The sequence below is a fragment of the Leopardus geoffroyi genome, chromosome A1, assembly GCF_018350155.1.
Source record: "Leopardus geoffroyi isolate Oge1 chromosome A1, O.geoffroyi_Oge1_pat1.0, whole genome shotgun sequence".
NCBI lineage: Eukaryota > Metazoa > Chordata > Mammalia > Carnivora > Felidae > Leopardus > Leopardus geoffroyi.
Genome location: NC_059326.1, coordinates 151,664,650 through 151,953,007, shown reverse-complemented (window position 1 = coordinate 151,953,007; position 288,358 = coordinate 151,664,650). Strand labels below are relative to the sequence as shown.

The following is a 288,358-nucleotide window of genomic DNA, read 5'->3' as shown; positions in this document are numbered from 1 at the left end:
TGTTTATTTATTTTTGAGAGAGACAGAGACAGAGTGTGAGCAGGGGAGGGGCAGAGAGAAAGGGAGACAGAATCCAGAACAGCCTCCAGGCTCTGAGTAAGCAGCCAGCACAGAGCCTGACATGGGGCTTGAGCTCACAAACTGCAAGATCATGACCTGAGACGAAGTTGGACACATAACCAACTGAGCCACCCAGGTGCCTGCCCCACAAATACATTTGTAACTCTAAAAATTAAGACTGGTAAAAGTTCCATGACAGCTGCCGCTAAGAAGCTAATCTTTGCAGTCTCACAGACTTTTGGAAGCATTTCTTTGATGAGTGATGTATTGATGTCAATCAGAGTGGAAACAGTTTAAAGACAACCACCTCTCTTAATACCTTAAAACCCAAAATGGCATATTAGGCCAATCCAGTATCAAAGGAATGTAGATCTAAATTATTTACCTCTTTGCCCACAAGCAATATTTAAGAACTGGCAATTGATGTTGAGCCCTTGTTTTTCTTTTATGTATTAGTGGATTTTGAGCACTGAAACTATAGTTTTATTTCACTCACGAAACTGATTTGGCTTAAGTTTGAAGCAAATATCTGTTTCTTTATGCTTTTAACAATGCTTAAGGTGTCACGCATAGCACCAGTAATGTTGCATGTATTTTTTGGTGGACCATACTATCAACTAAGGCAGAAGTGGCCAAAGCATTTTATCACAGAAAATTCCTCAAGAAAAGGCTAAATTATGAGGAATCTACAGTTAAAATTGCATTAGTTGTCTCAAACTATAGGAAACTTGCTAATAGTTATGTTCATTAATTTTATCTTCTTTGCTTCATTAATTTTATGTTGTTGACTGCAAAAACGGTACTGTTTCCAGCCTGAAGATGATAAGTCTTCCTTGGCAATTTTTTTCATTATCACACTCATACAAATCAGGTTAAACTATATTCATGGCATATGAACAAACTTGAACAAATAAAGTTTGTCTTTTATGAATGAATGGAAAATATTACCAATTTAAAAACAAAAAGCAAGGCACTAATAACTCCTCTATGGGAAAATACTTTGCCCTCTTCTTAATGAGGCTGAGACCAGGGGCAACAAGACTTATGTTTATAAGAATCACATTCGGATCAAATGAGATTGTGTGAATATGAAACCATAAATACCACATTTTATGCACCGAGAGATAAGCTTAGGGCAAGTTAGACAAATCATTAGTCAAGAACATATTTTGCTAAAGACTGAGATCTTTGGGGCACATACTATCATTTTCTTCATGTCCTGTTCAAGCCTGTTTGTGTCTGTGGAGGAAAATGGATATCTCCCCCATAAGACAATGACAGAAATAGGCTGTGGATATGCGTCTATGTCCAATCAGCAGCAATATGCATAGTAATATGTGGCACAGCTTGTGTAATGAAGTTCCCAGCGTGCAGTCTGGAAAGGTATCCTCCAGTGTGTAGGGTGATTTATTTCCTCTGTCAACAGGCAGGACAGCCAGGACTTGTCCTTCCCTACTGTACCTGCAAAAATACCCTGTCATCTTGGGAAGTGGTAATGGGTTCTGCAAATGCTATACAGGGGCATTGTTTTGAACTCTTCATTTAGATGGGATATTTCCCATCCCTTTTAATTCTGTGACTGGAATCTTAGAGGGTGTTTCTTCAAAACACAAAGCAATCTCTAGTGAGGAGGATTACCAAATCATACTATTGCCTTGAAAGCAGTATGGAGAATGATGAATCAAAATGTTTCTACTGTGATAAAAGTATATAGAAAATGAGAAGGAACAGTTTCATATATAATTTAACAACTTTCTCTGTTGTCAGAGTAAAAGAAAACAGATTTTTGTTTGTCCCTTAAAAGAATTAAAGTCTGTACATATACAGTAGCCGTGATTTCTAGAATAGCTGAAGTATAGCTATTATTACAGTTTTACTTAGCGATTTATATTAGACTTTGATCTTGGATTTCCTTTTGTCCTATTGTGAATATATAGAAGTTTATTCAACAGTAGCTGTTTGTCCTAAATCAGAATTTTATTTATGTTTTATTAAGTAGATAAAACTAAATAAGTAAACTGCAATTTAAAATTTTAAACCAATTCTTCATTTTTTAATTAATCTCTAATTGTAATAAAGGTAAAATACTTTTCAAAAAATTAGAAATTCAAGAAAATAAAATTGAACAGACAATTGCAAATAATTGTACAGCGTATTTCTGTTTCCAAAATTTTTATATTAAGTGTTTTTTATAAATGTTTTGTGTTAGATATTTTCTCAGAATTTACTACTTAGAAAACCGTCATTATTTGTTTTTAAAAAATAGATCTTAAAGCGTGCCTCAGTGGCTTAATAGGTTAAGCATCCAGGCTCAGGTCACGATCTCATGGTTCGTGGATTTGAGCCCCATATCTCTCTCCTGGCAGCACAGAGCCCTCTTCAGATCCCCTGTGCCCCTCTCTTTGTGCCTCTCTCTCTGTTTCTCTCTTGCTCTCAAAAATAAACTAACATTAAAAAATACATCTTGCATTTTGTATCTCTAACATATCAACAGGCTACACTTAGGGATATTGGGATGAATCTCATTTGGGGAACTTACAGTGGAAACAATTTCTGAATTGTCTATAGATGAAAGACTTATTGATGAAAGGCTAATATGATAGAAAACAATTATTTTTCCATAGAAAGAAGAAGGACTACAGATGTTGTGTTAATGTTCAAATCATATATTCCTTTTTTTCCAAATTACTCTACAGATATATTTTTCCAGTTGAGATTTTTACAAATTGAGCTAAAATATATTAGCATTTTATGGAAAAAAAATTATAGTTCTTGTATCCATAGCATTCCACATCTTTTTTTTATGGCCTCAAAAGATACAGTATTATTTGTCTTCTTGCAAAATGACTCATTTTACTTTCTCTTGATTGTTTTTGTTTCCAACTCTGGAATCCCTCACACACCTGTAGTTTATATATATTTTTTCTTTTCAAAATTTTATTTAAATTCAAATTAGTTAACATATAGTGTAGTATTGGTTTCAGGAGTACAATTCAGCGATTCATCATTTCTGTACAATACCCAGTGCTCAACATAACATGTGCCCTCCTTATTACCCATCACTCATCTAGCTCATCCTCCAACCACCTCCCTCTATCAACTCTCTGTTCTCTATCATTAAGAATCTTATGATTTTGTTTCTCCTTCTCTTTTCTTTTTTCCTTCCTCCTGTATGTTCATCTGTTTTGTTTCTTAAATACCACATATGTGTGAAATCATATATTTGTCTTTCTCTGACTGACTTTACTTAGCATAATACACTCTAGCTCCATCCACGATAATTGCAAATGGAAAGATTTCATTTTTTTTTGATGGCTCAGGAATATTCCACTGTGTGTATGTGTGTATGTGTGTACACACACATAGCATATCTTCTTTATCCAACATCAGCTAATGGACGTTTGGACCCTTTCGCTAGTTTGGCTATTATTGATAATGCTGCTGTAAACACTGGGGTGCATTTACCCCTTCGGGATATGTGTTTTCGTATGCTTTGGCTAAATACCTAGAAGTGAAATTGCTGGATCATAGGATATTTCTATTTAAAATTTTTGAAGAACCTCCATATTGTTCTCCACAGAGGCTGCACCAGTTTGCCTACCCACTAACAGTACAAGAGGGTTATTCTTTCTCCTCATCCTTGCCAATACCCCTTGTTTCTTGTGTTGTTCATTTTAGCCATTCTGACAGGTGTGAGGTGGTATCTCATCTTGGTTTTGATTTGGCATTTATCTGATGATAAATGATGTTAAATATCTTTCAGGTGTCTGTTACCTGTCTGGATAGCTTCTTTGGAAAAATGTCTATTCATATCACTGCCCATTTTTTAACTGGATTATTTATTCGGTATTGAGTTTGATAAGTTCTTTATAGATTTTGGATGCTAATCCTTTATCATATATGTAATTTGGAAATATCTTCTTCTATTCCATAGGCTGCCTTTTAGTTTTGTTCATTGCTTACTTTGATTTGCAGAAGGTTTTTATTTTGATGAAGTCCCAGTCGTTGATGTTTGCTTTTGTTTCCCTTGCCTCTGTCTACATGTCTAATGAGAAGTTGCTCTGGATGAATTCAAAAAGGTTTCTGCCTGCATTCTCCTCTTGGATTTTGATGGTTTCCTGTCCCACATAGAGCTCTTTCCTTCATTTTGAATTTATTTTTGTGTGGTGTAAGAAAGTGATCCAGTTTCATTTTTCTGCATGTAGCTGTCCAGATTTCCCAACACCATTTTTGAAGAGACTCTCGTTTTTCCATTGGATATTCTTTCCTGCTTTGTCAAAGATTAGTTGTGGGTCCATTCCTGGGTTTTCTATTCTGTTCCATTGACCTATGTATCTGTTTTTGTGCCAGTACTATGCTGTCTTTCTGGCTATAGCTTTGGGATGGAGCTTGAAGTCTGGAATCATGCTGCCTCCAGCTTTGCTTTTCTTTTTCAAGATTGCTTTGGCTTTTTGGGGTCTATTGGGGTTCCATGAAAATTTTAAGTTGGTTCTAGCTCTGTGAAAAATGTGGTATTTTGATAGGGATTACATTAAATGTGTACATTGCTTCATGTAGAATAGACATTTTAACACTGTTTGTTCTTCCAGTCCATGAGCATGGCATGTTTTTCCATTTCTTTGTGTCCTCTTCAATTTCTTTCATCTGTGTTTTATAGTTTTCAGGGTACAGGTCTCTCACCTCTTTGACTGGGTTTATTCCTAGGTATCTTACTGCTTTGGTGTAATTGTAAATGAGATTGATTCCTTTATTTCTCTTTCTGCTGCTTCATATTTGGTGTATAGAAATGCAACAGATTTCTGTTGATTTTGTATCCTGTGACTTTACTGAATTTATTTATCAGTTCTAACAGTTGTTGGTGGAGTCTTTTGCATTTTCTATATAGAGTATCGTGTCATGTGCAAATAGCGGAAATTTTGATTCTTCCTTGTGAATTTGGATGCCTTTTCTTTCTCTTTGTTGTCTGATTGCTGTGGCTATAACTTCCAGTACAATGTTAAATAACAGTGTTGAGGGTGGACATCCCTGTCTTGTTCCTGACTGTAGAGGAAAAGCTCTCCGTTTTTCCCCATTGAGGATGACATTAGCTGTGGGTTTTTCACGTATGACCTTTATTATGTTGAGATATGCTCCCTCCCAACCTCCTATGTTGAGGATTTTTAGCATGAATGGATGTTACACTTTATCATCTATACTTTTTTCTGCGTCTGTTGAAATGATGGTTCTTATCCTTTCTTTTATCAATGTGGTGTATCATGTTGATAGATTTGCGAGTACTGAACCACCTTTGCAACCTAGGAATAAATCCCACTTGATCATGGTAAATAATTTTTTTAATGCATTGTTGGATTCGGTTTGGTAGTATTTTATTGAGAATTTTTGCATTCATGTTCACCAGGGATATTGGCCTATAGTTCTCTTTTTTAATGGAATCTTGATCTGGTTTTGGTATCAGGGTAATTCTGGCCTCATAGAATGAGTTCGGACATTTTCCTTCCATTTCTATTTTTTGGAACAATTTGAGAAGAATAGATATTAATTCTTCTTTAAATGTATGGTAGATTTTGCCTGTGAAGCCATCTGACCCTGGAGTTTTGTTTGTTGGGTTTTTTTTTTTTATTACTGATTAAATTTCTGTGTTGGTTATGGGTTTATTTTAATTTTCGCTTTCTTCCTTTATCAGCTTTGGTAGTTTGTATGTTTCTAGGAACTTGTCCATTTCTCCCACATTGCCCAGTTTGTTACCATATAATTTTTCAAAATATTCTCTTAAGATTGTTTATATTTTGTATTGGTATTCCTCTGATCTCTCCTTTTTCATTCATGATTTTATTTATTTGGGTCCTCTCTCTTTTTGATATGTGTGACTAGGGAGTTACTAATTTTATTATTTCAAAGAACCAGCTCTTAGTTTCATTGATCTGTTCTGTATTTTTGCTTCTGTAGCATTTATTTCTGTTCTTTATTATTTATCTTCTTCTCCTGGATTTAGGTTTTATTTGCTGTTCCTTTTCTGTCTCCTTCAGGTGTAAGGCTAGGTTGTGTATTTGAAACTTTTCTTCCTTCTTTAGGAAAGCCTGTATTGTAATACGCTTTCCTCTTAGGACTACCTTTGCTGCGTCCCAAAGGTTTTGGATTGTCATGTTTTCATTTTAATTTTTTCCTATGTATTTTTTAATTTCTTCTTTAATTTCCTGGATAACCTATTCATTCTTTGGTAGGATGTTCTTTAATCTCCATGTATTTGTGGTCTTCCCACATTTTTTCTTGTGGTTGACTTCAAGTTTCTTAATGGTGTGATCTGAAAATATGCACAGTGTTATCTCAGTCTTTTTGTATTTGTTGAGGGTTGACTTGTGACCCAGTATGTGATCTGATCTGGAGAATGTTCCATGTGCACTTGAAAAGAATATGTATTCTGCTGCTTTGGAATGAAATGTTCTGAATATATCTGTTAAGTCCATCCATTCCAGTGTGTCATTTAAAGCTGTTGTTTCCTTGTTGTTTTTCTGCTCAGATAATCTGTCCATTGCTATAAGTGGGGTATCAAAGTCCCCTATTATTATTGTGTCATTATCAGTGAGTGTCTTTATGTTTGTTATTAATTGATTTATATATTTGGGTGTTTTCAAATTGAGGGCGTAAATATTTACAATACTTAGATCTTCTTAATGAATAGATCCCTTAATTATGACATAATGCCCTTCTTCATCTCTTGTTACAGTCTTTGGTTTAAAATCTAGTTAGTATGATATAAGTAATGCTATTCTGACTTTTTTTTTGACACCCATCAGCATGATAGATGATTCCCATACCCTCACTTTCAATCACCAGGTGTATATGTCTCTACAATGAGTCTATATGCTATAGGCTGCATATAGAGGAGTCTTTTTTTTTCTTAATTTTTTATCCATTCTGATATCCTATGCATTTTGATTGGAGAATTTAGTCTGTTTACATTCAGAGTGATTATTTAAAGATGTGAATTTAGTGCCATTGTGTTACCTGTCAAGTGGTGTTTCTGGTGGTATTCTCTATTCCTTTCTCATCTTGCTTTTGGTATTTTTCCCTACTCGAAGAGTCCCCTTTAATATTTCTTGCTGAGTTGGTTTCATGGTCGTAATCTCCTTTAGTTTTCATTTGTTTGGGAAACTCTTTATCTCTCTCTGTATTCTGAATGACAGCCTTGCTGTATGAGGTATTTTTGGTTTCATCTTTTTCCCATTCAGCATGTTGAATATATCCTGCCGCTCCCTTTCTTCTGGCTTGCCAAGTTTCTGTGGACAGATCTGCTGTGAACCTGATCAGTCTTCCTTGTAAGTTAAAGACTTTTTTCCCTTGCTTTCAGGATGCTTTCCTTATCTGTGTATTTTGTGAATTTGACTATGATATGTCTTGGTGATGGCTGGTTTTGTTGAATTTAATGGGAGTTACTGTGATTCTTAGAACTGATGTTTGTTTCCTACCCAGACTAGAAGTTTTCATCTATAATTTGCTCAAATAAACCTTCTGCCATTTTTTCTTTCTCTCCATCTTCTGAGATTCCTATGATATGAATGTTATTATGCTTTGAAGAGTTGCTGAGTTCCCTAAGTGCACCCTTGTGATCCCATACCTTTCCCTCTCCTTCTCAGCTTCATTATTTTCCATAATTTTATCCTCTATGTCACTAATTCATTCCTCTGCTTCATCCATCCTCATTGTCATGGCATCCATTTCAGTTTGCATCTTGGTTATAGTATGTTTAATTTTTGCCTGAGTAGATTTTAGTTCTTTCATCTCTGCCATAAGGGATTGTCTAGTGTTTTCTATGCTCATTTTCAAGCCCAGCTAGTCTCCTTATAATTGTTTTAAATTTTAGTTCAGACATCTTACTTGTATCTGTACAGATTAAACCCATGGATATGACTCCTTCTTGTTCATTCTTTGGGGGTGAATCTTCCATTATGTCATTTTGTCCAGAAAAAAAGGGGGGAAGCCAAATCCTAGGTGTGTTTTGGTCTTACTGTTAATAGAAGCTATATCCAAAAATGTTTTTAAATACTTGGGGGACCGTCTAGGTGGCTCAGTCATTTAAGTGTCCAATTCTTGATTTCAGTTCAGGTCGTGATCTCACAGTTTAGGATATTAAGAGACACATGGGGCTCCATGCTTTCAGCACAGAACCTGCATAGGATTCTCTCTTTCCTCTCTCTGTCCCTACACATACTCCTCAAAGTAAATATATAAACATTAAAAAATTATAAATAAAAATGTATATTTAAAAAAAGAGAAGGAAAGCTAGATACTAGGTGTGTTTTGGTCTGCTTTTTAAAAGAAGCTAGATCCCTAAGAAGAAGCAGAAGCAGAAGAAGAAAATAAAAATAAAAAGGAAGCTAGATCCTGTTTCCCTTAAAGCTGGAGGTTTGCTGCACTCTTATGATCCATAGCCTTGGTGTGAACAGGGCAGCTTAGTGTCTGCGACTGAGCCCCTTGCCCATGAAGAGGTCGTGCCCCCTCTGCCAAATGCACTCCAAACATGGGAACTGCCTCTCCCCATGTGACCCAGGGGATCCTTGGACCTATCTGCCTGCTCCCAGGTCTTCCTGCCTTCTCCACCATAGCACTGCTAAACCCACCAGGTGCCTCACTGGCAATGCCACAAACCTTGGAAACTTTAGACTGTGTGTGAGCTATTTATAAAAACTTGCCCTAGTCCACCCCTCTCCTTTTCCCAGGTGATGGTTTTGGGGGACGAGTTTTTCTTGTGCAGTTCCCTACATGCACTTCTCCTTTTTCTCTCTTTCTTTCTGTCTTGCTTCTCCCCACTGCAGTACCTGCAGTGATTCTCTTCCCCACATCAACTCTACAGTTCCTACCTTCCACCATGTGACACTTTTTTTTTTTAGCTCTCATTGTACATTTTTACTCTCTCAGTCCTCAGATCGATTTTTTGGGTTTAAAACCCAAATCAAAATGATTTCATATTTATCTAGCTGTGTTAGAAAGATGAGGCAAGCCTAGGGTCTCCCTGCTCCTCCATCATCTTACCTCCTTCTCCAAGCTGTGTGATCTTAAACAAGCTGCTCACCTGTTCTGAGTATGTCTTCTTACCTCAGTGCTGGGACAGAGGCCTAGCACCAGAGCTTGGGCATGTTCAAGGAAGCCAATTCTTTTCAGCTGGGGTCAAGGATTTCACTGCTTCTCTCTGGGCTGCTCACTGCAGAGGTCTGCACAATTATAAGAGACTCTTAACTACAGATAACAAATAGGGTTGATGAAGGGAGGTGGATGGGGGATGGACTAACTGCGTAATGGGTATTACAAAGGGCACTTATTATCATGAGCCCTAGGTGTTATATGTAAGGGATGAATCACTAAATTATACTACTGAAGCCATTATTACACTATATCTTAACTAGAATGTAAATAAAAAGTTGAAAAAGAAAGAAAAAAATAAGAATTTACTTTGTCTTCCTCTGTGCCCTTTTTTGTTAATGAAATATAACTGACATACAAATGAATATTAGTTTCAGGTTTGCATCATAATGATTCAACCATTCGGTAAATTACTCACTTCTTACCACAATAAGCTCTGCGGTCACTATCTGTCACCATACAACATTGTTAAGATGTTAGTGATGATATTCCCTATGTCTTTACTTTTATTGGACTTTAACTTTGGCCAAAAATTTTTTTTACACATTAGCTCATTTAACCCTCATAATGACCATATGAATTTATGTTATTAATTCTATTTTATGGGAAACTGTTTCTTTGAGAGGTTAAGTAACTTTTTCAAAGTCAAACAGTGATTAGGGAGGGAAGAAACAGAACTCAAACCAAGTCTTGCCTTACTCCATGCCTCTGCTCCTTAGTATGCTGTGAAAACTATTTCTTTTCTTTCTCTTCCTCCTCCTCTTCTTCCTCTTCTCTTCCTCTTCCTCTCCTTCTCCTCCTCCCTCACCCCTCCCCTCCTTGTCCTTCACTTCCTTGTCCTCCTCCCCACCTCTTCTCTCTCTCCCTCTCTCTCCTCCTCTCCCCATACCCCTCTATCTCTTTCTTTTTCTCTTCCATCTTCTCTTAGGTAATCATGGTATGGACTTGAAAAATGTTTCCATTTCTTTCTATATTTTTAAAATTATATTTTAATTGAAAAAATGTTAAATCTGTTTATTGGGCTTTCTAAAAAATATGTCACTAGTGTAAGTTGAATATTAGAGTCATATCTTTTCACAACAGTAGTAGCCTTCAGGACACATCAGTTTATATGACTGAGGAGATTCAAATTGTAGTCAATCTATTCTGTTATGCTTTTAACAGAGGGATTAAGATTTTGCTGATAGCAAATACAACATCTAGATCAGGATATAGAAGATGAGAATCAGGTTGTGTGATCCAAAATGGAATGCAAAATGTCAATCAGGCTGTCGTGTCAAAATCAAGAACCCAGGATGACAGAGTTAGGTTGTTACCTGGATCATTACAATCAGGGATTATAATCAAGAAGACAGGAGCAAATACTCTGCATCTGGATCTCACCAGAAGGTATAGCAGGAGAGAGGGAACTCTTGAAAAGGTTGTGTAACTTGCCTGCTCCTCAGCTTTTTCATTTTCATATATGGATATAACTCCTTAAGTTGTGAGGATTATATATACCGTATGAAATGCACCGAAGTATCTGACATACAGCTATAACCCAGGAAATGGCCACTATAAGAGAAGAAAACCTTGGTGTTTCAGATATTTTGTTATGACCTTGACTCAGTCTAATGTTTCCTATGAAACAGTGTTCCTCAAACATCAAAGTGTTATGCTCAACATAGGCTAACATGGCTATTCATGTGTCTTTGCTCACCATTCCGCAAGGGTGCCCAGACTCCAAATGTCAATGTTTTTAAGTGAATGAAGTAAAAGTTTAAAACATGGGGAAAAAAGCTTAAAAATAGGATATATATATATATATATATATATATATATATATATATATATAAAACTATATGCATTTCATCTTTTTATTTTATTTTTTTATTTTTAAAATATTTATTTTTGAGAGAGACAGAGCTTGAGCAGGGGAGGGGCAGGGAGAGGGAGACATAGAATCTAAAGTAGGCTCCAGGCTCTGAGCTGTCAGCACAGAGCCTAGTGTGGGGCTCAAACCCACAAACCACGAGACCATGACCTGAGCCGAAGTTGGATGCTCAAATCGACTGAGCTACCCAGGCGCCCTTATATCTTTTTATTTCTAAGGTGAGACCTATGATGTCGTCTGTTCATAAGAAGAGATGTTTGTTTCTTAGGCTATAGATTCAAGTAAATGCATTTTTAGGAAACTTCAAATGATGAATATTCCTTAACATTATATATGTTAAACTCTGTTTTGAGACTTAGGGGCTAGATGTGAGCTATGATGAGATTAAAAGCAAATAAAATTATATAAAAGAGCATCTCAAATATCAGCAGCAATACTCTGACTCTTGTCATTGAACACCCACATAACTTAAAAAATTCTAGTGCAAATTCATTTAATTTTTTTTCCAAATAACCACACACCTAGATTGAATGTTATCAATATGCCCTAGTTTTTTTTTTTTTTTTTTTTTTTTTTGTCTCATTATATGTTGGTGACAGGAGGATCACAGTCAAAGGAGGACATAAAGGATAGAAAGAGTCCTGCTTGTCAGAATCATCTTTGTTATTTATTTATTTATTTAGAGAGCGTGCGCACATGGTGCATGTGAAAAGGAGCAGGGGTTGGTGGAGGAAGGAGCAGAAAGAGAAAATCCCAAGCAGGGCTCAAGCTCAAGAACCCTGAGATCATGATTTGAGCTGAAATCCAGAGTTGAACACTTAACCAACTGCTCCACACATGCACCCCAAAAATCAGTCAACTTTCTAAAACGTGTCTGGTCTTATTATTCGAGTGCTGAAATTCCTTTAATATCTCCCCATTATCTATATATAAAATCCAAATTCTTTGCCTGGTAGACCACATCTCTCATGACCCTTTTCAGCTTATTTACTCTTACTCTTACAGGTGAACTTAAATTACAGGTTTACTTCTGAAATGGTTGTGCTCTCCCTTGCACGTGTCATTCTCTGTGCTGAAGTGTCCTTTCCTATCTGATGTTGCCTAATAAGCTTCTGCTAATACTTGAAGATATAGCTCAAGTGTAACTTTTGTGAGAATTTCCTTAATTGTACCCTACACACCTGATCTTTTTTTATATATATTTTGCCCCTATTTCTTTCATCCAATAGTTTATACTTCCATTATACCACTTAACTGTAGTACTCTTGTGTGTTTATGTTTTGATGACCTAATTAGCTAGTGAGCTGCTTGAAAACTAGGATTCTGTTTTCTTTATCTTGTAACCTCAAATCCTAGCACACTGCCTGGCTTAATATATAGTGGAACTCAAGAGGTACATGTTGAATCAATGAATTAGAGAGTGCTTCTGTGAGACATTTCTGTAGTTCACCTAGCCTTGTGTTCTGTCTGAAATCTGACCCTGTGGGTGATGGAGCATGGTAGTCTCTATCATGTCTTACATGATTTTAAGCTCCTTGAATTTAGGATCTCAAAATTTTCAGGAATGGTAGCATAATACAAATATGGGGTCACATTTTTAGTAATGATGATACCTGTATCCATTTAAAGTTTTAACTTGATAATATTTAATAGTAGTAATAATATTAAATAATTTTAATAATATTATTTAAATATTTTCTCCCTTTGAAATGAAGTAGTGTGAGTAGATACTAGGGTATATCAACTGAGTGGTGAGTAATGTCATGACAGTTACTGATAGTCGGCCACAAACCCCTAGGAACTATGATGGTTGACCATTATATAATGTCAAATTTTTATTCTCAGTCATATACTATTTTTTTTGTCTATTATGCAATGTTGATAAAAGACAGAAAACATAACAAATATATGAAACACAGATGAGTAAGGAGATTGTAACTCTACAAAATTGTCTGAAGAAGGCTTTCAGTTGTTTTTATGTGATCACAGTCCTATGTTGCTTTCATCTTGACCAGAACCAAGATATCTCTACTACTGAAAAACCCATTGTTAAAAAGAAAAAAAAGTATAGTGGTGAATATATCTAATTTGTATTTTTACCTACTGAGATGAACACTGTCTATATCCATTATGTGTCATTTGTGTCATTTGTGTGTAGGTGCTTGCAAAAAGCCTGAACTTTTTTTAAATTATCATTTAGAATGAAAAGAACCACAAAGATCATATTTTAAAATGTTTTAATGAAAAATATGAAAATTCAAAATATTATTTCAGCTATGAATTTTGTCTGTTTTGATTTAAAAATGTTCTATTTCAGTCTACATAGTAATAGGCATTCAGTCTCCCAATACAAATGTGATGTCATTTTAAAAATTTGTTCAGGGGCGCCTGGGTGGCGCAGTCGGTTGGGCGTCCGACTTCAGCCAGGTCACGATCTCGCGGTCCGTGAGTTCGAGCCCCGCGTCAGGCTCTGGGCTGATGGCTCAGAGCCTGGAGCCTGTTTCCGATTCTGTGTCTCCCTCTCTCTCTGCCCCTCCCCCGTTCATGCTCTGTCTCTCTCTGTCCCCCCAAAAAAATAAATAAACGTTGAAAAAAAAATTTTAAAAATTTGTTCAAAATCAGGATTTTTATAAAACAATTATGTTAAAGTAAATTAAGTATTATCAATGACTTGCTAAGTGGGAAATGTTGAATTTTGTCTTTAATGCTATAAAATTTATCAGAGTATGAAAATCAACTTTATAATGTAATCTTTTCTAACATGGTAATACAAATTTTAAAAAATCTTAACATTTTTGTTCTATTCCATATACATTTAGAACTATAAAGGGATTTTAAAAAGTAGTAAGTGGTCTTCTTGAAATGATGTGCTTCCGAGAAAGGAATTTATGAGTTAACATTTGGAAAACACCCCTGTAGTTGTATGTAGAATTTGATGGTGCATTTGGATTCTGTGCAGAAGCATTCCATGGACTTTCACCCAAGGGCCACAATGTGTTTATGATCTTCTAACAATAGAAGCTTTTAAATTAGATTATAATAGGTCATAACTGTATGCTCTAAAAATCTCTATTAAAAATTCGTATAATGTACAGTGAAGCCATATTGCATAACAGATGCAGTCCAATTTGCTAATGATTCACTCAGGAGACTGCTTTGAGAAGATCACCTCCTCAGTGGGATTTAAATACCTCTGTGTCTGTCTGTCTCTCCATCCATCCATCCATCCATCCATCCATCCACGTACATACCTATATGTTCTACTAAGCCAGCCAAAATGGCCACTTGCAGTTGCTCTCTACATTTTCCCTTAAATTTTTGGTAAGAATTAGAGGCGGGAATTGGTATGGGGTGTGTATGCCAAGCCACTGGAACGCTACTATTTTGTGACTTTGAGTGTTATTGTAATTGTGATTTCTGCATATTCAAATAATTCAGAGAAATTTTGGAAAATGCTTAATCATTTCTCTTCCTATTTCCTATGCATTCTCTAACTCAGGCCCAGTAGCCTCCTGCCACACACTTTTCCAGAAAACACATCCTTGGGTCTTGTGCTTTGTCAGCCTTAATCCCTGCTAAATCCAATAGTCTTTCTTTATCCCTGCTGCCTCCACTATTTAGAGGAGTACTCCACTATTAGAAAGTACTGCATTTTCACTTATATCTTAAGGAAACCGTAGTTTCTGCATATTAAAGGAGGTTTGCTTTCTCTGTTACCAAACCAGGAAATAGCAGAAGTAAAACTTAAGGCATAAAGAGGGTCCCTGGGGCATTTATGTAAGATAACAATATATTAGTCAGTTGGTTGAAGATGATAATAAGGGAAGGAATAAATAACTGGCTACGTTATTTTCAAAAATATTTTGACCTTCTATTTTTCCTCTTTACTTCTTACTAAATAGCTAGGTATTTTGATCAAATATTTCAGTATAGTTTCAATCTGGCACTCAAGTGGCTGTATTATATTTATATATTTATTTATTTTAGCCCATAACCAAAGAGTGTAGTCCTTACTGAAACTAAACCATACACAACCAGAACTGCATCAGGCTTACTTGATATTTGAGAAGATTTCTAAAATTTAGGTGTCTGCTTAGCAGACACAGAATAAAACAAATAAAAATATGACAACCTCAATCTAAATTATGTTTAATTCAAATCATTACTTGGATGGTTCTGATTTTTCCAAGTTAGGTCTTGTGTGCCGAAATGACAGACCGACCCTTTGACTAGCAGCATGTGTTTTAGCGGGAGGATTTCTATTTTCTTACAGCCTGAATTCAATGTAGTGTGATCACCAAGGCAAGGTAATGCCAGCGCAGCATGCATGTGATTTAAATACACAGACTTGCATTTAAAGAACATTTAATATCCTCTTAGTTGCTTTAGGTAAGAGAGAGTCCCTAAATCCATTCTTGTGTGTTTCTTCAGGGATAGAATAACAGAAAATTAATATGTGATTCCTCTGACTATGGACCTTACTTTTGGAGAGCTAGGTGAAGAGTGCCGTATTTTGACCGCTTTCTCTCGCTCATTCCCTCTCTCTCTCTTTCTCTTTCTTTCTCTCTGTCTCTCTCTCTTCTTCTTCTTTTTTTTTTTTTTTTTTTTGCTTGGTACAACGCGAGCCCAAAAGAGAAACCTGTGGAAAATAGCTAAATGTTCATCCGTTAGCATTTTACCACTCAGGTACTACTAATACAAATTCAAAAAATGCTAATAAAGTCTGAAATTTCCCAGTAGGGGAGTAATGGAACACTTTTAAAAAAGGCACTTTCAGTTAATGACTAAGGCATTTTTTGCTAACAGCAATTTTGGCTTCTTATCCCAGGTGGAGAAAAATGCATTAAACAGGAGATTAAAATGTCCTTTCAACTGCTTGGTAATGCCAGCTGCTGCTGCAGGCTAAGGCATCCATGAAGTGGCATTTAGTTGATGGTGGTTCTGTTCCAAGGGATGGAGCAAGTATGAAAATCCCACTGGATGGGGGTCTCTTTAAATATGCTGTATACGCACAAATAGCAAGTGTAGGAGCTGGGCTAGGATGGTAAACTGTACAATCTGTTCATTGCATTTTGGTTGCTAATTAAGAGGTGACATACAGTATGAATGCACAGAACCTGTTGAAATTCTGTCAGGCTCTGTCTTTGCTTTCACATGTTTGAATGCTATTTAATAAGGCGTCTTAATTGAAAGCAGAGAAATACGTAAAAGTAGAGGACAAATTTGTTAGATTAATATTCTTCGACAACGTGTGTGTGTGTGTGTGTGTGTGTGTGTGTGTGTGTGTATTCATGATTCCTAACCCCGTGGTGCTTCTCTCTGAGACAGCTACTCTACTTCATAAGCACAATATGCAAATTTTGTGATTTTCTTCTTGCTGTGGGGGATAGAACTGGAGTGGAAAGTTGGAAACAGAACTTGCAAACACAAATGTGAACTTAACAGTGACTCTGACATAAAGGAAAAATGGTTTCTCTTGCCAAGAAATACCGTTTTTATGAGGAGTGTTTAAGCAATGAAGACGGAAAAAAAGGGAGGGCACTGTTACTTTTAACAATGTATTGTGTGTGTGTATTTTTATAGCTAAATGGATATTTTCTCTCCGCCTTTCTTCAGTGGATGAAGCCAGATTAATACTAAACTTTATTTTCTGCTGGTTGGCTGCATAGAGTAAACATCATGAAAAAAGAAAAAGATGCAGCAAAAGCCAAAGTCACTGGTCTCCGTGAAGCTGGAAATGCTAGAAACAGAAACACACTGAAGTTTAGCATAAGGATAAAAGTACCCAGAACTGCAAATTCTGTCTACATGCTTTAGTTTCCTCGCTTGTATACAGGAGTTAATGAATTAACAGGTATTAAGCACTCTGACTTTGCCTAGCACTTAGCAAGTGTTCCGAAGTATTTGTTCCATCTCTTGTGCTTGTTGTTATTTAGTCCTTGGAATTGCCAGTAGACTTAGGAAATCTGGTCATAGTGGGTTTTCTCCTTAGAATTCTCATTGGCCATGCTTCTGTCTGGAGCTAAAACAATTTGAATGTGTTACTTATGTTAACTAAAGACTCTCTTTCTGCCTCTTCCTGTGACTGGTAAAATTTATGTAAGCAATTATATATACATTTCCTTTAACAGCCATTAAGTGATAGCTTAAAAAAGTATATTTTGAGTTTGAAGGTTTCTTTTCATTTCCATTTGTACTGTTTTCATCTGTCCCGTCTCCTAGCTTATTCTCCTTAGACAGTTATGTGGGACTTCATTTGGTGGCCAGATCCACTGATACTCCCCTTGAAATTTCAGCAGTATCTAAGCCAAAAAGACATACAAACTATTGTGCCAGGGAAGGGAGCTCACCTGGAGCATTTGATTTCATTTGCAATACATAAACCATGTGTATTATGAGCATGCAGTAGCCTGAATTCACAGCCCACTGATACTGTGAGTTAACACTAGAACATTGGAAAAAGCCATCCATTATTACATAAGTAACTGAGGGTTGGATTGAGAAAATAACTTCAGCAAATGTGTTATTTAAACAATTTTTAATTCTCGTATCCATCACAGTAGATACTGATTTGTATCTTCTATAGCCCAAGAGGTTCAGAATTCAGAGACTAAAAAAACTGAATATTAATTTGTAACCATAAGGTGAATCTGGAGAAAAGAAGAGAGGGAGATAAAAAGGCTAGTGATCTCCTTCAAGATTTGATCAAATCTCTGGAGCCAGAATCCAGATACCTTTATATTGAGGTACACTATTTAAAAAATACATAGGCATCACATTTTCAAATTAAAAGAAATCCTGTTGTGATGATTCTACATGCCCTTTGCCATTACTGGACATAGAATTCTCAAGAGATACTATGTGTCATTTAAAGTTATGAAGAACTGTCCCTGGTACACAAATCGGGATGAACTGAGATGATCCCCCAAGATAGCTTTGAAATGCCCTGGCTTCCTACAATAGAGAAGAGTAGTTGTACAAAAAATTCCATGCTGACATGCTCCGAGATTCCTTCACATTTTAGTAAGAATGTAAATATTATTAGAGATTTCAGACTCCTAATCACTAAGAAAATAAAACCACACTAATGCCCTCAATTGCAAGTCACTTCACAATATTACTTACCGTAAGAATTTAGTTTTGCTTAGTAAATGCCAGTAAAAAACATAGCAATTACATGTTCTTACAGATTACTTGGCGACTCTATTTCTAAAATTTGTATGACTTGCCCTCTGATTTTATAACCGAAATAATCTCTTTACCCTATAATTACTTGCTATGTAAATACCTGTCAATAGATGATTGACTCTGGCCATTTCCATTTAATTAAAAGGTCAATGCTGACACGTAAATACTTTTTTATTTAATGATAATATTTGTGCCTATAACCACACAGTTAGCTTAGTATCCAAGGTAAATTTATCTTTCCTGTGCACACTGAGATACACAATATGAATTTGATGTCACAGGCATGTAACATCAAATTCTCCTCATGGCAATTATAAACAGTAGGGTGTTCATAGATAATAATACATAATAAATGCACATAGAAATGTTGCATAAAAATTATTAATCATGTATGAATTTATTGAATTATTGCATAGATTAGGTAAAAATGAGCGAGATGAATAATCATTCCAGATAGTTTCTATTCAGTTACCAAAATGTACATAACTATTAGTTCTCATAATTCTCCTTTGAGTACAGCAGAGAAAATAGGAAACAGAGATGGATAGGATGTATAAAATGTATTCCTCTGTTCCTAGGAGAGTCTATGGGGATAGAAGGGTGAAATGGAGCAGAAAGACAGAGGAGGTCAGATGGGTTATGTGACAGGAGTAAAGAGCAGGCTAATTGAATTTGCAAATGATATGAAATTGGGAGTTGTCAGGAACAGAGGGGAAGACAGACTGTGAGTGTTAGTAGATGACTTACTTAAGTTTGAGTAAGTTGACATTCTGCAACTTCGAACATTTACACTTTGCATACATTGGCTTGGCTTTGTTCTTTGTCATAGGATTTATTAGTTGCTTTCCTTGAAATTAGCCAACGATTATTTCATGATCCATTCAACAAATATATACCAAAATGCTCTAGTTCTTTTTCACTCAAGGAAAGACATAGAGAATAAAATAAATATAATAATTATTTTTGTAGCTTTTCTGGCTTAAAGAAACCGTTTCCCTGGAATGTTCTAGTTAAGTGTAAGACACATGGCAATTTGAGTTATTTGGATGCTACCTGGCTCTTAATTTAAAATTTTTGCACAAATCAATTCAGAATCAATTTGCAGGAGAATGCCATGAAACACTTTTGCAGAGCAAAAAAATTTTTAAGTGGGTTATATAAAAGAGAAGGAAAATAGTGTTGTTCTTGGTGAGTTGGTAGCTGAAAACTACCTCATCCCTCTTACCATTACTTAAGATGGAGAAGTGTATTTTACACCTCAAAGACTTGGGCCTCCTTTGTCATATATGAAATGTCTCATTCTTGCTTTAATTGAATGTGGCTTCATTTTTGAGTGATGCAAGGTGCCTGACTGTCAGTCCTGGAAAGAGAAGCCCCTTCCGTGAAATGGGTCGTGAATGAAAAGTGGCAGGAGCATGCTCCTTCGCCCTCACCCTCATTAACCTTCTCTTGCTTCACCTCTTTTCCACACAGCTCTCATAGCTCTCAAAAAAAAAAAAAAGGCTCTGGGAATGAATATAGACCTCATAATATGATACAAAGAAATGTAGGTCATGAAAATTTCAAGCCTGATAGAAATAGTTAATGCTCATTTATGCAATGACCTATGTTGTTTAATTTATTTATAACTTCTAAATGTTATAACATTCTTTTAAAACTTATCTCCTGTCAGTTTTCTTGCAGTGCCCCAGGGAAAATTTTAAACTTGAAAGTTCCAACATTTCGGATTTATCAAAGTGAAAGAATTTCTCAGATTCTTTTTTCACTGGGTTTCATGGATTTTTACATTGGAGAGTTAATATAACTTAAAAAAAAATCTTTCTGTAAAAAAAAAAAAATCACCTCTAGGCTGAGACCATATTTGGAGAGCTTCTGCTCCAAAGCAGTTTTGAGGCTATTTACATAAGAGGAGGAAACTGGAATTTATAACTGAAATTATTTAAATGACAAAATTCGCTAAACTTGATGCTATGATAATGTCTGATGAATATACACATTTTCTAAAGAAAATCAGATAAAATCTCATCCAGTTAAAGCTCTATCTAGTTTATAGTGAAAAAAGACTTATTTTAAAGTGCTATTTTTAAAGCGTTCTACAGACTGTGAACTCTCAATCATTTTTTAAAGAAAGATGTTTATTCTTAATAATAGTAACTGATAAAATTGGTGAAGAGCGGCAAACCATTTCATAGCCAACCTGCCACTATTGTAGCGTTCAGAGCCAAAATAGAAAATATTGTGGAGAGATCATGTCCCAGTACTTAGAAAAAAAGTCTTTTACATACTGAATCACTTCTATGTCTGTGGGTTTAGTGTCCCTTTAATAAATCTATGCATGCCTTAGAGCTTTAAATTCTTTTAAGTTCAACAGCAGGCCCAACTAAGTGTCTTGAAACCCAGAAATTTAGCCAATGCCTTAAATATGATTAACACTCAACAGTTGAGCAAATCATGCTGTCATACTTTCTTATATACCTATATATATGGGGGTCTAAATTACCACTCACCGATTGCTATTTAATTAAACAAGAAAAGTGCAGGTAAATTGCTCTTGTCACTATAAAGGCTGTGGACACATTCAGTGACTGTCAGCTAAACTAGTCTCAGTGATTGGGTAGCCGCAGGCTATACAGAATATATCATTTCTTTCAAAAACACAGCAAGAGTTTTTTTGGAGGGGGGAGGGGAGAGTATATTATTTGTTGTACATCTTTTCGTGTGTAATTGTGTGATTTGGTTATTTTAAGGCAATGTCTTGGTGCGAAAATTATACTATGCAGCAATTTTAGCCCACCTACTTTCTGTAGCATTTGCTATTATTGTTATTTGCACTGTTCATGTTTAAGATCATAAACAAGAAACTTGAGGTACAGACTTTCTAATAATGAAGACTATGTTCTCTTACTGAAACGATAGCCCATGCCATTTTCTCCTTACCTGAACTTTCCTACCTCCTCTGCATTTCTGTTTCACACACTTGGCTTTCACACCTCATGTAAGTGTTCTGTATTCTGCCTTGGACTTGGCCAGATGTAGTTCTTGCTCTGAGTTTTTTGTTTTGGAAGCCCCCACTATGACCCTCCCTTTGCTGTGCCATTCTCAAGGTTCACAAAAATCCACTGGGCTGGCTTGGGGGATGTGCCCAGTTGGAACCCATAACTCACCCAACTAGATGATATTTCAGGTACTCAGAACCCCAGAATTTCCTGCCCAAATATTCCTGAGATCACTGTCAGGGCCTGTGCTGGAGGATCTTCCAGGCTTCTTCTCCTGAGAGCACCAATATGCTTTTGCAGACAGGGAGAAGCAGGTGGGGGTTGTGTCAAGTGAGCGTGAAGATGGTGTCCTGGGAATGGAAACAGAAGTGGTGGGTGGGTCCCCAAGAACTTCGTAGGATTTATACCTGGCCCCTAAAAGGGGCAGGCCTGTTGTCATTTACCCAAGAAAGTCTTTCCTGATTTTCCTGAAAGATGAGATGCCTCCTTTTTTTTTTTTCATAGGCCCTGAGATCAATATGTGGAAATCCGTAACTGTTGTAGTATTACTTACACTTATTTGTGGGATTATGTACTTGGCATCTAACTTTCTGTAAGTCTTTGGCCTCACTTAAGCCAGAAAATGGATTTGATTATGTTTATTATTATATCCTCCTGCCAAATACAGTGGCAGGCTCATAGTAGCTGCCTAATTAATATTTATAATACATGAATGAGAAATGTATCACTTTATAACATTCTTCTGAAAACTGGAAGACCAATGACCTTATGATGCATGAGTACATGAGGCTTAATATGTGCTTGGCAGATACTTAGGTAAAGTGTGTCACTTCAGGTTTATCCAGCCAAGTTGATAATCAATTTGAATGAACATTACCTGATTGGCATATGTGCGCTATCAATTATTTATATGAGCCATAACTATTTTGGCTTGCAAAAATTGTTTTACTGCATGTTCCTGATATGTCAGTACATTTAATGAAAAGTCCAGGGGAATTAATTGGCTTTAGGCACATATGGATCTAGGAGCTCACATGATAACATAAATAGTCTGTCTCTTTCTTTCTGTAGACACTGTTTTGGCTTTGTTCTTTGGCAGGCTTTTTCCCCAACAATTGGACTTAAATTTCCAGGCCTGACACTCACAGGCCATTTCTCGGTCACATGTACAACCCTGAACTACTTAGGCCAGGCCACCACGACATGGAAATTGAAAAATAAGGATGCAGTATATTCCCTAAAAGAAAATTAATATGTTATCACTATAACGAAGATACTGATCAGCTAACACCATAGATAGTTACCCACTCTGTCAACACACTCTAAAGATTTTTTATTTAAGGTGATTTGATTTAATGGCTTATAGCCCATTGCTGCTGTCCTATCAGTCTATCACACATAGGATGAGAAGCAGTATGCACCCTTGCTTTCTAGGCTTGCTTCCTGAGAGACTCTGCTTAAGCATTCCAGGCTATACTCTCAGAGTGGCCTTCATCACTCCTTTTGGGGAGAATAGGAGGGAGAGAGATTACTGGCCCCATATTACAGCCCATTCACACTCGTGGGATATCTGTTGATTGTTGGCCAAAAACCAGATTTAAGGAAAGGAGCAGAGCCAAGCAGAAAGAATTGGAAAGGAGGAGAATGAGTGTTCCATCAGTCTACAGATTATAATGCTTATGAGGCCAACAAACCACCTCTGCAGATGATTCCCAAAGACAAATCCACTTAACGTTATGGGAAAACATAGAATCATATGAACGAGTGCTACCTCCCTAGGGGACTTCTCTGAAAAGTAAAACTAACTTTTGGTATGTTTGCTTAGAAAAGTGATTAAGAGCACAAGCTTTGGAGTCTGTCTCTCTGAGTTAACACTGAGCCTCTGCCACATAATAAGCCCTGTGACCTTGATCAAATTACTAAATTTCTCTGTCCTTCTCATTTCACATCAGTTAAATGGAAACCTACCGAATAGAGTTGTTATGGTAAGTAAATGACTTGTTAGAAGTAAAGATTTAAACTATAGACTGGCACATAGTAATTATTTAAAAGTAGGCATAACTATTAGAATGCATTTGTAAACAGGCTGGTTTATATACATCTGCTACTAAATTATTAAAATGGGACTCAATATTTTTAGGCATGTGTGATAAACAATCCATAAAACCTTTTAAAATGACTAATAAAAACAAAGGAAAGGAAAACAAGCAGTACTGACTATACTTGGTATTATACGATTTTGTAACCTAAATGTGGAATATATCCTGCAATAGGGAACTAGATTTGGGTCTTTAGGACACAGACTAGCTCTGTGTATAAGAGCTCAACCACCACTTATTCAAAGCTTTGAAACTCTTGGACACTGAAGTAGCAATGTGGTGAAGGATCAAAGGAAGAAAATGTCAGTGCCAATAAAGATTGGCTCATGGATTTTAAAGGCTGGTATGTGCAACAAGTAGTATGTGGAAGACAGCCACATGAGCTGACATGATGGCAGCTAGGGAAAACCATGAATTTCTAATTGTAAATAAGCAAAATGACCAAGGATATCCACTCATTCTAATACTGCTTAGTGTCACCATGTGTGCATTATTTCATTCATTTAACACATAGTCGCTGAATACTTAATATACCAGTGCTGGGAATAAGTGTGTGTGTGTGTGTGTGTGTGTGTGTGTGTGTGTGTGTGTGTGTGTGTAAATATATGTATTCAACTTCTAATCATGAAGGATCAAAATAAGTTGTTTCAGCAGTTGTTACAAGGCAGAACAGGGTATTTAAGTGGTCCAGTAGCCTGAGAAAAGGCACAGAACTGTAACACACCTCTGAGTATTTTGGGTGGGTAAGTCCTTTAGTATTACTGGAACCCACTGTGTGAGGCAATAAGATTGGCCCAGTGGAGAAACAAACATTCATTGAATGCCCTAAATGCGATCGAATATTTACTTTACTATATATGTGTTAAAGAAGCTTTTAATTTGAGGAGTGATAAATAGCTTTGCATCTTAGAAAGATGTCTCTTGTGACAATGTGAAAGACAGGTATGGTATCATAAGACTAGAACCAGGGTGACTGGTAAGGGCCTGGAGGGGAGTAATGATTTGGCTGGAGAGGTATAGATAACAGAGGATTTGTCTAGATAGATTTAGTAATCGGTTGGAAGTCTGACATTGGTAATATCATTCACCAGTTTAAGATTAGGTGAGGGTGTAGGTTTGGAGGGGGACAGTTTTGAGGGTTGTGCCTTGGAATTGCTGGCTTCGTAGTCCAGGAAATGCTTAGGAGAGACGTATGGGTCAAAGATAAAGAAGTGTGTGTCACTGATGGACCGAGAAATGTAGGGTGTAGAAAGAAAAGAGCAAGCCAGGGAGAGACCTTGAGGATTACTAATTGTCAAAAAGTTTAAAGAGGAAGAAAGCTTCTTTTAGAAAGTGGAAAGGAAAAAAAAGATCAGAAGAATGTAAGAGCATGGTCACCACAGGGGTAACCACCTGTGTCAGATGCTAAACGGTCAAAGAAGTTATTGAAAGCAACCCACTTATGTATGTGCATCCAATGGAATGTCTGCAGTAAAAATAAGAAATGTGGCCACAAAACAGCATCCCTTGATCAATTTTCTGAAATATTCATTAGTCATCCCAGGTTTTTCTCTTAAATCCTCTCCTCTAAAATGTTGCCTGTGAAAAGTTCTTCTAATTTCTTCTGTTCTTATAATAAATTATATGATGCTGATTAAGATAGCCATTGAAGTTTTGGATTAGAAGGTGAGAGTTATTAAAGAATTTATAAATATACTCTATTCCTGAATAATATTAAATATATGAGAAACTTCACATAAGTTATGCAAATATTAAAGGGTTTCATATTATAGCTATTTCTGTGCAATCTGAGCTCTAGTCAGAAGAATTATCTTGTATTTATGCCTCTAACTCCAATATCAGTCCGTCACTGTAGCTTTAGTTAAAATTAGCCTGTACCTACCATGTATCTGTTGAAGATCCACTGTGTTTACAGGGAATTTGTGAATTCCTGGGGGATTTACATTGTCTGACTCTAAGCTTCTGCTCTATCAGTTCACTATTTCTCTTTTAATTATGGAAAGAGAAGCCCTTCCTAGACAGCTTTCTGAAATCTTAGGTTTAGAAAAGGCATTCCTCTATTAGAAGGTGGTTAAAACAATAGAAAACCGGAATCTCCAGCCTGAATGATAGAAGAAATAAGAAGGGATTAGAAGTGGTTTCTAATTAAGTATGCCCACTGATGAAGTCCCCTAAACACAGATACCACTCCATCCTCACACAAATCCCAGGACGCTGGATTACTGTGGTTCTCAATTTTACAGGTGCGGAAATTGAGACTCAGGTTAAGTGAATGTAAAAGCAAGGCGAGGAGCAAAGTCCTTCTTAAACGACACTTCTTATTTTCAGTTTTATAAATTGGCAGCAAACAGTGGTCAGTAGGATGTCAGCATCCATAACACTGGGCTTCTGTTTCCCCACAGCAATTCCCTGAGTATTCTTACATGTTCTTTTTATGTAGTATGTCTGTCCCTTCTTCTCTTCTTGTCAGAATGTCATCCTTTGAATTTCCGTGCCATCTCTTAAGGTTTCCTGACCGTCCTAATTCTAGTAACTTTTCTCTCCCTTAAATGTCCATAGCTCTTCATTTGTGATAATTTAGTTGACCCTTGTTACAAATTGCCTTGAATTTTTGGTTATTCCATTATGTATCAAGACTTTCCACTTATAAACTTCTGAAAAACAAAGATAGCTGCTAAGAATTGTAGCTCTCCTACTCCCACATCCTCCTGTCCCTTGTCCAAATTCTCACAACTGTGTGCCATTTAAAAGATCAGGAATATAATTTTACTCTGGTAATGTACAAATAGATTTTTAGGCTTAACCCATTTCTCCTAAACCATAATCAGTGTAATGAACAAATATCATGAAACTAGAAAGCCTTGGCATCTAATATGTGACCTGTGAGAATCACTGCTCACTCTTGTATAGGCAAAGCCTTCTAAAACAGGTGAAGAGGTCAAAGTTCTTTGTCCTTCCTGTAATATTTATTGAGCACCTAAAATGTTCTTATAGTGTACTAGATAAGAGGTTTAAAGGGTAAGTGGCAGCACAACTCCTGTCCTCTTGGAGCTGATAGTCTCGTGGCAAACAGAATAGTCAACAGGCAATTATAGTGTGCCATACATCCCCAGTTTGCCTGGAGCTTATTACTTCCTTGTCACCATTATCTCCTAGAAGTTTAGAACTATTATTTTTCCCCTTTTCTATTTCTGTTTTGCAGGCTAGTTTCCTGGAATGTACCAGAATGCGTTTTATTATGTCTAATAGGCAACTTCTAAACCATGACCTCATTTTGTCGCTCCAGTTCATGTTTGCTGTGCATTTTAAAGCTTACTATTGTGGTAGGCCACTTCTAAAACATCCTCCAATTATCCCCACCTCTGGTCGTCATGCTCTTGTAGAGTCTCCTTCCCTTACATGTGGACTGGACCTAGTGGCTTGCTTATAACAAATAGAATATGGCAGTAGCACCTTACACATTCTAAGGCTCATCTTGTGTGCTTGCTCTGGTTAAGTGATCTGCTATGTTGAGAGCTGCTTCATAGTAAGACCCATATGGCACTAAACTGAGGGTAACTTTCAGGCAACTCTCACTGACATATCCTTCACTTCTCACTTCTCACTGACATGTCCTTCAATTTTGCTTCTAAATGCTTCTAAATGGCCAGCACTTCTTGGTGAAGATCTCTGATTTCTTACAAGCAGGTAGATTTTGACTATCGCTGTAACTAAGAGTAGGTTACACAGAAGACCATAAAATCTTCTTTCTTGGTAGGATAGGTCTCAGAGTCTTGGAAAATCATTTCTGTTTAGGACACTTGGCTGGCTACCAATCTCTCTCACCTAGACAACTATAGCACATAAATATAAAGTAGTTTGATACCTTCTTATTGATCTCAGATGAAGGAAAGAAGACCTCTTCAGCCTACCAGGACTTGCAAGTTCCTGCCAGGACATACTTCACTGGCCTGATGCTTCCTACTTTTCTCACTCTGCCTACTTCAGCTCCCTGTCTGTGCCTTTTTTCTGGCATAACCTATTTCCATGCCCTGTTTCCTCTTCTAGGGATACTCTAGATGATTAAGGTGTGCTCATTTTTCAGATTATTTTGCTCACTCTGATGTTCTTCACTCAGGTTTTTCATGATCTCATTTATGCTCATGTATCACCATAAAACTCTGCTTCACTGTGTGTATCCTAATCGTAATATCTAGCCTTTTTGGTGAAAGTGTTATAATTTAGATCTCAAGCCTCTTCCCTGCAGGCACCATATAATGTTTTTTGTTTTTTTGTTTTTCTCACCACTGTGTCATAATGCCTGGCAGTGGTAGGTGCATACTCAGTATTTGTGAACAAGTGAAGGAACTAGACAGCACTCAAGTGTAATTTTTAATTAAATATGCTATTATTAAGCTCAAACTTCAATAGGAAGCTAATCTTGTGTTTATCTGACTTTAGCACAGAGAAGGATCTTAAGACCAAAGAGAAAGGCTATGTGCTGACGGCACAGAGGCTGCTTGGGAGTCTCTCTGTCTCCCTGTCTCTCCGCCCCTCCCATGCTCATGCTTTCTCTCTCTTTCTCTCTTTTTCTCAAAATAAATAAATATTTAAAACAAATAACAAAGGCAGATAGTAAATTTCAATAGTTTATATATATATCATATACTCACTATATATATATATATATATATATATATATATATATATATATATATATATATATATAAAATGTTTTTCTGAACCTATGTAGTACATAAAATTCCCACTTTTATGTTGTATGAAATTTCATACATGCAAAAGTAAGAATTTATTATTAATATACAGTATTAATAAATTTCTGGGTTCTTTTGACTAAATTTGATGAATTATTAGATTAATCCACTCAAACAGCAAATTAGTCACTTGGTTAATAATTGATTAGTAACTCATCTTTTTAAAACCAGGCATATCATGCTGCATAAAATCTATGAGGCATTGACATCCCTGGGAACACCAAAGGCCCACTCCACACCATCTACCTCACAGTACTTGGTCGTTGTCTTCTTCCTCACTTGGTCTCACTTTTCCTTGACACTATTACTTTTCATTAGAACAGGCTGATGGTTTTCTCTAATCTTTGTCCTACTGATTAGTCTCCCCTCAAAACTAATTTTTAAAATAATGTTCAAAGCTTTTGAAATCCTGAGTTCTTCAAATTTAATTTTCCTCATTTTGTTTCTTATTTATACTCTGTAAATAAATATATATATTTCAAATTGAGACAGACCTTGAAACATAACGTGTCTTTATATAGCTGTGATCCACCCACTCAGAAGAAAACAATTCATGAACATGGAGTTTAAAATATATCATAAAATTCACGCTTCATGCTGTGCCAATTTAACACAAACATGCCATATCCCTTGCATTAATAACCACAGATGATGACTGATAGAAGAAGTTCATAAGATTGCAACTTAAAATCAATTTATTGATCAGAAAATAATTTGAGTAATGAAATTTAGATAAACACAAGAACCATAGCTGCACTTTTACACAGATGACCAGAATCTATAACACCATATGTGATTTGTTACATATATGAAGCAGTAGGCAGTTGGGCAATTTTGCTCTGCCTCATCCTTCAAAGAGGACCAGCATATTCTTTATAAATACACTTTTTTTCTTCTACAAGTTGATTAAAACAGTAGTTGGGTGATAGTCATGGAATGAGAAAAGAATTTTCTTTAATTCTTACAGCATACAAAATGTCTCTCATTTATCACTGGTGATATGTGGAATGATTCAATCCAAGTTTTTTTTTTTTTAAATAGCTTTTTGAAAACGTTAAATTGAGTAAAAAAATATTTCTTTGTAGATTATGAACTGTAATAATGCTATTTACTAACTAATCCTAAAAGAATAGTTTACATACAGAAAAATAGGTTACAGAATTTTGCGTATGTGCTATTATATGATATCATCTAGCAACCAAAATATTAAAATGAGCTAAATTGTTTATTTTGCGTTCTCCAAATGATTTTAAAACCTATGTCACTAAATACTATTTTGAAAATTCCAAGAATTTTCAAGTTTTTCCCAAAGTTGAACCCAGGAACACAAACATTGTATTTTATCCCTATGTATCTTTTATCAGGAAAGTATAATATTTTAGAAAAATCTTATTAGAATAGTAATGCTGAATAAATAACCTAAAATATCATTTGAAGGTTATCTATATTAAGTAAACATGATTTGTGCAGCTTTTCTTCAGGACATCATCTTTGTTCCAGTATGTATTTTTCTAATTTGAATTTGAAAAAGCCAAGTGGCGTTGCAGAAAAATATCTGAATGGCAGTGCAGGAGAGAGGTCTCATTGGAAGAATTCTGAAAGATGACACCATAGGTGAACATTGGATGCAACAATGTTTTTATCAGTTCATTTTTAAATAACACATTATTTGAGTAGACCTATTCCTCAGGAATTTATATTCTACGAAAATTAACAACCATCCTTATTAGTATTGTTTGTTTTACCTTGTTATGTTTTTATTTTTGTTTGTTTGATTGTTAGACCAGACTTTATTATCTGTGGGAAATAGTTTATGTTTTTTTGTTTATTAATAGCCAGATTATCTATTTCTAAGACTTTTTTCTGTATTTCCTATATACACCAATTGTCTAAATTTGACTACTCCCTTCTGTCACTGTGAGTTTGGATTCAGTAGCTGCAGTGGATGTGAGCAAATGTAATGCTCTCTCTGGCCCTCTCATGTCAGCCAGCCCATGATTGATTTATTTTATTTTATTTTATTTTGTTTTGTTTTATTTATTTTATTTATTTTTTATTTTTTTATTTTGCCAGCCTGAGGCAGGCTAGCCAAGAGAACTTGTGATCCATGTATTGATGAATGCACAGGCAGAAAGAAAATGGGGGGAGCTTGGTTCCCTGAATCACATATTCAGGAAAACAGCTTATGGATTACAATCAATTATTTTGAACTTTCCTGAGCAGGAGATAAACTTTACCTATTTAAGTCACTGGGATTTTAAAACAGCAGTTATTTCAGTTTGCTTGTTACTGTTTAACTAAAGCATAATTATATACAATAAAATTAATGCTGTTTGTGTCAGTTTATGAATTTTGGCAAAAATATATAGTTAGTACCACATAATCAAGATACAGAACTGTTCTTTCAGCCTTAAAAAAAAGCACTCATGCCCCTTTGTAGCCAGTATCTCTGATCATGTCTTCCCTGGAAAACACTAATCTATTTTATTTCTCCTTAGTTTTATCTTGTTTGAAATGTAAAATTAATGGCATCATACAGTATGTAGACTTTTGATTAATTTAACAAGAACATTTGATATCCATCTATGTTACTGCTTGTACCAAGTGGTCATCCCTCTTTGTTGGTGAGCAGTATTCGACCGTATGGATATATCACAGTTTAACCTTTCAGAGGTTTGGTGGGTATATGGGTTGTTTCCAATTTGGATCATTTATAAATGAAGCCCCTGTAAACAGTCCCCTACAAGTTTGTACGTGAACATATATTTTCACATCCCATGGTGAATACCCAGGCATGGAATCACTGGGTCATATGGTAAGCATATGTACAGCTTTACAAGAAACTGTCACATTGTTCTGTGAGGTATCTGCATAATTTTTCATTCGTATCAGTAATACGTGAATTCTGGTTGTTCAGTATCATTGCAAACAGCATTTGCTTTGACACTCTTTGGGGTTTTTTGTTTGTGTTTTTGTTTTTACCATTCTCATACATGTTTAATGGTATTTTGTATTTGTTTCTGTTGTTGCTACCCTATACTTTCAACCTTAATGCAACACAAATTTGTTACCTCAAAGTTCCTGTGTGTCAGAAAGCTAGGCATGGGTTAACTGGCTACTCTGTGCAAGGTCTTAATAGGCTGCAATCAAGGTTTCAGTAGAACTGCAACTTTATCTGAAGCTCCAGGTCTTCTTCGAGATTCATTGAGGTCATTGGCAGAGTTTAGTTTTTTGCACTGTGGGACTGAGGTCCCTGTTTACTGACTGGCTCTTGGCCTGAGGTCACACTTAGCTTCTTACAGGTCTGTCAGTCATGGGCCATCTCATAACATGGCAGCTTGATTCTTCTTTGCTGCCAACAAAAATCTTTGATTTCCTTTGTTTCTGAGTGCTGAACCCTCATTTAAGAGCTCACCTAATTAGATCAGGCCCATTAATGTAAACTTCTTTATGATTAGCTCAAAATCAACTGATGAGAGATCTTAATTATATCCATAAAACCCCTTCAGCTTTGTCATAAACGTAATATAATCATGGCCTGACATCCCATCATAGTTAGAAGCCCCAGCCAATGCTCATGGAGAGGTGGACATACAAGGGCTTGGTCATTGGAGGGTCATCTTAGAATCCTTCCTACCATAGAACTTATTTGTGTTTTAATTTGCACTTCCCCATGACTAATGATATTGAGCATGTGTTTATGTACTTATTGCCAGCTTTATTTATTCACTGAAGTGTCTTTTGAAATATCTTGCCTATTTTTTATTGGTTTGTTTTCTTATAATTGAGTTTTGAGAGTTCTTTATACATTTAGACACAAGTCCTTTATCAGATAAGTGTTTTGCAAATATATTATCCCATCTGTACCTTGTCTTTTCATTCTCTTAACATCTTTTGAAGAGTGAAGGTTTGGGTTTTATTTTGAAGTTTTTAATTTCAGTAAGGTCCATTTTATCATATTTTTTTATGGCTCATGCTTATTGTGTTACAAAGAAACACTTGGCTAATAGGTTCACAAGGCTTTTCTCTTATATTTTCTCTTGATGTTTTCTAATTATAGGTTTTGCATTTGGGCCTCTGATTGGTTTTTATTAATTTTGTTTAGGCTATGAGGTACAATTTGAAGTTAATTATTTTGGTTGTGGATGTCCATACTTACAGCACCACTAGTTGAAAAGACTATCTATTCTGCACAGCCATTGCAGCTTTGCCAAAAACTAATTCACCAAGTATGCGTGGATCTATTTCTGGACCCTCTCTTTACAGTTTATTTGTATTCTCTTCTTTCCTTAATATAATATTAATTTGATTATTGTAGTTTTAAAGTAACTCCCAAAGTCAGATAATATGAGCTGTCAACTTTAGGTTTCCTTTCATACCTAATGGTTTTTTAATAGTAAGTAGGATGGTGCCTGTAAGGGTTTGTTGAGGTGCCCTTTAATACACTGAGGACATTCTTTTCTGTTTCTAGTTTGCTGACAGTTTTTATCATGAACAAGTATTGTATTTTGTCAAATGATTCTTCTTCATTGATTGAGATGATCATATATTTTCTCTTTAATGTGTTCGTATGGTACAGTTGCTTTATCATGATGTGCTAACATTTCAAATATTTTTGTGTCTGTGTTCATGAGAGATATTAGGCTGTAAGTTTGTTTTGTTGTAATGACACTATCTGATTTTGGTTTCAGGGTAAGGCCAGCCTCATAAAATATGTTGGGAAGCACTCTCTCCTGTTTTTTTGGAAGATTTTGCACTGAACTGGTATTCTCTCTAAAATGTTTGGTAGAAGCCAACTAGTGAACCTATCTGGGGTTTTCTTTGTTAGAAGCTTTTTAACTCCCAGTTCAATTACTTTATATAAAACTAGTCAAGTTATTGTTTTTTCTTGAACGAGACTTGGTGGTTTATATCTGAAGGAATTTGTCCATTTTACCTGTTGTCAAAATTTATGGGCTTAAAGTGATTCATAGTATTTCTTTGTTATTATTTTAATACCTTGTGTGTTTCTTAGATGTCTTTCCTTTCATATTTGATTTTGGTAATTTCTCTCCTCCCTTTTTTCTTGCTAAGTCTGACTAAAGATTTATCCATTTTATTTGTTTTTTCAAAGATTCAGTTTTTTATTATAATTATTATCTCTATTATTTTGTCCTCAATATCATTGTTTTATGCCCTTTAGTATTTCCTTCTTTCTGTTTAGTTTTGTTTTTATTTATTATTTTTCTGGTTTATTCACAATTCAGACTTGTCCTTTTTAAAGTAAACATTTAATGCTATACATTCCTTGAAAGTACTTATTTAGGTAGATTCCAAGAACTTTAATAATCTGTGCTTTTAATTATATTCAATTTAAAGTATTTTCTGAATTCCCTTGTGACTTTTTCTTTAGCCCACGAGTTATATAGAAATGGATTGCTTAATTTCCAAATATTTGAGTTTTTCCCATCTGCTTTTTTCCCCATATGCTCTGGTTACTAATTCCTAAGTTTTGTCATGAGCAGAGAACATAATTTGTAAGATTTGTAAATAGTATTTATGCCTAGAAATAGCCATACACTTTCTTCTCCTTTGCTACTTGTGGAGAATATGAGTCAGTCTTTAAAAGATTAGGTGAGTTTGCCTTTCATTGCCTAATCATTGTTTTGATTACCTTCAGGGTACAACTGACTTCAGGTTTCTCTAGCATGACCTTGTGCTTGGAGGGGCACTGGTTTGCCATTTTTTCTCATTGTTTCTCTGTTAGTATGAAGATTTTCCCAGTGTGCCTACACCTCAGGGAGGGTTTGTCTCCATGCTCTCCCTTCCCCCAGAGGTGTACCACTGTTGCCTATTACTCTGTGCTTGCCAGCCTAGTGGTGAAAGACAGAGGACTTCTCTATTGTCTTTATATAGTTTTGGGCTCTTTGTTCCTAACTTGAGGTTTTCTCATGGATTCTGCCCTCCCCTTAGTAGTAGGAGACTCTGATAATCCCTCAGTACCAAAGGGATTTTTTCCTTTCCTTCCCCAGCCCCATGGGTCTATACCTGTACCCTGGAATCATAAACGTTCTTGTCTTTTTTCACAACTTTAGGCTCTTGTTCCATGGGCAGAATGGTCTTGACAGGATTTTTGGCTTTTCCTACAGTGACAGCCCTCTCCTCTTCTCATTTGCACTGTGAGGGAGACTTTCTCTGGTCTCCCTGTTTCTGTTCTTTCTCAGGGAAAGTGGTAGAGGTTGATGGAAAAGAACCTTGAGTGGCTGTAGACTCCACTGTGTTTTTGGCTCCCAGGGGTTTTATACTCTCATGTTAGCCTATGTTTTAGCAATGAATTAAAAATTTTAGATGAATTTCCATTACTTACGCCATCTTCCTTCCCTTCTGAGTCAGTACTTAAGACCCATATCTCCTTGGAAGCCGTCTTCCTTTACATTACAGGCTAGTTGGTTGTCCTGCAATCTCACTATCCGATGAGTACAAGCAAAGTTATCATTTTGTAAGTTAATAGTCTTTTTTCCTATTGGTAGGGTGGGAGCAACACTCCTTCCTGCTTTCTACCTTTAAAGAAGAAGCCAGACATTAACTAACACATTTTGAACTATTTGTTTTATAAATTGACTCTTAAGTTATCATTTATTTGAGATGAATGAGAAAGCCATGAGAAATAGCTTGTATTTATGTTGGTGGATGATGAGGGTACCACTATTGTCTGCATTTCACAAATGAAGAAATTGAGCTTAGGGGCTTTTCCAAGTCTCTTGAGGTCATATATCTCATAATGACAGAGCTGGACTTAATACCAGAGCTTATGTCCTTGTCTGTACAGTTTAGATTCTGAAATATGAAATGCTCACTTTTACCCATGTGGTCTGAGTTGGAATATAATTGGAATAGAAAACATAGATTTTTAGGATAAATTATCAAAGCAGCCACCTCCTCTATGTGAGAGACACTTCTTAACATGTTTATCATCAACATTTAGCAGAGTCCTCAACAGATGTTTTATGAATGAATTAGTTAATAAGTTATTGCATGGGTAAGTGGATAAAAGTGCCTTAAGGAGTTTAAATAGAATATTTACTAATCCTTAAGTACTTCACTGGGTATCGGTGCACACAGGATACCTATCCTCTCATAGTAAAATGTGGTGTTTTCAGACAGAATTTGTTTTTATTCAAATTTGTCACAAATATTCTGTGAACATTGTTTTGAGGAAAAGTGATAAGATGTCAGCTACATAGGAAGGAAACTGAAAAATTTACCAAAATGATGAGATTGTGATGCCATAGTCCTCAGCACAGTACAACTAATTGTGTATACCATTACCTTGAATTCCCTACATTCATTTACAATATTGAAAGATTACCTTGTAAGGTTAAACTCAAATGGAAGAACATAATTACATAAAGAAAGGAGTAGCAAAGTAACAGAGTGGGAAAAACAAAAGCGATTGATAATTTATGAGCTTTTAAAAGCTCAAAGCTTTTAAAAGGGTGGTTTCTTTACCTGTTTGGAAATGAATTCAATAAGATCATTTCATTAAAGAACTGGGAATGTCATTTTTTCCACAAAAACCAGATATGATCTTTTCAATGTACAGTAGCCCAAGAAGGTTCACCATGTGTGGGAAGTTTGTGACATAAAACTAGTCTTAAAGGCTAATTGTGTGTTGACAGTTCATGTGCACATTTGTATGAACATTGATGGAGAATTATGCAAATATTTGAAATCATTGTGATTATAAATGAACCTCACTGAATCTACAGTGTTTTTAAGCAGCCCCTTAGAATAAACAGAAATTATTTAAGAAACCATGATTTCAATTCTTGTTTTCCCCAACCTGGGGAGAGGTCCTACTATAACACAAATTTTTACAGTTTATCTTTCCAGTTTATTTAATGTTTAGTTAAAATGAATTTGTCCTCAAAAGTCATATTTCTGTTAGAAAAAAAAAGATCTTATATAAATTCTAGAAGCAAGACTTCTAATTGAGCTACAAGACAATTTTATGGATTGATGGATTGATGGATGGATGTATTGATATGGTTGTATGGATACAACCAAATCAGAGAGTTACTGAAAATGGTGTCAAGAAATTCTACAATTGTCTCTTTCTCCCTCTCTCTCTCTCTTTTGATTTGTTTTAAAACAAGCTCATTTGAAATGGAGATTTGAAGATACAAGTATCAGAAAACAAATTAGACTGCTTTATATCTAGTAATGTAATACAGTAATACTTAGTAAACAATTATATCAGAAAATCTAAACTTTTGAGACATTTGCTAAGTCAGACTGGACACAGCACCTAAACAATTTTCACCTAAACCATTTGGTGTGGGCCAATGTAAAATAACCAAGCATGTAACCAGTCAAGATAGACAAGGATTTAAGGAATCACAAAAGATCATCCAGGTTCTATCTTACCTTGGGAAAGTCACTGCTCATATTTCGTTATCTAGTACCCCTCTTTCAGTTGACTGACATATAATAATAACATAACTTATAAAATACTCTTTTTTTACTGATAAAATATTCTTATATAAACTGTTCTCATCTTTAAATATTATGTATTTGAAAATAACATTCCAGGGGCGCCTGGGTGGCGCAGTCGGTTAAGCGTCCGACTTCAGCCAGGTCACGATCTCGCGGTCCGTGAGTTCGAGTCCCGCGTCAGGCTCTGGGCTGATGGCTCGGAGCCTGGAGCCTGTTTCCGATTCTGTGTCTCCCTCTCTCTCTGCCCCTCCCCCGTTCATGCTCTGTCTCTCTCTGTCCCAAAAATAAATAAACGTTGAAAAAAAAAATTTTAAAAAAAAATGAAAATAACATTCCAAGTTAGCAATACTTTGTGTAGTTCACATTTTCCATTTGTATTTACTTAAAGAGATTTCTAAATGCTTTTTCCTCATTTTGGTACTTGAAATAATTAGAAGTTGTCCTCCAGAGATTAAAAATGCAAGTTGGTTATTTAGAACTTTGGGAATATTATAAAGTTTAAAGCAGTAGGTAATTCTCCAGAAGGTGAAGGAAATTATAGTTAAAGTCAGCATGTGTAGTATGCCTTCTTTAGAAAGTGGGTCAGTCTGCCTCATCAATGACTATGATCTTTTTTTAAGATGTTTCATCATGGGAAGTTTATACTCTAAATCAGGATAGATGTTACTAAAGTACTTACTAAGTTACTATTGAGTACTTACCAAATCCCATGTACTATTTTACACACTCTCATAAGGGAAATTTTTTATCTTACAAACTTATCCTTCATCAAAGATGAGAAAACTGAAGTACAGAGAATTTAAATTCCCTGAGTTCACGTAGCTCTTAAGTGATGGATCCAAGGTAGTGACTTAGTTAAAAACCACATTTGACTCTAAATCTAAACTCTTGTGACCCCAAGTTAGGAAGGCTATGCATCTTTTCTATAAATAAAAGAAAAAGAGATTGGTAGTGATTGTGAATTGTATGCAGTGGTAGAGTTGTTACATATGGAGATATATTTAATTTATATAATGACGTATTTCAACTTTATTTCTTTAGTGGTATTTGTTTTCAGAACTATAAATAAGATAACTCTAATGATTCCTCATATGTGGTAAGAATATAGTTCTTGGCTAACTAGCCATGTTTCTGAAATACTTTTTGTAAAAAAATTGTTTTGATTGATGAAATATAAAGTAAATGTTATGTGCTATGTTACTCTCTAGAGTAAGACCTACACCTGTATTTATTAGTAAAGAAATTGTTTTATTCAATTATAATTTGTCAACTAGTGTAATTGTAAGTCTACGAAATCCACTCATAGACTTATAACTGATCCTGGCAGTGTCAGATGCTTCTGGAGCTACACACTTTCATAACTCCAATAGATTTCCAAAATCAATCTCATCATGATGCCAGAAAATATACTAAAGCTTTTGTGGTTAGCTTGATTTGCTGATTCTTCAGCCATCTACTAGTTTTGTAACCAGTAGCAAATTTCATGGCTCCTTTCTAGAACCAAACCCCATTCATAATACCACTGTTCAGTCATTTCCTTGGGAAATGTGCTCTACTGTTCACCCAACTATTTTTTGGTGGTATTGGTAATATTTCCTTTTATTTAATTTTTAAATTTTATTTAAATCCAAGTTAGATAACATGTAGTGTAATAATGATTTTAGGAGTAAAATTTAGTGATTCATCACTTACGTATAACACCCAGTGCTCATCCTAACAAGTGCCCTCCGTAATGTCCATCACCCATTTAGCCCATCCTCTCCCACCCCATAATACAACTATGAATAAAGGAACAATATTACATATTAGCTTATTTTTTGCATTAGCCCCTATTGTATCAGGTCTTACAGTGTCTTTCTTGAGGTGAGAGAGAGCGTGCATGTGTGCATGTGTACATGTGTGCAAGCAGGGAGGGGTAGAGAAAGAGGGAGAAGGAGAGAGAGACTCCCATGCAGGCTCCGAGCTGTCAGTGCAGAGCTCATTGTGGGGCTTGAACTCACAAACCTGAGCCAAAATTGAAAGTCAGATGCTTAACCAACTGGGCCACCCAGGCACCTTTGACGTGCATTTTTTTATATTAGGGTACCCCTTCCTTGAAATCAAGATCTAAAGTTTGTCATTTTTCCCCTCCCCTCTTTCTGTCTCTCTTCTTGTCTGCTAAACCTTATTTAAAGTCTATCTTAGGCCAGGCATTTTGTTATAGAATATTTTACTGTCCCTTAGCGTGATTCAAAAAGACAATGTAAATCATTTTTCTGTTGATTTTCCAGGCTTAGCTTTTTCTTTTTTCCTGGTACCCTACAATCCCAAAGCATTTATAAATCTCTGGGCATAAAACAAGTTGAGTGAGTACAGTGTTTGGAATGCAATATTCATGAAATAAAAATAATTTTACTCTATTATATATCAGTAACTTTAGTTAATATCAACTCTAAACACAGATTTTAGGTCATTGATATGATATTTCTATATCTCTTTTTATTATTTTTAAATTCAGTTTTAATCAGAATGCACATATAATGTATTTCAATTTGTCATCTATCATTACTTTGTAAGCATTTCCTGTTATTTTCACTGCTTTCATTCACAAAGAATATATAAAACTCTTATGAATGTTGTATAAGTTACTTTTCTTACTGTTAGACATTTAGTTATCTAATTTTGCATAGTAAAGCATCCCCCAAAATAATAGCTTAAAATGCAATTGTTTTATTTATCACAATTCCGTGGGTCAGAAATTCACACATGGGACACCAAAGGCATTTTATGTCTGCTGATAATGTCTGGAGTCTCTGGTAGTATTGCTCACATGGCTAGGGACTGGCTCAGATGCTGGTCTGGGACTGGGGTCATGTGTCTGGTTCCTTGGTTCTCCTTCATGTGGATACTCCATGTAGCAAACTTGGGCTTCCTCACAACATGGTGGTCTCAGGACCTTCACATTTCTTCCCAGAGAAATAGCACAAGCTGCTACATTTCTTAAAGGCTAAGATTAGAACTGGTACAGTGCCACTTCTGCCACATTCTGTTGGTCAAGGAAAATCACAAAAGCAGACCAGTTTGTGTCTGGGCAAATAGATTTCCTTCTTGATGACAAAATAGCAAGTATATATACAAAAGGAATGAATTCATGTTGTAGTTTTTGGAGTCTACCTGACACATTGTACAATCCATTTGCCAGTTCTCATCCTTTTCTGCGCTGGCTGTTTATGTTTTGCTTCCCTAACCTTAATTAAAGACTGAATTCATTAATCATATTTCCCAGAAAGTTTTAATGGATCAAGCATTTGTTTGGTACTTTACTAAAGTTTGTAGAGTGGCCATATCACTAAGCATACAGCATCTTATTTAAATGATTTTTATTTTCTCTACAGAGTAAGTCTTTCTCCACAAAAGAATTATCATACCAACTGCTAAGATGATGATTTTCCCCATGTTATTACATATGCAACTTCACTGCATGCTTGCCAGAACTTAGTAGTGGGAGTTTTATTTTAATGTTGTATTATGAAATATTACAACCACATATGAAAGTAGAAAAATGGTATAAGGCACACTTTTGTAGCTATTGCTTGGCTTTAAGAATTATCATCTTATGGCCAAAGTTGTTTCTTCTATACCATGCCCTGTTACTAGCTACCATTTCCCTTCCTCTCCCTCACCCTTTCTCTCTCTCTCTCTCTCTCTCTCTCTCTCTCTCTGTCTCATTGTTTTAAAACATAATTGAAGATATTATAGGATTTAATCTGTAAATTATTCAATATGTTGGTGTTAGACCCAAGTGAATAGTACTAGCTCAAAGTGCACAGTTGTAATATTTTGGGGCCAATTTGATGAATAGCAGTAAAAGTAATCCTTCAGTGCCTAGAGCTATGAGCAGAAACATGGTTATTTACTTTTTATACGAGGATAAGTGGACTTATCCTTTCCACAGACTGCTGCCTAGTGGTAAATGATTTGGTTAGGGCCATTAAAAGGATAAAATTACAGGAGCAGGTCCGAGAATTGGATGAATCAGATGAGTTGATGAAATTGGGCATAATAGAATCCTTGCGTATTATGTTAATGTGTACATGAGCCTCCATTGGATACAGGCTCTCAGAAACTAGAGGGACATTCTAATGCAGGTGCAATGGGCCCATAAAGAGTGTTTTCATGATGATAGCAGCAGAAGGCTTTGTATGAGCCCACCAGTTTGTGCTCCTTCTCAACAAGCTTTACCACCCACTAATGCCACTGCTGTAGACTAGACTTGCCATTACCAGAAATGAATTCTGACTACACACTATGGCAGCATTTCTCAAGGTAACTGGTCAGCCACTCTGTGGTAGTTTTGTTAAATCAATCCCATTCAACATGATTAGTGATGAATCCTCCCCAGGTTGATCTTTACTGTACACTTGATACTGATCTGCCTTCCATTTCTAAAATGCTGCCATCATGGCTACCACCCCCCGGCTTACCAGAATGTCTCACCTATCAACACAGTACCCACACATGTTCCTTCAGCCCAAATATTTTATGATAACAGAGGTGTTACGATAGGCTCTAGAACAAGATAGCCACTGGTCTTAACATATATTCCTCACCCAGAAGCAGCTGGCTTACTAGAACATGGCACAATGCTTATCTAAAGCATCAGCTCTGGGACTTTGGCTCTGTCTTCTAGGAGCTGGTATAGGTCCTGAACTCATGGCCATTATCAGGTGCTATATTTTTAATAGTAGAATATATGGGTATTGGAAAAAAGGAGTTGAAGTGTGATGAGCCTCTTTCATCATCATCATCCCCTGTGACTCAATTGTGAAATTTTTGATTCTCATCTCCACAGTCTTACATTCTGCCAGATTTGATTTGTTTTGATTTGGTTTGATTGTTTTTCATGTGTGGGGCAGAGGATTGCATTTGATTGGATTTGATTGTTTTTCATGTGTGGGGCAGAGGATTTTCTCTTGCAAGTTACAGACTTCAAGTTCCACTGAACTTGAAATTCTGACTGCCACCTGCTTTTTAAAAGGTAAAGACAGGATTTTCTGTATTGGCAGAAAGTCTTGTAGGCTTAATGGTTGCTGCTACACAGTGGAGGCAGACAAGAAGAGTCTCAAACCCAGTGGGGTCCTAAGGGCATCTCTTGACACTTATGTGCCCAGTGCCCTCTCTTCAGCCACTTCTCCAAGTGAATATACAATATTTACAGACCATAATTCAAGTATTAGAAATGCCCACTGCTACCAACAGTTATGTTTTTAGGACTTTTTAGCTAAGAAAAAAAGAATCATGGGTTCATCTTGATACCCTAGTTCACATTCAGGATTACTTTTTTTTTTTTTATTAACTTCTATCTTTATCTGTATCTCCTTTCTTAATAAAAATCCAAGATCTAAATGACACCATTTAATTACTATATTTGCTTTCTCCGATTATATACATATGACAGTCTCAAAATAACACTACTAGCATTAACAATGTGATGACTGAAAAACACTGTATGATCTCACTTACATGTGGAATATAAGATAGTTAAATTCATACAACCAGAGAGTATAATGGTGGTTGCCAGGGGCTGGGGAAGGGAAAAGTGGAGAGGCGACAGTTAAAGAGTATGTTTCAGTTCTCTAAGGTAACTAAGCTCTAGAGATCTATCAGATACTATAGTTTCTGTAGATAACAATACTGTATAATATAATTAAAGTTTGCTAAGAAGATTTATCTTCTGTTAAGAGTTCTTACCACATACACAAAATACTAATAAAGGGGGCAGGAGGACACATCACTTTGACAGGTGATGGGTATGTCTTTGATGAGAGTGATGGTTTTACAGGGGTATGTACACTTATCCCCAAACTCAACGAGTTGTATACATTAAATATATACAGCTCTTGATATGTCAGTCATACCTCAATACAGTAGTTTAAAAAAAATATGATCAGTGAAAGATACTTAAGCTTTTTTTTTTCTCCTAAATGATTTTTGGTTTAAGATACATACTACCAAGTTTTGTCAAAATCACTGGTTAAAGCCACTTGAAACAGTTTTTCCCTGTGATGCTGTGCCACCAATACACTATGTCATTTGTTTTGTTTATTTTGCTTTTGAATTTTAGGTATTAGTTGTATTTATATCAATGTGGCTTTGGTTTTATAAATTATGTTCAAAGATTTATATTAATTCAAAGCCCAATATTTAAAACTAGGTATATCTTGGATTTCTGTGTTCCATCTCTATCCTTTTTTTTATTCTGTCATTGCTCCCCCGCTTAAGGTAACAACTTTTTTAAGTCTACTGTTTCATTTTTTTAAGACCAGAAAATAATACATTTGCTAACATATATGTATGTGTGTGTGTGTAGATATAGAGAAATAGAGGTAGATGGGAGGAATGTTGTATTCTTCACCTCTTTTATAGGTAAATTATAGAATAGCTGAATTTTTATTGTACAAATTGAGGGATTCTTTAAAAAAAAACATTTTTCTTTTCACTAAAATGAATGGGCACACACAATTTAATCCTGGGTTAGTCCCTTTCAAATGGCAACTTGTATTCTAAATAATACGTCAATAAAAGGAATTGTAGAAGCCATATTCTCCTGGTTTAATTTATATCTAAATATTAAAATATTATATTTTATAAGGAGAAAAATTGTGACATCAAGATAAACTCATTATTGGACAAACTAAATTAAAATGATCCGTATATGAGATCAGCAGTTTATTTAGACTGGAAACAGGTAAAGATTACTCCATGGTTTGCTTCAGTACTCATTGTTTCCATAGGTACTGTTGTCAATGGCTCTTTGAAAACTAGATATGAAATTCTGAATCATGATATGTAAAAATGATAAAATGGATTAGAAAACGTTTTAAGCCACTAATGTATATAAGATATGGTGTAAAGCACTGTGTAGGGGAAACACAGACAGTGGGATAATTGTTCTTTCCTTTTAAAGAATATAGTCCAGTTGAGATAATACACTCAAATAGCATAAGACCACTTAAAATCATGTAAGTGAATGTGCAAAGTAATGCAAAATAAGCTGAGTACAAAAAACTTTCGTCTTTATTTTTCCCCAAAGATGTTTTTTTTAATTGATTGTTTTAATATAAAACACTTTTTTAAAGGATTAGTATTATAAATGGTAGTTTTTGGGAAAGTTCTCTTTAATGCATCATGTAAATGAAAAAAATTAATAGAAGAAAACATTTTAGCAGCAACATTGAAATTAAACAGCATCAGAAAAATAAAAAAAATTATATTATGATTCACTTTCTTGAGTTTTTGAGGCAAAAAGCAAGATAGCCAGAATGAGTAATAGCGTGTGTACATTCAGATAGAAGGTGGAAGTTGGTGACCAAAGGTGGTAAGGGACTACAGTATAGATTTTGAAAGGTGGGAATTAATTTGTAATCAGTGATTTGAGTGGCACTTAGACCAAAGAGCAAGGCTTGGAACTGTAACATACAGGCATGTCCCACCTACCTCCTTACCTCTGGTTCAAATACATAGAAGAGAAAATTACTTTGGATTTTTGAATTGGATGAAATAGATTGGAAATAGAAATATAAAAAGTTCACAGTCTCACTATGAAAGTTATGACATTTAAATCACAGTTATTTTTTTTTATAACTGAATGAATTTGCCATTTTTTTCATTAAGATACAGTATGGAAACAAAGAAAAATTATAGGGACTCTGTTATAACTCAATTGATAATGACATTTTATTCAAATTGATAAATCCGATTTATACCCCAAAGACAACCACAGTCAGCATGTAGTAGATTTTTCTTCCTAATGTTATGATTGTCCATGTGTGTATGTTTCACTGGGATTGTATAGTATATAGTTTTTATTCTAGTTGTTGCTTTGCTTTGTTATGACTAACAATCATTTGAACTGTTATAAAATATTTAAAATTTTTGCTTATTTATTTTTTTTAGAGAGATGGAGAAAAAGCATGAGCAAGGGAGGGGCAGAGAGAGAATCCTAAGCAGGCTTCGTGCCATCAGTGCAGAGCCTGATGTGGGGCTTGAGCTCATGAACCTGTGAGATCATGACCTGAGCCAAAATCCAGTGTCAACTGACCAAGTTATGCAGGTGCCCCATAAAATTTTAGGGGCGCCTGGGTGGCGCAGTCGGTTAAGCGTCCGACTTCAGCCAGGTCACGATCTCGCGGTCCGTGAGTTCGAGCCCCGCGTCGGGCTCTGGGCTGATGGCTCAGGGCCTGGAGCCTTGTTTCCGATTCTGTGTCTCCCTCTCTCTCTGCCCCTCCCCTGTTCATGCTGTGTCTCTCTCTGTCCCAAAAATAAATAAACGTTGAAAAAAAAATTAAAAAAAAATTTATTAAAAATAATTGTTTTTATAGCATCATAGTATTCTTTATGCCCTTTAGATTTGTTTTTATTTTTCACCATTGTAAATTTACTTTGTAAATTTTTAGGTTGATATCTCATAATTTTCTCAAGAAAATTCCTATGAGTAGAATTACTAAAATTTCAAAATTTTGAGCAATTTCTTTCCTCCCTCCTTCCTTCCTTCTTTTCTATTTTTCAATAAGAAAAGAATATTGTGTAACTCACATAACAAAAGTAAGTTATAATCTTGAGTGCTTGACAGCAAGAGAAATCCCTGGGACCTCAGCAGCAGAAATAAATGGGGTGTTTCTTAAGGGTTGGCCACTAAGGGACTCAGTGCCAACTGTTTTCTATCCCTATGTGCCTCCATTTAAGATTCATATTCTTAGAAAAGAGAATGTATTTGGCCTAATTTGGGTCCTGTTCCTGCCATGAGCTGAAAGAATTATCAGAACTTTATACAAGAGAGTGAGGGGCATTTCTCCTAAATAAATGACGCTAGTCAGACAAAAAATAAACAAAAACAACTCTCAGTTATATTCCATAACTGATTTTCATACTGTCCAATTCTTGGCTGACCAGAATTCCGTTCTCCTCCAACATACAGTTTATAGTCAGCTATTCCACACCTTAACCTTTCTCTAACTGGGAGAACCCCAAACATATTCTAGTCCTATATCCACATGTCATGGCACCAACTTCTCTGATTTCACAATCAGTAACATTTGTCCCCTGATTCTTTCTAAATATTCTAGTAGAACCTCTTCCATTAAATGGACAATAAAATCCTACAAAACTCACTTAAGAACTATATTGGACCAAGTACAAAGAGAAGAAAATAGAATGGAATGCTTTTTGCAATTTCCTCCTTTTTACATGTGATGATCAAGGCCCTTAATACCAAATGGCAAGTAGCCTTCCAGAATTGATCTAGTTCACAATCCCATCAGGAATATGCAACTGTGCCACTTTCACTGTACCTTTGCCAAAAAGGAGTACTAAAAAATCTTTGGCAGACAAAAATACTTCTGCTTTAATCTAAAATATTTTAATGCCAACATGTCTGGACATTTTTCATATGTTTAGGGGAATATTTATAAAGCTCCTTTTGTGGATCAATGAATGTAATATTTGCCCAGTTTTTCTATTGGGGTATTCTAAAAACATCTTCAGCATACACCAAGTACTGGTTTAGAGTACTACTCTGACTCTACTGAGAGAATGATACAAACACATTCGTAGATAATAGCTCCTGCACTATTACATTTTATCTATATTTAATCTCTTATTAACAGCAGTCAGCTATCATATAAGATTATAATATAATGTTATAATTGCTTGAAAGTAAAAATAGAAAATATATAGATATTTTACTAAAAGTAAAAGGAAATTAAAATTAAAAAGGGCTACATAACCTATTGGTAAATTCAAAGGCACATAACTTAAACTCAGACTTCTGGTCTCTGAACTACATACATGAGGCACATTAAGAAGCTGAATCAGAGTATTATGTAGTATTTTTAAGTCCTACTTGTGAGTGACCTAAATACAGAAGTTGCCAAGTGGCCTGAGAGCCGGAATCCAAGGGTTGGTAAAGTTACAACCAGGCAACAGCTTGAGCTGTGGGAGAGTTCCATCAATAGGTTTTAAAAGCCTTGCCTTGGGTGGATAGTTGGGGAGGGGGCGGTGAGAAGACTGTAAATATGCCCCAAGTCTCACTGTATTTTAGAGCATAACCTGAAGCAAAGCAATACTCTCTGGAGCCAACTTTCTTCTTGCAGTGCCTTAAGGAGCCATAGGAGGACTTTTAACTTTGGACTGCCTTCTTTGTATTTAGCGAAGGAAGTGCTGATGAGATATGAAAACTAAGATAATGAAACAAAGTTAGTCAGTGCTCTTGCATTTTCCAACAGAGGCTAGTGAAGGTACCAAAGAGGAAGATGTCACACTTGATCAAAAACTAATTGAAGAATCTTTTTGGCTTTTTAACGTAACCAAAAATTAATGAAAAATGACGGACTTAAGTAGGAAAGCAAACCTGAGCAGTTGAATAGCTACTAAAAATATTCAGACTTAAAATATTTAAAAAATATTTTTCCTTTCCTCAAACTCCAATAGCATGGCATTTACATTAATATTGTGGTATTTTCCATATGTTGCCATTTATTATGACCGCTTCCCTGCAAGATATAGGTTTTGTGAGAATAGGGCTCAGGGTCCACTAGACATTTACATTTATAATCACCATTGCATTTTGAATATGTCCTGGTCAGGGTTGAATAGGTGAGTATCATATTTATTAGTGTCTATAATATTAGTAAAAACCAACAGTAGGGTTATTTTATTATGTTTTACCAACCTACCTGTTTATATGTACTTGTGTAAAGTACCTCATAAAATTTAAAAAGCTGTGGTCACTTTGGAATCACCATTCTTATTTTATACTTGAAGAATAATTTGTTAAATTATTGTAAAAATCTAAGAGGGGTTTGATCATGTATTCTGTTGTGAAAAAGAGAGAATGCATTCAAACGTGTTTTAGTAAATAGGGTCTGATAGTCTTTATTTTTGTCTAAACTATGTCACAATAAAAAATAGAGGGATTTGAATATATAATTTTTTAGTTGATATATTTGATTTTAACAAATATAAAGGATTTAGCTGAAATCTTTTTACTATTTTGGGTGACAAAGGAAGATAGCATTTGGAGTTTGAGATTTGAATTAGGCAAGAAGGTCTTTGTGGCACTAATTATAAAGTAGGTTGCTATATGATTTTAATTTCAAAGCCTGTGTTACCTGTTGCTCTTTTAATATCTAGGGTGTGTAGTACTTGAGGGTGGGTGAATAGACCAAATTGGGGAACATACAGTCCTGGCTGTTTTACCAAAGTGTATCAATAGTCAAGTTTTTTTCTTTCTTTCTTTTTTTTAAATTATCACCTTGTCAAAATTAAATGTGCGATTCACAGGAAATTTAAAGGCTAGTTAATATATTTCAATATATGTAGAGTCTCTTTGAATTTCTGGATGTCGTATTTCTTCAGTAAACATTATAAAATGTAAAATTAATTTAACATTTTTGTATTATGCACTATTATCTTGGGGCTCATAGCCTAATAAGTGGTATTTGCTACTTCTTAGCCATTTTGTTAAACAAATGCTTTGGCTTATTTTCAATTTTCTAACATAGGATTTTTTTTTTCAAATCAAGTAGAATATCTGAATTTTTTTGCCTGTGACCTGCATCTTTTTGTTCTACTCATGTTGCTGTTTGAAGTTAAAGGTCTATACCATATTATCTATATCTCAATGGTCTTATGTAAGTGAAATAGGACTTCATAACTTCAAAGAATAGTATAAGAGAAGGGTAAAGAACAGGGTAACAGAAAATCAGAAGGAAACAGATTGTTCTCCCTGAGGGAAAAGTGAAAAAAAATTTGCAAAAGAACTGGTCTCTTTTTTTAATCTCTGGGATGAAAATGGTAACCATAGAAATAACAATAAAACTGAGGCTTCCTTGTCAAAGAATTTCTCTGGGTGAATGACAATTCTCAATACTATTTTTAGATCTTTGCTCTTATCGCCCTTCCAATATTTTAGAATTTCTAGAAAGAATACACCTGTGCCATTCATGGACTGGCAATTTGGCCTGAAAAATGAAACAGTTGAATATTTGAGCTTCTCACAGAAACGGAATATAACATACAAAGCACAACAGCCAGCTCTCTACAGAAGATGGGAGAGAGAAGGAAAGGGTTGAAACTCATTCCTCACTCATATTTTTAGCAGTTCATAAAGCACAAAAACTCTGGCTAGTTTAACAGAAAACTCACTGGAAGAATAGAAAAATAGCTTAAGAAATTTAAGAAAATTAACTCAGATTTGGAAAAAGTAACTAAACTACAACAGCAGAAGTTTGTAGGTTTTTCTTTCTGGAATCCTATTCTTAATGAGTATTTACCCCTGTGACTCTTGACCTTGGGGGTTTTTACCTAGCAAACATCCCAGAAGAGAGGGTCTGTTTGGATCAAGTTAAATCAGGTGACTACTGTATCTACTACTAGACTAATCACAAGCTCAGGAAGGATGCATAAAACCTGTGAGAGGAACCTCCCCAGTCTGCTTGGGAGACAGTTCCCGTGGAAGGGGTGAGCATGGTGGCAGGGCCATCAGGTGAAAGGTACTGGCACAGTGTCCATATGACCAGGGTCAGTACTTGAAACTGCCATGCTTAGGCCACAAATTACTAAGCACATGGATATAGCAAAGCCAGTGAGCCCACTGCTAAAGATAAGCATTTGTTTAGTCGACCATCAATTAATTGAGTTCACATTAATTGAGACACGATGCTGTATAATTAGGATACTTAGATGAATAAAGATGCACACTTAGGTTTTAAGAGTTTATGGTTTATCAAAAGGGACAGACACATGAGTGTGTTCAAAATAATTAACCATAAAATCCTCAGCAATAAGAGCAAGTGAACATACTAAGCAGTGAATTTAAGTTTAAGGGAAACAAAACACGTTTTATGTATTTTATATTCTTTAAATTTATAAGACCAGGACTGTTTCATGATCCATATTTAAAGAAATATACAAGATCCTGTCTCTTGCACCTGTGTCTGTGTTCATATGCTATGGGTTTCCTGCCTTTTTATTTTTCACTCATGTCATTTTTATTTTTGAATGAAAGACCTTGGTTTTCAGATTAGATTTCATTGTCCTTCCAAAGACCCTTTGATTTCCATACCATGTCCATAAACAATTTACTGGTGCCTAAAATACCCCATGTAGAGTCCATCTACTATCCCTAAGAAATGAATAGAACAAAGATTTAGAGATGACCAAGATAATCTTCACATTTTTTTTGAGTCTTTTTTCAGGCTTTACATGGTAAGAAAAAAGTAGAATGCAAAGGCAATTTTTTTGTCTCCTTCTTATGTCCAGGACTATGCCTAGCTGGGGCCCATGAAAGGGTTTAATAGAAGTAAAACTGAGTAAATTTTTTCATAAATATGATGTTTTGATTTAAAAAAAATAAGTTATTAGGCCTGTTCTTAGCTTCTTCAATTTTAAGTATGAATATAATAGGTTTGAATTTATGTGCAATCCCTTAATTCTATTGAAAGAGGAGTGTTTCATATATTTGAAACAATGCCGTGATGTGCTTTCATATTTAAACACATGTATATATCCTTACTCATTAAAAATTTCATGACTACAAGATAATGTCTCTATAACAGGAAACATATATTTAAAAGTTTGGAGTTAGGTTAAATTATGTCAAAATACTTATACCTATCTTGATTAAAAAAAAATCTAAACAGCTCTAGACAAGCTATATGTAAACAACAAATAAATATAAAGATTTTAGTAAATGGAATTGAAGGCATGACAGTTATAACCTTCATAATAAATTTAAGATGAGGCTTGGATGAGGGCTGGAAGCAGCCAACATCCAATATGGCATTCTCCATCAGTCAGATAAATCAGTTAGTTAAATAGTTCTCAGATTCTCTTTAATTTGAGGGAAGATCATGAATAAATATAATGGATAATTATGTAGCGAAAACTGTAATGTGAGGATGCAGAGCTTGGGTCCTGAAGTCAGACTGCAGAAGATCGATTAACCTCTCAGTGTCTCAGTTTCCTCCTCTGTAAATAAGAATAATAGTAACACCTACTTCATATGATTCTTCTGGACATGAAATTGAGTAATTCCTATGAGGTGATCAGGATACTGCCTGTCATATAAAAAGCAATCATGAATGTAAGCTCAAACTTTTATAGTCTATGAAGCAATCTGAATAAATTTTAGAAAGATTGATATTTTCATGGCTGTAACACAGAAACTGGTTGTTATAATTTTAAACTTTTTAATATATATTGATTTACTCATTTAGCAAATATTAATCTACATAGCTGATGACAAGTACTTGATTAGATACTGGTAACAGAAAAGGTGGTCACTGCATTCAAGGGGTCTGAGGACTGATGTTGGGAAGCGATTTTCTAACAAAACATTCAGTACAATATTGTAACTGGAATGATAGAATTAGGCATGGTATGAAATTGGAATACATGGGAAACAGTGATACCTTAGATCTCTCTAGCATGTGAATACCAGAAAGAATTCAGAGAGTAGTGGCCATGAACTGAGTCATTAAATCTTGCAATGTGTTCACCCAGAAAAAAATGGCTGAGAAAGTGGCAGTCTACATGGTGAAACAGCACAGGCAAGAGATACTGTGGTGTTGAGAAATGAAAATAGTTTCTTTTTTTTTTTTTTTTACTTTATTATTTTTATTTTTTTATTTTTATTTTTTTGGTGTATTACAGTTTTATTTTTTTGTTTTTGTTTTTTAATTTAATTTTTTATTTTTTTTTAATTTACATCCAAATTAGTTAGCATAAGGTAAGGGAAACAAAAATAATATAAAAACAGGGAGGGGGACAAAACAGAAGAGACTCATAAATACGGAGAACAAACTGAGGGAAAATAGTTTCTTAAAAATGAAACTTAACATGTCAAAAGATAAGGGATAAAGCTTGCTATCTGAGTAGGGAGTCAGTTCATCTATAATCTTAAGTGCCATGCTATGAAATCTGAGCTTGGAGACAGTAGGTACCTGATATAATGATATTTATTTTAGAAAGTTAAATCCAGTAAAGGGGCAAGTGACAGATGAAAATTACAGGACCAGATAGCATTTTTCATCTCTTTACATGTATACAGTTTACTTCTTTATTATATTTATTTTTGTTTTCTCATTCTTCTTACCAATTGTAAACTCAAAAAAGACACAGATTTTCATCGGTATCTCTAGCATCAAGAGCAGTTCTGACACATGATAGGTATTTAATAAATATTCACTGAAAAAACTGAAACTTCAATAGTTTAGGTAAAAGAAAATTGAGAGTCTAAATGAAAGTAGTTTTATTAAAGTTGAAAAAAAGTTTTTAAGGAGTACAACTCTCTGAATTTATTACTGATTAGATAATGGTGAGTAAACCAGAGATATTTAGCAAATATCCAGTATCTAAATTAAATGGTAAATCAGTTGCTGCAAATGTTGTATAATAGAAGAGTTTGGTGTGAGGAGGTAGGTGGTCAGGGTATATATAGTAATCTAGTTTCTGGCTTGTTGTTCTGAAGGGACATACTTGTGATGCCTACAGATGTCCGGGAAGTATTTAGATATATGGTCCTGAAGTTCAGACAATGGACACAAAATTGAAATGAATATATTTTAAAATATTTAACATATTATTGTGGTTATATTTAATTAATTTGTAAATATATTTAAATCCAACATCTGAATGTATATGCAGTGTCTCCCACCAGATATTAGTAATTGCTAGATGTCCAATATCATGTTTTGTTGTTGTTGTTGTTTTCCCTATTTCTCTCACCCCTTTCATACTCCAAAACTTGCTCCACTCACTCTATTTGTGCTTTTTAAATACATCCTCTGTCTTCTAATAGCATATTGTACCAGAATACATGTATGTATACTGTTGGGAGACAGAGTGCCATGTTTAAGAGAATGAATATCAGGATCAGGAAGAACTTACCTCAAATCTACTCAGATAGTATCTTGGAAGAAAACTTATTTAATCTCTATAAATGTCACATTTGTCATCCATAATATATGAATGCCTGATTTCATAGGTAATTGTATCACTGTGTTCTGCACAGTGCTTGGACACAGCTTACTAGTTAATTAGCTCTAAACATAACTTTAATTATTGCTATACCAGGTATAATAACTGCATTGCATCCATCAGTAAATCAAAGATGTTAAAATTAAAGACATTTAGACAATTGACTATCATTCATTAACTTGTTCTGATGCAAATTTGAGGTGTTCTTTAAAATATTTTGTACTTTAAAGCATTCTGGTAGAGTATTCTTTTTATGAGTATTTTTTATTTGGCTCTGGCAGATTCTGAAAGATCAGTTTCATGGGACGTAGTTGAATTATCTCTTTCTGAATCTACATGTCTGCTATGATAAACACTGTACTCTGTAAGAGAAGAGCTTGAATTTATATAGGAATTTTATTTTTTTAATTTTTTAACTTTTTATTTATTTGGAGAGAGAGAGAGCAAGCAAGCAAGCATGAGTTGGGGAGGGGCAGGGAGACAGAATCCCAAGTAGGTGCTCTCCTGTCAGCCTGGAACCCAATGTAAGGCTTGATCTCAGGAACTGTGAGATCCTGACTTGAACCAAAATCAAGAGTCAGATGCTCAACAGACTGAGCCACCCAGGTGCTCATACATAGGAATTTTAAATGCATGAGCATGACTCCTTGATCCTCCTAATCACCCTGTGAAACTTTGGACATCAGAGTTTATCATCTCTATGCCTATAACAGGAGGAATTTAGGCTCAGAGTGGTAGTAGCAGATTCACCCAGCAAACAATGGAAAAGCAGGTGTCCAAGCCAAGGACTATTGAATACGAACCTGCTATCATTTCCTTTGTCCTTACTACCTTTTCATCCATCTCTGACCCAGAAGCACTGCCTAGGTGGTCATTAGGAATGAACTGTAACAGAGAGATTGCATCTGGACAAAATTAGCATTGTTTGTAGATGTTGATAAACAATCACTAAAGTTGGAAAAAAAAAAACACTTAAAGCAGGACAAGGTTAAATCTATGCTTTTATATTGTAAAATGCATCCCAGGATGATTTTCTCACATTCTATTCAGGAATTATTTCACAACATTACTAGCTTGCTAAAGCTTACCGCATGATTAGCCTGACTTCAGAGATCAAATGGAAGCCGCAAGGTGCCCCCAACCAGGTTATCTGTACCCACATACATGTCATTACTCCCCTAACATCTCACAGAAAACATTGTCTCTCTTCTAGTGTGCTAATAACATCCCTTGTGGCCTGGATCCCATTGACTTACACCTACTCAGAGACTCTGTTCTTTTAGTTATTATTTTTTAAATATTTATTTATTTATTTTGAGAGAGAGAGTCAGCCTCAAACCTGACGTGGGGCTCAAACCCACAAAATGTGAGATTACGACCCGAGCCGAAAGCAAAAGTCAGACACTTAACCAACTGAGCCACCCAGGCGTCCCTGTTCTTTTAATTATAATCTCTTAACGCTATCCAATATTGAAAGACACAAATGAGTAAACAAATAATCATGGCTAAAACTGGAAAACTGCTCTGTAAATCTTCTGTGCCTTATAAGCTTCTGAATTTCTTTCAAGCTCTAGCCAGGTCTATAAAAAGGAGTCTGTCCTTCACTTCCTAACCTCTCTATTTTCCAGGCCACTGACCACACGATTTTGTTTCAGTGCGGTTGACCAATAACCACCTAATTGCCAAAAGTCTCATAGACTTTTATTTTCAATACTTTTTTTTTCCTGTCCTCATCTTACCTGATTTTAATGTCACTTTTGACAGCAGCTGTATTCCCCTTAAAGTTCCCTTTTTTCACTTCTTTTAAAAAATGTTCTCTTTTCTTACATTTTTGATAATTCTTATTTAGATTGCTGCTTTTTCTTGGTCCTATCCTCCGCTCTCTTCTCATGGTTTCATCTTCTCTTATGACCTCACTTCATGTATATGATGAGGACTTCTGAGTCCCATCTGTCAGCTGGCACCACTATTCTCAATACCACACACACATTTCTCACTTTCTACTGGGCACTTCCACTTCTCTGTGACCCTGCACCTCAAATGTGACACGCTTTAAATTAATTTTATGATTCCCAAGCACCCACCTCCTGTATACTTCTCCTGCATTCTCTGTCTTGTTGCATGGCACCACCATCAATTCCGTCTTCTAAGTCATGTGCTAGGTATTACTCTTAGCTCTACCAACACTTTCATCCCCTCCCTAGATGTACAAGTGTCTCAATTCTTTCTCTCCTGTTTTTAAATATCTCTCAAATCCACTTAAGTCTCTCCAGCTCACAAGCCATTGCTCTATTTTAGATCTGCATTATCCCTCAAGTGAATTATTTTCAGCGATTCTTCCAACCCATTCTCCATACTGTAGTTAACAATCTTTCTAAAACTCAACTCTTTCATGCTATGTACCCAAGATAACCTTTGAGTGATTTTGTTCCCTTCAAATTATGGTCCTTAACTTTTTTTTTAATTGAGTTCATATAACCTTTAGTTGCCCACATACTCCTCCAGCCATCAGTCTGTTGCTCCTTCATTGGCATTCTTAAAAATCTTAGAGGTCTCTCATTTGGGCTGTCATACCTCCCCACATTTACATCTAACACTGTTTATCCCATATTGCAATCACTTCTTTATCTCTTTACTGGATTGTCAGCTCCTTTAAAAGCTTTTATTTTGTATGGTGACCCCAGAACCTGCCACGGCATTTGTGAGGTGAATGTGATAACCACTGTACTATGGAAGCAAGACAGGTTGCCATGGCATTTGAATACGTTGTACACATAGAAAAATTTGTGGAATGTCTTAATGCATATTTGGTGGGGGTATGATGTAGTATAAGCACTACTCTAGACATTGAGCATTGAGAATACAACTATGAAAAAGCATAGCCAAAGCCCCTGCCCTTAGAGAGCTTACATTACCATGGGTGGAATAAATAGGTACTTGAATTATAAATGGTTAAAAAAAAAAAAGGATAGCTGTTTAAAAATTTGTAATCAGTTATTGTTTTATAAAGTCATAAAGATCGCTTTTCTTCAAATTGCAGATTTTACCAAAACTTCTGCATAAGTTGTAAGAATTATAGTAAACTAGAAGTGTTATCTGTAAATCTCGTATCAAACCTCAGAATGTCTCCACATGTGTATGATTTAATATAAGTGTGACGATCATCTGATAAAAGTCCCAGAAATGTTGCAAACAATTCCCATCACACTGACTTAAAACATTTCAAATCAAACATTGCATATAAGATGTATTTCAGAAATCTCAAACCATAAAGTATGCAAAGAAAATGGGCTATGAATGGATGAGAGTCTAAAAAAGTGTCTAATTTCTAATTCCAGCTGCAACGAAAGGAATGTCAACTATGTTAGACTGTGGCTGTGTCTGCATCCACAAACTGATTTTTAAAATGATTGAATTCATTTAAATGACCAGTTATTTTGACAAACCCAACAACCAAACGTGGCCAAATCTAGTAAATACCTGGTTGTTTGCATTCAGCCTTCCTGCCCCCTCAAGTTGGCACTTATGTGTAGATAGTCTGTGTATCAAGAATTCAGGGTGGGCCACTAATGTCATTTTGTGAAAACATGTTACCAAATAAGAGTGTTTTCTGGCCATTTGCTCTTGGCCACCCACGTGTCTGAGAATGTAGTACACCAGTCTGAGTACCTTAGGGCCTCACATTCTTTCTCATCTTCTAAAGGTGTGGGGGGAAAATAGTTTGTTGGAAAATAGTCTACCTAGTGGTTGTGGAGACATAGTTACCCTATGGCTTATTATCAACTCAAGGATCAACCTACAGGGGCTGCTACCTAAGAACCCAGCAACCGTCCCCTCATTAACCTGACTGGTCTGTTAGATAGCAATGTTTGCTCAAAAGCAGAGACTTGCATAACATTTTTTTTTTCAAGTGAAGCAACTTTGCTTTTGAATTGCATTTGTTTCTGTAACAATTCCCCCACTTTAGTTTCTGTCAAATAAAAGACCAACTAGTATTTTTCTAAATACAAACACCAACAAATATGCTTACTGCAATTACTATAGCTGCCTTTTTACTATTGTTAGGAGATATTGAAAGGCTTAATTGCTTGTATTTCTTGTAATGCTGATTAAAAATAAGTAAAATGCACACATACAATTCAGTGAGGTCTGTTAGAAAAACAATGTACGGCTGAAAATATACTCTGTTCCTGCTGATCCTTAGCCAGGATTATTACAATATTAGTGTTTAAAAGTACCATATTTATATTGAGGACACCAGATACTACCATGTTAGTTTATTTTTTAACAATGCTTATTCTCTACATTAGATTTATGTATCTTACTGATTTACTATGTCTAAAAGTAAGAATGTATGCTTGGAGCCTAATACACATTTGATCCTATCCTACCATCCTATCCTATCCTATCATTGTAAATTTAAGTTGCCCTGACTAGTAATTTCTTGTAGTTTAGAGATAGAGATAATAGAGATGGCAAAACTGGAAGAGGTGGTGCTAATTCACTCGCTCCTACTTAGCCATCTATGTTGGGAAAAAATGATTGGAGAACCAAACATTGATTACTTGTCAGGACACCTGAGTCAGCAAAATCACCTGCATATGGTCAAAAAAGGGGTCCCGCATAGAGTATATTTTGTGTTTGATTTTACAGAAAACTCGAAAGCCAGAATACAGTAGCTGTAGATGGCATTTATATTTAGTAAGAGTGCAATATACTCGTTTGAAGTTGGGAGATGAGTATTTATTGAAACAGCTGGCAAATCAGCAGGAAAATGCTGATTTTGAAAAAACTATTCTTCTTCTGTGGAATCAGACCTACTGTATTTAGCAACACTATTATAATTGAACACAAAAACTGCATTAAAATACCATTAAGAAGGAGACAGAAATCCAGAAAAATAAGAGAATTCTAAGTTAAAAGCTGTCACAGCATTACTGAGTCAGCTCTTTTAAGCATAAATGCACAAATGCACAAATGATCTTTCAAGTATGACATGAGATGAACCAACTGGACTCTGTTTCCCCATCATTCATGGCCACTTCGTGTCAACTGCACCCAAGATATTTTTCCATGCTGACCTCAACAGCTCATCTATTTATATACACCGGAGCACCAATTCCATCCTTTCATGGAACTAAAACAACTAGAACTTGGATGAGACTTTAATTTCAGCATGACACAAATACAGCCTAACATTTTTTTTTTAAATAACCTATGTATCCGTAAAGGACACTCTGTAACTCCTACTGACCCTTGCGCCACCACTTAAAAACCCAGAACCATACTTCTGTACAGACATGAGGAAATCAGAGGATCCTCAGGGCATTTTTCTTTCAAATGAGCATACTGGGAATGACTTAACTTATGTGACTTGCTAAAGGTCACAAAACTGGTTTGTGGCTAAAACCAAATCTTGCAACTTTCAATCCAGTGTCCTTTGGACCATACTTCTTGCCCTCTCTAGTTTGTCAGTTATGGTTGCTGCTGTGTATAAAATAAAGATAGACTTTGTCCCAACCCTGACCCTTAAAAGCAGCTAGGAGGGCAGAAGTAGGTATAAACAGTAGGGCATTTTGTGAAGCACTTAACTGTTACTATTTTCTCCTTCTGCATTTAATAATGACGACAGTCAAGTCCTCCCCACACAGGCCAGGAAAGTACTGTGGCAGGCCACTTTGCAGTTTCCAGGGCAACAGGCCATTTATATGCCTTCTGCTACCCTGGAAAAATCAAGGAAATGTAGGCCATGCAGAAGGGCAAGGTGTAGATGTCTGAGAGCTCTTCTGCTATAGCTCAGCTCTGATCCCAGGTCCAGCTTAAAGGTAGAAGTCATCTCACCCTTTCTAAGAAATATACTAAAGGTTTTTCTGATGAAAAACAGAGTCAGAAAGTCTGGGGAGATTAACTTGATCTTCACTTCTACTCACAGAGTATAAGATAAATCTAGTGTTGTCTTCAGTGGAACCAAGCATAAGTGTGGTACAAAGTGTACCTGAGTCTAGCTTTTGATAACTTGCTGTAGAATCTCAACTATTGAGGACAGAGTTAGCTTTCCAGAATTCACCACTGTAAGTTCATGTGGCTTGGGAATGCATCTGAACCTAGACCTTAATATCTGTCAGAACTCAGGAGATGTACAGGTGGTTATCACCGGGTTCCAAGAGACTATCTTTTTGTGTCCTGGTGTCTTCCTCAAGTGCAATCCTGTCCCTTCTTGTAGCCCCAAGATTAGAGATGGATTTGCCTAGAATATAGCTTCCCAGTCTTCACAAAATTCAGTCATTTCTCACCTTCACAGTGTCTTGAATTTATTGGTTAAGATTCTTGTCATGACCGTGGGAAGTTTAGCAGGTGAGAAGCATAAAATTTGAGAACTTATTTCTCTGAGTTGAAAGCTCAGTGGATGTTCTTGTGGTTGAAATGTGAAACCTAACTTAAACCTTGGATTATTCGAGTTCATACCTTCTTGGCAAAGCATGACCTCCCTTTCTTCATGGGGAATGATTCTAAAAATGTCAAAAGGTAACTTTTTGAATCATTTTAGTTGCAAATGAATAAGAAACATAAGGATGAAATATCTCTGAAATTGCACATAGTTGCTAATACTAAAAGGGAAAAGAGTAAAACAGTTCCTTTTAGACTTAATTGAACCATAAATATCCAAAATATTATTTTGGAAATTTGGGGTGTAGGGGTGCATAAATATTATATGATGCCTTATTTTTTAATTATGAAATAGAATCAAGAAGAAACTTGAATATTTGTCTTGAATATTTATAGTGACAACCTCAAATTTCACTTATTCTATTTCCAGAGGGGTTTTGCTTTGCTTTTCTATTTTGCTTCATGTTAACACGTTTTTATTCTTCTAACCAAATGTATTATCAAGTGAACCATTAATAGATCCTTATGGGAAACATGGCTTTGGTCTTAGAAAATCCTAGGGATGAGTCTGTGGTTTTTAACATGGATTATCTACAATCTTTGCTGGATCAAGTTTGTTACAAGTCTCAACAATCCTAAACAATTGCTATGTTACTTTTAATAGCTCCATATCAATGATATTGAACATTTCCACACTTTGATTTCAGGTAGATTGATTTATATGACAGGTTTGGTAAGATCTTCCCATCTGTCTTCCAGTAATTTTTGCCTACCTTTATTTGGTTGCACTTATTTTGGCGTTTCACTTTTCTCTAACACTTTCTTTGTAGATTTGTTTAAAGGAACATTTTTAGCATGCTCTTGGCATTGGATGTAATGTTGCTTTTGCTAATTTTGTTGAGGAACAATAGACACTTTTTGAGTGCTTACTCTCCATACAAATATGCAAAAGCCTTATATTTTGAGCTCTTGCATGCAAGAACTTTTCACACAATTTAATTTAATTTTATTTTATTTTATTTTATTTTATTTTATTAATGTTTATTTATTTTGAGAGAGATAGCAGGAGTGAGGGGTGGGGGGGGCAGACGGGGGGCAGAAAGAGAGGGAGACATGGAATCTGAAACAGGCTCCAGGCTCTGTCTGAGCTGTTAGAACAGAGCCCGATGCAGGGTTCGAACTCTGAGAAGATCAGAGTTCAGGCGAGATCATGACCTGAACCAAAGTCAGATGCTTAATTGACTGAGACACCCAAGGTGCTCCTACACAATTTTAAATTCAATAATAATTTCTGTCCAAAGTCAAATGTTCTATACTTTTGCTTACATTCTCCCTTTTCCCTAACATGCTCCACAAAATTAACTGCAAATTATGCATTGCAGTTAAACACAACATGGGAGGCCAGGAATCGATGACTATATGAAACAGTACTATACTTCACCTGCTTATAAACTCAAACATTGTTACAGGTAAGGACATCCAGGACATAATTATTGATCCATATACCAGCTTGCTCTGTTCCTCCTATATGGGAGAATCATGAGACAAATTCTTATAAATGTATCCTAAAATCAGTATCTGAAAGATACACACTTGAAGGTTAAAGAAAGGTCTACATATACTGCATATATGTGCATGCAATGATTTACTTTCATGAAATGATTTACTAGACAACTTTGGGGTGGGGCTCTGAGAAAGCCTGATTCCTCTGATTTTTTGGGCTAAAAAAAGTAGGTTAGGCATAAATTGTTGGTGTTCCTCACTGATACAGAGTAAGTATTCACTGTCCCATTGCAAGTCTGTATTGCCCAACAGCCAGACCAAACCCATGAATGGGCAATGAAAAAATAAACAGATAAACAAATACATTTTGGATAAAAAATTGATACTGAAGAACTAACAGTCACCTGTGCCAGGAGCTAAGCTAAGCATGCTCCTGATTCTACACAGGATGGGTTTCCTCATTGCTGTCTGAGGGAGAACAGGGGCCAGCCCCAGAACATGACTTCCAATGTCACCCATGTCACTGCAGTTCTTTTCAGAAACATTGGATGATAAGCTGGAAAAGTCTGTGAAGATTATGGGTGTAGGGTAGTAGAAGAGTAGAAGGCCTACATCCTGGCATGATGCCCATCTGGCATTTGTGAAAGGAGAAAGGGAAGAAAGGAGAATTGGATAGGAAACACTTGAGATGCATTGCAGTTATGAGAAATTTTCAGCCAGGCTGATTAAGAGTCCCCTAGCATTGGCTTCTCGCTAGAGTCTATCACTATGCATGGCTAACCCCATATGTGTAGTCATCAGCTGGGGTAGCATGGACTCAGCACCAACAACACACTGGATCTAGAGGTGCTATAGTTGAAGGCTGTCAGCTAAGTGTGCCTACAACCAGGTTCTTTCGGGCAGAGCTCAGTGGCATAATGTCCTTGCCCACATACTCTGGAATATTGGTAAGGTCTGAGTCTTTTTCTTGGGGCTTGAAATTCACTAATGTGTCTTAAAATGAATCTTCATTGGAAAACTAGTTGTTTGGGAGTAAGTTAGCTCACACAATTATATTAAACTAGATTCACTCCCCTTCTCTGTGCAACTACCTTTGAGGTTTGGCTTCCCAAATCTTCCTTGTTTTTATCTTTGAGGTTTGGCTCTCTGTGCAACTACCTTTGAGGTTTGGCTTCCCAAATCTTCCTTGTTTTTATCTTCAATCCTTCTCCAAATCTCTTTTAAGAAAATTAAATTAACAGTAGCTACAAAACATGTTCCTTTGTAACACCCTCCTCACAATAATGCTATTCCAGGATATCAGTTCTTCTTATGATATATCTTTTTGTGGAATAATATCTCTAAGCCCCATCTCCTATTACCTTTTCTCTTATGCTGCTGTGGTCGTTAAGAGCTACACAACTTTTGTTTGGGGCTAGGATACTATGGCCTCTGGAAGAAATGAAGTTAATTCCAAATAAAAGAACTTTAGGAAGGAATTTTCAATTATCTTTTTGCTCTCTGTATGTTATTAGTCAAGGTAATTAATACTAGTTGCCACAACAGACAAAGTCCAAAATCTCTGTATCTTAACACAAAGAAGTATCCAACATTGCTTAGCAGAGAGTTCTTTTCCATTTGGTAACTCAAGGATTGCAGGTTCTTCCATTTTGTCATCTCCCCTTAATCATCATATAACTTCCAAGTTGGTTGTAGAAGGGGAAGAGAGGAGACAAACTTGATCTTGAATGCTTTGTTGGAGGAGTGGCACATCACTTTCACTCATGTTCTCATTCGCCAGAACACACTTCTGTGTCCCCAACCCAAGTGCAAAGGAGGCTGGGAAATGTGAATGAGCACAGTGACTCTGGCTGAGCACTATTTGTTTTCTTATGCCATGCCAAATTTGCTCTGTCCTCACTCCAGGCTGGGGTAACTGATCTTGTGTCCTTTTATTTTTTTTTCTGTCTCATAGCCTCTAAAGTATCTCCATATGCATATATTCTGTCTCTTGCCAGGAAAGGAAGATCCAACACCTAAATACATACAAGCAAATAAGTGGAGTAATTACAAAGAAATAATTATATTCTGTCTCTTATAAAAGTTGAACATAATGGGTTAATTTTTGTCTCATCTTTAGAACAAAGTTTTTAACAAATTACCACAAATTGAATGGTTTAAAACAACAGAAATATATTCTCTTACAGTTCTGGAGGTAAAAAGTCCAAAATGAGCCTTAAAGGGCTAAAGTCAAGGTATTGGCAGGGCTGGTTCTGTCTGGAGTCTCCAAGAAAAATAAAAATCACTTTTTTGCCTGTTCCAACTTGTAAAGACTTCCAGCGTTCTGTGGGTCATGGTATCATCTCACCAATCTTTGCTTCTACCTATACGTCACTTTTCCTGTCTTTGACCTTCCTACCTCCCTCTCATAAGGACCCTCACAATTACACAGGTCCACCCTCATAGTTGAGGATAATCTTCCTAGTTCCAACATCCTTATTGTTTTAAATTTATTTCTGAGAGAGCACATGCATGTGCATGCCAGCGGGGGAGGGACAGAGAGAGAGGAAGAATGAGGATCCTAAGTGGGCTTTGCTGAGAATGGAGGCCTGACGCAGAGCTCAGACTCACAAACCATGAGATCTTGACCTGAGCTGAGGTTGGACACTTAGCCAGCTGAGCCACCCTGGTGCCCCTCAGCATCCTCAACTTAACCACATCTGCAAAGACCCTTTTACCATGTAACATAACATACTCATAGGTTCTAGGGATTAGGATGTGTACATCTTTGGGGGACCATTATTCAGTGTACTAAGTCATTTTTATTTTCCTTACATACTCTATATTCTTGTCAATAGCACATGCTTATCAGTCAGCTAAAGATAGGGATAGAATCCATAGTCATATAATAGATTCATTTTCACGAAACTAAATTTGACTGATGTGGTAGCAAAATCTTAAACATTGGCCAACTATGAATTGGTTTTTGAATATCCACTTAAAAGGCAGAATTGATCAGGGAGGAGTTGAGAAAATTTGCATTAGGTCAAGGAACCTTCTGGGAACAAAGAGATTAAGACCCCCCCCCCACCCCTTCCCTCTTGGGGCTCAAAGTTCAATCTTCTTTAATGGATTGTGGCAGCTAGACAACAGAGGTCCACAGGTAGGATTAAGTTCCCCAGGGGCACCATATCCTAGGTGGTAAAATGTTAGGAGCAATAAAAATAAATTACATCATAGGAGAGAGATTGAATTTTTAATTTAAATCATAATACCTCCATCCCTGAAGACAGATGGGATAAACTAGGGGTGAAGTTTTCATAAAATTACACAAACTCAGTAAGGTTAAGACTTTAATAGACCTGATTCTTTTCTGAACAGTAATCTGATCTTTCCAAACATAGACCTGGTTTTTCCTTGTAAGTGTCATCTACTATGATATTTTCTATGACCTAATTGTTACCATTGTAGTAGTGTTGCTGTAGAACTACTCTGAAATCTTTTAACCAATGTAATGGAATTATAATGGCATTATAATGGGCTCCCCATAATTTCTTTTTACTATTGTAATGCTGTCATAATGGCATTGTAAGGGGTTCTCCGTAAACATACCCTGAAATCATTTTGCCACCATCATGACAGTGAAATGAGTCCCCATAGAGTTTATTTGAAATTGTTTTGCTCTTCTAATGGCATTATTAATGCAGCCTTCATAGACTTACAGGGAAATTGTTTGACCATTATAATGTGGTCTTTGTAGACTTACAATAAAATCGCTTACCAGTATAATGTGGTTTCCATTAACTTGCCCTGAAATCATTTTCCTACCATAATGGCATTATAATAGGGTATCCATGAACTTGGACTACCAAAGTTTGGTTCTCTTGATGGCATCATAGCAGCACTGCTACAAAGAGAGTTAAAGTAATGTTCATGTTCTGTTGTATCATAAGCAAAGACTGTAAGTAATGCACATCTACTTTTCACACTTAAGTATCATGTGGTTTTTCCTTTAAAAGTAATGTTCTGACCGCAGTATACTTTATAAACCAACAACAATCACTTCTCAAATAACTAGATGAGAGAACCCTAGATTCTTAGGGCACAATACCTCATCCCAGTCACTCATTTATAAATTCTAATGTTTTTTGTTAATTTGATGATTTTTTAATGTGATAAATCCTTCCTGATCTTCAAAAAATAAAAATATTATTTTTTATAAATTCTCTTTTATACTATAATTTATTTTTATAAGATTGGTACAAAGTACAATAATTACTTCCTAGTTTTTAGTATGAGTATTCTGAAGTGTACAATGTTTATATCAAGCTTTTCATTACCTTGGTCCCTTTTATGTAAAAGAAATAATACAGGGGCGCCTGGGTGGCTCAGTCCATTAAACATCTGATGTCAGCTCAGGTCATGATCTCATGGTTCATGGGTTCAAGTCCCGCGTAGGGCTGTGTGCTGACAGCTCAGACCCTGGGGCCTACTTTGGATTCTGTGTCTCTCTCTTTCTCTGCCCCTCCCCTGCTCACACTCTGTCTCTTAAAAATGAATAAAAACGTTTTAAAAAATTAAAAAAAAAAGAAACAATGCAAACATAGAGTACTTACTGGCAAAGAATGCATGTAGTATAAAGATAGATAAAAACATGTAATAGAGTGGATTAAATATTTACTGGAGGCACAGACCCAGCTTTAGGTACATTATTAGTATATGCAGGCATAGGAAAAGGTGTGATGTTGAGGGAGTTTTATGTTTGCATAGGGTGTGATTAGATTACCAGCTATGCAACTTCATAAGCAGCTTTTGGGGACCTATCTACTACAGACAGTTTTCCAGAGTGGAGAATTTTAATCACTCCTTCTCTGAATTAGCAGTAGCATAGTGAATACATGTATGATTTCAAAAGGCACAGTGTGTTATGCTTGGATTATTATGGATTTTACTTCTGTTGTCCTTAAAATTCTGTGCTTTCAGTCTCAGATCCTTCAGATATACACACAAGTTTTCCTATCAAAAAGGAAACTTTGTAATTAGGTATGAAATAAATTGAGACCACAGCTCATGATTTAGCTAGAACATTAATTATTAAAAAAAAAAAAAACGAAAACAAGTAACTCTTCTAGAAGCGACAGGTCATGTCTTTATCTTGGTGTAAAGAGAAAATTGCCTTAGACAAATTCCTTCTTTGGCTTTAGAATGTTTCCTCTAAGGTTTACTCTGCAAGTATAAATATAAGGCAAGTATATATTATTGCCCTGGTAAAAGAGTATAGCAAGATATTCTTTTTGAGTGAGCAGTGTTCCTCTGATACCCAGTTAATTAGTAGTGTTGGTAACTGAGAAGGAAGTGGAAAATTCGTATAGGGGTCAGGGAACCTTTTGGGAACAAAGGGATCAAGACCTATACCATTTCTTTTTAAGATTCAATCCTACCATATTGTCTGTGATGAATTGAGATAGATAACAGAAGTCTACAGGTAACAGAGGTTCCCCAGGGCACCTCAGTGCATTTTTACCACGTAGGATGACTGGAGTGGTGACTGAGTTTACTGCCAAGACCTATATGGTCATGGGTTGGTGCACAAAGGTGGTGATGAGTTTGTCTCAAGCTAGTAGTCTCTCCCAATGCCGTGCTTTCAGATAGTGACTATTTAATAACAATAAAATAATATTACTGTAGCAAGGATATTTTCATGTGCCTCATATAAATCAACTCAAAACAACCTTATGATGCACATTTTGCCCATAGGAAAGCTGGAAGGATAAATAACTTGACCAAGATCACACAGTTGATCCAGGGATGATCTTAGGCAGTTTGACTCTGTTTAATTTTGGTTCTACAACATTTTGGGATCCCAAACGTGGGGCACCCTTGTCCCTAGCACACTCACACAGCGGGATCATACTTTCAGGGTTGAAATCCAAGATGGTAGGAATAATTTCAGAACTGGGACTTAGGCTTATAGTGGTTAAAGAAACATTTGGAAATAAACTTCCTGCCCTTTAGACCCTAAGAAAGGATTGCCAGAATACCAGTGATATCAGAGAAGCAGATAAATTTAACATCCCAGTAAATGGGTCCACATGTGTTCTACAATGACAAATATGGCTAAGAATAAAGTTATTGCAGCAGAAACAAGGAACTTTCTTCCATTGAATGGATCAGATTTTCTAGTTCTTTTCCCAAAATGTGAAGCAGAACTGATCCTTTTGAATGAGAAAGTCTCTAGAGTTCCTGAAATATGTAGGGAGTTGGACATGTCCCAAGAGAGATACTTGAGTTTCTGCTAATGGGCATGTAAAGGCTCTAGAGATTAATTTGAATACTAAAAATAGAAATGACCTCATTTATATCACAAGCTCATGAAACGGGTTATTTTGCATATTCTGTAAAGACCTCTGGATTAACATATACCAGTCAGATTTCATAAAATAAAAATGCAACCAATGATTATCTCAGAATTACTTAATGAAAGCCACTGGCTTTTACTGCCAGGGTTCAGTTACAGACTTATGAATAAAATAGAAAAAACAAATCACAATGGTCAGAGTATGATAGCACAGTAATATTGGGATAAAGTTAAGAAAATAACCATGTCTAAATTACAATATGGATATCACATAACTAATGTTAAAAATGGCAAAAAAAAAAAACCCACTTAGCATTCTTTCATTTCACTTTTGTTGAAAGATTAATATCAACACTAAGCATATAATCATTCATCAAACGTTAACAAGAGATCTTGCAGGTCAGTGAAAAGGACATTCAAACAGGCTATCAGAGAATAGAATAGAACTTACCTCATAGATTTGTTGTCAGTATTTGTTGAGATAATTCACCTACAGCATTTAACATAGCATTTGACACATGGTGGGCATACAACAGATGTTAGCTCTTAGTTTTTACTGCTATGTTATTGTCATCATCTGCCAATGAAGCATATGGTTTCAGACAAGTCACTTAATTTTTCTAGGTCTTACGTGGCCTATCTTTAAGAGGAAAGAATGAAATTAGATAACTTGGATGTCCTTCTTAATATTCAACTTGTTTAAATATATAAAAACACGTTGCTGGAATTTTGATTGGGTATTTTCTGGAAACTTTGTTAAGATGGTGCAAAGTTACTTAGTTACATGTAGTAAAGTATGAAATTTTGATGAACGTATAACTTTGAGTTATTTAGGCCAATTGCAAGAAAGGTACTTAAAGTAACCGCTGCACAGAGTCAAAGATGAGAACTCTGTGTTTAAAGGTTGTTAGAGACCTTAAAAAGAAAAAACCTGGTGGCTAAATAGCAAGAATTACTGCTAAACACTGGGTAATCATGGAACAGGTTGCCTGGTAACCTCTCTAAGACTCTGGAGTAGCAGCATTATCAGTGGAATCCCCTTCAAATAAAAATATTTTTATGGTTAGTAATACCAGTTATATGATGAGCTGTGGGATGTCAGAAGTCTTTAAGAGGAAGTCTTTTGAGATATTTTGATATGAAGAGAAAATACTTTGTCAGTCAGTCAACATGATTTACTGAGTTTATTTGACCATAGAGCTGTCAAAGTGCTATAAAACAGCAAAATTTAATTCATTGGAAGAAGAAACATAGGGCCAACTACTTTTATGGCTCTTAAGAGCAGAACATGAGATAAAATAACATGTAGGAATAGTTAGTTCTTGGCCTTGAAACTGCCAAAACTTTCGGGCTTATTATTTTACAATTTTGGTGTAATCTTATTCTGATAGGTAGAGCAAATGTTTGATGAAAGTAGGATGAAAAAAATTGATGTTTGGATTTTTGACAAAATTGAAACCTTAAGCTCTGTTCATAAACTGTATGAAGTGACCCTAAACCTGTGGAGATGTTCTTCTCCATGTAGAGGTCCCTAAGAAAATTAGGAAAAATGGCAAGGGGCATTAGTGAAAAAAAGTCTCCCATCTTAGCCCCTAAAATCCTTAGAGTTGTTCTGTCCTGTGTTTCCTTTTACTCTTTGAGCCATCTCAGAGATGGCTTAAACTGTGACTCAAAACAGAAATGTACTGACAATACATCACCTGCCCATGCTGTCTTTCTTCTTAGTTCTTTGAGTCATCTGATCTTTTCCTTAATCACCTCTTCTTATTCATCTCAGTTGGTATTAGTCAAGTCAAAATTCACATTTTCTGAACAAAAGGAGGAATGATGAAAAAAATACAAAATGTTTTGAGGAATTACTTTATGGCCCTTTGATGGGTTATTATAACTCACAGTTTTAGTACTATGGACATCTTTTGCTTCTGTAGTATAAATAAATAACTATCCATTTAATATGTAATTAAGTAGCCCTAATTTTGTATTGTATTGAAAAGATTACTGTACCTTTATGTTCATTGAGAATATATACAATTAATATTTTTAGCTTGTTTTCAAGATAAGTATTTTAGACACAGACTTTTTAATGTTTGTTTATTTTTGAGAGAGTGAGAGCACGTGAGAGGGGGAGGGTCAGAGAAAGAGAGTGAGACACAGAATCCAAAGAAGGCTCCAGGCTCTTAGCTGTCTGCACATAGCCAGACACGGGGTTTGAGATCATGACCTGAGCTGAAGTCGGACACTTACCTGACTGAGCCATCCAAGCACCCCTAGATGCAGACTTTTAATTGAGGTTTAAATGTATACAATGAGGGAAAAATTATGTAAGCCTGAAGTATACAGCTCAATTGATAGCCACAGTATTGTATATATGTGTATATATATGTAAATATATGTATATGTGTATATATGTGTATATATGTGTGTGTGTATATATACACGTGGGAGTGGTTAAATGGACACATACACATATGCCACGTAGGTAGGTGGGTAGATAGGTAGATAGACACGTGTGTACATACCTACATGTAGTTAAATACTACCCAGATCAAGACATAAAACATTTCTATTACCCTGAAAGATTCCCTGTGTCTCTTCACAGCCAATACCAGCATTGAGCCACATCTCACCTCTCTGCCAAGAAATAACCATTGTTTTTATTTGTGTCATTGTTGATTATTTTTGCCTATTTTTGAACATCACATAAATGAAATCATATAGTAGTTGTTTCTTGTGTCTGTCTTTATTCATTCAATATTATTTCTGTAATAGCCACCCAAATTGTTGTATGAAGCAGCAATTTAGTTTTGTCATGGCTGTATAGTATTTCACTGGACGAATATAACAAAACATGTTGATTCAGTGCACTATTAATGGACATTTGGCTGTTTTGAGTTTCTTATCCTTATAAATAAAGTGGCTTAAGTATTCATGTGTAGATCTTTGTGCAAAGATGTTTTCATTTATCTTAGGTTTATGCCTTAAAGTGGAATTTCTGGGATTACAGAGTACTATATGTATAGCTTTAGTGGATACTGGCAAATACTCTTAGAAAGTGGTTGTGGCAGTTTACATTCCCACCAGTGTATAAGAATTCCAGTTACTGAAAGTCCTTCCCAACACTAGCTATTGTATTTTTAATTTTAGCTATTCTGATAGATGTGTAGTGTTATATATTCTTAAGTGTGTTGGATGTGAATTTCCATGATTTATGATGGTGAATTCAAAAATTCATAATTAAAATTTTGTGCTTATAGAACAGTTTACTAGCTTCTTTGGCAAATGTAATTATTTATAAAATGATACCAAATCTTTACCCCTTGAATTAATTGGGAGTTAAGAACTGGCTTTAAATTTTAGGTCTGCCAAACCATAAGAGACTCTTAAATACAGATAACAAACTGAGGGTTGCTGGAGAGGGGTTTGGGTGGTGGGATGGGTTAAATGGGTGATGAACATAAAGTAGGGCACAGTTTGGGATGAGCACTGGCTGTCATAAGTAAGAGATGAATCACTGGGTTCTACTCCCAAAGCCAAGACTACCCTGTATATTAACATGTTAACTAACTTGATAAAAAGAAATTTTTTTAGGCCTGCCAGTAAGCAATAGAGTGATTTGGACATTTAATTTTTCTTATCTGGCACTTGAGTTCATTTGTATTGTTGTCTGTTTTTATTTCTAACATACATGTCTTAATAAATATTTTATTCTCTGTTGTAATCTGAGTCTTTGGCCGAGCAAGTCCCGTAACTCTATATTCAATGGAGAAAAGATATACATAGTCAAAATCAGCATTGTGTTCTAGGTCATTTTTCATCCAGTTTTCAGATTTCTTTGGATTCATTTAGATTTTTAATGCTTTTCCTTAGCAGAAGCTGAAAGGGCCTAGTGGTTGAAGTTACTACTTATCCCTTGAAGGATTTCTTCCTGTATGATTCCCAGAGAAATTCCTCTTAGTCCTCTTGGCAAAAGGATTTTGCTCTGGGGCCACTAGCTTTCTCTCCTTTGTGCTGACACAGCTCTCCTGTCAGATCTAAAACTTAAAAAGCATTATGCCCTCCCCAAAGTAAATGGCTTCCCATCTGCTTCAGGGAAGTTGCATAAACTCAGGAGTGTTGGATGGAGCACATCATGTGGTCACAATAACCAAAACAAATTCGTGTTACATGTAATGAGGGCAGTTGTGATCCAAATCAGTGTCTTCACTCTTAGCCATATTTGAACCAGACCTAAACAGCGAAACATTGTTTTTCCTCTTGGTCTAAACTCCACCCAGTGGTAATTGATAGCCTAAGCCATACATTTTGTTTTTATTTTAAGATTTCCTTAATTTTACATAAATAAATTATTCTATTGGAGACTGAACTTTGTAGTGCCAAAATTTTGCCAAATATAATGTTAGCCTCTTTTAAAAGCAGGATTAACTCTTCAAAGCCATTAGATTTCTAGTAACTATAGCGAAGTCTTTATTTAAACGGAAATGAACCCAGTGCATCATTGATTTATAAACTTTGCAAACATTAAATTGTGCCAGGGACTATGGTATTCTTAAGAACACAGTAGTAAAACAAAGAAAAGTTCTCATTCTCTTCTCACATGGGCTTAAAATCTTGTAGTGTCATTGGGCAAAGTTCTTAAATTTCTAGTCTTATGTATCTAAGAATCTGAACTAAGTGGATTATGAACGTATCAAATTTTTAAAATTACTAGACATTCAAAAGGACATTTTACCTACAGTTAGAAGAGTTAGTTCAAGCATTCTTTTACAAATATATGTATTTTTTTACTTCTTCTGATTTAACTGGCATTGTTCTAAGCCTTGAGATGTCAGGAGTGAATGAGATGGATGTGCCTATTGTCCGCTAGAGTTTCTGACCTGTTTGTTATCTTAGATTCTGCTAGAAAATTCTATACTTCATGGTTAAGAGCCTGTCACTACTAAATTATTGAAAACAGAGTTTTAATCTTCATATAAATGCTCATGCTCTTATATAGCCTCCTCTTAGGGAACGCAGGACATGGTTGTTCTTTCCCTCCTCACACTACAAACATGGAGTATGTGTGTGCACGCACACACACATGTATGTGTGTACTTGAGAATGTCTGGTTTGTTAAGAATGTACACAGTTTGGGGGGAAAGGAAATGAGAGAATAATTCAGACATCTTTAAATCTGCTTATCCAGTTTGCTCATTAGTTACAACCTGCCTTCTTTTATCCCATGCAAACCAGTAAAGGTTATGTTTAGACTATTAGATTTAGAATCTCGATCAAAGAAGACTCTGAATTTGGATTCCAGCTCTGCCATTCAATTCCTAAGTGACTTTGGTCAACTTATATCTTACCTCTGGGTTTCAATAATCTCATCTGTAAAATGGGAACAGTAATCCCATTGTCTGCTTAATCCCATTATTTAAAAAATGGGTTACACAGCAGATTCAGGACAGTTCTTCAAATTATGTAACATGAGCCATTTTCTATATAATAAAAGGAGCTGCTACTAGAGTTGCATCTCTCTGTCATGGCCGTTGACAACTGGGAGGAGTGAGAAAGAAGGAGTGCTGCTTGCTCACAGCCCCTTGTGTGCCATAACCTTCTCTGTTCTTTGCCCATCATATTATGTTCAGAACACCATTTGCCAGGAATCAAATCACGCTTTGAATAAAGGTATATCTGGATGGCTAGGCACATAGGCATTCAGAATACACCTTCTTTCGTAGAGGGAAGACTTCCACAAAGTTCTCTCAACCCATGCTTCACTCCACCATGAAATATTTTCTTTCCCTATGGGTCAGTTACCCAATGTCACTAATGAGGCATGGATAAACTAAATAATATCACTTAGACACAAATGATAATTAGATGGCACAGCCAGAATTAGAACCCATTAGACAGTTTTACTTCCAGGTCTATTCTCATGTCATTGAACAAGTCTTGTGCTCCCTTTCAGCTCAGATTTCTTATTTACAGTGATGTTTTGTTGCCTGAAATTTCACAGATTAGTGCTTTGACCCCTTAAAAACAGGTTTAAGTGATTGGAGCACTCTTGCCTCCATGCACTTTTATTTTTATTTAATCAAATCATCAAAACTTTCTATCGTTAGCAGGAAAAGGCAGAGACCAAGAACTTTCACAACAGCTCTGAGCACTCAATTATTCATCAGAATTGGTAGTGTTTTATGGAAGCAAAATATACACAGCCAGAATTATACATGATTTAACAAGGAGCTGCATTATATCTGAGCATGAAAATAATATAACTGTTATTACAAAAGCAAAAAAAAATTGATTCTAACTTTATAATTCTGGTCTTCCCACAAGAAATTTTATTTTCCACATGCACTGAGTCTGTATACATCTATGTTAATCAGTACTAAATTCATCTGCATACAACAGAAAATCCAAGAATAGTAGTGATTAAACGCAACAAAATCCATCCCCTCGAATAAATGAAGTCCACAATTAGGCAGTCATGTGTGATCATTGGAACCATGGAGTCACTAGAAAACCTTCCTTTTCCTTTTTCTCCTCCATCATCGTCAGTGTGTGGCTTCCATCCTCAGACTCGCCGCATGGGTAAAGTGGCTGCTAGAATTTCTGTCCTCATGTCATTATTCCAGGCAGCAGGAAGGAGAGTGATGGGAAAGGTGGAAGGGTATAGTCAAGCTTCCTCTTTTCCTTTTAAAGGAGTTCTGCAGCCCTACATAACTTCTGCTCATGTCACTTTGGCTAGATCTTATTCTCATGACCACCCTTAGTTGTGTAGAGATAAAACCTTCTATTTTGTTTGGGTTTTGTTTTGTTTCATTCTGCTCCATTTTATTTTGTTGTTCTATTTTATTTTTAAGCTGGCTGTGTTGACTCAGCAACTGTTAGAAGATTTCATATAGTAAGGAAGAAGGCGAATGGTTATTGGATAGACAGTTAACAGTGCCTGTCACAGTGTTTAAACCATGCACAGAGTAAATATCAAATGTGAGAATTACTTAGGGACCAACGATGAATGAGCTTCCAAATAATCCACATAAAAGATTAGTCCATATACATTAAAAGTCCTCCACAATAACTGTAAGAAAGTCTTTGAGTGCTTTTTTACATTATTATTTTCTAATAAAGCGATGCATGATTGTTATAACAAAGAATGTAGAAGTCTGAAGAAAAATTTAAAGGTTTCCCCTGTTCCTCTGTGCCATTCTGTTTCCCTCCCCACTTCTCAGAAAACCCAAATTAGCAGTTATGTGTATTTCCCCACATTTCCCTAGAATTATACAAATAAATGATACATACATGTGTTGTTAGTAATCAAAAATGAATCATACTATATAAATTATTCTGCAGCTTAATTTTAACCTAACGTAAGTTTATTTGATATCAAATCTCTTTTTAATAGCTGCTTAAAATTGGTGAGTGTAGGTATATCATAACTATTTCGCAAAGAAGGCAACTTTTACTGATTAAAATGTCCACAAGGGCAGCAAAATCAGCCTAATGAAGTACTGAAGATGGCTAAAAATGCAAAGGCCTGAGTGGCTGAGAGAAACTTAGAGGTTTCGGGGTGAGCACATTTAAGTGGGTTAGCATGGCTAGCTAGAACACTGAGCATGCTCAGAATGTGACTGCAGCGTTTTCAGGACAGAGGGGGCATTTTTTAGCATAGCTTCTTATGCCACAAAATTCCTAAAGATGCCATTTATGCCATCTGGCTTTGTTGTTCCTCTCAATCAGCATCTTTAGACATCTCTACTATTCATTTTTTTCCCTTTTCAAAACATCTCTCCAATCAAATCACCATCTAATTTCTAAATTCTGAAAAAAAATTTTAATTAAAAACTTTGCCCTTAAAGCACTTTTTCTAGTTATTAGTCCACCTGTTGATAGCATTTCTTTTTGTTTCGAATTTGCATTTATTTTTATTCTTTCTGTCGTGTACATTTTTCTTGTCTTTATTCTGCCCTCTTGTCCTTTTATCTTCTTTTCCTGTGATCAGCTGTCCCATCCTCTTAGGCTTATCAGATAATTACTTATTGAAACACAAACCAACATATATACTTTAATCTTGAATCTGCATAACTATTTAAAATTTTACATGAAAGGAGCTATGTTAGAATCTGAATCTCCAGGTTTGCTCTTCCTCCTTCCAGAATTTGAGCCTTATGCCATGAACTGCTCTCCTTCCCAATGTTGCACTATCCAGCTTATGAGACCTGACTGTACATTATGAATGTGATGGATAAGTAAGGAAAGTAAGCTGAAAAAGTGAAGGCAATTCTATGAAAGAGACTCAAGAAACACTTTTCCTGGAACACAAACATGTAGCTATCTTGGCATGTAGGGCAGATATGATCCAGAAACTCACACCAGGGTACTCATGTTCTTCTGACTGATTCAAGCTTGAGGGATTTTCTGTCCCCTTGTTTTGCGGGATAGGACTGAGTAAATAGTGTCGCAGTGTAGATGTTCATTGGGAAGGGCTCACATACTCATCCATTCCTTCATCAGTTTCCTCGTATCCTCATTTTACAGTGAGGTTAATTGGAGATGCCAGGAAATTGGGAAGCTGGTTCTGAAAGCATCTGACATCCTAACTGCATATTTCCCTTGGTCTTTTGTGTCACTTTTGCTAAGGAACATGATCTGTATTCACACAATATTCAATGACCATATTAATAAGAACATAGATCTCAGAGTTTCTCCTATGTGGAAATAATTTGCATGTGAGGAATTCAAAGCAATAAAGTGATTTGCCCCAAGTTATGTTATCGTCGTCAAAGCCAGAACTGAGTGTTTGTCTGTTATACAGGCTTCTTTCACTCTGTCCTTGGCCCAAGGCTGCTTCAGATAATGAACTGTTGGGTATAGTTAACCTTCCATTATTTCCGAGAAAAAGAAGTCACCTAACATTTTATGGAATGCTGATCACATACCTGACACCACCGTACAAGTTGTTTCATGCTTTCGTTTACTCCATGGATATTTTCCCAAAACCATTTTTTATCGGCATCTTTGTCGGCACTGTGGACGAACCAAAAAAGATCTCTGTCCTCATGGGGCTTACCTCTGGATGTGTGTATGAATGTGTGTTTGTGTGTATTGGCAAAGGATAAAGGTGGGAAGTGAAAGGGGAATAGTAAGTCAACATAGAAAATTACATATATGATAGTGTTTTATGTAAAATGTACATCAGAGGTGGGATGAACTGTGCAGAAGATGAGGGAAGAAAGCTACTTTATGTTATCTCCATTTAATCCCAATACTATTCTGTGAGCTAGGCATTCATGTTAGCCCTAATACACACATAAAGAAATTAAGGCTCAGAGTAGTTCCACAGCTTCTCCAGGTTCAGGCATCTTGGGTGGGAAAGAGCCGCCATTAAACCCAGGTCTGCCTCACGATCGAGTTGTGCTCTAGTCACTGTGCCCAGTCACTTCTAAATGAGAATGTCACAGCAAAAAAAAAAAAAAAAAAAAAAAAAAAAAAATTGCTTGAAATTATATTCAACATAGAGATTGTTAAATGAGAAAATACAGTGGATAAGTGCTGATGATTAAGTATCTAAACAGTTGAGCTGAGTCATTTAATGAGGTTAAGGCTCATGGCATCAGAACTGGAGTTATTTAATCTTGAGAATGGCAGAAAAGAGGCCAAATAAAAATGCATTATTGGATTCATCTGGTTCCTATTTTCAAGGATCAAAGAATCAGCTAATAGGTACACAATTCTTGAAGCCATGCTGTTCAAAGCAAGGTCAGCAGCTAATAAAGACATCTACTGTTTAATCATGGATCAGACCACTTGACTTTGCTTGTATCACTGATACCAACCATTATTGGCTGTGAACCAGTGGAGTACTCAGTACAGCACGAAATAAGAGAGGTTTGGGGATCTGTTAATTGCATCTTGTCTCAGCTGTAGGAGGTATACTACTCCAAAATCAGTCCCTTCCAATTATTCCAGGTTGCAGCTGGCATGGTGAACCCTGTGTTGTTTTCGCCCAATGAAAGAGTCTAATTTTATCACAGAATCACAGGACTGGCAAGACCTTGAGAGGTCAGCAGAGGCTTTCAGGCAAGACTGCACTGAGTGAATATATCTAATCCTATTTTAAACCATCTCCAGAGGGGAGATTCCATGATTTCTCTTGAAAGCCAATGCCAGTGTTAAGCAGCCTTTTCTGTAGCCAGTCTAATATCCCTAGTAATTTATTTTAAATTCATCTTTCACTGCATTCATAATGCTAGTTTATACTGCGTTCATTTTCTTAAAAAGTTTTCTCTGTTCATTTTTTTTAAAGTATTGTTGAAAGCTACAATAACCTATTTTTGGATAAAAGGATTAATAGTTTGTAATTGTTGTCTAATGGGATATTATATTAGTTATTTAGCTTACTATGCCTGAATTGCATACCTATTCCGTAGTAACTTTAAAATTCCAAAGAAATAAAAATAAGGTAGCGGTACTTCCCAGCTAGTTCTCATTTTCCCCCGCTGGTTCCCCTGTTGTAGGCACACTGGCCATTTTATATCCTCAAATGTGCTGACTTTATTTATTTATTACTCAGGGCTTTTAAACTTGCCATTTGATCCCTTGCCTGTAACAGTCTTTCCTAAATCTTCCTGTGGAGGGGCCCTCCTGCTAAGAAGCACCATCCCTCATCGACCTATTTAAAGTTTCCTCAGATCACATATCCATCTCTAAAATTATCTTATTTATTCCCTAGTTGGCACGTTTGCTCTTTGTTTCCTTCCGTGGGAGAATGGAAGAACTATGTGACAGGGGACCTCCCCTGCCTTTTTTTTTTTTTTTTTTTTTTTAAAACCATTGCAATCCCAGTGTCTAAACAGTTGTGTGTTAGGGAATCAGTTAGTATTTGCTCAACAAATGAATGAAAGAATACTTGAGTAGCCATAGACTAGAATGTTCAGTAATCTCTGTTTCCTCAGAGAGCTCACAGAGTGGTATGTTCTGAGAGGATGTACAGCATGCCTAAATGAACTTTACAGTTGGACGTGTGGCTTCAAGTCCCAGATCCAGCATTTACCGACTGTAAAGCCTTGGTCAAGTTCCTTAAATTCTAAGCTTTAGTTTATAACTTGTGACATGGTGACAATAAAACTTACCTCATTTGTCAGTTATTAGGACAAATGGGTTATTTTATAAAAATGTGAAATTTTATATGGTACATAGTTAATTTATTTTTTAAAACAATATTTATCAAGTACTGATCTAGGAGCCAAGGATACAGCAGTGACCAAGCAATAAAAATCTCTACCCTCAAAGTTTACCTTTTGGTGCACGTAAATACATGTTTTCTAATTATTTTAAGAATAAGAACAGGCTTCTGAATTTAACCTTCAATGAGATTAAATTTGAACTCTGGTTAATGTGCTAGTGCTGGCTCTTTGTTCAATAGTCAACCTGTATTTACTGTGTGCCTCTTATCTAGTGTAAGTATCCAGTGAATAATGGTTTATTAAGAGGGCTCTTAGAGATGTCTACTCCTAAGAGGATGTGGCCAGTCTTGCCTACAAATGGATTGCTTGTGTTTGAAACCTATAATTCATAAAAAGATCTATGAAGAGGTACAAAAATATCTTTGTTTAATAGCTCTTGTATATATTTCAGAAAGACTATGAACCCCCAAACAAGTGCATGTTTCTTTGGACTTTTTTTTTTCTGGAAATATGGGTGTTTATTGCTTTTAACCAGGGAGCCATGTGCGTTGGTGAAAGAGTCAGGACCTTGATTTTTCTGAAAAAGCTATTTTTTTCTACCAGTAATCCATTCTCATTTTAGGATGTTTCAAAGAAGAGATAATCAGCCAAGAGAAATTGTTACTAATATAATAATAGGTTTAGGAAAAAATGTAATTCACATGTTTTTAAACATAGTTCGTATTTCCAAAATTTACCTTTATATTTACCAGTATGTCATGACCATATTCTGTCAGCAGATCTAGATTCCCCATTATTTTTAATGGCAGTGCTAGGTCTGTGTATTAATGTATCATAATATATTTGTTCAACTCTTAGTTGTTGAACGTTTAAGATGCTTCCAGTTGTTTTCCTCTTCTAAACAATATCATGATAAACATACCTACCAAGCACTTTGTATAGTTGTTTAATTTCCTTGGGATATATTTGTAAAAAATTGCTATACCTACTAAAGAAGGTATATATCAATGGATTTGATTATATGAAACCTAATTTTTAACATATGTAGTAATAAAATCGAAAATGTGAAGTTTGGGGAATACTTATAACACATACAAAGTATAAGAGCATGATTCCTCGAACCAGCCTGCCAGAGTTTGACTTCCTTACTTAACTAGCTTGATGAGCTGGGGAAAATACTCTCTCTGTGTACTCAGATTTCCTCATCTCTACAAACAGGATAATAACTGGACTCATCTCTAAAGATAATTGTGAGGACCAAGTATAAAACGCCCCAAACGGTGACAGTGAGGAATGGATAAGTAAAAGTTTGTTCAAAAACGTGTCAGTCATGCATAACATCCTAAATGTCTCCAGAGTTTATCAGTAAGATTAACACTAATACCTAAGTGATAAGCTAAGCAGTGTAACAGCATTCACATAAGAAGTAACACAAATAGCTAGTTAATAAATTAAAAGATGGTTGTTATATCTAAAATAAAAACATGGACATTAAATCCATAAAATACATTTTGGCCTATCTATATAATAACTATTAAATAAATACTAAGATCCCCTGAATTCTGATAGCAATGTAAATTTGATTATAATACATATGGAAAATAATTTGGACAAACATATTAAAAGCTCCAAAAAGTGTTCATGCCTTTGACTCTCTAATTCTACTTCTGAGAATATAGTTAAGGCTATTTTCCAAAAGTGCACAAAGCCATACCACAAAGATATGTATCAAGATGGCACATCTAATGTGGGTCCAAAAAAGCAAAGTGGTTAACAGGTGAGCTTAGGAGTCAAATCAAACCTGTCTTTAAATCCTGCCTCCTCCATAAAGTAGCATTTAGCTTGAGACAAATGTTTAAACTCTTGTAACTGAAATCTTTGATCTGAAATTGAAGACAATTTACCTAACATTATAGATTTGTTATAAAAGGACATGGTAACTGACATAGCAAAGTCTCAAGAAATGATGGCAAATTGCAACTATAAATAAAGCCCCAAATTTTAGATAACCTAAATAATTGTAGTTTTTCAGATGTTTTCAAGACATATATAGGTAGTGTCATTGAACATTCTAATGGATATAATATTTAGTTAAAAGTGAGATTCAATAGTGAATCTATTAGATAACCTTAACACTGTAAAAGTATACAAGGTAAATGATGTCAAATAGTAGTTATTTCTGTATGATAGAGTGAAAATTTTGTTATTTTATTCTTTCTCTACATATATAGTGCAAATTTTTATTATTTCTAAGTTTTCAGTCGTATGTATATGGTACAGAAAATTATTTGTACTAATAAAAATTAATTGCTATCTAAAATGTTTTTTTATAGTATACAAATGAGAACATAGTAAGTATAATTTCTTTGGTTAAGAATCTTGTTTTTCCTCTTATTCTAACACCTTCCCATCAAATATTAATCATCAAATATTTATTATATGTTCCCAGGCACTTAGCACTTGCTAGAGGCAAGCCTGAAAAAGTCCCTATCCTCAAGGTATTGACACACAAGAGATCATCTCACCAATAACATTCCCTTAGGTATAAAAAAATGTACACATGTTCACAGTGACTTTTGAATAAATTCAAAATGACGGTAAATATTTCAGAGTAGACTTTTATGCCCATTGGTATACGTAGATGAAATTCATTAAAAGTTTGACATTTAAAAATGATAACAGACCAGAAGCATTTTTTGCAAGAAAACAAAAAACTCAAAGTTTAAAGTTACTATAAAGTTTTTGTCATCAAGTTCAGAAGTGTATACAATGGGCAAAGTGAGAGGTTTTGTTTTGTTTTTAATTTTTTTGATGTTTATTAAACAGAGACAGAGACAGGGAGACAGATTGTGAGCACGGGAGGAGCAGAGAGAGAGGAAGACACAGAATCTGAAGCAAGCTCCAGACTCTGAGCTGTCAGCACAAAGCCCAGCGCGGGGCTCAAACCCATGAACCATGAGATCATGACCTAAACTGAAGTCCGGCACTTAACTGACTGAGCCACCAAGGTGCCCCAGAGTGAGAGGTTTTACTAGTTATCAATATGTAAATAATTAGCTGTTCATATTTTCCACAAAATGAGAAGAATCATCAACTCCACCTATATCTAAAAACCTCCTTTCTGCACTTGGCTTTGCTTGTGAAGTCAGCTGTAGTGTGCTAAGCAAAGCTTAAATCAGTTGATTACTTGAATTCTTACTATTTATTAACCAATATCTTCCCAGAAAATCAGTTATGACATTAAATTTAATATAACATGAAATTTTACCATCTTTAAATAATAATAAAACGTCAAGTGATCTGAATGATATTCTGGAACAAAGTTGGGTCCTCCGCTCCTGCCTATACCTCAATCAGGTTAGGACCATTTTGCTCTTGCTCAATGCTCTAGTCCCTGTGTGCCTGGCACACGCACCCTGTGCGTATTGCTCCAGAAAATACTAACACAAAGAATGAGGATGGCATTATAATGAGGCCCTCCTATGTAAATTAGTAATATTAGCTACATTGACTTCCCAATTACAATATTCATAACTGTGAAAGCATGTGGGAGCATACGTGGCCTGACCTTCCCTGCCACATTCAGAATTTGATAAAGATGATTTTGGAGGATTCGTTCAGTCATTCCTCCTCACTGTGTATGTAGCACACACATAGCCCTATGATTGTACAGTGAAAGAAGTGAGTTACTCTTGGGAAGTAAGGGGACAAGGCACACTTGTTATAGTAGTAGATTTTTATGAAAATAGAATTTTAGCATTTAAAACTCCTCCATATTAATATTTCAAATACATAAGACATACTCATTATAGAAAACTGGAAAATACGGAAATTCGAAGAGAAAATATGACATTTTCCAGCACCCACGTACAGACACTGGACAATTTGGTAAATTCCCTGTTTTTCAGCTACCTTCCCCCCAACATACACATCTATAACTATACTTCGTATTAAATATATCTAAAGAAAGACCCACCTGTTTCCTTGCGTTTCTGTTTCTTTGTTTCTGAATTCCTTGCATTATATTCAGAAGAGTTTGATACACTTACATTAATGCTCTGTTCTTTTTCCCCCACCACTCCTAATGAACATATAGGCCATGCCTCTCATTTGATTAACAGGAAGAAATTATATTTGGCTACTAAAGTGAAAGCAATCATAACGTACAGTATTCTTTCAGTGGTTCTCTCCCATTCTAGGTAAGGGTCATCTCTCATCTTTAACATAGGGAAATAATAGCCAAAATTTTGTTATGAGAATTAAATAAATTGACGTACATGAAGGAATTTAGAACGATGACAAGCGTATAGTATCAGTGCAACAAATATTAACTGTTATTGGTATCATTGTTATTGTTATCTTTCACATGGTTTATAGAAAGGAATGGAGCAAAGAATGGAGGAAATATGGGGGCCACATCAATATTAGCTGAAGTAAAGAGAGCAAAGTGAAAGAGCTGTGTTTTTTTTTCTTCACTGTTTTTTTTATCACTGTATTCAGGAAAAATACGTACATACATGCATCAAGAGACAAACCCTGTTTGTGAGTATGCATGGCAAGATTGGGCTCTAAGACTATAAAATGTTTTAAAATGTTATGTAAATGCAATATAACAAATTATCATAATGATATTGTGAAACCTCTCAAGATAATTATTTCTTATGATCATTGTGTAACCAAAGCTAATATTTGCTATTCAACAGAAGAGTAAAATAAATAACTTCATGCAATTTGTAGTATCTTAATTAATCTAATTTCATCTATAAAATATGAGTCAACTTGGCGAGTATCAAATGCATTTTTATTTATCAATTTAAAATTTAAAAATCCAGTTGACTATTTTTAAATTGTATAAAAGTAAAAAGAAACAAAAAAGGAATTATTGCTTTCAAAGGCATCCTTTCTGCTTTTCCTACTCAAAAATGGCTCTGATTAAAATTTTTAGCTTTGGCAAGCAGTTATCCAAAAATATGATCAAATGATAAATGGATGAGAGATTCATGACTAAAACCCAGCTTTATGCTATGCTTTCTAAGTAATATTTTTCAACCAAATTTGAGTAATTATTTTTACAATGCAGACTGATGTGACTAATATTTGAGCAGTCTGTTAAAAACATAAAGTGGGAGAAATGCCCATATTAAAGGGATCAAATGGACAAAGATAAATTCACAATTCCTTAAAATTCTTTCTGCTGATCATACTGTCACAGGTTGGGTTTCTCAGAAAATAGACTCTGAGACAGCGGTGCAGGATATTTACTGAGAAGGGCCCTTAGGATCAACACCTGTGAAAGAGAAAGGGAGCAGAGGGAGAACTTCCAGCTGTATCACAGGCTCCATGTCAACCTCGGTTGACCCCACTGGAAGCTCTGGAGCTAAACTGGCCCTTCATTGTTGCCTCATGTGGATTCCACAATGGCCAAGTCTTTGCACCCAAACATCTTGGGATGTCAGCCTCTCAGACAAGGTGTGGCCTTGGATGAGGCAGCTCTGTCCAGATGAGGCAATTTCTTGAAGGTCCCCCCCCACAGCTAACGTTTATCTTCCAGTAGCACGCCCAGCATCTGGACAACAAACTCCTCCTCCAAGGATGAACGGGGCAAAACCTCCACCACATTCTCTGTGAAGTTTATTTAGCCACATAGTATAAGTTCAGAATAAACATTCAAGGGAAGTTTTGTGAATATGTTTTCCCAGTTCTCTCACTTACTTGATTTCATCAAGCTAATTCATAATTGTCCTTGAGACAGAACTTCTGCATCACCACCTTCAGGAATCCTTTACCACCCAAAAAGATGTATGCATATTACTACTCCTAAGTTTCAATGTAGAAATGTCTCTTGATATGTGACTTTTCCTTAGGGAAGGAGAGTTTCTCTAAGGCAGGGATGGTGTCGTCATCATCTTCATATCTTAACTGTCTACCATAGAATCTGTATTACAATAGTCACTCAGATGAGTATTTGTTGAATGAATGAACAGGTGAATGAACTTTTCTTGTCTCTGTTGGCACTATCATTTTAATCTCTCCTAAGCTTTCTCACATAGCTTAATTTCTCCTTACCACAAGGAGTGGGTGAATGTTGACTTAATAGCTCTGGAGGTAACAATGATGTCTGCATACAAGGAACCACATGATTTAGAGATTCATTTTACTTAGTGTTGGAGGCTTCAATAAATGTTAGAAAAAAATAACATCAAAATTTTACTATTATTAAGTAAAAAATAAAGCATTTTATTACTTTAGAACATTCATCACAAATCATATCATATAATACAGTTGTTGAGATTAATTTAGAAATGTCTTGATTCCTATTTCTATAGTCACAGACAATGCCTACACCCATAGAGGCCACAAACATTTTTGAGATCCTGAAAGTTGTTTGGTTTCATTGTAATATACCACTTAACCCTAGTAATTGTATAAAGTATGTATTATTTTCATTTTGTAGATGGAATTATATTCATATTTTCATTTTTCAGATGAAAAAAAATGAGGCTCCAGGGGTTTTATAAAATTTTCCAATGTTCACATCTAATGAGTAGAAAAAATGGATTCAAACTGATCAGATTTTAAGAAAATACACTGTAGTAACTACAACCAATCAGCAGTGCTTTGGAAATCTACAGATATTTATATATTTTTAATTATAATTTTTTATACTTAGAGGCACATTTTTTTTTAATTTTCAGAAATTGTGAAGAGTAAAACTGGCTTAAAAAATACAAGAACTGACTGTAATATGTTGTAAGAAAAACTTGTTGCACATTGCGTTTTCCAAAGATGGCTGCAACCATAGTGTCCTATCCCACATGCTCCTCTGCAGTGTGACCTCACCACCCCTCATCAAGTTTTAGAACGTTTTCCCTTATCTTTTGAATCTTGCCTGGCCTTAGTGACTCTTGAAACCAGCAAGATGTGGCAAGAAGGACACCACATGACAACTAGGCTGGAGTCAGAGGAGATTTGACACTTCTTGCTTGGTCTTTGGGACTACTCACTCTCTGGCTCTTCCCTCTCAGATGCTCTCTTTTGTAACATGGTTCTCAGGCCTTCCAGCTCAGACTGAATTATACCACTGGCTGTCCTGGTTCTTGAGCTTTCACTGGGAAGATCAAGGCAATTCTTGGTTTCCAAAATCAGTGAGCCAATTGCTATAATAAGCAAATGATCTCTTGGCTCTGTTTCTCTGGAGAACCTTGACGAATATAACATTCTGATAATGTCTTCTCATAATTTTTTCTTTGCTTTCTATATGATAGTTTTCCAGTCATATAGATGGCCCCTAAACCAATCAAGTCATAAACAATGCAGCCTAAGTAGACACAGTTTACAAGTTATAATTTCTAGATTCTTATTGTCATCCTTGACTTGAGTGAAATCTAGACAGGTTTTAGTCCCCTTTTTACCCAAACTGATTTAATAGAATACATGTATTGTGTACTGGGGAAAAGGCAAGAGGCTAAAACTTCTAGAAATAATTTTTACCATTTCAACTCTCTGTATATAATATTCCTTAAAATACATTTGGCTATAACTGTCTTCACCAGTGCTGTCAACATTTGAGGATCATGATTTGTTCTTGTTGTTGTTGTTACATTTGATTAGCTCTTGTGTACCATCTGTCCATCCACATTCAGAATATGTTATATGCTTATATACATGTATGTGTATATATGTGTATACATATGTGTGTGGGTGTATGTGTATGTGGAAATATGTATGAATAATTATGCAAACCATATAGTGCAGTAGGTAATTTATCTTTATGTCTCTTTCTAGAATTTCACAAAACACATTGAAATACATATTAGAAATTAGAACTGGGAATTGTTAGCAAAAAACTAAGATTAAATTTCATTCTTATTCTTCTTTGTAAAGTGAATAGAACATTTGTTTTTATCAACTTTTTAAATTATTCAATAGCCTAGTACAAAGCAAAAGAATATCATTAAATATATATTTCTTCAAATGGTAAAACCAATATTAATTAAATGTCATTCACCTTTGCTTTTTATGGCTTCTCAGTTCTGAAAACAGAGGAAAATGGAATTTTTGATACATCTATTTCTATTTTTCTTTTACTACAAAGAAGTCAGATTAATAAGAGCCTTTAGCTAATGGGAAATAAGTCAAGCCTTGGATGTAGTTAACATTCAAATTAAAAGAACAATTTGGCAATTGATCTGCTGTTAGGGGGAAAAAATGGACAAACGAAAAACCCAGTGCCTGGAAACAAATTTGTCTTCTTTAAAAGCTCACTTTCAAGTGTGTCTGGTTTCTAGCCCAGTTTGTATCAAAACGGATCAATTTTTCCCCCTTTTCCCTGTTCCACTTTTGCACTGGTATTGTCTGAATCCCAGAGTGAGCAGCAATACATCATCTTGCTTCAACATCTGCTAGAGCCCCCTCTCCTCCTAATCTGCCCAGATCCCCAAAGCCTTTTCCACCTGCTATAGCGCCAAATGCTCATTATAGCATACAGCTACGCCCTTCACTGTCCTTCCTCCCAGATCCTCAAGGTTAACGTGGAACAATGACTATTATTAAGTGGGGGCTCTAGGAATATAAAAGCAGACTGGGCAAGGAGAAAGGGGGAGGGGCAGTGGAAGCACTGGGTAGAATGCCAGGTTAGCTGGCAGGAAAGAGCTGCTAGAAAGCTGTGGCCAATTTTCCAGTCCAAACATGAGTCACTGAACAGAGATGCCCCAGAAATAAATAGCTTCCCTATTCATTGCCCAGTACAAGCAGAGACCACACCCTCCAATGGTTTTGTGTCAGAGTACTTTGGGGTATGGCTTTGAGCCGCTCATGGAGAAAGGAAGATAAAAATGGCCAGGGTAAGGAGGCTAGCAGGTCTATAAGTTATGTTTACTGCTTGGCCAACTGTAAATTGTAAGCAGTTGGAAGTTTTCTGGCTCCCCTTCTTTTTTCTTCAAACCACCAACCTATTCCTTCTTACATCGTCAGATAAACCACCAATGGAAAATTTGAGGTGCGCTGGATTAGACCACTTAGAAAATAGAAAAATTCAGAAATCTCTCTGGTGCTCTGCATTCATCTTATATTATCATGGGACCTGAAAAAATATATAAAAAGGAATCTAATTGGGGGGATGGGGGGGAAAGCAGCTTTAATTTAAATTTCCTGTCTTTAGCAGCTGTGTACCTCGCTCCCAGAAGCCATACTTGGTACGATTTCCTTTTAGTTTTGCACGAGATATTTTAAGAGTTTAAATGCTGCTTCCTCAGTGACAGTCATAGGGATGATCTTGATATACCACATGAATGCCTGCTGGCCTCTGGCAGAGTTGGGTGGTTCTTCCCTAGACAAACCCTCATGCTAACAGACCACTGGGCAAGGTCTTTAGCAAGATCAAGTCACTGCCTATTGCTCTTCAACTACTGGAAAAGTATAAAACCATAGATTCCCCCAAAGGCCACCTAGTAAAATTTTACTTGCCTCCACAACCCTGGGCCCCAGGAAATCTGCCAGGATCCTACAGTCACATGACGTGCTGATCTAAATAAGGCACAGGCCACCTAGCTCAAGCACTGCTTTAGCCAAGAGAGGAGGGGAGGGGGGGGTTGAATTATCTTTCATTATTAAAAACAACTAAGTGTAAAACTGCCTGGGCTAGATAGAGTAGGAGCTTCTTACTTGCTCAGTGAAATGACAGTGCATCTAAACTGTAGATTTACACTTAGAAGATTATTGTATTTCCCTTTTCTTTTTTAAAATCCAAGTTTGAAAGTTACAACTAATTGGTGATAGATAGCTTTTTAAAAACGTGCAATTAAGAAAGAAGAGGCATTCTTAAGGTTAAGAGTTCTTCATTTTCACTTGGATTGACCAAGAAACTAGCTCTTTGCTGAACTTTTGTGTGGGTTAAAAAAATAAGTACAGTTTAATAAACAATGGACAGTTTTGAAAACAATTTTTAACAGACTTATTGGGTTATGGACATATACAAACTGTATATTTTAAGGCATACAACTTGATGTTTTGATAAATGTTTACCTTGTGAAATGATCACCCCAAACCAACCAATATATCTGTCACCTCTTGTGTGAGTGTGGTGAGATTTAAGATCTATCTTCTTGGAAAATTTCAAGTACATCTGTAGTATTAACTACCATCACCATGCTTTATTAGATCTCCAGAACTTTCTCATCTTTCGTAACTGAAACTTTGTTTCCTTTCACCAGTATCTCCCCATTTCTCTTTCCCGCAGCCCCGGGCAACCACCATCCTACTGTCTGCATGTATGAGTTTGACAATTTTTGATTCCACACATAAGTGAAGTCATACAGTATTTATATTTCTGTGTCTTGCTTAATTCATTTAGCATCGTGTCCTCCAGCTCCATCCATGTTGCAAATGACAGACTTTTCTTCTTTTTTAGGAACGAATAAAATTCCATTGTGTGGAGGGAGAGAGAGAGGGAGGGAGGAAAGGAGGTGGATAAGTAGATATCATATATATCCATTCATCTGTTGAAGGACATTTAAGTTGTTTCCATATGTTGGCTATTGTGAATAATGCTGCAATGAGCATAGCTTTGAAAATGTAAAATCTAAACCTTGTCCTATACATTTCATGTTTGCATTAGTCTCTATCCCTGCTGCTTCACTATCTCCATTTTGAGACAGAAAGGTAGTAAGTAAATGTTAACATGGAATATTTTTTGTGAGTGTAGCTTGATATAAAAGTAAGAAAATTAGAATCATTTTTTATTGAAGTAAATCTTCAAAGCATATGGATAATGGAGAGGCATGATCCTAGCTCCTTTACTGGAATATGGGTAATATTGGGCAAGGTTTTTTTTTAGTTTCCTGGGCATTTTTTTTTCCTTATGAAAGGTGGGTAGCTCTAGTGTTTTACCTACCTAAACAGATTCTTGTGAGGATTAAATGAGATAGCTAGAGAAGGCACTAGGAATACAGTAAAAGACAGAATTCAGTAGTTACTGTTGTTAGCTATTCTACTTGAAGACATTTGCAAGATGTTTAAACATTTTCCAAATGACTATTTCTTTGTTCCTTCCTTTCTTCGTTTCTTCTTTCATTTTTTTGTTTTTCCATTACTAAATTTCTATTCAAACTTTGTGAAGAAGAGGATTCCATTTTGTTTCATAAAGTTCCATATTCTTAAATTAGACTGTAATTAAATATTATACTATAAATACCCCAAATTAGGGGTAAAAATCACTGTGTCATAATTAATTCAGGCTGCCATAACAAAATGCCATAGACTGGGTAGCTTAAACAAGAAATTTATTTTCCCACATTTCTGGAGGCTAGAAATCTGAGATCTGGGTGCCAGCTTGATCAGTTTCAGGTGAGAGCTCTCTTCTTGACTCACACATGGTCACCTCTCGGTGCCTTCTCATGGTGCAGAAGAGAGATTCAGACTCTGGTGTCTCTTCTTAGAAGGGCACTAATACCATCATGAAGACACTACCTGTATGACCCTCAGGACCTAATTTAAACATAATTATCTAAATACCTCTCAGAGACTCCATCTTCAAATGCCATCACCTTGGACTTAGGGCTTCAAAATATGAATCAGGGGGTGGGGAGTGATGGTACCCAGTTCGGTCCATAGCAGACTTGTTTGAAACTTTGAGACCTGATTTAATCAGCTTGTTGGAAAGGTTTTCAATAGAACGAATAAACATTGATTACCAAGATTCTACGCTATAAGACATTTTGACATTACAACTGTAGACTTGAGTTTGATTAGCTCTATACATTACATTAGTTTAATCAAAATCTCCTTTATTCCCAAAAGAAGTCCCTCCAGACTACTCCAATTAAGTGTTATGCACAATTAGCAGTCTGACACAAATTCTGACCTTTTCTCTCTACTGTTTTTTTTTTTAATCTTTCTGTAGGCAACTTTAACCTCTCCTATCCACCCATCTCCTCCCCACCTAGTGCTCACCTTTCCCCACTTACCTTTAGTCAATATGGTCTCTGAGTATCCTGTTTAGTAACTCTGAAAATCTTGCTTTGATTTAACCTTTTTGTGATATCATCTCTTTGGTTCCATCTCTTTTCCTCAGAAATCTCTGCATTAATCTCCCAGCAACATTTCAGATTTCTTGACCATTTCTCCTTTCTGCTTTCCAGGAAACTCAGCTTTCCTGACCCTTTCTCCCAGATTCTCCTCCAGTGCCTTTTACTGGGCCTCCTCTCATTTTTTCCACTTCCTCTGCAAACCTAATTCTAAGCACTTCCCTTAAGACCATTTCCCTTTCCTCCCTATTCCCTCTGTTTTTAGTGACACCATCCACTTCCAAAAGTTTTATTTTCACCTTTGTGAATATGACAGCCACTTCTTTTTCTGTATTCTACTTTTGCAGCTCCAGACCTTAAGATTCAGGCCTGATCCTAGGAGAGGATCAGGCCTGAAAAGGGAGTATGTGAGCTTATGGGGCAGGCAGGAAGGAGGCATGAAGTTGCTGATTGGTAACTGAACAGTGAAATAACTAAAACAATTGTTTTTACAGCCCTCTAAGCTGATTCATGATCTGACCATTTCATTTCATTTCATTTAACACTTGAAACTACTTATTCAGTGTTTAAAAAAGTTCAGGCTTGACCTGCTATCCTGCATCATAATCACACTGATGCAGTTGACTTACTTTTCAAGTTACCATCTGGATATGTCCTAGACAGTGTGTGTATAGCTGATTTCACCATTATTTGTCCTCTTTTGTAGCCATCCCCATATTTTGTGTTAGTAGTTTTATCTCTTAGCAAATAATCTAAACTCAAACCTGTTCACTGTCCCTCCATTCTCCCCAATTCACACGTACCTATTGGTCATCAACATTTCTGATTCTCTTGGAATTTCTCTTGCACTCAATACTTTCGTTTCATTTTTATTTTCATTATTTTGTTTAGACTCTTATTTTACATTGCCTTTCTGATCATCTTCTCTTGCTTATTCTGTCTTGTTGCCAAATTCATCACTGTAAGCCACTCCTTTTCTTTTTTACCTTTATTCTCATTAATGAGTCCTCATTACCTATCAAACCCTGAGGCATCATTACCTTGACTTTCAAGGCCTCCTACAAATTAGGCTATACCTCATTTTTATGATGCACTACCTAGAATTCCCCTTCAATCACCCTGCACTATTAAAACTAAATCAAAATTGACCACTGTTGAATGAATTCGGTTAAAAACATCTTGGTCATGCTTCTACCTTCCTGTGGTCAAGAGGCTTCCCCACTTTTCCAACATGTTGACATGTTCTTTCCTTCAAGGGGCAACCCACATGTCAATCTCAGTTGAAATTTTCCCTGTTGCTACTTACCAAATGTCTCATAGTCACATGCATGCATGCACATGTTTTTAAATGTAAATGCCTTACCAGATTCAATAGTAAGATTCAATAGGGCTATAGTAATTTCTACCCCCCCTTATCTCATCTGATATATTAACAATATGTTTGTGTCTAGAATCAGATCTTGTTTATATCTTTCTCCTTCTCACCACAAAATCAAATTGCATGGCTTCATAAATATCTGTACAAATAATGCAGATGAAGTCTTGATAAATATCTTTTGAATAAATACAAAATAGAATGATTACAGTACTAAGAAAAATTCTCATTTTTTATCACTAGGTGTTATTTTTTATGTGACCATTTAAAACAATTACAATATTGTTAATGGTTACAGGAAGAAGCCTTTAGTTTTTTTAATACATTTGGTTGGTAGCATGACATGATATGGGCTGTTACATCCTTCTGTTTTTTAAAAACCTCCATGTTTGCATGTAAAATGGGTAACTGTAGTTTTGTTTGCATGTCTGTACGTACTTGCATGAGGAATAAAATTTTGAATAGAGAAATAGCTTTTAAAAATAGAACGTGGATAAAATTTGGTCATATTTAATCTGTAGTGGAATTATAGTCCAGTTACTAAATGTCATAATATATCCAAAGTGTATAGTTCATTCCATGAAAACAATACAAATTAAAAAGCCTATATTTAATAATTATTTTTGGTGAGAGATAAGATTATATTAATAGAATAAAAGCTTTCTGCTACTTTAAAAAATAATTTAATAAACTTTATATAAGGCCAGGGTTTTTTTTTTTTCTATTTAAAGATGGGGAATAACATCATTATGCTCAAAACTAATTTCCTTAATAGAGATTACAAAGTCTTTCTTTTCCATGAATTCCACTGAAGTTCAAGAAAGTTTAAGTACTGTAGAAAGCTTTTGGTTAAAAAATGCATTAAAACCTTGTAAAACAAGTCATCATTTGAAGATATATGGATGACGGATCCTCAGCAAAACACACATCATAGAAGTCTGTATTTAGTAAATTTTTTTTAAAGAGATAAGAGAAGCTGGCTGATGTGACGGCACCTGTGGGTGGCCATGCTTGGGAGATTCCATAAAGGGCCTCGCTTGGCTGCAAAAGGTTTCAGTATGGGTGACAGGATATTTCCATGTGTGTTTCCTTTCAGTTGATACCTTCCGGTAAAGCTTCCTGTGTGCTATGAGCGCTCACCTACACCACCCACGGCACATTTCTTGATTTGAATTAGGGTTCCATGAAGTGTGGGTTGTAGAAGTTTGATTCACTTACTAGACACCCGAAAATGTAGTGAAGCCCTGATTACAAAGATTCTCATCATTGCCAAAAACTGTTTTCACAAAGAGAAGATAAAAATCCACAGAACTTATATATTAAATAGTAAATACCTTTAAATTCTTTAGGGGTGAGGGATGTTTATTCTAACTGTGATTTTGCATATGAGGAAACAGAGACTGAGAAAAGGTAAGTAAGTTGCTCAAGACAGAATTACAAGATGAATATAGGTTTCCTGGTTTCTTAAAAAATTTTTAATGTTCATTTTTAAAATTTTTTTAATGTTTATTTTTGAGAGAGAGAGAGAAAAAGTGTGAGTGGGGGAGGGCAGAGAGAGAGGGAGACAGAGAATCTGAAGCAGGTTCCAGGCTCTGAGCTGTCAGCACAGAGCCTGACAAGGTTCTTGAATTCATGAACCATAAGATCATGGCCTGAGGTGAAGTCGGAGACTTAACCAGCTGAGCCACCCAAGGGCCCCAGTGTTTGTTTGTTTGTTTATTTTTTGAGAGAGAGCGTGAGCAAGGGCAGAGGGCAGAGAAAGAGGGAGACACAGAATCTGAAGCAGTCTCCAGGCTCCGAGCTGTCAGCCCAGAGCCTGACCTGGGGCTTGAACTCACAAACTGTGAGATCATGACCTGACCCCAAGTCTGACGCTCAACCAACTGAGCCATCCAGGCACCCCAGGGTTTCCTGACTTCTAGTCATTGGACCTCATAGGCTGACTTCTCTAAAGCAAATTATCACCTTAATATTGAGCAGCTGATTGTTGTATTTAATAGTGAAAATACCTTTTTCCCCTCACCGGTCCTTTTTAAAAGAGCAGATTAAAAGAGCAGGAAAATGTATGTCAGATTAAAATGGGCCATAATTATTTTGTTACATATGATTTAGTTCTTAGCATCCCCAAATTATTTATTATATAATTTATATATTATTTATTATATAATTTATATTTATATATTTTTACATAATTAAATTTATTTTTTTATATGTACACACACACACACACACACCGTCACTAAATGCTAAAATTATAAATGATGGAATGAGATGGAATATGTTTCAATTGCCTTTGGAAGTTAATGGGATAAGCTTCACACAACTATAAAATGTTCTCCAAAAACTGTAGTTTAAAAAAAATGTTTATTGGTTTATTTTTGAGAATGAGAGAGAGACAGAATCTGAAGCAGGCTCAGAGCTGTCAGTATAAAACCTGACTCGGGGCTCGAACCTCTGAACTGTGAAATCATGACCTGAGTTGGAGTCGGATGCTTAATCAAATGAACCACCCAGGCACCCCTGCAATTTTTTTAAGATGCTATTTTCCCTTATGAGTTCATGCAGGATAAAAAAAAGTTAGTGGAAATTATCTTTGTCATATGCTTGAAAAAGGCAGAGAGGCAAGTCAGAAAAAAGATAGATTTAAATTATCTTTAAACCCATCTCCTATATGCCTCTGTTTAAACCTCCTCAGTCCAGCTGAGATGAATCATTAAATAAATTCCTATATTAATACAAGGAAGGTAAAGTGATTTTAAATTTCAGTGTTACTCTAATTTGTACATAAATTTCCTTGACTTAAAGGAAATTTAAAAAGAACAGTAGAGTCTGTAATTGAAATTCATTTTAATAAACAACTAAAAACAAAAGGTGAGGTGATCTTGCTAATAATTTGTCCCATCAGTGATGAGCAGTTGCTAAATGGTGACCTTCTAGGTTATGATTATACCTGCTTACCCATAATGATAACCTATTTGGGATCTAAGCCTATGCTTAGGAAGACACACACACATACATATATGTGTGTGTGTGTGTGTACATATATATATGTGTGTGTATATATATATACACATATGTATATGTATGTACATATATATGTATGTGTGTGTCTATATATATATATATATATATATGGCACAGGCCGAAGAAAAGAACCCAGAGTTGAAATAGAAGCACAACAGACTTGCGAAGAGTTGTACTCAAACATATTAGCTAAAGTAGCTGGAGTTCAGAGTTGTAGAAAAAATATCCAAGATGAACTGGAGTGGGCAAAAACTAGCAGGAGGGGAATGTCATTATAACAACACACAAAATTCTGAGGATTCAGCTAGTGGAAAAGAAGGAACAAAATATCATTGAAAGGAATGGTTAATAGAAGGTGAGGAGCAACATGAATGCTTAAAAACCTAGTAAGTATAGGCATACAAAATAATAAAGGTGAAAGTCTTCATGGTTAAGCAGCCAGAAATGGTTATTTTATAGCATGGTCCTTGAAGAAGATTAGGGAATTTGATTTTCTCAGTATCATGGTCTACATGATCAAAATGGTATAAGGACAGTTCAGAGGTGTATAGTGTTCAAGTTTACAAGGTCTGGTTCAACTAATTCATGAAAGTCAGTAATCCTCACATAATTTGAGCTATTAGTCTCTCATCCCAGTTAGGCAAACACACACACACACACACACACACACACACACACACACACACACACCCTCCTGCCAGGAAGTTCATTGCAGGCATTCACAAGGTTAAATTAAATAACCAGAACTTTTCGACAATTTGAGACAACCGAACTGTTCTCTAAGACATGTGAAATGACACTGTGAAGCATTATAAACCTTAAATATTGAACTCAATTTGACCCCCAAATTGAGCATATTACATCTAATCAATTATACCTCAGTAATCTTGATAGGTGGGTAGGTAGATAGAAAGAAAATATTTCCTTAGAATGAATGCTTTTTGCTTAGCTAATACCCCTTTCTGAGTAAAGTCCTCTGTTTTCAGCAAGGCAAGCTTTTCACCCTACTTTCCTTTCAACCTAAGCAATATATGGGCTCATGAAAATATTTTTTTAAAGAAAAACAATTCTCCAAATACAGTGTAATTGTAACATTTATTGTGCTTAGGGATTACATTTGTTAAATTCAGAAGAAGAGGGGCGCTTGGCACTTGCACATTATTGGAAATTCCCCAAACACAGACAACAAAAGCTCAGTCAGTTTAATCAAATTATCAGCTTTTCCTCAGTCTGTGTTTAGTCTGTGTTTGTCTAATGTCCGGGTGCATATTTTCTACTTAAGAAAATCAATAAATCTGCTGCTTTAAAAAAAGGCACATTTCAAATGCAGTATACAGCGTATTGCACTATCTGATCCAGCAATCTGTCTGCCTCTGCCCCACAGAAGGAATGAACAAGAAATATGCCTGACAAGCTTATGAGATGGTTTAGAAACTCATGTATGAAGGCAGAAAAATGATGCCATCGAGAAGTGCACACCCTTCACTTCTGATGTAGAAGGATGGCATGACATGTGTGCCTGAAACTTCTTTATGCTCTTTTAAATGGTTTTACGTAAAATGGGCAGCACTACTATGATCTTAGCAATGAAGTATCTAAATCAGTTTTCTTAGGTAGAATATTTATTCGTGTACTATTCTTTCATCAACCTAATTGTTACTTCTCTATATCTGGAGATCTGACAGCACATCTTCCTTTATTATTTGCTTTTGTTCTGTAAATATTTGAATCGCCAATCCGATGTATGATACTCACTTTGCCAACTATGAGAAGTGATAATTCTGCTCCAGGGATAGTTCTTCATGCCCACATGGCTCTTAGGTCGCCCATGGTTGTCTCTTTTTTTTGCAGGAATACTCTATACATATACAAACAAGCAGAAACAAGTTGTTTACACAAATCCTCTTAAGTGTTAATACTTTAGATAAATAAGTATTTTATAAATTTGATATATAAAGATCATCTCACTAATAAAATCACAGTTCAGGCTTTTCTTAGATCCAGACAGAAGAATGTAGAATTTTGATGGTAAGAATTTGGCTCTTGTATTTCCTTGGATTAATTTTGACTGTATTAGAATTAGTGTCTGTTCTCACAGGGATGGGTGGATCTAGGGTGAACAAAATTTGAAAAGATACAAAGAAGACAGACATTTGGAGAATAAGATAAATTTTCTTCTATTGATTGACACATTTAAACATCAGAAAATAGATGCTACTTTTCTTCATAACCATCAATACATGATAGAACACTAGACGTAGGTTACAATAAAGCTTTTTAACCTAAAGATTTGCTCACCATTAATCCTTACAAATGATGTGGTCTTGATAGGTCTTTAATCTCATAACTAGTTCTGATGCCTCTAAATAAGTTGGTTTAAGCAGTGACAGTACACTGAGTTTAGTTGCTAGAGAAATGTTATTTACTCTTTCTCCTTCTGTGTTTTTTTGGCAGTAAGGAGATGGGGGAATTGTGAAATTCACATTCCAATGAATTTGTCAAATATTAATAATTGCCCAAGTAATTCATGACATTTTCAATGATGTGTGTGTTTGTGTTCATAGGGGACAATAAGTGCACAAGTACCAGGGAAGGCAAAGAAAAACCATTTAGAACAGTAACCTGAATTCATCCTCAAGGAAAGAGAAATTCTGATTAGCTAACTCCCCTTTCCCATCTACAACATCTTAGAACACGTTTGCTTTGTTTATTATAAAAATGCAAAAGTCACCATTGTCAAATAAATTTATTATTTCTAATGATTCTGGGGGAATATTTTCTTTTTTGGTGTAAAACTCCCTGGATTTGGTTTGCTGTTTTCCCCACTGTTGTTTATGTGAAGAATTTCTAGTCAGGGTAAAAAAAGGTGTTGCTTGTGCAGAGAATCCGTTTAGTAGAGCAGGCTAATAGGCTGACCAGTCATTAACTAAAACACAGCTGGGAAGAGGCTATAATCCCCCAATTTCCTTCACAAATGCAGTAAATAAATATTCAAATGAAGCAGTGCACACATTTGCATATGTGTTAAACAAAAGCCCAGCTGAAGATCTGGTTTAAAAGCTCTGCTAATGTTTCTCCCTTTTCTACCTACAATTCCTCTACCTGAAGAGTTTGCATTTCACAAATGTCCCCATACTTTTCCCTTTTACCTCAAGGATTATCTTAGAAATCTTCTCTCTGGCTGCCCCCCATTAATTCCCTCATTGAACCCCATTTTTAAGAGGAACAAAATCCTCCTATCAGATTAAGTCTGTTTCTTCTTCTTTAGATGTTTTAAATTTCAGTACCCTTAATGTGTGAGATCCCATTGTTACTCTGTGTGTTCTGCTGGTTTGTGAATAATATTCTATATTTTTGGACCCTGGAGGATTAAATACTTGGGAAATAAAACTCGGAGGCTTGATCATTAGTACAACTAATTTGTTAACCTCATGGCTTTAAGAAGCCAATTCAGATCAGTTTCCTAAATTCTTTAGTCTGTCCTCTGAGATTTCAAGCAAGTGATGTAACATAGGATGCTGTTCGGTTAATTATTCCTCAGAATGAGCCTCAATATCATTACAAATTCCCTATTCTGCCTCTTTTTTCCCCTCTCTTGCTCATATTCGTGATTGTAATTTCTAGAGTTAGATTCTAGGGCACACCTGACCTTAGGCTCTTCTGGGTTGCTTATCCTGAAGCAGTGTGAGTCCCTCCCAAGGTGAAGAAATATAATTAGAAGAAAAAGAGATCATTCAGTGAGGAGCTTAAGGTAGGACACAAGGGGTTACTTTCTAGGGGAAAAAATAGATTGCAAAAAAATTTTTTTAAGTGGTTCTGAAAAGAAAAAGAGAAAAAAGAAAGCTCTGCAGTTAAAGAAAAAAAGCATATGAAAAATTAGCAAGGTAAAATTGACTTTCACTTGTTTTCAACACTGCTTGTGACTCCACCAGATTTGTCCCACCCCAGTGGAGAAAGAAAAATAAAAGTAGCCAAAACCCCACGGAGTTCCTAGGTTACAGTGAATTTGTGCTTTTTTCCTAGTTGTGAGAAGTGCACTATAATTATTGTCATATGTATAAAGACATCTACAATGAGAAAAGTATCGGCATTTATACACATATATTTGAATACTGTGTATAAATATGTCGGCATACATTTAGGAAATGTTATTGATTCAAAGCAAGGTATAGTGCATAGATAGGAAATAATGTGAATTTTATAAGGAAATGGGTTAGTAATAGAAATACTACATCAGACTTTGGGCCTTCAGAATTATATTTTTAAATAAATAATACAGGAATTATTTTTGCCAACCTGTACTTAAATGCACGCAAGGATCCTTATTAGTGCCTGTTAGTTGCTTGCTCTACAACATCCTGATGGGTTTTAATTCTTCTATACCTAGGAGCAAGTGTAGCTTAAACAGTAAAGCTTTTGAGAGCTGAGATAATAAAAGATTTTTTTCCATCTCATTCAATCACGTTTACAAAGCATACTTGTAGGGAGAAAGTCACTATCATATAAACGATAATGCTTTGTATTTTTAACAAAACCATGCTGGTATGTTTTGTGTTACTCCTTTTTTACAAGTAAATTTTTTTTCTTGAAATAAGAAAATAAAAGCATTAATACTGGGAGGCTAGTTCAAATGTGTGCTCTAACTGATACTATCAAAGTAAAGAAGGCACTTTTAAGAATCAGGTTGTGTGAATTATGCTGGATATCTATGAGCATTATTTTGAAGAGGCTTCAGAGCTTTCAGAATGCATATAAAATATGGCAAAATAACAATAGAGATCGTTTTTTTTTCCCCTAAGTTTTATCTTTTGCTTATTTCCTTAACAGGTCGTTAAACTAAATTTTTTTTTTCTGTTCAAGCCACACTGAACAAGACGCTTAGTTACTTGGTCACACAAAGGCTGGACAAGATGAGGTGCCCAAAGAACACCTGTTGAATTTAGACCTGCCGTTACTTGCTTGCTGTTCCATTTGAACTTGTCATGAGAAGTGGCATATCCTCATTTGTTTTATTATCCTTCAAGCTGAAATCTTCCCTAAAAGATGGTAATGTAGTCTGAGACAGTACACCCTCATCCACAGCCACTTGAGTGTAGGTCCACTGTGAAATCATTTCCCATTTTGTATAGGAGATAAACTACAATTTGCAGATAACATTCAAGTTAATTATCTCTTTTGATTTGCACATGTTACTTTTTGTTGCCCTTTACATATTGCTTTAAGCGCAAAAAGTTATTTTATAATTACTTTGGCCCCCTGTTTTTTTTTCTTTTTTTAATTGTAAAAGCTCCAAGTTACATGAGATTGTAGTGTCATGCGTTGGGTTAGAGCTTCCTGATCAGGTATAAGTCAAAGATCCTGGAATTCATGCAAATATTCATAAGCTGTGACGTGACAAGAACTAGCAAGGAGAATGAGTATTTCAGTCACCAAGGCAGGGAGATTTTTATCAGCCATTCTGTCTGAGCAAACGTACTGTGTCCAGCAGTCCAGTCTGAGGTCATGGCTGCCCCAGAATTTGGGCGGTTGGGGATATTTTGGGATGCTTTCATTAGAAGGTACAGAGTACAGTTAAGAAACAGGCTTGGGGCGCCAGCATATGATTATGGCAAGACTGGCTGACCACTGGGAAATTGCTGAGCCAACAGGCCGAGAGTCTGGTTGACCTCCCCTGGGGCCAAGTCCACAGAGAGTCACCACCCAACACACCTTCTGAGGGGTAATCTGAAGCACTCAGTGTTCCAAATACTCATCTGAGCAACAGATGTTTTTGTAAGACAAAAGTATTGTACATTTTCAAAGCCTCTGTTTATGAATCTTCTTGCCTTTCTATTTTTAAAGGTGCCTGTATCCAAAAAAATATCCCTTATATTTACTTTAGAATGATCCAGCGTCTTCGCTGCCTGTTTCACTGGTGGTTGTTGGGGGAGGGAGGGGGGGGGTGGGAGTTGTTGCAGAAAAGCTCTAACCACAATGCGAAAGTCACTCACTTAGCAGGCTGCAAGTTACCAAGAGCCTGTTCAGAGAACCATTATATAAAGCAGGTATTTTTTAGACTTCTTATGTTTAATGACATTTAATGCTTCTGGATAAAATCTTTCCACTTTCAATTTGTGGTTAACAAAATACTTCTTTCCTTCTGTGTTTCATGCTTCTTATAGCACCCAAACTTGATGTTTCTTTTTTTTTCTTCTTGATTTTCAAGCAGCCTGTTTATACAAAGCATGGAAAAGAGTTAAAGTGAGAGAGAATTTAGAGAAGGTGTCATTTGATAACCATGACAACTCAGAAGGCAATAAGAAATTTGGAATCTAATATTTGTTTTATGAGCATTAGCAAACCTGGCAATTGAAGCAGCAGCCCTCTGTTACCTGGCATAGTCAGAGCATGGTTGAACTAGAATAAATCTGAAGAAAATGGGAAAATGTTAATTTGATAGTTTGGAAAAAAAATACATAATAAAAATCCACTAATGTCACTTTTTGATCATCTCACAACATTTTACATAGTTTATGTGGAAAAAAACAACAACGTTATCCACTGATGCCTCCATGCCCATTGATTCTCCATGCTTGCTTCCTCTCCCGTTCCCGGGACGCATGAACCAGCCCTTCATGAGGTTTGGATTCGGCAATAGTGTGTATGTTTTCTTAAAATAACAGGAAAAAAAAATTAAATGTGAAGCAAGATAAATTAATTATGACAGACTCAAATTGTATTAAAGCATTGACTCTTAGGGTGTCAGGGATTTCAATTTAATTCAGTTTGATTTAAGTAAATCCCTTGAGCTTTTCTGAATCAAAATTTATATTTCAAGTTTGGATGCTATAAGAAGCAAAAGTGCAGTATATATCAACTAAAACAGATGAAGCCCAAACCAGCAGTGGTTATGATTGTCAGGTTGCTCCTAAAAAGACAACAAATCAACAATAATGAAAATTAAAGTTTCTACAAAAAAAGCAAATCTATAAAAAATCAGGTCCTACTTACCACTTTATAGTTTGCCTTCATTTGTGTGCGTGTGCCTGTGTGTGTGTGTGTGTGTGTGTGTGTGTGTGTGTGTGTATGCGGGTAGTTTTCCTGGCTACACATTTGCCTCTTCTCTAATTTATTTCCTCCCTTATTGTTTCTTTCCCTTTCCTCTTTTAAATATATCTTAAGGTCTTCTTCAGCAATTCCAGGCCATCTGTCCTCACCGTACTAAATAAGCATTCATGGACACATGGCTGCCTCCTCCAGACTGACAAAGGCTCTTTAGTATAGCTAAGAGAAATGACCCAACAGCAGTGGTAAAGAGGCCTAAAAATATTTAAAGTAAAAAAAAATAGCAAGACCCACCAACTTTCTCTTTACTTGACTCCCCCATTTTTCTTAAGTTTATTTTATGTTTTACCATTGGAATCTGCCCTAGCAGAATACATTTGCATAATTGCCTGCCAATTTGGATATAAGCTTATTTTTAAAGGTAAAGAATCCTTATATCAGAAAAACAAATTAATAAAAAAAAAAAACAATCTTTAACTTCCTTTTAAGCCATGGCTGCATATATCCTCGTGTAATATAATTGGCAAACATTTAAAAGATGAAAGGTGATTATGTATAGGAAGCATTCCTGAAATGATATGAAGAGGTTGGTAGATATATATTTTTTAGTAGTTTAATAAGAATGCACTCAGTAAGCAGATATGCTTTCAAATAACTTACATGAATTGTAAGGCATTAAGGACACACAGTTTTTTAAAAAGTATTCAGTGGATTAAATTTTTACATAAAAGACGCGGACTCTTATTTCTTTTTTTAGGTGACCAATCTTGAATTTTTTTTCATGCTCTGTAGAAAATTAACTTGTTTTATTTCCAATGAATACTATTTTCTTATATGTTTGTTAGTTTATTAAAGCATTTTATCTAATGAAAAATATTTTAATTGGATGTAAATTATCACTTTATTTTTTCACAACAGATGCTGTGTGAATTACATGAACTTATATGAATTTCTGAGCTACTCATAAGTATTCAGAAAACTGCTAAAACCTGTTAACTGAATAGAAAATAAGATATTTTCTATCCTCTTTATGGACTAAACCTTGCTTATGTAAAAATTGTTAGGCTTTTTTTCCCCCTGAAACTTACTAATGTATAAGCAAGTGTTTCCTCATTCGTACACCTATAGTATATATGCTTATACCTATGCTAAGTATAGCCCAAAGTGATATCTTCTTGAACTTACATTACAAAATGGCTGAACACTACCTGTCATGTATTTTATGTTAAAAGAAAAAAACCTTTGCTCAACACTGCTGTCACTGATAGACCATCATAAGTCTTTCCTTGGAGTATTTCTGGCTCAATTCCAGTTATTACTAGTTAATTTGCAGAAAAAAAACAATACGTTTCTTTGAAAACTCAACAATAAAAATTTCAGCAAGTCATATTTTTACAATTTCCAGAGAGAAGGGAATATTTTTAAAATAGTCCTTAAATTAGGATGGCACAAACAGCAAGTTGTCTAGTGTGGTGCCACAAAAATGGAACTCAGATATCAGAGAAACTATCATCTCATCTATTTGAAACACAAACCAAGTTTTAGTTTTACATACCGTCTTTTCAAAATGTATGTTATGGTGTATATGCCATTAAAATTGGTCTTATGAGGGCTTTTGTTTGTATGTAGAGAGAATAGAGGCAATGAGGTGGGGGAAGAAGGACCTGAATTTAGGTGAGGATGACTTTCATGAAGCAGTAGGTGTTCATCAGTGTGTGTCTTATAGTGTTCAGTGTTTTTTTATAGAATGTTTTCCCCCTCCAAAAAAAAAAAAAATCTAGTGGGTGTTCAGTGGTTTCTTTTGTTGTTCAATCTGTTAATTAGAATTTTGCCACAAATCTTCATGAAGAACTAAGTATTATAGAAAGGTCTTATTTTAAAATTTAGAAAATATGAATGCCAAAATCAATTATAAACCTGAGTGAAAAACTATCAAAATACTTTACATGTTTGAAAATAAAAAGCACAGCACCATTTAATAACAGAAAGCTAGCATTAGGGACATGTCCAGGATCTGATTTGGGAAGGAAGCAGGATCAAAGCAGCAGAGCTCTGTATGGATAGTAGATAAAATGCCATATTTACATTTTCATTTCGACCTGCAGTGAGAGAGTAAATTATAGCTCTAACTCAGAGTTTTCCAAATCCAGGATAAATGGGTAGAGATCAAGGAACTGCTTCATCTCTAATATACTAAACCTAAATAAATAAATAAATAAATAGAAAAGAAAAGAAAAGAAAAGAAAAGAAAAGAAAAGAAAAAGAAAAAAAGAAAGGAAGAAAAGAGATTAGAGGGAGAGACCAGGGAGTAGAAACAGAATCAATCCAACCCTTCCTAAATATGACTTAAGCTACAAGTGTAAGGCATTTCTTATACATTTTTTTTGCTCTATGTTTTTTTTTTTTTTTTTGGTAATTCTTTTCAGTTTGCTGTGTCAAAATCTTGATGAAGAATTATGAACAATACATCTTCTTTATATTTTAAATTAATTTCATAGGAGCCAAGTACTTACAGTCAATGCATTTGAAAATAATCCCTAAGTTAGAGAAGCAGCACATTGCACTCTGGGAAGCAACATAACATAATGGAATAATACAGATGCTAAAATCAAAAGACTTAATTTATAAATTCTTACTCCATTTCTTACCAGGTATATGGCCCTTTCAAATTACCTACCTCCCTGAGCCTCAGCCTCCTCCTCTGTAACAAGGAGATCATAATTGCTTCATCATGGACTGATCATGAACATTAAACATGATAATATATGTAAAGCACCCAAAAGAGGTTTGGACCCATAGTGGGTGTTCGGAAAATTTGAAGTCCCGCATCCTTGCCTACCTCATCCCATAATCACTTTGATCACCAGAAAAATGATTGCTCAGAAATTTCCTGGAACAGTGAGAAATTCTTTGGGATATTTTTCATACTGAAGTCAACAGTCTTCTTAATAAAGACTGTGATCAATGCAAAGTGGATTTTCATATTTAAAAGATGTATGTGGGTAGCTCTGGTGGGGAGTTTTCTTTTAAAAATCCCCTACTGAAAGCCTTAATTATCATGAGTTATGAGTATACTAAAAAGGTATCAAAATTATTATTTTGTTAACAGATCCCCTTAATTCATGTATATACAATCCCAATCCATGATTCACAGAACAACCTGATCATGGAACATGATTCATTCAAATAATAGTTAGAGTTGTGTTATTGTCAGAGTCAAATAAATGTTATAAACTCATAGACTGTCTTGTGGTACATATAGCATAGATGGAACTGACACTAGTAAAACTTGTGCAAAACCACTACTTTACAGAAAAAATGATATTCTGCGAAGGGAAAAAAGCTTTTTGAAAAAAAAATTACTGTACTATAATATTTCATTAACTTAATTATAATGCTTTAAAACTTAAAAAAATCTGTAGCCTAAGAAAAAGATTTTATTTCTGATCAGTAATATAAATAATATAATTTGTCTTTGCTTAGATTTTTGTGGAAGTCCTCATGGCCTTCTACCAAGTAAGTCCATAAGTGCGGAGTTTTATTGTAGTAAGTCTGGAGAAAGAGTATAAATGAAATATAATGGTATCACTTGTCATAATTTAAAAATTAATGTCTATTTTTAACTGATTACAATGTCTTTTTTTACTTTATATGAGCATGTATACACAGACACACACACGTTGATTCTATGCATTTAACTAATAGCACAGAAATACCACCCAAGCTGTTGTCTTGGAGTAATCTCACAAATAAACAGAAATAGAGTAGGACTGCTTAAGAACTACATGTGTTCTACTTTACCTATATTACAAAGGGCCCAAATATTTTTTGGAGTCTAGAAATACCTAATGGAACTGATATTACTTAGCAAAGATTCCATAATGCCAACATCTAACCTTGGTTTCCACTAACAGCCGAAACAGTTTAAATTACTATGGAAACAAAAGCACAAATACTTTGCCAGAATCTGCTGTGTGAAGTAGCAATAATCACTTTCTCTTATTGTCAGACAAGAGAATATCATATAAGTAAAGGAGAGAGAAACAGACTATAGGGGGAAAAGTAGGGTGTGACGTGTACTACAAAAGGAAAAGGCTAATAAAAAGGAAAATGAATGAGGTCTGGCATTCATTCTTATGAATATTACTTCATAAAATTTTGGTTTGATTTACAAGAAAACAAGTTAAATCATTTCTGGCTAGTTCAGGCAATGAAACCGTTCATCTGGATTGGTCCTAGTGAGCATTTATGTTTCTCTCTGAAGAACATAGCTTGACTCTAAATTCACGACTCTGCACTTTATCTCTAGCCAGAACAGGAACAGTCTATCTTATTCTAGTGAAGAGAGTTGAAGCATTATCTTCATTATAGCCTCTCATTCTGTGAAGAGATAAAGAATGATGTTCTTTTTTATTTTTTAACATGTGTATTTATGTATTTATAATTGAAACTTAAATTTACACGGTAGTGTATGTCCAATATATTTCAACAAAGGGTGGTATTATTTAAATTTGTACAAATTACACTGTGAGCATAATCAGGATAGTCTACGTTAGCCTGGGATAGCATCTCCAAAATTGCAGTAGATTAGCACAACAGACATGTGCTTCTTGCTCATCCCAGGACACCTGGGAACTCTGTTCTACATCTTCTCACACCAGGCAGATGATGTTTCTATCATCTGGAAAGTTACTGGTTGCCCTGGCAGTAGAAGGGAACAGCAAATTGCACTCTTCTTTTAAAGGCTCCATCTTGAAATGACACCTGTCACTTCTTCTCACATTTCATTAACCAAAGAAAGTCATAAGGACATAAATGTGTTTCATGCCATGAGGACAGGGAAATGCAATTTTACCATGTGACCAAAAGAAGAGATACTAGTGGCCAATCACATTTAGACTAACCAGTGGGAAGGCTGAGCAATCAATATTTTCTGTTTTCATTGTTGTTTATAACCTCTCATCATGATTATGTGGAAACCCACGTTGATTAACGTGGTCAAAACTATTGAATAGTTTATCCTTTATAATTGTGTGTCAGACATACAAAAAAATAGTCTCCCACTTGCAAGGATCCTTTTCCCTGAAATGTTTTTTCCACAAAAGAACAGCCACCAGAAAATTTTTGGACTTGTAAAAACTTAATTATCACAATAAAGATCCTAGTGTCACAGTGTATAAGTCTCAGTATACTCGTTAAATCTGTGCTATGGATACCATCTTCTTCATTTCTTTTATATGCTTTTTTTCTTTCTGAATTGAAAGTCAGGGCTCCTGTTTTATCCAAAAATCTCTGGGTCAACGTTGCCATTATGGCTCCAGTTGTTATTGCTGTGCTGTTGCCAAGGCAGCCAAAATACAGACCTGGGTTCAAAGTAGTTGCTGGGTGTGTAAGAGAGTAGTCACTTCCACTTTCATGAATACAGCTGCTCTGAATGTGACAAATACCATTATCATCATGGGTCTTATTACCTCCAGCCACAAGGTGCTATCTGAACAAATGCTGGGTTTTAACTGCCAGACTCTTGAATATGTCACATTTTTCTTTGGATCTTTGGGTTATTGTAACAGCTGTTTGTAAACATTGTAAAGCCTACATTAGGTACAGAATGGGTAAGAATATTTTGACCCAAATGTCTGCCCTCTGAACTATTGTAAGGAATGCAGCATGTCTGCTGACACTTAAAGCAGTAGATTTAAATAGCAACCGGGATCAACTTCCAGCTGAATAAGTCAATAGGCATTTTCAGTTTCGGACTCCATCTGGGTCAGTTTTCTTTCATCAGCTGGCCTGAGAACATCCGAGGGTATTCAGACCATACTGAAAAAAAGAAAAGGAGGGGAATAGCAAGTAGGTATTTCCATCAAGATTTTGTCTGGGCAGTACTTTCCCTAAAAGTCTAATATATGCTCTTCCATAGTTTAGGTTACCAGTGCTTGGTGAAAAGCATTTCTTTTCTTTAGAAACAGGGACACGAGCAGCTTTAGAATTTGTCATGCTCTGATCTCTTTCGTTCTGTAAATACCCCATGCTATTTTATGTAGTGGTAATGAGTTAGATATTTCTAGTGCTTGCCTGGTAAGCAGTCATGAGGGTTGTTGTAATAAATAAATAGTAAGAGCACATTGCTCTGATAATAGCAACTTTCATTGAAGGATGTGAATGTGCCTTGCAAAAGAGTGATACAGAATCCTTAGAAAGGCTTTTATTACAAGAAATGTAATACAACAATTTTTAAATGAAACAGGCAGAGTGGAGAGAGAATCTCTGACCTTGTGTTGCTAGTGTCAGTTGTCATTGTGGACACCTAGGCTCTCAAACCGAGCAGTTGAGAAGCTAAGAATCATTCTTGTAAGAAAATGCATTTATCACACATTGAATATTATGAGAAACGTCCTCGAGATTCCTCGATTTTATAGATACCATACATCTTCCCACAAATTATATTACATAGTCACCTTTGGAAGTAGCCAAGTGATGTATATCTGGTTGAAATTTTACTTAGGATTAAAAATAAGACTCTTAAAATAATAGTCTTATTCTTTTATCTGCTCTTCACAGGATAATCGGATATATCACAGCCATGATCCTCAAAAATTAAAAAAGTTTTCCAACCATCTTGCTTAAATACAGGAAACTGCGGTGAGTATGTGTGTATGTACATAAACAACGCTACCAGAGGTATAATTCATGTAGTTATCTCTAAAATAAGTACTTTGTTAAACAAAATTTATCTTATTTTAAAAATATTCGGTCATAGTTAAAGTTAGAATTAAATGCAGAACTACCAAGATAAGTAACTTAGTGCGTGTATGCTGGTGACAGGAAAAAGTTAGACAGACTGAGATTTAAAGTCACTATGGATAATCAAGAATTGACTAAACACGAGACATAGCCTTTCATGTAAAAGATGCAGGGGAGTCCTTTAATGCGTTCTTTTCCTGTGATGGTTGAACAAACTGAGGTTTGTTCTAGTCTCAACATACACAGAATCTCAAAATGAAACAGGCAAAGTTGTGTTCTGCTCTTTGATAGTGTGATGATGTTTGTGAGGCTTCTCACTTTGTTCACATGTTGCCTTGAAATAAAGAAGGCTCTTTCATTTGAGCATGTGTCCTGAATTTCTTTATAAAATTAAAATTGAAAATGGAGACTAGGAATAGTGCCTGAGATCTCTTACATCTGTTTTGTCATGGAAATTCTTTGTCGAGGCTGGCCCTATGTTAAGTGGTGGGAAAGAGTAAATTTGTGTTCTATTACCTTCTGCATCTCTCTCTTTTTTTTTATTCTAGTATATATTCAAGTATATTTTCCTGGATTGTATTCCTACTCCAAAGCCCCTTGAAGCCCACAACTTAGTGCCCCTAAGAATGTAGGAATTTTAGAAAGTGTCCTATCTATCTATATATATATATATATATATATATATATATATATATATATATATTGCTCATTCTCATCTATTGCTACAATTTTCTAGATTAGAGTTCTGAGTGCAGTGGACTATAATGTAATGATATCAATATATTGCACATATATTGCACAAACATGTGTGATAAACTAAATTGCACATTCTATATAAGCAAACATCTATTCTGTCAAGAGATTATGTTCAGAGAATTATTTATAGAAACAATGTCATGAATGGTTGCTGTGTTTCCAAATTCACAGAAAACAAAAAGCAAAATCTTGAACTTATATTAAGTACCCCTGCTCCCCTCCTGGCTGCCCCTTCTCCCGGTCAGAAATGTCAGTCCCCTAGAATAGGTGATCTCACCTTCATTGGTAGAACACAATCTGAGAGTACTAATTCCCACTCTTTCATGAAAGTGTGAATGACTTTTAATCCCTTAAACTCCCAAAGGTTGAGTGGTTAGAATAGTTGTTACTGAAATAAATCATGTATTTATAGAAACTTAATATAACAGGGAAACTACAGTGAAAAATGTTCAGATGATATGTAAGGACTTATTTTTTTAGCTGACACATGGGCAAATCATACCAGCCCAGACTTTTGCCTCTGGACTTTTTAGTCTATAATGCTCATGATTTGGGGACCTTTTTCAACTTCTTGCACCACAGAATCTTTGAAAAGTCCCATTCATCTACATTGTGGTTCCCATTTCAGCAGCTGCAAGGGACTAGTGTGTGGGAAAAGTGTAACAGGAAAGAAGGTATTGTGTGCATTGATTTGAGGTAAATCAGAAACCTTGGGTATTTGCATTCGACCAGGGACTTTCTGGGGATAGTGACTTAACTGGAACTCTGAGGCATTCAGGCTCCATGGAAGGCTGTTGAGAAAATATCGAAGTCCCTCAAATCACACTATTTGTGTGGCCTTTTGTATTCTTTATTTGTAATTCAAATACTCATTTTCGCTAATTTCTAAGTGAAATAGTAGTTTATAGTTGGTAAGCCTGGCTTGCAAGCCATGGTACCAGCGATGACTAACCCTGTGTTCTTAGGAAAATCACTTCATCTCTTTGAGTCTCTGTTCTCTCATGGGTCGAATGAGATTGTGATTCTAGCTGTCCCTTAAAAGGTGATGGAGACACAGTGGACTATTAGATGCAAGCATGCTTAGACAAATTTAGGAGCATTATGTAAGTTTAACCTCTTTTAATTAAGTACTGTAAGATGGAACAAAATGCAACCTTAAAATATTTTTTCTCTTCCTCTATATTAGAACTAATTTAGCATAGAAACGAAGTTCATTATTTAGGGAAATTAAAATGTCACTATTTTCTTGAAACTGAAATTAACTGCAGTTTCAGATTTTATAAGGTAATTGTTGGAATACCTATATACAAATGCTTATTTCCTGACTTTTAGAATGCCAGGAAACTCATTATACTTCCAAGGATCCTTTAACACTCGAGACAACGTAGTTTTATCTCCCTTTTATGGTCTGTGCCTTTTTCTTTTATTCGTGGGGTACCAAGTTTTATTCTAGGTACGGATTCGAAGATATTTGAACATATGTGATAAACTAAAATTAAACTAAACTAAAATTAAACTAAAACTGAACTAAAATTAAAAATAGAGTTTTAATTTTATATCATACAAAGCATTTATTAGAGTGCATGATTTTATTTTGGAATCCAAGAAACAGCCTTTGGTAACTTAAAGATGTAATTGAGGAAATATTTCAGGGGATTGGGTCCTGTGTTTAACAGATTGAAATGGAGACAAGAAAGAGTAAAGCTTCCTATATTATTGTCACTGAGGTCCATTTATACCCACAGTGCATGAAGCATTAGAAAATATAAGTGAAAATGCAGTATAGTCAGCCAGACATTTCTACGTTACCCAAAAAGATGATCTAGGGCAAAACCAAACACTGTATGACTCATTTCCATAGCCTGCCATTGCACAGACAGGACTATGGCTTGTATCATAGTATATGCCTAATTGGTAGTTCCATTTGATTAAAATCTGAAATGATTGCAACTATCAATACTAATAATCCAAAGTATTTTATAATGGACCTTATTCTTTCCAGACTCTAAAACACCATACCATATACCAAATATAAAATATAAAACCAATTAGGAACAGGTTTTAAATATATCTTTATAATATATGTTTACATATTATATATATTGATGCATACATTTATAAATACATATAAGCATATGTATATATAATTAACAATCCCAAACATTCTCAGTATTATGCTATCACAAAGTCAGGGTTTTTTTCCTGGATTTATGTTATTATTGTACTTTAAAATTATTCTTATCCTCTTTATCTGTGGAGGGCTCTGGTACTTCTATAAAATATCCAGACACTTAACATACTCTGATTTATTGACCAATAAAGTGTCTTGAGTGCCCAAACCAGGTACTTGGGAATTTAGCAGACTTAGGCCACCTATGAATCAGGGCATCGTTCACAGCTTCAGCAGAAAGCAGATTGGACCAGGTGGGCTCCATTATGTCCCTTGATAAGTAACTTTGCCCAGGGAGTCAGAAAAGAGTATCTACTAACCTCTAAAGTAAGAATAATGAAGGTGAAAGGGTAACTCAGAAATGTGGGTGTCAGCTTGACTCCTGACTCTCCCTTACCTCTAATGCACGCCAAGTCTATCTCTTAAACTTCAGTTATACTCCTGAGTTCCTTTACCACATCCTCTCCAGTCACCATCATTTATCCCCTGAATGATTGAAACAGTTTCCTAAGTGGTTTCTTTTTTTTTTTTTTTTTTTTAATTTTTTTTCAACGTTTATTCATTTTTGGGACAGAGAGAGACAGAGCATGAACAGGGGAGGGGCAGAGAGAGAGGGAGACACAGAATCGGAAACAGGCTCCAGGCTCTGAGCCCTCAGCCCAGAGCCTGATGCGGGGCTCGAACTCACAGACCGCGAGATCGTGACCTGGCTGAAGTCGGACGCCTAACCGACTGCGCCACCCAGGCACCCCCTAAGTGGTTTCTTATAGTTTAGCTCCCCTTAAAGCATTAGTTTCCCATACTGCACTGAATATAATCATCCAAAAAATTCAAATAATATCAACTCTCTCCCCTACTGAAAAGTCTTCTACCACTTTCCATAGTTTTAAGGACAAATGGATCGGTTTGTTCATGTTTCTCTTTTATATGGTTGGTTTTCCTTCACCTTTTCAAGATTTTTGGATGTGTAGTCACACTTACAAATGATGGACTATATTTAATAGTAAAAGTAACTGGTACATATTCTGTTTGCTCTCATTCAGGACTCTTTCCCCATGAGGCCTCTCACCTCAGTGAGAAGGCTGACTGAAGGTTCCGCATAAGTAGGGGAAGTCAGGGGAATGTTTTGACAGGCAGTCTCTTTGAAGTACCCCTGGGAAAAACGCAGGTTACAGAACAGGAAGCTCCTCTAGGCCTAGTATACTCTACTACAAAGAGGGAGTGCTTTCTGACTGGCACTTGAAACCTATTGTTTTCTGTGGCCGTCTAGAGGAGTGTTGAGGTCTACTTGACTTTTCTCTCATACAGCAGCATCTTCACAAGATAACTTTCTTTGGGACATTACCCACATGCCCACTTGATTTGTAGAACAGCTCTTGGACTTTTGCTGAAGACCTTTGCTATCAAACCATAGCTCTGTTTACACCTGTATAGGGGGAAGAGTTCACCTTTCCAGGTTGTTTGGAAAGTACACTACTAAATAATGACCTAGGCTTGACCCTTGGCCTATCTCTGACCCCTGTATTTGTTGATTCACTTTGGGGGTCTCTTGTCACTTTTGATAAATTTTATCTTTCATTTTTCTACCAGTCATATTTAATTTGTTGCTGTCTTCCCAAAATGTTTATAAAATTTTTATTCACTGATGATACACATTTATTGCCCATTCCTTTTAATTTATCATTTCTATCCAGAGAGACTTTGAGAGAAAGAAAATACAGACAAGTTTGAATTCAGTAGATCATTTTGAACTAGAAGATTAAATTTACCTTTAATTTTTTTGGAAAAATAGTTTGGTTAAGTTAATAATAATTATATCTAGGAGAACTCACTGTTTTAAATACCTTTAAGAATTTCACAACGTATGGGTCCATTGATGGATAAAGGGATAAAGAATTTGTGGTACACATATACAATGGATTGTTATTCAGCCATTTACAATAATGTGGATGGACCTTAAGAAAATTATGCTCAATGAAATAAGGTAGAGACCAATACTACATGATCTCACAGAGTATGTGGAATTTAAAAACAAAACAAAACAGAACAGCCTCAAAGAAAAAAGATCAGATTTGTGGTTACCAGAGGCTGGAGGATGGAAAGGGGGAATTGGATAAAGGTGGTAAAAGGTACAAACTTCCAGTTTTAAGATACATATGTACTAGGGATGTTACGTGGAATATGATGACTATAGTTAACACTGCTGTATGGTATATTGCAAACTGTTAACAGAGTAAATTCTAGGAGCTAATTATCATAAGGAAATTTTTTTTCTTTTTCTTTTCTTAAATACCTATATGAGATGATGGATGTTAACTAAACTTATTGTGGTAGTCATTTATGCTATATAGCTTACACTTATCCAGTGCCGTATGTCAGTTATATCTCAATGAAATTGTAACAAAACTCAAAAACATTTCTATTAATTTACAAACACATATTCTTATTTGAAAAGACCTTTCAAGAATCAATTTATAAGACATATGACCATATCAAAATTAATAAAATTGTCCTTATAAAGATTCTATTTTCCACTTCAGACAGATAACATTTTAAGGCATTTTGATTTGTTAATTATAAAATATCAATAATCAATGATATGGAAATCAGTCAAACTTATATTAGTGAATATACCATTTTGTTGCTAAAATGTAATAAATGATATTTAAGCCATTTTTAGTTATTTAAACAAAACCTTATTTATTATGCCAGTCTTCAGCCAATCTTCTTGATGATTCTTCCCATCACAGTATAATTTTCAATTATCACATTTTCTTAAAGTCAACTGAAATTACAGTAATTAATGGAGATTAACTAAATTATATACCTTTTTGAACTATCCTAACAACTAGAAGATTACTGACAAATGACTCAGTGAAGATTTGAAAACTATCATAATATACCCATTGGAACTGGTTATTTTGAGAGATATATGATGGTAAAAAAGAAGAAGCAGAAATAATCAAATACATGGGGTATTCTCAAAATCGCTACACACATTATTGATGGGCACCAAACAATAACCTTCACTGAAATCTAGTGTTAGAAATTAGTCTATGGGTTATACATATATTTCACACAGAAATTCCATTAAGTCTGTCTGAGGAGATAACCCATGGGACCAGCAATAAATGGTTATGTGGTAGGGAATGACTTTTAACGAAAGGTTAAATAAAATTGTACTGATGTTATTTTAAACTGATTGCTCAAGACAGTGATTCCTTTGGAATGGTCCTTAGTTCAGTTTGCTCTCTAATTCTGTTTTTGTTTGTTTGTTTGTTTGTTTGTCTTTATTTAATCTTCAGTACCCCTTTATTTCCCTGATGGTAGTATTTTCCTATCCATCTACTTCTTATGGTCTCCCAAATCAGATCCTTCTGTCCAGGATCTATCAATGGTTGTCTTATCCTTCACAGAGGTCTTCATACATGGGAAACTTCATTATTCTTTTACCCCTTCCTCCCATGATTATCCTTTGTTCCATCAGCAGTCAGTGTGAAAGGCAAGTATAAGCTTGGTTAGATGTTCCTATTATGTATCATAGCTTTCTACACTAAAATTTTGAATGGTGCATGACAAAACTGTGATGGTAGTTTAACCTTCTTAAGACTAAAATGGCCTAAAGGTAATTATTATTTCTGTTACTGATCTGTCCAAAACATCTTGCAAATTATACATATCATTATATTATATATCTTTTTCTTGCAGAGAAGTATTTTTGTCTCAAAACACTATAAACATGGTGCATAAATTCAACTCTATAAATGTTTTCTATCTACTCTATCTGTACAAATATCCATTTCAATTAAGCGTACACCTAATAATGCCTTTGCACTAGAGTTATAATTAAAGTACACTTTGAAACTCCAGCCATGAATATACTGATACTCAACTTTTCTCTTTACTAGTACTAATAACATTGGTTCTCACGATTCTTATATTCCTAAAAGCCAAACTTGGTTCCCAAATTCCCACTATATTGTATTCTAGAAACTCATTTCAATAGTTAAGAAGTGTCTCTAACACACATACAAGTGTGTTTACATGCAGAGGTTTAAATTCAGCGGTTGGTGAATTTTAACAAGATGAGGCAAAATAGATTGAAAGGAAGCTTTTAGTTTTCATCTTTTCAAATGGAACTTAATCCAAGATCTAAGGGCACATGGTATATAAAAAATACCTGGCTCTAAATCACGTTTTTTCATGAGAAGTTGGCTATTAATGCTGACTGGATTTCTCTATAATTTGATCTCAGAGAGTTCACACAGCCCAACTATTTGGGATGCCTACAAACGAGAAAAATTAAAGATTACTCAAAGATATCAGATAACTGAAAAACAGAAATTTTGTTCAATATTAAAGTAAAGACCTCATCGAGACTCCACTTTTAAAGAATTTTGAGAGTCTTAGCCACAAATCCAACAGCTAATATTTGTGTATTTGTATTAAGTAAAGTATTGTATAGGATTCTGGAGAAAGCTACAGAGAAGCCAGGAGGAATTCTTCACTGGCGGAGATTAGAATGTAAAATGGAAGATAGAATGCCATAATATTCTTAATCAAAGAAAGGGGCAGATATAACTTCTGTGGTGTTAAGAATTGTTGATATGGTACAAGTTTGTTGTAAACTGTTCTACAAGACAGTTTCCACTTCTTTAACACTTATAACTCCACAATGAAAGTTAAGGGTTGCTTTCAAATCTTATATATAACCTAAATAAAACAGCTCTTTGCCGCCTACCTCAAGGTAAATTTCAATATAGAATCACATCAAAAAGAACACATATCTGAGGAAAATGCTTTTTAAGATAAAATCATGTCCATCATCTTTTACAAAGGCTATGAAGGCACAACACATTGCACCAACCCTGCACATCTTCTTTGGCTCCTTGTCCAGTGCTTTACCCAGGGTCTCCTACATCAAACAACTGTTCATATTTTTCTTTTCGAAAAAAATACCAGGTGCTTTTTCTCATTAACGTTTTCATTTTGGAATAATTTTAGATTTCAGCAGTATTGAAAGAGAATGTAGAGTTCCCCTATACTCCTCAGGAAGTTTTACCTGATGTTAACATCTTACATTGCCAGGGTCCGTTTGTGAAAACTAAGAAGTTCCCACACTGGTACATTACTTTTAACTAAACTCAAGACTTAATTTAAATTTCACCAGTTTTTGTATTAATGTTCTTTTCATTGTCCCCTCACTGATTTCAGAATACTATCTTGCATTGAGTCCTCATGTCTACTTTAGTTTTCTCTGATCTGTGGAATCTTTTCTATCTTTCTTTGTTTTTAAACTTTTAACAGTTTTGAGGATTACCGGTCAGGTATTTTTTAGAATGTCCTTTGATGTGGTCTTGTCTCATACTTTTCTCATGTTTAGTCTAGAGTTAAAGGTTTTAGAGAATAATACATGGATGAATTTCCTTCCTCATCACATCATACTAAGGTGTATTTGCTATCAAATGACATATCCTTGGGATGTTAACCTGATCATTTTGTTAAGGCCATGTTTGCCAAATTTCTCCTCTGTAAATTACTATTGTTTTTGTTTACATACTGCATTTTTTGGATGAGTTACTAAATCTATCACATACTCAAGGTGTGTGTGTGTGTGTGTGTGTGTGTGTGTGTGTGTGTGTGTGGGTGTGTGTGTGTGGTGTGATGTGATGTGATGTGATGGTGGTGGAGGGGTTTGGGGAAATAAGGTCCACCTCTTAGAGAGGAGTATCTACGTGTATTTTTGAAAGTCTTTTATAAGTAACACTTGCCTCTTCTCCCCCATTTACTTATTTTCTTTTATTTTTTGTTTACCAAGTACGTATTCATATATATCTGTTTTATACTTAAGGTTACAATTTTCTCTCACTGTATTGGGTTGAGTAGTACCTCTCAAGTTTCATGCCCATCCACTTCTGTGAATGTGACTTTCTTTGGCAATAGGGTCTCTGCATATTTAATCAAGTTACAGTGAGGTCATACTGAATTAGGGTATTCGGGTGGGCCCTAAATCCAGTATCAGTGGTGTCCTTATAAGAAGAGAGAAATTTGGCATACTTACAGGAGTAAACACCATGGCAGAGGTAGAGACTGGAGTGATACGCCTTATAAACCATAATGCCAAGGATTTCTGGCAACTGCTAGAAGCAGAAAAGAGGCTAGGGAAAATCCTCCCCTGGAGACTTCAGAGACAGCGATGCTCTGTTAACACCTGTTTTTCAGATTACTAGACTCCAGAACTGGTAAAGTAAATTCCTGTTGTTTTAAGCCACTCGGTTTCTGGTAATTTGTTACAGCAGCCATAGGAAGCCGATAAAATTATACTATTTATTTTGTTGCTCAATTTGTTCCAAGTTTGACCATTGAGAGATAGTTCAAGTTGGCTCTTACATCCCTTTGATATGCCCCATCCCCTGCTGCATTTTAAATTCACTTTTCTCTTCTCTCTTTTGTCAAGCTTCTCTGACTTCTTCACCCTGTGTGTGTGTGTGTGTGTGTGTGTGTGTGTGTGTGTGTGTGTGTACAAATGTATTTCTTCCAGATATTACCTTCTCCTTTGTAGGTGGCTGAAGACTGAACATTCCCCCTAATCTCCCCATCATCCTCTCTATCTGTCACCCACAGATCTCTTAACTGATCAAGTAAGTCAACTTCCTACCCAGAAGAGAATGAAAAGAGGGCAGTAAAAAGATGCTATAAGTGCAGTATCTTTTTTCTCTGTCACATAATCAGTAGGCCCCATATTGAACTGGTTCCCTTTCTGATTACTTAATATTTAACTAATATTTACTGACTTAGTTTTTTAATGCTTGATCAAAAATCCAGCCTTCTCACTCTTTCCAAAGTACCACAAATAAATATTAAATACTTGCGCAAGATTTGGTGCCTTACAGATTTTAAAATAGTATACATCCTTAAAAAAAATTAACAGAAACCCATGGGGGAGGGGAAGGAAAAAAAAAAGAGGTTAGAGTGGGGGAGAGACAAAGCATAAGAGACTCCTAAAAACTGAGAACAAACTGAGGGTTGATGGGGGGTGGGAGGGAGAGGAGGGTAGGTGATGGGTATTGAAGAGGGCATCATTTGGGATGAGCAGTGGGTGTTGTATGGAAACCAATTTGACAATAAATTTCATATATTAAAAAAAATGTATCGATCAAACAACAAAGAGTAGCAAAATTGCTATAGGACACACATAGAATTAGCAAAGAGAAATGCAACAAAGTAAAACCTTCTCTTCCTACTTGACCATTATCTCATTCTAGAATTTCAATCAATGATTTATTATGAAATTTTATTAGTGCAATTATCCTGTAGCAAAATGGATAGACAAAATATTTACTTCTTTTTGTATTGCTGTCCAATTAACAACACAACAGACAGATTTCATTCAGTCTGTAGGAAATTAGCAAATTAAGCACCAGGGGAATAATCCACAAACTAGATAATTACATAAATTGATTAAAAAACACTCCATCCTGAGATTCTTCATGATAAATGGAAAAATAAACATCAAATTTCACCATCCTGATATAGGAAGTGAGTGTAACAATAGCAGTTTTACTCCTATTTCATGTACATGTCATCACTATTGTATGACTTCTGGGAGAGTCAGCATAGCAAAGATAAGAGGCTAAAAAAATGGGGGAAATCTCATGGGAACAAAATTGCAAATTAGAGTAAAGAAAAGGTTGAATTTTTCATCATTCAGTGCAAGCCCTGTATTCAGCTATTATCCCTATTTTTTTTTCTCCAATGACCTCACAGCAGGTCCTTATTCTAAATCACTCTTAGATATGTCTCATGTTTGACTATACTTTTATAAGCTCAGAGAGTCCAATTTCTGTTTAATTTCTTATCTATAAACGGCTAAACTTGCAAGCAAAAATCAAATACCCAATAGAAACTCATGAAGACTTATTAAATTCTTCAGAATTTTTAGTTTCTTGGAATTCTGAATTGGTTATCCACCCTAAATCTCAAAGTCATGTACTTATTTTGAGATTTTATATGTGGTATAATAGCATTGTCTCAAATCTGTGTTCATAATATTATTGATAAATTAATATCTTTAAAGAATGTTTTTTATGGATCCTTGCATACAGATATGTGTAAAGTATGACATTCACTTAACCTGGAAGTACAGGGAACCTTCCTAAAATATTATATAAATCCAGTATGTTGGTAGTATGTGGTATGCCCACCCATTGTACCCAACGGCAACCATGCACACAGAGAAAAAGGGGTGGAAAACCATATGTGAAGGCACTTTAGTATCAGAAAATGAAGAAGCATGCATGAGAGAAGTTTCCAGGTGGTTCTAAAAGAAAATGCCTTATGTATGGTATATACATGTCTGAAATGTTTAGATTGTGATCCAATAACCCAAGATATATACAGAAATAATTATAAAAATAACTACTTGGTGCTTAAAAGTTGTAATTCATTCTATTATAGCTGATTATCTGATGTCCTATATAACCTGAGCCCATATGATACCAAATATTCACAGTACTCTAAGACAAGGCTGACCACACACAATATTTTCTTGAAATGAGGAATTCCAAATGAGAAGTAGGGAAGAATCGTAGGTATAGTATATTTGAGATCTATGATATATTTTATTATTGTTCTCAGTTATCCACTCTTTCTTCTCTACAGGTATAATTCACTCCCAGTTACCATGCCTTTCATAGGTAGACAGTTTCCTATACCTCATTGTCAGAATCAGCCATGTGACTTGCTTTTTGCCAATGGATCTGACCCTGTACCTTCTCCACTTAAGCTTTAAATGTGCCTGCATGGTTTGGTTGGGCTCTTGCTTCTGTCCTCTGCCAGGAGAACAACATATCTAAGATATCTGTCTTCAGCTTGGATTCTAGGATGAGAAGACGTGGAGTAAAGCAGAGCTAACCTACAAACCTGCAGGCAAAAAATAAATGTCTTTTGTTGTAAGTGACTATGATTTCAGAGTTGCTCATTAAAGCAACACAAGTTGACTAATAATACAAGGCAAGAGATAATTTTACACTCACTCTTAGTTTTCTAATCACCCAGGGACCTTCCATCAACCACCTGTTCCTCTGAGTAAATATAAATTTAATGAAGGTGCCTGCTCAGACATTTAAGATGATTATACCTCCTGACTTTCACCATGGATTCACTAAAGGACTCCATTGCCTGGAGTTACTTTGGTTGTTGAACCATTTAAGAGTTTACACTTCTGTTGGACCATTCTGTATAAGATGTTTTGAGATGTGAGGTTTCTGGGCTTAAATGCTTTGTTTTTAGAGTTTTTGAGTCTGTCTTTATTTACAGACTATTCTGGAAGAGTAACACCACAACTGACATTTAAATGTGCTATACATCTGCTCCTGCTGGAGGTAAAACCAGAATTCTCCTTGGACCTGTGTTTTTTTCTTATTAAAAGTACAAGAGCGTCACTTAGACTATAGAGAAGAACATCTACTAAATCCAAGTTCGAGGTAGATTCCAAAAGCAGTTAGATCAAACTGAGGGGATCCATATGCAAAAGACAGTTGGTAAAGGTTTTATGGGAGGGAATTACATAATTATTTCTGGTTTTCAGATGGATAACTCTGAAACTCTAGTATCAAAATGGCACAAAAAAGCAGTGTAGAAAGAAAATTGTGGCAGGAAAGTAGAAAGTTTTGTAAATCCTGTAGTTCAGGCAAGCAGAATTTTCTGAAGGCATGGGGTAAGACAATAGTATTCAAGATAGAAAGACAAACACAAATTTGGGACAGTTATAATGTAATATCACCAAATAGAACAAATTCAATGCAGTGGTGGTATTTTTGCTTTAACTAAATATACTGCACATTTGACATTGTAGCAAATGACAAGTGATTCAAGAGATACTCTATATGTGAGATGATGTTATTAATTAACCACGTAATAGTGTGTGTGAAGTGTATAGAGAGAGGAAGGACTAAATAACTCCAACAATTTAGAAAGAAAAAATACAAATAAGAAAACAAAAGGGCCTGAAAAGCGACTAAGGATGCTGAATAACACACAGGATATGACTGGATGCGCTCTCTGAGCTACCTTTGTTTCACAAACTGGAAATGACAGATTATGTTTCCTTCACTCATAAAAGAATTTACCTAATTTGGCTTATTTATTTTTATCACTGTGAAATTTCACTTCATCCACATAAATCTCAGTGTGGCAGTTTGACAAAATAAAATTGTTATTGCCTACATATTATTACTGAAAAGTTAAATATTATAAGTTAGTCTGGTAACTCAGCCAACCGAGGTTAGTAGCATTTGGAAAAGAATGTTCTTACTTCTCTTTAGAGGCTCACAGGTCTAGAGGAAAGTGGGGTTGAAGTCTTTTAGGTCAGGGTCAGATCCTTTGGATTCAACATTCATGACATGAATACTGGTAAAGATTAAGATCTTAAGGATGAGAAAATGGCAAGTCAGAATGGCAAGCAAGAGATTCCAAACTAATAATCACAGTCAGCAAAATCTAATAACATCCTGATTCTCTGCTTAAGGGAGATGATGACTCATTAATTATACAGAGCAACTCTGAATACAGTTTTCGCACATTTGTTTATTCCGGTCCATTTTGTCCCTACATGAGGAATGCACATAAAATGTGGAGCTAAAACTTTCTTAAAACAGAAAGGTAGGAAGGAAGAAAGGAAGGAAGGAAGGAAGGAAGGAAGGAAGGAAGGAAGGAAGGAAGGAAGGAAGGAGCAAAGGAAGGAGGGGGAAGGAGAGAGAGGAAGGAAGGGAGGGAGGGAGAAAACTTCTACTTACACAATTGCATTGTAAATATACTAGTCCCATCATTAAATAATAGTATTCTGAGGGTGGCCTTTTGATTACCTTATTAGTTGCAATTTTCTTTCCTTTTTTCAAAATCAGAATGAAAAGCTCAAGTTTAATGAGGTAGGAATAAGATAACTAATTTTAGACAAAATGAGGATGATATTCAAAACTGTATCCTAGGCACTGTTTCCACTTAATTCTTTTTTTTTTTTTTTTTGATAATTCTGATGCATACCCTGAAGGTAAAATTTATCACAGAAAGACCTGTCTTGACTATGAAACCCTTGGTGTTCTTAGGGGCATACCACAGCCTACCTTGGTGCAGGACAAAGTCATTTTCTGGTTACAGCTGACTAGAAGGAGGACATTTTTACCAAACTAAGGTGGGGAATACAAAAGTAATATTGTAGCATTAGATATTCTGCATTTTATGTAAAGGTAAAATAATAGTAGATGTATATTAAGAAATGAACAGCCTTTTATAAATAAATACAATGTTCTTATACAAATATAAAAAAATCTCCCCTTTTCTTATTTCTCTCTAATATATCCATGAAATTGTCCAAAAGAGAAAAATAATCCTCAACTATTATTTAAAAGAATGACATGAATCAAATTCCCAAATCCTGTAAGAATTTCTACATTCTCTCACCTAATGGGTTAGGACCCAAGAACAGTATCTTCTGTCGGATCCCTAGGCATTCTCTCTGGAAAGGTGTGCTACCAGAGGTCATGTGTTGCAAACAAGGGAGTTATGAACTGGAACAACTACATTAATGGCTTGGAGTCACAGAATCTTGGTCATTATGATCAATCTTCTGGGTGCAGTATAGGGAATATAATACTGAGGATGGCCTCAACATTTCAGTCCCTCATATGACCAATTATGTCAGACCTGGAAGAAGAAAACAGTAGATGCAAGAATTGGCTTGAGTGTGCATAGTTAACAATACAGTTTTGTGTACTTCAAAGTTTGTTAAGAGGGTAAATCTCGTGATAAGTGTTATTACCTAGAAAACAAAACAAATGGACATAAGGAAACTTGGAAGCAATGAATATCTTTATTACCTTAAATACATGTGTAGTATCACAGGTGTATGCATATATCTAAACTCATCAATTATTTAAGATAAAAGTGTATAGTTTTTCATATAAGTTGTACTCCAATAAACCTGAAAGAAAAGGCCTAAACCCTAAGTCCAATTCTGAGAGTCTAAGAAAAAGGGCAGGAATGAAATGTTCATCTCCAGTTGACACACTTTTAATTTTCAAATACAGAAGACATACTCTGCTATTAAGAGCCAAACTCTACAGTGCAGAGTATGGGAAGGGGAATAAAACTTCTCTCCAAGATAGTGTGCTCTTCAATGCCAAGTCCATGTGACACATCATGATGATAATTTGGCAAAGAATATAAAGCCCACACACAAGTACAGAAGTTTTAGCATCAAAGAAATAAAATACAATCTTTCTTTGTCCCCCCACTAAGTCATTCATTGGGTTTATAGCTGGATCTTGGAGTTTTTCTTCTAGCAATGGCACTAGTGGGGAACTTGGGGGGCAAGGGAAGCTTGTTTCTCCTCTGTAAGTATGGGTTCTATTCAGCAAACACTCCTGGCCTCTTTCCGTTTACCAGATCACACAAAAGCAGGAGCAGCTGAGGCAAAGATTTAATTGTCCAGAGGTGAGGAAGTTCAGAGAGAGTGAGTTCCTTGAGTCTTAATGGCAATGGGGTGAAAACAATATTACTGCTTCTAAACTAACAAATGTGTTTCGTGGACTAGTAAAATTCTAATGTAAATCGTGAACCCCATCCCTAGACAGGAAGTTCTAGATCAGCTAACTCAAATCCACTTTACATTCAGTATTAGGAAAGAAAGAGGAGGGTAGTCTAAAATTAATGTAGCCTTTTGCATAAGGCTCAAGAATTAACTTTCGCTACATGATTACACATTCTGAATTGGTTAATTACGTATGAGAACATAAACTTGCTTCACAAGTGTATTTATTATGCCTAGGCACTTCCATAAGATGCAGTGGAAATGGTCTCTGCCAGAGATCTGAAAATGCCTGCTCATAAAGAAACTGTGGTTTTGGGGCGCCTGGGTTGCGCAGTCGGTTAAGCGTCCGACTTCAGCCAGGTCACGATCTCGCGGTCCGTGAGTTCGAGCCCCGCGTCGGGTTCTGGGCTGATGGCTCAGAGCCTGGAGCCTGTTTCCTATTCTGTGTCTCCCTCTCTCTCTGCCCCTCCCCTGTTCATGCTCTGTCTCTCTCTGTCCCAAAAATAAATAAACGTTGGAAAAAAAAAATTAAAAAAAAAAAAAAGAAAAAAAAGAAACTGTGGTTTTTGTGGCTGGAGGGTCACTCAGTTCAATTCTGCAATGCAGAAAATACAGGACCAAAGGGAAACGGGAATTTAGATGCCCTGAATATACTGTGTAGGAAAGAAAGAGCTTTGTCAAAGACCTCACAGTGGGGATGCTCCCATACAAACATATGGAAGAATGTAATGATGGAACTCTGAGAGGAGGAATTATGAATAAGTGGATTACAGACCCCACCATATGCTAACTGTGTAATGCCTATTTTAACCTTTTGTTGGGAGAGTTTTCCCAATGGGTTTCTTCACTTCAGTTTCTTTGAACTTTATCTCATAAGAGAATGTAACTTAATGCATGCTTTTCTTCTTATTCCAGAACTTCTGGATGAGTGAGTATGCCTCATTCGGAGGTTCAGCATTAGGAAGCATACTAGACTACAGATATAACCCAATTCTTCCTTGAATACTCGCTATCGAGATGTTATTTTGGTTGTCATCTCTGTCTTATATTATTTCTCAGTTGACTTATGAATATGGTAGGGAATGTGAAAATGCTAATTGTTGGTCTCCTCAAACACTAACCTTTGTGAAGAAAAAATAAAGATAGTCTCATTTAAAATATATTTTCAAATTACTGACAACACCAAAATTAAATGTTCCTATAGGACCATTAAGAGCATTGTCCAGATATCTTTCAACAAAGGTACTTTTAAAAGAGAATATTGCTATAGATACAAACCAGTAATTACTAGTTAAACCAATCAAAAAATCAAAAATAAATAATAAAAAGAATCAGGGAGTGCTAAGTTTATAATAAAGCTTTATTCATTAAACAAAAATTCATTGATAAAATGGCATGCTAGGCTGAGGGAAATACAATATTTAACAGACATAGGGACACATGCTCCCACAGAGTTTAAATTCTAGCTGAATAGAAGTACTAAAACAAAGCAAAAATATAAATGCCAAAGAGAAGACCATAGTCTTTTGTATATTTGAATTGAGAAACAAAAACAGTGTCAAACTATTTGGAACAAAAAGGATAATGTGTCGAAGGAATAGGGAGACGAACTTCTCTTTGTTTACTGAAGTTTACATGCATAAGCTCGGAAATTTCTGAAGAGGAATTTTGGGTTTTTTTCCCTTTTGTCTCTGGACTGTCCCCAATTCAATATGCATATGGTAGATAATGAATGCCCCAGCCTTGGTTCTTAGCCTCAGCATCCAACACAGATTAACTATTCTCCTTGAATCATAATTCCCGATTGACACATAAGAAAATCTGTTTTATGCAAAGTTAGGGGTCCACCACACAGCAAATCAGTAGTGACTGAGGGTTGAGTCCGGGGAGTCAGTGGAATCATGTAATACTGACATGGAAGTTAGTCCCCTTGGCAGACTTTGCTACTTGTCTAAGCAAGATCTTTTCTTTACATCTTTATTTTTATAATAGAGTCATGATTTTGTATGGGACAGTAACATATCCAGATAAATACAAAATTCCTTACCCTCTCTTGTGGATAAAAATAGGCATTTTAAAGGAAAAGAATTGGAAGGCACATACCTTCTGTCTTTGACTTTAATATTCTTCTTCCCCAAAACTCAGATAAATGCTAGTGGTGTCTAACCATCTTACAAACTTGGAATGATAAGCCTAGTGGCGGAATATCATTCTAAACTTAGCTGGGTAGAAAGCCAACAGGAGACCAAGTCACTAATGTCATAAAAGCTGGCATAAGAGCCCTGGATTTCTCACCTTCAGAATATGGTGATGTGACAAAAATAAACTTTTGGTTTATTTAAGCCACTGCAAGTTGAGTTTTCAGCCACATGGAGCCAAGTGACTTAAGTAGTGCCCCTTTGTAATCAGTTTGTGATATGTAGCTGTATCAGAGAATTGGATTTTGACTGGTTAAGCAATCCAAATAAGACTTACTTTCAACAAAGAGTAGGGATAGCAATAGTAATAAGAATACAAAAAGAAAAGAATGAATGTACATATGTACAAATGCATAGATAAGATCAGTGAAAAATTAACGGAGCAGGTAAAGGGGTTGTACAAAAGCACAATATTATTTATGCTACATAAGAGTTTAGACCACTATAGATATAGTCAATATAATGTAAACATATTGTAAACATATAATGTAAACATATAATTAGTCAATATAATGTAAATATCAAAGCTGTGGTAGAAAAGCAAATATTAGTTATGCCCTAATTAATAAAATTATGCAGAAAAGAAGACGACAAACAGCAAACCTCATATAAAGGTTTCATATAAAGGTTTCATTCATATAAAGATGAATGGAAATAAAGTACAGATAATAAAATAAAAATATCAGATTAATAGAAAAAAATGCTAGCTATATAGGTTATGGACCCAGAGCAAAAAGAATCCACATAGCTGAAATATTCACCAATATTTATTAATAAACTTTGTATAAATACATCACATGAGTGTTAGTATTATCAAACAAATTAGAAGTTAATGCAAAAAAAAACACCACTAATAAATAAAAATTTATTGTTTAGGTTTGAAAACACTATAAATGTCAAACATTAGGAGTGCCTGAATGGCTCATTGGGTTAGCATTCGATCCTTGATTTTGCCTCAGGTCATGATCTCATGATTTGTGAGATAGGCCCCACATTAGGCTCTGCACTGAAAGCACGGAGTCTGCTTGGGGTTCTCTTTCTCTCTCTCTCTGCACACAACCCCCTCAAAAATAAATAAATAAACTTAAAAAAAAATAAGGCCAAATGTTAACAAGCATCCATGCGCCAAGCAATATAGCACCCAAAAGAACTAAGCAAAAATTTTAAGAAATACAGTGTTTGCAAAAATAAAGAAATATATAAACAGGAGAAAGTTTTATTCTCATAGTCTGTGGCAAATTATGCAAAAATCAAGAGAACCTCTAGAGGAAATTTAAAAGTTAGTTAGAAGAGAGATTATGGTGTGATACAAGTCTCATTTTGAATCCTGGACCCAGGTCAAATGCTCTGTAGTTCTGAAGCCTTGAAAAATTCTGTTTTTGAAATTAAGGAAGAGTAAGGAATAAGAGAAAGGGAAATGAGAGGAAGAGGAGCAGGTGGAGGAGGAAGGGTGGGTGGTGGTGAGGCAGGGAGAAGAAGGAGGAAGAGGAAGAGAAGAATGTAATTCAGGTCCTGTGTTATGGCCTTTATATTACATATATATATATATATATATATATATATATATATATATATATATATATATATATAAAATTTCAACATATTCTCACATGTACATATCCCCATTTAACAGAAGAATGAACACACTTTCAGAAGTAACTAATTTTTCAAAGATCATACAGAGTGTTTGTCATGTTTTTTTCTGATATTTGAAATTTATTTTGGAGGGCCTACACTAGTTAGAAAGATCAAAACAAGTACTTTCATACTTTGAGGAAAACAAAATATTAAGGTAATAAACTTCTTGACTAGAGAGACAAAATGGTATATTACCATTTGCTTAAAACTCGATATTAGCAGTTTGAATTTTAATAGCTATTCACTTAAACATGAGTGTTTTGAGAGAAACTATTTCTGGGATTATTTGCTTTTGTTTTCCAACCTCAGAAGCATGAAATACAGAGTGGGAAATAGCTTTAAATAAATAAAATGTTGTTCGGTTTATACAGAAATTATATGATTCAGGCTAAAATATATTTGACATAGAAATCTTTTCACTTTCATAAAAGTAACTATTTGAAATCTTTTAAAGCATTATTCTCTTCAAACATTTTGAAACAAAAAATTTGCCTTTTGATAGGAACTATGTGTTTCATTATAAAGATGGAACATGATGTTCTGGCTTACATATTCTCTGCAGAAGGAGGTCCTTTTTTGTACTGAATTTTTAGCATATAGTAAAGATCCAGATTGTAAAAAATTAATTTCAGGCATGACAGACTGGAAGTATATATTGAACAGATCTGGGAACAGAAATGATGCAAATGCCTTTCTTCCAGCTTCTGAAAATTATGTAATGGACCAAAATTTCAGGATAGACTTCTGTTTGAGTGAAGCATGGACTCTTAATCAAAGGAGAGTACCAAAAATGACTTTTGGAAAGCAAAAGTATAAGGCACTTTTCCACAAACAGTAGTTCCATTGACATTGTCTCTGGAAATATCACTACAGCTAAGCATTAGGATATTCACATATATTTTAATTATTAGTGATGGTAGCAGAACTATGATAGAAGAAAAATTTCCTGAATGAGCAAGAGTAGTAAAGGAAATTGACTCATGAAAGGAAGAAGACCAATGATGCATTAAGAGCTAGAAATAAAAATCAATGAAATTGTTTTAACTCTTCACTATGTTGCTATTGTGTTTTAAAGTATGATGCACTTGTTGGGTTACAATCAGGATGCTAACATTTGCATTGCCTATACAATTATTTATATATTATTTAGTGTTTCTACCTCAAAATAATAAGAATGTGGATAAATAAGGCTCATAGAAAGTACTTGAAAGATTTGTGCTTTCCTGTCATTAAACCATTTAAAATATGACAGCTGCTTAGAGTACAATGAATAGTGATAGATGCTTATTAGTATGAAAGTTTTACCATAATGTTGTTGATAAACAACAGATATATACCCAGAAAAAAATTACTAATTTGAATACATGAAGGGATGAGCTTATTTATATCTGTATACATATAACTAGAATTAGGAAGATACATTTAACTACTATCAATAGAACAGATAAGTGGGCCTTGGAAAGGTACTGTTAAATCAAATAGCTTACAAGTTATCTACAAATTTAGTTCAATTCAGTGCAACTCAACACATGTTTAGCAAGATACTATTATGTGACAATTTTTCTCACAGAGTGTTTCTAGCAGCAAAGGAATACCTACCTATGGCCCCACCAAAAAAGACATGACAAGTCACATCATTCAAGACGTATAAACAAAATGCTGTGGGAATTTGCAGGGATCTAAAATGTCTGGAAGCACCAGGAAAGACTTCCTGGCAGGGCTGGCATTTAAGATGCTACTATTAAAAAGGTTAAAAATTCAACGTGGAGACTTATGGGGCAGGGGCATAAGTCAAGAATGAAAACCAGTATAAGTCTACTGTCAGAAAACTGCTTATAATAAAGCTCAATAAAGTCATTAGCTCACTTTGACTCAATAAGTAGACAGCAAATGATGTGTAAGAGAGAGGAAGTGATATTAACTTATCCACTCAGGAGACCCTAAGTAGCCAGAGCTCATGAATGAGGCAGCTGATGCAAAATGGATTTTCATTTCCATCTCTATCTCTAATCCATCTCCATCACCTATTTTTTCTATCAATTCCTATTTTTCAACTATAATATATGTATAAAATAGCTCCTACCTAATTGTGTCTATGACAGAATAGAGAGTTATACAAATGTGTATGTGTGTATGTTTTACAGAAGTCTGCTGTTCTCAGAATACCACCCCCAGATGTCATGCCAAAGCATTTATAATCCTTCAAAGCTCAGTGTGTGAAATGCTTTCATAGAAATTTTTCAGAGTGACCCTGCCTAAACTCGTGTCTTTAAGATAATGTATAGGTGAAATTCTTCCAATTTAAATATAAATTCACATCTCTCTAATCTGAAAGAAATCACCCCCAAAGATAAGATTTGTATTATGGGGAAAAAACATTAAAAGAAGAAAGATAAGTAAGCAGAAATCTGAGATATTAGTTTAAAAAGAGGGAGGGAGGGATCGGGGGAGTGTGTGTCATTGGTTTATTACTTCTAGGATCTGCTTACAACCAAAATATTTTCATATTTTAAATCACAGAAATATATATTTTTCAACTTAAAATTATGGATGATGCCTTAAATTCCTATTTTTCCTCATCTTCACTAAACTTTGCTAAATAAATAATATGTCTTCCTCACTAATTATATTTTAATTTCTCTAGTGTATTTTAAGTAGACCTAAGTTTTCATCTTTATTTCAAATATAAACAGCAATTTAAAAAAAAAAAAAAAACCATCTTAAAAAGTTAGGGAGGGAGGGAGCCAAACCATAAGAGACTCTTAAAAACTGAGAATAAACTGAGGGTTCATGGGGCGTAGGAGGTGGGGGAAAGTGGGTGATGGGCATGTAGGAGGGCACCTGTTGGGATGAGCACTGGGTGTTGTATGGAAACCAATTGGACGATAGATTTCATAATAAAAAAATAATTAAAAAACACCATCTTTTGGTCTTACAATTTTTCTCACATGGAATATAATAAAATGTCATGTCCTACTTGGTGGTGGTAGACGTTCATACATATTCTTGAATGACTTTTTCCTTCTCTACTTACAATATACTCACATTACTTTTTTTTTTTTTTTAATTTTTTTTTTCAACGTTTATTTATTTTTGGGACAGAGAGAGACAGAGCATGAACGGGGGAGGGGCAGAGAGAGAGGGAGACACAGAATCGGAAACAGGCTCCAGGCTCTGAGCCATCAGCCCAGAGCCCGACGCGGGGCTCGAACTCACGGACCGCAAGATCGTGACCTGGCTGAAGTCGGACGCTCAACCGACCGTGCCACCCAGGCGCCCCTCACATTACTTTTTTTTAATAGAACAACTCCTTTATGTTCTCATCTCTTAATGCTTGCTTATATGCTGTCTCCTCCAAGAAGTCTCCCAAAAGAAAACAAAATAATAACAACTATAGCTCTCTTTTGCTTTCATATGGCAGATGCTGAGCTAAATACTTTGCATATCTTCTTTCTTTTAATACTTTAAAAAGTCCTCTGTGGGAAATACCGACAATCCCATTCATAGATTAAAAAATTGAGGCTCAACATCATTTAAGTAATATTCAGGTATGTCAGATTGCAAAGAGCAAGTTCTTTGTGTGATTTTACACCTCTTCCTTTTACTTACGTGTACATGCAAGTATGTGCATGTGCACAAACACATACATATATGATTGTATAAATGTGTATGTGCAGATATGTATATGTGTTCATATAATTATGTGTGTGTGTGTGTGTGTATACACTCCTGCTGAATTTTGTTTGGGAGTAAAGCTAGTCTTTAGAACTGCCTGCAGATGGGATTATAAAGTGGGTAAGGGCAATGATAGAGTCTTATTTCATGGTCTTTGCAGAGCCTTTGTGTTTCCTTTGTTAATACAGTATCTGGCACATAGTAGTTATTCAATAAATTATTGGTTGAATAAATAAAACATCACTAAATTTTTCTGGAGAACTGTACTGAATACAGTTACAAACACCTTACAGCCTTATAATATTTTCATTCACCAGTGCCCTCATGGCTGCTTTTCACTAGGAATAATATTTTCTATTCATTCATTATCCTCCTCTATATTTTTAAGCTTGTATTAAGAAAATTTGCCTATTACTAAGAATAATATGTTCTGAAAGTGTCAAATTTTATTTTGAGTAGCAAAAATGATTACAGATTAACAGTTTTATCACAAATCACCTTTTATATTAGGGAAAGTAAGAAAGAAATATCTTTAGGGATCTTCTTTTTCAGTTGATACTAATTAGATTTCTTTTAAACCAAGTTTAAGGCTCACAGTGTTCTGGCTTGATAGTGCCAAGTGATAATCCAATGTGACATACATTTCCTATAGCAATAACATTTTGGCAGATAAACTCCCCAATGAGAAACAACCATTTCTATGCTTAGATGAATTTTGTGATAAAACGCAAATGCAAAAAAAAAAAAAAAAGTAACAGAATTAAAAAAGAAATACTCCACAGTATAATGAATCTCTTTTCTGTGTTTACTAAAAATGCCTAAATCCATGGAGGGTAAAAACATTGAGTAAGTAATAGCCAATACATCATAGATACCTCATTGTCCATGGAAGGTTGATAAAATAACTGATGATTATTTACACAGAAATCCATTCCTAGAAATCTTGTAACCTTTCCCTTCATTATGCAATGCTGTCTTGGACCTGGGAGTCTAGAAATGTGGAAATTATAACACTTTGACATACCATGTAAATGAGGTATCGCTGTAACATGCTATTTAAATAAAGTTTGGAACAAACATTCAGTAGGGAAGTTTGGAAAACTTATAACGAGATTACCTCCTAACTTTTTTTATAAGAGTATTCTTGTATTCCCCCCCAGCCATCTTTTAATTCCAACAAGAACGCACAGTGTGCCAATTTAGCTCTCTAGCAGCAAAGCCACACATTGTCTTATTGTGGCAATTAGTCAGGAGCTGAGCTTGTCGTTTGAGCCTCTCCTTCTTTTCTTCATGTAGATAATCCTTCACTTGGAGGATCTTTGTCTTTCTGATGGAAATACCTGAATTGGATATTATCAGTCTCAATAAACAGGATATTTCCCATCATCAGTTCTGAAACTGAAGCAAGTGTAGGATGGGTAGTAAAACTTTGCATTTGTCTGTGTGCTTTTTTTTCCCTACAGGTTATTTCCACGATTAATTGCAAGACATGGACAACTAGATTGTCTGTGGAAAGTTTTAGGGTAAATCCAATTTAAAGGTTTCTTTTAAAAATGTAAGCTTATTTGAAAGGATCGTGGCTGTTGCAGCACAAATACCTGGCCACAGTTAGGGATGTGGCCTGGGAAAAAAGAGAACAAAATGAGAATATCTCATCTTTAAAATTAAATCAATTATCTTTAGAACTATATTGTTCTTAGGATAATTTATTTGCTAATGAGATTGAGACAAAAACTATTTAAAAATAAATAAGATGTACGTTAAAAGTGTAATGAAAAATCCAGACTCCTTTGTTTTACAAATTCTGCCAGACAGGCCATATCTCACCCAAGATATATATTTATTAAAATATGTGTTCATCTTTCTACAATCCAGCAGCTGTCAGAAGGTGTCATAGACACCTTCTCTAGCATCCATCTCAGTGTCCTTTTGGCAGCACCCTAGACTCTATATTTTCTTCACTTTCTGAACTTTTTTAATTCAAATCGTCTCTCTCCATCCCTTCTCCTCAGTTTTTCCCTTTTGCTTCTTTTTCCAAATTTCTTACTACAAATGAGTATTTAATGTGAAATCTCTTTCTCTAAAAATATGAGTTATGTAAATCTAATGGAACAAATAAATTTGCACCAGGCTAAAGACCAGAGAGAGCAAAGAACTATCCACAGAAGAATCTGGCAAGGGAGGCCCAGACAGTCCCTCCCTCAAGAAAAGCCAATGCATCTCCTCAGAAAGTATTTCAGTCACCATGTGTTCTCTAAATAGCCTTCTGAAGAATTTCCCAAGGAGATTTCTTCCCAGGGCACTTGGGAAAGGTTCCTTGCATTAGGGTGGGCTTTGGGGAAGGAGTGGATAAAAGAGACCATTAGGTCAGGTTACTAAAGATAGCCTGCCATACACTTTAATCTTGAAAGAAAAAAAAATCATAATGAAACAGTGGAGAGCTTTCTGAATAACAGTAGGAAATTTTCAAATTCAAGTCTGGCTATCCCATTGCCAGAGCATATTTACATCAGATTATATGAAGTTATAAATAGCCTACCTTCTAATGTTTTCATTCCTGAAACTATTTCCCAAAATAGTGCCCTCTTTTGAAATTTGTAACCTTTCTTATTACATGAATCGAGGAGTAAAAAGCAAATTATTATCATTTTCGTAGCTCTTAGGTATATTCAGTGTAGAAAGCCATTTGTCAGTTTCATTTGCCCAAGTATTTTAAATTGATGAGTCGTTTTTAGAGGAAAGCAATAGAATCTAAGTTTAGTCTCCATTTGTGCTCTTTGCCAGTTTCCAGCAGAGCTGGCTGAGAGAAAGCTGAAGGGCACTGATTTAAAATCAGAGTGAATAGGTTAAGTGATTGCACTTTCTTAACAGAGTATTCACCAAAAACACACTTTTAATTTCTTATGTTTATCATTTCCTTAACAAATATAGACTTAATTGTGCCTGGTTGTTTACTTTATTGAAATGTATTTAAAGTTCACATTTTTAAATGAAATATTTCTGTGTGGTAATATCAGCTAAACCTAATTTCTAGACAATTTCATCCTTTAATTTTTATTTTGCTTTTATTGTATCTCTGGTCACAGAGATACCATTAGACACTGCAGTTTTTTATTGTTTTGTTTTGTGTGCATATGTTCAAAAATGTTAAATACTTTTATATTAGGTAATTGCTATCTTCGTATCTGTCTGCTGATTTCTGAACATACATAAACATAGCTTCTTCCCATTGAACACACTTTCCAATGAAATATTTTAAGATTATAATTTATTCCTTTACTCCAACAAATGGTCATATTATTATATGTTTTCTGGAGGCAAGGGGAAATCATGTCTTTCTCCACACACGTCCACAACAACGTCGTGACTGGCTCATTTTTGCTTCTCTTTTATGGTAGTTTGCATCTAAGGAAAATTTAAGGGAAGATGAATCCTAGATTTTTACCCATTGATTAGATGTTACTGAGAAAATTTTGTCTGGTATTTTAAAATAAAGTTTTATATTCTTAAGTCATGGTCCAAAATACAATTCCTTTTTATAATCTCTTGCCTGTATATGCTAGGAAGCCATTTTATTATACCTTACATCTATTTGATTAAATTCATTTTTGTGTTTCATGAAAATATCATAGCTTTAAACAATGTTGAATTATTTGTAACACCTTTATATTAAGATAAGGGAAGTCTACCACTGAAAATCATATATTTTACTCCTTTCCTTTTAGTAGCTCAGAAAAAATGTGTTCTCTTGATATTACTTAAGATTTGATGAATATTAGTGTATCTCTGGAATTTGTTTATTTGATAAATTTTAATTACTGATACCACTATCATTTCAGCCTCCACCATAAGCTAATATTGTAAAAAGAGAGAATTGATCAAGATGTGAAACCTAAAGAGATCTTAAGTTTTGCAATTCCACGTTAAGATAATCAGATAATACAGATTTTTAATAGCTGCTATCAACCTATATTTATTGCAATTTATTCTAAGATCAGAAATCATGACTCAGAAAGTGTTAATAATTACTACCTTAAGGCATTGCCATTATACTAAATACATAAATGGAAGTCATGGAACTTTAATACTAATTCTATACAATTCTATATCAAATGAGTGTAATCAGGTGAAAATCAATTTAAAAACAAATATAATTAAAATGACTACATGGGAGGATATGTACGACAAATATGACAAACAAAGAGTTAAAATCCTATGATACAAAGAACTCCTTGATTAATATGAAAAATACACTCTGGAAAAACAGGCAATTCATACTAATTGTGTGTACACGTGTGTTGTGTACAAACACATAAAAGTAGAAAAACATAAATGAGAATCTGCAGAATACTCCCTAGGGAGAGAGAAAGAGAAAAAGAAGAATAGAAGATATTTCAAACATACCTATCATGATCTATTCCAAAAATAAATTGATAAATGAATTAATATTGTCAAATTGATAACATTTGTCAAACTTTGCTGATGGGTTCAGGGGAGCTTATTTTCCATATCTTCCTTATGCTCCTTATCTTTAAAATAATTTATAATTTGAAAATAACCATCATATAATTCACACAATAAATTATTAAAAAGTCAAATAGTCAAATAATCATTAATGTTTTTTTCAACATGATAAATAATTAAAAATGCAATTAAAGGAATGATAAAAAGGCAAAAAGTTATCAGAGATTTTAAAATGTAGGGTAGTCAATGTTAAGATGGGAAGAATGACAGAGTCAAATTCATACAATGCTGTGGGAGTGTAAATTGGTGTAACCTTTATGAAAATCCATTTGGCAGTAGGTATAAAGAGCATGAAAATGTTCAGCTCATTTTGATCCAGTAATACCATTTCTGGGAATCTAGCCTAAAGACAAAAGACAAATGTGAAAATATATATAGGCACAAATATGTTGATCATTTCTTCATTTATCTATTTAATGAATATTTATAGAGCCCCTACTAAGTGTATTAGCTGCTGAGTCTATAATAGGCATCAAGACAGACAAGGTCTCCGTTCAGTTTTTCCATTGAAGCATTTTTCTAATAACAAGAAATTGAATACAATTTAACTTTCCAGCAACAGGGGAGTTATTTTATATACATAGATATAGATATATAGATATATAGATATAGATATAGATATAGATATCAATGTAAAATTAGAATTTTTGATAGTCAATAATCACATTTATTGAGTAGTTGCCATGTGCTAAGACCTATTTTAATTATTGTTACATACATGTATCATTTCATTTAATCCTCACAAAGCTCCCATGATGTAGTATATTTATTTCCTATTGCTATAACTACCATAACTTTTAGTGGTTTAAAGCAACACAAGTTTCTTTTCTTAACAGTTCTGGAGGTGAGAAGTCAAAATGGGTCTCACTCAGCTAAACTCAAGGTATTGGCAGGGCTATGTCCTTCTGGTGGCTTTACAGGATAATTTATTTTCTTCCCTTTTCTGGATTATTTCTAGCCTCAGATTGTGGCACTTTCTCCATCTTCAAAGCCAGAAAGGTCAGGCTGAATCCTTCTCACATGGCCACATCTCCAAGCTTTCTCATGCCTTTTCCACTTGTAAAAATTCTTTCTTGTGCTTACATTGGGTACACCTGCATAATTCAGGATAACTCCACTCCGATTTCATACTCTGCTAGGTGACTGCCAAACTTAATTCCATCTTCAGTCTAAATGCCTCTTTTCCATGAAACCTAACATAGTCACAGGTTCTAGGGATTAGGACACGGACCTTATTGGAAGGCTGTACTACAGATAGGTTCTATTTTTTATCCTTCTTTTTAGGTAAAATAGAGGAAAGAGATGTTCATTATTTAGTCCAAAGGTCATGCACTTAAAAGTGAGAAGTCTGGTATTCAAACCTGGCTAAGCAAACCAAAACCTGGTCCTTCATCAGTATGCTATATTTCGTAATCACCATGTTCCCAATGTTAAATCCTCTATAATAAAATGAAGTGTTTCAGAGTAAAGATCTGTTAAATGTTAATAGCATTTACCTCTCAGTTTTGAACATATGCATAATTTTTATTCTTCTTTATATGTTTTTGTCATTTTCACATTTTCTTTGATGAATATAGTTATGTACTATTATATTAGCAACTTGATTAAGCTGAGAACTATGTTTTCCAGAAGCCCCTTCCCTGGGTGGTCTGTGTTATTAGCCACAGACAATTGGAGACAGATCTTGAGCTGCAGGTGGTTTCCCATTTTTCCTTTCTCTTCCCATCCCTGAGGCCAGCTCTCCTTCCTGTCTGGCACATCTATTGGCACTAGGCTCGCCACCAGGTATTTTACTGGGCACTCACAGAGACAATAGTCATGAACAGCCAATAACCTTGCATGGGTTTCTACACCAGCCTCCTTTTGTGACTCCATTTCTGCAGCTGATAGGCATAGCGTCTAGATTTCCATGTAAGAGCCAACTCATTGACCTCTCCGAGGGATGGCTAGTTAGTTTTCTCTGGAATTACGACTCCTTTTTTGTTTGTTTGTTTTTACATTTCTAGCTTCTCTCCCAATTGTGGGAGTCCTAATTCCTGTAATACATTTCTTTTTCCTACTACATACACATAGTGCTTCTGCATCTCTGAGTGAATACTGACTGATAAAACTATTGGATTCAGAATTTAGTTGATTTTCATAAAAGAATCAAAATGTGAGGCATTCACCTTGGTGGAAAGAGGCTGCAAGGGCATGTGAGTGGTCAGTGAAGACTTAAAGGACAACTCAGAAATTATCACTGGAGGCTGGAGGAAAGGGAGCTCAGGTTACCTACTGACAGAAATATGAGCCTTACCTGTGGTAACATGTAAATGAGAAAGGTTATCTAAGAAACTCATTGATGTGGCTAAGGAGAAGGTTGAAAGTGCTCGCTGGCTGCTTCTAACTACATGTGGCAAAATGTGAGAAAAGAGATGAACTTACGGACGAAGTGTTTACTTTTTAAGCAGATTTTAGAGGGACTCTAGAGTTAGGTTAGATAAAGGAAAGTTGACCCATCTAGAATAAGGTTCACAAAGTAAGAAATGGCCTCAGGGTAATGATCAATCCAGCCACCTGCTAATAAAATACCGTCTCAGTTTAAAGATGGAGTCAGGAGGGCAGCTTGAACCCTTTATTGAGAATGGAAATCAATTTAGTGACATTCCTCATGGACTCTCTCCACTAGACAAAAACAAGAACAACAAAGCTGTAAGCTCACGTCTTAGACCCTTTTTCCTAGAGGGTTTTTATGGATTTTAAAGGGTATTCTACCACAGCACCCTGACTCTCAGCCCAAGACAAAGAGCCACCTGTTTCAAAGAGGTTTGTGATGTGCTTTTGTCTAATAAACATAAATAATATTCCTGAGAAAGCCACAGTGTTTTTAGGACAATTATATTTGTGGAAGCACTGAAATCTATATTAAATGAAAGAGGGTCAGTTCAAAAGTAAAATAGAGTCCCAATCTTTGTACAGGCAGAAAGCAGGCTGAAAAAGTTAAACAGCTGCCAACATGGGCCATTTCCTATGGAAAAGGAAGGATCCTTAAGAGTGTGGAGCCAATAAGCTGGGCAGTGGAGTTTAAAACCATAGAAAACAGCTCCAAGAAAGCATGACTGGACTCCAGTTAGGAAATTGGCAATGCTGTCCTGGCTGGATTTCAGAAGCTTTGGACTAGTGACTACTACTTTCCCCTCTTCTCCCCTTTTGAATGGGAATGCCCACTGAAGTTCTCTTGCTACCATACATCCCCTCAGACCATCTTGCTATGAGTACATTCAAGTTAGCTACATAGGCTGAGTGGAAAGAAGGTGGACCGGTGAGCCCCCTAGCCATGCCAGGCATCGCAACCAGAACCTTCAAGAACAATGTGGAGAAGAACCAAAGAATCCTTCTAAGACAGGCATAACAGAGGCCCCTGGCAAGCCATCCTAGCCACCCCTGTTGAGACACCCCGGTTGAGACACAGATATCACGTAGAAAAGATAAGCCATCTTTGCTATGCCCTCCTTGGATTCATGACTGACCAAATCATGAATACAATAAAATTGTTGTTGTTTTATACTGTTAAGTTTTGGGATGGAATAAACATGTGATTATATGATACATAATTGAAACAAATATGCACTAATCTTCTAATTCATATAAATAAATAAAACAAATATTGTGAATGTCCCTTTTTTCCCTTTGGACAATTTAGTATTTTTTTTAAATTTTGTAATGTTTATTTATTTTTGAAAGAGAGACAGTGTGTGAGTGGGGGAGAGGCAGAGAGAGAGGGAGACACAGAATCCGAAGTAGGCTCCAGGCTCTGAGCTGTAAGCACAGAGCCCAACATGGGACTCGAACCCATGAACCGCAAGATCATGACCTGAGCCAAAGTCAGACACTTAATCGACTGAGCCACCCAGGTGCCCCTAATTTAGTAATTTAAACTTAAAAACTTAGATAATTATACATCTTAATGTTACTAATCAAAGGGTGTCAGTTGGTCTTTAATTCAAAGGCTGCCTCTCCCTAAACATTTCTAAGTGGCCTGAAGTTGGAAGTTGCCTTTGCCTCTTCTTTTTCCCCATAACTCTTCACTGTTTGTGCCATTCATCTGGCATTCCCTCTAAACTGTCTTGTGAGATGGGTATAAGAGATTTCATTACAAAGGGTAAGGTACTAAGGCATGTATTTTAGCAGATACAAAGGTATATAAGGTGGTATTCTTACCCTCAAAGAACTCAGTCTTACAAGCTACTCACATGATTTGTATAAGAGAATATATGACTTTGATACAGGAATGACAAAACTTTGTTCCATAAAGAAATTCAGAATATTATGAGGGTTTAAAGGGGAGAGCCCATTTACTAGAGGATATAGATAAGTGTAAATTTAGGGGATATAGTGGAGCTAAAAATGAGATCATGGAGGCTTCTGGCCTATTCATCTGTGGATTCCTCAAGGACCTGTTAGAATTTTGAATTTATAGAAGCTCAATAATTGTTGAATTCATTATTGGGCAAATTCTATAATGTTAGAAAAGAATCATTTGAGGGGTCCTTGGGTGGTTCAGTCAATTGAGTGTCTGACTCTTCATTTTGGCTCAGATCATGATCCCAGGGTCATGTGATCGATCCCCACATCAGGCTCCACACTGGGCATGGAGTCTGCTTAAGATCATCTCTCTCTCCCTCTGCTTCTCTCCCCTGCTCGCTGTCTCTCTCACTGTCTCGTTTGCTCTGTAAAATAAAAAAAAAGAAGAGAATCATTTGATTATCTTGTGTTCTAGGATAATAATTTTGACAGTAGGAGTTTTTGGGTTTTTGCTTTTTGTGAAGTTTTTTGCTACTGATTTCTATGAGATGCAGAGAAGTTTACATACAAAGCCCTTGTGACAGTTTTAGATAAAGTCACTGTAAAAAGTGTAAGTCATTAGATAAAAGAGGGTAGAATTTACTGATATTTCCCATGCAACAATATTTTTGCCATGTACCTAGAGTAACAAGGTTAGATGACTTCAACATGAAAGTCCATGCAGTTTGTTCAAGATATTTTGAAAAGTTCTCCATTTTCTCACCATGTTATAAATTGTAATGTTTATAACCATCAGGTAAATGAAAACAGAAGAGAAAGAAAATCAAATTCGGAATAGAGCTATAAAAACAAAAGAATAGAATAAGGTCCTTTATGTCACTGAGATAAATTGTTACATCCTCTTATGTTCTACATCATGGACTTCTAACACGTTCACAACTTGTATGTGTCATATGGGCATAAGCTATTTCTCATCCTCCTACTCAGACTTCCTTCCTAATAGCAAGTTGTTCCAAAATATCTTGTCAGCAAGACTTTGCTGCTGCTTGAAGACAAACTTGATTCTGAAACCCTTTGCTCTTTGCAAAAGAAAGAAAAATAATGTTGTTTTATTTCCAGTGTCAGAATATAAATCAGTATCATAGATAATTTCAGCATTTTATGAGTGCTTAAATTAAATGCATGTAAAACACAATGGCCTATTCTTGATAATATTTGAATTGTAAAATGGATTCTGCATAGATATGAAACATTCCTCAAATTCTTGATTTTCTTTACTGTTTTTAGATTCTTTTCCTTTTTTACAATCTGTATGTTTCTAGTTAAGCAAAACTATTGATAATTATGATGTCTTTGACACAATGTAGAGAAAAACCTCAAGGTACCTTAATATAATTACATAAATCATAGATTGTTTAAAAAAATAATCCATCAACCCTAGCCCCAATTCATGTGAAAATTGCAAAAGGCTGTGATAAAACCTTAGCCCAGAAATTGAACATGGCTTATCCTGGCCATTGCTTAGGCTTCAGAGATCTCCATAACCCTACCCTCAAACTTCTAGAGTGGAGACAATGTCCCCACCAAGTCAGCCCTCACTGCCTACAGTTTAGTGTTGGACCCCAGTGTCTAGCTCAGAAACATGAGCAAGGAGTAAAGTTTGGGACCAAAAAACCATTCACTCGGTGCTGACTGATGCCCACATTCAACAGTTGCAGTGCTGGAGCTGGAATTTCCACTGAAAGGATGTCAACTAGCTGGGAATAGGACACACTTTTGTGGTGGTCATAAAATATCCCTAACCCATAAAGAAATGGTCATCAAGGGACAGTAAACATACTCATTGATTCATTCATTTATTCATTTGTCTAATCATTCATATACACACATATCTGTTTTTTTAGTACTTTTAGGTACTTTTATGTTGGTGAATCAAAAAGAAGTCAGTGGAGGGGCACCTGGGTGGCCCAGTCCGTTAAGCATCTGACTCTTGTTTCAGCTCAGGTCATGATCTCACAGTTAGGGAGATAGAGCCCAGCGTCGGGCTCTGTGCTGACAGCATGGAGCCTGCTTGGAATTCTCTCTCCCTCTCTCTCTGCTCCTCCCCCACTTGTCCTCTATCTCACTCCCTGTCCCTCAAAATAAATAAATACACATTGTTTTCAAAAGTCAGTGGAAATGTTATTGAAGATGAAGGTCAATTGAGCAAGATTCTGGAATTGGTGCTAAGTGTGCAAGTAAAGGTGTAATATTGGAAAGGGTGAGACTATCTCTTGCCTGAGGTAATAGAGAAGAAGATCTAGATGAGTTAAAAAGAAATTCTGGAGTAGAGAGAGTAAAGTTGAAGGAACTCTGATCAGAAGCCAACTCTGATCTCAATAAAGAGGTGATTCTGATTGTAGTACAAAAGGAAGGAAGAGCATGCCTTTGGGGCTTGAGGAGATTGGAAAGCACTGAAACATTAGAAATACTAGGATATTGACAGGGTGACAAGAAGGATTCATATGAAGTCAAATCACGGGTTTTATGAGCTATAGGTTCTGCTGAAGTGGGTCAGGATAGATAGGTATATCATAAACATAGTCAATTTTAGATTCATGACAGTCTTGATTAGGAGCTTGAAAGTCAAGTTGGAGAAAATGGTCAGTAGAATTATGTTCAAGACCAAGGAGGTAGAAATGTTAGCATGATATAAGATAATGGGAAATATCTAAAGTACAAAAGATTGAGGAGACCATTTTAAGATTCGGGGCATTTCATGATCAGAAACAAACAATAAACTTTCATAGTTTATAATTTTTTTCAGATTTGTCTTCCAGAATTTTTTCATCACTGAGCCTCAGCTCCTCTCTGATATAAACTCCTTATGTGATCTCCATCAAATGCGTAAGCTTCAAGCTAGTCCTGACCTAAACTTTGATCTATGCCCTGTCCCTGCAATTCAATTCTTAGGCCTTTATCTCATTCCTGACATACGACTGAGTCCACTTGTAACTGATCACTACCTAAATCAGGTCTCACCTAAGTAGAAGGTGAATGATAGGGACAGAATGAGCTGTAGGCTTAGAGATTAGACATGATTATCAGTAACGAGATGATAGAAATGAAGGAAGGCATTAGACTGGATTAAAAAAAGATGTAGATTACCTGTTACACATACTGTTATTAAAGAAAATCTTGATAATACTGTAAGTTCAATTTATTTTAGAAAAAATGGAACACATATAGACATTAAAAATTTGTGAATTGGGGCGCCTGGGTGGCTCAGTCAGTTGGGCGGCCGACTTCGGCTCAGGTCATGATATCACGGTCTGTGAGTTCGAGCTCCGCGTCGGGCTCTGTGCTGACAGCTCGGAGCCTGGAGCCTGTTTCAGATTCTGTGTCTCCCTCTCTCTGACCCTCCCCCGTTCATGCTCTGTCTCTCTCTGTCTCAAAAATAAATAAACGTTTAAAAAAATTTTTTTAAATAAATAAAAATTTGTATATTAAAATAGTCAAGTAAATATATATCTGGGAATCTAGCAAGTTATTGATAGCATGACATGTGATTGGGTCTTGAGTGCAATAGGATGACAACTGAAACTATAAGACAAATGATGGACAAAATAAGAGGCTCAGAAATGATTTAGAATAGTAGTATAGAATTTGAAAGATTTTTTTGAAAAAGATTTGCAACTCCCTAGGAATTGTTTAGTGAGGGGTCATTAAGAAAATGATCACATCAAAGGTAAAGCCAAGTGTCTATAAAAGGAAGAATATGGGAATGTGTTTGATGGTGTAGAAAAATGAATTGACAAGGTTGGGAAAAGATGAGAGTAAAGGAACAGTTGAGGTTGAAGTGTGTCAAAGGAATAGGGTGTGACTTAGATGGGAATCTACATATCATTTGGTAAAGCAGAGAATGTTTGACTTTCACCTTTGGTGATCATTGGGAATAAGGAACTGACAGATATTGGATTTGGGGAATAAACTAGAAGGTCATAGTAAAAAAGAAAAACAGGATATGTAATCTTTGCTGTTGGCAGAATTTGTAGTTTTTAAAACCACAGAGGCCTGACTGGGGACTAGGATGCTGGTGTGATCTTGAAAACTTGCTTCCTCTGCTTGGTTCTGTTGCTGATAACAGCTTCATGTTGGAAGAGCGGTTGTTGGAGGACTGCCCCTCAGTACATTTGCCTCCTACATGCTGAGCTCTGATATGAAGAGAGAGGATGTTACATGCAAGAGATCTAGGCCACCTTGCTCAGGAATTACGTTGAAATGAATCAGCTATGTGAAGTTAAATAGATTGGCACTTTATTGGTGAAGTGAAGATTTGCTAACTATAGCGTTATATCAAGTTGTAGAAATCAGGGCCCGAAATAGTCAGGACAGTATTGCACAATTGCTGACTCAAGAGGGCCTCAATATTTCCTTCCACTAAACAGCAAAAGCAGCAACTAGTTTTCATCCTTAAACCAAAACATGCATTAGAGGAATGCCTTTCATACTGACCAGTCTACTCTTCTTTTACAGTATCACTTTATGGTATAATTTGAAGAGCTCCAGATAAGAGGATAAGAGTGTTCATGCCCTTAAGTTACTAAATTATTTTTCCATATCATAGTGATGTCAGAAGTGGGATGATCCCCATAACTCTGGGAGGATCGACATGATCATATTTCCATGTTATAAAGATGGTTTTGACACTAAAATGGAGGGTAGATTGGTAGAGGTTCCAGGAAGAACATATTGGAAATAAATCAAGAAACTGCTGTTAAAATCTGGTGAGAACTGATGATCTATTGACAAACAGAATATGACTAATTAGATATGAAGCAAAGGATGAAGTACAGAGAGAAAAGTAACTAGCATGAAAGCAAGATCTCTGGTTTGTGTGGAGATACCCTTTCTGAGATAGGGAACATAAATAAGGTTAGCATGTGTGAAAGCAAAGATCCAAATTCAGTTTTAGGCATGTTGACTTCAGATATTCAATTTTAGATATGTTGGAGACATCCAGCAGGCAGCAAGATAAATAGTTCAATAGATAGGTAGTTAGGTAGACAGATAGATATGTAGACATAGGTAGGTAGATACTGAATATTGAAAATATATATTGAAATATATATTGAAATATATTCAGTATTCAGTATCTACCTACCTATGTCTACATATCTATCTGAATATTGAATATATTTCAATATATTTATATATTGAATATATATTGACATTTATTTATAAATATATATTCAATATATAAATACTCAATATTCAGTATAAATATCAGTATATAAATATCAATACAAATATTTCAGTATTGAATATCTACCTACCTATGTCTACATATCTATTATCTATCTATGTATCCATCTATCTATGAGCTCAGAGTATACAGAGTTGGTGAAGTCGTGGGTCATCCAGCGAGCAAATAGAGAAATATTCCAGACAACATATTTTAATTTTAACATGTTTGAAATTTGAAGGTATAATTGAACAAAGAGCAGTAGACCAAGGACTATCTTAACAAAAGCTCAGTTGAAAAAGAAATTATTGTATGCAAACTCTTGGGACTTAATTGATTAGTTTCCTCATAGTTGTTTGTGCATTTAATGCTTACCACGGAAAAAGGAGCAGTGTATCCCTGTGTGTATAGTGTGTACATGTGTACATGCAAATGAGTGTGGAACAAAAAGTACCATGTGTATATATGTATAGATACTTTGTATATGGGTATCCATAACATTCTTGTGAATAAATATGTATGAGGAAATACTAAAATTTTGTTCCTAAGGGCTAAGAGGAACACTAGTTTTTGGATGATGAGGAAGGAAATGTTTGTTATGTGGGTATGATTACTTTGCTTATAGTTCTGCTTCTACTGTGGTATAAAGTTAAACTTAAAGCCACTCAAGGAAGTTCACGAATATTCTATTCAATAATTTAAAGGTTAGAAAGCATGCTTTTCCAGGGAAAGACCTTCTCCACCGCAAAAAACTCTTAAAGAGTCAACTGTAAATTCTTGTGTGTGTGTGTGTGCACGCGTGCGCACACACGCTCACATGTACACCACACACACACAGGCACACAGAATTTTTTAACCCATGGAAGGAAAAAAATTTTTGAGCATGATGATCATAGTGAAGCACTTAAACCAAAAGAACTATAAGCAAAAACTAAAATAAATCAGTTATGACTAAATAATTAACTTAAAACTTAGTAGTGTTTCTCCTACAGTAATACAGATTTGAACATTTTGATCAATTCTGCATAAGCTTAATGTGTCAATTCTTAATACACTGGATAACTTAGTATTGAAAATTAGGTTGAAAATGACTATCATTTCTTGTTCTCCTTATTTGTATCTATGATTCTTATTATTCTTGACATTTACACTAAACTCACATTTTTATAGATCTATCATCTTCTTCATAAGCCCACACCATTTAATGAATTTTGTGCTTGAAGTTGCCTAAAAACTATTCAGAATTCTTCTATAAAGAAATAGACTTCCCTAATGTCCCTACATTGAATATATAAATAATAGAAGAATTTTAGGGTAGAGGTTCTATATATGAGACTCATATTTGTCTCTTCTGAGTTTGTAATTCCTTGAGAACTGACAAATGGAGCACAAAATGTTAATTTTATTATGGATAAAGTTTATCAGAGAGAATGAATTTTGATCTGTGACCAAATGAGTTAGCTAAATTAATTTATCAGATTTGAATGGGTAAGAACAGATGCCCCCAGAGAGATAGAGGCTGCTCTTAAGAGCTTAACTGTAGTGTAGAAAGTAGAAACAAATGCATGTGTCAGAAGGGTATGGCTCTGCAAAAGTACAAAAAGTACATTCAACTTTTCTTTTAAACTCATCCCTCATGTAAGTGACTCCAGTCAGTGAAGGAAGGAAAAAGGAAGGAGGGAGAAAAATTAAAAGCATTCCTCTTACACTTTTCCTTTCTGGGAAAGTGGAGAAGAAATTTGCTTTCCTCTGTGAAAACATGGGCAGTTTAAAATGCATCTCTATTTCACAGGTAATAAACAACAAGGACACATCTATTACTCAATGCATATAAAGTTCCTTTTATTAAGCCAGATGATAGAAATCAGTGTAATGTTAGGGAGACTCAAGTCAGTTCTATACTTTGATGTTCCATTGCAGTTTCTTTTCATTGTTTTAGGTAGTTTAAATTAGTGATTCTCATCTCATTTTTTAAAATGTTTTAAGTATTTTTATGTGCCCATTATAATCTTAATAAGTATTTAAATTTTTTTTTAACATTTATTCATTTTTGAGAGAGACAGAGCACCAGGAGGAGAGGGGCAGAGAGAGAGGGAAAGACAGAATCCGAAGCAGGCTCCAGGCTCTGAGCTGTCAGCACAGAGACCAATAAAGGGCTTGAACTCATGAAACGTGAGATCATAACCTGAGCCAAAGTCAGATGCTTAACCGACTGAGACACCCAGGCACTCCGATAATCTTAATAAGTATTTTAATGGACACTTAATCAAATTTCATTTTTTATATATTTATATTATTTAATGCAATTACAAAATGTTCTGCTTTTAACCTATCTGCCCTTGCTTTACTCTGTTTTAGAGAGTCACTACAGATAGCTTTAAATGCATTTTTAGGGAAAATTAATTGATATATAACATTATCTCAGTTTTGGTTGTACAATATAATAGTTTAATATATAATATATATTATATAACATGATATATATGTTGTATAGTATATGTCAATTATATATTTATATGTAATATATATTATGAAATGAGTACCACAATAAGTTTAATTAACATCCATCATGACATATTTATAATTTTTTTTCTGTAATGAGAATCTTTAAGATTTACCATCCTAGCATCATTAAAGTATATTATTAACTGCAGTGACCATGCTGTATATTACATCCCCAGGACCTCTTTAGCTTATAACTGGAAGTTTGTACCTTTGACCACCTTCACACACTGTGCCCACCCCTTCACCCCCTGTCTCTGGCGGTGACCATTCTGTTCTACCTGTCTTTCTGTCTCAATTTCACATGGCATAATGCCCTTGAGATCCATTCATGTTATTATAAATGGCAGGATTTCCTTCTTTTTTATGGCGGAATCTTATTTATATAAATATATTCACCCATTCATCTGTTGATGGACACTTAGTTTGTTACCATGTCTTGGCTATTATAAATACTACTGCAGAAAACATGGGGGTACAAATATCTTTTTCAGTTAGTGATACCATTTTCTTCAGATAAATACCAAGAAATGGAATTGCTGGATCAAATGGTAATTCATTTTTCATTTTTTGAAGAACCTCCATACTATTTTCCATAGTGACTACACCAATTTACATTCCCATCAACAGTGAAAAAGGATTCCCCTTTCTATACATCCTTGCCAACATCTTTTTTGTCTTTTTAATAATAGTCATTCTAACAGGTATGAGGTGATATCTCACTGTGGTTTTGATTTACATTTCCCTGATGATTAGTGATGTTAAACACCTTTTCATGTACCTGTTGGCCATTGGTGTGGAAGTGTCTATTCAGATCATTTTCCCATTTTCAAATTGGATTGTTTGAGCTTTTTTCAACAATCTGTTTAAGTTGTATGAATTCTTTATATATTTTGGATATTAATCCCTTTATGATTTGCAAATATTTTTTCCCATTCAATAGGTAGCCTTTCCAATTTGCTGATGGTCCTTTGCTGTACAGAAGATTTTTAGTTTGATATAGTCACAGTTTTATTTTTTCCTTTTGTTGACTATGTTTTTGTGGTTAAATAAAAAAATTGCCAAAACCAGCGTTAAGGAGCTTATCCTATATGTTTTTTTCTAGGAGTATTATGGATTCAGGTTTTATATTCACATCTTTAGTCCATTTTGAGTTGTTTTTTGTATATGGTGTAAGATAGTGATCCAGTTTCATTGTTGTGCATGTGGCTGTCCAATTTTCCCAACACCATTTGTTGAAGAGACTCCTTTCCTCATTGCATGTTCTTGGTGCCTGTGTCAAATGTATTTTTATAAGATCTTTATCAAAGAGCGTTGACACTCTGATTAATGATCACCAGAATGGTAACTTTTTTTGTAGGGATGAAAGATAAATATTAACAGGGTAGTATTTGAAAGGAAGAGACAAAAGAATTGCATAGGAAGATGGTTAACTTTGAAGTAGATGATTAAAAACTCTTGTAGGGGAGCCTCAGTGGCTCAGTAAATTAAGCGTCAGGTTCTTTATTTTGGCTCAGGTCATGACCTCATGGGTTTGTGAGATTGAGCTCCACACTGACAATGCAGAGCCTGCTTGGGATTCTTTCCCCCTCTCTCTCTGCTCCTCCCCTGCTCATGCTTTCTCTCTTTCAAATAAATAAACTTAAAAAAACAAAAACAAAAACCCTCTTTCTTGTGAAAAAAATCTGTATATTTAAAAGACATAAAAATAAGCAATGTAATCATATTTATCTCAGTTTCTAATCAGGGGCGCCTGGGTGGCTTAGTTGGTTAAACATCTGACTTCACCTCAGGTCACCATCTCAGGGTTCATGGCTTCAAGCCCCACGATGGGCTCTGTGCTGACAGTGCAGAGCGTGGAGCTTGCTTCAGATTCTGTGTCTCCCTCTCTCTCTGCCCCTCCCCCACTTGTACTCTGTGTCTCTGTCTCTCTCTCTGTCTCTCAAAAATAAATAAACATTAAAAAAATTAAAGATATTCTAGTCAGTAAATTAAAGGTAGAAATTGTACTATGTAAAATATCTAACAGCTCATTCCTTCTGTTAATGTTACTAGATTTAATATTACTACAATTATGTGAAACTTGAAACTACCCCAAAGGGAAAAAAATGCCATGAAAATCTTAGTTTTATGATTGAATCACACAATTAACATATAAATTTATAATGTTAAAAGGTAGTATTGTTATGGATCAGTGATTTGGCCTTATTAACATTTCTATTGAAATTAAAAACTTTGATAAATTTGCTTTAGTTTTTCTATCACTACAATTTGCATAGAAATTTAGGTGAATCTAGTGATGATCACAGATTTCATGAAAGGCCTTCAGGTTTCATGAAAGTAGAGATGACATCTGATCACTTTTGTTTACCAACTGTATTCTTTATGCTGAACACACAGTAAGAAAAGTTTTGTTGAATACATGAATAGATTAAGAAACCGGAGGTAACTGAGAACATAGAAAATAGCCTCAGTCTTCTTGGAAGGTCTTGTTAATTTGTAATGGGGCTGAATATTTCTATCTTTTTTTAAATGGAAATACAAAAGTCTCTTTAATAAATGTATTATGTCTAAAGAAGACACATTTTTACGATCCATTTGAAAGCAACTTTATTCCTAAATAGCAGAAATTTGGCTTTAACATATGAAATGGTGTCTTAGAAAGATTTCTCATTCATTATTCCTAGAGGATATTTTAAATAGATTAAGGAGTGTGGTGATAACAGTTATTAAGCTTGGAACAAATGAACTGTTGACCCGCTTTTGTGGGGAACAGAAATTTTCATGTGTACTTTAATTTGTCTAGATTGTCAGTGAACAATAAAAGAAAAAGAACAAGAAAAGCAATACTGTCTACTCCCAGCTCTGAGTCTGGGAACAGATAAAATAATTATTTAATATAAATTGGGGGATTTCCTACCTTTTAAGGTAGAAAAGATGTTGGAAGTGTAAGCATAATGACCACTGGGTAATTTGCAGTTTAAAGCATCTCAGAAAGTGAGACAAATTATGTGCCAAAATAGAAATTAAGATTCAAATCTCAGTTTATTTGCTTTTTAGCAATGTAGTTTTACAGTCTCTCTGTATCTTAGTTATATCATTTATAAAATGAGGATAAGAATAGTCCTATTTCATGAGGGCTATTGTGGGGATTAAGTAAATAAATGATTTAAATAAAATCATTTAAATAAGTGACTAGTGCTATGCCTGGCACGGGGTAGATACCCAATAAGTATTGACACCTCTTTCCCCTCCGAAATGTGGGGAAATTTTGGAAGAAACCAGCTTAAATTATCCCACTAAAAACATGAAGCCAAGCAATCTTAGAAAAGTTTTGTAATATTTAGCATCTTTTAGTAAGATGCTAAAGCAGTTGTATGAAAGTTTTTAATTTAAATAAACATGTTAGTAAGGCCAATGTACTGATTCATGATAATATTGCCTTTTTAGCATCTACTGAGATATGTTTGAAAAAAGAGAGAGATCCAGAATTTCCTACAGATAACTTTGTCTACCCAAGCCTCATAGTAAGGATTTGGTGTGGACTGGATAGGGAAAAAACCATCACTGATAATCGCTGCCAAGAGACCTTCTGAGCATAGGGGCCAGATCCTTGTTCTAACAAGGTCCCTAGGTGATCGTTATGTATACTAAGGTTTGAGATACACTGGTCCCCAGAATAATAATTTTCCTGAGCCCTGAAATAGCTTTTTTTTAATTTATTTTTATTTTTATTTTTTATGACAGCTACTTAGCAGGTTGAGCTTAATCACTGAAAAAGCAGCATACTCTTCTCTCTTTTTTTTCCTTAGGGCAAATGGTATGATTATACATAACAGACAAGTGGAAAGAGTTGTTTTCAGTGCTTGGATCATTGTAAACCTCATCCTACCTTTTTTTTTTTTCTCATCTACCCAGAGTGGTTGGTCCCCTTATGTAGCTGAGCAGTAAGGTTTAGGGAGAAATGAGCTGAATCCCAACATGGATTCTCAGCATAAGCTGGAAACTCACTCTAGGCTGGGTTTACATCAAAATGAACTAGAGTTAAAGACAGAGTCATCAAGATTAATATGAGCTGAGGATTTTTGCCTCGTCTTCATTCCTAATAAGAAGGTACCTTTCTTACATAATTGATGGATAGGCTTCATGATTTGCAGACTTCTATTTTTTAACTGTTGGTTTAGCTGTTACTATTTTACCAATTCCCAGATCCATTCTCATGCCATTAATAATGCCAGAGAGCAGCTGTGTTAAAGCTGAGGCTGTCTCCTGACTTTACTAGCCTTTGAGGTCACCAACTATAAGTAGTTCAAAGGAATTCTGCTCCCTTCAAGGTCTGATGTTTCTCCCACCTGTTATACTCTTAGGGCAGCTCCCAACTTCATTTACTAATATAATCCTTCTGCATTTATTCCTCTGGTTGTTCTTCTATTTTTCCAATGAATATTGTCATTCTCTTATCTTTGTAATATTCATCTATCTTAACCTCTATTACTAAAATGTCTTTCCAGGATCACATCGCACACTCCTAATTTTTAGGATTCTCATGTAATGGTTCAACCAATAAGCTGCTCCTGCCTTGTAAAAATCAGCTTTGGAGGCTTCCTCTTGAGTTTATCTGTTCCTTCTTCAGCTGTTCTGGTATATTTCAGCCTATTGATAAGTTCTCCATTGGCAATATGTTAAGATTTTCAAGTTATGTCCCTTATGAGAGAAGACATAAAAAGAAAGCTAGGAACTGTATGAACACACAAGTACAAACAAGTAAGTGCTTTTGATATTGCATCAAATATGGTACCAAATGCCCTGATCTGGTGTTCATGAGTTTGATATCAATTCCGACATTTTGATGTTCTAAATCAAAGACGTGGCTAAGATCACAGTTACTATGGAGACCTCAAAAAGAATGGCTGACCTTTAATGAGTTCTTTGTATCATCAATGAAAGATACATGAAAAAGAAAGGTATTTAAGATGCCCAATATTTCATTGAGAATTTCTTTTTACTAAGATTTTGTGAGGTCCAGGTTTATATTCTTTTGTGCCTGATATGAATAGTTCCTTATTATTAATATTAAATACCATTTAGTATTAAAGAATTCCTAATATAACTTTTGTTTGTTTCCCAAGCTTTCCAGGGTTTTATTATTTTGTTATGCATTTGAAACAATTTGTAAAAGTAATCATCAGTCATTGATGTCAGAGGCATAGAAAAACAGCTATTTTTGTTTACCTAACCAGCCCAATTTAGGCTTTGTAGCATTTTAAACTAGGGAGAAATGTTACTCACTGTAAGTTGGGCTTCAACCAGGAGAGCACTGCCATTAGCTATTGCCTCTTACAAGCTATGAATGCCTGTCTTAGAAGAGAGACACATAAGTTAGGAGCACAGACTCAAAAGGATCAAATGGAAAGCTCAGAGAATAAGTGGTACAATCTGTAAGTAAAGTTCCAGCACTCTTCTTTTGCTCATTCAGAAATGGATGTTTCTGACTCATTCACCTTATCTGAATGGGGACTTCCTACTTTAATATATACAATATTTGATGAGAAAGATGGTTCTTCCTAACCATTAAGCTTTCAGGAAAAAAAAAATCTTCCTACAGAAATATACCTGCCATCTTTTTCTTTTTCTTTTCCCCACTGTGCCCAAAGGCCTTGATGAATATATGCAATACACACACACAATAATATGAATGCTTTTTTAAATGTGTATTTATTTATTTGTTTTGAGAGAGAGAGACACATACACACAGCATGAGCAGGGGAGGGGCAGAGAGAGAAGGAGAGAGAATCCCAAGCAGGCCTCTTGCTGTCATTGCAGATAGCACTGATGCAGACTCTTCCCATGAACTGTGAGATCATGACCTGAGCTGAAATCAAGAGTTGTATGCTCAATTAACTGAGCCACCCAGGCACCCTTATATTTGTTTTCTGTTGATGTATAACAAATTACTACAAACTTAGCATCTTAAACAGCACATATTTATCATCTCACGGTTTCTTTGGGACAGGATTTTGGACATGGATTAGTTTGCTTTTCTTCTCTGGCTCTCATTGGACTTCACTTCAGATGTCAGCAGGGCTGGGTTCTCATCTGGAAGGTCGTCTTGGGATGAATCTACTTCCAAGCTCATTCAAGCTTAGACAGAATTCATTTTGTTGTGGCTATATGACCAAGGCCTGTAGGTCCTGTAGGCTCTCTCAACTTCTTCCTACCTGGGCCTCTCCATAAATGGCTCACACTGTCACAGTTTGCTTCATTTAGGCAGACAGAAGAGTGAGAGTGGAACATTTTGGAATTCTCTAGGCTCTGGTGTTAAAAAAAAATGAGAGCTGATCTTTTGCTAACAGGCCACATCAAGGAGCAAGAGCTTTATTGGGGGTTTTGCTGCAGCCAGTCTAAAACCAGGAATTGTAAAGATTCCTGTGCAGTACATTTCTCTGCACCAGTCGCCTATGTATTCTGGAACTCACAGAAGAATTGGCATAATGAATCATACATCAATTTCAGTTCATGGGCTTATATTTATTAATCCTTTACTTCCTAAACTTCCTGGTATTTCCAACTTGTGACATCTGTAAAGATACATACCAGCCCTCTTCTCTATTCCTCTACTACTTAACTTCCATCCTCACCCCCCAGGTAATTTCACTCATTTCTGTGACCTCAGAGCCAATCTATTATGCCAGTGATTCCTAAAACCATCTATGTAAAGCCCAGACTTCTCTTTCCATATGAAGTCCTACATCAAAATTGACCTCCAACATTTTACTAAGATGTACTGCAGGTAGCTGAATCTAAATAGTCCAAAATTTAACTCATCACATTCTTTCCCCTCTCTCACTCACACCTCCCAGTTCTGATCCTCTTCCTCTCACTAAAAAACAATACCATCCACTCAGTGGCTCACTTCACCAGCATGGGACTTCTTTGCTCTTTTCTCTTCCTTACCGTTTTCAAATTAACAAATACTGGCATTTCAACCTGAGCCTCATTTAAAATGTTAATGATGAATGTTGCATATTTTCAGCACAGATATATAAAGTATAATCATAAAATTAAACCCATAAACCCATCACTCAAATTAAATAATAAAGTCACTGTTAGTTTGTGTTGAATTTCACTTTGTGTTTGTCTGTAGAGCATCCTAGTTCTCCCCCAGAGTTAGTTACTGTTCTAAAGGCTGTGTTCATCATTGTCTTCTTCTATGTATCCCCCAACAACATGTTTAACAATGCCTGGTTTTGAATTCTATAAAAATGGTCTTCTAATGTATGCTTTCAACAACTCGCTTTTTTCACTTAACACTATGACTTGAGATTTGTCCATCTTATCACGTGTAGAAGTAGTTAACTTGAAATTTGTGAAGTATAACAGTATAACATTTTATAAATATATAACAGCTTAATAGTGGTCATTTGTGTTTTAATTTGTCCTTTATTATAATGCTCCTATGAAATTGTACATACTCTCCATTCACATGACATGAACAAGTGTCTTAATTTATGGATTATAGTACATGCATATTTCCAACTTTACAAGTTAATGCTAAGTTATTTTCCAGGGTATAGATTAAAAATTTAAACTCCTGCTTGCAGTGTTTAGAGTTCTTATTGTACATATCCTGACCAACATTTGCTTTTTCAAGACACTTACTTTTATTAATATGGTAGGTGTGCTGTGGTTTAATTTTAACTTCTCTGAAATTTAGTGTAGGTGGATATATTTTTATTTATTGTTGGCAATTTGTTTTCTGTGAAATAAATGTGTACATATTTTTGTCCATTTTTCTTTCTTTTTTTAAGTTTATTTATTTTGAGTGAGAGAGAGCGAGCAAGTGGGGGAGGGCCAGAGAGAGAGGGAGAGAGAATCCCAAGCATCCGATGTAAGGCTCAATCTCATAAACTGTGAGATCATGACCAGAGCCAAAATCAAGAGTAGGACACTTAACCGACTGAACTACCCAGGTGTCTCTGTCCATTTTGCCATTAGGTTGTTTGCCATTTCTTAGTGAATGTTATAGTGAAGTCCCATATATATGTGGATTAACATTATTTTCCAGTTATGAATGTGCAAATCTTATTCCACCAAATAGTGGCTCTTTCTTACATATTTGTAATCAACAGAGGAGTTCTTTCTTTTGATCAGTTGTTAATTTTAATGTAAATTAGGTAGTCCTTATTTTTTTTATATTAAGTGATTTTGTGTCTCATTTAAGAAATTAATTTACACCCCCAAAATCAGAGATATCCTATAATTTGTTGTAAAATTTTAAAATATTTCTTCAACGTTTAAGATTTTAACCCATCTGGGATTGAATTTTGTGTATGGTGTGATGTAAGAGGCAATTTTTTTTTTTTACAATTAGAAACTGATTATTCAGTTATCATTGATTGCACAATGTGTCAGTTTCCCCATTTTGAGTCATGTTTTTATAATACATTGGTGGGTCTACTCCTTGGCTGTCTTTTGCTGGTATATTTTCTAAGCTTGTGCCAAAATCATACCATGAAATCTGTGGCTTTAGTGTAAGTCTGGATATCCAAATAGAGCAAGTCCACCATTCTTGCTTTGCTTCAAGAATGTCCTGTTTTTTTCTGTTTCCTGTAGGTATGTATATGTAAATGTATGTGTGTATATATATATATATTTTTTAATTGTCATACCCTATCAAAAATCATGTTGAGTTTTCATTAAATTTGTGTTGTAAGTATAAATATGTTTGTATAGAATGGACAATTTCACATTATTGCATCTCCATACTGAACATGGAATACTTATATATAATAAGTTGCTAAACTCTTTAATTCTAATAATTGGCCTTTTGAGCTTTTCATGTGGCTAATCATGTCATTTGCTATTTATGACAGTTTTGTTTCTTCCTTTCTAATACCTAAAACTTATTTATTTTTCTTGCTTTACAGACAGCTTCAGGACATCTAAGATAAGGTAAGAGGAAGTAGTGATAATTTACCTCTATCTTAGCTTTTTTCTTACAGTTTAACTTACAGCTTTGTTAATACAGTCACTTAATTTATATTTCATTAATTTCTGACACTTCATTTTTGTACTTTTCAGTTTTTTAAGCATTTTCTAACTTCTTAAATTGAATAAGTAATTAATTTTCAAAGTTTTAAATTCTGAGATCAATATAAAAGGCTATAGATTTCCTTTTGACAGTTTTTTGGTTGCATCCCATAAGATTTGCAATATTAGTAATAATACTAATTAGGTCTAAATATTTTCTAATTTCTGTTAACAAATTTGCTTTGACCCATGAGTTGTTTATGCAATGTATGATTTAAAATTTTTTAACATATTTTTGGGTTTGATTTACAAATGTACTAAATTTTAGCAATTTAGACATGAAATAATTTAGAATTAAGCAGTTTTTATCAGTGTATATTGACTCTGTATTTTTCAAGACTTTATGAAGCAACATGTTCAATGTATTCTTTAAATGGTAAGTTTATCACAGAAGTTGGGTACACAGTTCTTAACATTTGTTTTACACATACGTGTTATTTGTTAAACAAAACCTAGTTTAATAGTGTTGTTAAAAGCTTTTATACCATTACTGATTATTTCATCTTGGTATAATAGTTGTAAACAGTGTTGAAATATCTCATTTTGATGTCAAATTTTCACTTCATGTATTTTGAAGCTATATTATTATTTAGAAGTTTAAAATTATTGCATCTTCCTGATGAATTGAAGAATTTATTATTATATTATTACCTTTTTCATTTCTAGCAATGGGATTTTTGCCTTAAAAATCCATCTATGATAATAATATTGCACAGTATTTTTTCTAGATTATCCTTTTTCTTGAAGTAGCTCTTTATGAATCCAAGTTCCACGTGGAGGTTGGTGGGGGGTGGATATATAGAGCAAGGCTTTGTCTTTTGTCTCCCACATGTGTCAGCAATTAAAATCTAAGCTCTAGGTTACTCAAGATCAGTAGACACACCCGGGGCAGCATTTAACCTTCACTGCTTACTAACTTCAATGGATTCATGTCCATACTTCATTTCTGATCCCAGAGCATTTGCATTTTCCTTTCCTACTGGAAAACTAATTTAATAAATATTAAAGAAAAATATATACATACACACACACACACTGTATACCTACAGAAACACATATACAATTATTGAGGTATGTTGATTAAGAGTTTTAGCCATCATCTGTCATACTGCCAGAAATGGATGTCCTGCATTTCAGTATCTTTTAAATACATTCAATTCTCACCATCTATGCAGCCACAAATCTCATTTAGGTCCCCACTTGTTTTTCTGCCTTTTTTCCCTTCCAATGATTTCTCCTACAGCCTGAGTATATTTTCTGAAACACACATACGTTGGTGTCACTCCCTCTTGTTCTTAGCATTAAAGACTGGATTATTTAGTATGGCCATATGCTCTTGATGACTTAAACTGCTTATATCTCCATATTTCTGCCTCACATGAATGGCCACCCAACTCCAAAATATCTGATTCTGCTACAGAAATTACTATCTGCCTTTGTGGAGCAATTTTTTGCTCTATAAACATTATCTTAGCTGATTCTTACAAAAATATTATTATCCCCATTTTACAGGGAGAAATAGAAATGGCAAGTGACTTAACCAAAGTTGCTATTAATTGGAGGAATTGAGATTTCAACTTTTATCTGGCTGAGTTCAAAGTTGCTTATACTAATTTCTGATCCTCCTATAGTTCCTTTTCTATTTTGGGGCCTTTGTTCCTCTTCCTGGAACACATCTTGTGCTCCCTTCACCATCATGCCTTTTTTTAATCCTTCAGGTCTTCCTTGATCAAGTGCCCTTTTTAATGTGCCTTTTTATTCTGTCATAACATCTCAGTTTCTTTCCTCTTCTGCATTTCCCTTTAGACTCCAGGCTGTGTGAGAGCAGAGACTAAATCTACCTTCTCCCATTGACATCTTTAGGACCTTGACATATATTTTCTAAAAAATTTCTCATATACTAGTTCCAAAAACTTTGATGTAAATTAAGAAAAGGGATTTTGTTTTGTGATAAATCAAAGCATGGGAATTTTTTTCTTCTTTTTTTCTTTCTTTTTTTTTGATCACGTTAACTTTTAATGCAACCTTTTACTTTCTTTTGTTTAAAAATAACCATATTTTTATGTAGTTTTTAGTAATCTGTCCTCAGACATTCTGCCAAAGTGGTAAAGCATTATAATCAAATATAGCAATTAAAATATTTCTTTTTTTTTTTAAATTCAGGAGAACCATTCACTAGTTCCCAGGTCAAAGAAAATACCATTTTTATTTACTGTTTTTAGTGTAAAGCTGCTTCTCCTGCTTGAAATTTTATAAATATAAAAGTGGAAGCTACATATTAAGAGCCCAAATGATATATAAGAGCCCAAATGATATATAAAAATGATATATATAATTGCATGTTGGACAATATTTTCAATATTTGTAATATTTTAAGAGAATGAATTTCATAAAATGAAATTCTAAGCATTATATTCTATTTCTGTTACACTGTTGCTTGACTAACAATTCAGATAAATGTGGTTAGTACATTCTTGCCACTTTTATGAGAAAAACATGTATTTTCATCAGAAAAAAGTAAAAATATTTGTGAGTCTCCTTTAGGCATTAATACTTCATTTGCCTTTTATTTTTGAAATTTTTGTCACACTAAACATTTCTTTCCATATGAAATATGTAATACTAGATGGAATTTACCTTTAGAATTCAAGAAATTATTTTTTTAAGTAGAGCCAGTTAAACTGGTATGACCAATTGGTAAATTTATTTTTTATTTTCATTGTTTTTTCTTCTTAGTGAAGTTAAGGTTATATATTTTTTCAGACCCACCAATTTACTTCTAATTATATACCATAGAAAAGGCATGATTAGCTATATTAGGATATCTATGCACAAATGCTATAGCATCTTTATTTATAATAGCGAAAACTGTAAATACTCAAAATGTGCATCATCAATAGAATAGAAAAATAAAAGTATATTCATACATTGGATTATTAACAGCAATTAAAATGAATGATATACTTAACAACAAAGAAATCTTAAAAGCCTAACACTGAATGAAAGAAGTCACACCCAATAAATATATATTTATGATTCCATTTATATAAAGTTCACAACAGGCAAAACTGAATTAAATTATTTAGTGATACATTTTTAGGTGGTAAAACTATAAAAAAAAGGCAAAGAAAGTGTTACCATGAACACCCAGACAGAGTGGGAGGGAAGGTGTTGTAATTGGGTAGGCTGTTGGCAAACTTCTATTTTGTAACCTGGTGGTGCTTACAGAGTAGTTTGTTATAATTAGTTAGTTTAATAATTAGTTTATTATAATTCATTAAATTATGCACTTCAATTTTCTATACTATCCTTTATATTTGCACATTTCACAATAAAGTTTGGATGAGACTGAAGTAAATTTTAATTTCTTTTTGCTCTAAGTCTACAGCATTACTTAAAGTTGAACTGAACTTAGCAATTTCTGTCAACATTTAGTCCATGCTTACTGCTCAGGGAGGAAATTACTTTATTGAGGAATAAAAAGATAAAGTTTGTTTTGGCTAAAGGAGAGCCTGCTTTCTTTATTAGCAGATGTATAGAATACTAGTTTTCCATTGATGTGAGAGGCTGGGTTGAGATAGTAAAAAAAAAAAAAAAGTTTCCCTATCGATAGTGGTCAGTTTTGCAAACGAAGGCTGTAGAATAGAGGTTTGTTTTTATACAAAGTTAATTTGGCTAGTCATTTTAATGCCTGATATTCCTTTATTACTGTCATGTTCTAAGGAAATCTGTAATTCTATCAGACATAAATAGGAACAACTTTGACATCCTTATTTTACCAGCCATTCAGTATATGGAATAAATTAGAGAAGAGTCATAACAGTGTGAGAATGATTTGGTGACAATCCTGTACTGCTTCTTACTTTTCTGCAAGATAGAAAAACAAACCTATTAATTTATTAAGTAAATTGATCAACTATTTTGTGGTTCACTGTGCTTAGAGCTAAGAATATAAACATAAAACTGAAATGCTTTCTGTCTTTAACTTGCTTAAAATACTTATTTCTTATCACTTGGGCTTTTGAAATTTAGTATTTTAGCTGTTGTGCTTTCAACTGTTGCAGTTTAAAGAAGTATATTGTTGGCTCCATTTAATTTTAATTGTTTCCTATACCTACCTGAATTATAACTTTCATACTCAATAGTAAATATCTTAAGTGACTGGGTCACTTTGTTTACCTTAGCCTGAATGGGAAAATTGTGTTCTGAAAATAAAAAAAAAGTTCATGGTTTTTGAGAAATATTTATGAAATTTGGGTGGAAGTAGGAGGGAAGAAGATGGTACATTCAGTTTTGAACATGTACTTTCAGATAGTTGTGGGACATTCAAGCAAAGAAGACGAGTAGTTAGTTAAAAAAATAGTATTGACTGAAGCTCATTAGAAAGACAGTAGTTGAAGATTTATCCCTTGGATTAGATTCTTCCACATGGAGGTGGTAAGTGAAGCTACAAGCAAATAGATAGCAGTTGAACCTACAAATTATGTCCCTCAGTAGAAGGTATAGAATAATAAGAGCCAAGGGCATAAAAGATAGCCCTGCAGACCTTAATATGTAGGGAAATGGCAGTGAGAGAGGAGTCTACAAAGACAATGACAGAATGTTGTATTGTTGAACCAAGAAAATTGTTTTCAAAGACAGGAATTAGAAATATCAAGTTTTACAAGTAAAATAAGGTAAGAGTAGATTTAGAAATGAGACATTCATTCATGACTTTAACAAGAACAGTTTCAGGAAATTCTTTGGGGTGGTTTCCAGACTGCAGTGGATTGAGGAATGCTTAGAAAGTCAGGGAAGAGTAAAACAGTGACTCTAAGCCACTTCTTCAAAAAGTTTGCCTATAGAAGGAAGAGATAGCAAAGAATTTAAACGGTGACTTGAGGATGAGGGTGTGGCTTATTTTTAAAATTGGAAAGTTAATAATATTGAAACAATATTATTTGAGAAAGATCCAGTTAAAAATATAAGAATCTGAAATAGAGAAGAAAGACAGGATTTTCAAGGTACTATGACCCTTGAAAACCCAAGATGGGTGAGCACGGGGGAGGGAGGGAGAATCCAGAGCACTGATGAAAGGATTGGCCTCATGCACAACGAGTAACACTTCTACACTTGGTATGAAAGAGTTACATTTATTTGTACTACTTGGATTATGGCTTCTGTTTTCCTTGTGAAGAGATAGGAAGATGAAGATGAAAAGGTAGCCAGCATAAAGGAGAATAGAGACAATAACTGTTTCTTGAATAATGGGAAAGAGAGCTAGGGCACAAGGAAGAATTGATCCAGTCTTGTGGTTTTTCCGCGAAGGTTATGATACGGAAGGAACATGTGGGAAGGAATTTGAGGTGAAAAAAGAGATGGAAGTGAGGACCAAGGAGTCAAAGTCAGTCAGAAATTAGATAGATCAGGGCTAATGGAGATGCACAATTTTCAGAACTAACGGATTAAAGGTCTTGATCAGTTTGGATAATGGGGATGACTGAATGAAACCTAGAAGGCTAAGAAACTGTCACTAGCGAGAGAAATTTAAAATTTTAGAGATGTAATAGTTCTAGGGACAACAAGTTTCAAGTTTGTACACAGCAACTGATAGTCAAAAATGGAAAATGAACAATTCTGCCTTATTTGCCTGTGCATCCCTTAATCTGCCATATTGGTTTTACACATCTTTATCTCCAAGTATTTGTTGGTGTCTTTTGGCTTCCCCTACAATATCCAATTATTTCCTTATCTTGCTATTCAAAATCTGTCCAAACTTCACGAGTCAAGGGCAACAACATTCAAGCCTTTTCTTATTACCTCAGCCCACTGGGATTACTTGGTATTATGAATGTGTGATGTTCAATGTGTTTCCCTGGGCAGCCTAAATGAGTTATCAGGATGTGCTCCAAAAGGTGCATTTCCCACTATCCCTGTTGTTCAGACCAGTATACCTTTGTTCATGCCTGTGCCTGTCTGAGAAGCCTGTCACCTTTTCCTCTCTGTCTAGCTTCATCAGCTTTCTGAGTTAGGTACCTTCTCTGTTCTCATCATTCCACATGCATACATCTATTTCAGCACTTACTACATTATACTCACATTAAATTTTTATATCTGATTCCTGATAAGCCTGCACACTTCCTCAAACTGGTTTTCAATTTTATTTATTCCAGTGCCACATACTATGCCTGGTACAACACAGATGTTCCATATATGTTTATGGAGGTAAACAGAAGTAAAGCCTTATTCAGTCACTTAGTGGCTATGTGACCCAGATAACTTACATCCATTTTCCCAGCCCCTGTATTCTCTGGAAAGTCAGAGGACATCTCCCAGGGTTCAGGAGTTAGGTGAGATACCTAATGGAAAGGAAGCTTCCAGTCTACTATCTAGCAGATAGAAGAATGCAGTGAAGTTTTTCAACTGAATTTTAGTCTACTTTGTGCCACCCAGTGTTTTTTAACAGATATTTAATATATTTTTTGCTATTTGAAATTTTTGTAAGAATGTCTTAACTCATCCACTAGTTAGTTTCTCAAGGATAGAGACCATGTAGTAAATAAATCATATATTTTACCTTACGTATTACAAATATGAATACTTATAAACAATGAATATTAAACATTACCAAGCAAATGAACCACTTTCACAGATTCTGTTTGATGTCCTAGCTCTGATACAAATGAGGCAGGACAATTAGTGTTTTTCCTTTAAAGACAGACAGTTACATATCAATATAATTGTATTCAATGACACAATGAAACCATAACTAACCACTAACTGAATGGGGATTGAAAGCATGAATTGAAATTTGTATACCATAAGCAGAATGCTTTTTTCATTCAATGACTACAGGCCAAACTGCATATAGTCTAGTCTGTATCATTTGTGGTTCAGTAAAATTCTAATCTGGGCTACTCACCGCATAACCAGACAAGAACAGCCATAAGAATTGAATGACAGGAGATATGCGGATGCTTATATAACACCTGAATCATTAAATCTCTTTTCTTCATGTTCATGGGAGTGTTCTGGCATTATACAGACATAGCATTCAGCTGAACATTATGTTGAAAATGAAAATAAACAAAAGCCTTGATATAGATGACATACATCAAACGATGCTGTATATCATTTTCATTAAAAAACTGTGTTCTCAAATCTTTAATGATTTCTTAGTGAAGATAACAAAGCCTGTTTCATAACTGTATAGTAGATTTATAAATATCTTATTATGCAGAAAAAAACTGAAGCAAGTAAAGAATGTCACAGAATAACTTAACAGCAAATGTATAGAAATACACTTGTTCCTCACTTCTAGCCGTTCGGAAAGAAGGCAGGTGCTACCTTAACCCATTAAGTCCATCCCTTTATTCTGGCAATTTAATACAGTACTGATCGGGAAGTTTTGAATAATATGCATGTCACAACCTCAGAGTGGAGAGCTGATTTGACTTGTCTATTTGTTTGTACATATTTTGAATTTTTTAAAATGACACAATACAACTTGAAAAAGAAACATTTGATTGCAGGAGTTCATATGTACTCTTTAGATGTTTTCATAAACCTTCTTCATCTATATTTTCGGCAATTTTTCTTGGACGTCTAACAAATACTGAAATCAGTTTGCCTCTCCACTTACCCTTTCATAATGTTCGTGACACAAGCCTGTGTAATTTGACACCTTGGAACTTTAAACAGACTCAGAATCTTTTGGACCTTCTAGCCATCATCAATTCACATAGTGTGCAGTAAATCCAGCTCAAAATAAACAACACAGATGGAATCGAAGCTTATAGTACAATGTCAGCAGTATCCACAGATTGACAGAGCTAGTTAGGCTGCCAGATGCACAGAATGTTGTTCTATCTACTTGTTCTTTATAACTGGACTTGATGGAGTACATCAGTGTCAAACTCCTTGCTGGTTTCCACACGCACACGCACAGAAACGCACCCGCATAAACACGCACATTCCTGCGCTCTATATCAACGGCACCATCTGCTCTCAGCTTTACATGTGGTAGCTAACTAACTATCCTACTGTGCCTGGGTCTCACCGACTGCTTTCCCTGGAAACAAATGACAACAGTTTTTATCTTGTGCCCTCCTTGGCATTATAAAATAAGGCTCTTAACATTTCCATACGCATATATTTTACATGCATTTTTTAAAATTCTGTTCTCCGTTTTATTTACTGAGTCCCTAGAGAATGGCAATCTCTTTTTATATCTCCCCCAAATTGAGATTTTCCTATGGAACTTCGCATACAAGATTGTTTCTTCTAAGATTTACATAAAAGCAATGTATGTAAAAGCCATGGGCCCTTGGATCATTTTGTTCTTTCCACACTATTTTGTAGGGTGCCACATACTACTTATAAAATGGGGGTGTTAAAATGTGGGGGTTCAAAAGAGAAAAGACATTCATTTCTTTCTATTATTCTTCTATAAAATTACACTGGCAATAATGACCATGCCGGGAATGTTAAGATGAGAGAGTTGTACAAACATGAAATATTTTCATACACAAGTATCTTGCCTGCAGCAGAAAGCTCATGTGTTATTCTGTTACCAAATGTAGAGTTTCTGCCGTGACCTCTTTGCCATCTCATGTGAAATCTAGATGTGCAGTAAGATATAAAAAGAGATAATCACTTTTTTTTCTGACAAAATTCAATTGTAATGTCTTTTCAAAACAATATATCCATATTAACTGGGAGTACGAAATGTCCTAAGAGGGATGTATGGAATGAAATAACAGGAAGATGACCCAGGTTTTGGCCGCACCAAATATCTTTTCCTGACCCATTTCTACGTCTGACACCTGTCTTTATGACAATCTTTCCAGAACATCTACGGAAATTATACTTACCTTCTGGTAACTAGGTAACATAATCTCCTGGAGGCTAGCTAATTGCAGCCCACGATAACCTCACATACAGTAACTGTTAAATTTTTCATTTCTTTCAAATTATTATGGATCAGTGGAGAGGGTATTGATTTGATTCATTAACGGATTCCCAGTATGTTCCAAGGTTAATGATTACATGTATCTCAATTACATCCTTAACAGGTTATACTGTATGATTTGTTTTAACTGCTTTGTACATTGTGTATCTTCCTCAGCTGAAAGGCTTCTTAGCACTTCATGATTTAACAAATCTTTCTCCTCCACTTCCTAAAACAATGAACTTGCTTTGAAGGAACATGTCAAAGCAGGGCAAAAATAAACGATAGAAGCTTTTTGCAGAATTCTCTAAGAACCATAGCATACCAGTTTATCTTAGGTAAATAGTTTGCAATTCATTCATGTTTAAGATACTTATAAGTCGTATGGAACAGAGGGTCCAAGCCTTTCTCTTGCTACTCTTATGTAGGAGGCACTTTTCTTTAACTTTCATCTCTGGAATATACCCATAATGCAATTTATCTTGAAGAGGTAAAAGCAAAGTATCCATTGTTAAATCACCTATAATCCTTTTGGCAGAATCCAGACACATTTTAACAGCTTTGAAGAAGCAAAACTCATTTTAAAATTTAGAATATTCATGTGATACTCTTTAGAGTGACAGTAAGTCACATGACTTGTAGGTATGCTTTCCACCCTGGCTATGGATAATCAGGCAGGACAGAGGGACACACTGTAGGGAATCCAGGGCAGAGAACACATCTCTCGATCAGAGGACAACAGTGATTTTTACGAGAGGGAAGACAATGATTTATTCTAGTCCTCCTATTTCCTTTTTATCCCTTTGCTACTGCCTGCAACCCTCCTTGCCTCTGTATATTTAAGCCAAGCACACTTCTATGTTGCAAATTAGAATTTTTGAATCTAAGGACAGTCTAATCTTGCTCACTTTTGAGGAGAAAGCACTGTTTCTTACACATAGTACTGTAGAGTCCATGGTGGGAATTACATTTTAAAGAATCTTAGTACTTTTACTTTCCACTTGTATTCTGCAAAAGCAAAGCACCAGACTCCCCTCCTTTCTGGAACCCCCAAGATTCTGACAGAGTTTGGGGACTCAGAAGCCAAATGGGAATCATCAGGAGGAGAGACTTCAGTTACACAATCCATTAAATAAAACAATAGAGCCTGCAGCTGAGCTATTAAAAAGAGTAGAGCAATTTTTATTTCAATGGCTACATTTTATTTCCTCTTCTGAGTGACTGTTAACAAAGGGCCGCTGAAAGGACTGGATAAAAAGCAGGCGTCAGATGCAGGATCCATGAGTTAAACAACATTATTAGATACAATTTCATAAAATCTAGTTGCTTTTTTGCTACTAGAAATCATGTCCTTTTGTCAACTTGTGGTCACATCAGCACTTCTCTGATATAATTTGCTCCAGCTGCAGAGCATAGCTGGCCTGCAAATCAAGAACCAGAATGAGGACAGGCAGGAATAACTCAATGGCTTGGATAATGTGCAAATCACTACACTTCTCGCTATTAGTCTACTTTTTTTTCAGAATATTTGGAAGAGGAAAAATTTATCTTTAGCAAAGCAGCCAATCAGCCACCCTCTTAAGAACTGGTTTGTCTGGTTATCTTCTGAAGCCTAACCCTCTTTGCAGTGATGCTCTGTAATCATGATATTATGAATTAAAAAAAAAAAAAACACTAAACTTTCTTTGTTTACCATAAACTGGCAGTCTGAACACCTAATGTCAAATAGCTCCTGGTTTTCTTCATCTCCCCTAAAAAATATTCCTTAGATTTAAAAAAACTCCTGGGTACTTCTGTTCATCATTTTTGCATTTTAAGTGCTTCTATCTGGCCTGGATATACAGGTTTACAAAATAATACACATAATTCCAATATCAGCAAATTGCTATATACGCCTCAATTCCGGACACAAAAAGGTCCAGTTAAAAATGAAATAAAATACTACTTACTGATTAAAGCCTGAGTAAAAGTGGTAGAGGTTTAACAGTCATTCAGCATTGAACTTCATACAGATCTCTACTTGGTTAGAAACTCTATTGACTTTCATTGAAATCAGTTAGAATTGGATCCCAACCATTTCACATTCAGCTATAATTGAATACTCAACAATCACTCACGTACGAAAGAAAAACAGTTTCTAAATAAAAGCAAAGTCCAAGTAATCTTGCATATCTGAGGAAATGATTATATGTGGTGAGCAAGTAAGAATGAACAAAAGCATATACAGCTGGAACAGCTGAATCAGTGTCCTTAATAACAAGATCATCTTATCAAGTGTGCAAAGGCAGCACTAGCCAGTTGTTCACCAGTGCAAGTGAGCTGATATTCTCTTTGCATGGCATGGCAACCTTCCCGGGCCAGGTGCAATCCTAACTGCATACCCATTATGTAACCTGTCACCTTCTAAAATTCATTGCTGTAGCAAGAACCCACATCCAAAGCTATGGTTGGAATATCCACTTTTCTTTGTATTCTGACCTGGGAAATTTTATGACTCCTGAACATGCTTTTAGATGCCATAGTTCTAGAAAGAATAAAGAGAAGTAATGTGGCACCTATGGCACCGATTCTGTCTTCCTTTTGGCAAAATTACACAGTGAGAGGAGGATCAGTCCCATGCCTTTTATCACATTGCAGAGGCAAATTTGTCAAAACCCAGAGCTCTGTTTACTCTTAGATTAGAATGGAAACAGTAATATTCTCTGAAATATGTGTGGGTGATCTCCTCCCATCCTAAAAGTTTTAGAAGTCTGCTCCACCTAGATGCAGGTCAGTGAAGTTTATAGGCTGTAGCCTATAGAAGCAAATATTAATTTCTGATTGGAGTCTGTGAAAGCTGATCCTTCGCATTTTTTGGACGTATGATACGCACACTTTTATTTTTGCTCACTTCTGGGAGAGTGGCAAAATTATGGTTTATTTAAAATGGAATCCTATTTTGGGGCGCCTGGGTGGCTCAGTCAGTTAAGCGTCCAACTTCATCTCAGGTCGTGATCTCGCAGTCCGTGAGTTCGAGCCTTGCGTCAGGCTCTGTGCTGACAGCTCGGAGCCTGGAGCCTGTTTCAGATTCTGTGTCTCCTTCTCTCTCTGCCCCTCCCCAACTTATGCTCTGTCTCTGTCTCAAAAATAAATAAAGGTTAAAAAAAAATTAAATGGAATCCTGTTTTATTATGATATTGACTAGCAAACATGCACTGCTTAATTATTACACCCAGTGATTCTATTCAAATAAAAGAAACAAAGGGAATGACTTTTTACCCCTTTGGGAAAATAAAAACACCTGTTGATGAAGAAAAGTGTTTTTCAAAATGAATTTTGGCATCTCTAATCACATTCTTTGAATTCTGGCCTTACCTGGCATCCTTATAGGTGGAGCTGGGTACCAATGACAGGGCAAAGGAGAGGAGCCTGACATCTGTGAGGTGACTCTTTAAGGAGGATCAGTTCTTTTATGGTTCTATGTTTATTCCTAGCCCCAAACAAGCCCTTATTTTATTGTCAATCAGAAACTAGTTGCAGTAGTGAGCAAAATGTGCAGAGAACTTATATAATGACACTATATACAGACATGCTAAAGGCCATCAAATTGCTGCTGCTCTGTCAGATCTTAGATGCTCATCTGGTATCCTGCATTCATGTCTAGACAGGGAAGAGCAACAAAAAATAAACAATAGAAAAGTGCTTCTAGCTTTTTCTTTTATTTTTCAAAAAGGAAAGCATAATTTACTCTGCCCACATTAAAGCTAGAAGCTGTTCTTTCTAAAACTTGCCTTCCTATGTCCTCTGTATTGCTTGTTCTGTAGCAGTCACAAATCAAACAGGAATATATGTAGCAGTGAAAGTCTACTGTAATAATCTAATAATCCGCTTAACAATACGGTTTCAAAAGTCCTCTACATGGAAGCTGCATCATCCCACAAAGGTACAAAGAATATTTGTGATCACTGAATATACTGTTATTCAGGTCTGCTTCATGAGGTGCTAACCAGCATGGGGATGATAAGGTATTTCCATCCCATCAGATTTAAAGAATCATAGTTCAAATATTAATATCCAACACCTTACCAGCTGTGTGGTATTTGGCCAGTTGCTTTTGCTGGCAGTTACCCTCCCTTATAAAAGATAAAGATTTCTACAAAAAACAAAATCTCTGCATGAATTTTAATTTTATTGTACTTTCTTCCCAGTCCCTGTATGCTACATTCTGATTATGTCTATGGGCACCAGATGATGACGGGTGGGGGAAGACCACATATTCTGAGGGTAACAGTTAATCTTATGTATCACAAAATTGTTGAGGCAAGTTTAATTGCAGAAGTAAATCTAAATGGACAAAAACCAAAGAATTTTTTTAAAAAAGGAGGAAGAAGGAAAAAGAAAAAAAGAACAAACCAGGGAGAGAGAAGGGAAAACATAAAACCTTGGAACAATTTCTGTTGCTTTATCTAATGTTTTGTCTGCTTTAAACAGATTAGTGAGTCACTGTCTTTTCGTTTTGTTTTATAGGAAATTCTGTTGACTTAAAACACTACTGCCAACATAGACAGCGATACCACAAGTATAGTTTTATGACAGAAATATTTAAAGCAAAAAAAAAATTATTTCAGAGTCATTCATGTTATTGTGGATGCCTGAATTTTCACAAAACATTCCCAAGGACTCAGTGAAGGTCCAGAGGTCAGTTGTTTCTCCATGAGTTTCAGATAGCCCCAGGCAACCCTATTGTGAGATGTGGCATATGCAGGCTTGATTTAGAAAGTTGGCTAATGAAACCACTGATTGTGATCACTTTCAAATATTTCTTACCTGAGTTTTCTTCATAAAATGTGTACTTGTAAAGTTATAGAAAATTCACACATGATTTATGAGTACTTTGTTGTGCTGTCATTTCATCAACCATGAGTTTAACAATCCTATATAATGTCATACTTGTTTTGTTGTTGTTGTTGTTGTTCATGGTATTTGTTTTCAAGTTTGGATGTAAACCTCGTAAAATGGGGAATAGCTAAATTAATATTTAACTTATTTGGGATACTGTATATGTTCTATGAAGCAAGTATTTATGGAAAACTCTTGTTTCCCTGCTGGATTGTAAGGCTGACTAAATCACAGATTGTGTCCTGCTTAGATATGCATGTCCTGGTGAACAGCAGAGTTCCTTGCACATAGCAGAATGAGTGAACATTTGCAGAGTTAAAGCGAAATCCAATTGAATTATAATGGTAGTAAGACAGCAGTCATTTGACAATTTTCTAACACAGATACAGCTGATAAGTGGACAGTTTCTAGCATCAAATGGATTAAAGAAAGATGAGCTTATAGCTTTGTTAAAAGATTCAAAAATTTTTTCTTCATCTTGGATTTCAAATACTGATCATGGCTTTTCTGTTAACAGTAAAAACTGTCCCCTACTGGGTGTCAGCCCCATCCTAAGCATGTTGGTAAATGTTTTAGACACATAAGCTTACTACTTGTTACACTAACCCCTTGACATAGTCATATTTGGTCCCATTTTTTTCAGTGAGGAATCTAAAATTCTCAGAGATATTCAATGACTGTTCATAGTGTGTGGCAGACTGAAAAATGGCCCCTCAGAAGTTACATGATATAATATCTGGAATCTGTGAATGTTACCTTATATTGCAAAAGAAAAGAACCTTTGCAGGGGAGCTTGGGTGGCTCAGTCGGTTGAGTGTCCAACTTCAGCTCAGGTCATGATCTCGTGGTTTGTGGGTTCAAGCCCTGCGTCGGGCTCTGTGCTGACACCTCAGAGCCTAGAGCCTGCTTCAGATTTTGTGTCTCCCTCTCTCTCTGCCCCTCCCCCGCTCACGCTCTCTCTCTGTCAAAAATAAATAAACATTAAAAAAAAATTTTTAAAAAGAAAAGAATCTTTGCAGATGTGATGTGATTAAGGATCTTGAAATGGGGAAATTATTCTGGATCATCCAGAAAATCCCCAAGTACAGTGACACATATTCTTATAAAAGGAAGGTAGGAGGAGATTTTACACACACGCACACACGCACACACACACACACACACACACACACACACACACACACAGGAGGTGGGTAATGGGGAGAAGGAAACAGAGGCAATGTGAAGACAGAGGCAGAGAGTGAAGTGATGCAACCACAAGCCAGGAAATTCCAGTAGCCACCAGAATATGTAAGATGTAAGAGATGGATTCTCCTAGAAGCCCCCAGAGGGAGCACAGTCCTACTGTCATCTTGATTTGGGCCCTATGATTCTGATTTCAGACTTCAGGCCCCTGAACCTCTGAGAAATAAAATTTCTGTTGCTTTTAAGTCACCACGTGTGTGGTACTTTGTTACTGCAGCCTTGGGGAAAAGAATACACAATGACGGCACTTTGGCAGTGATAATGTTAGAATGTATTACTAAACTACTGCATTACAAGTTATATCACAAATTTATGTGCTTAAAACAATATTCATTTATTCTCTCACCGTTCTGTAGGTCACATGTACAAGCTGGGCTCAACTGCAATTTTTTGCTTAGAGCCTCATCAGGTTGAAATCAGCATGTTAGCCATACTGGAATCTTACCTAGAGGCTCAGAGAGGAATCACCTCAGTAGCTTTGGACCACCTGAAAAATCTCCCCATCTTGAGGTCACCCCATTAGTAGTCTTATTTATATCTGCAAAATCCCTTTTGTCATTCAACAGTATCGCCAGGGAATAACACTGGGGCAGAGGTCATCAGTGCCAACGTTGTCTTCATAATTCTGAAGTCTGTCCTCTTTTATGTGGCATGCCATACTGCCTTCTAAAGCACTTTGGTCTTCAAGGTCTTTAGAAAAGACCCAGAACACCTCATTAATGAACATAATGTTGGTGTGAAGAACTTGTTCTTGGAGCCCAAATTCCTTTGCACCTGTTTTCATTTATATTAGTTATGGTAACTTGCAGCACTGGTTCATGTCTTAATCCATGAAGTCTTTCCCATTTCCTTACCTAAAAGTCCACACAAGCAATAGGATGATTCTCTGATGAACAGCCGGGAGGAGAGATGTAGAAGTGGGAGACAGATCATAGGACACAGATGAGCATTTGCCCCGAAACCTACATAAGTAAGTTAGATATTGGTCCCCCCGGCTTGGTACCCTGGCTAGATTCCTCAATTCCCTTCAACCATGATGTGTGCTCTACCTCTCATAGATTTCATTCTAACATCTCTCAAAGGATTGCACTGGGTTACTGGAGCTACTTTCTCTTGTAGGTAGCTAGCTGGAAATGCCTGGGAGTTTATGTCTTTCTGGGGTGACTCATGGACTGTCTGGTAAAAAGATACAGAGCCCGGCCCTTTGCCTTGAGACATCACAAACTGACTTGGTATCTATGCTCCACAGCTTTTTCTGGAATCTGGCTAAGCCTGGAACTACACCTGATAGTGCCCCTTTTCTTGGTTCCTCTTCCTCCCTATTCTGAACTCTATTACCAGTTTCTCCTGGGAGCACTGCCCTAATAAATAACTTGCCCTTGAAATCTAGGCTCAGGTTTTTCCTTCTGGGATGACCTGACTTAGGATATGAAATACACTTTGGGCACTTTTTGGAGCCAGGAGCAGTAGGGGCTGGCCACTGTAAAACTCTCTACCTGTCAGGATTGGAAACTGTCCAGGCTGTTTTGTGTGGGTAGTGAATACAGCCTGGTTATTACCTGGAAGCCAGATTCTCTGCTGTCAAACAGATGTCTCTCCTGAGAACGAGAATGTGTGCTCGACACAGAGGCTATTTAGCCTCTCATAGCAAGTGTTAATGAAGGTCTTCCCTTGAATAGTAGAACCCAAAGCCTTTTCCAGCATCTCTGGGAAAAAAACCTTTCTCCTTGACTAGCCACAATTTGAAGCTCATTGCCTAAACTGCATATGGCTTTCTTCTGGCTCAGACTTGCTATTTCCCAGTGTGTATACATGTAGTGAATGATTAATTTTAAGTGCCTGTAGAAAGTACAATGGTGAGTACATAAATTCAAGACTGAATGACTTTGCTAAGAGTGTTTTAAACATTATTCTAGTTATTTCAAATCTGCAGTTGATTTGTGATATGAGTAAAGAATTCAAAATGATGATTCACAGATGGATCCACTGAGTACTCTTAACTGCATATTCAGGTGCATGTGAATGATGCTACAAAGAGAATCAGGATTCAAGATGAGAGCTAGCGTAAAAGGAGAGAGCAGCATGTGAAAAATTGTGCCAGAGTTGCTCATTAGAAACTACCAAGAACTTGCAGTTGCCCAAGAATGGGGCAGGGCTCACCTGCTCTATTTGGTGAGGGATCCAAGAGTTTCACCATGGTACCCTAATGCCTCTTAAATTCATTAATTCAGCAAGTATATAATGATAACTTAGTCTGGTCAACACAATGATTAATTAGAGAAAATATCACTCTTCAGGAATGAAATTATTCCATGGAAATGAGCTAATCACAAACAGCCTTAGAAGTTTTAGACCAGCTTCCTTGTGCTTAAGAATGACTATATGACAATAGTTCCCAGTCAGACAGGCTCCAGATATCTAAAACGTTTTAAAAGGGATATAATTAAGTTAGTTCCACTAGGGTAATCTCCCTAATTTAAGGTCAACTGATTAATAACCTTATGATTATGTAGTCAGACAGAAGGAGTTTCTTCTTCTCAGCAGGGTCTAGTTAGGCCTTCTATGGAATAGGAAAAGTACACCACATTAGAGACAGCAATCTGCATTATTCAGTTTACTGATTCAAATATTAATCTTATCCCAAAATACCTTCATGTACACATCCAAAATAATGTTCGATCGAATATCTGAGTAGGTGATGGGCCAACAAAGTTGACACATAAATGACCAAACTGTAATAAATTTTTTTTGAATCCGCTCTATTCTCTGTATTTTAATTGATTTATATAAACCATTTACATTGATTGTAGTTCTATATGTGGGTTCAGGTTACCATTTTATGTTTTTCTGTTTGTTCCTTGTGTTGTTGGGTTTTTTTAATCTACTTCTTTTCCCTTTCCTGTTCTTTGGACTGTTAGATCTCTCTTTTCTCTTCCCCCTCCTGTAGTATTCCATTGTTATGTATCTATTGTTTTTGGACTACATATCTTTTATGAATTTTTTAGTAATTGTTCTAGAGGTTATAGTACACAGACTTAACTTTTAAAAGTCTACTTAGAATTAACTGTTTACTATTCCAAGTGGAATGTAGAAAACTTACCAATTTAGATGTCCCTTTACCTTTGCTTCTTTATGTTATGCGTGGTCTCTATATTATATCTACATACATTAAAAACACCTTCAGAAAATATTACAATTTTTTTCTTTCAACTGTGAAAAATATTTAAAGAAATGAAGAGAAGTATATTTTATTTACTCAGATAACATTTCTATTTCTTGTCCTTTCTTCTAAATGTTTCAAATCTACTTCTGACAAAAATTCCCCTTCTTTGTGAATAATTTCCTGTCAATTATTTTAGAGCAGGTCTTCAGACAATGAATTCTTCTAGTTTCCTACACCTTAGAATGTATTTACTTCACCTTTATTTTTGAAGGGTATTTTCACTGGATAAGAATGCTAAGTTGACATTTGTTTTTAGCATTTTTAAAATGTTGCATTTTTTTTTTTCTGGCCACCATTGTTTTGGAGATATGTCCACAATCATTCAAATTACTGTTCTATTATATATAGCACATAATTTTTGTCCAGCTGATTTCAAGAAATATTTCTTCAGTCTTCAGCAGTTTGATTATGATATGTTTGGACCTGAATTTCTCTATCTTTATCCTATTTAGGGTTTACTGAGTTTATTAAAACACATACACACATACACACACATACACATATACATATATATATACACACACATAAATATATATATACTTGAGAAATATATATACTTGAGAAATATAAATATGTATGTATATGTGTGTGTGTGTGTGTGTATATATATATGTATGTATATATACATATATATATGTATATGTGTATATATATATACATATATATATGTATACACACACACACACACACACATATACATACATACATACATACATACTTGAGAAGTTTAAGCCATTATTTACTTGAATTTTCTTTTCTTACCAGATATTTTTCTTCTCCTGGGACCATAAATGGGACCATATACCATAAATGTTAAAACTTTGGGTATTGTTCCACAAGTCCCTGGGATTCTGTCCATTTATTTTCCGGTATATTTTCTCTTTACATTTTGAATGAATAATTTCTAATCTTCTGTCTTCCAGTTTACTGACTCATACTTTTGTCATCCCTTTTCTGCCATTGAACCCATCTAATGAGTTTTGTTATTTTTAATATTTTAATTTTTAGTTCCAAAATTCTATTTGGTTCTTCTTTTGATTTTCTATTGCTTTTCTGATAATTTTAACTTTATATTCATTTCTAGAGTGTTTGCTCTTATTTCTTGCATCATTATGAAATTTATGATAGCTGCTTAAAATCCTTGTCAGATTATCTGGCTTCTGTATCATTTGGGTATTGGAGTCTCCTATTACAGTTAAAATTTTCCTGGTTCTTCCTATGGTGACAAATTTTGAATTGTATTCTGAAAATTTAAATATTATGGTATGATAGTCTAGGTCTTGGTTAAATCCTTAGGAGTATGTTGACATTTGGTTTAGAAGGCAATCAAGTAATTTGGATTCAGGCCACAAGTTCTAACTGGCCTTTTGAGGGTTGTGGTTTTAGTGTCAGTTCCATTTTCAAAGCCTTTGAAATGCTATTTATATCTGTCCTATGTTTGCCACACCCAGTTGCCAGTCTAAGATTGGTGGTAGTCCATGTCTTATTTCAGTTCCCATAGCTTTTAGTGTAATGTATAGGGTCAAGTCCATGTATACAAAGCTCAGGAGTAAGCCTAAGAGCTTATAAACAACTTGAATGGTCATCTCTTTTGATTTCTCCCTTTCCATTGATATCCCCAGTACTTTCTGGCCAGAAAGCTGGAGACTGAGTTGTGCTTCTGTCTTGTGCACTTTATATTATTACACTCTCATCCAGGGTCAAGAAGCAGGAGACCAGAGAGAGGAAAAAGACACAGGGGTTTGTCCAACCTACATGTGACCACAGATTCTGACAGAGGAAAGTTGTCCTTCCTCAGAGTTGTAGAGTTGTGGGTCCCCCGCTGCAACACTAATATTAATAGGACACACCTTTCTACCTCTAAACTAGAGAGTTTCTTTTAGAGCTTCATCTAACCATGCTGATGTCCACCTCCAAATTTCAGGATCAGTTGAGTCTAGGCCTGGAGTTGCTAGAGGAAACAAAAAGATAAATTCACTATCAGTTTGGTTTTAGTTCAAATTCTGATCTCCTCCAATTGCTCTGCATTTTGCTCTTCATAGTTCTCAGATAGTTGCTCAGTGCATTCTCTCCAAGATTTATAGCTGCATTCAGTAACAAAGAAAGGATAAGGTGTGTTTAATTTGTCTTATCCAGCATAAAAAACCCATGGTTAATTTCTGAACAAACTTTATGACCATGTCATAAATAATAAAATAATAATACATAAAGTAATAAAATGTGCCATACGGTAATTCTACTTAAGCCAAGGCATTTAGTTCTTTGTTTTAATATAGGATCCTTAATATAAGATCCTTTAATATAATTATAAAACACTTATAAAAATATAAATTTAACCCCGTTCCAACTCATGCATTCAATACAAGAAATATTTATTGAACCACTACTTCAACAAGGCAGTTTACTAGGCACTACAAGGTATAATTCTATTTCACATGGTGTCAGAGGCAAACCAGTGTGTGGCAGCATAAAAGCCAAGGTACAATAGATTTTCTATTGTTATTATGACAATCGCTTTACTTGCAAGACCCAACCATATTGCTCATCTAATTTTAGCCTTGTATTCTTAACTCAGCAGGCAGTCATGTTTACAACATTTAGGAAAAGTTACTATTTTGACAGATTGATAAGCTATTTCTTCAAAACTGAGTAAGGCCTATTTTTTCATCAAATTGTTGAAAAGTATCCACATTTTACCTCTCTATCTATGACTTTATTTTTGGTATCCAGGTATACAATTCATCTACTTTCTTTAGGAGTAGGTGGGTAAGTCACTCTTTTGCCATATCTCTAAAGATTATTTTCCTGAACTGTTGTGAATGTTATTAGCTTGTTTGTTTACTATTTTTGTGTGAAACATTAACAAATTCAACATGTGAGCAGGCTTTCTTAAGCAAGCCTGCAAAAACCAGACTGTAGATAGACAAATACCTTAAGAGGACTTTTTATTGGATGCTTCAAAGATTTTATTTCTTATCAGCATGATGAAGGATTAGGATTACGTTTTGGTTACTGAATGAAAAGTGTTCGTATTATCAGATTATAAATAGAAAGTAACTGATGAATTGGTGACCGACAGTAATATTCAATGGCCCGGTGTTATTGCTAAGTTTGGCATCATTAAAGAAAAGTTCTGCCTAGAGGAGGTGTATCAGAGTATGTAAAAATAAAAGCCTTCATGTGCTTTAGAAATAAAATATATATGTCTGTAACTAAGAAGTCCATTAAAGCAGCAAATTTTACTCACTGTAAAATGAAAAGGTAAAACTTCCCGCAACTCTGCTTCTCAGGAGCAAAGAAAAAGACTCTGAAATAAGATGCATTCAGGATAAAATTCTGGCTCTAACTCATTCTGTTTTTGAATCCTAAGCAAGTTACTTAGCTCCTCTAAATTTTCGTGTATTCATCTATAAAACAGGATTACAGTGTAACTTACTTCATATAGTTCCTATAAGGATAAAATAATATAAGGATACTTAATGCCTGGCACATAGTACTTAGTAAATGGCTGCTATTATTATCACTAAAGGAGTTATTCAGTAGAGTCCAGTATTTTATCAGAAAGAGCAAGTTTGTGGGTTCTAGCCTTGCATCAAGTTCTGTGCTGACAGCTCAGAGCCTGCAGCCTGCTTCCAATTCTGTGTCTCCCTATCTCTCTGCTCCTCCCCTGTTCACACTCGCTCTCTCTCTCAAATAAACTTAAAAAAATTTTTTTAAAAAGCAATAAAAAATAAATCTTTAAGTGACCAAGATATCTCTAGTGGTTATATCCAAGCCACTTATCTGGCAATGTGACTTTTTCCTGTTTTTGTTTTGTTTTTCTTATCCTTGTGGAATATGTGTGACTCTGAGGCTTCCATAATTCTCTCAATTAGAAGTAATACCAATCCAGTGAAGTTTGTTTCTATCCATTCTACTATTCTCTACAACGCCTGTTAATTCACTTTTTTCCTCACTCATTTATTTAATTGACATTAATTGAGCCTACCAAATGCCAGGCACCATGCTAGACACTGTGAATAAAAAGATAATTAAGACTCAGTCCCTGTCTTTGAAGGGCACCCAATCTTTAACAGAAAGATAAACACTGACATCAAAATTTCAGTGGTGTGTTGGAGTCATCTTGTATCTGCTCATGAGAACCAACTGCTGCAATTCTAGGAATTTTGCAATTTGTTAAAAAACGCTGTTACTAAAAAAAAATAATAAATTGCATAAATGTATTATTAAATAAAATATATTAAACTGAAAGTAATACTAAAAACTCATCACTTTATCGTTTTACTACATTTTACCATTATCTGTGAATTGGGGTTTATTTACATCTATTATTTCTGCATGCTGGAAATCTTACATAATGTGGAACTGTACATCTTTTCCAAATTCCATGCTTTGTGATTACCATGATGGCTGTTTGAAATCTGTCCTGGTATAGTATTTACACCATGGGCATTGACAAACGTTACAAATTAAGACTCTTTTTCCCTAGAGCTACTTGTATTAAATAGTGCCAGCATAATAATTCTCCTAATTATAACACACTGTGATATGTATCATCAGAGAGATATGTATAAGATGCTATAAGAATACAAATGAATTGATCAATGAACCACTGACTAGAGAAATTAAAGAACAATGTGTGAAGAAGGAATATTTGCATCGATTAAATTTAAAAGGATTTGGCTTTTTAATAACCCTGAGAACTAGAGAAGGTCTTTTGAAAACTGTGACAGACCACATTATTGCTCCCAACTATTCATTCCATCTTTGTTTTATATCACTACTCATTGCTTTTGGACTTGGCCTTGTGAATTGATTTAGTCAGTGGCATGTCAATGGACACAAAGTAAGGTACTTTGATCAAAAGTTTTAAGAACCCTTGCACGTGCTTGCCTGCCCTCTTGTTCTTAACCTTTGCCTGGAGAATGTAATGATTCATATGAGTGCAGATCCTTCATCCTGGATGCTTGTATGAGAAAACATGTAAAGTAGGGATAGACAACTCAAACTAATTTCAGCTGACTATAAATGGCATCAGCTGGCATGTTAACATGAATAAGAAGTTAAGTCATTTTTGTTATAAGTTTTGATATTAGAGAGTCATTTGTTATCACAGCATAATATATTGAAACCTGTTACTTATAAGGTGGAATTTAACATTAGCAATTTCATGCTTCCTTGTCACTGCCAGGGAATCTCTCTTGTAAGCAAAAGGAATCTGATATACCCACAATGCGTTCAGAACATGGTTACATACCACTTCCACAAAACCTCTCCTGCTGGCACAAAGTACCAGGTAGACTTTGGTCTGGTCACCTTGGAAAGCAGGAAACTACAGAAAATAGATGGCAAGGATTCTAAAGTCACACTACCTATATAACGGTTTTTACTCAAAGCCAACGCTGCATAAAACTCAAGTGTGCAAATACCAGCAGAGTTAAAACAAGAAGGAACCTATGTAATCACATCATGCAGCTCCTTTATTTCACAATCAGTGAATCCAAGGCTCAAGGAAGTTGAATATTTTTTTTTAAGAAGTGAGATAACAGACTGGGATACAGCTCAGGTTCCCTAATTTCCAATGTAGTTTTCTGTCTTCTACTTAATAATAGCAATAATGATAATAATAATAATAATAATAATAATAATAATAACAACAAATAACACTTATTACATATTTGCTATAAATAACACTGATTTAATTGCTTTATACATATAAGTTCATTTAACCCATTTGTTTAATAAAAATGAAAAAACAACTATGAGGTAAGCATTATTATTATTTAATTTTAACTAACAAAAACCTTAAGTTAAATAATTCACCCATGATCACACAGGTTTAAAGGAACATTAATATTCATAGCCTTACACTTTATCATTGGGGCCATTTTGCCTCCCTCATACTACTCCATGAAGTCCTAAGACACCTGAACTATCAACAGGACATTCTTTTCTTTCTAAGAGCCAGCATATCATTTTTTCTTACAAAGATTGCAATGTTGCTTTAATCTGAATAAAGTTGTATTTTATTTTGAGAGATGCATCATTTCTCAAATTACTACGTGCTCTATCAAAACTACCTACTCAAAAGACAGCTGCTTTTGTAGGGATGGGTGTTTTCTTTGTTTTGTGGCTTTGACTTAAAATGTTCTCTTCAAAGATACTAGAAAGTAATGACTGTTAACTTGGTAAAGGTCCATTATATAATTATATTATGTATTAGAGAAGGAATCCATTTTTGAGTTACCACCTTCAAGCCCATGGCAGCAAAGAAATGCATAAATGTGTCCAACAGATAAAAATGTTTATCTTCCCATTTTATTTGTTAAGTCAACAAAATTTATCTCCTTTATCATTCAGAATTTTTAAAAAATGTGAGGATAAGTTTACAATAACTTTTGACGTTAACTAGGTATGAGCTGAGAATATGTTGACATTGGAGAACATGCATGAAATTAGCCCAGGGCTTATGTTTTTCTTTTGCTTTCAGAAGAAGCTTCCTAAGAGCAGAGAGAAAATTGTCTTCTAGTTCTTTTGGTTTCTTGATTGCTTTCTTTTTCCAATTCACTTTGCATTTGAAGACATGGTTTTATGAAAGAATTGAGAAGCTAATCTGTATGTTTACTGAATTATCTGATGGAATTATTCTCCATGTTGCCTGCGTTCCCCCAGTCTTCCCTAAAGCTTCCCACCTTTGGGACAAAACTGCCAAGGATGTGCAATGGCATTGGCATACTGAGCAGCAGTCTAGGAACTTGCCCAAAAGGTGTCCTGGTACATCCCATCTATTTCAAAGTGTTCTCAAGTATATCAAACCATATTGTCATCAAAATACAGATATTTCTGTAAGAAAATATTGAACCCACTATTGTTTTTTATCAGTCATCAGGAACACTGGAGCACAGAGAATATAGGGGAATTGCTCCAAGACATCCAAAAAATATGACTGACAGAAGTATTAGAACCTAATGTACATTTCTTATCAAGAGACTAAATCCTGTCATTAACTAATCTTTTCACTTTGGTTTACTTTTCTCAGCATTTCCTTTGCTGCCTCACCCAGCAAACATTCTAATCCCCCATATCACCTACATTTATGTAGGGTCAAATCTGATTATTTGGTGTTCCATGAAGTGAAGAAGGAAAAAGAACAATTTTGCCTGGTGGCTCAGTCAATTAACCAACCAACTTTTTTTTTTTTGATATACACTTTTTATTTTTTATTTTCTTTAACTTTTTTAACTTTTTAAATTTAATTTTAGTTAACATACAGTGCAATATTGGTTTCAGGAGTAGAATTCAGTGATTTATCACTTACATACAATACCTAGTACTCATCACAGCAACTACCCTTCTTAATACCCATCACCCATCTACCCCATCTCCCACTCCTGCTCCTTCCATCAACCTTCAGTTTGTTCTCTATCACTAAGAGTCTTTTATTGTTTGTTTTCCTCTCTTATTTTTTTCCCTCCCTTCCCATATGTTCACCTGTTTTATTTCCTAAATTCCACATGTAAGTGAAATCATATGGCATTTGTCTTTCTCTGATTGACTTATTTCACTTAGCATTATACATTCTAGTTCCATCCAATCATATCAAATGGCAAGATTTCATTGTTTTTGATGGCTATTATATATATATATATATATATATATATATATATGCACGTGCACACACACACACACACACACACACACACACACACCACTTCTTTATCCATTCATCAGTTGATGGGTATTTGGGCTCTCTCCATAGATTGGCTATTGTTGATAATGCTGCTATAAACATTGGGGTGCATGTACCCCTTTGAATTTGTATTTTTGTATCCTGTTGGTAAATGCCTAATACTGCTAGATTGTAGGGTAGTTCTATTTTTAGTTTCTTCAGGAAACTACTCTTCTCCAGAGTGGCCGTACCAGTTTGCATTCCCACCAACAGAAGGGTCCCCTTTCTCTGTATCCTCACCAATGCCTACTGTTTGCTGTTTTGTTAATTTTAGCCATTCTGACATGTATAGGGTAGTATCTCATTATGGTTTGGATGTGTATTTCCCTGACAATGCATGGAAAACGTGATCGGAAAAGATGAGTATCTTTTCTTGTGTCTGTTAGCCATTTGGATGTCTTCTTTGGAAAATCATGTCATCTTAACCCATTTCTTAACTGGGTTATTTGTTTTTTGGGTGTCAAGTTTGGTATGTTCTTTATAGATTTTGTATACTAACCTCTTATCAGATATGTTGTTTGCAAATATCTTCTCCCGTTCCGTAGGCTGCTTTTAGTTTTGTTGGTTGTTTCCTTCACTATGCAGAAGTTTCTTATCTTGATGAAGTCGCAATAGCTCATGTTTGCTTTAGTTTCCCATGCCTTCATTGACAGCGAGGTCAAAGAGGTTGCTGCCTACGTTCTCTTCTAGGATTTTTATAGTTTCCCGTATCATATTTAGGTCTTTCATCCATTTTTAATTTATTTTTGTGTATAATGTACAAAAATGGTCCCGTTTCATTCTTCCGCATGTCACCATCCAGTTTTCCCAACACCATTTGTTGAAGAATCTTTCTTTTTCCTTTGGATATTCTTTCCTGCTTTGTCAAAGATTAGTTGACCATTTGTTGGAGGCCCATACCTGGGTTTTCTATTCTGTTCCATTGATCTGTGTGTCAGTTTTTGTGCCAGTACCATACTGTCTTGATGACTACAGCTTTGTAGTATTGCTTGAAATCCAGAATAGTGATGCTTCCAGTTTTGTTTTTCTTTTTCAGCATTGCTTTGGCTATTCGAGGCCTCTTGTGGTTCCATAAAAATTTTAGGATTGTTTGTTCTAGCTCTGTGAAAAATACTGATGGTATTTTGATAGGGATAACATTAAATGTGTAGATTGCTTTGGGTAGTATGGACATTTTAACAATGGCTGTTCTTCCAATCCATGAACATGAAATGCTTTTCTGTTTCTTTTAAGTCCTCTTCAATTTCTTTTATAAGTGTTCTATGGTTTTCAGAATATAGATCTTTTACCTCTTTAGTTAGGTTTATTCCTAGGTATCTTATTTTTTTTTTTTAGCTCAGGTCATGATGTCACGATTCGTGAGATTGAGCCCTGTGTTGGGCTGACAGCACAGAGCCTGCTTGGGTTCTCTCTCTTCCCCTCTTTCTGCCCTTCCCTGCTCACATTATCTCTCTCTCCGTCAAAATAAATACAAATAAGCTTTAAAAAGAAAAGAGTTTCACTGAGGCTTCCTGAACTACTTTTACTTTTCTTTCTTATTTTTTAATGTTTGTTTATTTAGAGAGAGAGCAAAAGCAGGGGAGAGGCAGGGAAAGAATCTCAAGCAGGCTCTGCACTGTTAGCGCAGAGCTGATGCAGGGCTTGATCTCACGAAACATGAGTTCATGACCTGAGCCCAAATCAAGAGTCAGATGCTTAACCAACTGAGTGAGCCAGGTGCCCCTAAACTGCTTTTACTTTGAGATTAAAATCCTTTTAATATAGAAATTCTCTCTATCTTTGAGATTTGGCACCTGATATTGAATAGAAGTTAGTTAAGGGTTTACTTACATTAATACTAGAATTTACTCATTGAGCTTTCCTTAATACAAAAAAAGCATAGAATTAGAAATTATACTAAAGAAAGAGGATGTCATAAATGGTGGAGCAACTTGTTTTGATGATTAAATTTAATTCTAGGCCTTTGGTTTAGAAAACTGCTTTTGATATCTCTGCTTTAGAAATCAACCTAGTAGAATATGCTAGTTTGTTTTTCTTTATAAGCTTACATCTTTCTCAATCATGTGTGTATGTGTGTGTGCATGCGTGTGTGTGTATGTATATATATATATACACACACACACACACACACGCACACATACACTTTATTTTTTATTCAATTGTTACTTTAGCAGTGTCTGCAATTAAGAACCAGCTCACTAAATGAACTGTAATTATTGCAAATTGTGGTAAGCACCAGTAATTAAAATGTTGCAGTAATGCTAGCCAGCTTTCCTAGATGCCCTTTGAGAGTAGCATAAAATGATATTATGTCTTTAACTGGTATTTGTATTACAGATGAGAAAACCTGGAAATCCAGGCCTTCAGAATCCTTTGGCTGCCTTTAGAGCACAATGTAAAGTGGGGATTAGCAGTTATCTAGTGAATTCAAACTGGGAAGATAGTCAATTTGGTTAATTCCACAGTGAAAGTGGCTTTTTCTTTAAAATGTGCAATCTTTAGGGCATAAACATACATGGCTTCCCCATGAGGGGAAAATGAACAATAAACTCTAATCTCTTCTTTGTGTTTGCAAGATGCTAATAGTGAGCCTTCTGGGTACAAAAGCAAGACGGAACTCCTTCAATACCCACCCATCTTTTGAGGATCCTCACCCAGCTGCTACCCCCAATGAACTCTCCAGCTGTGCAGTCATTTGGCAGAGTGCACTGTTATGCATAACTTAAGCTATGTGTGTGTGACTCCAATACAACTGGTGAATATAGACTGTCCACAGGGAAACCCCTTAACTTACTGCAAATAAAAAACAATGGATTCATTGGGTTTGTGGTCATGAAAATGACCTAAATTTCAGTTTTAGCATTGACTGAATCCATTCATCAATATTTTGGTTATTTGCTTCTTTTCCACCTTTGCTCAAGATGATCCGAAAAATGCCCTCTGATAAACCAAAGGTTATGAATTACTGAAAGACAAAGTAATACAGGTAAAGGTAAAGGTAAAGAACTATATAACTTTGTAAAAACAGTGCTTCTTAAGTGTTTCATAAGATTTAAGTGCAGTAAATCTCCATAAGGTCCTCAGAGACTATAGAGATGTAGAGTTGGGGATAATGTTGTTATGTTACAAAGTGGAAGACTGGCATTTTCCACCTTATGATCCTGAAAATAATCTGGTGTACAAAAACATTCTAGTTACAAAATCTAATGCAAAGGTCTTCTCATCCTGGCCATGGTAGGTTATTGGATATTAGAATAATTCTCTTACCATAAACAATTGTGAATCTAGGGAAAAAGTGAAAATGAGATATTGCAGTTTGTACAACAGACAGTACAGCAGGTTTGATCTTTGATAAAAGGTAAACATACAAGTTAGTTTTGCATTCACCCCAGCATGCTGCCTGGGATCGTTTCTCAAATTGCAGCATAGGGAACTAGAGTCCAAACAGAGAACACTAGACTCTCCAGGTAGAGGAAAGACAAACCATATTTATGGCTGCTGAGGTGGCCAGAATTTGAAAAAAAAAAAAAAGGATATTAGAAAACAGGGAGCAAAATAAAGAAGTCCCAGATATCTGCATAGAGGGACCCTTCCATCTTTGGCCAAATGATAAGCTGGGCATACATAGGATAACACTCCTTGAGACCTGGAAAACCATAGTTAACTCAGGTGCTATGAAATGAATGGAGATTGTAGAGTGGACTCAGTGCTGGAATACTTTGGAATTCCAACCAGCCTAAGTGGAAATATATCTTGGAAAAACCCACTCATTCACTTGAAACCATAGAAAGGCCCTACCTTAAGAGTATGATAAACCTAGCCCTAAAGTAAGGGTTACTCCAGAGTCATTTTAACAAAGCATAACACTAAGCCTCAACAAAATCAAACTGCACTATTAGCAAATTAACTGACTGCTAGAAAAAAATCTCAACATTTTTTAAAGGCAGCGTAATTTAGACTAGGTAATATATTATTCATAATGCCCAAAACAAAATAAAAAATTACTGGATATACAGGGAAAACTTTCAAACTACGACACAGAGCCAGGAGAATTACAGTGGACAGAAACAATCCCACATGTGAAACAGATGTTGGAATTAGCATGCAGTGACTTTAAAATAATTATTATAGGGGTGCCTGGGTGGCTCAGTCGGTTGAGCGTCTGACTTCAGCTCAGGTCATGATCTCACAGTTTGTGAGTTCGAGACCCGCACCAGGCTCTGTGTTGACCGCTTGCTCAGAGCCTGGACTCGCTTCAGATTCTGTGTCTCCTTCTCTTTCTGCCCCTCCCCCGCTCATGCTTTGTCTCACTCTGTTTTTTCAAAAATAAATCAATGTAAAAAAATTAAAAAATAATAATAAAATAAAATAATTATTATAAATATATTGATGGGTTTAATAAAAAGGTAATATGTGGAAAGATAGAAATATATTTTCAACAGGGAAATATGAACAAAAAGAAAAAATGGAAATTTTAAATCTGAAAAAATAATATAATTGAAATGAACATTCCAAATGCATGTTTATTTTTAATTTTTTAAGATTTTTTTATTTTTTTTAAGTATGAAATTTATTGTCAAATTGGTTTCCATACGACACCTAGTGCTGATTCCAAGAGGTGCCCTCCTCAATACCCATTACCCACCAACCCCTCCCTCCCACCCCCCCATCAACCCTCAGTTTGTTCTCAGTTTTTAAGAGTCTCTTATGCTTTGGCTCTCTCCCACTCTAACCTCTTTTTTTTTCTTCCTCTCCCCCATGGTCTTCTGTTAAGTTTCTCAGGATCCACATAAGAGTGAAAACATATGGTATCTGTCTTTCTCTGTATGACTTATTTCGCTTAGCATCACACTCCCCAGTTCCATCCACGTTGCTACAAAAGGCCAGATTTCATTCTTTCTCATTGCCGTGTAGTATTCCATTGTGTATATAAACCACAATTTCTTTATCCATTCATCAGTTGATGGACATTTAGGCTCTTTCCATAATTTGGCTATTGTTGAAAGTGCTGCTGTAAACATTGGGATACAAGTGCCCCTATGCATCAGCACTCCTGTATCCCTTGGGTAAATTCCTAGCAGTGCTATTGCTGGGTCATAGGGTAGATCTATTTTTAATTTTTTGAGGAACCTCCACATTGTTTTCCAGAGCAGCTGTACCAGTTTGCATTCCCACCAACAGTGCAAGAGGGTTCCCGTTTCTCCACATCCTCTCCAGCATCTATAGTCTCCTGATTTGTTCATTTTAGCCACTCTGACTCGCATGAGGTGATATCAGAGTGTGGTTTTGATTTGTATTTCCCTGATGAGGAGCACTGTTGACCATGTTTTCATGTGCCTGTTGGCCATCTGGATGTCTTCTTTGGAGAAGTGTCTATTCATGTTTTCTGCCCATTTCTTCACTGGATTATTTGTTTTTCGGGTGTGGATTTTGGTGACCTCTTTATAGATTTTGGATATTAGCCCTTTGTCTGATATGTCATTTGCAAATATCTTTTCCCATTCCATTGGTTGCCTTTTAGTTATGTTGATTGTTTCCTTTGCATTGCAGAAGCTTTTTATCTTGATGAGGTCCCAATAGTTCATTTTTGCTTTTAATTCCCTTGCCTTTGGGGATGTGTCAAGTAAGAAATTGCTGTGGCTGAGGTCAGAGAGGTTTTTTCCTGCTGTCTCCTCTAGGGTTTTGATGGTTCTTTACCCATTTTGAGTTTCTTTTTGTGAATGGTTTAAGAAAGTGGTCTAGTTTCATCCTTCTGCATGTTGTTGTCCAGTTCTCCCAGCACCATTTGTTAAAAAGACTGTCTTTTTTCCATTGGATATTCTTTCCTGCTTTGTCAAAGATTATTGTCCATACTTTTGTGGGTCTAATTCTGGGGTTTCTACTCTATTCCCTTGGTCTATGTGTCTGTTTTTGTGCCAATACCATGCTGTCTTAATGATTACAGCTTTGTAGTAGAGGCTAAAGTCTGGGATTGTGATGCCTCTTGCTTTGGTCTTCTTCAAAATTACTTTGGCTATTCAGGGCCTTTTGTGGTTCCATACAAATTTTAGGAGTGCTTGTTCTAGCTTTGAGAAGAATCCTGGTGCAATTTTGGGATTGCATTGAATGTGTAGATAGCTTTGGGTAGTATTGACATTTTAACAATATTTATTCTTCCAATCCATGAGCATGGAATGTTTTTCCATTTCTTTATATCTTCTTCAATTTCCTTCATAAGCTTTCTACAGTTTTCAGCATACAGATCTTGTACATCTTTGGTTAGATTTATTCCTAGGTAGTTTATGCTTCTTGGTGCAATTGTGAATGGGATCAGTTTCTTTATTTGTCTTTATGTTGCTTCATTATTAGTGTATAAGAATGCAACTGATTTCTGTACATTGATTTTGTATCCTGCAACTTTGCTGAATTCAAGTATCAGTTCTAGCAGACTTTTGGTGGAGTCTATCGGGTTTTCCATGTATAATATCATGTCATCTGCAAAAAGTGAAAGCTTGACTTCATCATTGCCAATTTTGATGCTTTGATTTCCTTTTGTTGTCTGATTGGTGATGCTAGCACTTCCAACACTATGTTAAACAACAGTGGTGAAAGCGGACATCCCTGTCGTGTTCCTGATCTCAGGGAGAAAGCTCTCAGTTTTTCCCCATTGAGGATGATATTAGGTGTGGGCTTTTCATAAATGACTTTTATGATCTTTATGTATGTTCCTTCTATCCCGACTTTCCTGAGGGTTTTTATTAGGAAAGGATGCTGAATTTTGTCAAATACTTTTTCTGCATCGATTGACAGGATCGTATGGTTCTTTTGTTTTATTAATGTGATGTATCACATTGATTGATTTGCAAATGTTGAACCAGCCCTGCAGCCCAGGAATGAATCCCACTTGATCATGGTGTATGATTCTTTTTATATGCTGTTGAATTAGATTTGCTAGTATCTTATTGAGAATTTTTGCATCTATATTCATCAGGGATATTGGCCTGTAGTTCTCTTTTTTTGCTGGGTCTCTGTCTGGTTTAGGAATCAAAGTAACGCTGGCTTCAGAGAATGAGTCTGGGAGTTTTCCTTCCCTTTCTATTTTTTGGAACAGCTTGAAAAGGGTAGGTATTATATCTGCTTTAAATGTCTGGTAGAATTCCCCTGGGAAGCCATCTGGTCCTGGACTCTTATTTGTTGGGAGATTTTTGATAACTGATTCAATTCCTTCACTGGTTATGGGTCTGTTCAAGTTTTCTATTTCTTCCTGTTTGAGTTTTGGAAGGGTGTGGGTGCTAAGGAATTTGTCCATCTCTTCCAGGTTGTCCAGTTTGTTGGCATATAATTTTTCATAGTATTCCCTGATAATTATTTGTATTTCTGAGAGATTGGTAGTAATAACTCCATTTTCATTCATGATTTTATCTATTTGGGTCATCTCCCTTTTCTTTTTGAGAAGCCTGGCCAGAGGTTTATCAATTTTGTTTATTTTCTCAAAAAAACAACTCTTGGTTTCATTGATCTGCTCTACAGTTTTTTTAGATTCTATATTGTTTATTTCTGCTCTGATCTTTATTATTTCTCTTCTTCTGCTGGGTTTGGGGTGTCTTTGCTGTTCTGCTTCTATTTCCTTTAGGTGTGCTATTAGATTTTGTATTTGGGATTTTTCCTGTTTCTTGAGACTGGCCTGGATTGCAGTGTATCTTCCTATCAGGACTGCCTTTGCTGCATCCCAAAGCATTTGGTTGTTGTATTTTCATTTTCGTTTGTTTCCATATATTTTTTAATTTCTTCTCTAATTGCCTGGTTGACCCATTCTTTAGTAGGGTGTTCTTTAACCTCCATGCTTTTGGAGGTTTTCCAGACTTTTTCCTGTGGTTGATTTCCAGCTTCATAGCATTGTGGTCTGAAAGTATGCATGGTATGATCTCAATTTTTTATACTTATGAAGGGCTGTTATGTGACCCACTATGTGATCTGTCTTGGAAAATGTTCCATGTGCACTCAAGAAGAAAGTATACTCTGTTGCTTTGAGATGCAGAGTTCTAAATATATGTCAAGTCCATCTGATTCAATGTATCATTCAGGGCCCTTGTTTCTTTATTAATCCTGTGTCTTGATGATCTATCCATTGTTGTAAGTGGATTATTAAAGTCCCCTGCAATTACCACATTCTTATCAATAAGGTTGCTTATGTTTGTGATTGTTTTATATATTTAGGGGCTTCCGTATTTGGCATGTAGACATTTATAATTGTTAGCTCTTCCTGATGGATAGACTCTGTAATTATTATATGATACCCTTCTTCATTTCTTGTTATAGCCTTTAATTTAAAGTCTAGTTTGTCTGATATGAGTATGGCTACTCCAGCTTTCTTTTGACTTCCAGTAGCATGAAAGATAGTTCTCCATTCCCTCGCTTTCAATCTGAAAGTGTCCTCAGGTCTGAAATGAGTCTATTGTAGATAGAAAATAGATGGGTCTTGTTTTTTATCCATTCTGATACCCTGTGTCTTTTGGTTGGAGCATTTAGTCCATTTACATTCAGTGTTATTATTGAAAGATATGGGTTTAGAGTCATTGTGATGTCTGTAGGTTTCATGCTTGTAGTGATGTCTCTGGTACCTTGTGGTCCTTGCAACATTTCACTCACAGAATCCCCCTTAGAATCTCTTGTAGGGCTGGTTTAGCAGCGATGAATTCCTTCAGTTTTGTCTGTTTGGGAAGACCTTTATCTCTCCTTCTATTCTGAATGACAGACTTGCTGGATAAAGGATTCTCGGCTGCATATTTTTTCTGTTTATCACATTGAAGACTTCCTGCCATTCCCTTCTGGCCTGCCAAGTTTCAGTAGATAGATCTGCCACTAGTGTTATCAGTCTCCCTTTATATGTTACAGCGTGTTTATGCCTAGCTTCTTTCAGAATTTTCTCTTTATCCTTGTATTTTGCCAGTTTCACTATGATATGTCATGCAGAAGATCGATTCAAGTTACATCTGAAGGGAGTTCTCTGTGCCTCTTGGATTTCAATGCCTTTTTCCTTCCCCACATCAGGGAAGTTCTCAGCTATGATTTGTTCAAGTACACCTTCAGCCCCTTTCTCTCTCTCTTCCTCTTCTTGAATTCCTATTATACGGATATTGTTCCGTTTCATTGCATCACTTACTTCTCTAATTCTCCCCTCATACTCCTGGATTTTTTTTATCTCTTTTTTTCTCAGCTTCCTCTTTTTCCATAATTTTATCTTCTACTTCACCTATTCTCTCCTCTGCCTCTTCAATCCGAGCTGTGGTCACCTCCATTTTATTTTGTATCTCATTTATAGCATTTTTTTAGCTCCTCCTGACTGTTTCTTAGTCCCTTGATCTCTGTAGCAATAGATTCTCTGCTATCCTGTATACTTTTTTCAAGCCCCGCAATTAATTTTATGACTATTATTCTAAATTCTTGTTCCGTTATATTGCTTAAATCGTTTTTGATCAATTCATTAGCTGTTGCTACTTCCTGGAGTTTCTTTTGAGGGAATTCTTCCGTTTCCTCATTTTGGATAGTCCCTGGAGTGGCATGGAACTGCAGGGCACTTCTCCTGTGCTGTCTGGAGTAACTTGTATTGGTGGGCAGGGCCGTAGTCATACCTGATGTCTGTCCCCAGCCCACTGCTGGGGCCACAGTCAGAATGGTGTGTACCTTATCTTTCCCTCTCCCAGGGGCAGGACTCACTGTGGAGTGGTGTGGCCCCTGTCTAGGCTACTTGCACACTGCCAGCCTTGTGATGCTGCTTTGATAGGATCTGGCATGTTAGCCGGGGTGGATCCAGAAGGTGCATAGGGGCAGGAGGGGCAGACTCCACTCGCTTTGCCTTTGGTGGTCCACTTCAGGAGGGGCTCTGCAGCACCAGGAGGGAAGCAGACTCACCAGAGGGATGGACCCACAGAAGCACAGCATTGGGTGTTTGTGTGGTGCAAGCATGTCCCATGATGGGAACTGGTTCCCTCTGGGATTTCAGCTGGGAGATGGGAGAGGGAGATGGCACTGATGAGCACCTTTGTTCCCCACCAAGCTGAGCTCTGTCCTCCGGGGCTCAACACCTCTCCCTCCTGGTGTCCTCTCACCCTCCTGCTCTCCGAACAGAGCTGTTGACTTATAACATTTTAGATGTTAAGTCCTGGTTGCTGTCGGAACACACTCTGTCAGGCCCCTCCGCTTTTGCAAGCCAGACTCAGGGGATCTGCTTGGCCGGCGGGCCGCCCCTCTGCCCCCTCCCGCCAGTCCGTGGAGTGCGCACTGCCTCTCCGCCCTTCCTACCCTCTTCCGTGGGCCTCTTGTCTACACTTGGCTCCGGAGAGTCCGTTCTGCTAGTCTTCTGGTGGTTTTCTGGGTTATTTAGGCAGATGTGGGTGGAATCTGAGTGATCAGCAGGATGCAGTGAGCCCAGCGTCCTCCTATGCTGCCATCTTCTCTTCCACATGCATAAGTTTAATAGCTAATTAGACACTTAAGATTAGGTAATAAAAACTATCCAAATTGAAGCACAAACAGAAAATCATGGACTTGTGACAGAGGATCAAATGGCCTTATATGGGGGCACCTGGGTGGCTCAGTCAGTTGAACATCCAGCTTCAGCTCAGGTCATGATCTTGCGGTTTGTTTCTGGGTTCGAGCCCTGCATCGGGTTCTGTGCTGTCATCTCAGAGCCTAAAGCCTGCATTGGATTATGTGTCTCCCTCTCTCTCTGCCCCTTTCCTGGTCATGCTGTCTCTCAAATATAAGTATTAAAAAAAATTCACATGGCCTTATATGCATGTGATAATTCAAGAGAAGAAATGGCAAAAGAAATCTATGGTGAAAAAAATCTCAGCAGTGGTCTCTTCTTTGTGGGAGCAAGTGACTGGGAAAAGACAGGAGGGAACTTTTGGGGAAGGTGGAAATGTCCTGTATTTTGATAAGGGTGTGAATCAAAGAGTCGTATTTTTCAAATCTTATTGAGCTATATTCTTAGGGTCTGTTCACTGTTTATAAATTGTACTTCCGTAAAAAGTGGGAAAGTCCACTGGACAATGACCGGCTAGTGTCAACCAGATCCAAGCACTAAAATATTGGCAATCATGTTATCATCATTGAAATCTTGTCTCCCTTTAACTCTGTGTGACAAACTGTTAGTGTCATCCCCTCTCTACTTTTTCATAGACTGTTTCACTGTTCCTTTTCTTAACCCCACCATTAAATAATGTTTATAAGTATATGTCCTCAGCCTTCTCTGATTCCCACTTTATACATTCTTTTGGGACCTAAGATATGGTTAGTATGGTGCAGGTATTCATTGCTTGATAGACAGATGGATAGATGAATGGATGCACAGTAGGATGGATGGATGGATGGATGGATGGATGGATGGATGGATAACCAAATAAATAATGAGTCCTCTCCCGTTTACTTTCATTCAATTTATGTGTCAGACACTTTTCCAGGTGCTGAAGGTATAGTTGTGAACAAAGCAGAAAAAAAGGTTCTATTTTCTAGGATTCACATTCTATTTATAGTAAAGACTTAGTTCAACTTCCAAGTTCAGTCTCACATCATTTCCAAATGGGAGCACACCTACCCCCAATTTGTACCTTGTAAGTCACTGCCAGAGTAAAATTATTAAGATCTATATCTGATTTTTACTCCAATATATATTTTTATATTTAATGTCCATACATTTATGTGTATTTTTGTCACATTCAACCATATCTCTACCTTAATATCCTATAATCTAGTCATATAAAATTATTTTCTGTTCAACTCTTTCACTGTGTGACTGTACATAAGGAATTCCTTCAGTCTAGAATATCCTTCCTCTTCTCAATCTTCACCCTCAGTGTCTCCTTTCAAAATTCTCATTATTCATTCTTCAGAGATGCTTAAGAGACATTATCTTGACTTCTCAGACAGAGGTAAAGTTTTTTTTTAATGTTCCCCCTAGTTGTATATAGGTTTGTATCTGTAACCTGGGTGTACAGGTTACTCAACCATAAGCAGATCATGCCATGGACATACAAAAAGGATATAGTAGAAGAATTTGAGGTGTAATACCAAATAAAGCACTCATGGTCCAAAAGATTCTATTCAGGAGGGAGCAGAAGGAAAATTAAGGGAAAATTAATTAAGGGAAAATTAAAAAAAACATTAAGTAGAACCCAGGATTCAGGAGTAAAAATTGCCAGGGACATTAGCCAGCTACCAAGTACAACAGACTGCACTTCATCTACACACAAATCCCAGAGGCACATGTATCTCTTAGGAGCTAGGTATGAAAAGGGCTATAAACCAACAACTGGCTTATTCAAATTTATACAAAGATAGTTAGTGGCCAAGACCACTATATGTGGGGAGAACTTTTGCCCCCAAACACAAAAGAAATATGACAAATTTTGAGTTCTATTTAATCCACAGTAAACTAGAATAATAGTGTTGCCATTTAATTGGCTACTTGATACAGTCAACTGATATGAGGTAGTCTGGGAACATTGTCTGATACCTTCTCCAAAAAGGAGTTTGTTATACTTGTTAGACTCATACCCTTTTTTTTTTTTTTCAACGTTTATTTATTTTTGGGACAGAGAGAGACAGAGCATGAACGGGGGAGGGGCAGAGAGAGAGGGAGACAAAGAATCGGAAACAGGCTCCAGGTTCTGAGCCATCAGCCCAGAGCCTGACGCGGGGCTCGAACTCACGGGCCGCGAGATCGTGACCTGGCTGAAGTCGGACGCTTAACCGACTGCGCCACCCAGGCGCCCCGACTCATACCCTTTTGAGACAATAAGGCCCTTGAAGGTTATACTAAGTTTCTCTCTATATCTACTATTATGTGTGGCCCATTGTAGGCATTGAAAGTTCTCTTTTAATAAGAAATTAACAGTTTTCACTGAGTAGAGAAGTATTCACACAAAGCCTTCCTTAGTCCTTGGACATGCATTCTTTGGGATTGTGATGGGTTTTGTTGCCATGAGAACATTTTGCCATGAGAACATTGTCAAGGAAGTAATCTAAAGATGTAACATCCAAATATCAAATAAATCAGTTCAAAATCAGTTAATAAGCTTTACATTATACAGATAAAGGATACTACTTTAGTCTATATTTTTCATTTCATAACTGATCATCTTAATATCATTTATAATTATCCTAGTATATGAAGCTATTCTCTTCCTTTGATAAGAATGGACTTCCTAGATATTTCAGAGCATTTCACCCATATTCTCTGGAACATGGATTCAAGAGATGTTAACAGATGCACTATGTGAAATAGAGATTTTTCAAAGTGCAGCTATCCTGATCTCTGTCTAGAAGATTCACAATTCACATTAATATACTAAAGGCTCCAAGAAGTCCTGGGAGTGGGGGAGGTGATTTTTAACACATAGATACCCAAAGAGTTTATCACAAAACACTTTCTTTGTGACAGATTAATAGCATCTGGAGCAGTGCTTCCTGAGAGGAACAGTTTAAGAGACTTCTTCTAAAGAATAATAATTATCTTCTTTTGAAAGACACAGAATCAAATATAATGAAATTATGACAAGATTTGGAGCTAGAAGTCATAGGTTTCAATCACCTAAACCAGTTATGACTCTCTCATCTGGGAAAGTTCTTTAACTTCTTTGAAGATTATAAAGATGATCCTGCAGGTGTAAGATGCTAAACAAATACTGGTTTTATTTTTCTTACTTTATAATCCCCTCCCACATTCTGATGATTGACCAAGTACTAGACTGTGGGTCCAGGTGGAGTTGACTATCCCTTACACAAGGGAGGGGCCTCGCTGGTAGCATTTGTGCTTCTGGAGAGCCAGGTGGGGTACAGTGATATTGAGACTAAGCAGGAGGTAAGTGGGGAAGTGGTTAGTCCACCCACACATTCTCACATGTTACAAAATGCAGCTGGTGATTATTGTCTCAAGAGAAGGCTACTAGCCTGCATACCAATGAAAATAAGCCCTCAGGTCTTGTTTGGCACGTGCGCCTTAATTACTGACCCCTACTTTTAGGGAGGTCAACAAGGAACTTCTCTCCTTTCTTGTGAAACAATCAAAATCAGCCAGAAGAGTTAATGTCAATACTTTTCACACGTAATACCTGGAAGTTTCTTTAGGCTATAAGGACAACATCATCTGTAAGCTTTTTCTGTATTAAATTATCCAATGCTAGTTACAAATCAAAATGTTGACTGAGTACTAAGACTTTAAATATGGTTTTCCACAGATTTTAAACAGATGCAGTTTTAACCAAAGAGTCTTGTATTGGGGCACCTGGGTGACTCACTTCAACTTCGGGTCAGGTCCTAATCACAATGTTCAAGAGTTCGAGCCTCACATCCATCTCTGTGCCGACAGCTCAGAGCCTGGAGCCTGCTTCAGATTCTGTGTCTCCCTCTCTCTCTGCCCTTCCCCCTCTTGCACTTTCTCTTTCTCTCTCTCTCTCTCTCTCTCTCTCAAAACTAAACATTAAAAAAAAATTTTTTAAGTCTTTTGTATCAGTTCCCTCATTCTGTTTGTCCTAAGAAATGGCTAGCATGGACAAACATTTTGGTGAAAGGCATGTCCTTACTAAAACGGAGTTTAGTCTCTCTGACACTACCAGCTCGCTGTACCCTCTCACCCCATCCCATCCCACCTCCCAGGCCCTATCACCAGTCCATGGCAAAATGTGAGCCAAAGCAAATGCCATGTAGGCTGTATCTTCTTTAGAAAAAGTCCCCTTTGTCAATTTTCCTCACATTTCATACATACCTTCATAAGGATCATGGCAAATAAAGGCTAAAAGCTGCAAAAGACTGAAAATTAAATGTTAAAAAAGTAAAACTGTGTTTTTCTCTTGAAAATCTGGAGTAATGACATGGGATCCAGAATTTACATATTTCTAGGGAATAATTCTGTAGTCGAACCCAATGTCAAATAAATCATGACACCAGGTGGCATGGATGACTGGGTAGGCATACAGCAAGTCCTGCAAAAGAAGACAGCCCAGAACAAATATTGTTACTTATCCTTTTTCTCTCCTTCTCTCCATTTTCCTTTTCTCTCTCTCTCTTTTTTTTTTTTTTTTTTTTTTTTTTTTTTTTTTTTTGGTAATGAGCATATGAAGTAGTTCCAGATGGTGAGCAAGTGGCCAGACTCAAACAAGTTGCTAAGCTTGCTGGCATAAGAGAACCTGCTTAGTGGTGACATACAAGTACAGAATCCCCACAGTCCTGCTTCCTGGTGAAAACTGGAGAGAACAAACCAACAATAGAGAAATGAGTACTGTAATTTATCTTGGAGGCCATTTAGGTTGTTTATCCCAAACTACATTTTGATTCCAGTTACAGTTTAATTATGAGTATTTGTTCTCTAACAGAGACTAAACAAAGGGTAACTATTTTCTTTTATCTTTTTCTTTGTTATGAAAATTTCAGTTTCATGTTTGCCTCTCCTCCCTCCTTAAATAGTGTCTCATGCTAAGTGAACGCATTCAGCTCAATTTCTTCCCCTTCGGATGAAGTCTCTAAAACTAACAAAAAGAGCAGAAGTTTTTACATAGAAGAAATGTGTGATTTAATAATTCCTTATGTATTTCTTTAAGCTTTTATTGCATGTATTTGACAAATCCCTTCAGTTGTAAAGGAGACACCATCAAGACTCTGGGCTTCAAACTATTGACAGACTTTTACAGTAGAGGAAATTCACTGAGTCTAAATACCCCTCTCCAGCTGTAACTGGCAAGGTGTTTTTGTTTCTGATCATGAAATGGGAAGTTATATAAAGATAGAGAAGGAATGTGGGTTATGCACATTCCCTTTTGTGTGTCTGTCTCTCACAGCCTCTGTTCCATGCTAGCAGTGATAGACCTGCTTTGTTTCAAGGACCATAGTCTACTTGCAAAACATATTCTGTATCTGGTTTTGCAGCTGTTCAAAGGTTTCAGCACGTAATTTTTATCAAATATACTGCTGTGGAGATTTTTCTTCTGTCTAAAACACCCTGCACATTGTTTGCTATTATTTTCTGTGATGAGGATCACATTTTCTCCTCTGTATGCCATAGATGGGCCCCCTAAGACTTGCTCAGCCATCTCTGGGTTCCGCCTAAAATTGTAGTAATGAAGAGTATTTGATAACCAATCCTTCTTTGGTAGAAAGTGGCACTACCAGTTTGAGTTGAAACTGAAATAAAATTCTAAATTGTTTGAAAAATAATAATTAAAATTTTAAAAATATATAAACCATTGTGTCTAACAACTTAAAAAGAATTTCTTTACTATAGAGATCCCATAAGTCTTAGTATTTAACTAATTCACTCTACCACAAGAGTAATATATTTTAATTGTTTTCCTCTATCACTTGCATTATTGATCAGGTTTTTTTTTTTAATAAACCTTCCTTTATCTATTTTTGGGTTAATTCCTTTTTTCCACCATTCTCCTAAAAACCTTATTTCTACTGTCCTCTGTGTTTTGCATGGCCTTGCCTTTTATTTTGTCATGAAAGGTTTTCATATTTCAGTTCAGATCAGCTAGGACTGTCACATGGTTTCAGCAAAACTATCAGTAATAGTTGATACAAATTTATTGAACAAAAAAGAAATGGACACAGTTTTAGCTTATCAACAATAATCTGCATTATTTCATTCTATATGTAACAGTAAAGGTATGCATTGTATTAAGTTGGTTTTATTTTCAACAATTCAGTTCATCTTTGGTCTTTGAACAATGACAGGAAAGGTATTTTTAATACATGCATATTCAACGCTTAATTCTTAATGATGCAGACTCAAACTCCTCTGTCCATAGCCCATACACTCCACATGACACCACAGGTTATCAGGTTGGGGATTGAGGGCATTCACTTTGGATTTGCAAATTTCAATTTATTCACAGACTTACTGCCTGTCAGATGTTCAAGTCACTTAAATTTCTGAGTCTCACTTTTCCAACCCTAAAATAGACATAATATCTACTTCATAGGTTTGTCATGAGGATTATAAAATATAAATGTATAAACATATATAACTTATAAATTAGACATACTCAGAAACTGTAAGGTATGATAACTGTGATTATTATTAATACTGTTCTTTCCATACAGAAATTGAAAAAACTATTCAATTAATTTGAATATTTGAAACAGCATTTCTACTGAAATGGACTTATAATTTACCAAAAGGTGTTATTCTACCAAGAAAGTGAACATCATACTTAAGCACCGACTTCTTGAAAACTGTATTTAAAGGAAGGGTTTTTGTTCCATTGTGACAGCTATAAAAGTTTAATACAATCATTAAAGAAAGAACTTAGGATTTCTCAAATTGAAAAATTTAAGGCACCATAGCACAAAACTTTGAAAGGGAGTAACTAATAGGTATCTGAGGGCTCTTGCATCCACATTTAGGACTTCATACATATCACATGAAAACAAGTTGATTCCTTCTGTTAAGTAATATAACTTTTAATGTGAAATAGAACTATTTTTTCTCAAGAAATTTCAGGACAAAAAAAGATTAGGAGTGCACTTGAACATTATAAGAAGGGTAAATAATAGATACTGAATAGCTTTCTGAAAGTATATTTTTTAATAAATTACTCTGTATTTACTTGGTGTAGGTAGGTACATGCCCCCCCCCCCCCGCCCACATAGTCATGAACTCATATCTACATTCAGAACTCTGCCATTTGACTGGCAGTGAGATACTCACAGGGGCACCCTCACTGATGCACCAGCAAGATCCCCACTCTTGCTGTAATACAGAAAGTTAAACTGCAGACATAGCATTGGAGAGACAATCTTAAAAAATGGTTATAATATAGCTTACTTAAATATACTATAGTTATTTGTTGGAAATACATTTTGGGGGGAAAGAGGTCATGATCTGCACTATACGGTTCAAAAGTGAGTATTAGATGACTCTAATTGCAACATACATTTATCAAGTGCCAACCAAGAACTGGGAAAGGCACAGGGGAAGCAACATTGAGAAGAATACAGATTCTTTTCCTTAAGGATATCACTGTGTCTGGAGGTAGATGCATAACAAATATTTGGAACATGTGTGTGATCCATCGAGACAGTGATGAGTGCATCTTAGACTCTCCTAGAGTCTATGGGAGGTGAATCAGTCAGAAGGGATAGATGGATGGTGAAGGGACATGGACACAGCGTGATAACTGAAGGATCAAGATCATGCTTCAGTCATGAGTTTCTCTTTAGTTTCCATAAGAAACAGGGAACAATATCTAAGAAACATTGGCTTGAACATGGTAGGTAATCAACAGAGCCTATTTGGGCTTGAAAAAAAATGGAAAGGAAAATGTCAAGTGGAAGCTAGCTTACCTTTTGTTTCCAGAGAGTACTTTTGCTGCTGTCCTACCACTGGTTTGAAACCTATTTTTAAAGCAATGTCTTAATATATGTAGAAACACTCTTCTTTCTTTTTATTTTATTTTATTTTTTTTTAATTTTTTTTTTTCAACATTTATTTATTTTTGGGACAGAGAGACAGAGCATGAACGGGGGAGGGGCAGAGAGAGAGGGAGACACAGAATCGGAAACAGGCTCCAGGCTCTGAGCCATCAGCCCAGAGCCTGACGCGGGGCTCGAACTCACGGACCGCGAGATCGTGACCTGGCTGAAGTCGGACGCTCAACCGACTGCGCCACCCAGGCGCCCCTCTTCTTTCTTTTTAAATGTAATGAATGAAATATACTTTTCATTTATAAATGAAACTATTCCTGACAGGCTTTAAGTATTTTTAAAATCTATTTTAATGGGGGAGAGGGGGCATCTAGAAATATATTCCTACCCTCCCAAAGATCTATAATTGTAGTAATTTGGCTACATGCAGATTTCATTTTATATTGCTAAGCCCTTGCAACCTCCTCAAATTGTCAACAGGAAGTGGGAGTTCCTTGACCACAAAACATTTGGAATTGTTAGTATTTTGAGAATACAATAAATGGGATTCCCTAATGTCTCTTTCTCAGATTTTGGCAACTGGGGTGGTGACCAGAGAATTCTTGATGCTGAGCCCTCAGGCCTGGATCATGTTTCCTGTTCATTGTATTGTGGTCTGATGTTGGTAGTTTTTAATCTCCAATACAAGAAACAGCTGTTTAAAACATTTTTTTAGAACTGACAGGAATTTCTCGTTGACTATTAGCTTTATTGATAAGATCACGTTAATTTCTGTCATTCTTTAGATCATATCTCTTATTTGCTTAGGGTATTCAGAGCTGTTTTTGAATGAAAAATAATAAATGCAAGGTATTGCATAGCATTGACCATACGCCTCAATAAATAGACCACTGTAATTATAAACAACTAAGTAGGTACATAAAAACTGTATCAGTTTGTGTCTCCTATAAGCAGATATGAAGAGAGAATAGAACTGCAAGTGATTCATTGGGAGGAATGTCTGCAAAAGATAAAGGGGAGAGTGAGCAGGAAGTCAGGGAAGGCTCGCAGATTGTGACAAGACCTGATACCTGTGAAAGAAGAGGGAAAGAAATAAGAGGTAGACTAAAAAGAGCCTCCTCAGACTACCGTATAGCTCTTGGAAAGTCTTAGCCAGGCCAATGTGTTGCCCCAGAGCACAAATTGACCATTAGTGTAGAGCTGCATTAGGTAAGCGAGGCTGGAATCTAGTTTCCCTACAGTGTACTGTCTGGGACTGATAAAACGTTCAGCTAGAATATGACCTCAGCATGAATGCTGAGATGGATCCTAAATATGTGTTCTCTCTTAAGGTAGATCCTAAACAGTGCACATCCTTGGCTGCCACACTGGTCTTTCTCAGTATTTTGCTTCCTATCATGGAATCTCACTTACCAAAGAAAAAATACATAGGGAAGACTTCAAAAACCATTAAAGTATAATTAATTATAACAGTATTTTTAGTTATTTTGACAAAATACTTAAAGCCTATTGAAAAAAAATGAACTTTAAAGCCCTACTTAAAGAAAATCCTGCTAGAAGAGTTAATTATTTAAAATTGGTATTTTTGACCTTAAAATGTCTTAGAGCCATTTAATTTTTTCAACACTGATAGAAGTTTGCAAAGATAAAGACACATTTTGTTTGAACACAATTTAGGATTTTATTTCAAGACTGTATTAGAAAGGAGAGTAATACAAGACTTTATTAGAAAGGAGAGCCATTTGGGACAACATGGATGGACCTTGAAGGCATTATGTTAACTGAAATAAATCAAAGAGAGAAAGACCAACAGCATGTCATCTCACATATGTATGGAATCTAAACACAACAAACAAAAAATGAATTCATAGATACAGAGAACAAACAGGTGGTTGTTACATATGGGAGCTTGGGGATAGGTGAAAAGGAAGAAGGCGGTCAAAAGGTGTAAACTTCTTATAATAAAATAAATAAGTCATGAGGATGTAATTTGCAGCATGATGACTACAGTTACGATACAGCATTATATATTTAAAAGTTGCTAAGAGAGCAAATCTTAGAAGTTCTATCATAAGAACTTCTTATGGCGGTGCTTGGGTGGCTCAGATGGTTAAGTATCTGACTCTTGATTTCGTCTCAGGTCATGATTTCATAGTAGTGAGCTTGGGCTACGCCATCCATGATGTGTGTGGAGTCTGCTACAGATTTTCTCTCTCCCTCTCCCTCTGCCCGTCTCCTATGCTCACTTGCTCTAAAAAACAAAACATTGTGACTGTGTGGTAATGGATGTTAACTGGACTTACTGTAGTGATTATTTCACAATATATACAAGCACTGAATCATTACATTGTATACCTGAAACTACTATACATATATATATGTGTACACACACACAAACACACACACACACATATATGAAAGAGAGAGAGGAACTGTATCTCAATAAAAATGAAGAAGAATAAGAGTATCATAATTATGAAAAAATGTTTAATATTGAATAATTTGTGTTAGGTAGTATAGGAATTATATAAAGGGAAACTAAACATGGAGTTTTCCAAAACCTATCCTTCTTTGAGTGTTCAGTTGTACCTAGTCGTCTTAGAACATCCTGACACAGAGGAAAAGAGAAAAACACAAGACTCATCAACACATTATAAAAAGTATATAACAAAACATGCATTAAGAACACATTTAATAAGAGGAGAAAATAGTCAAGACTATTATTTTTTTTTAATTTTTTTAATGTTTATTTATTTTTGAGACAGAGACAGAGCATGAACAGGGAGGGTCAGAGAGAGAGGGAGACACAGAATCTGAAGCAGTTCCAGGCTCTGAGCTGTCAGCACAAAGCCCGACGCAGGGCTCAAACTCACGGACCGTGAGATCATGACCTGAGCTGAAGTCGGATGCTTAACCGACTGAACCACCCACGCGCCCCATCAAGACTATTATTAAGTGGAATAAAATAGTGAAGACCAGTTTGAAAAGGCCCTCCTATTGCCAAATTTATACAATAGCATTTTAACAACATTTGTTCCAGGGTATTAGGATTATATTCCTGTTACCTTAGGTTTTATATTTATACATGTTCTAAAATAAAAATGTATTACTCTTGTAATTCTGAACAACAAAATCTATAAATTTTTAGAGTTACAAGTAATTACTGGCTCTCAAGTTTACACACCCACAAATACATGCACAATCACTAATACTTGCAACATAGCATCAGCAACAAGTCAACAGGAGGAAGACCTGTTTTGTACTGAAGTATAATTAACACACAGTGTTACATTAGTTTCAGATGTACAATGATTCAATAATTCTATACATTACTCAGTGCTCATCAAGAGAAATGTACTCTTAATATCTTTTATCAATCTCACCCTCCTCACGACCCACAATCCTTCTAGCAATAACCACTTTGTTCTCTGTCTTCAAGAGTCTGGGATTTGTTTGTTTTTTTTGTCTCTTATTTCCTTTGTTCATTTTTTTCCTCTTAAATTTTAATCATACAGTATTTGTCTTTCTCTATTTTTTTCACTTAGCATCATACCCTCTAGGTCTATCCTCATTGTTGCAAATGTCAAGATCTCACTCTTTTTTTATGGCTGGGTAATATTCTATTGTATATACATATATCCTCTCTCTCTCTCTCTCTCTCTCTATATATATATATATATACACACATATGTATATACACACACACATATACATATATAAAAAGATATAGATACAGATATAGATATAGATATTCTTTTTTATTCATTCATCTATGAATGTACACTTGGGTTGCTTCTGTATCTTGGCTATTGTAAACAATGCTGTAATAAACATGGGGGTGCATAAATTCTTTTCAAATTAGTATTTTAATTTTATTTGGGTAATTATTAGTGGAATTAATGGATCCTATAATAATCCTATTTTTTATTTTTTGAGGAAACCATACAGTTTTTCACAGTGGTTACATCTATTTGCATTTGCACCAATGGTGTGCAAAGTTTCCTTTTTCTCCACATCCTCACCAACACACTTGTTATTTCTTATCTTTTGATGCTAGTCATTATGACAGGTGTTTGGTGATGGTTTGATTCTGCAACACTGTGGTTTTGATTTGCATTTTCCTGATGATTAGTGACATATTTTCATATGTCTGTTGGCTATTTGTATGCCTTCTTTGGAAAAATATCTATTCAGGTCCTTTGCCCAGTTTTTACAAATTTTTTTTTAATTTGTTTATTTTGAGAGAGAAACAGAGCACATGAGCAAGGGAGGGGCAGAGAGAGAGAGAGAGGGAGAGAGATAGCCCAAGCAGGCTCTGCACTGCCAGCACAGAGCCCATTGTGAGGCTCGAACTCACAAACTGTGAGATCATGACCGGAGCTGAGGTCAAGAGCCAGACATTTAACTGACTGAGTCACCCAGGTGCCCCATTCTGCCCATTTTTAATCAGTTATTTGGGATATCTTTTTGATATTGAGAAGTATATGTTCTTTATACTTTTTGGATGTTAACCCCTTATTGGATATATCATTTGCAAGTATCTTCTTCCATCCACTAGGCTGCCTTTTGGTTTGTTGATGGTTTCCTTAGCTATGCAAAAGCTTTTTATTTCATGTACTCCCATTAGTTTGATTTTCTTTTGTTTCCCTTTCCTGAGGAGATATATCTAGAAAAATAGTGCTGCGGCTGATGCCAAAGAAATGAATGCCTATATTTTCTTTCAGGAGTTTTATGGTTTCAGGCCTGACATTTAGGTCTTTAGTTCATTTTGAGTTTGTTTTTGTGTATAGTATAAGGAAGTACTCCAGTTTCATACAAGAGAAACCTCATAAGGCCATCAGATGATTTTTCACCAATAAATTTGTAGTCTAGAAAGGAGTGGCATGTGCATTCAAAATGCTGAAATGAAAGAACCTGCATCAAAGAATATTCTGCCTGGCAAGGTTATCATTCCAAACAGAAGGAGAGATAAAGAGTATCCCAAACAAACAAAAGTTAAAGGAGTTCATCACCACTACATCAGCTTTATAACACATTTAAAAGGGAATGCTTTGAGTAGAAAGGAAAGCTCATAATCATGAATAAGAAAATTATGAATGGAAAAAATTTCACAGGTAAGTACAAACATAGTAAGTAGTAGATAAGTCACTTATAAAACCGTATGGAGGTTAAAGCACAAAAGCAGTAAAACCAATTATATCTACAAAAATATCAGTCACCAGATTCACAAAATAAAAGAATGTAAAGTATGACATCATATACATAAAACGATGTGGGGGGTGATAAAAATTTAGTGCTTTTACAATATGTTCAAACTTAAGCAGCCATCAACTTAATATAGACTGCTGTATATATAACATGTTATATATGGACCTAATTGTGACCACAAATCAAAAGCCTGTAATAGATACACAAAAAATAAAGAGAAAGGAATCCAAGACTAACACTAAAGAAAGTAAAGAAAGCCATCAAACCACAAGGGAAGAGAGCAAGAAAAGAATGGAAAAGAGGAGAACTACAAAACAAACGTAAAACAACAAAATAGCAATAAGACATACCCATCAATGATTATTTTACATATGAATGGATGAAAGCCTCCAACCAAAAGATGTAGGGTGACTGAATGGATAAAAAAGGAAGACCCAGCTATTATATGTTGCCTACAGGAGACTCATTTCAGACCTAAAGACACATGAAGATCAAAAGTGAAGGATAGAAAAGCATTTACGATGCCAATAGAATCAAAAAGAAAGCTGGGGTAGCAATACTTATACTGGACAAAATAAACTTTAAAATAAAGACTATAACAAGACAAAGGAGGAGACTACATAGTGATAAAGGGAAAAATCCAGCAAGAGGATACAGTAAGTGTAAATATATGTGTCCAACAGGTGACACCTAAATACATAAAGAAACTAGTAACAGATATAACAGAAGAAACTGACAAAAATACAATAATAGTAGGGGACTTTAACACGTCACATTAATGGATAGATCATCCAGACAGAAAATCAACAAACAGTGGCTGTGAGATATTAGACTAGATGGACCTAACAGGTATATTCAGAACATCCCATCCAAAAACAGCAAATTGCACATTTTCAAGTGCACATTGAATATTCTCCAGAATAGATCATGTTAGGCCACAAACTGAATTTTAATAAATTCAAAAAGACTTGGGATGCCTGGGTGGCTCAGTTGGTTAAGTGTCTGACTTCGGCTCAGGTCATGATCTCATGGGTGGGTTTGAGCCCTGCATCCGGCTTTGTACTGACAGCTCAGAGCCTCGAGCCTGTTTAGGATTCTGTGCCTAACCTCTCTCTGCACCCCCCCCCCATTCATGCTTTGTCTCTTTCCAATAATAAGGAATTTAAAAATTAATTAAAAAAATACATTCAAAGAGACTGGAATCATTTCCTGTATCATTTTCAAGCATAAAGGAATGAAACTATGGGGCGCCAAGCATCCAACTTGGGCTCAGGTCATGATCTCGCAGTTCATGAGTTTGAGCCCCACATCAGGCTCTGTGCTGACAGCTTGAAGCTGGAGCCTGCTTTGGATTCTGTCTCTTCTCTGCTAAATCTCTGTCTCCCTCAAAATATAAACATTAAAAAAAATTTTAAATAAAAATTTTAAAAAAGGAATGAAACTAGAAATCAATCATAAGAAAAAATCAATCATAAGAAAAATACATGGAAGCTACATAATATGCTACTAAACAATGAATGGGTCAACTCAAAATCAAAAAGGAAATAAAATACATGGAGACAAATGAAAGTGAAAGCACAGTGATCCAAAAATCTTTGGGATGCAGCAAAACTTGTTCTAAGAGAGAAGTATAAACAGTACTGGTCTACCTCAAGAAAAAAGAAAAATGTCAAACAACCTAACCTTACACATAAAGGAGCTAGAAAAAAGAACAAAGCCCAAAGATAGTAGAAGGAAGGCAATAATAAAGATTAGAGCAGAAACAAATCAAATAGAGACAAAAACAAAAACAAAAGATAAACCAGGAGCTGGTTGTTTAAAGACAACAGAATTGAAAAGAAAAGATAAATGAAACCAGGAGCTGGTTGTTTAAAGACAACAGAATTGATACACCTTTAGTCAGACTCATCAAGAAAAACATAGAACTCAAATAAGTAAAATCAAAATGAAGGAGGAAAAATAACAACCTATACCACAGAAATACAAAGGATTATAAGAAAATATTATAGGGGTGCCTGAGTGGCTTGGTTGATTAAGTGCCCAACTCTTGATTTTGGATCAGGTCATGATCTCACTGTTCATGAGATCAATCCCTTCATTGGGCTCCATGCTGACAATGCTTGGGATTCTCTCTCTCTCTCTCTTTCTCGCTCTCTTTCTCTCTCTCTTTCTCCCTCTCCCTCTCTCCCTCTCTCTCTCCCCCTGCCCCTCTAAATTAATTAATTAATTAAAAAATTAAATATTTAATAAAAATATTATAAAAAACAATATTCCAACAATTTGGGCAACCTAGAATAAATGGATATATTCCTAGAAACATATTACATTCCAAACTGAATGAGGAAGAAATCAAAAATTTGAAAGACTAATTACTACCAATGAAAATGAATCAGTAATCAAAAAACTCACAAACAAAACCCAGGACCAAATGGCTTCAAGGTAAATTCTATCAAATATTTAAAGAACTGATACCTATTATTCTCAAACTATTACAAAAATAAAAGAGAAGGAAAGCTTCCAGATTTATTCTAGAAGTTCAGCATTACCCTGATACCAAAACCAGATAAAGACACAACAACAAAAAAGTAAAGTACAACCTAATGTCTCTGATAAACAAAGATGTAAAAATCCTCAACAAAATATTAGAAAACTGAATCCAACAGTAAATTAAAAAAATCATTCACCACCATTAAGTGGGATTTATTCCTGGGTTACAAGGGTGGTTCAAAATTTGCAAATCAATCAACAAAGTAGATGACAATAAAGAGAAAGGATAAAAACCACATGACCATCTCAGTAGTTGCAGTAAAAGCATTTGACAAAATACATCCATTCATGATAAACACCCTCAACAAACCAGGTTTAGAGGGAACATACCCGAACATAATAAAGGCCATATATGAGAAACCCACAGCAAACATTATATTCAGTGGGGAAAAACTGAGAGCTTTTCCTCTAAGATCAAGAACAAGACAAGGATGTCCATTCTCACCACTTTTATTCACTATAATACTAGAAGTCCCAGCTGCATCAATTGGACAAGAAAAATAAAAGGCATCCAAATTGGGAAGGAAGAAGTAAAACTGTCACTATTTGCAGATGACATGATACTATATATAGACAACCATAAAGACTCTTCCAAAGAAACTACTAGAACTGATAAATGAATTCAGTGAAGTCACAGGATAAAAAATTCACATATGGAAATCTGTTGCATTTCTGTACACTAATAATGAAATAGAGAAGTTAAGAAAACAATCCCATTTACAACTGCACCAAAAAGAATAAAATACCTAGGAATAAACTTAACCAAAGAGGTGAAAGACCTGTACTCTGAAAACTATAAAACGCTGATGAAAAAAATTGAAAGTGACACAAACAAATGAAAAGATAATTCCATGCTCATGGATTGCCAGAATAAATACTGTTAAAATGCCCATACTACCCAAAGCAATCTACAGATTTAATGTAATCCTTCTCAAAGGCCAACATTTTTCACAGAACAAAAAAATCCTAAAATTTGTGTGGAACCACCAAAGTCCTCAAATAGCCAAAGCCAACTTGAGAAAGAAGAACAAAGCTGGAGGTTACACAATCTCAGATTTCAAGATATACTACAAAGCTGTAGTCATCAAAACAGCTGGCACAAAAACAGACACGTAGTTCACTAGAACAGAATAGAGAGCATGGAAATAAATCCATGCTTATATGGTCAATTAATCTTTGACAAAGGATGCAAGAATACACAGTAAGGAAAAGTCAGTCTCTTCAATGGACTGTGTTGACAAAATTGGACAGCTACATGCAAAAGGAGAAATACACTTTCCTTACATCATCTAATTGCATTATGTAGTCAAAACTAACAGGTGGAAATATGTCTGTGTATCCAGTTTTACTTTGGTGAAGCTTCTAACTAAAATTGTAAAAATCCTCATACTTCTAAACTATGACCCAGAACAAAAATACCAAACTCCACCCAGTTCCACCCAATGGCAGTGACTTTTGTTTGGGGTCATGTAGTCTCTTCCATCACTTTTTCTTAAATCTACATTGTATTTCCTTTGTGCTTATTTCTGACTTGAAATTTATCCCATATGTTCAATATGTATAAAGAAATAAGGTTGAAAATGCTAGCAGAGGACATATAGGATCTATGATTAAAATGAAAAAAGTGCAATAATCTTTTTAATTGGTAGTAGATAGAAGACTATAAATCTGTATAGGATATATTGTTCAAGAGAAGTTATGATTATAAAGGATGAAAAATAAAGTGCTGTGCCTTTATGATTCACTATTACCATAAACAAAGAAGAAAAAGTGATCTATGAAATTATATAGAGTTTGGATAATCAACATCTCATCTGGATACTCTTAAGATGAAGTCAGGGATTTAGTAGGGATTATAATAATATATTTAAGAATATAAAGGTAAAGCCTGGTGAATATATCCACTGATAACACTTTGAATGGAACTAGAATTTGTAGGTGCTTTAGAATCTGAGAATCAAATTAAGTGTCTGGGTGTGAAGTAAGGGACCCATGTGATGTTTTTGTTGAGATCACCCAGGAGTGGAAGTACATGCCTCAACAGATTTTCAAAGCAGGTGAAAGACATAGGTATATTCTGAAAAATGATATTCAATAGCATTTATGTCACCAATAAGAAAAGGAATATACCTATTAGAAAATGCATCCACAGAGCACTAGCTTGTACTCCTGCCTGTCACCATTGACTTAAGAACAAATGAAGTTATGGAAAGACTCTTCCCTTTAGTAGAAAAAAGTTTTCTGTGTAAGAGAAAGTATTTCCCCACATTTGATTGGACATAAGCTCCTTAAGAGCCAAAAGTAACAGAAAGCTTAGAAATGTATTCATATATCAGCTCTAGCAGTTTTTTTGGTGGAGTCTTTCGGGTTTTCCATGTAGAGTATCATATCATCTGCAAAGAGTGAAAGTTTGACTTCTTTGCCAATTTGGATGCCTTTTATTTTGTTTTGTTGTCTGACTGCTGAGCTAGGACTTCCAACACCATGTTCAACAACAGAGGTGAGAGTAGACATCCCTGTCGTGTTCCTGATCATAGGGGGAAAACTCTCAGTTTTTCCCCATTGAGGATAATAGTACCTGTGGGCCTTTCATATATGGCTTTTATGATGCTAAGGTATAGTCCTTCTATCCTGACTTTCTTGAGGATTTTTATCAAGAAAGGATGGTATATTTTGTCAAATGCTTTTTCTGCAACTATTGACAGGATCATATGGTTCTTATCCTTTCTTCCATTAATGTGGTGTATCACATTGATTTGCAAAAACCAGTTCTGCAGCCCAGGAATGAATCCCACTTAATCATGGTGAATAATTCTTTTAATATACTGTTGAACTTGATTTGCTAGTATCTGGCTGAAAATTTTTGCACCCAGGTTCATCAAGGATATTGGCCTGTAATTATCCTTTTTTACTGGGGTCTTTGGTTTTGGAATCAAGGTAATGCTGGATTCATAGAAAAGATGTTTAACATCACTCATCATCAGGGAAATATAAATCAAAAGCACAATGAGATACCACCTCACACTAGTTAGAATGGCTAAAATTAATAACTCAGGAAACAACAGATGTTGGAGAGGATGTGGGGAAAGAGGAGCCATTTTGCACTGTTGGTGGCAATGCAAACTGGTGCAGCCACTATGGAAAACAGCATGGAGATTCTTCAAAAAATTAAAGATAGAACTACCCTACGACCCAGCAATTGCACTACTAGGTATTTATCTAAAGGATACGAAAATGCTTATTCGAAAGGGCACATGCACCCCAATGTTTATAGCAGTACTATTGACAATAGCCAAATTATGGAAAAAGCCCAAATGTCCATCAACTGATGAATGGATTAAGAAGATGTGGTATGTACATACAAGGGAATACTACTCAGCGATGAAAAAGAATGAAATATTTCCATCAGCAACAACATGGATGGAAATGGAGGGTATTATTGATAAATGAAATAAGTCAGAGAAAGACAGGTATAGTATGATTTCAGTCATATGTGGAATTTGAGAACCAAAACAGATGAACATAGGGGAAGGGAAGGAAATAGAAGATAAAAACAGAGAGGGAAGCAAACTATAAGAGTCTCTTAAATACAGAGAACAAACTAAGGTTGCTGGAGGGAGGGTGTGTGTGTTGGGGGAGTGGCTTAAATGGGTGATGGGCCTTAAGGAGGGCACTTTTGGGATGAGCACTGGGTGTCATATATAAAAAATGAATCACTGGGTTCTATTCCCAAAGCCAAGACTACACTGTATGTTAACTAACTTGAATTAAAAAAAAAAAAAGTTAAGAAATGTAATAGTATCTATAAGTTCCATTTGCCTTGTCTTTTGCTATAAGACAGATCCCTTTTATTAATGCAAATACACCAGAAGCAGTATATTAACAGCAATTAAACTGAAGTATTCTACATGGATAAATATCTCAAAGTAGATTATTAAAGTGATTTTTCCTTAAAGTGAGCTTTCCTAAACCAAACAGTAGCACAAAATATTCTTTTCATAAAAATACAAAAAAATATAAATTTTATAAATGTGAAGTATCTTGAATTCTTTACTCCATTGGAAACTTTCTTTTTTTCCTTCCCGCCCCCACCCCCAAAGTTGTTTTTTTTTTTTTTTTTTTTTTTTTTTTTTACTTTAAATTCAAGTTAGTTAACATAGTGTAGTATTGGTTTCAGGAGTAGAATTTAGTGATTCATCACTTATGTATAACACCCAGTGCTCATCCCAGAAAGTGCACCTCTTAATGTCCATCGTCCATTTAGCCCACCTTCCCACCTACCTCCCCTCCAGTAACCCTCAGTTTGTTCTCTGGATTTAAGAGTCTCTTATGGTTTGCCTCCCTCTGTTTTATCTTATTTTTCCTTCCCTTCAACTATTTTCATCTGTTTTGGTTCTCAAATTCCACATGAGTGAAATCATATATTTGTCTTTCTCTGACTGATTTCAGTTAGCATAATACACTCCAGCTCTATCCACATTTTTGCAAATGGCAAGATTTCATTCTTTTTGGCCACTGAGTAATATTCCATTGTGTATGTGTATGTATGTGTATGTGTATGTATATCTATATATACACACACACCATATTTGCTTTATCCATTCATCAGTTGATGGATATTTGGGCTCTTTCCATAATTTGGCTATTGTCAATAGCACTGCTAGAAACATTGGGGTGCATGTGCCCCTTCAAATCAGCATCTTTGTATCCTTTGCATAAATACCTAGTAGTGCAATTGTTGGGTCATAGGGTAGTTCTATCTTTAATTTTTTGAAGAACCTCCATACTGTTTTCCATAGTGGCTGCACCAGTTTGCATTGCCACCAACAATGCAAAAGGGATCCTCTTTCCCCACATCCTCTCCAACACCTGTTGTTTCCTGAGTTATTATTTTTAGCCACTCTAACAAGTGTGAGGTGGTATCTCATTGTGGTTTTGAGAAAGACCTTGGGTATCCAAAGTAATTTTGAAAAGAAAAAACCATATCTGGAGGCATCACAATTCCAGACTTCAAGCTGTATTACAAAGCTATAATTATCAAGACAGTATGGTACTGGCACAAAAACAGACACATAGATCAATGAAACAGGATAAAAACCCCGAAATGGACACACAAATGTGGCCAACTAATCTTTGGCAAAGCAGGAAAGAATATCCAATGGAAAACAGTCTCTTCAGCAAATGGTGTTGGGAAAACTGTACAGAGACACGCATGTGGAAGAATGAAGCTGGACCAATTTCCTACACCATACACAAAAATAAATTCAAAATGAATGAAAGACCTAAATGTTATACAAGAAACTATCAAAATCCTAGAGAAGAATATAGGCAGCAACCTCTTAGACCTCGGCTGCAGGAACTTACTAGATATGTCTCTAGCAGCGAGGGAAACAAAAGCAAAAATGAACTATTGGGACCTCATTAAGATAAAAAGCTTTTGCACAGTGCAGGAAACAACAAAACTAAAAGGCAACCAACAATGTAAGACGGTAACTGTAAATGACATATCAGAAAAAGGGTTAGTATCCAAAATGTATAAAGAGCTTATAAAACTCAAAACCTAGAAAAGTAATAATCCAGTGAAGAAATGGGCAGAAGACATCCACACTTTTCCAAAGATGTCCAGATGGCAAACAGACACATAAAAAGATGCTCAACATCACTCATCATCAGGGAAATATAAATCCAATAGAAATTTTCTAACTAAAAGTAGCTGCTTTAATCATCTCAGTTTTAAAGCTAAATTAGAGACACAGAAAATCTCAAGAATACTTAGTAGGTGCTTCATTTGGTTCCGTTTGAAGCTTTCATTGTGTAGTATCACAAAATGTTAGATTTCGGATTCAAAAATCTTGATAACTAATGTCTCATCTAAGGAATCTTTTGTACAAAGTTCCTAGATCAGTGGATAGGTTAAAATCTTTTATTCTTCTTTGTGCTGCCTGAGGCTCTCAGTCCTTCATTTACGGGAGAAATCCTGAACCTTACAGGATCTTATCAAAGAGTTTTATCACCTTTTTGTCCCTCCACAGTTTGTCTAAGATTTTACCAACTTCTCAGATTTTTCATGCATTGAATAGTTCAATCTCTCTATTTCTGCATTTGTCTTTATCACAATTCCTGTTATTGTCAGGGTAATTTCTGGGTTCATCTGGACATAAGAACTGATACACCAGTTCTTTTTTGTTAACCTCCACAAGTTTAACTCCCTTCATCAGCTAGCAGTTCAACCATCCATTACCACAGCCACACCTTTGACATAATCATCTTCAAAACTGCTGTACTTTTAAAATACTCAATTTTTATCTGTCATTTTCTCAGGATGGTCTTCAGAATTCAGAAATAAAAAAGGCTTATGGAGAAATCAGATTCATATATGTCTTAACAATCTTAAAAGCTATGAGAAAGAATAAATTACTTACAAAGAAATGACAATTAAACTGACAGCATCAATAGACACCAGAAACAAATGGAATAGTGTTTTCAAAGTGCTAAGGGAAAATGATTGTCAAATTAAACTTCCATGTTCAGAATTAATGAGTGAAGGTGAAATAATGATACTTTTAGACACATACAGTCTGAGAGTTATTCTGCTCATAGACCCCTACTAAATGAACTACCATATTTCACTGGATTTAAGATGTCATCAATTGTTTAATGTATCAGTAAAAGAAAAAAAAATGCTGTTAATTAAACTACGATATGCCCTCAATTGCAAAGTGCACCCTAATTACAGAGATGTTAAAAATATGAAAAAGTTGTATGTTAGAATGAATTAAATAAAAATGAATACAGGAAATACTTCATCAAGAAGGAATGAACCCAGAAGATAGGAATGAGATGCAAGAAACAACACTAAGCAAAGAAACTGGTAAACTTATTTGCAAATGCAAGTAAGACCTGACAATAGCTAGTAATAACTACTAACTGTGTGATCTAAAAACAAGATTGGGCTAACATGACAGTCAACAGTAACATGGAAGAGAGGAAAGAGATCACGTAAATGATAGTCTATGGTCCTTACATTATTTGGAGGAAAAGTTAGCAATCAGTACTCTTGGGCATTGTTAAATATATTAAACATTTTATTTTTTTAAATTTTTTTAATGTTTATTTATTTTTGAGAGAGACAGAGACAGAATGTGAGTGGGTTAGGGGCAGAGAGAGAGAGGGAGACACAGAATACAAAGCAGGCTCCAGGCTCCAAACTGTCAGCACAGAGCCCGACACAGAGCTTGAACTCATGAGTCGTGAGATCATGACCTGAGCCGAAGTCGGACGCTCAACCAACCGAGCCACCCAGGCGCCACTATATTAAGTATTTTAATGGTCACTTGGAGAAAAGGAAAAAAAAATTCCACATTCAAACAAATAAAATAAAAATAAATTTTTATTCATATAACAAAATTCAATAGAGAATTGCAAATGAATGACTTAGACTTATTTCTGTAGGTATAAATCTCAAAAAATAATGATAAATGAAAAAAACAAGCTGTAGTAGAACAATGAGAACAAAAATCCCTCAATTATGGTAACTAGAAAAACAGCTACTATTTACCAATTGCTGAATATTACTCAGGCCCTGGCCCTGTGCTAGATGATTTGCCTAGATATTTTTATTTAATCTACAAAACAACTGTCAGGAAAAAAAAAAAAAAAAGATATTTTCCATGTCAGTACATAAATGCTCAAGGTTAGGTATATATTAAGAATGTTAACTCCACTCTCTCTCGTTCTCTCTCAGAGTAAATAAATAAACTTATAAAAAGTGGGGGGAGGGGAGACCTGGGTGGTTCAGCCAGTTAAGCATCTGACTCTTGATTTTGACTCAAGTCATGATCTTACGATTTGTGGGATCAAGCCCCGGGTTAGGCTCTGCACTGATTATCTCTCTCTCCCTTTCTCTCTGCCTCTCCCCTACTTGTGCACTGTCACTCACTTTCCCTCTCGCTCTCTCAAAATAAATAAATAAACTTAAAAAAAAAGAATGTTACTCAACTCTCTTTGCATAATATAGCTACTAAGTGATGGAGCTCAGCTTCAACTCCAGGTGTTCTAAACACAAGAAGAATATCTTGAGTTCTCAAACCTTGGGCAATAGCAACTCCTATACAGCAGGCACTCAATGAATATATTTTTAAAGGAAGGAAATAAGGGAGATGGAAAGAGATAAAGGCTGAGGAGGACAGAGAAGGGTACTGGGAGGTAGGAAAGAGAGAGGAAGGAAAGATGTTGAGTTATAATGCCAACTCAAGACATTACTATCAAAATACCTTTATAACTAGTAGTGCAGTTGCAACAGGCTAGGAACTTCTGCTGGATGTATTTCCTTAATCAAGTAAATGGAGCAAAATTATGATAAAGGTCAGTGTAAGTGTGTAAAGAGTTGGGGAATGTATCATCCTTGTGCTCTTGAAAAAAAATATACTGAGAAGGTATTTGTCATCTCTAATCAGTTTGATGAATGTAGTTTGTATAATTCTGGCATGAAGATATCTGGATAGATATTCTGTATTTTCACCTGCCAGGAATGTTGAGGTTTCCTAAGGGGTTTCATTCTAATAAAAATGAACAAAGTAGATAAGTAATAAGGGAAGACAGTAGGCTGATCACTTAGGTAAAATTATGAAAATCCAAATATGAATTTCTAGTGGTTTCCCATTATGGAAACATCAATTCCATTGAAATAACAGTCAATGAATTTTCCTAGAACATTATAAATGCCTTATTTGACTGGTGTGGTTCTTCTTATATGTGGGTTCTATTTGCTAAGTCAGGCAAGAAAATATTGTTTTTTAAGTATTTTTAAGATTGGATAATTAGTGACAAATTCAAAATGCACAGTAGCTTATTGTGTCAATGGAATATCTTCGTATTTGACTTCTAAAGAACAATACATGGCTCACGCTCTCTTTGCGAATAATCTAACAGAGCAGTCATTTGGGAATGGAGAAGAAAATAGCTCTCATCCTAACTTTCCACTTTCATTTCTTTGGCATAGCAAGGATTTCTCTTTCTTTGACTTCGGCTTTTAAATATAAGTGGCATGACATCTGGACAAAAGAGTAAGTAGGGAAACCTCTTGGAGGAAATTAGAAATAATTAATATTGAGATTTTTCTTACCTCTATTACCTAAGTGAGAGCCATGATATTTCTGAGTGGTGATAAGAACTCAAATTTGGATATTTTCCATTTATATACCACTGACCACTTAAGGACTTCCTTGTGAGAGGAGGAGCTATGCTGTCTAAATATGTATCAGCACAGCAACTGCGAATACCAACACAAGCAAATTTTCATATTTTCCCCTATATATGTGTATTGTTTCAAAAATAACTAAATTAATTATTTTCATATGCAAAAAGATGTATCAGTAAATAGAGTAAAAATTTTGTTTTAATGCCTGTCTGGTGGAATTAATTCTCCCATTCTACTTCACAGGGCTAACACCTAAACTGTAATTCTTTTATATATCAGTAAATGAAATGTGTATCTTATTTGAGGGTCCATGGGGATTTTCATAGAGACAAACTCTTGAGTGTTTCCTAAATTTTGGATGTTTACCAATGGTGATCCAGGGAATGATTTGTTGTGGTACAGGGACATGAAAAAAATATGGGTCACATTATTAAAAATGTAATCTTTTAAAATTACCTTTCAATCCTTTTTGTTTTTCTTTTTGAACAAAAAGAAAGAAGACAAGGCCCAGTGCCATGTCAGACAGTAGTACCTTGCTATAATTAAATAGTGTTATTTTGTTTAGGAGTATTTGCTTTTATTTTCCTCCTTTTTATATCACTGATTCTAGTTTTTAAATGCAGAGTAATTACAACCATTTTCTTTTTTTTTTTTTTTCATTTTATTTTAATGTTTATTTTTGAGAGAGGGAGACAGAGTGAGAGCGGGGCAAGGGTGGGCAGAGAGAGATGGAAACACAGAATCTGAAGCAGGCTCCAGGCTCTGAGCTGTCAGCACAAAAGCCCCACGTGCAGCTCCAACCCACAAACTACAAGATTGTGACCTGAGCCGAGGTAGGACACATAACCGACTGAGCCACCAAGCACCCCACAACAATTTTCTTATAAATAAGTTCACGTAAGTGAAAAAGGCAAGTCAACTTAAGGAAGAAATACTGGATAGTTGTACATATTCTATTTTGGATAAGGCAAAAGTCCCACGTTTGGTAGAAGAACTCTGAAATCTGGTACAATATTGTTGTGAGTATTAAGTGACATAGCATTGATTGGCAGAGTAAATTCTTTTTATATTACCAAAAGGTAGTAAAGATTTGAGAATTATCCTACAAACAACACCCTATTACAGTCAATAGCCTATGTAATTTTGTGCAGGCGCGCACGCGCGTGTGTGTGTGTGTGTGTGTGTGTGTTTGCATGTGTGTGCGAGCTGCTGGTACTGGGCACTTTTCTCAATCTTCTGGTTCTTTTGTGACCTACAGTGCTCTCAGCCTTCCAGTCACTGAGACGTAGAAAGTGTATGCTAATAAATCTTACCAGGAAGATGAATGTAACACCTTCAAAGTATACATGTGCAAACCCATGGGAAAATTCAGAGTATAAATAAAGAACATAAAGGCAAAGAATCCTCTCTTTTCCTATTTGAAAATGGAGTCTGGTACAGAGTTCTTTCATTGCTTGCTGATTCCATTTAAATAGCCCATATGTTTTTGGAACTTAGAATAAGGCCAAATGACACGCTGTATTTAGGGTGCTTGTCTTTAGGAATGGAAAAGGATTTGTGTAAATTTTGAAAAGCATTATGAATGATGAAGGAGTCGCAAGCCCATTAAGTTGGTTGTTACTATAACCTTTGGACTGAACAATTCATAACAGCCCCAGTTCAGAAGCATAGCAAAATTCAGAATTATTCAAGCTTTCTACATAACAGGAACTTAGCTTGTTCCAATGATAAACAGACGCACATGAAGGAAAATTCCACTGACCTTCTCTTCACCTCTGCTTCAGAGGCCTAATTGCCTTAAGAAGTAGTGTCAAAACAGAACACATACCTTCAGTCTCTGCAGTTTGGATGAGCAGGGAGGTGAATATTTTGCTTTTAAGTAAACCAGAATATGGTTAAAATTAAATTGTTGCATAATGATAAGCCAACTAATGTAATGGTTTAAAAATATCAATTAACATCTTTCTAAGTGCAGAAAAATTAAACATAAGTCTTGGTGGGGCAATAAGTGTAGTTGTCTTTTGACAAAAGTTTATTTTGAATGATCAAAATAACTGCTTCAGTAGTAGTGAGATATACTGATGTGTGTCTATATGTGTGTGTATGAATAGAGAGATTTTAAGGTGGGAGTGTAGAAAAACAAACTCTTATTCACTTTATTGTTTAGAAAATTAAGCAATAACTAGCAAAATTTAAATTGTAGATACTAACCTAGTTCCAATAATTTACTTTATACCTAATCAAATGTAGAATATATATGTACACAATGTAAATTAGAGCATTGTTTATAACAACAAAATAAAAAAAAACTGGGAAAGTTTTTTTAAAAAAAACTTTTTAAAAACAACTTTTTTTAAAAAACTGTGGAAAGGTCTGTACAAGAGTTAAGTTTGAGAAGGTATGTTTACCCATAGGACATTCAAACATTCAGACTAATACTAATAACATCAATAACATACTGGACAAACAAGCTATAGTATAGTCATTCCTTGAACACTATGCAAGTCTAAGAACTAGCAAACAAAACAAAAAACAGTAAGGTAAATATATACATGTAAGCACAGAAAATTTCATGATCTATTATATCAATAAACAAATTACAAATGTGTTTCAAAATAAGCAAACCAAAATACACACATATACATAGGCATATATATGGCATTATTTTTATGTACTGCTTAATATTTGACAAATACTAAATCATGTGGAATATTCTTCACCAAATAGCATCAGTGAAGGGCTCCTATCATGACTTCATGAGAAGTAAAGTTCATGGAAGAGTGATAGCAGAGCGGAAGAACATGACAGAATAGTTTGTAGCTCTTGGGAGATACTTTTGTGAACTCCTAGACATAACTAGTTAAGACTTTGACAGAGTTTGGAAATCCTTTATTAGCAAAGTAGGGAGCAAATACCCATTATTTGAGAGTTGTTTCAATGTGACTACATGCAATGTCTAAATCCTAGAAAATGTGAGTTATAATTCTGTTTTTTAAAGTTGTCATTTGTTTGATATCAAGTAACAGATGTAAAAATCATATGAAAAGGTCTGCACAAGAGCCAATTTTAAGGAGGTATGTTCACCCTCCTTAGTGTTATGCCAAGTTAGAAACATCAATTATTAATGGAAAATTTATGGAAAAGAAAGAAGAGATATATATTTAATAATTTTGACTTTGTAGTAAATTGAAATGAGTTAACCAAATTGTTCTGTACTATGGGTCAAGATCAGGAAGGAAAATTTTAGTCATACATTAAGATTTAAAATAAACAGTAAATGAATGAATGTCAGTTTTGTGACATAAATATAATTCTGAAAAATACAAAGCATGGTGACACAAAAGTCTTCTGATGAAAATTATAATATTTTTTTCAAATATCTATAAGCCAGAATTTATATTACTTGAAGAATAAAAACAAGTACCATTCCAAATGTAAACCAAGATTTTTCTGAATTAGTGGTTGTAACAGTACTTTATAGACATGTGGCCTTCATTTTGAAAAATGGTATATGCCGATCTAGTAAAGTGTTTAAATTAATTTTCATGTATGAATCAGATATCTCAAAAGAGAAGATGTGATAAAGGAGGAAATAGAAGGAAAGAAGAAGAGGAAAATAGGTGGGAGGTTGTTTTTAACAATATCAAAGAACCATTTCAATATCTATTGTAAATGTTTATTTCAAACTGAAAGTGGTATAGAGAGGAAGTTTATAGAGAATTCAGGGGAAAGAATTGATTCAACCCAAGAGTTTCCTTAGTCTACCAAATAGAATTCTTTTCTTCTTCTTCCTTTTTTTTTTCTTTGCATACAATGTTATTTTAGGAATTCTATTTCCTTTTTTAAAAACAGGAGTTAAAAGCAATAAGATTTAGAAACTACTGACTTCTTAAGTTTCTCCTAATCCATAGAAATTCTCTTTAGGGGAAAGGACTCTATAACTAGTATCCGTTCAATATTTGTTTCTTAAGGAAAAGAGGAGTAATAACAAGAAAAGTAAAACTGATTGTCAATTTTACTAGAATGCTTCCAGCAAAATGAGCTTTGTCCCTATCTAGGTAACATCAAATCAACTGACAATTTAAGTAAATTCTAGTAACAAAACAAAGTAGTTGTTCCACTAAATAGCCAGAATTGAAGAAAGAAAATAATTAAATTAGTAGAAATTTCACTCAACCCAATTGATTGAATAGTTTTATTTAGATGACCTGGTAGTCTTGGTTAACCCTAATAACACATTTACTCTAGGCAGAATTAAAGAGTGAAAAGGTAAAAAAAAATCCTCAGAAGCAAAAATAGTTCAAACTGGGAAAATCTTATTATAGTGAATTTCTGGAGGGTGTGTAAGTTATTTTGTAGAGTAGGAGTGAAACTATATATTAAACATGTTTCCAAATAGGCCCTTAGTGTTTAGAAATAGTTTTTCTCAATAGAAAATATGCGAAAATTTCCTATAAAAAAACCTTTGATCAAGATGTCTAATTTCATGATTAGATAATGTGTTGCTAATGTGGCTTTTTCCAGATGTAAACACGGAGAATGAAGGAAGCCCTTACAGTCACCCACACTGATATTTAGTTGACTCACTGACTACATGATTCAAAACCCAGTTACAATGCCATCTAGGAATTTGTGCCAATGGAATAAGTTTTGTTCTGATCTCATTCAAATTCTTCAGAGTCTTTCATCTTTCATTTCATTACAGAGTAAAAATAGGATATTTTTATTCCTGTCATTTTTTGGTGTTTTTTTTTCTTTTTAGTTTCATATAAAATAAGGAATTATTCAAATAGGTATATATGGTGGCTGGTTTGTAAAGTAAATGTTCAACTTTTCTGGGGCTCCTTGGAACTCAAAACTCTCTAGTGTATCATACACTAGCTGATATCACTAGTTACTGAAGAAAATATTTAATAGATTTGTCTAAATCTGGGCACAATGTTTGCAAAGCTTAAAAATATCACAACACTTTTCTATCCTCATTATATCAACTAGTTACTTGGACAGTCCATCAAAGAGTACCTCTTATCTTTTATAAGCATTCTAGATGCAAGGAAAATAGACATAAAAGATAGTCTACGGTCTCAAGGAACACTCAGATTATAGAAGACTGATGTGTATTGTATCATGTAATATGGAGTGATGCCATATGATATGTAGCACAAGAGAGATATTAACAGGACGTAATTGGTGCTTGGGGGAGTATTTAACCCTGGTATTGGACGTAGAAAATTATCCAAAGAAAGTTTGTTTGTTAATGAACTCTAAACTAAGTTTGAATATTAAGTTGAATAAAGTATGGTAGACAAGGTAGAGGTATTACTCAAGGCCTAGGGATGTAAAACTGTAGGATACATCCAGGGAACAAAAAATAAATTTATTTTTTTGGAGGGAAAGCATTTAGAAGCTGCTGCAAATAAGACTAAATAGATGGCAGAAGCCAGATTATGAAGGGCCATCTCTGCTGAGATAAAAACATTTTATTCTGAAAACTCTAGAGAGCCTTCATATGGCTTTAGAGGGGGTGATATGAGCAGACATGCATTTGGTAGAATATGCTATGTGGGGAATGCAGAGCACGGCAGGAAGGAAGAGTTGGGTACAGAAGTGTATGATGAGTATCAGACAAATTAGCAATCTAATCTAATTAGGTTAGAAGTCTAAACCTTTTCAATGATTTAGATTTGCAATAGACTAGTGACATTGAGAGAAGAACCAGAGATCTGAAATGTTTAAGCAGGTTGTGTGCCACAGCTTAATAATGAATTAGAGACTGAAGTAAAGCTAGAGGAAGAAAGATTACACCAGGTTTCTTGTTTGAGAGACTGGATGTGAGTGCTATTGTTTTGCATTGCTTAACGTCATTGCTTCTTGTCTTTAAATCTGTTCTTCTTGATTCCTTTCATATCACACCTCTCCTTGCCCTCATCAAAGATGAACTAGAAGGATAAAGTTCCATGAACTATTCTGCTCCATTCCACTTAGCTACATACTTTTCACTAACACTTAACTGATTATTATTTTGAAGGAATTTTGTTTACCTATAATTCTTAAATACGTTAAAGAGTTTCTACTGATAAAAAACCAAACAGTGAAAAATTATATTAAATGGATCCATCACAGTGGAAAAACTTACTAAGACATAATCATTGATATGTAGAACACTGAAATATTAAAATATGTTGTGTAAATTTTCTGGAAATTCCAAATAAACAGACTAAACTTTTCCTTCTTCATCTAGGAAACTAGAAATTGAGGACTCATGTTCACAAAGGATTAGAAATGTATCTCTATATACTTGACAAATTTTCACTATTTCACACATAATTTTAGTTCTCTAGGGCTGTGTACCAAGAATAATTATTATGCCTAGTACTAATATGAGACAACAATATTTTCTCAATACAACTTCACCTCATTTTTTGTTAAATTATTTTGCCTAATAGTGTCCTATAGTACATCTGTATTATGCAATTATATGTATTACATATTGTATTTAATGTTTTAGCTCAGTTGGCTAGAATATGGTTATTGTAGTAGAGGTTGCTAATGTCCCATATTATCCATTCTTTTGTTCTTCCCTTTTGTGATAGATCTTCCCTGAATGGTCACCCAGCTATATTTTTTATTACCTAGCCCTTCCAGCTTCTTTCATAACTAAGTTGTTTCCAGTGGGATATGAGTAGAAATTTGTATAACTTCCAGGTCTTGTCCTTAATAATAATTTGCCTTCGTCAAGTTTTTTTTTCCTCTTTGTCTTTTCCTATTGGTTGTTCTTGCAAGAGGCAAGAACAGGAAATTTTCTTGGGTCCCAGATCGAAGCCACATATAAAGCAGTGTCAACTTGCCAGCTTGGGTCCCAGATTAGCATCTCAAAGCTTCTCATTAACCATTTTCTCCTGCACAATTATATGAGAGAGAGAAAGACACATCTGCCTTCTTCAGTCACTATATTTTCTGTTTCTCTGTTATAGAAGCTTCTGCTGTATCCAGACTCATACTGGCAATCATGACAAGGTTTGCAGCTCCAGTGTAACACAGCCAGTAGTTTTCACATAGGAACAAATGTCTCAAACACATGTCATAAAAGAAACAAGTTTCTCAAAGAAACTGGGTAGGGTTGAGGGCAGATGGATGAAGAATGTGCATGTAGATTATAGTTAAATCATCACCAGGAATGGAAAAGTAGTGATGAACTACATGGATTGTGTTGTTCCCACTTTTCCCCCACCTTCCACTCCCAAACTTTCATTAAGTCCAAGCTCAACACATAGATAGTGAATATGTGGAAGGCAGGCCTCAAAATTGAATAGTAACTGGAATGTGAGACTGGTTCATGACTTTTAGTTATAGTGATGATGGCCTATAGGGTATAGGGTAGACCCTATAACTGATGAAACACTTAGTGTGTATGTATCAAAAAACACTGAACTGACATGCTTTTCTTGCACTGTGAGTAAAAACTACAAACAGGGTCATAGCTGGTCAGCAACGTGGTCATTTGGACTTTCCATTCTGAAAAAAAAAAATCCTTACTCATTTTCACTTCTTGCCTCCTACAAACTACATTTGGATTTTACACTTTAGACTATGACATCTCACTTCTAAAAACTAAAATGTAAAGGTTTGGGCGGTATTATTCATCAGCTTGCTTAAAAATGCATTTGAGTTCTTATTTATAGCATCATGCAAATATAAATATCATGAAGCAAGAATAAACACCGTGCCTTAAAGTGTTTCATTCCAAGAGTGTGTGGAAACCTTTAGAAGTGGGCAACAGAAAAGTCACACTGCCTGATTTTATTTATCATCTACCCATCGAGGAGTGGGCAGACTAGAAAATTTGAGCATTTCTTCAGAAGTCAGCTTCATCTGGAAATAGGACAAGGTGTGAAACTGAGAGTAAAGTCTCAAAGTAACGTGGTTGACAGTGGAATGTGAATTAGTGTAATGTAGATTATTTTTCCCTTACTTCACAGAAACTTCAGCACTACCAAAAACCTCATAATAGAATTACCTCCAAAAATAAAGTTGATCTTCAATTCATGACTTTTCAGAGTTGATGACCATGATACCAAGATGGTATATGGGTTACAAATGCCAACATGAGTCTTCAACAAACTATGGACCCAGTAGAGGTCGAACAGATAGCCTAAGAATTTGGGCCCTGATACGTTTTTCAGCATTTCTACAAAACTTGAATCGAAGTGTGGGCTTTAACAGATTAATGTTGACTTTAACTATATCAAAGAAACTGTATTTGAATATAATTAAGAAAAGCATGCAAAGTCAATTATACTGCTTAAGAAACATAGTGAGTTCATGTATCTGGATACTTTATCACAGGTTTTACTGAGATTAAAAAACTGTCTGATAAAGAATATGACTATTTTCATAGTAAAAGAAAGAAGTACTTGTTAGTAACTCTTTAAAGATACTTCTCTATCAATTTCAAAGAAACACACTTATCAGAAAAAAGAAAACACCCTGGTACTACTTAATAAGATTTACTTGAAATTTCTCTGGTTTCTCCATCAGTATTTGCATTATCACATACTGAAATAACTTAAAAAATTGTGGGGTGATTTACTTAAAATTCAGAATTTTACTAAAGTTAGAATTTTAAAATTTAGTTTTCATTTTTTAGTTTTTCTTTTTTAGTGTAAGTGAGGTGGTGGAATAATAGAAAGATAGAGTGCTACTATATTTAGAAATTATCTTTTGAAAATGTTACTTTTTCAGAACATTCTTTATTAAATTTTTTTTAGTGTTTGTTTATTTTTGAGAGAGAGAGACAGTGTGAGCAGGGGAAGGGGAAACGGAATCTGAAGTAGGCTCCAAGCTCCGGGCTGTCAGCACAGAGTCCAATGTGGGACTCAAACTCACGAACTGTGTGATCATGATCTGAGCTGAAGTTGGACTGCTTAACTGACTGAGCCACCCAGGCGCCCCCAAACATTCTTATTAAAGGGTCACCACGTGAACTGTAAGGGAGGACTTGTAAAGCAAAACATAAAAGTTAGTAGTAGGTGTAATTTTATTGTTTTGAGAAACAAATTACTTTTACATGGTTTGAACAGAGTATCAGGGATGATAAACAAATAAGCCCATTGGGCTGGGAGGACAGATAGCAAAATAAATTAACATACCCAGAGACTAAATGATAGAAACACTTCTCCCTTGATAGTACATTTTTCTGAAGAATTTAAGAATGTTTATAATGACTATCTTTACTTGGAAACCCCTTTATCTAGATGGCAGGAACCTACACATGTATAAATATCAAATGATAGAATAAAATATTCTTGAAACTTATCGAAGGACATATAAGTCATTCAGTCCAGTAAACTAGGGATGAAAAATATTAGGGCAAGCCCGTGTTTTTACCCTAATAAGTAACAATTTTAACCTGGCTCTAGGATCTTTTCTGCCTGATAAATAAGCATAGGTATTTCAATAACTACAAAATCTTAAGACTGGAGACATTTACTGTATACATTATATCTAACCACATATTCCAGTTCCCATTTCACCAACTGATAATGGACTATTCAACTCATATATTCAAACCACCTAAAACTGAACTCCTTCCCTACAGAAACAGCTTCTACTCTTGTGCCATTTCACTATTACCACCTCTCTCCTATTGTTCTGGACTAGAATTATCCAACTCCTATCTGATTCCAAATTCTTTTCATTCACCTTTCTCATCCACACGGCAATTTACAAAAGTCTGTAAAACTTTCTTTGCATGCTCTGTAGTATTGGTTTCCTCCTTTCCATTTCAACTTTCATTTAGTTTAATTTTTTTTTAATGTTTATTTTTGAGAGAGAGAGTGTGTGTGTGTGAGCAGGCTAGGGGAAGAAAGAGAGGGAGACACAGAATCTGAAGCAGGCTCCAGGCTCTGTGCTGTCAGCACAGAACCTGACACAGGGCTCAAACCCATGAACCACGAGATCATGACCTGAGCCGAAGTTGGATGTTTGACGGACTGAGTCACCCAGACGCCCCCTCTCAACTTCCATTTAGTTTAGAATCCTAAAATCTCACCCTTAAAGTCATACCAATACTTTCCAAACTTGTATTTTCCTCTAATATTTTTATCTTTAAAGATACTCAGTACATTGTTGCCAAATTAATTTTCCTTAAGTATTGTTTTCATCATACCAATTTGTGTGTTTGATAATGTGGAATCCTTGTAGCCCTGAATCTTAGGCTTCCTAACTCTATGACGGTGGATGTGTAGTGTCACTCTCTGGCCTCAGTTTCAAGTGTGAAAATGAAGGTGTGGGACAAATCATTCTCAGAGTTTACTATGTGTATTATGTGATCCTTTGAGCTCCCTGGTCCCCCCACTATCTACAGCAGCAACTCTCAAACTTAGCTATAGAGTCACCTGTATTGTTATTTTCTATTTGCCTCCTCCCATACATTCTTCATCCTTCTCAACCCTGTCCTATGCCCCAGGAGGATAACCTCCACAGAGCACATCATCTGGGTTCCCTTGCCCAGTAGTTTCTCTCAGGATTTCACCAATGGAAGCATTGACAGAGACCGGTGGACAGGAGGAGAGTGTCAAATTATGTTTTCCTTAGTTGTTTGTTTGTTTGTTTTGTTTTGTTTTTGGTGTCAGGGGAATCACAACTTTGTCAGCAGTTTTGTCCCTCTATGATTACAGTTCCTACCAGGAGGCCAAATGGACTCCAGACATTACTAATTTCTGGCCACCTTCTCCTTAATACTGAATTGGTTGGATTAACCTTGCTCACACTTTTGCAACTTGTCCCTTCATTATAGTCTCTTCATTTAAATCATTTTTCTTGTATCCTGATCAGTAGATGTGAAGATATTTTTTTTAATACCAATGCTCAGACCTCACTCTAGATCAGTAAATCATAAACTTGGGTGCAGGACCCAGGTAGAAGTAATCTACAATAACTCCTCCTAGTAGATTATAGATAAAGTCCAAACATTTTATATCTCATCCAAGGCCATGTGTAATCTGTTGTCAACTAGTCTTTTTCAATCTTTTCCATCTTTTGCAGATATTATAGGAAGCTAATTTAAAGAAACATCAATAAGTATAAATAAACATAACATACACTGGACCCACTGCTTACATGCTAAAATAAATGCTCCCCAAATGGATCAATAACCAGAGTCAGGGGAAATTACTGGCATGAAAACTTCTGGAAGAAGTGACTTTAGAGTTAATGAAATATATTAAGAAGGGAAGACCTTTCAGGGTATTATATCCTTATTAGTTATCTCATTCTTGTGAAATGCAAAGCTCAAATCATCATTTACACAGTTTTCTAGTCAGGTGTGTTCCTCTTTTCATTTGATCAGTTATTAAGAAATCTCACATTTAACTTTCATATTCTCTCACTTGTCTTGATTACCATTGGTTTACATGTTAGCAAGCAAAGAAATGATCAAGTAACTTGGTGGGGTCTTCAATTACACAGGAACTGGTGATACCTGGAGTGAACACATGGTGGTTAGTGACGTTAGTTATTTACAGATCTAGGATTCTAGGATGCTTTCAAGTCTTGATTGTTTGACAGGTAACTTCTTACCTTGTGCCTGTCATAAAGGCCTATTTCTACTCCTCTGATCTCAGCTGGGTGGCCACTGTTGACTGTTATTGGGAAGTGGTTTCAAATCAGTAAGTTAACCAAATATTTTAAGGATAGAGCCATTTATTCAATAGTTAGATGCCAACCACAACCAACCAGAGCAGCATAAATGTAATGTCTGGAGCTGGTCATTAAAACAAGGTTTTACCGGATGTGGTCTTTAGTTGAGCTAGTAATAACACTGGTAAAATGAAATGATAAATGTGACACTTGTATTATTTATTCCAGATCCATATACAGAATCGTGGCTTGAGGACTTAAAGTTTGATTGCAGTTTGTTCTGGCACCATTATCTCTATATGTTTTTGGTTTGGGGTGGGGCAGAGCAAACAGTGGTGATGACCACAATATGTACTTTACCTGAATCACAGCAATTAATATCACTGTTGTTCTTTTATTGTTCACAAATAGAACAGATCGTGGCTAGAGAGCTCTGTTACATTAATTCCAGTGCCTAAAAGAAGAGGCAAATGGATGTCAGTTTTCATTAGAGTATTTTGCCAGCGGAACTGAATTATTCCAGTTAGGGTGATATGTTCTAGGGAGGTCAGCTCTTGAGTAAAGGAGAATAAGATGGTAATATTTGATCAGTTAGGCCTTAAATATTTATCCTTAGCCAGTTTGGTGAGGTGTCAAAATGTGAGACACTTCTTAGGAAGACAATTACTTTGATTCATAAAGAATCTTTCCTCCAACATGAACTCTGTGGTTTTTTACTTACTAGGGTATACTGAGTTGTTATCAGTATCCAGTGGTGACACCAGCCAGTGACTTTGAAGTCTCTAAAACATTGATGACTTCAATTCCTCTGGCTACAGCCAGATGTGGGGGGGAAAAACTGTATTTTCTCTCCAACCAGTTCCAAGTTTCAAACTTTAGTGTTTAAGTGAGGTTGTGCCCTGTGGAAAGATACTTCTTCATGCTAGACTTACTGTTTAATACACAGGAAGATTATAAAACCATGTAAATGAACAGTGGGAGAAAAAAGCCTTTCTCAGTCAATCAGGATGTATGTTTATACTACAATCAAGACACTTGAGCTGCCTTAGAATGAAACAAGATCTCGGCAGGTATTGTGGATGTTGGAAGGGACTGCATGACTATGTCATTAGAAAACCATATTTTTTTTTCACTCTTTGAATGCTTTAACCAGAAAAAAAAAGAAAGAAAGACTTTGGCAGAGAGAAGAATAGTATGTCTTCTAAACACTAAAAAATTCTCTCAGAGGCCTTTCCAAGATGTTTTGGATGGCTCTCTGCCTCTCACTCTCTGGCAGCCCCCTCTTCCGTCAGTGTTTGCAGAAGGTCAATAAACCCTGTGCAGGCGGGTGCTGTGGAGTGCATATGTGAGAAAACCTGCTGTTGTTGCGGTAAATGCAGTGTCCACAAATTCATTAGGAATGCATTTGTTCCTGGAAGTGCTAGCTATTCCGGTAACTGGCTGCCGCCAATGTTTTTAACCATATTCTCCACTTCTATGCAGACGTTATAGGGCAGAAAACCAGGCTTCTGTTCTCACTGCCTGCATCAGTTTGTAGTTTGTTACTTGATCAGCTCGTTTTACCTTTCGTCTAGTGTAAAGGGCAGTCTGGGACACTGTAGTTATGTCTGGGGCCTTCTTATTAGACTTTATGATGAAAAGGGGCTCTCTAGGGTAACGAAAACTATGAATCTACTTATTTGGCTCTAAAGAAAATACCAGGCGAAAGGAAGAGCTGAAAAATTGTAGGCAGTGTGAAAATTGGAGGAAAATGACTTCTACCTTCCAGATTTTCTCATACACAATAGAAATACATATATATATATATATATATATATATATATATATATATATATATAGTGATTGCATTAACATTTTTTTTTTTAGTTTTTTAAAAAATTTATTCACCTATTTTTAGGGAGAGATAGCACGTGCAGTGCACATGCAGCATAGGGAGGGGCAGGGAGAGAGGGAGAGAGAAAATCCCAAGCAGGTTCCCTTGTCAGCACGGAGCCCAAAGTGGGGCTCAATCCCACAAACTATGAGATCATGACCTGAGCTGAAATTAAGAGTCAGATGCCTAATCGACTGAAGCCACCCAGGCGTGCCTTCATTAACCTATTAATAATTATTTTATTAAGGATTCTTTTTTCTCTCTGAGAAAATAGGAAATAGCTCCATTCTTTATAAGGTAGCTTTCTCAATGTAAGACTAATACTATTTGTGACCTGTTAGGAAAAATTTGAAAAAGGCAAAATGAATTGTGTGCTAAACTGACCAGGATCGAATGGGCATAAAACCCAAATCAAAAATTGCTATTTTTGACCTGACCTGACTCCAAGATGACAGGAGAAAACACCAAATAAAAATGGGACCACTGCCTTTTTCTCAGTAAACAACTCTGGTCTGGCTTTCTTGAAGTAATGTCACCTTAAGGGGGTAACAACATTGAACTTCCTGTGATAACAGTATCTGACACAACATGGGTTCAAGCATAGTTGTAACTGGCATGTTAGGACTCATGAGAAGTGTGAGGCCCTTCCATCACGAATGAAACACATCTGTCCAGGAAATATACTTCATTGCGCCAAAATGCTTTTAGTGTATCTGCCCCCTGAGTGCCCTCTCAAGCTACAATTCCCTGTCAGCAAGTACCTTGTAATTCCTTTCCTTTTATGTTGATGAAAGTCTTGATCTATTATGCCAATATTACATACTTTCCAGTCTCCCAGAAACTATTACTCAGTAATGTGCATAGGAGATCATGCTCTGTTACTTAGACAACCAGTCTCAGCTAAGAGCATGAGCCCTTGAAGAAAAGCAGTTGCTAGATGGTCAGACTTTTTAATATGGCTCAGGTTCCACTTTGGAAAAGTGGGAAAAAAAAAAAAAAAAGAAAAAAGGCCAATGACGAGATTAGACACTACAGAACATGATGCACTGCTTTTCAAGGGAGCCAAGACAAAATGAGTCAAGAAGGGATTTGACTTGCTTCATTCTCCAACCTAGTGAGTTCTGACTGTATCCAGTGAGTTCAAGATAGGATGAGTCAGAGCTGGAAGTCCCCCTAGGGTTCCTCCTATATTAGCTGTAGCAACAGAGCCTCAGAATAGGCCTGGGTGACCCCCACCCCCATTCTTGAGAAAATCATAAAAGCCCAGGTTGTCTCTATGTTTTAATTTACTCAGGCATTCAGAAGCACATTGTATTCACAGTCACTCTCAAGAGATAACTGAGTTCTTAAATTTTTTTAAATGTTTGTATTTATTTTTGAGACAGAGAGACACAGCATGATCAGGGGAGGGGCAGAGAGAGAGGGAGACACAGAATCTGAAGCAGTCTCTAGGCTCTGAGCCATCAGCACAGAGCCTGACATGGGGCTCAAACCCACGGACCGTGAGTTCATGACCTGCGCCGAAGTTGGACACTTAACCGACTGAGCCACCCAGGCGCCCCATGAGATAACTAAATTCTTAAGTTTAAGAGTTTTGGGGTTATTACAATTAGAGAAGATTCACTGGAAGGGATCCAGGTCAGAGCAATTCTAAGCTGCACTGATGTTCACCTAGACCATAGAATCAGAAGCGTGAACTAGATTCAAGAGAGTCCTAAAGTGAAAATGATTTAATCTATCACAGTTGATTACTAGATGAATCAGGTGTCATCAACCGTTGAGAATTTATGCTTACCCCCAGGTACTAGCCACCACGTTTGGTACTGAGGTCACACAGCAAGTCAAAACTAGCACAGCTGATACTGCTGACTTCACGCAAGGCAATGTTCTAAGCACTTGAAAAGTAATACCTCATTCAGTCTTCACAATGGCCGTCAGAGGCAGGTATTACTATTATACCAATTTTACAGGTGAGGAAACTGATGCGCAGAGGTCGAACAACCCGCTCTGGGTTACAGAACTCTTAGGTGGGAAAGCAGTGCTTCCAACTAGGCAGCCTGGCTGCGTTTCCATGCTCCACTGGGCCCTCACATCCCACGATCATTAAATACAAACAGAAACACCATCAGTTAGATGACCACTCCGGTCACAGTACACTGATGATAAAATCAAGAAGACAGCCCATACCCTTCTGAGTCCCTGACCACTTGTGGTGAGGCCTCTGAAACACAGCCAAAGGAGAGCTGAGAAATGCCTATCAGCTCCTCCACAGCCCAAGCTTTGCTGGACAAAATCCAGCCCTTAGAATGTGCCTTTTTTTTTTTTTTTCAGGTTAATTATTTAGTCTTTTGTTCTTGAACTATTCAATGAAAACAAAATGAAGTCTCACATTCCAAATTCAGTATCTCAGATCCTGTATTTATATCCAAAACCCACTCAGAAGAAAGAGGGTAGCAGCACTAAAGTTTCATCAGCATTTTTTCTTTTCTGATATGATGGCATAAAGAAGAAACCTGCCTCATTACAGAAGTCCTCGGCAGTTGCAAAATTTCAAGCGATAGTCCTCAGTGGATGTTTCTCAATGAATAATACAGGATTTGCAATAGACCTTTTAGCCTCCATGTCCCAGGCACCGTGAGAGGAGGATAATAAATCCCATGGCATAGATATAATTCAGATTTGCAACTCCATATTCATATGATTGTTTAATATTTATTGACAAGCACTATTTGTTGGAGGCCCACATTGGCCAAACATTTAAAGTAATTTCCCTCAGTAGAAACTCCAGTTTATAAAAATAACTTGGCAAATAATTTGTAAGTGATGTTCTTAAGTGATCAGCATGCCATCTAAGGAAATGCTGAAGTCTGTATACTATTTTAAAGAAAGCACACAAAAGTTTCCAATATAATTTATTATGAGACAAAGTCGTAGGTGGATAAGATCATTAATATTAATTATTTTTGGTGGATATAACAGACAGAAAAGCACTCCATTTAAAACATGTCACTGCCGGAGTGACTTAATTATTCATTTTGGCTTCTGAATTATGTGTTCAAGCTTCGTAACCTTTTGGTTAAAAAAACCTGCCATTTACATTGTAGTTTGGGAGCTGTTTTTAACAGTTATTAAAAAGAAGCAAAATGAAGAATTAAGTCACCACCTCTTTCATAAAATAAGATGTGGCCCATTTTCTTTTTGATGCAGCTCTAAATTTTTTATCTATTTAATTCAAGTATGTACAAATACCTACATAACTAGATATGTAGTCATGTAATCTGTAGCTATACAAATCATTTACTGTCCAGGGTACTATTCCAAGCACTGCAGGTTGAATAAGGCACAGCCCACACTTTAAGAAATTTACACCTCAGTAGAAAAAATAAGAGTTGTCTAAGAGTCACTCTCATAAGTCTGTGATAATTAGGTTGATAATATCAACTGTGTATTTGAAGAATTCAAAAGAAGGAGCAGCCTATTTGAGGCATCAAAATGCATCCGAGAAGGGCTTCCAACAAGAGGACTGGACCGAGAAGGGCTTCCAACAAGAGGACTAGACAGAGGTCCCTGGAAAGAGGAAAACAGGCAAGTATCGAGAAAGAAACAACCCAAAAGCAAAATTTAAGCATGGCATCAATAAGAAAAACAGTGGAGAGATAAATTTAATAGGAGCATAGAATGCCTTAAAAAGCTTAAGGAGAGAAAAGTGGGTTAAACATTGAAATGAAACTTTTAGCTTGGATTTCATCTAATATGGCAAAGATCTTTTGAAAAGAGTCATTGAGTAACTGTAGTTACCCTTTATGAAAGTGTGTCAGATAGTGATTTGCAAGATGGCTAAACTAGAATAAAAACTAGAGATAGCAAATCCCAACTGGGAGAGAGTGAAGAGGGAGAGAGGAACTGGGGTAATATGATGAACTCACAGGACCTAAAAGGGCAACAGAAGGAATGGAGCAAGAGAGAGGATTTGTGATTCACTGTTGAGGAAGAATTTCTCAACTCTGTCATCAGATTAGATTAAACCTGGGTTAAGAACTTTGAATTTTTACAACCCTTTTTACACCTTGATGGGTAGGAGAAACACCCCAAAGAGAAGTATTGGTGCAAAAAAGATAAGCCTAACAGTTAGCATCTATTTATCAGAGGCTGTAGGCAGTTGAATACATGTAAGGCTGTTAAGAGAACCTCTCAAAACCACACAACATATTCACCAAAGTAGATTTGCTGCTTCAAATGACCAAAGCAGATGCATTTTCTATAACCAGGACTATTACTAAAAATATCCTCCAGGTATTTTTTTTTTTTTTTTTTTTTTTGTTCCAGATGAAAGTGCTACTTAGATGAATTTGAGCTTTCAAGTTGAAGGTGCTACTATTGTTACTTAGATATGTTCTTCTTTTTGAGAGTGTTACTTCCTGTGGTGTGACTGTCTCCACGATAACAGTAACTCATTCTTTGGCCCCTCGCAGAGATTGGAGGGGAAGAGGCTTATAGCCAGGACTGACAGGGCTTGTGGCTTTCTGAGTTAAGGTCATACAGAGTGCGGCATTTTGTTATACCACTCTTTCCAGTAGTCTCAATGGAGAAGACCACCTCCTCTGGGTGACTGACAGCTCAGTTCTATGTTCCAATTCCAGTTTAGCACAGTCCAAGTGCAGATTTTGTATCCCACAGACTTGGACTCTAATTCATTTTAGTCTTGTTGTTTACAAACTCATTTAATCTAAGGTGGAGAAATTTCTACTTTAGAAATCCAGGCATCATCAAGTCTATCATACGTTATTTGGTTGTATAAATTTAAACTCTACTTTTGGCAACTAACAAAGTTGATATTCAGAAATAGAGCTACATCTTAATCTCTCTTCTCTCTTGCTATCCATGCTACTTCTTAATAACAGTTGATTTCACATATCATATTGGTAATAGATTTGATGATTCCAATGATTCAAAATGTACTTGGATACCTGTTGCATACCAAGCATGTAGCCAGTTCTGAGGACTCACAAGAAATATAAAGAACAGTTTTATCCTAAGTGGTTTATTATCAAGGCAAAGAAATACAAAAACATAGTTTTTCTGAGAATCTTTGTCCACAACCTTGAGAAAATATCTATTAAGTGTTCACTGAAGCCTTAACACACTATAGGTTACTTTGTAACATACACTCATGGATGAATTTGCTCACTATTTATTTGAGCATTTTGGATAGCCGTTAGCCAGACTTCTTTCCAATGCTTCATTTATTTGCTCTCGGAAATCCCCCCAAAATTGAAACATCAGTTCCTGGATAGTTGATTCTGGAGTTTTCATGTTCCCATTGAAATTATAAGGTAATGAATGGTGATAGAAGGAAGAAGCAAATCTTATCAGATACTAAGTGTCCAAAGAAGATATTCTGCTTTGGGCATGAAGTGAGTTAATATGATGGTCACAATCTCTTATTATTTTATTAGAATGCAAATATAGAGCTCCTTCTTAAGGAGTAAAAATTCCTATTCACAACTGAAATTGTTATGACAGAACTCAAGGTCACTTAGGCAAAAGAATGGTCATTATGAGATCAAAAATAAAATGTAGGTAGACCTCTGTCGTAATAGTTTTCTTTCTGGACCTTGTTCTGGAATTTTTGTCCACATCCAGGAACTCTAAAGTTATAGCACTCAAAGGTCATATTTTTATCATTATTTACCTGTAATTGAGTATCTTCTAATTAATGGGTTCAAGTAATTATAAAATATTTCCCCCTATTTTACACAGAATTAGAGCTGAAGATATTAAATGATTTTTGAATCAGAAACTGACTTTATTGTTCTCCAGACATTGCTTTTAATGTACCATGATAAGTCTACTTTCTGTGCTTCTTGATTATAGTTTGGGCATAACTTAGATTTCTGATCTCTTTCAGTTATAAGCCACATGATGATGATGATGATGATGATGATAAGACAGAGGACAGCTAGTTAGCTATTTAATATTGGACTTATGAAAGTACAACCTCTACAAAAGAAAAGCATCAATCTCATATGCCATTCATGCCTCTTTTCCTCACTCCCATAAGTACTAGATTTCCTGCAAAGATAATGAAGGCTAAGCTTTAGGGCCCTGAACTTTCAGGGTACATTTACAAGCCCTGTACCTAATATTGTGTTTGTAATTCTGGGTTCTCCTTTTTGAAAAGGGTCCCCCTAATTGTACAAAGTTCCAACCAAACTTGTATTCCCCTATCCCAGGAATTTAGGTCTAGGGACATATGGCCTGAAGGATGGATAAGAAGGAGTGAGGGAGCTAATCCACCCTTGGGTTCCCTTCTTCACTCTCACATGTTTCTACCCCTCACTCCTCCAGAGTTAGAACAGAAGAGAGGGGATTTGAAGAAAGAAGCACTTAATACCAACTGTTGGTGGTTCCCTTTTAGCTATGGATACCCTCTCTGAGACAAGCATGGAAACGGTGACCCTTTTTGGGGGCAGACTTAACTGACATGGGCAGTGCTTTCTCTACACGACCTCACATGACTTCCTATAAACCACCTCTCCCTTGGGTCCTGGACCTGTACTCCACACCACATCCTCTTCTCACTTTTGTCTGGCCAGCCTCCTAGATAGAGGACCTTTAGAGAACTCAAGGTTGATCGCCTACGATGGCATCCACCTGGCTCACACACAGCCTCCACAGCCTTGCCTAACAGCAGCGGTAGAGGAGGTGCACCTGATTCCCTCCCTTTCTCTGTCATCTCTCCAACCGTCTTCTCTATCTACTCAGATAATATCAAGGGGAGATTAGCCAGTCTTCTTCATAGGCAAATATCCAGCCAATAAGTGACATGCCAGTCTCTCTTTCTGGAAAACACTCCCCAAATCTTTAAGAGTGATTTCTTCGGAGCCCCCTTTCATTTTGTTGAGTGAGGAGAGGGTATATAAATTCTCCCAAGATAAAGATTTCTCCTTTCACAAGTTCTACTACTTCAACCACTCTTTGTGAATTTTTAGTCTTACCTTTATACAAAGCCTGGTTGGAGTAATGGAAATGAATGTGAAGGACAGATCTGACAGAGATGGTATTTGGTAGTTTAATTTTAAAATCTTTTTTTTTCAACGTTTTATTTTTTATTTTTGGGACAGAGAGAGAGACAGAGCTTGAACGGGGGAGGGGCAGAGAGAGAGGGAGACACAGAATCGGAAACAGGCTCAGCCCAGTGCCTGACGCGGGGCTCGAACTCACAGACCGCGAGATCGTGACCTGGCTGAAGTCAGACGCTTAACCGACTGCGCCACCCAGGCGCCCCTGGTAGTTTAATTTTAGACTACACTGTTATTTATCAAATATCAGCTTTGAGGTCTTAACTAAAATGCTGAGAGAATGGGAAGAGTCTTACTCAAATGATAATTATAAAAGCTTTTTTTTTAAGTTTATTTATTTATTATGAGAGAGTGCACAGGAGCAAGCAGAGGAGGGGCAGCAAGGGAAGGGTAGAGAGAATCCCAAGCAGGCTGTGCACTGTCAGCACTGAGCCTGATGTGGGGCTCAATCTCACAAACTGTGAGATCATTACCTGAGCCAAAACCAAGAGTCAGATGGGTAACTGACTGAGCCCCCAGGCGCCCCTAAAAGCTTTTTGAAAATAAAACTTTTATTAAAAGGTTTATAAACCTTTACAAAACACATGGCAGTGTGGGGCTCAGTTGGCAGCAGGCATGAGGGCTCATGCAACCACTCATATCACAGACACCAATGAGTGCCTGCACTGTACCAGACACTCTAAGCACATTTCCTGCCTACATGGACCATCCCACCTCCTGCTGTTTCTTTCTGGTTTCATCTCCTGCCACTGGACTATAAAGTCCAGAAGGAAGGACTCTGTTAAACACTGTGGTTTGCTGCCTGAAATGTTGTAAATGATGGCAGTAACTGAAATTAGATATACAGAAAAAAGGAGTAAGTTGTGGGTGAAGGTGGAAAAATATTACTTGTAGCAGGGATAATGATAATGACCAGCACATTCTTATATAAAAAGATGAACAAACAGAATGATTCAGTCATTGAAAAATATAGTTTATTGGGCACTTTCTCTGTACCAGGTTCTATGCTAGATATTACTTTCATATTATCCCTCATTAGAATCTAAAACATTATTTGTGGTTAACACACACACACACACTTCTTTCAACATACAACATAATCACACTTCATATATTATCACTTGTGGACATAAGCAAAACTGGACAAGTCCGTATCTGTATCATTTGGGATTTTACAAAGTATAGCATTAAAAAATTTGAACACAGTGAGTCCCAAATATTTTAGACAAGTCATTCTCTGTGATAATTGTGATTAGAGATTTATCTAATGTTCATCTATTGCCAAATAATTTTTCAAGAAATTCTGTTGAGAACATACTCAGTGAATTAGATATCACTTCTTGAATATTGTAATTTTGTTCAGTTAAATGTATTGAGTGCTATCTATGTTGCTTACCACTCTCTCTTCAGGTTTAGTGTTTGTAGCCCCATAGTAGGTGCTCAGTAAATATTTGCAGATGGAGTGAATGAGTGCATGAATGAATGAACAAATGATTTCCCCCAGCCTATTCACTGATCCAGAGTAAACTTGGAAATTTTTTTTGTTTTTTGGTTTTTTTTTTTTTGTTTTTTTTTTTTTGTTTTTTTTTTGTAAAGCAAGCATAGTGGGGCCTGAGCATAATTTGCCAATTATACTTTTTGTTTCTTGGCATGCTTGCTACTATGCACAAGGATTACATCTGTATTTCATGATTCTCAACTTCCTCTAAGGTTTGTCACTCTCTATGTCTATGTGGCAACCAAGTTTATCTTCTCTCCAAATGGACTAGTAACATTTCTAGAATGTGGGGGGTGGAGGCCAGAGGAAATACTTTCTCCTAACTCCTAAGGAATGAGTCCCTTTCAAACATGAAATTATATTAATTCATTAATTAATTATCTGTTTCCTATTCTTCTGTTATATGGTTTGTTCCAGCACAGGTAAATTAACAAGACTTAATTAAAAATCCAAAAATTGGAATAGCTGTAATGTGCTCATGAAATCAGCTCAGGACTTGAACTTAGATTTTGAATTTCATTTAGGAATTAATAATCCATTTGTTTAGAAAACATAAAATTAAGCAATATTTTTAATGGTTTTCTTGGATAATGTAGTAATGCAAGACAGAAAATTTTGATTAGGTTGAAATCTTAAATACTGCAATATTTCCTAGATATTTTTGTATCTTGTTCTTATTTTTTAGTGTATTATGAAAATCATTCTTCTTTTATTTTTTTATGTTATTTATTTTTTGGTCATCCACATTATTTATGTACTTTTTTAATGTAAGTTAGTGTCAAGTTGGCTAACATACGGTGGGTGTATACAGTATGCTCTCAGTTTTGGGGGTCGATTCCTGTGATACATCACTTACATACAACACCCAGTGCTCATCCTAACAAGTTAAATAGAATTTTAAAAAACATATTTCTAGTATCATATATACTACTTATGATGCTTTATATTTTTAAATGATTTTATGATATTATCACCAATATATACATATAATGGGGAAGAGATAAGACAATGAATAGCTTTCTCTTGAGGACCATGAAACTTGCCCTTTGGTATTAGAGGTGAAACCCCTTAAATCTTTTATAGATTTTCTTTTCTCCTCATGAATTGGTGAAATTGCCTAAAATGAGTCACAGTATTACCTTGGTGTTTCTATGGCAATGACTTTCCACAGTTACCATTCAGGCCTTATTACCTAAAGTGATGATATGAATCTCTATGTTATTTTCCTCCTTCCATGACAACTTCATGGAGCTAATCTTCACCACTCCATAGAGCTGCAGAGTAGGATCCCTGGCCATTCACATATATAATAACATTGTCTTTAGTTTCTGAAGTAGCTTGTCTAGTGGCAACTTCCTCTAAAATGCTAGTAACCAGAAATAACAGATTACCACTTTTTTTGTCCTTTCATTTCATTGGGGCTACAATTAAGCTATTGTTCACTTAATTCACATATAAAAACAAAACCCTCTGAATATTCAAGGTGAAAGTCTGTATGTAGTGTGTTTTAGGATTTCTTAACCTCAAATTGCTGACTGTATTAATTTGCCTTTTCATTTAGTATTTGCTAACCTATGGAGGAAAGCGGTATTTCAAGACAATTTTATAGTGATAAGGGCAAGAATATATTGACAAGGAGAGATGCTACTTGTGATGAAATTTGCTAACCTCAATGAATACAGTGATAACACCTTAGGCCTAAAATATTTAAAAAAAACAACTACTGAGTAATATACTTTTCTGTAAATACACAAGAATGATGTAAATTGTATTACCAATAAGATATTTTTAGATTGTGCTTTTAAGGGTTTCCACATTTGGACTGACACAAGTAGTCTGTCAGAAAATAATGTCCCTAATAATCACTCTCTAACCAAACATGTTAAGCTGACTTTCTAATGGCATGAACAGGATTTCCCTCCTCATGACAAGTATGGTTTTGAAACCAAGAAACTAGTTTGCCCTTCAAGAAAAGTGATTTATAGGAGTTGGTGTGAGGAAAGAAAAAAAAAAAAAAAAGGAACCCTACTTTACCCAAAAAGGAGACGAGAACCTTGCCAGAGGCAGCATTGTGACATTGCCAATGTGAGAGGGTTGTGAAATCCTGAGTGTATGTTTTTGTGGTGATGTCTGAAAGTACTGGTTACTGTACTGATGTCTCGCTATCATGCATCTCTATTTCCGGATCTACTTCCTTATAATTGCTAATGAAAACAGGGCAATGAGCAGAGCAGTGTATAGGGCTCCGCTTCACTTCTTCTGTTGTTTTCATTGATAGATGGCTTCTTTTGAAAGCTTCAAAATAATTCTCTTCTACTGTTAGGAGAGAAAATATATTCTTTTTCTAATTAAATAAATATATCTATACATGTTAAGGTTTAGGCTCTTGTCCTATAAGCTATCAATTTCTTTATTCCATCCATTAAAACCATTCTCTATTAATGTGCATTTTGCAAATAACCAAGAGACTAAATCACAGTAACTGAGGGAAATCAGGGCAAGCCTAATAGTAGCCACGCTCTAAATAGGACTATAAAATAAAAATAGAACATGTGACTCACAATACAGTACTAGTTCTTCATCTTGCGGATGTTCCCAGCCATCAGAATCAGTGTGGGCTATGACACTGGTAAGTGTGGGCTAGATGGGTAAAAATTTGAAGAGAATGATGGGCTTTTTTTTCTCAGACTCTTTTCCTATTACCTCATTTACTTTATGTTTATAGAATGTACAGAAAGCTTTGTCTATTCATTTCTTATTTGCCTTAATAGCAAGCTTCAGTGAGCCTTAATTTAGTAACAGAATGGCCTCCCTCTTCTAATGGCATTTTAGGTTTACAAAACACATCTTAGGAAGCAAGTGTCTGGCTTTAGTTACTTGCTAGCTAAGTGTTGTCACCTCATGAAACAAAATTCACCAATAATTTCTGTCATGACACACCAAGCATAGGACCAACCAGACAGAAAAGACAGCATCTCTGACCATGGAAGGGACACAACGGAAAGGCTGTCATGATATTTATATCCCACCTACTCAGAAGACCAATTGAGGAACTCCATATGGACTCCAGTTTGCCACTAGCCCACAGAATTGAAATTTCTTAACTGGCTTAAATTAAGAATTTGGGGATAAGTATAAAACTTTGCAGATATTTATTTTCATAATTCTAGGCAGTTTATTTTCATATAATTCTTCTCATCCTACCCGATTCTCTTTAGTTGACACATTAAGTAAAGGAAATGCGTTCTTAGAAAGCTTATAGAATAGAGGGCAAAGTATAATCAGAAAACATAAAAGAATACTGTCAAATAGCTCCTAAGGTGCATTAATGAGAGAAAGGGAGTCTATAAAATCCAAGACAAGGAAAAGAAGCTAACCTACATGGAGTACTTTGGCTGATTTGAATTATCTTAGGGGACTGAAACCCCTTCCTCTCACTTCTCAACACTGCCTATACAGCAGGTGGTACAAGTCCAGTTCCCCAGTAAGTTCCTGTAAACAAAACTACTTATTTATAGACAGCTTCTCGGTACTGTTTTCAGGAGCTCAGTCAGATTGCAACTCAGAGTCACCTATCAACTGCAAAGAAAAATAAAGGCATAAAATCCTGTCTGCAAAAATTTGCTTCACAACTGAAACCAGAGAGGCATTCTACATATCTGGAAGACGCTTAGAATCATGATTAAGAATTGGTATAAAGAAAGAGAAAGAAGCTCATGAGCCTCTGCTTTGGAACAAAAAGAAAATTGGGCTGACATCATGGAAATCTGCCAGCAGACCTAAGCAGAATTTGATGTCTGTACTTCTCCTTTCTATTATTTTTTCTTTTTTGTTGGGCATTCATAGGAACCAGCCTTGATGGAGGAATCATTGGGCCTTGGTTTATAAAGTGGAGAACTAAGATTATTGAAATATTGAAAGCTTCCAAAAAGCACTTTGCTGTATTTATTTATATTAGTCAAATTAAAATAACAATTTCAATGATAATGCCTTCTTTTTAAATATACACATATTTCAACATACTTGCATTTATTCTCATAATCCTCTTTATGAGATGTACAAGTAGGTATAGATTAACTCAGTATATATTTCATAATGTAAATTCCTCCATTGTTTTAATCTACACTAGTGTTACATATAGAAAATAGTGTGAAGAAGTATGACTACTTAGGATGAATTAACACAATGGCAGTTTTTAATGTAATGGCTAACTGATACCGCTTCATACATTCACCAATTTTTATTCATCACCTTTCAAATTCAAGGCATCTTGTTTGTTCTGAAGTAGATAGAATTGCAAACGTACATAAATATTACCTTACTCTTCAGGAACTAAATTCCACCAAAGAAGTAAGTGAGCTCTATTAAAGCAGAGAGATATTTGCTCATTACTGGCACACAGTAGGCACTAATTACATATATACCGAATGAGTGTATAAAACATAAATAATTCCAATATAATTCAGGATATAAGTCCCAAACATGATTAAATATTATAGAGTTTCAGATGAAAGAGTAATTACTTTTAGCTGGATGATCAATGAAGAATTCATGGAGTTGTATGAGCTGATAAGGATTTAACTTAGGGAATGGTTCAAAATGGGGAATTATTTGGTAGGCAAAATAAGAGAATAGACGGGACAACAACAACAAAAACAAGACTATATGAGGATGGGTAGAACGTAGCATGCAAATAACTGGCATCTAAGAGATCTGTTCAGTTTGAGTACGTGGGGAAGCAATGGAAGAAAATGGATTGGAGCGAGATGACAAGGGTTGTTGTACTGAGGACCTCAGACCAGTTTTCTGGACCAGTGGACTCTAGGTCTCCCAAAGTGCTAATTTTATTTTTGAGCATTCACCACAGTATGTGTACAGTTATACATTAGAATTTATAAATTAAACATATTATCTACTTAAATATCTAAACAAATGTATATATAAACACATATTACATGTTGAAAATTCTAAGTGTCCTATAGCTACTATACTTAACAACACATTACAAATGTAATTATTTTGGACATGTTTGCTTAATATATGCCACCTGTGTCCCCTATCAAATTGTAATCTCCATGAGAGCAGAAAACTTGGCATGATTGTTTTCTCTATATCACAAGAGCCTAGTGAAGTATTTGGCACAGAGTAGATGCTTATCAATTATTTGATGAAGGGATACACTGAGCACTTGGTTGATTAAATTTATTTTGAAGTGAAATACTTCAGATTAGAATACTAATCTGGAATCATCAAACACCCTTCACATTTCCCACTAGAGACTGACCATCTATCCACCATTTTCTTATCAACATAAATCTTCAGTCTTGGAATTATCAATGACAGATTCTGTATTTGAAGAAAAGATGGAAGAAACAAGACTGCCTCATCTTGAAGTATAACACTGAAACTTTATTAACATTTCTTCAAACTGAAGAAACAGCCAGTCTAGATATTTTTCCCACAGAAGATGGATGTAAAAAGAATATAGAATTCAATTTGTAATTTCTTTTTATAAAACAAAGTTTCATAGAGGGTGCTCTTTTGAGCCCAAGTGTTCCCAGTATGATCTTTAGTGGCTTTCATGGTATGAGGGTTAGAAGGGGAAGTTGGAGTAGGGGTACTCCACAGTGTTACTTCAACCAGCCATCTTTAATATTTTCTATTAATATGGGTACTTTTTATAAGATGCCCTTTGAAAAAAAAAAAGGATTCAGGCAATTAAAATAATACTTTAAAAATTTTTTAATCTTTATTTATTTTTGAGAGAGAGACAGCATGTGAGCAGGGGAGGAGCAGAGAGAGAGGGAGACACAGAATCTGAAGCAGGCTCCAGGCTCCGAGCTGTCAGCACAGAGCCCCATGTGGGGCTCGAACTCACAAACCGTAAGATCATGACCTGAGCCGAAGTCGGACGCTCAACCGACTGAGCCACCCAGGCATCCCTTAAAATAATACTTTAAAAAACAACAACACTGATTTAAAGTTGTTTATATCCCAGAGAATTCAATGGATCCAATTAGTAACTTTGTAAAACCCTGAGTCTTAATAGTTTTGTTATACTGGCTTGTACATATTACAGCACACCTACTCTTTCAGTATCATATTGCTGCTGAATCTAGAGTAAAATTAATAAGTAAAACTAATATTTTCATCAGAGTAGTTTTATCCTTATAAATTTTTGATGGTTTTCCTGTTTGCCTTCCCAAGTGCATCTCATCCCTTCTATTTTCTGTCCCCTGGACTTCCTTGTTGTTGGCTTCTGGTAGGGAGTCAACTGATGAGAGACAATGGAGGAAAATGAGGGTGGGGGAGGAGAAACAGGTCATGGCTTATTGTCCACTCCCTCTCTGCATTGGCCCTGTATGTCTGGCAGTAGCTGCATCCCTCCATGGCTCCCATGGCCAGATCCTTCTCCATAGTTCTGGTTCTCACAGAGCTCTAGTAACACTGCTTCTGTCTCTTCAGCCTCTGAGGGTAACAACTTCCCACCCTTGCTGCTCTCTGGGCCTTCACCAGCCTTTGTTGATTCCCTTACTCCTCTCACATCTTTAATCCCTTATCTCTCTTTTTTCTTGAACCATGTGGTGAATTATATTCCGTACCATGACCCGGATTGATACAAAGCTTAAGCCTCTTACAATATTAGTAAGACCTAAAATATAGAAAATAAAACAAATATAAAAAATAAATATAAAAACTAAAATTTTTCAAAAAATAAAATGTTTCAATATTCCTGCCAAAAACAATGAGGAAATGAGAACTATAGAAAAGTGAATTTAATGCTATGTCCATGAAACACCCAGAAAAATTCTTACTTCATTGAAAATGAAGGTTCAAAACTTCCCATATCCACCTGCTTGCAAGCCATTGGGTGACAAGGTCACATAACTCACTTCACAAAGCCAGGGAAGACTCAGGAAATGTCCCTGAAAACATTCAAAGAGTAACATTTATGCCTGTGCATATGTGTACATTTTCTACACAAAAGCAGAATATGTAATGATTAGAGGCCTAAGATATGAGTAAATGACTAGTATCAAAATATTTTTGTCCAGGTATAAGTATCAGATACTGCCTATATGTCAGTGAAAAGTACAGTTGGTGAGCACTTTGATAACCATAACTAGCATTTAACTCTAAAAAGTGTTGTCTCTGGAAACCTTGCAAACAAAATGACATGAATATGAAGAAATTTTAGCAACACTAAATAAATAAAGAACATTACTGTATGTTTTGAACATATTCTTGAAAAGAAATCATAGAGAGAAAGTTTCCATAGAGCTTTTTTGAAAACATTGACTAGTTATTTTTATATAGCTGTAAAAAAATTAGCATGCCTCTTTACAAAGGAATAAAGAGAAAATTCTTGTGATTAGTTTTTAAGAAAATCTTGTTTTGAGAGAAACGTTCAACAATCTGCTCTATTACTTTAGGGACCATAAAGGAAAATGTACAAAAAGAAAATAGATATTAAAAAACAAAGGTAATACTGGAATATATAATACGATTTAAATAATTATAATGCAACCATGTCTAAAAATAGGAAGAAGGTCTCATCTAGATCAACTGTTAGTGAAAATGCAGGACATCTTCTCTGGTCAAAAGCTGAAGACAACTAGATTATTGGCTTCTGTCTGCCTTGAATTACTAAATCCAGAGCAAAAAAGACAAAACAAAACAAAAGAGACCTGCCATGTAGTTTAGGACAAATTTTGCCTTTGTCAAGTAGATTCACAGTACTGAAATAACAGAATGTCCCTGTGGTTTCTTCAGTGATACACATGAAAGATGGCTATGGTTACAAGAAATTTATGATACATAGCAGTATCCTGCCCACAGTCTACCCACAACAAAGAGACTGAGCTTGGGTCAGAGGTGAGCTTGCCTCCCCTGACTTTGTAGGGCAGAATGACTGAGACCATTTTGACTGTATGGGTGCATCAGATGGGAGACTGCGTATCTCACAAACACTAAATTCAGAGAAGCAGCATTGGGTGAGCAAATTACATTATAAGTCATATTTGCAATCTTGGGTGCTGAGAAGACCGATCAGTGGGAGAAGGAGAGTTCCTTACATGAAGAAGAAAATATTTCTTAAAATTACATTCAGAAACAAATCTCATGAGATATTAAAACCATAGAGCCATTTTGCAGTTTGAAACATCAGTGTTCTTCTAATCCTGCAGTAATATTTTTTCTTCATATATATGATAAACTCATTAAACCCATCCCTTTATGCTGATTTCTAATTATGACATGATCCCTAGGTACTTCCAATCCAGCTTCCACTATCAGCAATCAATTGAAAATCTTCAGAAAAGCCTCTCAACTTTCTGTGCAATATTCAACATGAGTTATCACCACTTTCATCTTACGATTTTTCCTCCGTTGAAACTGATAATGCATAGCCTTGGTTTTCCTTCTATCTCCCCAACCATGCTTTCTCTGACAACATTCCCCTTCTTATCCCCCAGGTGTCAATATGCCTATAGAACGGACTATTCTTCTCCCGATTTTAGAGAGACAGCATGTGAAAGCTGATGGGGAGGGGCAGAGAAGGAGAACCTTAAGCAGGCTCCATATTCAGTGTCAGGAGCCCAAAGCGGGGCTCTATCCCACAACCCTGGGATCATAACCTGAGCTGAATTTAAGAGTCAGATGCTTAATCGACTGAGCTACCCAGGCATCCTCAGAACAAACTTTATAATTAGAGAGTCAACTGTGTGTTTGCAGTCTGGAGATATGAGAGAAAGCAGTTTGCTTTACATACACAGAATCCTATCATCAACCAGTTCCTCAAATTATTATTGGGATGGTTCTTAGGTTTTCTAAGATCAGGCAAAATAAAACAATGCTAGTAATACTCTCACTTAAGAGCAGTTTTGTTTTGTTGTGGAGTGTGTGTACACTTTGTGTGTGTGTGTGTGTGTGCACACGCACACGCGCAAAAACAGTCATGGACAGACTCTTAGGCACACAACACCAGAACTTTTCAATTCAGAATACATCTATAATGCATTGTAAAATTATGTATTAAGCACCAACATAGAAATGTGTTAGATATGATAGGAATACTATTTACTTTCTAAGAGTTTTCAGTTTCTTACCTAAGAAATAGGCAAGGTTTACAAAAGATTATGATTATTAGAAGAAAGTTAACTTAGTACAGCAAATAAATTATCATCAATAAGAAATCATTCTCAGCACATAAGCTTATCTCGCAAAATCTGGTAGGGTAGTTTTCATGGGAAAACTTGCTATTGGTTTGTGTAGTTTTCTTTTTTACACTTATAGGGAACACAAAATATTGTCCTAAATTACTTTTTATACCAAGTTATAGCTGTGATCAGCTACACATTTGCTTATATGCTTTGAAAGTTACCATGAACACTGGTTCTGCTTCCCCTTCTCTTCACCTTGTAAGATCCTTGTCAGCCTTCCTATTTCCTTGGCCTCCACTGAGTTCTAATTCCTGAGTGACCCCACTGAGTAGGTGCTATTTTATGAAATTCTCTTTTATAATCAGAAGGAACCAATTGATCATAAAGACACGAGTCCTTGAAAGGTTCACAGATTTGCTCAGCTCAAGGAGAGAGAGAACTGACTGAAACATTGCCTCTTCACTGACATCAGAAATAGAGCACCTCAGCCTCATGAAGTATTAAACTAAAAAATACCTAGCACTGAAGCTTTATGCTAAATCACATAGTATTTGTACTTTACTCCTATATGGATAAGGAGAAACAGCAATCAATATTTTAATAAAAATTATCAAAGAAAGCATTAAATTGGGAAAAATATCTCCTTTTTCCAGTGAAGTAGGAAAATATTAGCTTTATCAGTTGAACACATTAGTACAGCTCAAAGAAGACTTTCTGGAAAGGAGCTTGCAAACTTCTTTACTGGATCTCAGAGTAATAAAGCCATAGACTATAAGAGATGGAACATGGCTTATACATTATTTATTCTAACCCTTTAATTTTTCACATGTGAAAAATGAGGCTCAGATAATTTGGGCGAATTTCCCGTATTATATAACTAGATAGAACAGAACCAGGATTCAAAAACATGGGTATTCTGATTCCTCACTCAGCACAATTTTCCTTAACAGTCTCTTTGGCCTTCTGCTTACATGGAATTTTTTTCTTCTGAAAACATCCAAAAAGTATGAAAGAGTTTTCAGATTGTGTGATAAAAATGTTGAAGTTCCGAATGACCACTAACAGATACTTGATTTACCATCTTTTTTCCCCTGGCCCTTAGCCAGTTATCCCAATAAAATTTTAATGAAAGAAAACAAAAACCATTGCTCAGTAATGATCTTTAAAATTCAGTGGCTTGAAATACATTAGGATTTTACTAAAAATTACTTAAACAAAATTCTTTTAATAGCCTTCAAAATCAACACTTGAACAAACAATTCATTGAGCTATTATATGACCTACATGCTAACAGGTAAATATTTGGTATTCGAGAGGCAATAATTTAAGCTGGAATTATAAATGTATTTTAGAAAATCTGATTTCTTGAAATCTTGGTGTCCATTAATTTTCGCCATTTTTGTGTATTTCAAATACCCCAGAGTTTAATGGTAGTATTCACAAACTTATTTACTTGCAGTTTTGCCTTTCCTTGAGGCATTTCTAAGTGCCCAAAACTATTAATAAGGATGAATAAATAGACACAAATGAGCTTCTTTTCAGTCATTTACAATTTAGTCTACTATGTGCTAATCCTGTGTCCTCCGTTAATCAACCCCAAAACACAAGTCTTCCATTGTGCTCAATAGAGATGAGGCATATGTGGTGGAATTCAGTCAAAATATTAATTTAGACATTTGGGAACCATCACCTTCTTGAGAAAACTATCAGGTAAAATACACTCATTTTCAGCCAAGCTAAATTCCCACGTCCATGAATTGCACAACCCTGTTAAAGTCAGTAAGTGTCAAAGTCTTGAGCTATGGACTAGACAACGTTGCCCAATAACCACAATTAGGGTTTCCAGCATCTGCTGTTCCTCTTTTACAAATCTGAATTCTTCTTCCTATGCTATCTCTTACATACATTATTCATGCTGATGTTGAAATACTGACAATTTATGAGGAAAGTTTAGGAGTTTTGTGTAGCACTGGAAATCACTGCCCAAGTAACAGAAGGAAAACTTACCCCAGGAAATCATCTCCTAAAACATTTTTAAAACTCCATTTTATTATGGTGTGCTGTTAAAAAAAAATTATAAAATAGTATTTTGTTAAATCTTTGGTTTGCCCTGAACTCTAAAACCAGATTTTAACCCTGTTTCAGGTTTCTTCACTGACTTGCCCTGATTTTGCTTTTCTTTTTTTCCTCCACTTCACATCTCTCCTTTAACCAGCTTCAGTCTATGTGCATTGTAGTCATCTCTCCTAGTCTTGGCCTCCATTCTCACTTACACATGAAATATTTTAGTAGCATTCAGAATTATCTTTCCCTCCTAATTCACAGAGCCATCAAGGTACAACAGTTCAATGTAATTGGTATTTAAATGCAGTAATTATTTCTACTAATTCACGGTATATTCCTTAGAAATTTAGTTTATTTGCCCCTTTGCTCTTTATAACACCAAGGGGGAAAAGAAGACATGAAAGCTCAAACAAAATGTAAATCAGCCATAAAAATAGATAATAGCCCTCAGGCTCTTAGCCTAAAAGAAATAAAAGACCTAGTGAGAATCAAAAAGTGGAAGTGAAACAAAAATTATAATACATTTCTCTTTATTAAAAACATTTGTTTGGTTTTTATGAAAATATGAGTTTTTATGAAACTGTAAATACCATTATTTTGTGCAAAACTATGTCTTCTCTAATTCAGGAAATCTATCAAATTTTTGGATTACCATAGAAGAAAGTTAGATGTGGGAAAGACCATTTTTTGCCAGGAAAATTGAAATTTGGGGCAAAATATATTTTTAAAAACTAAAACTATGTGACATAGTTGTTTATATCATTCATTCAATTAATTTTTAGAAATATGCAAAACTCTTTATACAGGAGATAGGTGTGGTACACATGATCATTTCTTGGTTAAGTACTACATACACATCTTTCCATTGCTCTTAATAAATGATGGAATGCCCTGTGGGTAGCCCAACATCTATGGCTGATCCAAAAGAATAACCATAATGCATTTTCTTTAGGCTTGTAATAAATGAACTGTCTTGAGGGAGAAGTTGACTTGTTGATTCACGAATTTATTACTAAAGTTAATTCCTAGGGAATTTTAAAAATATTTTAACATAAAGTTAGCAAAGTTTAAAAAGCATTCTAAAATTTTCATCTACTGCTACCATGCAGACCACATTTGTCTTCTGTGTAATCCTTTTCCCCTCCTAACAACAGCTGTAGCACTGTATGTGCATTAGTCTAATGTTATTAACTAAAATTACTAACTTGCCTCTAAGAGATGCACTAGAGGGGGCCCAAGAGCAGCTCAGTGTGGGGTGTTCCATTGGCCTGCCCAACATCTTACCCATTCAAGTGTGTACTAAAATACACGTACTTAAAGTAATCAATCAGATGATCAACTAACCTAAAAGCTCATTGATAATTTACTATATATAAGGCATTGTAATAGGCAATTTTTTGAGAATACAAAGAAACCTGTTACTGACCTAGGATTTAATATTGCTACTTGAGTACCGCCAAGCAATAGTCAAGAGTTCATGACATGTAACAATTTGTAATTTTGCTGAGGCATGAAATTGAATTACATGTGGGAGAGGCAGGACTCTAGCAGGAATCATTTAGCTAGAGTGTGCTTAGATGACTGTCCCACATATCTTCTCACAGTGGTTTAGATATTCTCTACTTGTGGTCAAGTTACTATGTAGTAATTCTCATGACATGATGAAAAACTATTTTCTTTGTGAATACTTTCCCTGAAAATAAAGTCAGCTGCTCGTTCTGTTGATGAAAGTAAAGTGGAAGCAAAACTATCCAAGAAAGTGATGGTTCTAATCCAGAAAATAGAAGTTTTATGGAGACAATTATATGCTGAACTGATATTCATGAATTTGGGACTGTGGTATCCCTCATGAATACTGTAGGTCTGCAATATAAAATGAAGTCTTTATCTTCAAGAAACATTTAGAAAAATGTGAAATTCTGTCATAGTTACCTTCCTTCAACCCACATTGTCTTTAGATCATTGCAGACATGAATGCCACTCTTATTACATCAGGACATCCATTCTATTTATATCTTGCTAAATATTGTGCTCAAAATCACCACAGTATCTACTCTTCCACCACACAAGATGTGAGAGACAGACCAAAACTTAAGTTGTTTTGGGGGGAGTTTGAGGTTTGTCTAATTTGTAGTTTTAGGTACCAGCTAATATAGGTTGGGTTGAAATAGAGCGAAGAATAAGAAATACCTATTCCAATCAATTGTGGCAACATATAATATACGCCTGGGCTGAAACAACTCCATAGGGAAGTCAGATTTGATCAATTTTCTCAAGTTGGCTTAAACATTTTTTTCTAAGCTATTAAAATAAGCCTGGAAACAGTTTTTGAAGCCCAGAACATGATGACAATATACATGATGTTGCACAATGGGAAGTATACGGCAAGCATATCTTGGCCACCTGTCCCTTATGAAGATCAAGGCTCATCACTTCAGCTTATGGCAGCTGTTATTTTCCATCCTTCTTTCTTCCTCCTGTTGGTTGTATATCCAGCCATCCAGGGTCTCCTAAACCTTAGGCTGCTACTGTTTGTGGTTCTTGCCCTTGCTATTTTCACTTTATATAGGCTGTTTCGGTCCTTTCTCAAACTTGTAAAAATAGTGCTCCTAATAAGGATTGAAAATCCAATGCTTGACTTCTTAAATATAAAGCTTCCTCTTTCCCTGGACTAGCACACAACAGAATAGGGGGGTGGGGGGAGGAATAAAGGAAGTAGGAAAGAAACAATTCATTTATCTCTTAAAGTTTGCAAAGTACTTTTTGAAAATGAGAATTCTTTGTATTTTTAAAATCCTCTCCACCCATTAGCCTCAACACTACATTGCTGCTATACTTACACCTCGCTCGTTATGTATTTACTTTTTATATAACTAAGCAGCACCCTGTCATAAATGAAATATTCATGCAAAAAAACTGCTCAAAATGAATTTATAAAAAGAACATATAAAAACTACCATCTGCTCCCAGTCCTAGCAAGCCCCTAGATACCCAAGTGTAAGCCCTCTGATTCCACAGAGAGGTAAAGCAATGTGTCCGTGATGTATTCCTGAAAGCCAAAAACTTCAGACTTTGTATTTGGATGGATCTATGAGCTCTGGCCATCGAAATGCTTAGATCAACATTGATGGACTTAGATATTGCACATAATGAATTCACGTGCTAGCATATTGTAATGGGTAGTCATACCCGGTCATGTTATGCTGAAATGAGCTGAAACTCTTCTGGGAAGTTGTGAAAGCATTTTGTAGTCAATTGATACCGTGGTGCTTTATAATATGCCTTCCTTTAAAAAAAAAAAAAAGTTGTCCAGACATTCCAGGACTCCAAGCTGAAGTGTGGGCACTTGGATACTTTTTATTGTTTTAATTCAACTAGGGATACTTCTGATATACTTAGGGCATTTTATTGCTCACACTTGGAGTATCACCAATGATATACATAATAAGATACATGAATTTTCTCAATAGTTTAATTTCTCCCAAATGCTAAGTTGCACCTTTATAAATTCTATGAACACTTGAAAGAAATTCTTCCCTTTCTGTAGCCTAACTTTCCCATCTAACACATTCCCACTTTCCTCAATGTTCACTGCTACCCACTCTGAACTCTGTGTATGGAATTTTCATGTGTTCTTCCCCTGAGTCATTAAGAATTGAGTTTGCCAGCAAGTGACCAAAAAGAAAAATAACAGTTCCATAAATAAGTAAAGAGTTTATTTTTCTCCCATAGGACAGATACCCAGAGATATGCAGTCTAGAACTAACATAGTGGTTCCCAGATCATCAGGAAAACAGGCCCATTTTTCTTGCTTGCCCACCACCTTCAGTGTGTTAACTAACGGTTGAAGATTATTTCTCCAGTTCTAGTCATTCCATTGCACTCCAGAAAGCAAGAAGAAAGTTCTGCCATCTCCTTTCTTAATAAGACTTCCAGGAAATACCACATATTGTGAATATACTTTGTGGACCATAACTTAATCACCATGCCATTTTTTTCTGCAAATTACTCTGGGGAACATAGTCTTTTAGCTTGACACTTTGCCACCCAAAATAAATTGAGTTGAGATAGTAAGGAGGAAAGGGAGAATAGATGTTGGAATAGGACATTCATAGCCTGTGCTTCACTTCACTAGATCATATCATAACTTACTGTTACATAGATTTGTTCAGGTTTAGATTTTTAATTATTCTAATAGTTTAATAATCCAGCTATTCATCATTCCACAACCAAATTATAAATAAAATAAAGATAACAGAGAAAAGTTCTGGGGTACTTCAATAAAGCCCTTGGTTCACTGTTACACTTGGTCTTTGTTTAAAGGAAGTTCTGAGAATGCCTTCAAATGACTGACCACACTTAATTACCTAAATGAATGTAGAATCAGGTGTATAATTCTGTGGCCAAGACTCTCAGTGCTTTGCTCATCATAATAATCATATGTTTTATAAACGAAACCAGAAGCACTTTTGAGAGTGCAAATGAGGAGGTTATTAATAATTATATTGAAACAAGGGTAAATCAAGGATGTCCAAAGCAAACCAGGGTGTATGGTCACCCAACTCATCCTCCTTACTGGATTTTTCCACATTGCAGACTTCATAAAGATGTCAGTTTACTATTATTAATTTACCAATCATTTCTCACTGGAAATGTGGTAGGACATGAAGAAAGCATGGCAGATATGGACTATTACCCTACAAACCATGTCTCTCAATTGGATATACAAGTGAAGAAACTCTAGTTAAAGTGTCTGGATTAACTGAAAAGTAATGTTAATGAACTATTTCTAGCCATTTGTGCTACAATAAAGCCAAAATTGTTCCAGGAAATGTGTATAAGTGATAGACATCTACTCCAGGTGCTGAGAATTTAGTTATAAGGAATTCTTAGGATCTCGGAGTTTATAGTATTTTTATCCATCATTCTGAATAGTTTTTCACTTTAATCTGTAACATGTGACATTTGACAGCTGTCAGTTGGAAGGATTTGCTCTGGCTAAAGGCCAACCGTAAAGAATAAGGCTGAGTGAGATCCCGAGCTGACCAACTCTTCTGGCTTTCTTCATGGGGCACTAACATATTATTTTTGAGAATCACCTTTGCCTATGACAGAATCTAACACAGGATCCTGTCTTTTTCATCATTCCCATATATTTTGTATAATATTTTATGAAGCATATTTCTTTCTGGAAAAGATTACTATCTATTATACTGTACCGTATTGATCAGAAACTTCCGAAGATGCTTAATGCTCAGCTAAGGAGAACAAAGGCACTAAAAGAATTTGCTTCAGTAATAGTTATTAGAAGTATTCCTAAACATCCACAATCTACATTATACATTTTTTGTTGCCTTATGAAGTCTTCTTTCCTTAAGTGACTTTACAAGAAGCAGTGTAGCATGTCAGTTCAAAACATGGATTTTTGAATCAGACTTCCTAAGTTAAAATCCCCACTCTGTCACTTCCTAACTGAGTTACTCTGAGTATATCAACTCTCTGTAAAGTGAGGATAATATTAGTAATTACCTCATGGTTGTTTGAATATTTATTGAGTTAATATGTTTAAAGTGCTTAGAGTAGTGCCTGGCATACAGTAAGAGCTTTTTAAGTGTTTGCTATTTACAACCTAAAGATGGACACAAGATATAAAACTTGTCTCTGTATATAGAGCCAGTCAAAATCAAGAAGCTCAAAACCAAACTCTTCTTCTATAAAAAGTTGTGCCTTTTCACGGCATCCCAATGTTTGTTAAGCATATCACTTTCTTCTGTGCACCTGGACTTTAAATATTAGCCATATTCTTTGTCCCTTTCTCTCCTCCCTCACATTGAGAAATATTCAAGTCTTCTTCCAAAATTCATTCCCTTCTTTCTCTTCCCACTGCCACTAGCCTAATTCAGGCTCTCTTTACTCCTTGCCCAAACAATTGCAGTATTTTTCCTAATTTGTTTTTGTACCTTCAGGCTAGTCCATTCCAAATCATTTTTGTCTGGTTAATAGAACATTCATGTTAAAATACTGCTGTGGATCCTCCTTGCCCTAACCTACCCATCACGGCATTTAACAATTTTATAAGGTTCCAGTCTGTCTTCCCATTCTCATCTCCTCCACCCTCATGCCCCAGATTAACCAGATAAGTAACTGTGCATTTTGGCACCTTAATATTTTTTCCCACACCTTTCCAACTGAATGGAATGTTTTTGGGATCTCCACTTTGTGAATATCAAAGTTTACCTTATATTTTGAAGCCCCAGCAGAGATGCAAATTTCTACATATAATTTTTTCTGAATTATAAGTACTCTTTTCCTCCTTGGAGGTTCTTGACTTGTACATTTGTAATAGGTCATTACATTGCCCCCTAAGTTATAGTATCTTATTAATACTTCAGTGCCTTAATCTATGTGTCCTTCATATCTGTACTTCCTAGTAAAGTCCCTCCTCTTTACTACACTTTCCTACACTTTACCACACACTGGGCACTCCTGGATCATTGAATATGATTGTGAACTTTCTGCAGTACTTTAAAGCATGGGTCTATGAAAGCTAAAATCTAGCTGACCTCTGCCTGTCAAGCCATGTGACACGGTGTTACCGTAAAGAGGAGAGTTTGTTCTCACTCTACCTAGAGCTGATCAGAAGTGGCTGCCTCATTCTTTCACTCCGTCCAGTAGGCAAGCTATGTACCCTCTAGGAGTACCTGCATACACAGGTACAGTTTAGGGTAAGACAGGCTACCGTAGCAAAAAGATTCAAGACTATATAATGGCTCAAATATGAATGAAGTTTATCTCTTACATAATATTTCAGTGAAGGTGTTCTTGGTTGGCAGGCAGCTCTCATGGTGATTCAGAGATGAATTTGCAATGTGGCTAAGAGAGGATGTGTTCTATAGAGGCATGAGGAACCATACAGGTTTAGAGAAGTGTGCACTGGAAACATGAGGCAGTATGGCAGAAGATGAGGCTAGCAAGATAGGCAGGGCTCATAATGTGAATTTATCTGAAAGTCCTGTGAAGAATCAGACTTGGTCCTTCAAGTGATAGGAAGCCCCTGGAGTTTGTTTCTGGATTTATTGTAAGTGTCTTTATTGTTTTGGGGGGGGGGGTGGTTAATATTTGATAGGAATGTTAGAAAATCAGCACTGCCAGCAGTATGCAAGTTGATCTGGATAGCTGTGAACAGAAAGTCAGGATCACCAACAAGGCAAATGTAACATTCCAGAAAAAATGTTGAAAGCTCAAAGTAGGGCAGTGGCAGTGGTGATGGGGAGGAAGGGAGAAGAAAAAGAGCAATTTAGGAAGCAGGCCAGAGGAGGCTTGGTGATTATTTAAATTCAAGGGATTAGAAAGAAAAAGTTGAGGATGCCGCACCTTTCTGGCTTGAAGTGAGGTCTGTGTCTGTGCCTACAAAAATCAAAAGTTATGCATTTCTCTTTAACACCTAATTTATTTTATTCTGATCACTAGTGAACAAATTGAATGACAATAAATGCCCTTTCTACTAATCTTTTGAAGGCCATGCAATAAGACCTTTCAAGGTAGAATATAAGAATCCATCATATTGTCATAATAAAGTCTCCAGGATCCTTATTGGTTAAATAGAAACGTAACTTGCAAAAACTGACTGTAACTTTTCAACGATGTTGCCTGGCCCAAACATCACCAAAGAATACCTACTGGTGGCTCAAAGTAGAATTAGCTTCACCTGTTCTGAAGTTGCTATTCATTATTCATTGTCTTTGTTTTAAAAAGAATTGGAATGTGAAAATTTGCAGTCCTCAATAAAAAATCAGCATATATTAGAAGATACTCGCTCCTTATGGCTGCTGAATATTATAAAGTTAGAAGCAATCACAGGCAGTTGTGCTTGCTGCTGTATTTTCCCCGCAATATGGAAAAGGCACATTGGCCCCTTAGATCCATTCCCTAAGAATTAAAGGACTGGAAATGGTTTGACTCTTCACTGAGTCTTCACTGCCATATGAGCCTGGCTGAAGATGGCACTCTGAGTTGAACTGGCACAGCTCTGCGGCATTGGAATGGTATTTCTTGACAGGGTTGGATGGCATATGTAGTTTTGTATATTGTTCTGGTGCTTCTTAAATCAAGTTGCCCAATTTAAGTCAAACAAATGTTCTATTCTCCACCATCCCTTCAAATCAACCAATCCTTTGCTTGGTCAAATCATACCCCACTGACTGCTCTGCAAATTTTCCATGGTGCTGAAAAAAGACTTTAATTATAATAGACATTTATAAAATAATACATTCAAGTATGATTTTAATATTTGTATTTATATTATTCCTATAGTAAATAATTTTTTAGTGAGTAAATAAGTAAACTTTAAAATCTGTATAAAATAAGTGACTATAATTGAAAACAAAAATGGTTCTCAGACCTCAAGTCAGTTTCCATATTGCTTTATATCCTGAAAAAAATCTACCTGCACTTGTTTAATTTATTCAAAGAATATTTAAGTCATCACTGTAACTTTTGTGCAAGAGAAGACACTAACTTGATACACTGAGTGTTGGGCATTTCCTCTAGCATTATGAGTAGGCAAGTCTTCAAACTACTGTTGGTTTGTTCTTTACTACAGTAAGATTTGGCAAATTTAAGGGAAATTTTGGATAAATTTGTCTTAAAATTTTAATCTTGCATTTGACCTCATAAGGGTGCCTCCACCATTATCATTATTGATCTAGATCATTTCTAAGATTTTCCACCAATCACTCAAATGCAAGACCATAGTCATGCCCTATTTCTCCTGCATTCTTGGATCTTATCCCCCAAAGCCTGCCAAGCAAATTTTTGGCAAAATTGGACTCATAACTGATAATTCCTAGTGTGTGGCACCACAAGGAAAATACCTCCATTTTGACAATGGCATGGAGTAAAATGTGTAAGTTATTAGTATCTCACAAATCATACCAGTTGGGTGGCATCTAAGGTTACCTGAAGCCATGCAGGAAGACAAGTCACATGATATATAGAATATCTGGGCCTATAAAAAGTTCTAAATGATGATTTAAATGTCTTTAGAGTTTCTAAGTGGGAAAGGGAAAAGTTCTGATCAAAGGATTAAAATTTAATGAAGTGGTTAAAGTTGGTGTTATGTGTTTACTGAATGTGGCCACCTCCACATATTCATATATTGAAATCATAACCCCAAATGTGATGGTATCAGGAAGTGAAGCCTTTGGGGGGTGATGAGGTCATGGGGTAGAGCCCCCATGAATGGGATTAGTGCCCCTATGAAAGAGACCCCAAAGAACCTTCTCACTGCTTCTTCCATGTGCAGACACAGTGAGAAGATAGTCATCTATGAAGTAGGAAGAAGGCCCTCATCTAACAGCACATGTGCCCATGCCTTAGACTTCTGAGTCTCCAGAACTGTGAATAATAAATTTTGTTAAGTCACCGGCCTGTGGTATTTTTGTTATAGAAGTCCAAAAAGATTGACAATTGGTGTCAAAGCAGAGTACCCATAGGGAGAACACTATCTGGATTCCCATGTTCCCATTTCCATTTACCTTCCCTCAACATTTTGTGAGGTTTATATTATAAAGTGGACACCCCAGACTTGAAGGCCTTTCCCTACTTTTATTTCCTGGTGGGGAACCACCCCAGCTGTACCATCATACCACTGCATGTTCAGAACCTCTCCTTTGGCAAGTGCTCAGCAGATCTCTGCCCAGTAAGAGAATAGAACATGCCTATGGGCCATTTACACTAGCAGAGCTCTCTATTCTTTTACCTTGAGGCTTGTTGCTGCTTTGTGGTCTCCAGCAGTTTGCTTCAGGTATTTCTTGATGTCACTTAATTTTTTAAGGTTTTTCTTTGAGCTCTGACCTGTGCACTCACTGGAGAACATTAGAATTATCCCATCCTGTTTTAATAGGATCACTCTTTCTAGCCTCTTAGATAACTAGGAGAAGTGGAGGAATATATCCTCCAGATTTGGTCGTTTTGGAAACATGAAAATTCTTTAGTCATTGGATCATCCTATTTTGCCTCAGATAAATCTTCTTGGATCTGATAAATAAGACTTTTACTCATTTTTTAATGTTTAGAGTTTTTTCCCCCTGTGGTCAGTATTATTTAGTTTCATTTTCTTCTTCTTCTTTTCTTTGCTTTTATTTCTTCCCTCTAGCTCTGCTGCCAGCTCCTGCCAAGTTTCTTTATCATCTATCTCTACAGCCAACTTAACTTTCTGAGCCAATGGTGTCAAAGCAGAATGCATATGGATGCTGTCAATCTCACGTGGTGTAACTTGGAATTAATTTCTGATGCCTACCAGATATTTAAACCATGATCAGAGTAAAACTTGGGTGGACCTACAGTCTCTAAATTAAAGTGCCCTCTCCTTAACTCTCTATTCTCCCTCCTGCTCTTTTAGATCAGATGGAAAGCCTGAGTCTGCCTATAACACAGTATGTCTTCTGCTTTTTTCTCAGCTTCTTACCTACCTGTTTTCTAGGACTTAGGCCCACCCCCACATTCCAGCCCCACTTGTTCATGATACCCCCACATTCCAGCCCCACTTGTTCATGATCTAACACCTTAGCACTTGCTAATCCCTTGCTTCCTATCCCTTCAAATCACTGCCTGCTCTGGTCCTGCACAGAGGAGAAGCTATCTTCAAACCCAAAAGCAGCTATGTCAGAAAACTCTCCAGCATTCGCTGTGTACACTAAGACCAACCCTCACATTTGCTGGGGCCCATCATGAGCTTGGACAATATTCTCTGGCTATTGCCTTCACTCTAGCCAGACAGACACTTGAACCAACTTGGCCAGTGCCCTTTGTCTTAGTAAATGAGCCTCTGTATGGTTCAAGCTCACTGTCCACCCACCCTAGATTTCCCTATATTAATGCCTCAAACCAAAGCTCATGTGGTATCATCACACCCAATCTAGATCCTGTGCATTCTCTCTGAATTCACTTTTCATTAGATACTAGCTGACAACCTGCTTATTTCTTTAGTCTTTTTTTAATATGAAAGTTATTATCAAATTGGTTTCCATACAACACCCAGTACTCATCTCAACAGGTGCCCTCCTCAATGCCCATCACCCACTTTCCCCTCCTTCCCATCCCCCCATCAACCCTCAGTTTATTCTCAGTTTTTAAGAGTCTCTTATGGTTTGGGTCCCTCCCTAACTTTTTGTTTAGTCTTATCCTCTCTTTTAAATGAACCCTCCCCAACTCCCCTACCACACAACACACCAGCTCAATAGAGAACATATTAAAGAAACCTCAATTTCATTATTGTTGAATAACTAGTTAATGAGCTCTTTAACAGAATACACGTGCATCACTAAGGCTTTAGAAGTTTTCCCCCCTTTATCTTGTTTACTCAGAACTCAAACTAAAGTAGCATTAATATTTATTAACAATTCACTATTTGCTAGTCACTGGGCTCATACTTCAATAGTTATTCAACCTTCACAATGTCCACATGAGGAAGATACCATTTCAACCCCACTTTCTCTGGAAGAGCATTAGACTTGGAAAGAGTAAGTAATATGCCTATGGTCGTCAAGATAATAAGTGATAGGGTCAAGATGTGAACACTGAGTTCTTGCTCTTATCCTCAACTACACTCAGTATCGCATGCCCTAAAAGAAATGTTCCTTATCCTTTACAGCCTTTTAAGTCCCACTTAGGTATTAGTTTCCCAGGAGATATTTAACTCATTCATCAAAGATTTTCTGAGCACTTAGTAAGTGCCAATGACTGTATTAAGCCCAGGGGATATATCAGTTAACTAAAGAGATAGGATCCACTCAGTTGGACTCAGGTATAGACATATCTCTTCTGACTTAAGGAAAACATCTGCCCCAAAAGGAGGTGATCAGTGTCTTGGGGAAGGTTAGGCTCCTCCACAGCAGGATCCAAGCACAGATGGCCATATTATGTCCCCTGTGGCTGGGGCTTTTACCATAACTTCTACATTTGGTCATAAATGGGGCATTTTAAGTTAATCTACTGAGACTCTGGAATGTCATAACCAGAAAGGACAATTGAGGTCATCTGGTTTAACTGCCTTACTTTAGAAATGAAAATAAAACAACGTGCTGAGAAGTTAACTTTTCAAGATGACATAAATGTGTAGTGAAAAAAATCACTTTTTAAATAGTTTTCCTAACTCCCCATCGAGTGCTTTCACTCATACATCACACAGTGTCCTAAGGAAAAAATGGGGTACATGTTGAAGCCAGAATCTCCATGGCTGTAGGCAAAAATCTCCGGACCATGGATAAGCTTCTCAAAACTAAGCTCTTTATTTTAAGCCATTGCCCATGAAGCACTTCCAGAGTTTTTCAAAGTAGTATCTAATAATTAGGCAATGGGACATATGTAGATTTGTAGAACCAGCACATAATATGACTGGTTGTAGCCAAAGGTGTACAGACTTAGTACCCATCTCCTGTTTGAAGTGGGCAAAGAACGAGAAAACTTAGAGAACCCTATCTTGGCTATCAAGCCTTCTTATTAATCAGTATCATCACAGATTTCTCTTTTCCAGACCCTCTCATTCATACTTACCTAGGCAACATTGTTGGGTTTCACTGTTGAGGATATTAGGTTAGCATGAACTCAGTTCTGAATAGCCACTACATTCCCCTCATACCAGTTTACCACTTTTGCAGTTTATCCTGGTGTTTAGGTGTATAATCTCTTTGCCTCCCCCATCCCACCCCTTGCCGTGTAGTTTTTTTTTTTTTTTCCTTCTGACATACTTGCTTTGTGCTATATTTAACTCCTGTACATCAGCATTAATATCCAGCCACACAAGTGAAGGTGCCGCTGTGCATTACTTCCACCAGGTACAGTAGGGGTTTATTTGGCTAATTCTCTTTGGGGATAGGGAAACAGATCAAACACAATAAGAGAAGGGCTGAACCTTTTCTCCACAGTATACCGAATACAAATCTTTATAAGATTGTTATGTGCATGATTTTCTTCTTTTGCTTTTTACCTACTTTTTGCCTTTGGTTTTGGCTGGCACACAGAGCAACTTACAAAAAGGAAGGCTCACAAAATAAATGTTCCCCTGAAAAGAACATGCTCTTAACATAAAAAGAAACACAAAAGATCAACAACATAAATTGTTCTTATAAGATTTCCAATTGCCTAGAACAGTGTCTGGTATATAGTGTGTACTCAAAAAATCGTTTAATGAATAAAACCAGATGTGATTTCTTCCCTTCTGGCTAGTCTCCCTTTGGCTGGATAGGAACTCCACCTATGCTGAGAAGGTCAAGACCATGAACCAAAGAGAGGTTATATAGTCATTACAAGCTATTTATTGATCCAATTTCTTCTGTCTTTCCTTTTTAACTTGTGATTTCTGAAATCTTCTCCTCTTCCATATTCTCCTTCCCCTCCCCCTTTTCCTTTTTAGTACAAGTCTCTCATTTGCCTTTTTTATTTACTTAAGCACTCAGACCACAGTGCTTTTTTATTTTTATATACAGTAAATCATTGCTTTATTAGAACAAAAAACTGATGTATTCAAGGTTTTTTATCCAAGGCAACTTTTTTGTTTTGATTTGGCTTACCTTTGTTTTTGTGAGAAAGAAAATCACAAAATGCAATATTTATTTGATCCTTAGGTGGTAAAAATTTTATTTAATGGACCTGCTAAATATATAAGATTATAATTTTATTCAGTTAAGGAAATGGAGATGGTCTGTGGGAGAGGAAGAAGATGGCAGTATATGGGAAAAAGCACTAGGAGGGGCAAAAACACTCCTAAGTAACAGGAAGAGGTGAGAAAAACAAGTAGACTGGGAGGAAAGTGGCTAGAGACTGAAAAATCCATAGAAGGAAAAAGGTTCAAAAGGAGGGGAGTTCCACATGGACTCTCAAAGGTCTTTCTGCAGAACTTTTGTGGGGAGAACGGGGCAAGTGTAGAGGGCGATGCTCCTCTCTGCTTCACATCCACCAGAAACACAGAGGCTGTTCTCTTTTCAAAGCCCCAGATCCCATCTATGAATCTTACTCCCATCCTCTTGGTCCTTCAGCTGCTTCAGAGAGGACGCCAGCTGGAGCAAGAGGATGCTTCTAGGATGATATCCAAAGTCAGAGAACTCTGCACAGACGCTGTTCTGCCTGTTATAAATGAGAGCAACTCAACTGAGGGGATTCTCAGCTAATAAAAACCTACCCACTAAAAAAAGTCTAGCCAGAGTTGATACTGCACATATCGAGTGACACCCAGCCTGTGTCCACTCTAACTGGCCAATGCTGATGCTTTATTTATAAATAGTTTAAGTATTACTAACTACCTTCAGATAGCTAGGAAATGAAGTCATTATTTTAGATCACATGTACCTCTAATTCTTTTAAATATATTAGTATAAGCTAGTTTCATTCACTCATTCACCCAACAAATATTTACTGAGGATTTATTATTGCCAGACAATGTGCTAAACAATGGGAAATAAAGTTTAAGATAGAATTGATGACCTGATCTCAGGGTACTTTATAGAACATTCTTAAAAAATTATATTTTGTTCTGCTTTTAGTAGGGAGCCAATGAAAAGTTTTAAACAGGGGAGCAGTCCAGTCAGACTTCTACTCAGATACATCACTTTGATATCCAGATATAATTATGGACTAGATCAAATGGCTGTTGCGATAGTATAGATAAGAGTGATAATCAGTTTGACCAAACCTGGAACAAAGAAACATGAGAGAGGCTTAAAACTAGAAACAGTAGAACATGGGGACACCTTAACTGTTGAGTGTTAGAGGAGTAAAGGGGGCAGGATGGTCCTCAGGTTCCTGAATGAAATGTGTGGAACGTATGGATTGCTTCAGAAGGAGGGATCCAGTCAGGGGTAGAGATGGGTAGAAAGGAAGAGAGGAAGGGGGAGAAGAGCAGAGTGCTGCAGGTAGAAATGAGAACCAGGTAGCACTGAGACAAAGGCTGGGGAAGGTAACAGAGAGACTAAGAAATTATGAGCACAGTTAGAGAATCTGGGCAGTGCAGTGAAGTTCTGAGTGATTCAAAGTGGAGACTAAGAGTGTAGTTTTTTTTTTTTTTTTTTGGTTTTTTGTTTTTTTTTTTTTTTTTTTTAAAGACACTGAAATAGGAGACAGAATGATATAGTGGGAGGTGGGTAGGGTTTGGAGTCCAACTGATATGAAATTAAAACAGCTGTCACTTACTTGCTACAAGATCTTACACAAGTTACTCAACAATTCCCAGATTTTTTAAAAACTTATAAAATGGAGGGGCGCCTGGGTGGCGCAGTCGGTTGAGCGTCCGACTTCAGCCAGGTCACGATCTCGCGGTCCGGGAGTTCGAGCCCCGCGTCGGGCTCTGGGCTGATGGCTCAGAGCCTGGAGCCTGTTTCCGATTCTGTGTCTCCCTCTCTCTCTGCCCCTCCCCCGTTCATGCTCTGTCTCTCTCTGTCCCAAAAATAAATAAACGTTGAAAAAAAAAATTAAAAAAAAAAATAAAAAAAAAAAAACTTATAAAATGGAGACAATACCTTGTACATAGGATTGTTCTGAGTATTAAAGGTTATACTATGCTTAGTGTTTAGCACTATTCTAGAAGGTTCCTTTCCTGATTTTCTCTAGTTTTACCCTCCTCCAGGCCATCAACTTCTGAGTTCATTTTCAAAAAAGAGGTTAGATGAGACTAGTGCCCTGCTTATCATCCCTCATGGAAATCCTTTACCTACAGTATAGAAGCCACAAGTGGTCCTTTGTGGTCTAATCTCTGCTTATACTTTTAGCCCATTTCTCATCACTTTGGTACCTCACTCCAGCTACACCACATTTAAAGCATCATCTTTCATATCTTCAAGTCTTAGAATAAACTGCTTCCTCTTCTTAGTGTCTTCATCTAGTTCTCTGATTATATAACCCTTTATCAACTTTTGAAGACTTAAGTTCAAGACACAGATATCTATGTAGATGTCTTAGCCTGATCCCTAGTCTGCACTAATCTCCACCATCCACACATCAAAATATAAATTCTACCAGTCGTTCTTAAGCAATATTTAATTATTCGTTCATGTGTTTAATTTTCTCCCACCCAACAGACTGATACATCCATAAAAGCAAGATGATTTCTTGTTGTATCCTCAGTAATTTTACAATTAGTTGTCCAATAAATGTCTGTTTAATTAATGCCTGATTTTAGTGTAAAGCCATGGGTTCCACAGGTTAAGTAGGCACTGCTTAAACATTTTAAAACCACATAAACAAAGGATAATTTAGGATAGTACTTTCTTGGGAGTCTTGTGGTCAGTTGCCTCCCCTGAGATTAGATTTGAGGTTCAGATCATTACTGTAAGAGCAAGATCCAGGCCCTAAAATCCTATTACCCTAAAGGTATATTCCCAGCCCCAATTTCTGGTCCAGAATGGAAGTCAGAGAGAGGAGGCACAGTGTGGTAGTTAAGAGCACTGGATGCTGGAGTGGGACTGTCTGGGTTCAAATCCCTTTCACTGGCCATTACTAACTATAGGACCATGGACTACTTATTTAACCTCTCCATTGCTCAGCTTCTTTATTTATAAAATGGTGATGATAATAACAGGACATACCCCCTAGAGATGTTAGGAGGATTGGGTGAGTTAATACAAATGAGAAGATTAGAACAACTGTCACATAATAATAAGACTTAGTTTACTGACTTGTGACTCCTTTTAAGGATATTAGTAGCTGAAGTTGTGTATGTGTATATACACACATATATATATGTGTATATATATACACACACATGTATATATATACAATATATACTATATATATACACACACACATATGTGTGTGTGCGTGTGTGTATACATGTGTGTATACCACTTTGTGCATATATAGTTAGTAGGATATAAACCATAGGCCAATAGAATTTCATGAAAGTCCCAAGGGAGATCCAGATCCTATACTGACTCTGAAATCAACATGGGCTCCCTATCATCTTTTTGTCTGAGCTTCTGCGCTCCTTCTCCAGTGATGCCAGTCAACAAATATTCTAAAATTACCTACTATGGTTGAGGCACTGTTCTATGTACAAGGAGTCAAATCCCTTCTATTCAGAGCTATTTAAAAGACCTTTAAAATCAGGGAGATTTTCCATGATTTTTGGCCTTAAAAGATCCTTACAACTAGGACAAGGAATAATCTGTTTTTTTTTTTTTTTCTCCCTGCCTTATCTATCTTTCTTTTTTCTTTTTTTCCTCTCTTCCTTTCTAAAATAGCATTCTTAACAACACGTATAGGTACTATCGTGATAGCTCCCATATAAATATGGAAGAGAGAACAAGAGAGGAGAAGGAGGTAATTAACTCAATTGTATAAGGCTTTCTTTAAGAAGAAGAAAGGAATGAAATTATGGAGAACCTATTTCCAAAGAGGCAGAAAGGGTGCTGTGAAAGACATGCTTACAGTCAGACCTAGAACACAATGCTGACACCAAAACACAGTCCACTCAATTCTTACACCTGATTATGCAAAGCAGCCCACTTTCCCTCCTGCTTTTCCCTCTCTATGTAAATAATTTCTTTATAAATGGGAAAAATGGAGAACAAGCCTTTTAAACAGTTGTCATAAATTAGAATAAATTGCATTAATTCAAAATGTAAAACTAGGAGAGCCAGGAGAACATGCAACATATTTTCCCCAAATAACACTGTGAACAAGCACAAGTGTATACTTTGGGCATATGTATATCTTTCCTCTGACTGACAGCCTGAAGGAGATAGTCCATGTGATTTTTATGTTGCTGAGGTGGAAACAATCTTTATTTGGATTGAATAGCAGAGTAAACAGGAATGAATAAGAGACACAAAAGTTTACAGTACAGATGGTTTCCGATTCTTTTTTAAAAATTGCATGCGTTTTCAATTAAAAGCGCATTTGCCTTTTATTCTAGTCGACTGTCCTAAAGACTTTTCATGGTTGTACACCACAAAAAATTAGAGGTGATCAGTAAATCGTGTTCTGTGTTTAATAATGTTACACACACTAAATGCAGGCAGAAGCTTATCTTCTCTACTTTTTAATCTGAAAAGATTAAAGTTTATCTTATAGTTCTGTAAGTCATTAAGGAACTACAAAACTTTGTGATAACAAGCTTAGGTAAAAAAAATAATAAACTAAGGAGGATATTCATATACACACAGTGTGTGTGTGTGTACACATGTATACCCATGTTTTTGGAGAGAATGGGTATAAGATTTTAATGATTCAAGGAAAATAGTAAAAAAGTGTGTCAAAAGTGGTTTCCAGAGACACAGAATAATTTGCTTAAACTATAATGACACCCACCTATAAGCGGCATACACCTGTGCCCCTAAAAGCCTTCTTCCTAGAACTGGAAGGGTGTTTTGCTTCCCACACAGTCATCTGGCTCTGTCATTGAATGAACTGCCTTGGGTGACACAAGGAAAGGGTAACATAACGATCCATCTTCAGTCGACAAATCTGCCTTACCTGTGGTGAGAGGCAAAAGGCTATTGTGATTGAATTATCTACAACTCTTTTATAGTAATGTCAAAATGTAAAATAAAACAGCACTACCTCAATACTTATTAAGCATTTTTTTAACTTGCATAATTATGGCAGTGAATCACAGCTTATCTTTTAACCTATGTTAAACATTGCCTTTACCCCCAATATTTTTTGACCACAGACTCTAGGGCAGTCAAATGCTCTAATTCAGGGGCATATGAGAGAAAAGAGGACAAACACACACGTCTGACTTTCAGGCTCATCCTTGTTTCTGCAGGCTCTTCTGTCTGCCTTGAAAAGGCAAGTTATGGCTCTCAAGGGTGCTCTAATCTGGAACAATTCCCACAAAACAATCAATGGCAAATCATTATTTCTTTCCTTTCCCCAAAGAACAGGATGCACAGAAAATAATGCACATGTAGTAAAGCGTTGAAAGCCTAATGCACATAGGAAACTCGCTGCCCCTCCAAATCAGCACATCAGGCCACAAGATACCAGTCTCAGGCAGGAGTTAGTCATCATTTTCTTACATGAGCCATGCTCTCCTCCCTGGATTGATGCATCTTCTTCTCCTCTACATAAAGAATTAGCTGAATAAAGTAAAAATAAGAGGACTCTGGGGCCGCAGATGGCTGACCAGCTGTTTCTGAGTGACTCCCCATGCATGAATCAGTGCCTCATCTGAGCTTTAGTGCTTCCATGTTTGGGGGGCAAAATATTCTGCATTTTGGAAAAGTAGTTCATGGAAAATAATACAGCAAACTAACATTTATAGAAAACCACAGTCATCTTGTAACAAATGTCCTAAATTATGGACTCAGAAGCAGATCCAGTTTTACCCAAGGTTCTCTGTCTACAGTGCCTGTAGGTTTTTGTTGTTGTTTGCAACTGTGGCTCCTCCCAACCCCCACCCCGAGTGCCTCTTTTTTAGTGATATACCACTTTATATAATATACCACACAGAAGACAAAATTTCAGCCTGGAGAAGAGGCATGCGGTGAGGGTGGAGGATTTAAAGGGCTTCACTTTTCTGTCCCCTTTGGAGATTCATCTTATATATTTTCACTTAGTTTGATGGTAAGATTAATGCTGCTTCTGAAAGCCTCCTGGTTCCCTTTTAAACAACATTCATTTCCCAGTGCTTAAGTGCAATGTTGGGGGTATTGACAAAATAAAAGTAGAACGGAACTTTATATTCCACCCTCTTCCACTCTCTCTCAATGCGGAAGTTTCTGGCAAGGCAAGAGCTTCACTGAAGCCTTTTCCTGGTTGTTCTCTTTAATTTTAGATGATTGTTTGATGTGAATGTCTCTAAGAGAGTTTATTTTAATACGCAGAGGAGCAGAGATAGCTCCAAATGCCTATTATCAGGAAAAAGGCATTATATGTGATGGGAGAGTAAGAAACCTTCTGTGATCATTTTTATTCAATGAAAGCCATTCCTTTGGGTGGGAGAGTCAAATGCTAGTACCCACACATGCTGCATGCATACCAGCACGAGCCGGAGGAATGCAGATTTCTGTATCTGAGAGCAGCTGCTAAGTGAAATGGAACGTCCAACAGATGGCTGCATTGTCATTGTTGGGGGAGGAGGAAGGGGAGCTATTTTGGTTTTTCTGTTGAGGGTGTGTGTGTGTGTGTTTAATAGGATGTATTCTCCTCTACCTGGATCTTTCCGGTATTTTCAAGGGCTTTTTTCACTTTGAATCTTAAAAGTGGAATAAGCACTAGAGATCTTCTGGTCATTTGACATGTAATGGGAAAGGAGAGAGATCAAGGGCACATAGCTTGTTAGAGCCAAAACCAGAACTCTTTCATTAAGCCATACCACAGAGAAGTCATGCATTCTACTTACTTGAGTACTGGTATTTAACATCAATACCAAAGCTCAAGAGAAGGAAACACTCTGTCATCTGTAGTTTCATAGTCTGAAAAGTACATGTATATTATTTGCTTTTAAAATTTTATGATGAAATTGCCTTGTAATTCTCAAATTGGAAGAAAGAATAAGATGCTTCCTAAGCAAAGTTCTATCAAGTCTATATTACATATTTTATTAGATGTTTGGGACAATATGACCAAATATAAACAACATGCTATAGAATTTTACAATTCTATAGTAGTTTCATATTCCATAGTATAAGTAGTTAAACTTGTAAGTCAAAGCTTGCAAAGGCCATGCTTACAAGGCAAACAGAAAAGTGGTGAGCTCCCATCATGACCTGTCTGCAAAAGGCCTCTATCTCCCTTATGATGAGAGCTTTGGGTAAGTTGTAAAGTCACATGGCTCACCCATTGGTTCATGTTTTTTTCCAGAAATAGAATCAATAGAGAACAGACAAACCCACAGTTGCCAGTTTGTACAGTCTTGTGGTTTCTGTCCGGGCCTACAGACTCGAGCAGGTCTACCAGATAATGAAGGCAAACTATTTCAGTTCCTGTGGGTCCAGAGCGCCTCAGCATAGTTCTGGTTTCAAACAAATGAATAACAAATTAAAAGGTACAGTAAAATAAGGGGGTGGTTAAAATATATTAACTAAAATCAATGGAAGAGAAACGTAGTTAAAATCCCTGCATTCTCAGCAATAGTCTGTGATGTATTTTGTTAATCTCTTAAAATTTATGTTAAAAGCCTTTTAGCAGAAAGTCAATATATTTGGGTAGTTGAGCAAGTACATCATCCTGTACTGATGGCTGCATTAAACATGATGCAGAGGCTCCACTGTCTTTAGGAAAAGAACAGGGGGTCCATCCAACGGAAGTCCCACCTCAAAGAGACCAGACGCTTTTCCCAAAACAGCCTGTGGAGCCAAGCCCAGTATTATGCTCTCCTCCTCTGCCTTAGGTTCCCCGCTGACGTCAACTGGAGTCCTGGAAATGAAGCAGGATCCGAATACCAGAAGCATAGCCTAATAATAGAGCAAAAATGGAGAGCAGATGGAAAATAAAGCTTCTCGATATAGTGAGACCTAATGTTATAAATTTGTTCAGGGAAAGAAAACAACAGCAACAAAGCGAAAAGGCCTGTAAACAGACTTATTGGTGCTAAAATTCTAGAATATGGCTGACTAGAAAAGCACCTAGATACTTAGAAATCACCCAGAAAAAGAATGAAAAATAAACAGGAAAACAAGCAAAATCAACTCTTGGATTAGTTTGAAACACGGCTACTAAATGTGCCCAGGGTTGAAAATGATACCAAACCCAAACTAGAAAACTAAAATAGATGATTAGCAGCTTCCTTTACCCATGATTTGTACATAACTGCACCATTGTATTTGCATCCCACCTTGAACAGTCAGCTTATGCCCATGGATAAATTTTGCTGGGACAACACAGGTGTAAATTCTGAACATGGCAGTGAAATGGTTTGGGTCAAAAGTAAAAGTTTTTTTTGTTTTTTTTTTTTTTTCCAAAGGTGCCCTGTTATACCCAGAACTCCTAGAAATGTTCTTACAAGTTACTTACCCCTGCATCCCCATTGTGTGTGTGTCTCTCTCTTTGTATGCAGTCAAAGCCATCAAAGTCTACTACTTTATCTCTTGGCATGGCTTTGACATATTCAAACACTCCATTTAATTTTCTGGGATGAGCAGCAAACTCTTGAAACAAACCTCCTCTTAATTTTTCCTGTGTATACATTTCTGTAGACAGAAATTTTTAGATCTTAATAATCTTAATAATTGGACTTGTAAACATGTTACTTTTTTATATAGACAAAGAAGGCTCAAAAACATTAAGATTGAGCTGTAATTTCAGACTATAAATACATGTTCTATCAGGAGGCCATGAAGGAACATCAAATATGTTCTATTTGAGAAACATTCTCCATTTTCTTATAAGAATGACCTTCTGGTTGGAAAAGTGATGAGGTAAAGTTTTAACACAGAGATACATTTCTCTTATTTTCACTATTTAACCACTGACAGGATTAAGGGGGTGAAGCCAATTTTAAAAAATATTTCACATTTTTGTCCTTTTACTCTAATGGTTTCTGAACTCTGTTTCTAGCATGCATAAAAAGAAAACTTGTTTCTTCAGGTAGCCTTCTTGGTTCTGCCTCTTCAACCGCTTTACTCTGCCTACCCAACATTTTTCTTTGAGTCTCATTTCCTTGAGCTTTGCTTGATCTTGTGAACCTGACATTTCAGACCCCACCTCACTCCTAGGGAGAGTTCCCTTGCCTTGGGCTTCAACTTCAGTCTCTATTCCTCATCTTGAGACTCAGCATGAGCCCAGTCCATTCCTTGCCAGGCTCCTAGATGCCCAGTCCAACAGAGCCCCAGGCCTCCTGCCAACTTCAAGAGAAGATATTGGACACCCATCTCTGTTTGGAAGGTCCTCAACCAGATAGATCACAGGGAACTATTCTAAAGTAATGAACCACTGATACAGTGTAAAAGTATGGACGTACAGACATAAGAATCACAGATGACTTTTGAGTTAGAAGACACCTAGAGGTCATTTATTTAATAAGAGAGGAAAGTGTTACTTAAACCCAGTTGATAATCTAGAATTTCTGTAAGAAGAGAGTGATATAATGTATATAAAGTGTTTTATAAACTCTTTTTATAAACTCTATAGCACTATACTGTATGCATAGTCAGTGTTTGTCTTCTAGGTAGTATGTTTGAGAGTTATTCCAGAGATGCTGCCATTACTCAAAATGTTTTAAATCTCTTCCTTAAAATTGTCATCTGAGGCAGTTAAGATTGTCACTGTACAGTCACATCTTGTTCTTATCAGTAAAGGTATTATCCAGGGCTCAGACATTCATCTCAGATTTGATCTTAAATGTCTTCAAAGGCAGAAACCATGTCTGTCTTGCTCCTTGCTCCTGGTATACTGCCTGCCACTTAGTAAGTACCTAATAATTATTTGTTCAAGGAGTTTTTTTTTTTTTAAAGATCTAACCCACCCTCAGAGAATGATGATTTGCTATGATTGATAGGCAAAGTCTCTGAAGACATTTCAAAAGAGAATTTCCCAAATAAAAATTATTTTTGAGCCATAACACTGTTGTTGGAATAAGTTCAAGGTTATTCATTAGAATGGGACAACATTCATTGTATTTACACATCTGTGTTCTGGCTGACCCCTTTATAGTGTTGCATTTATTTATATCTCACCTTTTTTTTTTTTTAAGGCATTTTGAAAAACAGCAACAAAAAGAAACCCATAACAACAACGTTAATAAAATAAAATAAAATAATGTCATTATATCTCAGATATGAATGGCAAAAAGCAGCCCACAGGGTGGGTCCCTTCTGGGTAGTTAGCTAAGGAGTGACAGTAAGTAACAAGAAACAGAGAACAAATGAGGCTCGCACCGTCTCAAGCACATGTCTGCATGCCATCTGGCCCTTGTTCCCTGTTGAGTAAAAGAGTTACTTACAGCCAGTAAGAATGCAGTCATAAGGAAACATTCGAGGGTGACTGGGGTGACGAGATTCCCAGATTGATACGGGAGTGCCCAGGAAGAAGGGCATCTGCGTGTCATGGTAACCAATCATCACTGTTTTTTGAGGAATCCGTGTGACACATAAAAGTGAGAACAGTCCCTCTCCAGTAGGCTGATGTTTTGTTTGAAAAGGAAAAAATGAGCACAACACTGAGTGGGGAAGGCATATTAATCACAAGACAAGGTTGTCCACCTTTCTCACATGTGAGTTGCTCTCAGGAGAGTCTAACAGTAGTGATTTTACAACTGTTTCAAAACTCATTAGGCACAAAGGAAAAGCCCAGTTCACAGCACAAAAACATGAACTTTCTCCCATATTTCAACTAGTTCCAGTCTACAGCATCCTGGCCAGGCTAGGATGAGGTTATATATTTTATGAATCCTGTTGGGCTTAGGGCTTGCATTAGTGATTTCTCAGTGAACATGTTTACTTGTTCTTTTTACTGCTCTCTGAAACACTGGATTAAGAACATTAAAACAGTTCCAGCTAAAAGCATAGCAAAATGTGGTACCTCATAAAAATGAAACCAAGGAGTGTTCAGAAGAAGAAATAGAGAATGCTGAATTTCTCACCAGACCACCAGCTTATTCATTTTGGAGCTACTCTGGTTTTGATGAGGACCAGAGCATGGGTGTCATTCGTGATGTGTGGTATCCACAAGAACAATAAGTCATTTCTTTTCTAGAAATAAGTTATTCCAGAGCCATAATAAAAAGAAGGAAGTATTACTTGAATTCTGAATGGTTGAAAATTTGAGTTCTGTCCTTCAGCTAAGGAGAAAATATCAAAGGCAGCTTCATGCCTGCTTTTCTGTAATCTTTCCTAGAGAATTTTTGAACTAGCATCACTCCCTTAAATCCTACCCCAAGACTGGGTTCTAGTACAATCTCCACAGTGCCTCGAGAGTAAATTTCTAAACTGCAAATATGATTCTATAACTACAGAAGTTAAAATTATTTTATGTCATCCATGTTACAGACTGAAGTCTGATTTCTAAGCTTAACATATGAAGATTTGTAAAAAACTGGCTCTTTCTTATCTTTCCGACCTCATCTTCTATAGCTCAAGCATGTACATTCTAAGCTCTAGCCATAATGAATGAATCCATGATCCCACTGTGTTCACTTATACCTTTCTTCTCTCAGAGGAAGACATAGTTTCATTCACCCTATTTTCTAGAAAACTATTCATTCTTCAGGACATAGACTCTCATTTTCTCTCTGAAGACTTTTGCCATCATTCTCACTTTCACCCCTAACCATGCAGACTTAAATACTGCCGTATACACTTCTAAACAGTACAAAATGTTTTGAACCATTTTGATGCCATTTTGACTTTGAGGGCATTTTGGGCCTGCTGGTATAATAACATTAACCTTCACTTCCAAAGTGACAAAGCACATGAGCATATATCCAATTCCGCTCTATCTCTATGGCTGTTCTCTATCCACACCCCACAGGGTAATGACCTGCTTGAAAAAGATTTGGCTTTAATTACTGTATTTGTCTGCTCCGGCTGCCATAACATAGTGTCATGGACTGAGTGCTTAAATGACAGAATCTTATTTTCTCACAATTCTGGAGGCTAGAAGTCCATGTTCAAGGTGTCAGGTGATTTGGTTTCTGGAGAGACTCTCTTCCTGGCTTATAGATGGCTGCCTTCTTGCTATATCCTCACTTGGCCTTTCCTCAGGACATGTGACATGTAAGGGAGAGAGAGAGGGAGAGGACAAAGAGCAAGAAAGAGACAGAGAGGGAGGGAGAGGACAAGGAGGGAGGGAAAGAGCTTGTTCACTGGTTTCTTTTTTTATAAAAACACTAATCCTATCAGGTCAGGGTTCCACCCTTATAATGTCACTTAATCTTAATGACTTCCTTACAGGCCTCATCTCCAAATAGAGTCATACAGGGGGTTAGGGCCTTAGTGTATGAATTTGGGGGGACATAACAATTCAATCTAAAACAATCAGCTAATGTTCTCAATATCCAACAGAAGTCCCTCCAATGCCTGTAAACATTTGTGCTTTGATTAAATGCCATAACACATAAACAGAGAATGAGGAAAACTGTTCAACTCAATCAATCTAAAGTATATACTCATTTATGTATACCATGTACAAATCCCTATTATAAGCATGCCACTCTTCTTAAGGAATTCATAATCAAGTAATCTAATTGAGAATTTAAATAGAAGTAAGTGCCAAATAAGTAGTTCAAATAATAAGCAACTACAGGGTAAAGGAAAGGGTTTGGACTCAGAAAACAAATGTGAGTTCAAAATCCAGCCCTGCCACTTACCATCTACGTGACCTTAAAGTAAGCTGCTTAATTTCTCCAAGCTTCAGTGCCCTTGCCTTTAATAACATGGCGACATAATGAAGCACGTGAGAGAGAGTTCATAAATTCACTTTTGGAAATGCTAACACCACATACACAAAGAGAGGTGTGGCTATGCCCTTAGAGAAAGCTCCTTTGACAGGATCATTGATACCTCCTTTCTTCCTAAGTGGGGAGGGCAGCTTTTTTGCAGGGCATCGCCTCCCTATGAGGCAGGCCCTGCTGCATAAGCCACATTTGCACATGCCTTTAACCATCACTCTCAAAACAGCATTTTATGCTAGTGCCCAACCAGGGAAAGAAGAGCTCTTGCTCATGTTCTACGTTTGCTTTCTTGCATGGAAGAGAATCAGCATACTTCAGTTCTGAATCAGAGAAAGTGTGGCAAAAGCAGAATGCAAAATCCTTCACAAATACCACATGGGTTACTTCAAGGCTCCACGCACTCTTGTGGAAACACTCAAGCACTAAAAGTGTTAAACCTAACACTGAAATGACTAAGTGATTTAAACATGGAGGACACCATACAGTGAAAATCCTTATTAAAGACCTATTAAATATGTCATCATGTGCTATAAGCAGAGAATTATCTGTCAATGATGGAACATTCACTCTGTGGTCAGTAGAAAAAGGGAAAGTTGACCTTGCCCAATTGGTAACTATGGCTTCACCTTACATTCAACAAGTATCAGATGATATTCCCAAATCTTAAATAAGTGTGTGGTATTTGCAGAGTTCATGGCAGCAAATTAAGTCCAGGTGGAGCTGCACAGGAAAAACAGGAAAAATGGCTCCTCACCAGAAATAAGAGAGGAGCATGGGAGGACAGATTCCGACACCCCAGGCTCCCAAACCCCCTGTTGAGAAGAAATAGACTCGTGTGTGTGTGTGTGTGTGTGTGTGTGTGTGTCACACCCCACAACCCCCCCATATACACACATGCACGCCACACACAAGCACACATTATTTATTTATTTATGAACAGCCTCACTTCTACTGACACTGGCAATGCTCTCCATTTTCATTACATGTTGAAGACAAGAATTAAGGGGTAGAAAGAAAAGAACTGTGCATTCAAAGCTCAGCTCCAGAATTGGCTTTGTATTTATTATTGCATATATATCAAAAGCAACAAAAGACCACAGTGGAAGAAATAGACTGGGAAAACCTAAATTGAAAATGTAACTGAAGCATCATGAACTGACAAATACAGCTTTTAATACGTTAATTTATTTTCTTTCTGCTCCTTAACAAATGTAAAGGTGTCAATGCATATAAAAAATATCAGTTGAGCTGCTAGCAAAATACTAAAGCTAAAGCATGAGGTGACACTCCCAGCTGCAGGAAATGTAAGTCGCTTGTCCAAATCACTGAGTGGTCAGGCATGCTTTACAAATCTCTTAAATATCTGCCTCCAAGCTCCTCACAAGGGAGTTCACACAGGCAGAGACATATTTTTTCTTCTTAATCACGTACCTTTTAAGATTCATAATTTGGGATGAGCAAAAGGCTCGGCAGGAGGTGGGGATGAATTAAAAACCATAAAATTGATGCTATCACTCTGATTGACACACCAGTAGTGCAGCATACATTTCCTGTTTGTCAGGAATGAAAGGTGTTCACATTCTGTAATAATACCTAATAATGTTTTGGAAAGACAAACTGCTGTCTGACTACATTTTAGCAAGATGGATTTTTTTTTCCCTTTCTGGCAGCACTGAAATCAGAAGCTAGAGTATATATTACAACCCTTTATAAAAGATGACCTAGATATTTAATAGCTGCAGCTATTCCAGTCCACTACCTGGACCTCCCCAGGTCTCTGATGCTATATTCTAGTATGCCTGAAATCACCATTACACCTTAAGACTAATTCAAGAGAGTGTCCAGGGAGCTAGCTGTCCAGCACTGCCATAATAAACTTAAGGGAACAAGTATCCTTTGCTACCTATAGCCGTCTCATCACGAAATTGGCCAGCCCTCTACTTATCGTTTGTCTAATCTGACAATTACTATTCTGTGCAGGGTAATAAAGAGAATCTTGTACATGTGGATCAGGAGACCTGAATCCCTCTAGCTGCCATGTCTCTGACTAGGTAAACATGAACAAGCCACTTAACCTGTCCACATTTCATACTCATTATTTTAAAGAGATGCTTCCACACGCCTTGACTACCTGATGGGCTGGTGAAAACACAAAAGCAAAATGACAGTTTTGTAACTTCATCATTTAGATCCTAAATATGAATTTATGTTTGTTAAACAAAGGATCTGGGGGATTTTGAAAGTCATCTATTTCTGGGGTGATAATTAAGCCAAAGGAAGAGGAAAGAAACAGTACAACACTAGATCTTATATGACAGGACTATATCAGAAAAAAATCAAATATAATTATAGCCATTCAAGAATTACTCCTATGGTGAATTTTGAGCCAAAGATGTAGTCCTCAACTTACTGCCCTATTATTATCAGTTGTGTTCCTATTGAGTATTGATTGTAGGCACTCACTACCTAAGGTCTCAAAATATTAAAAGCAGTATTTTGGGGAAAGGAGAATAAAGGGAAAACATGAAATAATTCTGAAAATTTCAGGAGGAAAATGGAACAGGAATGTTTGTGTTAAATATTTTAATGACACATTTTTGCATTTTAATCCCTGGGATTCTGCTGGTTCCAAGGAAGATGTCAAGAAAATAAAAATGTAAAATCAGTGTAACAATAATTGTCTAATAATACCAATTTACAAGTATTGGGCACTAACTAGAGGCTGAATAATCCTTTGTCTCCAGAATTATAAACACATATTCTGATACTTTGGAAAGCCTAAGGAAAAGTGACCTAAACAAAAAAGGGAGGATATTACGTAGATCCTGCTCTTGGTAAGAATACTGTTGCAAAAGGATCAAAAGTACTTTTGAATACAATTTATTGCTGTTGTTTTTGCTAAATCAAATAAAGGCTTTAAGCAAAAACAGGTTTCAAGCCTTCTGCTTATAATTGCACTTCATGTGACTTGACAATGCTGATTTCTGTGTAATTTTTTAAATCCATGTTTGGTAAAAAAAAAGAAAGAGCTTTTCTACCAGTTCTTCAAAGTTCTAATAAAATCAGCTTGCTGGTGAACATGCTTACAGACACGGTGCAAATTTAGTTATAGAGAAGCTCAGCAGTCACTCTACTACACCCAGTTGGTCCATGCTAAACCTGCAAGAGTTATGGTGTACCTCTTTCAGGATTTGAATGTATTTCAGTCATGGCCTGAATTAAATTATATGCACTAACACTGAAGTTAAACAGAGAATGCATGGATCACCGTCCTCATAACCTTCAAGAGGCAATCCATAGACTGCTGTCTGTTTCTTGAGTTAGATTGACAGAAACTGGAAGGAAAGCACGAGCAAAAGGGATCTTGAGTGCCATCAGCTGAAATTTACCTAAACCCCCACAGCAAAATATAATCTGGAAGAAATAAGAGGTTCACCTTTTGGTTCTAGTTAATGATAACTTGAAGGTTGGCTTAAGTAATATCCATCCCTCTACTTGCTAAGTTCCCTAAATGTGGTTCTAAAAAATAATGTTAAGTATTCAGGCCAGAGATATTTATCAGAAGGATGTGATTTAAATGGCTATGTACCTCATGGCAAGCCTTACAGAAAAATATAGGTACAAATATGCATAAGTCATATTTATATACTTTCTATAAAATTAGACTGGCATTAATTAAATGGCAGAAAAGGCAATGAGAGCATTGTTTGGAAGGTAGCTTGTTCCAAGTTCTGATTATAACTTGCTTCCCAAAGAAGGAGCCGCCCACAGCTTAGAAGACAGATGAGAAGATCATCATCACAGATTTGCTGTGAACAGCTCTGCTCAGCTCTGTCCCTGCCAGACTTGGGGCCACACATACCCTTCTAAGAGGGCTAAAGAAGATTCACAAAGAGCACTGCTTTTTGCTCCAGCTTTGGCAAGAGCAGAGGATGATTTTGTCTTTCGGTAACTTGAAACCTTCCTATAGTGCTGAGAACTGCTCTCAATAGCAAAGTTGTTATCATCATCATTACACCTAACATTTACTGAGCATTTACTACGTGCCAGGCACCAATTGCTTTGCATCTCATCTTATCTTCACAGTAATCCCATGAGTGAGTAATATAATTACCCAAATTTCATGGAAGAAGAAACCGAGGCCAAAATTTGCCCATGGTTACAAAAAAATGGTGAGTGCCAGCGCTGGGACTTGAATTCAGACAACCTCATTCTTTGAGAATTGTCACTTTTTGTAACCACATTTTAGAGTAGTCTAATCAGCTGCAGACAACCCATGGATCAGGCATTTTTAAATGCCACCCCACTTACAAATCTCTTCCTATTTATTCATTAATTGTTTGAAGAATTAAGAGTGCCAGGAACTGTCTTAAGCACTGGGAATTCAGCATTGATCAAGGCAAACTCTCTACCTGTGTCAAGCTTACATTCTATATTCTGCACACATAGCCTCCTTTATTCCTTAAAATAACCGTGTAAGTCTGAGCCCCTTAGTATCACCCACTTTTTAGACAGGGAGCCAGAGCTCAGAGAAGTAAAACAACTTACCCAAGGCCACACAACTGGTAAATGGGACGACTGGGGTTTACCGCTTAACCTTCAGACTGTTGATCCTTCATTCTGCTATGCTTCTGTTACCCAATTACTATGGTTCCAAAATGGCTTTCATTAGTTGGGTAGAATGTTAGTACTGCAGGGAAAGAAAATAAGACCAAGTTGGCCCTTTTCCTCCTAATTTATTCTCTTTTTTCCCCATTTCTTGGTCCTTACCTCTGTCATGCTTCAGGTACCCACTGTCTTCTGGTTGCCCACAATTTCCCACTTCTGTACCTTCCACACCCACCCCACAAGCCTGTTCTCTGCCCTCCTCCTGCTTTATATATTCCCCCTCTGTTCCTCACTCATCCCACATCTATACCTTAAGGTTAATCTTAGCTCTCACTCTTCACTTTAGATAGCAGCCCTGACATGTTGTAGAAAGTGACCTAAAAGGAGTCCCTTCTATCATTATACCAGGAAAGACTTGTCCCTAGTAAGTCACATATGTTATTATCTCAGAATTTCTTGAGTGAATTTTCCCATAAAAAGTCTCCCATGTGGTATTTATATTCTATAGTATTTACTGCACGCATATATATATATATATATATATATATATATATATATATATATATAGGCTAAATATGTTCCTGGATGCTGGCTAGCAAAATTTAACAGTGGGTAATATGCTTTGAATTCCAATCAACAAAACTACAAGTGACCTCTGGCAAAGATTTCCTCAGTAACACATTCCTGTCTTCACTATTATTCACAATAAAGAGTGGGAAGCAGGAAAATTAAAAAAAAATAATAATAAATTTAAAAAATAAACATGTTATTCCTTAATATTGGAGAAATAGGGACCAATGTAATAAGCACAGTGTAGAAAAAGATAATTTTTTTAAAGAAAGAAAGAATTTAAACTTACAGGTGGCAGCAGTAGGGGCTGTAGGAGACAAAGATAAACATTTCTGACTTGAGAGATTTTCAGATCTACAGAGAAACCCTGAATGCAAATGACATTCAGGAACCTCCTCAGTTGGACCCTAATTTTTTCACTTGGGGTAAGCCCCATAAGAATAAAGAACACATCTGATTTTGCTCAACATTATATGAGCAGCTTTAGCACAGGGCCTGAGACATTGTAGGCACTTAAAAATGATTACTGAATGAAGGAATGTCATTCTCGACTTCTCTTCAACCACCCTCACGATCTCCTTCCCAATCAGCAGAGCCCTCTGTTGACCAGTATTCCTTAAGCCTGGGTTTCCACACTGTGCTTTTCTTTCAAGCAGTAACCTTTGTCTGTATCATCTTTTCCTCCCTTCCAGCCCTGGTGAAATGAGATTCTTTAGGCCAATGTGAAAATTGTTTCTTATGATTCTCCTTGGCTGGGATTTTGGCTTGAATACAGAGAGGCCAGCCCTTGCCCACAACATCTCAAGTTGGGACAGTAGGTGACCCACCCTACCCCTTGCTGGCAGGGCCCTGGGCTGTTTGGCCAGGTTTGGGAGAGGGCTTCTTGCCCACCTCAGATACAAAGTATATATCACCATAGAGGTTGTGTCCCTTGGAGGGTGCCCATTCATTTGTGCAAAGGGGAAACTACCTTCCTCACCCTGCTGGCCCCCACATTATCATTGTACAGTGGGGACTCTGAATGTTATGTAGCCAGTGCTAGATCTGAGAAGAAAACAATTGTGTCTTCCTTTAAGCAAACACTGCAACTTGTCCCTATAGTTGTTGAAGAATTCTCTAAGAGTAAAAGGGCCTTCACTAGTCATCTCAGCCTCTGGTTTTGCACACAGACTTGTTAACTGACTTCAGAAAGGAAAAATATGATTTTATTTCACACAAAAATGTAAGCAATCCCAAATCCAAATTTACTTGGACAGATCAGAAAATGGACTAAATAACACTGATTCCTTTTCTTTTTTTCTAGAATTATCATTCATCTTTTTCAAGAGGAGAATATTATAAATTTACTATGCTACTCATAAATGCCTTTCTGCCAGATTAATAGAAAACCTTTAGAAGCTGGACTTGTAACTTATTCTTGGATATGGTCTTCCACAAACAATTGGGTACTGTTCAAATATAATGATTATACTATTCATTCATAACTATCATCTCCCAACTATTTACTGTGTGCAAAATATAATAGCAGGTACTGTTAGAAGCTTATCCCTTAGTTTAGGCTTTAACTTGGCCCTGCCCAAGACCACTGTAGGCAGTTGCCCACCTAAAAGGGGAAATGGGAACTAAATGCAGACTTTACCCTATTTGCCAAACCACATACCCTGGCATGGGGTTGGCTGTGTCCACCCAAGGGAAGCTGCACCTTCTTCCTAATTTTCACAAAGTACCCTCTTGACCCTGCCCCTCCTCCTTCTGCACAAAACTCTTAAGCTGCATTTGGCCCATTTGTGATTTCTTTTCTCTCTCCAGAGTCATCAGTGTTCAGTGGAACATCCTTTCAGTTGCATGAAGATGCCAAACTAGAGGAAAGAGGACACACCATGTGATTTCCCAAGGGCCATCATTTCCCAAGGGATGGTTGTGACTGAGAGGACACAAAAACAAACAGTCTAAAACCAACAGATATTCCTGTCTAAAGTATCTTTTTATAGCACAGCATAGCTGTATTCAATATAAAACAAGGAGAGTGATAACTGAATGTGAATTACAAAGCAGAATTTTAACCATGATACATGAGTTAGTAATACACGTGAGTTAAACTCATGATACATGAATTAAAGAAAATAACTGGAACCCCTTTTCATATTTTATTGTCAAAAGTTTTACCAAATAGGTGGTTTATTTGGAAAAGTAGCACCTCTTTGAAATTAACTCTTGATTTGTAAAAGTTCAGATTGTTCCTATCTACTTGGTCAACTAACAGTGATTATTTTTATTGCTATAAGCCATGCATGTTGGTCTTTGAGAAATATGCCATTAATCATGGTTAAATTGTATACGCTCAAAAATCTCTAAGACCTGCAATAAAAAAAACAAAATCCAAAAATGTTGTAAAATTATTTATTAGTCTATAAAAAGTTGTGTGGACTTTCTACAAAACCAGCAATTGGAAAATGACAAAATTGTTATTTTAGCCCTAGAGAATCTTTACACATTTACCTCAAAGGGAGGAATAGAGTCAATTACTTCTATTTCAAATAGATACTCCCTTTGACAAGTATGCAAATCATACTGGAACTATACATCTGAGCTTTTTAAGTGTGACAACTCTGAGATACTACTTGGTAAAGAAGATTGTGCTATTACCTCTCCAGTCTGTTCTCAAAGGGAATAACACTCATGTTTCCAAGGCAGAGAGAGCACCCAGAGGTGAGGTTCTGTCCACTCCTGCTGTGGACTGAATTGTGTTCCTCCCTCCACCCACCAATTTATATGTTGAAGCCCTAATCACCAATGTGAGTATATCTGGAGATGGAGCCTTTAAGAAGGTGATTAAAGTTAAAAGAGGTCATAAGGGTCGAGCCCTAATCCAGTAGAACTCTTGCTCTTTTAAGAAGAGGAAGAGACATCAGAGCTGTTTCTCTGCTATTTAAGGACATTTTGAGAAGGCAGTCATCTGCAAACCAGGAAAACAGCCGTCACCAGAGTCCAACCATGCTAGCAACCTGATCTTGGACATCCAGCCTCCAGAACTGTGAGAAATACATTTCTGCTGTGTAAGTCACCCAGTCTATAGTATTTTGATATGGCAGCCCAAGCTAACATAACCCCTTAAGTAACCTAGCCAAAAATTATTATTATTTTTTCAGCAAATAAGGAGAAAGAAAAAATGTTTTATAAAATTTTAATTTTTGTAGGGTTGCCTGGGTGGCTCAGGCAGTTGAGCATCCAAATCTTGATCTCAGCTCAGGTCTTGATCTCAGGGCCCTGAGTTCAAGCTCTGAGTTGAGCTGCATGCTGGACATGGAATCTACTATTTTAAAAAAACGATAATTTTTATAAGAAAAAATGTGAATAAAACCATCTTTGAAAATTGAGTTCTCTTTATTTTTTGTAATATACAGCCTAAGAAAATTTGGTGTTCTTGCTATTCAAACATAGTTTCAAAAGAAATAGCATTGCTTCTGCAAATCTTATATAACTTGATACCAAAATAGCAATCCAATTAAAAAATGGGCAGAGGACATGAATAGACATTTTTTCAAAGTAGACATACAGATGTCCAATAAACATATTAAAATATGTTAAACATCATTCATCATTAGGGAAATGCAAATCCAAAACACAGTGAGATTTCCCCTTATTATCTATCAGAATGGCTAAAATCAAAAAGATAAGAAATAACAAGTGTTGGTAAGGATGTGGAGAATAAGGAACCTTTGTGCTCTGTTGGTGGGAATGTAAACTGGTACAGCCACTGTGGAAAACAGTATGGAGTTTCCTCAAAAAATTAAAAATACCATATGATCCAATAATTTTACAATTTTTACCCAAGGAAAATAAAAACACTAATTTGAAAAGATTTATGCACCCTTATATTTACTGAAACATTATTTGCAATAGCCGAGATATGGAAGCAACCCAAGTGTCCACTGATACATGAATAAAGATGTAGTATGCACTCACACACACATGCGCATGCACACACACACACACACACACACACACACACACACACCACAGAGGAATATTACAAAGCCACAGAAAAGATGAACATTTTGGGGTGCCTGGGTGGCTCAGTCGGTTGAGCATCCGACTTTGGCTCAGGTCATGATCTCACAGCTTGTGAGTTCGAGCCCCGCGTCAGGCTCTGTGCTGACAGCTCAGAGCCTGGAGCCTGCTTCCGATTCACTGTCTCCCTCTCTCTCTGCCCCTCCCCCACTCATGCTCTGTCTCTCTCTCTCTCTCTCTCTCAAAAATAAATAAAAATTTTAAAATTTTTTAAAAAAACGGATGAGCATTTTATAATTTGTAACAACACAGATGGGCCTACAGGACCTTATGTGTCAACAAGGATGGACCTAGAGGGTAGTATACTAAGATAAATAAGTCAGACCAAGAAATACAAATACCACATGATTCCACTCATGTGGAATCTAAAATACAAAACAAATGATGAAACAAACAAGGCATAACCAGACCTATAAATACAAAGAACAAACTGATGCTTGTCAGAGCGCAGAAGCATGGGGGAATGGGCAGAATGGGTAAAGGGGAATGGGAGATAAGGCTTCCAATTATGGAATGAACAAGGTACAGGAATAAAAGGCACAGCACAGACAATACAGTCAATGATACAGTAATAGCGATGTAATGGGACAGATGGTAGCTACTCTTATTGTAAGCATAGCATAACATATAGAAGTTGAATCACTATGTTGTGAAACTGAAACTAATGTAACATTGTGTCAACTATACTCAAACAAAAGTTTTATAATTTCTCTTATTCAGAAATTCCAGAGCCACCAATAGTCAAATCCCAACACAAAATGCTTTTCACATTCCCCACTCTATCCTTCCTTTTTGCACCACCACGGTACTTAATATTAAACTGTTTATGTCATTTATCACGCTCCACCTTATAATTTCCATGACATGCACATATGCCTGTCTCCTTCTCCACTAGAAGACACAGATCCTGAGAACAGGGTTCAGGCTATTTTTTGGTTTCCCCAATGTTTACCACAGTGTTTTACCACAGTAAGTATGTATTTGGTGAATGTATGAAAGAATGAATTAACTACTGAATGAATGGATGAATGGATACATGAATGAAAAAGTGGATTAAATTTATTAATGATAAATGAATGAATAAATTTACCATTTTGCCTCTTCAGTTTTCCACAGCATCCAGAATAATTATCTTTGCACCATGATGCCTCCCCTTGATGTCACATTTTTGAAAGAGAATAAAAAGGGAAAATGGAATAACCCTTAGTTGCAGTGTCTCCTATTTGTTAGGCATAGTACCCTTGTTAACT

The 288,358-nt window shown here is 36.0% G+C and overlaps 1 long non-coding RNA gene across 5 annotated transcripts; it reads left to right on the top strand.

Annotated features, from left to right (window-relative positions):
- Positions 1 to 107,206: 107,206 nt before the first annotated feature.
- LOC123608157 lies at positions 107,207 to 286,414 on the top strand. Of its 5 annotated transcripts, XR_006717123.1 has the most exons (9): positions 107,207 to 107,311; positions 108,023 to 108,103; positions 142,846 to 142,925; positions 156,693 to 156,717; positions 280,604 to 280,693; positions 281,615 to 281,807; positions 281,946 to 282,031; positions 284,341 to 284,482; positions 284,847 to 286,414. It is a non-coding gene; the product is annotated as an uncharacterized LOC123608157 (long non-coding RNA). The 5 variants fall into 5 exon arrangements; XR_006717125.1 differs by lacking the exon at positions 142,846 to 142,925 and having other exon boundaries at positions 281,618 to 281,807; XR_006717122.1 differs by lacking the exon at positions 142,846 to 142,925.
- The last annotated feature ends 1,944 nt before the right edge of the window (positions 286,415 to 288,358 follow it).